Genomic DNA, 288,358 nt, shown 5'->3' on the forward strand with positions numbered 1-288,358 from the left:
AAGACCTGAAGAGCTGAGGAGAAGTGCTGCCTGCCTGTGACTGTGCTTTGTGGAGCTATCCTGCAGTTGCTGCTTCTGCCAGAGTAAGAGGGCAAAGACTGGACTTTGTGTGCCTTCCATCTTCTGAAGAAATCTCCAAGGGCTTGATTTAGAGCTTGCCTCCTGTTGTTTGAAGTCTCAGGGACAGCAAATACTTCTCTCTGCCAGCACCTGGAGTCTCTGGTGAGACTCCTGCTCTGACAAGTGGTGCCTTATCCAGTCCCTGGGCCCTTGAAAGGAAAGCTGGTGGAAATCCAAGGAAATCGACTTCGGACGACTTCGGACCGCCGCCGCTGCTGAATCCGGTGACGTTGCCTGCACCCAACTCGGTGATCTTCGCTGGAACGCGACGACCTTCACAGGCCCGACACCACTGCAGCCCCGCTGAAGTCTGCGACTCCATGGAAGTCGCTGCACCACGTCGTGACTGACACCACTCGAAGTGCGTGGATTCAGCGTTTCACACAGACACTGCGATCCCCGACTTTGCGCCTCGACTTGTTTTCACTCTTCACCAAAGGTACTGTACTTGGGGGTCTACGCGACTCCGTGTCCGGTGCCACTGGTATCGGCTTGTTGGGAACGACTCCGTCACGACGGCGTGTTAACACCTCATCGAACCATTTTGTGTTTCTAAGTGCTATTTTTGAGTTTAGTCTTAAAAAATTCATAACTTGACTTGTGTATGTCGGATTTTTGTTGTTTTGGTCTTGTTTTGTTTAGATAAATATTTCCTATTGTTCCAAACTGGTGTTGTGTCATTTTGTAGTGTTTTCAGTAAGTTACTGTGCGTGTTGGTACAAATACTTTACACCTAGCACTCTGAAGTTAAGCCTACTGCTCTGCCAAGCTACCAAGGGGGTAAGCAGGGGTTTGCTGAGGGTGATTCTCTTTTACCCTGACTAGAGTGAGGGTCCTTGCTTGAACAGGGGGGTAACCTGACTGTCAACCAAGGACCCCCATTTCTAACATTGGTGATCAGAGGTTGGGATTTTGACTTGTATTTGTACTTGACATACAGTGATTAAGTGTACACTACTGTTTTGATCTCAGCCCACTATGTGACCACATACTACTGGTTTGGTGATATTTCATTTTTCTCTTTGGGACTCCTTTTTGTTCTACTTCCATGATTTTGCTGATCCCTTGACTGATTGTTTTTACTTCATTGGGAACTTGTTTTCTGCCGTTGGAACTTTGCACTTGTTGCCATCATGTCTCAATCTGGAGATGCAACAGCTGGAGCTGTGTTTGAATTAGGAAAACTGAAGAGGTACTCAGTTGCTCAATTGAAACAGTTCTGTAAAGAACTTGCCTGTCCCGTTAAGAGTTCCAAGGACCCCATTTCTAACACTCTCCAATTGGTCACTGCTGTCCACCTTTCAGTGCTCATCAGGACCCATCAGGTGACATGGTGAAGTGATGTAAAAACCCCTAAATTGATACATAAATTTGATTCTGTCATCAGGCACTAAAAGTAATGTTTCCTCCCTTGAAATACCACAACTGTTACAAAGGAAGTTGTTTCCTTTAGGTGTATTACTCTGTTTGATTATTTTAACCCTTTTGATGCCTCATTATGAGGTCTATGGCAATTCATTGGGGCTGACAATAAGGGTTACAAGTACTGTTGAAATTACATGTTCCACTTTAACTCTGTGACCTATCGTTTTTAATCACAAACGCTGCTTTCTGTTGAAATTCCAAGGGAAAAAAGAGCAACTACCAGCAGAATCAACATGGAATTACTAATTCCCCACTAACTGCTTATTTCCAAAAAGACTTCTAGGGTCCACATTATAATGCTGATGTTTCGGTTTCGGTTTGACACATGCTTTATTCGATCAGTCAATCATCAAAGCGAAAATACAATAACAATAAATAAGGATAAAACCAGTAATAATAAAATGTTATAAAAATATGAATAGAAATTGTGGAACATGGGTTACTAACATACTATGATTAGAAGGATTCTCAGTACACATAGTACACATAATACAATTTCGGCCCCTTTCCTATAGTCCTTATAAGGTAGGAGAGTGAAGAATAAAAGTAAGGCTCTAATTTAAGACACAGACTTTACAATGGAATTTCGTATTCGCCATGCTACTAATAAATATTTACTGACAGCAAGTATTAAAACCGTGGAATGGTGGCTTTTTAAAATCCTCAAAGCTGAGGCACAATCTCTTATCCCCATATCGCAGCAGATATGACAGATCCACTTAGACCTGGGAAGAAAGTAAGCAGGGCAGAAAAACATAAAGTGCTCAACCGTTTCTGATTTTGCGTCACAGGCTGGGCATGTACTTGTATCTGTTTTTGTGCCCCATCTGCACATCAATGCCTTCAGTGGCAGTGACCCAAAACGGAATCTGGCATATAAGCTTTTGCCAAGGATGTCAGGAATATTGTCTAGGTAGGGTTCAAATTGTGGATACCATTTAAAATCTGTGAAGTGGTTTGTTAAAGTGCCATGAGTTCCATGAGTAATATGGTCATTGTATACATAGGACCAATATATGCGTTTTAGCGCAATAAAATGAGCCTTTTCTAATTTGTGGGGTTCCTCCCAAAAGTGGCTGAGGCCGAGTTTGTTAAACCAACTGGATACATGTTTAACCCAGGGAATAGAAGTTGAATTGGGGCACATTAGCAGGTCGTGGAGTGAGGTCTTGTAAACGTCTAGTTCGGGTTTAGTCCATAGTCGACTCGTATCCAATATAATAATGGTCTTAAGATGATTAGATCGGCTATGCGTCTCAGGCCTAAGTCTAAGAACAGAGGTGACAGTGGAGTACTAGAAGGACAAGCACACAGAGACCTCGCAAAATTATTCTCACTAATAGTGAGCCTGTTACAATCAGAAAAACCCCAGACCTCTGCTCCATATGCAGCAGCGCCCTGTGCTCTAGCGATATAGATCTTTATTGCCGGGGAGACAGTTTTTGCTGTCGTGCCCCTGTAAAAGCGCAGGATTGAAGCCGCGCCATGCTGCAAATGACCCACACTTTTATTGATCTGTTCTCCCCAATTTAAATTATCAGCAATCCTTACACCCAGGTAATCAATAGAGGATACTTTATCCAGGAGGTTCCCTTCTAAAAGGATAGTGCATTTCTTCCGCACTCCTGAGCGGAACGCCATTAGCTTAGTCTTTTTATGGTTTAGCTCTAGGCCGTAGTCGCAACAGAAGGTGTTAAATCTATTGATAAGAGTTTGGAGGCCCACGGGAGATTTAGACATAAGAAGAGAGTCATCGGCAAAGAGAAGGATTGAAATTTTTTGAGCGCATAGGGTGGGGGCATCATTCTGGCACGTCATTAAAAACTGTACAACCTCGTTAATAAAAATAGAAAATAAAAATGGTGCCAATACGCAACCCTGGCGAACACCTCTATTTATGGGGATTTTGTCTGTTAATTCGCCTAGGTTCCCCCATCTCACGTGCGCGTATGTATCCTCGTGCAACCGCTTTAAAAGTTGTATTAGATTGACTGGAGTCCATATTTTTTGTAACACTTCCCACAACTTTTCCCTCGGGACCAGGTCAAATGCTGATCTCAAGTCGACAAAGGCAATGTATAGTGGTTGTTTGGCAAGGGCTGTGTACTTCCAGTACAGAATGGCCAGTCTAAAAACCTGGTCCACTGTACTGGTCTTTGGACGAAATCCAGCTTGAAGAGGGGAAAGAATATTCTGGTCTTTGGCCCAATTGGTTAGTCTACCTAGGAGTTGTTTGGCAAATATTTTTTGGATGTTGTCAATTAAACTGATTGGTCTGTAATTTGTAGGAAGGTTTGCGTCACCCTTTTTATGGATTTTGACTTGTATTTGTACTTGACATACAGTGATTAAGTGTACACTACTGTTTTGATCTCAGCCCACTATGTGACCACATACTACTGGTTTGGTGATATTTCATTTTTCTCTTTGGGACTCCTTTTTGTTCTACTTCCATGATTTTGCTGATCCCTTGACTGATTGTTTTTACTTCATTGGGAACTTGTTTTCTGCCGTTGGAACTTTGCACTTGTTGCCATCATGTCTCAATCTGGAGATGCAACAGCTGGAGCTGTGTTTGAATTAGGAAAACTGAAGAGGTACTCAGTTGCTCAATTGAAACAGTTCTGTAAAGAACTTGCCTGTCCCGTTAAGAGTTCCAAGGACACCATTTCTAACACTCTCCAATTGGTCACTGCTGTCCACCTTTCAGTGCTCATCAGGACCCATCAGGTGACATGGTGAAGTGATGTAAAACCCCCTAAATTGATACATAAATTTGATTCTGTCATCAGGCACTAAAAGTAATGTTTCCTCCCTTGAAATACCACAACTGTTACAAAGGAAGTTTTTTCCTTTAGGTGTATTACTCTGTTTGATTATTTTAACCCTTTTGATGCCTCATTATGAGGTCTATGGCAATTCATTGGGGCTGACAATAAGGGTTACAAGTACTGTTGAAATTACATGTTCCACTTTAACTCTGTGACCTATCGTTTTTAATCCACCACACAGTTACCAGTATCCCTAGTATCAATAACCCTGGGTGGCCAGAGTTACCAGGCCCTACAAGGAATACCTCCTTATGAGGCACAATTTTTGTTTAAGGAACAAAGGGCTACATGTTTCATGCCAATTGCAATTAGGAATCGCAATTTCGAATGTATTAAACTCTTTTTAGTTTTACTTGCAAGTTGCAGTGGGTCACATATAGACATACTTCATGAATATTAATGAGGTAGGTCTCTCTTTTTGTGGCCCATTGGGAATCACAAAAACCACAGGGATGGTGGTCTGCTGGGGTCAGCAGACCACCAGGCCTAAGATTGTTTTTAAATAAAGCACTATTTTTTATGCAGCCTGTTTTTCTTAAAGAAAGAAAGAAAAAAAAATAAGGGGCTCTCCTTAAAGGAAAACAGGTTGAATATAAAAAGAAAAACAATAGGTACTTATTTACAAGCCCTTTGTGCCCCGGTGTGTCAATTTTTCCCATAGAAAAAGTGACACAACGGTGGTGCAAGGGGCTTGTAAATAGGTATATAAGGGCAAAATTTAAGAGAAGTGGAGCTGTACCCAATGTAGTGCCACTTTTCTTGCGCCTCCCTGCTTCCTCCTAACGCCAGCATGTGTGCCCCGTATTTACGAAATGGCACCCCATGGCGGTAGTTAGAACAATTGCGTCAACATTTTTGATGCTATTGTGGCACTTTGCTACACTAGTATCAAAAATGTGTGCGTCATTTTAATGCCTGCTCTGAGAAGGTGTTAAAAATGACAGAAAAAATGGTGCAATGAAATCTTTTAAATTTCACTGCACCATTTTTGCAGAGCTCCTAACAGTGGAACGCCCCCCTAGCATACATTATTCCTGGCACTGGCATAATGCGGCGCAAGGAGTTACAAAGTGGAGCAATGCATGCATGGCGTGGGGAAAAGGTCACCTTAGCACCACCTCAGCGTCAACAAAATGATGCTAATGCACTGCTAAAGTGGCTCAAGGGGCTCTTAAATCTGCCCCTAAATGTTTCAGTTTCATTTTTAAAGAGTAGGCAGTGATCCCTGGGAACTTGCTCTTAAAGAATATTTTCCCAACCACTCTCAAAAGCGAAGGAGTTCCATGGCGACCCCTTCCCATTTGTGAATGAGCTAACTGCGAATGTTATGCAACCAGCTTTCTTTCACAAAACATACCTACATACCTTTCAGATTCGTTATTCGGAAGGGACGCCCTCAACATGCTCCTTCCTAATATTGAATCACAAAGCCCAAACTGCTATTCGGTAACAAGTTACCCAGTCGCAGTTTGGGCTTTGTAAACCCCAAAAAGCATTTTTTCAGTCTCAAATGGGCGATTCTGAGAATCCGGCTGCGCTTTGTACATGTGGCCCAAATATATTTATTTTTCCTTAGCACAATTAAATCCTTTGTTAATTAAAGAAATACAAATGCAATCAGGAAACCACACCCAAATAAACCACCATGTTAGCCACTGTATGTTCATTTCAAATTCCCTGATGTGAAGACGGGAGAGTCAGCCTCTATTTCCTAGGAGCACAGCAAGGTTACATTCCTAACAGCTTGTCATGCTCCTTACAAATATTAAGCGCTAATTGGACGAAAAATCATATTGAGTGTCGCTCTAGGCACTTTTCTCAAATGAGTGCAATTTTCTGATGGTAGAGAAAGTAGCCACACTGTTTTTCATTCTGTGTCCCAGACCCCGTGTCTGATGGGCCAGCACAATTTCACCTCCAGTGGGCTTGAATTACTTTCCAGGCTAAGAAGCACAGATAAAAGGGGACCGGATTTGGGAGCTGGTCTTGGTCTGCAGACAGAAACAATTTCCTGACTGCTGCTAGGAGAGGTTCGTCTGGGATTTCAGTACTCCTTACTTCTCTCCTATTTCCTTCAGATTTCATGACTCGGGCCACCCCCCAAAAAGGTAACAATTACAATTTTTGTTCGTGGTTAACCATTTTTTGAATGATTGTGATATGAGGAAAACGGTTTGAAGAAAAACTGTAACGGTATTATACAACCCACTTTTGTTTCGACATTTAATTTAGTCAAACCATGCAATTTCGAGACAGGTTTTACCTATTTCATTTTTTATGGTACATGTGGGGGCAGAAAGGATACTACAACATAACCCGTTGAAAGATATTTGGAGAATGTCTAATTAACACATCATATTTCGAGGACACTCTGCTTGTAGAAGATGCCTACTTTTCATTTCTTCAAGCATGAATATGTAGGAAGTTGAGGTGTTTTTACACCTACGGAAATTACAGTGGCCTCCATAGTGAGGTGTATGTTTTCAATCTCACAGAAACTGTGTCACTTTTAATACGGGGAGCGAATCTGTAGTCGGTAGAGGTTCTTTATTTATGATGCAAACTAAATAAAATAATTTAGACGATCAAAGCAAAATACGTTTATATGTTTTAAAGAAATATATGTGCTCTTAAAACATTTTTTCACTGAATGGCAGGAACGAATGACAGTTTGAAAGAATCACGAAAAGTACTAGCGATATTTTCCATCCTCAAGCTGTTGAGGTGGTATTTACATACTCTTTGGCCCCTACTGATTTGTGCGCAAAATTATCAACAGTTACTTTCTGATTTCGCGGTAGGTTGGAAAAACTGAGTAACACACACCCTAAAGTCATCACCTTTGGAGTTTTCAGCTTTTTACACGACGAGATTACCACAAGACTTTTGCATGTAATGTGACGAGACATGATGTTTACCTTGTTGTGATCCAGTTTCAACCCTTGACTTGTGCGGTTAAACTGCTTCACATATAGCTGTTATATGGTTAAACTTAAACTGCGTGAAAAGGAATATATGTGGAGGAATCTGGTAATCACTGCGACACGGTGGTGCAGAGTTCTAAATGAGGACCTAAGAATATCAATTGGCATTTGTACCTTAATCCAATCTTAATAAAAAGGGAGGGCTGATTTATCCATCCCCGAACTCTTTAAAACTACAATAACGTCATAGTTATTCCACCATACGACTGTCAAAGCACTGCAACAGGAAAAGAACTGGCAGAGGGTGAGCTGAAGGGTTCTGCGTGTTAAGCCACTACTAGGAGGCACTCTACCCAACACATTCCACCACTTTGCTGAATGCTCGTCTGTTAGACTTCTGAGATGCAGTAACCAACGACAGCAGTCTTGCCTCGGCGCTCTTTGAGGTGAAAGATAGAGGTCTGACTCTCCCACCCTTAAATCAGTTTAGACTGTCTGTCTGAGCCTTGAGAATTAGATTTTGCTGAAAAGGCTGTTCAGTTCATTTGGTATTTGTGCCTTCTAGCGAGTGCCTCCACTCTTGTTTCTTAAGTGCTTAATTTGTGCTGATGGTTAAAGGGGGTAATCACTGGCTCTCATGTTTTGGGACTGGGGAGGGGAGACTCCTCCGCAATGGTGAAGGAGCATTGCTCCCCTAGTTAAGCCAGGAGCTGAAAGTTAAAACAATATTTCTTTATCGTTTTATCCTGCAGCTGTTGGCTCAGCATGTAAAGAGAGGGGTGGACTGGGCCACGTGAGGTGGAAGGGGGGAGGAGAAGAGGGTGAACCTACTTGTGCATGCCGGGCTGTGTTGAACGGCTGGGCTTGAGAAACTGCACAGATCTCAAGGTTGTGTCTGAGCAGCAGTCCAAGCCGCTCAGACCAATCCTAACGCTGCTTTCATGCTAGGTTTAGCATTAAAGCAGTGCCAGGATTGCTGGGGAGCCTGTGCTAGTGTCTCAGTGAATGTTGGGACACCAGAAGAGGACTGAGGCGGCAGGTAGCGGCAGCAGTGATGACAGGAGGAAATACCTTTTTTTAATTCATTTTCATTCCCTCCCCTCGGCCTGCTCTTCCCCTTGACATTTGTGGCGGCCACCGCTGGGACTGGTCCTTATTTCTTATCATCAGATTATGACCAAGAGCAAGAGAGAGGAAGACAGAAAGAAGGAGGAAGAGAAAAATAGACAAACAGAAATAAAATGTAGGAATGAAAAATAACCTAAAAGAGTGAGGTGGACATACTAGAAATGTGGGATGGTAGAAGAAACAGCTATTAGATGGAATCAAGACAAAGCAGCCTTGCTATTCGGCAACTGTAGCATTCAGCTGCTCTGGCATTGGGCTCCTAAGAAAATCTTTCGACCCCTGCACTTATTTATTTGCAACCTAAGCACAAGGAAAATCAGTATCTCTGATCTCAGGATTAGCTCATCTCTGTAATTCCTCCCAATGTCATGTTAACAATCCCTCCTCTGCTCATACAGCTTCTATAGTTTAATTCATCAACAGAGCCTGGAATTTTACTGAGGAATCGAAATGCTTTCATCTCAGAGTCAGTCCCCTTGGTATCAGGATGATCCCTCTCTTATGGGTCCCTAACTGAAAATATTGAATGTATCATAACACATCCAATACATTAGGGAAGAGAGGATGCGGTGTAATGGCCTGAGCTGCCGACATTAAAACTAGGGGAACGAGGCTTGAGTCTCAAGGTATTGACTCAAAATCCTGTGATTCTGTGCACATCACTTTATCTTCTGTGCCCACAATTCAGGCCTTGAGACCCTCATGGGTGATTTACACATTTTACAAATCCTGGATGTATTTATTTTATTCTTATAGTTTTGTAATGTTTTGCACTTTTAAAGGCTCTTGTGCCTAAAATAAATTCTTCTGATGATGATGTATTTATTAACAGTTAATAAACAGTTCATGATCCCAGTATTGTGGAACCCCTCCCCACCTCCATTTCTAGCAGTGCAGTTATGCCCTTCAGATTAATAAAACATATTTTCTGAGAACTATACCTTACCCAGGTCTCCTCATTAAGTTTCTAAGTTTCCCCCTAGGTGTCCGTCATTAAGGGTTTCTCCTAAACACTGCTAACCTGAAAGGAAGTAAAACATCACATGGCAGCTCTCTGTGTTTTATGCTGGTATTGTTAATACTCAAAACCACCTTAGCTACTTTTCAGGTATTCTCTGGGTAGGAATGTGTCATCCCCCACCTCCCAGTACACCTACTTTAGAATCCAGCTTTTCACTCAAACACATCTCTTTGTCTAGGGCACAAAAAAAAGTATGGTTTTCTTGACCAATAAACAAAGTTAGTAATCTACAGTCACTAGGTTGGAATATTCAACTATATATTTCTGTAGTTGATTGATTAATTCATATATTTTGGTGGGTCAAATCGATCCTGGAAGGTTTCCTGGCACTAAAACAGCTTAATACAAATGCAAGAGATTTGGATTTGTTGTGGCATTTACAGAAATGCAATATTCCTATAGCCTTTTTAAACAACAGGTGACATCATATGGGGAAGCAAACTTCTGAAGGCACTCATACTCACTATTCGTACTTGAACTGTCATTTAAAAATGATTTTCAAGTTTATGAGCAAAAGTATGCTACATAGGTGTATCAAATACAGCTACACCTAGAATCCACAAAGAACATTGTATATGTATCACACAATCTTCATGCTAGACTACTACAAAGTTTCACAGGACAAAAATACAGAGCCAGGAGAACAATACGAAACGACAGCAACCAGCCAACGCGTATTTCAGGGTCGAAGGTCGCTATTGCAAGGCAGATTAAACGAGATGAAAATTAGTAAGGAAAAATATATATTCAATGTAATCATGATACTATATACCACGAGTAAATGAGAGCACAGAAAAACAGGGTTCAGTATCTAAAGGTTATGCTCAGAACGTCAACTATATGTAGGATAGGTAAAAGCGAGGCAGTAACCAAATATGACATGTAGAACTTTTAAAAAGACAATAAAACATGACAGGGTTCCGGATTAGCATCTACACCAGGTCAACAGTTTCCAGTTAGTAAGACTGAAGAACAAGAAAACGTATCATAACTATGAAAGTTGAAAATCATCTAAACAAATTACATTTCAAGTGCAAATTATTTTACCATGTACAGGTGCTTCCAAATCGTTTTATGGTTGTTTCTAAATATAACAGGGAGGGTATCTGGTGTTAAAATGAAACCATTCAAATGCTGGTCACTGAGCCCCTCATTACCCTAAACTGCTGATTTGATCTGAGCACGAGATAGAGTGGAAGAGAGAATCATACCGCCCTCTGAACCATAGGGTTAGTCATTAGTGCACATTTACTGGACCTACATCTAGTCTCCTAAACCCACTAGCACCTGGATAAGCAGGATCTATTACTTTCTTATTCACTCATAACAAAGACATAAAAGGTGAGTCCCCATGTCTTAGCTACTTGTTTCATACAGACACATATGTGTAACATGGTGGTTGTCCCACTGCCTTCCTGTTTCTCCTCTCAGTATTTGGCTATAACCCCACAGTGGCTTCTGTGACAGGGGGGCCTGCCAATCATGCGGGTTCAGTTTTATTGACCCTTTTTGAAAACACAGTCATCAAATCAAACCGAGTTCATACATAAAACACTAAGACACAGATTTAGGAGGGCCTAGCGCCTCCTTGCGCCATATTAGTATACTTTTTATGACGCTAATGTGGCCCAATGTGGTCAAAATCGCCATACCAGATTTACAAAGTGGCGCAATGCATGCATTGCACCACTTTGTAACCCCTTGTGTCACAATATGCCTGGGCCAGGCATAATATATGCAAGTGGGTCGTTTCCCCATTAGTGAGACTGCAAAAATGGCGCAGTGGCATCTAAGAAATTACACTATGTCATTTTTAGCAGCTATTATTAATGCCTGCACAGAGCAGGCGTTAACAGGGGTCTCAACATTGTTTTCAATGGGACCCTATGTACTCTTCAGGATTAGCAACAAAATTGTGGCACTAATCCTGCACAGTACATCAATAGCATCAAAAATTGTAACTCTATTTCTCCTACCCTACCCCATCGTGGGCTGTATATTAAATAAGGCTCAAGCATGGTGGAGGTAGGAGGAGCAAGAGGCCACAAGAAAAGTTGCGCTACATGTAATGTAGCGCCACATTTCTTAAATCTAGCCCTAAATGCTCAGAAGATAAGTCAATTAGGATACTCTGTACAGTACCAATTTAGATTTCATCCTTAAAAGCCGAACACTGACCATCTGCAAATCAAGACACAGTGATATAGAATTATAATGACAAAATAATTACTGTCATCATGCAAGTGGAAGACTTATTTACCTTGATCATCAAGTTTCTAAATAAGATTAACCACGAAATACTATATCCACACAATTGTAGAATATTTATGCTCATAGAGGGCATGACGCCTAACTCTGGTTTCATTCTGGTTAAAGATTAGCTTAAGCCAATGTTTCCTTATTTTTAAATCACGACGATAAGACACTAGCAACTGGATCTCATCTTCACATCTAATCTGGGTACAATTATAATAAAAAATGCCATGGGTCCAATAGCTTTTAAAATCTAACAACAGCAAAATACGTAATTACAACTTGAAATAAAGTGATATAAGATGGGGAGTTGACCTCAGTAACACTATGGTTACGGCCTAACAATAGTTCCAGGCCAACACTAATTTTACACTGAAGGTAATAAGGTCCCAGAGACATTGACAACAAAGTACTACATGTTTCCTTAGCCTGTCACTTCTGTTACAATATAGAAATCTGTTTCAGAGAGGATTTTACAATGTTTTCTAATTTAAACCATAAGTGAGTCCTGGCAAACCTGACCAGGTCATTTCCTTACTGGGTGAAGAAATCTGGAACTCTATATTGGCACACGAGATCTCTGAGCCCATCTTAAAATCTTAGCTGCCTAGTTAGACCTTAAATGTAATCAGAAAAGAACTGGTTACAAGGCACCCATAGCAAAGACACAAATGAACCCAAATTACATCCTTTGAGCAAACAGTGTATAAGACTGAACATTACAAATATATCTAAGAAAATTATACTGCAACTATTTCAGCGATGTCAGAGCATTTGAATGTATGGACCCCTAAATTCTGCACAGTAAAAGGCACTCCTCCCTATCTTCATTTGGCATGCCAATATTAGGCCTGATACCAATAAAGCCCCTAATTTGAACTAATAATGTGACCTATTCTTGAGGAGATAAAGAAAAATCAAATATGTAATCTCTACTTGAGTGACCAATCTCCCTTACATTAGAACCTAATTCCACTATAATGACTAACTTGGTAGCTTCTGAACATATCCCCCTCTTGATGTCACAGTTGTTCCTGCAGGGAGAACTTTGCAGTTTTTATTATTTAATTTATCATTTTAATTTTATAATTTAATATTTGCCATATTGCACTGACCTACTGAAAGACTTACCCAGTTCCTAGCACTTACAATCTGAACATGAGTTATGTGTGTTTATATGTGTAGCCTGTGTGATACATGCATGTTGTATATGAGTAGGCCAGAATAGTTGTGGCTAGTTGGGTCCCTTTTGAATACCCCTGATATGCCTTTAAACAAGATGAAGAAGAGGGTTTGTTTCCAGACAGAGGAAATGTAGTGCTTACATTCCTAAAGCTGGAGGGAGGAGACCTAGACACTGAAGTGAGAGGAGTTGAGACAAGGATTCTTTAGCTATCCAGTTATGCCCTTTGCTTATCATGGAGATGCTGATTTGCCTTCTTGAACACTGCTATTTGATGGATAGTAAGGCTGAGTAGTAAGAACTCAATTCCCTTGTACAGTGTGAGAAAACAGGTAGGAGAGACCTGGCTTTCTGCCTTTTCCAGACTACTCCTTCAGTTGTACTGATTGCAATGAGGTGCAGAAACGTCAAACCTCTTTGTGATTCTGTTACGGATATTTCACTTCTGAGACTCCCTTGCTGTGAGAAGTATTTATTTACAAAAAAGCATTTGGGTCTGAAGAACATCATGGAAAGGGCACTTGAGTGGAGAACCATCCTAAATTAACTCTACAGTTTCAGACAGGTTAAACATCAAGTGACTGCCAGTTGTCAATAAGAATGGGACCTCACTAGCTCCAGTTCCAAGCCCTCAAAGGCAAAAAAATCAAGTGTTGTGCAGAGGTTTCTAAGGACTGCTGTGCAACAAGGCTTCTGTCTGCCTGATGGCCAGTGTCCCAGAGGTGAGAAGACATCATCTGAGGTCTTGCTCTCATGTTGGAGGAGGTTTATACCTGCCTGCCTGCTCACAGAGGGAAGGAGCCCAGTAACCAAGCACAAGGAGTCCTGACTTTTGGACAACGTGCATCACTGAATGTGCTCTGTATGCCTCAGGAGGGAGATGTGAAGAACTGTTGGCTCAGCTGGAGTGTTCAGGCATGTCAGGGGAGCTGGGAAGCTGAAGCATGGCTCAGATGAATAATTCCACCAGCGTGTGGTAAGAGTCTTGTTGAGACTGTAAGCATTCCATATTTTTGGTCCTTCATGATATTACTGGTAAAAGGGTACAATCAAGAACTGGGGGAGAGAGAGTTCCTGGAAAAAGGGGAACAGATAGGAAATTGGAGAGGTATAGCACTCAACCTGGTAGCACATAAGTAGTGTGTTATTTTGTGTGATATTGGGTAATAATGTATTTTCTTTATTGAAAATATAAACACTTGGCTGTACATTCACTTATTGTGATGGTGGTTAATGGTTGAATTCTAGAGCACCACACATATTACCTCCCTGAGAAACCTGTGACCACCTGCCATCGCTATAACTGGGGGACAAGCATGGAAGGGGTTGTATTTGGCGCAGTTTGCCGAGCCATATTTGGAAACACCCTGGAGCATTAGATGTAAAATACCTGAACCCCCAGCACTGAGGCCAAGTGACCCTCCCACCAACTTCCAAATAAATGCTGACAAAAATGTTATGTTGGATACTGGTCTGCTCTGTGGGAACATTAAAACTTTAGAAAGGGTGATGCATTAGGAGATACATCTAACAACTGATTCAAAATACCACATGTCATTGAAAGATAGGAATAAATATGTTGCAAGTATATATAAGTATACAAATATTCAATATATTACCTATAGGTGCATTGTTTAGATGCCTATCTTTCATTCAACAATCAATTAGGATTTGTAGAGCCTGCTAATTATGTGTGAGGGTATCTAGGCACTATGTCCGGGCAGCTCAGGGGCTTCAGTTGAAGAGCCATGTCTTCAGTCCCTTTTGTTTTCCTGGAGGAAGGGAGAGGTCCTAAGGTGGATGGGGAGGCTGTTTGAGGATTTTGTGGTGAGATAGAAGATGGAGCAACCTCCACTGTTGCTGCAGTCGATGCAGGGTGTGAGCGAGGCAGAAGGAGGTGGAGCACAGGAGTTTTGAGGGTCTGTGGAAGCTCGGACAGTGGTTGGGGTATGCTGGACCTTGGTTGTGAAGGGCTTTGTAGGTGTGCATCAGAATCGTGAATTGGTGTATCTTGTGTACAGGGAGCCAGTGGAATTTCATCAAGTGGGGAGTGATGGGGGTCTATCTGGGGAGGTCAAGAATGAAGCTGACTGCTGAGTTCTAGATGATTTGAAGTCTCCTCAGGAAGTGTGATGGGATTCAAGCGTAAATATCATTGCCATGGTTTATGGTATTTTACAACACTGACAACTAAATATTGCAGTCTTCCTCCAGTATGACTTTTATTGCTGTCTGCCATCTACTTGTACTCTTCTCTTCACAATTTGAGGCCTCCCTCACTGACTGGAGTTCAAATTACCCTTTGACTACATACCTCACTGGTTAAATTCATGTCTAGCTACAGGACTGTGTGTTGTATCTGTCCTGGGTTAAGGTTTGGGCTTTGTATGCTTAGACAAATGCATCATCTCTTGTCTTTTTTCCTACCTGGGAGGCATTTTCATCTTATTTGAGATGTAAGTGCATGAGATCAGCACCAGATGTGAGGCCAGGGGGCTCACTCGCTGCTCCTGCATATCCCAGCTCAGTATCGGGCTCAGTGCTCATATGGTACTTATAGCACAAGCACAGTCTTGAGGTCTGTAAGTTATGTCTGAGCCTTGCCTGAGAAATGTGTGACATTCCAATCAATGTGCCCATTGTGATGTGGAGGTGTCTTTAGTGGTAGCAGCATTGTTGAATCTAGTTTGCTAAAGGCTGTACGTGGCATGTTCAGTCTGGTCTTTTTTTAATGTGTGGCATCTAGAATTGAGTGGCACATTACAAGTAAAAACAAAAGACTTCTATATGTCCTATCTGTGCAGAAATTCTTTAAGGCAGTTGGTGGTTCGAAATGATGCAAATGCTATGGATGTCAACAATATTGTAACTCATTACTCTGTTGGGTCTGTAATAGCATGCTATTTATATATTGATTACATGTTTCTGTCCAGTGTTTCTCATGGCATTAGCTGTTGGGAGCACTGTGATAGTCATCTACACCTTTAATAAAAACGATCTCAGTATTGCTGACTGTGCATGGCATACTATATCACTGAACAATGCCTGGGAATGTGGGGGGAAAAAGCAGAGATTGGTGCAGAATCACCAATTTCAGTGGTAATTCCCCATTCCTCAGAGTATAACTTTAAATGTTGCTTTAATACAGCAGCACCAGGATTACTGTGCACTGCAAAATCAGTAACACTTTTTGGTAAAGGTGTATACAGAATAACTGAGCTATTTTGGATGTATGTGAGGGACTCTGTCTAAAGTTCTGTTTGATCATTGTGTGTGGCATTCCAGTTGGTAACTGCTTTTGAGAGACCTTCAAGTGGTTAAGTGTATGGCATAGGTCAGCTGTGTTGAATATAAGTCCAACACCGCACATGTCAACCACTCCTTAGAAAATAATGGAGAAAGACTTAAAACAGAAGCCCATTATCCCTTAAGAAGTAATGTTAAGTTGAATTAACTTATTTTAGCTTCTTAAAAATATTAAAAAAATGAAATTTACTGTTTAAAAATGGATATAAATAAAAGCTAAATATCAGTTGTACATGAATGTAACTTTATTTTTTGAAAAAAACAATACTAATGTGTTTTAACTTAATTCTGTACATAATTGTAAATAATCCTTACTGCATAATATATGAATATAAATGTTACACTTTAGGTCAGATTTTTTTCAAATTTAATTCTTAAGAAATATAGTTTTACTTTAATTTAAAAGTGAAAATAATTGCAGTTTTTTTATTTTGTTATATATGTAACATATTTGTTAAAATAATTTACATTAAAATGTAGCATTGAAATACATTTACTGATGTCTTTTAAATTCAATACACTTTTCAACTTTTGCCTAGGCTTAACCTCATGGAAATCTGTACACGAGTGGTGGTGATCTCTGCCTATGTGTGAAAAATTGAAATTAGTAACTTTACACTCATGAATTTGTCTTCTGCATTTGAAATCATGGAAAGGGGACATGTAAGTCTACACTTTTGAGTAACTTTACATTCGTAAATGGTGAATAACTAGAAGTGATTAAGTTACTCAAAAGTATAAGAGTAAACTTACACATGTAGATTTACTTACATCAAAGTTTCTCTTTGTAAATAGCCCCTTAATGGGCTCCTTAAACCCCTCCCACTTCATTGAAATGTGCTCCGTTTTCCAAACACACCCCCTTCCTGCCCTCATTTACTACTAAGACACCTACATATGCAGAGATTTCTGCCCATACAAGATAGGAGAGGCAGAGTCATTGACCTCTGCCTATAGGTTTATGAATAGCATTTTCCAGTATGTTAGTAGTATTATGGTACTTCTAAACACACTACAAAATGCAGTTTGTGAATAGGTGTCTTATGTTTCCAAAGCATTCTGGGCCGTATTTATACTCCGTTTGCGCCGAATTTGCGTCGTTTTTTTCGACGCAAATTCGACGCTAAACTAACGCCAACTAACGCCATATTTATACTATGGCGTTAGAGGCGTATAGCGCCAAAGTTCCCGGAATGTGCGTCATTTTTTAGCGTGAACCCCTTCCTTGCGTTAATGATATGCAAGGGAGGCGTTCCCGTCTAAAAAATGACTCCCAGGCCTTTACGTGGTATTTATACTCCCGGGCAAAAGAGACGCCCGGGAGTGGGCGTGGCTAAAAACGGCGCATTTGCGCCGCTTTTTAACGCCTGGGTCAGGCATGGCGTTAAGGGACAAGTGGGCTCAAAATGAGCCCAGAGTGCCCTCCCCTGCCCCCAGGGACCCCCCCTGCCACCCTTGCCCACCCCAGGAGGACACCCAAGGCTGGAGGGACCCACCCCAGGGACATTCAGGTAAGTTCAGGTAAGTATTTTTTTTTTTTTTTTAATAATTTTTTTTGGCATAGGGGGGCCTGATTTGTGCCCCCCTACATGCCACTATGCCCAATGACCATGCCCAGGGGACAGAAGTCCCCTGGGCATGGCCATTGGGCAAGGGGGCATGACTCCTATCTTTACAATGATAGGAGTCATGTTGATGGGGGATGGGCGTCGTAAAAAAATGGCGCAAGTCGGGTTAAGACGATTTTTTTGCCTCAACCTGACTTGCCCCATTTTAAGACGCCCTAACGTCATTTTTGCCCAACGCCGGCGCTGCCTGGTCTACGTGGTTTTTTTCCACGCACACCAGGCAGCGCCGGTCTGCTTGCGCCGGCTAACGCCATTCCATAAATACGGCGCCCGCATGGCGCTTCAGAATGGCGTTAGACGGCGCCAAATTTTTTGACGCTAAACTGCGTTAGCGCAGTTTAGCGTCAAAAAGTATAAATATGGGCCTCTGTCCCTTAATTCCCAGTCCTGCAAGGTTATATGAATACCTCTCAAGGCAATTCTAAAACATGCTCTGGAGGCATGATCTCCAGACTCCACCAGCTAAGGTCAGCTGATCCCATTCTTAGAACCCAAAACCATGGATCTCCCTCAGGGGTTTGTTTCCAACTGGTGTACTGCAAATAAATTGATCATCCCAGAACTACTCTGGCAAGAGTATGAAATGCTGAGAAGAGGCTGAGGGGTCTTTGTCATAGATATAATGTTCAATATCTGGAGAAAATTATCATTAATATGAAAGGTAATTGTTGGAAATGGCCCTTCTGCAGAGTTATCGCCAGACTTTTTGCCTTCCTCCTTCTCTTTTTCTGACCTCATTTGTGCTGGTTTTTAGACTCTGTGCACTTTACCACTACTAACCAGTGCTAAAGTGCATATGCTCTCTCCCTTTAAACATGGTAACATTGGATCATACCCAATTGGACTATTTAATTTACCTATAAGTCCCTAGTAAGGTGCACTGTATGTACCCGGGGCCTGTAGATTAAATGCTACTAGTGGGCCTGCAGCACTGGTTGTGCCACCCACTTTAGTAGCTCCTTTACCTTGTCTCAGGCCTGCCATTGCAAGGCCTGTGTGTGCAGTTTCACTGTCACTTCGACTTGGGATTTAAAAGTACTTGCCAAGCCTAAAACTCCACTTTTTCTACATATAAGTCACCCCTAATGTGTGCCCTAGGTAACCCCTAGAGCAGGGTGCTGTGAAGGGAAAAGGCAAGGCATGTACCTGTGTAGTTTACTTGTCCTGGTAGTGTACAACTCCTAAATTCATGTTTACACTACTGTGAGGCCTGCTCCCTTCATAGGCTAGCATTGGGGCTGCCCTCAGACATTGTTGAAGTGGTACCTGCTGATCTGAAAGGAGAAGGGAGGTCATATTTAGTATGGCCAGAATGGTAATATAAAATTCTGCTGACTGGTGAAGTTGGATTTAGTATTACTATTTTAGAACTGCCACTTTTAGAAAGTGATCATTTCTCTGCACTTAAATCTCTTTGTGCCTTACAGTCCACGTCTGGCTGGGTTTAGTTGACAGCTTCTTGTGCTTTCACTCAGACACACCCCAAACACAGGGTACTCAGCCTCACTTGCATACATCTGCATTTTGAATGGGTCTTCCTGGGCTGGGAGGGTGGAGGGCCTGCTCTCACACAAAGGACTGCCACACACCCTACTGGGACCTTGGCAGACAGTATTGAACTGAAATGGGACCTGGTGCACTTCTAAGCCACTCTTTGAAGTCTCCCCCACTTCAAAGGCACATTTGGGTATAAAATAGGGCCTCTGCCCTACCACCTCAGACACTTCCTGGAGAAGAAACCTGAACCAGAACCTGCACCTTGACAAGAAGAACTGCCTGGCTGCCTAAGGTACTCACCTGACTGCTTTCTACAGAGGACTGCTGCCTTGCTGTTGCCCTGCTGTCTTGCTGCTCCCTTGCTTTGCTGCAGAAGTGCTCTCCAAGGGCTTGGATAGAGCTTGTCTCCTGTTCCCTGAAGTCTCAGGACCAAAAAGACTTCTCTCTTGCAACTGGACTCCTTGTGCGGCGAAAAAATTCGGCGCACAGCTTGTTCTGCTGTGAAAAATTCACCGCTCACCAAACCAGAACGACGCCGCTTGACTTCGTGAGGAAAAGATCGACGCAGCGCCTGCGGTGCGACCGGAACTTCGATGCACGGCCCGCCTGGACAACGCTGCCCAACTTCCAGAGGGGAAATCGACGCAGCGCCTTCCGTGAGGGAGAAAATTCCATGCATCGCCCACCGGAACAACGCAGAGCTGGTCAACAAGCCCAGGATTCCACGCACAGACCCCAGGGCGTCTGAAAACCCCGTGACCCGAAGAGGAGACCCGTCCGCATGCTGGAAATCAACGCAATGTCTTCCCCGCTTGGAAAATAACGTCGTAAGTCCGTATGTGAAGGGGCGAAACCGACGCACACACCATTTTCCACGCATCTCCTCCTCTGCGGCCCTTTGCGGAGATTTTTTACTCCAACCATGTACTTTGTGCTTGAAAGAGACTTTGTTTGCTTTTAAAAGACTTAAGACACTTTGGGCCTCATTATGACCCTGGCGGTACAGAACCGCCAGGGTCAACGGGGGCGGGAGCCCCGCCGACAGGCCGGCGGTGCTCCCTTGGGCATTCCGACCGCGGCGGTAACGCCGCGGTCGGACCGGGACAACTGGCGGTCTCCCGCCAGTTTCCCGCTGCCCAAATGAATCCTCCAAGGCGGCGCAGCATGCTGCGCCGCCTTGGGGATTCTGACACCCCCTACCGCCATCCTGTTCCTGGCGGTTCGCCCGCCAGGAACAGGATGGCGGTAGGGGGTGTCGCGGGGCCCCTGGGGGCCCCTGCAGTGCCCATGCCAATGGCATGGGCACTGCAGGGGCCCCCGTAAGAGGGCCCCGCTAGTATTTCACTGTCTGCATAGCAGACAGTGAAATACGCGACGGGTGCAGTAGCACCCGTCGCACCTTCCCACTCCGCCGGCTCGATTACGAGCCGGCTTCATCGTGGGAAGGTTGTTTTCCCCTGGGCTGGCGGGAGGCCTTTTGGCGGCCGCCCGCCAGCCCAGGGGAAAACTTGGAATACCCTCTGCGGTCTCTGGACCGCGGAGCGGTATTTTGGAGGGGGGAAGTCTGGCGGGCGGCCTCCGCCGCCCGCCAGACTTAGAATGAGGGCCTTTATATCAATTTTCAGTGATGTCTTTACATTTTCTTATTGGATCTTTGATTGTTTTGACCTGCAAATATCCAGATAAATATTATATATTTTTTCTAAACACTGTGTGGTGTATTTTTGTGGTGTTATATTGTGTTATTGTATGATTTATTGCACAAATACTTTACACACTGCCTTCTAAGTTAAGCCTGACTGCTCAGTGCCAAGCTGCCAGAGGGTGGGCACAGGATAATATGGATTGTATGTGACTTACCCTGACTAGAGTGAGGGTCCTTGCTTGGACAGGAGGTAACCTGCCAACCAAAGACCCCATTTCTAACAGTAATCTAAGACCTTGAGCAACATCTGACTTAATAGTGGTTTTAGTGAAGAAGAATGACAGTGGCAGAGGCTTATATCATCCTTCAGGGAAACAATATCTATTTCAAAAGGAATCATTCCCCTGATCACTTGTGCAGAGCTAAACCTCTACTCACTGATAGCACTTCCCATTCCGGAGAGAAGGTATCTTCAGGTGAACACCCTGAGCAAGAGCTTCCTCTTATCTCTGGACTTCTAAGATAGGCATATTCAAACTGACAGCCAAAATGTTGCCAAGGTCAAGAATAGGTATTTTCACTTCCCAAGTGAACAATCTGTTGCTAATATTCTGTTCCTTGGGGAGAGGCGCCTTGCTTTGAGGGTAGATCCCCCGTTCTATCCATTGGCAGGAGGTTTATTTTTGCTTTTCCCCTGACTGTCAGGATTTTTCATAAATTCAGGAGTTAAAAAGAGGCAGACCCATTCTGGGTTCCCTTGTGGATTTGATGTTTTTGTGTCTTGTGTCTCTCCTTGAAACAATATTATTGGAATTGGAGTAAACCCTCCCTTTATCCCCCCCCCCTTATCGAATGGCCAGAGCTTCCACCCCTAAAGTTGGGTTTATGTGCAATATGTATGGGTTCCAATTATGATTTATTTAGCTCTTCTATAGCCTGGAATCTTGCTTCACTTAATATGTGACCTTGCCAATGGGGATCGTTCTTTTCCAGTAGTTTAAAGGTGCTCTTACTCCTTTTTTTCTGTAACTCCTTAATTGAAAGCATAGACCTCTCTGAACTGATAGAGGATGTCCCCTTAAGCTATTGTTCAGCTCACATTTCTGTCTACTATGCAGAGAAACTGATTCTCTGATCCTCCATCTCTGTCCCTCTGAAGGTCTGTCAGATTGCCTTCTCAACCAGAATATTGTGCTTCCCTCATTGTTGCCCAACCTCAACACCTGGAATACTGCACATTGACTTCCTAAATAAAAACAGAAAATAGTACCACACCCAAATTGCCTAGTTTAGGGTAACATAAGATGTATTTGTGAGACTTGAAAAGTTACACTCAGTTTGTAGTCCATCTAAACCCACACCTAGAAAGTCAGTTTTTCCTACCATTTCTGTTGCAATGCAGATTTATTTTGCTTTTAGTTGGACTGGGACCCTAACTCAGCTAATTGGCACTTCTTTTTGAGTGGATTGTTCTGTTCTTGGGGTTGAAATATGCCCTTAGTCCTGTACCAGCCTTGATTATTGTTCAAAGAAGACTTCTTGTTACATTAATGTTTAACTTCAGGAGTCACCTTAAAGTGACATGCGCCTTTAGGAAACCATAGCCTATGACTGCGGTGAGAAAACGTCAGGATTCCCATTTAGTGAAAAAATTCAATTTACCCTCTATTTGGGCCCTGGTTTTGATCTTTCCTCCATTTCTATGTTAAAAGATTTTCTAATTAAGCTATGTTCAGCCACAGTAGTGAAGCTCCACCCTTCCATCTACTTCCTGAAGAAGGTCTGTTATTTCAGGCATGTTATTCTGCATCCCTTATTGTACCCCAGTTCCTGAACACCTGGAGTGCTGATGGCCCATTGTCATTTGGTGTAAAGGGTAGAAAATAGCAACTTCACACTAAAATTTATGTTTTCTTCAAGATGACATACAGGTTGGGTTATAAATAGAGGGTGACTTTTTGGGCAAAACGGAAGGAAAGACACCAGTGATTTTCAAAGCATTGCTGAATGGGTTTTACCTGACACTTACAATCCCACTAGAAGCTTCTTGAACTGCATCTGGACTGGAATTCTGGCTTCTGCCCTGTCGAATGGGTTCTACAGGTAATATCTGATGAGAGGGTTTCAGACAGCTTGGCATCTCATGTGGAAAGGATCATGATTAGGAAAAGGGGTGAAGTGGTAATGCTGAATGCCATAAAGATATGGTAATGTTGAATGCTATAAAGGTAATCTTCATAACACTGAGTTTTTCGCATTTGGGTAGTTGAAGCAGATCATGCGTATACTGGTGCTAATCACAATGGTGCTATTTCATTTACACTCCTCCAAAAGAAAGCAGAAGAATTAATAAAAGGACAGATGTTAAAGTGAAATGGTGTTGAAATTGTGGCCAACGTTATCGCCATTTTTAAAATATCAAAGGCAAAGTGATTATCTCCAGGGGTGGGTCGCATGATAAGGAGGCTTAAAAAGAAGAGCAAAAATCAGCGTGATGACCTTCTCTTTGGGGTGCACCTTAAGGAAGCAGTGAAAAGTCAATACCAATAATGCACTTAAATAAGGATTTTGCAGTCACTAATTCTGTGATTTGCAAAATGGCTATTAATGTAGAAAACCTATTTTTGAGTCAAAATGTTTTCCGATTTGTAAAATAGGTTATGCGACCCATTCCGAATCACAATTTCAAACGAATGTAAAAAGGGCATTCGTTCCAAACTGTGATTTGTTTTGAACGTTTAATTAGTTTGCAAAGTTACCCACTTCTGAAATAAGTTGGTAATTCATTCACAGAGACATAAGGGTCCGTCCCTTTGTGAATTGGGGTGACAGTCTCCTGAGGAGTAAGCCATGTTCCAGGGTACCATTGCTTGCTCCCCCTGAAGTTTTCCCAAACCGTTTTTTATGGAGCAGCAATTAAAATAAAATAAAAAAAGCAATGATGGGGGAAGTGCCCTGTTGTCCCTTGAAGGCCAGCATTCCTGTGATTGCAGATAATACCCGAGGGGTTTGCAATTGCGACCTCCCTAATGAATATTAATCGTTGTTTTGCAGAACAACGTAGTAGTACACAGGCCGATTTGCAAAATCCAATTCTATTAGCATAAAGGCAGTGCTCAATTTGCGACCATTTTTTGGAACTGCAGTGTTTGTACATCTGGCTCCTTGAGACCTAACGTCTACATGTTGAATAGTATTTGGCAACACTGCCTGAATTCTACCACAATGCTTAATTTATGCTAGTGGTTGCAGGTGGTGAGTGCTAGCACAGTTTTTGGAAATGGAGCTTATTTCTTTCTCATCCTCAGACATTTACCCAGAGCCACAGAGAGAAAAGTAGAAAATGAGTAATGTAGGAGATTGGAAAATGGTGCTAAAGGGGAAATCAGGAACGAAAAAGAACTTGCAAGAATAAGGTAAAGCGCCTGGAAGTGTAGATTGGGAAAAAAGATGCATGAGGTGGGATCCAAAATAGGCAGTTTTGGTATTCTGTAACCCTGGCATTCACCAGCACCTGCGGTGTACTTCTAATAAAAACCCTATGCACTTTTTTTTAAACAAATCAAGCACTGCGCCAAAAAGCTTGTAACCAACCGCAGTGACCCCTCTGGAGGTGATGTTGAGTGACTTTAACGTATTTCAGAAGGTTCTCACAAAAAGACCAAATTCAATACAATCTCTTGTTGAATCGGTATGTAGGACCTCTGCCAAACTACGCCATTGGCCCTTGTTCTAGCCCTTGGCTGCTTCTAAGTCCAAGAGGCCGAGGACACCTGCTGCTGTGAATAACTTCGTTGTTTGACACACAAGGTATTGGAAACTCTACGCCTCAGTTAAGATTCCTGAGCACACTGACACACACTGTACAACAACATTTAGTGTTTTATTCTGTTCATTATAAGCTGGACAAAGAACACTGCGTGGTAAATAGAGCAGAAAAACAGACCACGGAAGTTTCTTGAATTGCTCACATCTCTTTCCAAATTCTGCTTTGTGAAACTCATTTATACAGGAGGGACATTGTTAACTGTCATCCATTTTATGTTTCCTTTCTCCTGAAGTTCCTTTTTTGCCCACCGATGCACTAAAGACGATTGGAAAAAAATGGGGTGATATCCAAAAAGAAAGAAATGTCCCGAATGTGCTTACACAGGTTCAGATTTTTTTTTTTTTTTTAACCTAAGGCACTCAAAGCACAAAAGGTCATATAAGTGCAAATCAGAGGCCCAGTCACTACACATGTCCCACCCGGAGGAGCGACCCCCATGAGAGATTAGTGCTTTCTGAGCACAGCACTTTAAGATCCTGCTTCTGAGACTATGGGGCAATTTAAGAGCCCTGTGCGCCACCTTAACATCCTTTTTCTGTCGCTAAGGCTGTTCTAAGGTGGCCTCTTCCCAGCGCCATATTTACAAAGTGGCGCAATGCATGCATTGCACCACTTTGTAACCCCTTGTGCCACATTATGCTGTGCCAGGCATAATGTATGCAAGGGGGCATTCCAGCACTAGGTGGGCAGCAAAAATGGTGTAGTGAAATTTAACAGATTTCACTGCACCATTTGTGACGTCATTTTTAACGCCTACTCAGAGCAGCCATTAAACCCTAGAAACCTATGGGCCGCCTTGCACTTTGCTGCACTATCGTCAACATTTTAGATACTAGTGTAGCAAAGCACCACAATAGTGTCAAAAATGTTGGCGTTACTGTACTAACGAGTGCCATGGTGCGCAGTTTTACAAATATGCTGCCACCGTGGTGTCATTAGTTGGCAATAGGAGTGGCGCAGAAAAAGTGGAGCATCAGCTCTGATGTGCCACTTTCTCATGAATATGGACCTAAGAATCTATGGAATTTTATGTGCCCAGACCTCAAAAACAACTCTTGTATTTGCACAAGGCGTTCGGACATTTCTCAATCATAAAGATGTCATGACACTAACTGGGTGTTCCCAGCAGTTTGGTGCATACACTGGTATCTTTTTCAATATTCACTAGGGATGTGTGAAATTGATTACACAGTGGATTCATACCCTTCCAAAAGTGTTCTAGGCACTTTCCTAGCTTAGTGAAATGCAAAGTTTAAAAAGGGGCTATAAAAGTGGAACCCTACAGCAAGAAATGCTTTCTCTGTTCCCAAAGGCTGTTAGCTGCTCTTCTGTTACTAGACAGCACTCCCTCCCGCTCACGTCAGTCCTTACCCATTGGACATCCTGATCTACAATGTGGGACTTTCGCCAGACAGCGAATAAATGGTGCATGGCTGCATATCTATAGGAAGTCCAACTCTAAATAACTAGACTTCTGGTGGGAGGGCAGTGAACACCATATTAGTACATTCTGTTATTTCCTGCTGCCACTCAATGATAAGGGCAACCCTTAGTGGTAGCAGGAATAGCTACTGACTTTTCTGGGCGTGCTTTTCACAACAACTTGATATCCCTAACTTCTTGGGCAGGACAGCAAGCTCCAAGTAATCACTGCCAAACTAGTTAAACCTGTCTTTGCAAATTGTGAAATTTCACAACTTTGCTTGACTCCATGTTTTAACACTTCTAGTATTCACATACATCTTCTATTCTTTTCAAAGATTGCTCAGCACTTCTGAATCCCAGACACATGTAGTGAATTGGGTTTGAGAAAGTGTAGGGGAGGAAATATTTCTGTGGCCTATATTTTCCAGGAAAAGGAAAAGGGAGACAAAATAGATACATTGAATATGTATCAAAATTATTAACCTCATGCATCAGGTCTGGAAATTGGAATTTCTTATTTTTAGCACAAACCTAATCTTATCTTTAGGAATAAACCTCAAACCATATATTAAAGTGTATGCAAGTTTTTCCTATACTTTACCATATGGAGGTCGCCATGCAGGTAGCAGTGGTTGGCCATGTGTGGTGCCAGGCTTACTTCAACACTGAGCTGGATTACTTTACTACAGTTTTGGTTCCTTTTTTGGCTGTAGCATATTTAAAAGTGAGGTTTGTGATAAGGATTGTATTTTTTTGTGAATGGGTAAACATCCATACCTAAACCCCTCCCTGACCATCCTTTTAACACTCACTGACCCTCATTTAATTCCTCATTACTCATACCTATTCCTCTCTACTTTGGTAGTAAGCATTCTCCATTTTCCAGCCACTCCCCTCCGCCCCTCCCACATTTACTACTAAAACATATACCTACATGTGCAGATACGCCACACTCTGGGCAGTGATCTCCGCACAGAAAAGAATAGGAGAGGTAGAGTCATAAATTCTACACATAGCTTTGTGAGTAGCATTTTGCAGTACCTTTTGTAGTGCTATAAAACATACTGCAAAGTGCAAATTATGAATAGTCCCAAATGATTATATATTGCATTATTAAATAAACAATTGTGATCGTTACGTTTTTTCTGTAGAAAGGATTATAACATTTTACAGTTGTGCTTCTTCACAAAAAGGCGTTTCACACAAAATAATACATGGTTAAAAACGTCTACATATATTTTTTAGTAGTTAACATGTTAAGAATATTTGGCTAATACTTGTGTACAAGCACTCAGAAGCAACTTATGTTTACATACTTTTAATTTGCTTTCTGTAGTCGAATTTCTTTTTTTTGTTGTTAGCGGTGACAGTTTGTCGTTCAGTTAACTCAATGAAAGATGCAATAATTATTTAAGAAAGAGTAGAAAGAAAAGTAAATACATTGCTGCACTTATATTTAACTATAGTTGTATCCATCGTGTACTTCACTGTGTTTTATTATGCTGACAGTGAAGAATGTACTTTTCTATTTTAAAAAAAGTGAAATTATCTTCTCTGCTGGAATTGCTTCCAAAGTTTCAAAACTGTTTCTTGTTAAAGTTACTTGCATCTATTTTCAAACCTTTAAAATTCATCATGTACCGTTTAAAATACACTCACTCAGACGTTTAGAAAATGCCACAGTTTTTGCACTTTTAAAAAGTTACAATGGTTATTTGTATTTACTGTATAACGGGTTTAGGATCCTCGTGGTGTTGGTACTTCATAAAATAAGAAAAATACTGCCTTTCACCTTCAAATAAACACATAGTTGAAACAAATACTTCAAAAAGAGCTTTAGTGGAATGTGTATGTTTTATCGAAGGTCTTCTCGACGACCTGCATAATGTTCATTTGCAATTAAGAGGAATTTACCAACTCCTTCTGATAGTACTGTATATGTGCAATGTTTACCTATTATTTCATTTACATTCTATGCTCGTTTTCAATATCTTCACAGATTTAAAGGCATGAAGACCCTGGTCGCTTTAGTTTGTCTCTTGGGAACATCCTTAGCTGTACCCGTGAGTTTTAGATTTCATTCTATTAGTTTAACAAACATGCCCTCAATTAATTATATGCCGTTTTCCTGTTTGTATTGAGTGCTGCCAGTTTGTGGTGATGCTAACATATGTGTATTGCATTGGAGCAAATACTTGTTGGAAGGAATTGCAAAGACTGGATGCTGCCTTGAGTTGCTCCAAATGTATCAAACACTCAGGGCTGTGCAAGGTTGCCTTGCATGGCTTCATAATAAATATGCTCCTGAATGTTTAAAATGTTTGATCTTCAAATACTTCAGAAGGCAGACATGGTTGCAGTTAGTGGAGACATGGTTGCCTATGAACTGGGCTTTGATGCATAATCACATAATTCGCACTTTGAGGTACGAAATTGCAACAGTGTCTAAACACTGTTTCTAAACCAGGGACATGATTCTCAGCTGAAGTGATTGTAGCAAACTCCAAGAGTTGCCAAAGGTCTATACAATTTAAAGTTTAGTAAAACTTGAGGATATCAAGCAGAAGTTCATGAGAATTTTAAAAGCCATTGCTGCAGGGACTTCCCAGGAGTCTGATACATCTATGTCCTGAAGTTCTTAGCAATAGTGAATGAGCCATTCAAGGGAAAAGCTTCCTATAGATGAGCAGAACATCTACTTCAATTAATCAAAAGAGTTAGATAATCCAGCTACAGCAATAGATATGTTTTCTTCACAGTAGATTCTTTCAGTATTAGATGCTGAGAAGATGTTTGAACTCAGGTGAGATTGCCTTTTTCAATTACAGGACAGGATGTGTTTTCCATCCCACTTCATGAGCTTAACAATGGCATTATATGATAGATTATCTGCCTCTGTCTTAATGAACTCTGAAGTGGTTGGTTCCATATATTTCTCTATTGGTACACCTCAGGGTTCCCCTAATAACTCTTCTTTTGAATTTTTCTTTGTAACTTTTAGTTACAGCAATCTTTACTGCTTCAGCTACGTTTTCTACAAACAACGGGGCGGATAAACTCAATTATATGCAGATACCGTGATGTAGTTTGAGACAATATCAACCGGGCAACATAGTTAAATGTTACTTTTGCTAAGTGTGGGTATTATGGAATAAATGCAAGCAAAACTAAGGCAGTACTGTTTAACACTTCAACCAATATTTAACCAGTGGTTTTACAAGTACGTTACTCATGTTCCTGCAAACAATATGTGGGTGACAGAAATGGCAGTGAACTATATGATCACACTTTTTTCCTACTGTCCAGGAAAGCCAAAACCTCAATGGAAAGAAAAATATTCCTGTTTGCATTAGGAACAGAATAACCTACTTAAATTGTCGATTCTTTCCTTTTGTAGACCTAAGCAACATACCTGTGTATACTTACAGAGCGCTTTTGTTAGCCGCTTTCTATTAATTAGATGTCTTTGTTGTCTATAACACAAGCCTGCTCTTGATGTGATAAATTTCCTTATCATTCCTGTGGTTGTCCTACCAAGGAACATTTCAGATTCACAATATTTTGACTGGCGGAGGTGTAGCCTTCCTCTGCTGGCCACAGTGTATTTTTTTCTGTTTTTATATTCAGCACTCCATAGGAGTGCCCATGATAACATGTTTACTTGTTATCTCTCTGATAATTTTTTCCTCTTTGTTCCTCTGTTCTAATTTTACTTCGTGTATGATGCGTCCCATCCTACTCCATATGTAAAATCTTTTACAATTGTATTTATTTAAAACAGCATGCCAGCTGCAAGGCATCCCTAGGCCACTTGCTTCCATCTCTCCTGATGCTCATCATGCCACTCCCCATGCCAAATATTTTTATTATTTGTAGACCTGCCAGTCTTAGGGTGGAATTCCCACAAACCTTTTGCGTCTCTTGCCTTATTTTTGCAGATCTCGTTTTTGCTGGCCTTAGGAGTCTGGCCACTTTACTATTGCTAACCAGTGGTAAAGTGCATGGTCTCACTCCTTAACACACAGCTCATTGACTTATCCCGAGTTGGCATATTTAATTTACTTTTAAGTCCCTACCAAAGTGGCACTACCTGTGCCCAGGGTCTGTAAAATAAATGCTGATAGTGGGCCTGCAGCATGTAGTGTGCCCCCATTTAGGTAGCACTTTCAACATGCCACAGGCCTGCCATTGAAGCATGTGCATGCAGTTGCAAACTACCATTTCGACCTGGCAAAATAAACCTGAGTCACCCCTAGGATAGCCCCGGACAGAGCAGGGTACAGGGTGCAGTGTGTTTAAAAAGTTGGACATGTACTTTTAAGGTTTACATGTCCTGGTAGTAAAAAAAAACGTAAATTTGTTTTTCTCTACTGCAAGGCATACCTATCAGATAGGATAATATTGGAGTTACAATATTACATTTACTAAGTTGTAATTTCCAAATGGGAGCAGGTAATAACCAGTTCATGTTTGGTGTCTTTGGAATTGTAATGAAAAATCCTAACTTATGGTGAAGCCAGATCTTAAATTACAGTTTTGAAAATGACACTTTTAGAAGGTTGGTTTTACAACAATGGGGGCAGCCCTGCTAACTCAGAACCTTGGGCAATTAAATCTTATAACCACAACAATGGTTTCAGGAGAAAACAGCCAATCATAAATTAACAAAATCTAAGCATACAAAAGAAAAAAGAGAAGAAAAGAGAAGAAATGTGGAGAAATTGTGCCAATTCACAGAATGAATCAAAAAATGAAAATTGTTATGCAATAATAACATACAAACACATAACAATGGCTTCCCATTTTACGCGTAACAAACATATAAAAACAATATAGAGTGTAAAACAGTAAACAAAGGCAGATGATACCTTGCCTTTTCATACCAAATATTTAGTCAAAATAGAGAGTTCAATCACTAGTTTCCTGTTATGTAACAGGAAATCAGCCTTTATCATTTATATGCGAGTATATATGAGGACAGTCTAGCACTATTGACTATACATACGTACATATGCACATACATAATTATAAATACTTACATACTCAATTGCTATAAAACCACATCTTTGCAAATTATATTGAGCTTCTCTTCCAGAACACTATCTTCAAACTTTTATCTGAAAGATAATCTGAGAATATAAGAATGCCATATTCTTCCATATTATCAAGTTGTTTGCTTCCCCAGGACCCTTTCTCTTAAGGAATGTGTCAAATTTAGCTGCCTTAACCAAGGCATTATTTCAAATAAGATAATCTTTTCAGGTTTCAGGATATCGAAGTCCAATGTCAGAATTACTTTATTATGTATGTATCAACCATCCGCGCACAATAAAACAGATAAAAACAAATTAATCAGGAGTCAGACAGGGCATGTATACATCTGAAAACCAGTAAATTGAATCAAGATATAATAAAACAACAAAGAATATTCAGTGCATTCCTTAAATTAATGCACACTATAAAAAATCTCACCACAGCCCAAATATGTACTTTGATTGTAAGGATTGTATATAAAGGATAGTTTCCTTACCTTGCCTGAGGTTAACGTCTTTCAGGATAGGCAGCAGGAAACTATGGGGGTCATTCTGACCCCGGCGGGCGGCGGGAGCCGCCCGCCTGGAGGGAACCGCCAGAAGACCGTACCGCGGTCAAAAGACCGCAGCGGTCATTCTGGGTTTCCCACCGGGCTGGCGGGCGACCGCCAAAAGGCCGCCCGCCAGCCCAGTGGGAAACAGCCCTCCATGAGGATGCCGGCTCCGAATGGAGCCGGCGGAGTGGAGGATGTGCGACGGGTGCAGTGGCACCCGTCGTGTATTTAAGTGTCTGCAATGCAGACACTGAAATACAAAGTGGGGCCCTCTTACGGGGGCCCCTGCAGTGCCCATGCCATTGGCATGGGCACTGCAGGGGCCCCCAGGGGCCCCATGACACCCCTCACCGCCATCCTGTTCCTGGCGGGTGGAACCGCCAGGAACAGGATGGCGATGAGGGGGTCGGAATCCCCCATGGCGGCGCAGCAAGCTGCGCCGCCATGGGGGATTCCCAGGGCAGCGGAAAACCGGCGGGAGACCGCCGGTTTTCCTGTTCTGACCGCGGCCGAACCGCCGCGGTCAGAATGCCCAAGGGAGCACCGCCAGCCTGTTGCCGGTGCTCCCGCGGTCCCCGGCCCTGGCGGTATTTACCGCCAGGGTCGGAATGACCCCCTATGTCTAAAAATACATAAAATTTTCAAAAATAAGGAAGTGTAATGTCGACTGAGTAGATTGATGGTCACGAGGACACAGTGTTAAATCTAGGGCATGTTAACAAACATTTGTAAATTCCATCAAATTAAACCGAGAAATGTTATTTTTTATATATTCTAATTAAACATATGCTTTATGGTTTGCCAAGTACCATAGTTCCTTTATGTGTACAGTTTTCCGAGCTTACAAATGTATTTGATGCTGGCATGATTGCACAAATTAATACACTATTTTTTGGCAAATCTTCTTGATGTGGAAATGATAGCAGGAAAAGGTAGTTTCATTGGTAAGGACTTGTCTGCACATATCAACCTACTTGGAGTCTATTTAAATATTCATGTCAGTAGATGTCTCCATCCCCATAGAACCAAATCCTTGAAGAAGTAATACTTTTCACATAAGTAGGCTAGCCAAGATCGATCAAAGTAAAATTTCTTTACTCTTTTTGAGGCTTGCTTATTATTCACTCAGAGATGGAAGGAAACATACCTGCAAGAATTTCAATATTGACTAGAGCACTAGGGGCAGGGGCGGTGGGTTGGGGGTGGATTAAGAAATTGGGGTGGGTGGGGAGCTGATGGTGGGCTATTTTTTTAAGGGGCAGGGGTGAGGGTTTAGGTATTTTTTTAAGGAATTAGGGTGGGGGTTGGGCTAGGGGCGGGAGTGACGCGGTGAGGCGAGTGGGGCTGGGTCAGGTGTGGGGCTGTATTAAGGGATTGGGTTGGTGGGGCTCGGGCAGGCTATTTGTTTTTATGGGAAGCGGTGGGGGTTTGGGTATCTTTTTAAGGAATTAGGGTGGGGGTTGGGCTAGGGAGTGATGCAGTGAGGTAAGTGTGGCTGGGGCATGGGAGGGCAGTGGATTAAGAGACTGGGGTGGGTGGAGGCCTCGGAGGCGGGCTTTTTTTTAATGGGGCGCGGGTTGGGGTTTGGGTATTTTTTTATTTAGGGTGGGGTAGTTTATTTTTAAAGGGGTGAGGAAAGGTTTAAGGAAGGGAGGGACGAGGGAGGAGAAAAGAAGAGGAAGGATTGGGAGAGGACACGGTGAGGTAAGTGGGGTTGGGGCAGGGTTGGTGGGTAGTTTTTAGCAAAGGGGTGGATTTAGGGCTTAGGGTAGGTAGGGGTGTCAGGGTACATTAGCTTCAGTTTTTAGGGGTGGAGGTTGTTTTTTTTAACAGCTCAGGGTGGGTGGAGGGTTCGGAGAAATGTAATTCTTAGGGGCTGGGGTGGGGGTTGGTATAGTTTTTTGTAAAAATTTTTTAGGGCTTAGTGTGGGTGGGGGCTCGGGGTAGTTTACTTATTATGAGGTAAGGTTTTAGGGCTCAGGGCAAGTGGGGGTTGTTGTGGTAGTTTATTTTTTAGGGGTAGGGGTCAGAGTTATTTTTTTTTTAGGGCTCAGCACAGGTGAGGGGGTCTTGGTAGTTTATTTTTAGGGGTAGGGGAGTTGGGATAGTTTTTGTTTTTTTTAGAGCTCATGGCAGGTGGGTGGTTGGGATAGTTTATTTTTACGGGTGGGGGAGTCGGGATAGTATTTTTGTAGGGCTTAGGGCGGGTGGGGGGTGTTGGGATTGTTTTATTTTAGGTTTAGGGTTTGTGGGGGTACCTTATTTTTATAGGGGTGATGGTGGAGGTGTTGGGATATTTTTTTTAGGGCAGGTGGGGTTGGTTGGGGTAATTTAGGTATTAGGGGTGGGGGTAGTTTTGGGCCCCAGTGCAGGTGGGGGTGTGGTATGATAGAACCACGCATGCCGTTTTGCGTGCCGTTTCCACACATGACTTTACTAGGCATGCTTTTACAATGAAAATTCATTGTAAAGGCATGCATGGTAAAGGCTTGCATGGAAACAACGCGGTTGTTAATTCAACCTCATTGTTAAGACATGCGTAGTTCCAGCATGTGTGGTTCCATCATACAATAGCTTCTTTTATGTCACAAATTTTAGAGGTTCCACATCAAATGGATGATCTGTCTTTCGCTTTTTTTTGGCAGAGAACCAAATCACCATTGAACACAATCTCTTAATTTTGACAATGTCGATCAGCTTATGTCTTCATCTAATGCTTCTGAGCAGCGTCAGTAGAATGAACTAGATCATCTTGTACGGTTTGCTCAGGGGTCCACTCTGATAGTTTGGTTCTCATGGCTCTCCCGAACATCAGAGTAGCAGGACTCATCCATATAGTTGAATGAAGGGTTGACCAATAAGCATGGAGGGCTTGGCATAAACCCTGACTCAGATACAGACTCTCAATCAATGCACATTGAACCACCCATTTCAGGGTCTCCATAAATCGTTCTAGGACACAGTCGGCTTGAGGCCACAAAGGTTTGCTTTTCTGATGTTTTATAATAAGACCAGCTAGAAACTCCTCAAACTCCTTGCTATTGAATGGTGGACCATTGTCAGACTTGAGAATGTCTGGTATGCCCTGCACTGCAAAGATGTTATCTAGCCACTCAATCACTTTGTTTTGGGTTGTGGATGACATGTCTTCTATCTGAGGAAGCTTGAAATGCTTGTCAGTGATCACCATAAGGTGATGTCCAGTGGCCAGATGCCCAAAGAAATCAACAGCTATTCTTTCCCACACATGCACAGGGAGATCAGACATAGTCAGGAGATGCTGGGTCATCTTGGGAAACAAGCAGTTGCATAAATGGCACTCCTTTAGTTCCCACTCCACTTTCTCATCCAAGCAAGGGAACCACATTCAATCCCTCAATGCCATCTTAGTGACCACAGTGCCACAATGGCCTCCATGATGAGTTCAATAACCTGATGTTTCAAACTTGCAGGTCTGACAATCTGGGATCTTCTTAGCACAATCCCTTCTTTGGTCACAAACTCTTTATATTGGACATTGCAATATTTCTGAAATTCAACATCATCACTTAAAGATCAAACACTCTGGCCCTCATTACGGGATTGACGGTTTTGGAGCTGGACTGCCGTGCAAAAATCCACTACCAGACTGCAGGTGGTGGCGGTACACTGGCCGCCGCATTACGAGCCATAAAGCGAAAAAACGCTGTAATACAGACCTCAATTCGACACTGCCAGGCCAAACGAGGGTGTGAGAAAGGCAGTCCGACAACCAGCAACACCACAACATCACAACTCTGCCCGCCATATTACCATGCACATTTGTGCATGGCGGTCCTTGGACGGCGGTGAACCCTTGGCGGTTTGCCCTGCTGTGCACTGGCAGGCCTGGCAGTGGTGTGGCTGCAAGCCATCGGCCACACCGCCATGCTCCTAATACGGTGGTCTGCACCGCTGGGATCGCGGCATTGAGACCGCCACCTCCACTTCGGCGGATCTCGGACTGACATGGTCAGAATAAGGACCTCTGTCTCTAGGACTGGGCTGCAATAATGTCTTTAAGGGCACATGTCCTTATCAGCATTGGTAGCGGCAATGAGCTGCTCAGTGGACAAAGCTGTAGGCATGCTCGACTTCACAATGAAGTTGATGTACTCCTCAGCAGTTTTCAACCTTGATCTATGCTCTGTAGAGTTACTTGTGAGAAATAGACAGGGTTTTAATTCTTGCTTGTCTTTTGCACAATTACATAGTTGTATTATTGTAGACACAACCCACACCTCTTGATGCAAGGGGGCATCTTGACTTTCGGATTGTCAAAAATGATGAGTAACGTCTGAAGGTCAGTGAGGATTGTGAAGTGCTTTCCATACAGAAACTCGTGAAACTTTTCACGAGCCCATACCACCGTCAGACTCTCCTTTTCTGGCTGAGAATAGGCGTGTTATGTTTCAGTCAAACTTTGACTGGCGTATGCACAATGTGTCTCCGAGCAATTGGATGTCCACTATGCTGAGCAAGGATTGCTTCCGACCCCTCAGGGCTCAGACCAACAGTGAGCTCAGTGTGGAATTTGGGATCAAAGTAAGCCATCTCAGTCACGTTTTCAATTGCATGTTTTATGTTTTTAAAACTGCAATCACATTCAGTGGACCATCAAAACTAGACATTTTGTGTCGTAAGGTCTCGCAAAGGGGCACTCACCGTGGCAAAGTCACAAAAGTCACAAATGTTCTTAGAACAATAGCTGGCCACGCCTGAGAAGGACCCTACCTTGGTGACATCTTGTGAAGGACTGGTGCTTGACAGTGCTCATATTTTGTCAGGATCAGTTGTCATACCTTCATCAGAAAATACATGTCCAAAGTACTTAAGCTTTGTTTTGTGAAATTCACACTTTTCGGCATTTAGGGTGAGGCCCACATCTGTAAGTAGTTGACACACTTGTTTGTGGGCTATATCATGCTCCTTTCATGTTGCATCAAATAACAGTATATCATCACTGTAACTAAAGGTGTGTATCACCGGCTGAATAATCCTATGTATAACTTCTAGGAATATTTCTGCAACAGAGGACACTTCACAGCTTAATCTTTTGCATCTAAATAAACGAACAGTGGTAATGTACCTGCAGTTCTCTTCTAGTTTAAGCTGATGGTAGCCCTTGTTCAGGTCAAGATAGGAGAAAACGTTGACTCCATTTAACTGCATGATCATGGCTGCAATGTGCATACCAGGATGTCTCTGTTTCTTGATAGCTTTGTTGGCTTGGCACATATCTACGCAGATGTGCAATACACCTTCACAGTCCTTTTTTGGCACCACTACAATGGACAACACTCATGGTGTGGGAACAGTAGAGCGCTCAATAATGTCATGTTTTAGCAAAGCTTCTTGCTCCTTATTGACCGCTTCTTGTAGATAAATGCTATCCTGTGATGTTGCTGTGTAATAGGTCTGATGTCTTTACTAATGTGAAATTGCACTTTCATCGTTTTGAGTCTTCTTAGACAAGAAACAGTGATGGGAACTGATCTCACAATTTCAAGTTGTGTATTTTAGTTGAATTTGATGAATATCAGCCCCATGTCAACAGCAGTTATAAACCTAAGTAGGCATGCACTACATGGAGTACCTTGAGTTGAAGAACTTGAATTGTGGCCTGGACACACGTCTTCTTGTGCTGCAGGGTCACTACGAATAATCTGTGACTCTGCAATGGTTTGGAAGCAGTCCCTGTGTACACTTTCATACTTGTCACTTTGAGTCATGTTACAGGCGATAACTGTGAAATTGTTCAACTGGCATGATGTTGATAGATGCATCACTATTGATTACAAAAGCTACTGGGCAACAGTTCATATTTATTTTGTGGCAATTTACATATGATTTCTTTTGCTTTCTCAGTCCACTTGTTTCTGCCCCTGTTTCATATTCTCTGCAAGCAGCAAGGCCCTCTTGTGCATGTTGTTCTCTTTTATATGTGATCAACGCACATTCACCTTCTTTACTGTTGTTTCGTGGTGATGCCAAGGAAATCTTGCAGGATGAATTAGATGGTAATTGGCTTTATTTAGTTTCGACCTGTCGTAGTCCAGTACTTTTTTTGTCTTTGTGGGTGTGACGAGACTGCTTCTGGGTCCTTCTGGCATCCACCTTGCTGCCCTGCAATGCATCACTTGGAAAGGGCAGGAATGCACCATATTTAAGAAATACAGCACATTCCTGTCTCCTCCTCCTGCGCTGGTGCACAGTGGGTTGCCTAGAGCCAATGCAGGCACCTTTTCACCATGGTGCAATGGTGTCTGCATTGCATGCAGGGTTGTTTTTGTGCAGAAAAGGCCACCTTTCTGCACAAAAGCAATCCTGGGATGGGTTTTCCCATAGAAAGATGGAAAACGAGGAGAAATGACTCTATTGTTTCTTTTTTGTGCCTCACCTGTGGAGGCGTAAGGTTTTGGCACATCCTCAGGTTAACCAGGGATGGTAAATCTGATGTTGTATTAAAATCTATGGGTGTTGCATGTGAACACCCACTGTGATGCCCATGGAACACCTCCCTTGCGTAGAGTAAGGCATCGCAATGATTTGCACTGCCTTGCCTTACTCCATATCTACGAGGACATTCAAATCCAAGCAAAGTGGCTTTACGTGACCTCATAAGTTGCAAGGAATGTGCTGCTGTTGCATCACAAAAAGTGATGCAACAGCAGTGCAAGGTGGTCACAAATATGCCTGAAAATGTCTTGACAAGACATATTTTGCTCAAGTCTGTCTCCCAGGGGCTAAACTTATGCAAACTCACATGTGAATTTAAATTTCCAAGCCTAAATGAACACACCTCAAAGTTTGTCAAAAGATTACGTTTTACTTTAGTTTGGGAGCATCCGTAAACATACTTAAATGATATACTTTGTCAAATTGCTGGATCAGATTTAATTGATAACAGCTCTGGTTTGGAGGAATTAATCAGTATCTGGGCTGTGCACGGCCACATTGGCGTGCTGGATTACACATTACTTGCATGGCAGAAACCTGTACTGGCCTGTATTTCGGGGTTTCTGTATGAATCCTAGGTAGGATGAAAATATTTGAAGAACCAAAAAGTCCACCGAGAGAGCACCGCCTGGAGCACGCCATCCTGAATGAGGTAAGCGCCTGGTTCTGCACAAGTGACAATCACGCTCAGCAGCATAACCTCCACTTACACAGATCGCATTTGCATGTTCACATCAGTTGCACACATAGAGAAATTGGTACTAAAACAAATTAGTTTTAATCCATGCAACCAAATTTTCTCTGTGCAGGTACAACCAAACCTCTTTCCAATATGATAGTACATTTTTAAATGTAAGCAAAAGTTTGGGATTTTAAAAAGTGCTTAACCAGAAAAGTGACGTAAATCAATTAACATTCATTTGACGAGAGACCTGTAATTAATAGTTTTCTGAGGGGTCAAAAGACAAGTACCAATTGATGACGTGATTAGATTTGGTATAAGGAGAAGTTTATATTTTGTACGGGTCATTTTGAGTATCTAGCATTTACAGAAAGCACTGACATTTTTCTATGGTATATTGTGTTGTTTCATTCATATGGAAAAATAATGAAAAAAGAAGCAATCCCTGCACAACTTCCATATTGATCAAGGCGCGAACTGCATCTAGCCGCACGTTGAATGACTTTCCATGCCTCTCTGATGAACATGATGTGTGCTAGGTATAACGTGAAATGAAGTTAGATATTAGGCCCATATTTATACTTCTTTAGCGCCGAGTTTGCGTCATTTGCTGATGCAAAAGCGGCGCAAACTTACAAAATACAGTTGTATTTTGTAAGTTTGCACCGGTTTTGCGTCAAAAAGTGGCGCAAATGCGGCGCTAAAAAAGTATAAATACGGGCCCAAGTGCTATACAATCAAAGTACATATCAGCCACTTACGTGAGTGTTAGTCTATTTCAGCGATGAAAATTCTCGAAATTCCGCAGAGCCTTGTCTGCCCTAATGTATAGTTAGACTGAGACCCTGATTACAAAGGGGATGGCAGGGGAAGGTTGAGGCATGTACTGCACTATGTAATTACAGATTCTGAAGATGGGATATTTACTGGGTCTGATACGTACCCCCATGTGCCGAATTTTCCAAAGGAATGAGCAGTTAAATGCAGAATTGGTGGTTTCTGCATTGAATTTGTATGTATAACTATCAGCAGGATTGAGTGCTGGGGGAACTGACAGGGGTGCATTATTTAATGAACATCTTGGAATTCCAGGGCCACTGTGAACACCAGAAACCAGGCCTTGAATGGTACTCAGAAAACAATTGCGATCTCACATTGCAGACTGTGGGAGGATGTGTGTAATATGTGAAACAAAGAGATGGAATCATTTAGGCTTTCGTCATCTATTGGTGTAGGAGCAATTGATAGGCAATGTATCGTTTCAATATACTTTGACTAATGTGCCTTAATGACTTCACTTTCCATTTGTAGACAAATTCCCTAAGACACCAATTCAAACAAACAAGAAAGTATTTTCCAGGAAAGGTAATGCACGCTCAATTTATTTTTTTATCGTTTATTTATGTTTAAACATAAGAGAAGGTGCTATGGCTGATTGGTGCTGCTACATCACATTACAATGGGGTAAACCGCCTGACAAGCCTCTGTATCTGTAGTCCGATTTTCACAATTTCATTGCCTCTCAACTATGGAATACTTCCATTAGTCCTGTCTCTAAAGTTATACACTTAACACATTAAGGGGCAGATTTTAGAGCCCCTAGCATCTCCTTGTGCCACAATAAAACATTATTTTTTTTACGATAATGTGACCCAACGAGGCTAAAATCAACATGGCAAATTTACACAGTGGCGCATTGTATGCAAAGGGACCTTCCTCCATTAGGGGGGGCGAAAACACGGCACAAAGAAATATAAGAGATTTGTTTGCATCATTGTTTTCAGCACTTTTAACGCCTGATCAGAGCAGGGTTAAAAGGCAGCACACCATTGTTTAGAATAGGCCTCAATGGGCTTTGCAGGATTAGTGTCAACATTTTTTACGCTAATTCTGGAGAACTCCGAACTAGCATTAAAAAGTTTGACGCTAGTTCTCTAACTACAACCATGGTGTGCCGTATCATAGATACAGTGCACACATAATAGCATTAGAGGGGCGCTGAGGGGTGCAAGAAAATTGGCTTTGCACTGGGTGCAGCACCATTTTGCTCGAATCTGGCCATAACTCTGTCAATAGGTTAGCGCTTTCATAAAGGCTATGAAATTTATTGATGAGTGGGGTCCTAGTCTTGCATTAGGTGATGTAGTGAGTCTAACATTCCTATAATGGCAACGGAACCAACATGGATTATATGTAGATAACCTTTATTTCATATGCCTCAACAGTTGAAAAACAATACGGCATACCTTGACCATCATTGACCCATATTACATTTCCAATTAACTGCTCTTCATTGTTGTTTTACGCTTTTTTGACCGCAACAATTATATATTATTTTGTCTTGTTTTTATTTTCAGATTACCATAGTATCAACAAAGTTTTTTTTTTTTTTTTTTTAAATGTAACATTTTTATTTATCTTCGTAAAGTTCTGTAAATGAAATAAATAAAATATGTATACAGTTAAGTAATTCTTCTATGTTTTAATGTGATTCCTACTGGTGTTTGTGAGTGTGCCTGTCTGTATGTTGAATGAAAAAGTATGATATTTTACTGGATTTTGGGCTTTCTAACACTAGCTCATGTCTCATTCCAACACTTAAATATATTAAATGTTTAACCATTTTTTTTCCAAAAGATAGATGGATAAATAGCTAGATATGACCTAGTTCCGGTCACCACTGGGTAGTTACAGTTAGGTCAGCTTTTCATAGGAAATGTTCTTTTTGTTTTGCTAATAACTTTGGCGGCATTTAGCGAATCTTCAAAAAAAAATCAAAAAGTGCTCTTTTATGTCTAGTTTCTACATGGAAAGTTTCAGTGTGGCTTGTCAAGCAGGGTTGAGAAAAAGGAGGTTCCCAAAACACAAAGGACTTTATTACGACCTTGGCAGAGGGGTTTCCTCCATCATAAATGTGACAAATATCCTGTCCACCGCATTATGATCCCCTTATATTCTATGGAGATCGTAATAAGGTGGACGGGATATCCATCACAATTGTGATGGAGGAAACCCCTCCGTCTAGGTCGTAATAAGGCCCAAAATACCTCTGTATTTTCCATAGACTTATTTTAGAAGCTCTACCACAAAAACTCCTGAACAGAATTACACCAAACTTGGGAAGAAGTAAGATCTTGGTCCAGAAAGCATCCTTTTTTGTGATTTGGTGCAAAGCTGTTCAGCAGTATCTAAATTATTAAGCTATTAATACTAAGCTAGAAATATTTTATATCTGGACGATTCAGTTCGAGGGAGTCCCTCGAGAGTCCCTCAAATCCAATATATAAAAAACATGGAGCCTTCTGATTCCTTTAAAGGAACACCCCATTGTTCCCTGCAAGGACTTTATTTTGTATTTATTTATTTAGTTTGCTAGGTGGTTCCCCTACAAAGAAATTCATGTTGTTGGGGGCTGCAGGATGTACAGCAGCCCACCAGCAACATAAAGGAAAAAAAGGTAAGCTCTTTGCTCTTCAGCTGCAGTGCAAGGGCCTCTTGTGTTTGTTTTTACAATTGATTTTTCTAGGTCGAAACATGTTAATAAGAAAGACTCATAGGCATGTTTGTTTTATTCTTTTTGAATCAATATGTCTCTGACTATTTTTCTTTACTTTCACACACAAAATGTAGTAATAAAACTGTGTAAAATGGAAGAGTTACATACATTTTTAAATTAACATTTTAATAAACATTTTCATACTAGTCAATATTAATAAACATTTCAATGAGTTGTGTATATATAGTTATTTGTTCTAGAACCTTTTCAGCTGGATAGTGTAGGAAAGTGAGGAAATATGCAGTGAAACTGGTTAGGCTTCACTATGTAGCACCTTCATATTACCCTAAACTGGGCCCTTTGGATTCACACTAATAAATCCCTAGCTCAGTCCTCCTACTGTGCCACAGAGCAGTCAGGCTTTACTAGAGGAACATGTCTTAAGCATTTCAGAGTACCAACATGGATAATAAGTAATTGACATGACTTAAAAGAAATCCAGCACCAATTTATAAAAATAGAGCAGATTAATATATAATTTTAGACATCAAAACAAAGACAATTGGATAAGTATAACTGGAGTTATGGATTTCAAAAGGAAAATTAAATGAGTGAATTTAACACCTGCAAAACAATTAAATTGATAAACACACTAGTGAAATTTGGACACTTGCAGGTCAAGTCCAGTGGAAACCACTGGGCAGTAAGTTGGTGCAAGTCCCACGTACAGGCTTCAAAAGTCAATTCAGTTTTACCTGGCTCATAGAGCCCATGTGCAGACTTGTCCTGGCTGTCCCTTTTGTTGAACTGTGGAGCCATGGGTGTTGGTTTTGCTGCTTTGGCAGTGCTGTTGAGGAATAGGATGCAAAAACTTGGCAATGGGCCACTGAGATGGCTGGTTGAAGATGCTGCAGAGTTCCCTCAAGGCACAGTGTTGAACAAAGTTAGTGGTAGCTTGGCTGGCCACCAACAAGCCTTGGTAGCAGCAAACACAGCCTTAGGTTACTTTGTTGTCCTGGATTCCGGGGGGAAACAGTAGCTGCCTGAAATATGCTGAACATCAGGACTACATTTCCCACAAAGCACTAGACCATTTACCTTTGGGTAATCTCTCAGTGGGTCTGATGGGCAGTGATTCTTTGGTTCCAGGAGTGTGATATGCCTACAGGCTGCAGCGAACGAGTACCTCTAGTCCAAAGAAGTTCTAGAGCTGTCTTTGGCTTACAGAGTGGTTCCTCTTTCCTTTGCAGCTGGTCTCTTGTCTGGGACGAGTCATGGTCATGCAGTTACAGGATGGTTGCCACACGTGCATGTTTTCACACCTTTGCTTTGTATAGACCCTGAAGTCACAGGCCTCCTCTTTGTCCTTTTGTGGCAAGTACATCAGATCTGAGGGTCTGGTGCCAGGGGTGCCCTCAAATCATTGATTTAGGGTTGTGAGGGGTGTGGGTGTAAGTAGCCAATGGGCTACTAGCCCCAGCCACATTCACCCCTGAGTTGACCCCCTCCGGGAAAGGTGTGCCACCTTTTCTACCAACAGCCCTCTATTCTGCCATTTAAAAAAATGGTAGACCCATCCTGCTGTACAGATCTGGTAGGCCACCCTAGGGGTGTGACTAGCCTTCAGGAAGTGTACTCTGCCTGACTACCTAATTTTCCCACCTACCTGGGTGCAAATGTGCCTTGGGGTAGGGGGTTGACTTTGTCCTCCTCTGCATGACAGCCTAATTGCATATCAGAGGTGGTGTGGGCTTTGAATCTCACTGCCTTGATGTGCCACGTCACTAGCTATCCTGCCAGAGACGAAGATGACACCTCCCACCCAAGTAGGCCTTCGTTTCTGACTCCTGGGAGTGTTCGCACCTCATGACAGAGGGTCAGATTCCTGTCTCAGTGGCAGCAGCTACAGCTGTAGGCTGCCAGCATGGGCAGAGGTAAAACTGGGGTAACAAGGTGGACAACCATAAGGTACTACCTGGGTGAATGCCAGTTTAAATTGGATTTTGGGAAAAAGTCAGATTATATGAGGCACGATGTTTGATACCAAACATGACTCTTTTCAGTGGACCATAATGGAGTTGACAATCTCAGGTTGCCCAGGCCTATGGCCCCCTGACCACTTATAGTAGCCCTTAATAAAAGAGGCTACTATAGAAACATATAAGCTTGCACTTATATGTTTACACCTGTACACTTTCCTACATGACCTCCCCAACTACCCTCCGAACGAAAGGTAATGAGCAACTAACCTACGCCCTGGTAGCTCTCAGCTTCGGAGAAGAAGAACCGGGAATGGCCATCTGCATTGCCATGACCAGTCCCAGGTCTAAAATCAACTTTCAAAACCTTTCTCTTCTCATCGGCATCACCCACCTGAGAGGACTGTCAGTTTGACCCTTGATGTGAGTCTCAAACAAGTGGGATCTCAGCTACTTCAGGAGCAAACCACATCAAAGGCTTCCCTCTCAGTGACACTCTCACACTGCTCTCTAGAGAGGAGTCTGTTGCTGATATAGGCAACTTGTTGATCCGAGTCCTCGTCATGTTTTAGTGACAACAGTGCCCCAATCCTATGTTCAGAAGCGCCTGTGTGAACAATGAACTCTTTCCCATAGTCTGGTGCTTTCAGAACAGCCTCTTTCAGGATGTCAAAGGCCTTCTTAAGCTGTTTTTTGGAGTTGAGCTCAGTGAGAGTGGGCACAATGGTACCATACCCCTTCACAAACGTCTTGTACCCAATCAAGCCAAGGAAAGCCCTGACTTGGGTCTGGGTCTTGGGAGCCTCCCAATCCAGGATGGTCCGAATTTTAGGCTGGAAAGGTTGCACTTGGCCTTCACATAAAAAGTGGCCAAAGTAGACAACTGAACTCTGCACTGTCTGGCACTTACGGGCCCTGATAGTTAGGCTTGAGCTAGCTGCTGCTTAGCATGTAGTACTTCTCACAGGTAGACCAGGTGATCCTCCCAGGTTGAAGTAAACATATTGATATCATCCAGACATGCTGCACTAAAGCTGTCCAGACCTGAAATAACTCAATTCTCTAAACTTTAAAAAGTGACAGGAACATTTTTATTCCAAAAGGCATCACTTTAAATAGAAAGTGACCTTCAGGAGTAGAAACAGCCGATCTCTCCATTGCTCCCTGGGTGATTCCAATTTGCCAATACCCTGGTGGTACTCAAGAATTTGGCTGCACCCAACTTTTCAATGAGCTTATCTGCCCTTGGAATGGGGTGTACATTAGTTTTAGTGACCGTATTTAAATATCTGTAATTCATACAAAACCTAATCTCTGGTTTGTCACCGTGTAAGTAAGGTTTGGGGACCAGTACCACTAGGCAAGCCCCTCAGGGACTTTCAGAGGGTTCACTCACTCTTAGCTCTATCATCTTGCTTACTTCAGCTTAGATGCAGACTTTGACTTGATCAGACAATCTATAGATCTTGTTTTTGTCCACATCATGAACACAACAGTTAGTCTGACCAAGGGTCAAAGAAAAGAGCTCAGTAAATGGGTTTAGGGCTTGCCTGCAATTGTTCTGTTGTTGTGAAGTGAGAGAGTCTGATAAGACAACCGCCTCTACTGTACCATATTTTGGGTTATTTGATAGCAGGTCAGGGAAGGGTTCACTTTCTTTCTCCTAGCCTCCATAACTGACCATGTCAGACCTGTCTTGGTGTGGTTTTCAGGTGATTTACATGGGAACTCTCTGAGGACTCCTAGGGGTGACGAGGTCCAGCAGGTAGGTGACTTCCGCATTCTTTTCCAAAATGGGATAGGGCCAGTCCACTTGCCCTGGAAGGCCGTGGGAGCCGCAAGCTCCAGCACCCATTCCAACTGACCTGGTTTTTACTCAACCAGTGCTGACTACTTTCATACCGGAGTTTGACAAGCTTCTCAATGACCTCTGGATTCTTGCTTGCCATTTTCATGTACTTAGCCATGTGTGAACGCAGGCCAAGTACATAGTTCACTATGACAAGTTTGGGCTCTCTGAAAGGCTTCTCCTAGACTTTCCACGCCAAACTTATGGGACCCTTTGCAGTGTGGCCAAATAGAAGCTCAAAGGGGCTAAAGCCAACCTTCTCCTCATCAGGCCTGTCTGTATGCAAATGTGAGGCTAAGTAAAATGACATCCCATCTCTTTCTGAGTTTTTCAGGGAGGCCCATTATCATGCATTTCACAATTTTGTTGAATCTCTCAACTAAAGAATTTGTCTTGGGGTGATAGGAGGTAGTGAACTTGTAGGTCACACCACATTCATCCCACACAGTTTTTAGGCATGCCAACATGATATTGGCCCCTCCATCAGATACCACTTTCTAAGAGAACCCCACTGTTGTGAAAATGCCAAGATGGGCCTTTGCTACTGCAGGAGCAGTGACAGTACTAAGGGGGAATGCCTCTGCATACCTTGTGGAATGGTCCACGACCAATAGAATGAATCTGTTCCCAGATGCAGTTTGAGGATCAAAGGGAGCAACAATGTCAATTCCTACTCTCTTAAAGGTAGTCCCAACCATTGGGGGTGAAATTGAGGGTGCCTTTGGTTTTCCACCTGTCTTGCCACTGATCTGACAGGTGACACAGGAGCCTCAAAACTTCTTCAGTTTTTCAGACATCTAGGGCCAATAAAAAAGGATAATCAACCTGTCCCAGGTTTTGGTTGGTCCCAGATGTCCAGCAATGGGGATGTTGTGGGCTAAGGTTAGAATACATTCTCTGTACACTTCAGGGACCCCCATTTTTCTGGTTGCCCCAAGTTGAGGTCCCTGGCCTCAGTGTACAGGAACCCATCTTTGCCATAGACCCTGTGTTTACCACTGACATCTCCCTATTTTTGCCTTGTAGCCTACTGCCTAAGGCCCTCATGAGTAGGGCATGACTTTTGCCCTTGGCATAGGTCTTCTCTGGAGGATCCTCCTGCATTTAGGAATTCTGCTAGGTAAGGCCAGTCTCCTTCACTTCCCACCTAGGACACCAGGACCTCTCCCTAAGGAGAACTGTCCTCCTGGCCCTGTGACCTCTTTGTAGCGGACTTGTCAGACCTCTTGCCCTTTCTCATGCTTTGGGAGGTTTGGGCCATTATTCCAGACTCCAGACTCCCATGACTTCCCTGTTGTGCTGTTTGTGCTCATGTTGCCACACACACCCCTTTGGGGGGACCAAACATTTCTGCATGAGTCTTCCCATTCACTCCTGCCCAAGCAGACATTTCCAGATCATTCCCAACTGATACTCCACTAGGATGGCAGGGGACACAACCAGCTTCTTTGGACCAGTAACCCCTCCCCACGCTATGCTTATCAAGGCCATTGGATGGAACTCAGTCTTATTGCCAGAACAGGTTACCTGGTGACTACCACCAGGTTGGATTTGGTCTGTCGAGTCAGTCTAGCTACCACCATGGTGACCCTGACTGTATGTATCCCTCAGAGCCTCCACTTCAGTCCCATATATCTTTGACCTTTGTTTATACTTCTTCACACTTGAAGGTAAGACTGCCAGGGCTTCAACATCCACCCCACCCACAAACACTAAAGTAGCCTCTGTGTAAACTTTGGCCTCTTACCTCCATCCCCACTCCTATTCTAGCCAATACCTTGAACTGTTCACCACTGGGGTACATTTTGGGGCATGCTTAATCCCCTTTCTTGTGCCCAGACTATGGACAGTCATAGAACAACCCAGATGCCTTTGTAGTATCCAAGGGTTTAAACTATTGACCTCTACACTTTGGCTGGTTAGAGCCAAGGGGCCCACCTTGACCTTTAGAGAACTTTCTTTTTATCATTTTTGTTGCTCACATCTTTCAGCTACTGTAAATTCCGAGCACTCTGCTTGTGGTCACTTCTACTTTGGGCTTTCTTGGACACCCCGGTTCTGACCCACTTGACAGCTATGTTCCCCAGCTCTTTCAGAGAAGACAACTTTGAATCAACCAGATGCTAATGCAATTTCTCTGTGGTACAAAGAGTCAAAATGTGTTCTTTTATAACTAACTTATATAGCCCATCATAAGTATCCACCTCATTGCTTTTGACCCAGCCTTCTAGTGCCTTGACTGAGCAGTTTACAAAGCCCAACTATGTCTGGTTTGACCTTAATGGGTGTCCCTAAATTTCACTCTGAGCTCTTCTGTGGCAAGTCCAAACCCTTCTATTGAAGTTTTCTTCCTATGCTGGTAGGACTGACGCAGCCACATCCTCATTAAGAGTCAGAAGTCTATCTCTGCCGTTGACTGAGAACTCCAACAATAGAGTGTCCCAGTGCTGTTGACCTATTCTCCTCATTTTGCAAGCCCTCCAAAAGGCTGCAAACCACTTATCAGTGTCATCGCCATCAACAATCTTTGGGACAATTCCTTTGGGGATCTTAGGGTCAAAGATTTCCTATTTTTCAATATTTACATTGCTGCAACCTTTATCCTTAGGCTTTAAGCCCAAGTATGACCCATCTTTATTCTAGGGATAGTCTTGTTTCCTCGAGTTCAATTTTTTTTCTCCTCTAGTGAGAGGAGGTCAAGCTCTTCCTCACGGCTTTCTACTGCCTTCCAGTAGGGGGGTTGGTGGGGTGACTTCTGTCACTCCCTGCTGGCGAAGGGGGTCTGCAGAAGGGTATAGAGTCGTGGTCTTCACCTTCTTCTTCATTTTCTTTTTGGGCTAAGGCCCCAACCTCTTCAGAATCTTCTTCTTCTGAATGTTCCTCTGTCTCTTGTTACTTTTTCTCATAGGAGCTGAAGGTCATCTCAAAGTCCTCCCTTTTGACTGTTGCTCCAAAGTCAATGCCTTTAACGTTGCACAAAGCTCTGAGGTGACTCATCTTCAGTTTAAGTATAATTCTGGTCTTGAACCGGATATAATGTAGTACTTTCAGTGGTAGTGTTATTCAATTAAGTGTTCTGGTACCTGAAACCAATGTAGCACTCAATAAAGGCTAGCAGTAGCAAAAGAGAATGTAGATTTGGGGATTCCCAAGCAGGGACCCATTTAAAAAATCAGTGCACAGTATTGCTAGAACTTGCAAAACCAGGAAAAAACTGTTGGTGGCAGGAAGAGTTTTCATTAGTTTATTGGAGCAATATAGTTCTGTCTGACTTTATATCCTGATGTATGGCGACTTTGATATGGAGCCATTGATCCTAGAGTCACAGGACTTTACTTCACTTAATAGAAGAGGTTGAAGCTGTCATTTTTAGGGTCAAGTGAAGTTGTAATCTTGACGACTTTGAAGAATAATACATTCATTTTTTCTGGGGTTGAATCTGAGATACATTGCCTTCACCTTTCTTGAATTTTTCACCTTGCCTCTTCAAGTAGATTTTCGGATGAATGTCCAATAAACCTGGAGATACTGCAGGGTAAGCAATACCAGTCAAAACCTCTCTCGAAGTCTGCGGCCCAACACAGCAGGGCTTATAGGTCCATTCAGCAGCATTCTCTGATCAATTACCGAGACTTTACAGGTTGCAACAGAAAGTAGGTTGCACCAAGCATACAGACTTCACGCAGCAGTACTGGCAATGTCCTTTACAGCTTAATTCATTTAGATGAGGAATTCAACACTTTTCCCAAATAAGAGGTTATAATTTTCACGAAAAACATTATTTTTCCCGAAATATCTACTTTTCATTTTTATCAAGTACATGGTAAGTTTTGAAAAAACTTGTCATTTATGTCATACGCACGATGACCGCGCAAAGACAGATTGTGACTCCCATATATTACATGCTGTTTCAGGGACTGAAATGTCATATTGTATGACCTCCACCATTGTACTAATATTAGCCACAATTATTTCAAGATGGGCCGCAAAACAAAATGACAGTGGGTGGCATAATTTTGCCATGGCCATCACTGTGACGAGAGAGACACCAGCATGCCACGGATGTTCACAATATGCCGAGAACTTCGTCTCTATGCAAGATCCAGCAATCATCCGGGGATGCATCTCTTCATCTTTTAGATGCCCACAAAATGGCCGTTATAGCCAGGTAATGACAGGGTCCACATTATAGTATGACAATCATGCCAGACATGACCACAATATGCTATGGCATGAATAGCTATCATTATGTGAGAACCAGCATTATTCCAGAAGTTGCAGTACAGTAAGGAGGCCAACAATAAGCCGTAAGTGGTGTCCAGACCCGGAGCTGCAAGGGTTCAGGTAGCTTCTTGGGAGAAATGCTTCCAGGTTGAGGGGGGTCGCCACTGGCATGAATCACTCTTGTTCCCCCTTCTAGCTCTGTCTGTTTCTTTCTCTCCCCATACACAAACACACACACACACATACACACAATATGATGAACAACATAGAGTATGTGATATAGGCTGTCACTAAGAGTTAGTAGTCAGAATGAGCATGGACTCTGACATTGGCTGGCTAGCCTTTGGGGCCTGCACATACAGGAACTCTGGTTTAGAGCTGATTCCCACTTTCACTTTAGCACCAACTATCTAACAGAGTCAAGTGTACCTGCTATCAAAAACAGAAAATGCATATACGTAATGGGAAACGTAGCCCATCAGATAAGCACCGTTTACATCCAGTGTCGTTTCACACAAAAGCCAACAATGCATAGGAATAATTTCCAGGAGGAAAGCTTTTCGCAATAGTGAAAAGTGCAAGGAAAGAATTCTAAATATTATTTGCAGAACAATAAATGAATAGGAAGAAGATGAGCAATGAGAGATGCAATATAAAGGCAACCCATGCCACAGTACACTGTACCATTATTAACTCATGTTGCCTGTGCCTCAACAGACTGTTTCCACTCACCTCTCCTAACAGTGGTGTGCACGTTATGTGGAGCAGCCTTGTCTCCACCATTAAAATCCTGTTTTAAGACATCCTTACCTTCCTGCTCTAAATCGCCCAATAACAAATGCAAGGAATATATTATGCCCTTGTCTGCAACAGATTAAAGAGACGTCGCACTACGATGGCATACCATCCACCAAATACACTGCTACTTTACCTACAGTGAATGTCAGCAACAGCTAATGGGGAAATCTAGATCCCAGCAGGCTAACAATTTTAAGAGGCAGATCAGTTATGGGGGAGAAAAGGCAAGAAACCTGCGAGACAAGCCTCTCATAACTATGCTGTTATCTCACCTCAACATGCACATTTTCTATGTACTTGCCACATATTATTTTGATTTGTTGTGTGGTTAATCGGATATTGAACTAATCCAATATGTTTTTTGGACAAAGTTTGTTAAAGACGTGTTATTTTGTATTGATTCAAAAAAGTCAATACACACCTTCATTTTGAATTTTCGTAAAAAAACGTGTTTCTTCTCTTTTGAAGGATGGCAGCATTTTCTCAGGAACCTTCATGAAGACAGATTATGATCATCACAAGACAAACAGCACTGAAAGCCATGAAGTAGAAATTACAAGTAGTGAGAGCAAACAAGACTACAGTGAAAGCCAGAGCGAGAAAATTACCAATCACAATGGTCCAGAGTCTGATGCACAAAGACAAAATCAGAACAATAGCGAAAATCGAATAGGGAATCAGGACAACTTTAGTTTCCTTTCTGCTGGGCTCCTGGCAGCATTGGACGCCTTAGAAAGGCCGACTATGAGACATAATGAATCACATCCGAACAGTGGCAGCAACGAAAGTCTAGGTATGGACAAAAATAGTCTCAGCAAGGAAAAACATGGTAAAGACCAGACTGCAGTCCAGCAGGAAGAAAGAAGGGGGTCTCAAGAGGAGAATATCAGTGACAGTGTGGAGAATGCTACACAGGAGTATCATAACAGAGCCCATATATCTGAAAACGATGATGGTGAATTGAGTGAAGATTATAAAAGCGATGAGGAACATCAAGGCCAACCCATAATAACCCCGGACTACCCTAAAATAAACAATCAGGTGGAGGACAGCATCTCATCTGAGATTGTCTCGGAGGAGTCCAGCCAAAACCCTCAATATGCACAGTCTGAGGACAATGTACAAGAGAGGTTTAGGGACATCCAGGGAACAGCTTTCGAGGAAGAAAGGGTTAATGCGTCATCAACTGAAAATAAATTGGGAGAGAATACTGAGCTGCGGAGTCAGGAGGACCATGATAGTGACCAAATCAATAGCCAATTGGAAGAGCAAGCAAACATCCAGAGTCTTTATGAAGCACAATTTCTTGATGCCACTGAGATTGACAATGAAGACAAGCAGTATGATGTAAGCTATAGTAATAAGACTAAACTATCCTCTGATGTCAATGATGAAGAAACAAGAAGTGAAGAAAAAGTATTTTTTGAGGCCAGCAAAACGTTTGCCACTGAAGGCAGTGAGATTGTCAACGTGGAGGATCATTCACAAGAAAAGGGAGAAGGGGACGGTGGTGTCGACACAAATGAGACTGGAGAGGACACGAGTGTAAATATGAATTTACAGATGAATGTGAGCAGTGACTTTCTGGTGCCAGTCACTGGTACCAGCCTGGGGCACTCAAATGACAGTTTGTCTGAATCTGCAGAACAGGTACGTCACATAAGCAATGCTAACTGCACCCGTTAGAGTTCTTGACAATTTTCATTTAAATATTTGAGCACAATTTGCAAAAGGCAATTTATTAAGATGTACAGAGAAGGATGCTTGATTTCATCATGCAGCTGTGTATTTATTTCGGCCCCTATGTGTATGTTTTTTCGCTAGATATATGACCACAAGCAAGGTAGAAATCAATCACAGGTTTATTGCAAGTTTATAAAGCAAGCATTGTGCTACTTTGTAAATCTGGCGCGAGGATTTTGGCCTCATTGGGCCACATTAGCGTAAAAAAATAAAAATAAAATGATGCTAATATGGCACAAGGAGGCGCTAGGGGCTCTTAAATATGCCTCACAGGCCCATATTTATGAAAAATGGCAAGCAACTGCCGTAATGCAGTTGTGTGTAATTTCTTTGAATCTTTTATAAAATGACGCACGATGGCGCTAAGAAATAGCTAGTGACTCAAATAAAGACGCTACCCGGTGAGGGATGGCATTGGGGGAAATGGCGCTAGTGGGTCAGAAATGACGTTAGGCTGGTTAGCGGAAACATTTCTGCCACTAGTCAGATTGGCATCATTTTTTGTCGTACAAGCAGCCAAAAAATTGCTTCTGTCTAAGTTTAGACAGGAGTCATTACCCCTACCCCAATGCCCACCACAGGGGACAGGTATCCCCTGGGTGAGCCCTACATACCCAGTGCCAGGCAGGGGGCCCCATATAAGGGGCCACCAGTGTCACACCACACACATAGACAAACATTTACCTGCAACTTAATTGGGATGGATGGGCTCCCTCCTCCTGTAGTGTTCCTGTTGTTTGAGTGGTGGTGTTGCTGGGGTTGGGGTGGGCATCTATGTGCCCATTCCATTGTGTTTACCCATGGATGTGGGCCTACCTGCACTTTAACGCCTAGTGTGACCAAACATTACATAATGTTGCTAAACGGCTTAGCACCATTATTTAGGCCCACCTCCCAGTTGTGCGTTGTTTCTCTGTGAGAGTTAAATATGACACTGGGGGACTAGTGTCGTTTTTAGGGAGAGATCGCCTACCTTGCATCCCATTGACGCAAGGTGGGTTGGCGCATCCTGAAAATGGTGCTAACTCCAATATTTTGACGCTAGATGGGTCTAGCAGCAAAATATAAATATGGAGTTAAGTTAGAACCTCTTTAGTGCCAAAATAAATGGTGCTAAGGTGACGCCAATTCTTCCATAAATATGGGCCATAGTGTTTTATTCAGAGACTGCTCCAGTGGAAATATTACAAAGAAAGAGTTTTAACTGAGGGAATCAGGGACCAAATTAAACATTCTCCTGGTAATTCCTCCATTACCAGGACTGCTCCAAGAATCTCATAATGATGTAGCTATATCCAAAAATGGCTGCAACATCCCTATTCAAACATTAGTCAGTTAGCATTTCTCATTGAATTATATTTTGCAGAACATGGTTCCATCAGTGTCCAGGTCGTGCACTTTTAGATGGTAGTTTAGTAACAACAGTTGTCCCTTGGACTCCACATAAATAATCTACTTTTTGTAGCAATTTCCACCATATAAATGATATACCGATAAATATAATTGAATGCTTATATTGCCTTTTAATTGCAACATTATACCCTTGTCAAACTGGCAACAATAAGCCAATAAACATGTTTGCATTCACTTCAATGCTATTTAATGCTATGTATTGATTGGTATTTCTGAAGGTAGTGTCGATTGCCAGCTTGAATGAAGACCACGAAATTTCAAGACACGAAGAAAAGAAGAATATCATTCTTGGTAGGTATTTGTTTAAAAGTTTGTTAACATGAAGTAATGTAATCTAATTAAACATTATCGAGTGGCTATGTGTGACAGGTGAACAGATATTTAAATTTAAATATTCTTTGGAATCTTGAAATGTATAGCAGTTAAATCCTTAAACTGTGAGAACCTTCCACTCTGTAGCTAAGCGGGAATGCACTTTTTAATCTTGCATGTTCAAGCAACCTGGCAACTTCTACAAGCGGTGTTGTACCCTGTGCCCCACTCCTAGACCATAGATCTAAATACTGTGAAACTGCCTATTTACCACGTCGTAGCTCAATTTAGATTCAATTTTGTTTTGTAAAATGCCACTGGAAATTTAGGGCCACATGTAACAAAAAATGCATTTGTGATTCAGAAATTGCGATTTTTAAGAAATCGCTATTTCTGATTCGCAAAATGCAATGTATCATATTTGCGATTCGGTAATAGCGATTTCTTAAAAATCGCAAATGCTATTACCGAATCGCAAATTGCGATACAGACCCCATTCGCACCTATGGGCCTGTAGACCCATATTTGCTAATTTTGTGCATTTCCCAAATTGTGAATTCCTAACTGGAATTTGCAATTTAGGAAATGCAGAACCCCAGGTTGCTGGGGGCCTAAGGCCCCGTCTTCTGCACCCCAAAAAAATATTTCAGGACATGTAAGGCACACACATGCCAAAGGTGCATGTGTGCGTTACATGTCAATTTTAAAAATACATTTTTAATGCATTTTTAAAATTTGCACATGGTTACCACCAGGTTCAACTTGGTGGTAATAGCGATTCCTTAATGCCCAATTCGCAATAAGGAATTGCTTGTTACATGTGGTTTAGAAATCGCAAATAAGGATTCCTTATTTGCGATTTCTTATTTAGAGAATCGGAATTTGCGATTCTCTAAACATCCTCGCAATTTTAAAGCATCGCTATTTTAGCGATTCTTTAAATTTGCGTTGTGAATGCCTTTCATAAATACTGAAAGGCATTTTTACATTCGCAACCGGGCATTTGCACCGTTTGCGAATGCAAAAAGGCTTGATACATTTGGCCCTTAGTTCCCAAAATATTCGCATAGCAAAAATATAACTTACAACCCAGTTATGAGTTTAACACTGCCTGAAAGAGTGCACCTATAACTATCAATACCATGCGGTAAGACCCAATGAGTACTATGCAATTATGAGTTAAACCCCTCAGAATGGGAAATAGCTCTGCAGATTGAAATTAGCAGACGGAGTTTTGCATGTTATTCTCTATTCCCAGGAATTTATCTCCCAAACATTTATCTCCCACTTTCAGAAAGTGCTAAAAATACGTGAGGAGGGGCTGATATGATACAGGAGGGATGGTGGATGGTCAGGAGCGAGTAGGATAGAAGGCGAGTAACATTCATGGCAGGAGAACTTGCTGCATGAGGAGGTTGTGGTGTGCGATGATGCCTCAGTACTGTTGCAGCCCAAGCCTAAAGCGAATTTATCAACTGCTTTTCCAGACAGTGAAAGTGGGTCTGGTGTTCCCTCATCAGACAAAAACAGGTATGGTACACTGTCCAGTCATGATAGAGTGGAGTGATATTGCACCAGGGGATACTACGCCACCTGATTCGTAAGTGAGCACATTATGTGACTGTGCCCCCATTTATAATCATCAAGGTAACAAGGAAAGTCTTTTCACAATTTGCATTGGTGACGTCTGCCAACATCAGTCACAAAATGATCACACACAAATGAGAACAAACATGGACAAAGCCAAATGTGTTTGTATGTGGATCATGGCTGTTTATTGAGAGTTTACGAGGGGTACAGAAAGTCAGATTTGCAGTATCATTAACGAAAACCAAACAACTCCCTTTCAACTTAATTTTATGGAGACACACCTTATGAATATTCACTGCAGAAATCCAACATTCCTGTCTAGATCTGTTTCTCGAGGACCATTAGTGAGTACACCTGAGCTGAGCTATGATGCAAACCCTTGGTGAGATTTCCAGTTAACTTGAGGAAATGATTCCTTTAGGCTACTCGTACAATAGTTACCTTAGTTACCCCAAAATAACTTGTGATCCGTAAATTTGACGTTGTCAAATTTCTTATATATTGCAACGACTAACTCACAGTGTGACGGACACTGCAGAACTATGACTGATCATAACTTAGGCCTTTTCCAAGTCAAGTCAGACTTCCTACTCACTTTTAGACCTTCAAAACTCATAACATGTTAAGTGACTCTTCGGCTCTGATTGTTCTCGACATTGTAAGCAGGCATTTTAAGTTGACCCTAGATGTACCCTCTGGGATATTTAAAATAAAATATGTGTCCATTTGGCAAACGTAATACATCATTAACAACATCTCGGGAAATTTCCATGAGATTAAACATTAATGCCCGCTGTGAAAGGAGATAAGGTTTCATCTCCCAATAATATATATTTATTTTATTTATTTATTTTTTTCAGACATTTTATTGTTTTCATAAAACAAAAAATGACAAAGAATCCATATTACACTTCTGTTGTGATACAGAGAATAGAGGGAATGCTTATAGAGACCACAATTATATATAGCATTGGACGATCATACACTCAGATCACGGCTAAACCGGATGTAACTGATTAGCTTAAGTACGTATTGTGGTAAAGAGTCAGAGTACCTACCTAAAAGGCGGACGAGATGTAGATCTCTGTGGCACCAGGGTGCTCCGTATTGTATAATAGAAGCATACATGGTACCTAGAAATTGTATCATGGAGAAAAAAAATGAAATAGAAGAAAAGCCACAGAAAGAATTGGAGAAGAGGATAGGGAAAGAGAAAGAGAGAAAAGAATAGGCTTCACTATAGCTATCTGACAGGACCACCAGCAACCATATTCAATGACCTTGGTAGGAGCAGTAGAATACAACATGCAACAATCTCCTCCTATGTTGAGGAACCTGCAGTTCAAAAGACCCCCTTTGGTAGTTTGCATTTCTGTAGATGTTTATTGAAGGAGTCCCAAAGACATCTGGAACCAGAAACACTGTGTAGTTTAGCATAAAAGATGTTATCCACACCTCTAACGGAGCACAGTAAATTCTATCATTTGTTAAAGGAGCTCACTGAGGTTAGTTTCCAATTTGAAAGAATTGTCTAAGTGCCCAAGGACAGAAGCAGGTCAATTAGCATCAAGTCTGTTCAGTAATATACACTGCCTAAAGATTTCCATGCAAGCCCGAACCAACAAAAGAAATTGATCTCCAGTGCTTCTCCTGTTATGGCTTGAATCACAGACTGTATCTTAGTCAAGAGTGGACAGGCCATCATACATGTGAAAAACTTATGCTTTAAGTCCCCCATCTCCTCTCCAAATCTCCAGCAAGTATCTGATGTAAATTTAAGCCAATCTTATGAAGCCTCAATGGAATCCAGTATGTTTTATGAATGGACCAGAATCTTGACTGCACCAGGGCCGGTGTGATTTTTGCAGAAAAGAGGGATAGCCAGATTTTCTCCAATGCGGTGCCTGGGATGTTTGCGTTTTGTAAGGAGTGTATGTAGGTTTCCCATTTCTGGGTAAGTGACCTCAGCAATTAGCTCTTGGGAGATTCTAGATGTTTACATATCTGTGATGCGGAGTGGCCTCTCTCTTGAAATTACCTAGCAATACAGGTAGATCAGGTGGGTACAGAGATTTCAATTTACTAACTCTGCATTGCAATCTCAGGAGTTTACAAAAGTCGATGCCTGCTAACTTAAATGTCCACTGTAGGGTCAAAAACAGAATAGAGTGTGAATGAGTCCCTACATCCCCATAGAGTTTATACCCTTCCTCTCCCATGAATCTCAAAATACAGTTTTCTCATCCAAATTAAGCCTATGATTGTACAATAGGGAGGAAATAATTCAGCCAGATATTTGATGGTATAGCCATTTACCAAGCTGTAGAAGGACTGAGATTGCAACCATTAATATAGGTCTAGAATGTTCCAAAGGGAGTCTGGCTAAGTTGTGTATAGAGAGGGTGGGGCGGAGAGGTAAGAAGCATGTTAACTGCATCTCTATAGTAAGCCAGGGAGGGGAACAGTTCTTGTGCACCTGAAACCACCAGGATCTCTAAGAGATGAGGAATGCTAGTTGATATTATGGGTAGTCAGGGAGGTTTATACCTCCAGGGGATTGACTCATCTTCAACGTGATCATGGATATTCTTGCTTTCTTGCCCTTCCAAAAAATTCAGATAACTATCCACTGATTTGAAAAAGGAGAGGGAGAGGCATAACAAAAGCATACTGGAAAGAAAGTTGACCAGAGGTGCCACCATCACTTTAATGCTATCCACTCGACCACATCGGATGATATTGTTGGGGGACCATGTGTTGAGTAGGGCTTTTATTTTGATAAGGGTTTTGTGTTCATTAATGGAGATGGAGTGAAGATCTTTACTAAACCAGACACCTAGGTATTTGATAGCATCTGGTTGTCACTTTAGGACTAAGGTTACAAATTAGTGCCTACATTCAGGGGACATTTAAAGGGAAGACCTCAGTTTTGTCCTTGTTTGAGGAGTAACCCACTACCAATGAGTACCTCACAATATGATTGAATATGTCTCCAACAATCATTAGCTGGTGCATGTGACATGCAATCATGAATCAATGCTTTTTCTGGACATTTCTCAAATTATCAGGAATTAATATATTATAACAGAATTGGCTGCCTTCTATCATATTACTGGCCCAAGTAATTATATTGTATTTACTAGTTGAGTTCCTTATTGGTGCCAATATCCGAAGAATGGCAACTTTAGAAGGACTTCAACTTCCTGAGGCAAATTAATAATAAAACATGTATGTAAAATCACACAGCACATAATTAAGTAAAAGTCTTGTTTTTTCAGGGTATGTAATTGATTGTTTTTTGGTGGATAATTTTATTTGCTCCTCGTTTGTCCTGAAAGTCTAAGAGACCTAGAACAGTTTCTTACAGTAAATGTTATTACCGCCTCCCCCTTCCTCCTTTTCCTTGTTCTTATCTTTGAGGGAGGACCTGCCCCCAGACAGCTACTTCTAAACCACAAGCACATAAGTAAGCTTTTTCTATACTCAGTCAATCTAAGGGCTCTCTTCCTACAATTCCACCTGCTTTTTGTTGCGGCTTTGCCTGTGCAGACTTCAAATCACGAAGTAATTGGAATATCTTACCTTCGCTCTGTGACTCTGATGGTGGGTTGGGTGGGATTTAGAGGCATGGGACCTTTTGCTAAAGTCCTCTTGCAGGTCCTGGTCCAGGTATTAGGGATGCATTTCAATTTATTTCCTGGGGATTGTGTCTGTTATGGAAGTTTTGAGAAGATATGAGTGGTCCCCACATTGCTGCTGAGTCTAGTTCCTGCAGCAGCCGTCTTGGATTCAGGGAGATTGATTTCTCCCTATACATTTCATGACAATCTGTGACTTTCACACAATTTGAGTGAGAGGTAATTGAAGTTATGGATTATGGAAGGTTAGTGAATGACTTATAATCAAACTGGTATGCTGGTCAACAAAGATGGTCTATCCTTTCTTTTCATTCTGTGTAAAATCTAATGAAGGAGACTTTCAAGAACCCAGTATCAGCTCAACTCTACTCTCAGTTTCAGAAAAAAGCCAGGAAGATGTTTCTAGTTATCCGTATCATCAAAGGCATTATTTTCTTTGAGAAGTAGAAAACTGTATGTACTATAAACTATACAACATTTCCACTGTCTGTAACAGTAGATCCTTTTTTTTCCAGCCTTACTGTTTGGTGTGACACCTTTTCTCAAGATATGACTTTACCCCTACTTGCCAGATTTATAGCTTTGTAATCCTTAGTGCATCTCTAATCTTCACTATCTTATCTTATTAGAAGCCTTAATTGACTGTAGCCCATGTGGCATTTTTTGCATTTTTATTGCCTTGGTCACTGATTTATTCCTTTATATTATGCTCATGTATCATCTTTTCCTACAGATTTCCACTCCTTTTCAGACTATAATTATTCCTAGTGACTCCCTTTATTATGCCCTTCTTTCCGATCACCTGCCGTGGGTTTTGCCAACTCGTTATCTCTTGTAGGTAGTTTTATCCAGCCTTCACCACCAACTTCTAAGAGTCGTTGCCCTTGTATTTCTTTTTTCTTGTCCTTGATTTATACCACCAATCACAATTTTCATTTCTCATTATCCTATCATCTATTTATTTTTAGATGCATTGCTTGACTGACTCCTCTTGTGCTGACAATGACTTTTTAGCAACTCTTTAAGATTGAAATGCCTTTGACAACAGACAATATATGGACTCTATTGACTCTGAACTGTAAAATAATCCCTGGAGTTAAGGGCCATGTGTCTTTTTATGTATATGCACATGTTACGTGTTGTTCTGCATCATTTGATCACTGTTTAAGAACTTCATAATTTTAATGGTTGGTTCTTCAAAATGTCCTTTGGTCTCAACTGCTTGTGTGATTATGCTCCATTTTGGATGGAAGTGTGAAATTCTACTCTTAATAATAAGTCTACAGTGAACCATTGTTTCCTTGATATTAACATTGTCCCAGGTTCCTGATAAGCACATTGGGCGCTCTCTTGTTTCCACTCATGATTATTAACTCCTTGGCCCTCAGGTAAAATCAAGCAAGCTGCTATCATGGAAAAGATACATGTTCAATTGGACAAAGGCCAATTTCAGCAGTACCTCCAAAGGACTTGTGTTTCTGGGTCTATTCCATGTCTTTCTGGAGCAAAAGTCTCAGGAGGCTTTGGGTTGGTAGTCAGTTTGAAAGGAATAAAAACAGTAGTTTCCAGACTATGCAGTTCAGGATGGATAGTTTGCAGAAATGTTTCTCATGACACTTCTGGAAACATTCCTGGCATCTCTGACTGAGTAATATAATATTTCCATAACCCAAAGAAGATGGATTATCAGAAGTTCATTTGGATTCCCATGTCTTTCAGACCATTATCAAAGTCGTGACTTTCTTAATCAAATCTGCCCTCAGAGTTTTCTCCAAAGTCCTTGCTTCTGTAGAAACATTTTTTTTATGATCAGGAAGTCATTCTTCACCCATACCTGGATGACTGGATCATTCATTCAAAGACAAACTTAAGAGACCTTTCAGCATCTCAAGTCAGAATGCCAGACGCTGAACTCCCTAGGGTTATATGAAAATTCTTGGGTGGCTCCTGTTGATAATATTCAGTTTGTTGAAGCAATAAGTCAGAAAGACATAGGCATATTGTTATTATCAGCAGACCATGACTGTCCATGCAATTAGTTTCAGCAATGAGGTTGCTTCAAATGTAGGAAGCCATGACATCAACAGTGTTTGTCATTCTCTGGGTTCCCTTACATTTCAGTCCAATATTGAGATGAATTCTCTAGCAGTGGAACCCATTGTCTCATCAGTAAATGTATGCCATTCTTCATGCTCCACCGTCCATAGAGAAATGTATCCAGAAGAAGGTAATTATTTTGAGGACAAACAACTCCATAGCCAGGGCTTATTTGAATTGCCAAGATTGAACCAAATGAAGAGTTCTGACATTCTTGGCTTTTTGGATAGGAACGTGGGAAGAGAAGACATTGCTATTCCTGAAAGTGGTGAACATAAGGGGGGATAGACACAGCTAAAGTCAATCCCATGAGTCATTTCATTCCCTTGTCCCAAAGCCTTTGTCCGTCCAGTATCATTTTTCACCAAATGTGTGTCATGTTTAGCACTCCTTCAATAGATCTTTTTTTGTGATTGCTCGCAATAATTGCTCTCAAAGTTTTGTCTAACTTCTATCTTCCCAGGACATGGAAAATAGACATGATGATATGTCATTGGTTGGAGGGTCTTGTCTTTGCCTTCCCCATACTGAATTGTCACAGCTGTATGAGTGTGATGGGTAGTAGTTGGGTTCGTACTGTCACTGGTAGCCTAGATTGGCATTGGCTGGTGCAAGGTGCAGTGGACTCCAAACAAAGGTTGTGGCACCTGTTTGTTTTATAAATGCATTTCTGACTATGACTCGAAGACTGTTGGCTGATATGCTGAGTCAATAGGAGCTTTATGGTTCTGGAGTCCCTCAGTGGCCTAGGAGGAATTGGTTTATAGATGTATCTGACCAGCAGCTGACTCTGCCACTTTCCCCACCACCTCTTCATAACCTCCCTTCAGTTTGATATGTCTACAGAGAAAGTACTTCATGGTTTGGAAATTGAGAGAAGGTGATTAAAAATTCTGTGTCTCTCAGAGGGAGTGGTTTGTGCTACAACAGCATCAAAGAGGTTGTCTTCAAGGAAAGTGGATGACCATATTCATACATGGTGGAAGGTTAATAGGACTCCCCCCGGTGTGAGTAACCTAACCACACAACAGGACCTTCACCTTGATCCACGCACTGCACCCCCCAAGCGCCCACGCTTCACAGAAAGGGAGCTAAGGACCGTGGTGGATGAGATACTGAAGGTCGAGCCACAATTATTTTGGGCACAGGTCCAGCACACACCCATCGCCAGGAAGATGGAGTTATGGCAGACCATTGTCAACAAGGTCAATGCAGTGGGACACCATCCACGCACGAGGGACGACATCTGCAAGAGATGGAACAACCTGCGTGGGTAGGTGAGGTACATGGCATCCCGGCACAACATTGCAGTCCAGAAGACTGGGGGAGGACCGCCACCAACACCACCCAACTACACTGACTGTGAGGAAAAGGTACTGGCCATCCTGCACCCTGAGGGCCTCACTGGACTCACTGGAGGAATGGACTAAGGTAAGTCATCTACAATTACCCCATATCCATCACTCCTGTAATGCATGCACCACCCCTCCCCTCCAACATCCACTAGGACCACTACTCCACCCAGGCCACAATCACAACATCCAGTCACCCTGCATGCCCACAATTCCACCACCAAGCCCACAAACCTCCCCCTGTGCACAGCCACCTACCCACTGCAAGTAATCACAAAGGCACCACACCACCCACAATGCACCTCCACATCCTAAGCAAAATGCAATGCCAATCTCACAAAGGCACCCTGCATGGCCCAAAAGTGGAAAACCTGCACAACACAGCCCAGCCCTGTGCACCCCATCCGATTATGCAATTATAACGGACATGTCCCTTCCCCCCAACAGGCGCCACCACCCATGCCACCCTGACAGACAGGACAAGGAGTGACAGTGCCCCACATGGAGACAGAGGCACCACCCAGGACACTGGAGAGGGAACCCTGGACAGTGAGGAATACCCTGGTCCCTCCACAGTCCTGGACTGTCAGCATCCCACAGTCCTACCCAGGACACCACTGACACCCCTACCACACATCCACCAACATCAGGCCAGGGCAACCAGACCTACACGTCTGTATCCAGGCCAAATACTGGTGGAACACAAGGACAAAGGCCACAGTCACCACCTACCAACAGGCAGGAAGACGATGGCCCCAGTACAAGTGGTACCACCAGACCTATGCAGGGGACGTAGGCAAAGGGGGCTTGAAGATCCAGAACCTTTTGGGCCTGGCGGCGCAGGGTACGCCTAAAATCTCCTTGGATTCACCTGCCTCAACTAACAGAGACACGGGACACTCTGTCAGGCGTAAAAGATCAGATTTTATTAGCTGCAGCTAGTACAGTTGTCCAAGAAGTACACAAGGTATGTTCTCAGGAGACTGCCACTTTACTTTGTGGCGCACAATCTTATATACCGTATAAAAACCATTTATTAACTACATACATTCCCAGAACACATAGAAAGGAGCCAGTAAGAATAACGTAAAGATAGAACAGAGCCAATAGAAATGTCGGAAAACAAGACAGCACAAAGTATCAAGTGACTTAAGGTTGCCTCCCCTCCAGCTGTGTTTGTCACCCCTCCCTTGAACTTATTCATTAACCGATCCACAACGAAGTTGCATGTGGTGTGATAAGTTTGTGTGCGTTTGGAAGACAGTTGTGAAATGAGAGAATACTAGCAAAGGACAGCGAAGGCCAGACGATAAGATAAGATCGGCGGAGAATAGTGTGAGCCTACAGATAGTTGAAACAAGGATTAGAAAACCAGACAGGAATTAGTGTACTCGGTCAGACCTTAATACCAGCCTTGTAAAGATAGAGGCAGAAGGCTGTTTTGAACACCATGTTGCAGAATAAGCAGAAAAGGCAGAATGGACTTCGTTCGCTGTGCTGCCTGAGTGAAGGCAACATAAAATGGCGGCGGGCCACAAAATGGCGGGTCGATACGATCGTATTAAAAATCGAATTTCCTCAGACCCTCCTTTTGCCAGAACTCAGGCAAGATACACAAACTCATGTTAATCTGAGTCGATGTCTATGGCCATGAGGTCATCAAGCTGTTGCTGTACCATCATTTTGATATTCTCTGCTCTTTGTGACTTAGGTTTGGGAATACATGCAGTAGCACATAGGTTGCAGATGGCAGGACCGCAGTGCATACAAAGACAACAAGAGAATATAAAAGCTAAAATTACTCCAAAGAATGTCAATACCTTCCAACCCCATTTGGACAGTAATCCCCAAAACCACTCTGAAAAGGACCAATCTCCTTCGTCCTGATGAATCGACTCGGAGATTATGTGTAACTTAGAGATAGCTTGGTATACTGTCGGAGCGTCATTAGGTATGAAAATACAGCAACTTGATCCGATCAATTTGCATACTCCACCACGGTCCGCAAGAACAAAGTCTAAGGCAACACGGTTCTGCAAGGTCATAAGACGATCAGCCTGTAGTTCAGCTGTAATGTTACTTAAAGCTCCTACAGTGATGTCTATGGTGGTTTCTACGACACGAACCAATTGCCTTATATTTCTGCTGTTGGCCATTGGACCCCAGAAGGGAAGAAATCCTTTGAGGAAATCTCCTCCCTCTTGTCCTGCTGTGTCTTTCGAATCCACAATCCCTCTGCCATATCTATTTTTATGATGGTTCGCAGGAGCGGTGTATGTAGGGGGAAGAAGAAAGGCTATATAACAAGTACCAGAGAAATCAGCTGGCAACCATGTATAAGCCCTATCGTGGCAAACGAAGTATGTACCTTGAGATGGTACTAACGGCAGTGAATTCAGGGCTGAATAAACATATGTATGGGAACATAAACTTTCTCTTTGTCCGGTGTTTGGAGTTCTACCATTTATTTGCAGACAGAAATTTCCTTGTTGGGGTATGACCCGTATCGGAGGAGATTTTCCTTGCTCAATCTTATCATTGAGGCTAGAAATGTAATTAGTTATGTTCCAATTGGTATATGCTTTTCTTTCATCTATGGAAGCTTCACTTTTTTCCATGATTTTAGCCATAGCTACCATTCCCTTTATCAATAAACTATGACTGAAATCTGAACCAACACTATGTGAACTGACAGGTTGTTTAATTTTACTTTGATATGCATTATTGAAAATGACAAAATAAGCCCAAGCGGAACCTTCATAGGAGAATGGAAGAACTAAATATGGCATTCCTTTTTCTACCGTATGTGGTATGAGTCCACACACCCAACAGTCAGTTGTATTGATCACTAACTGATGTTGATGTAACAACTGGACGAAGGAATTGTTAAAGTATTCAGTTCTTCTGATGAGTTCATGCTGGGGAAGAGTGTGAAATAGGTGCGGAGAGATAGTAGAAGAAGATGTAGAGGTAGGAGAAGAGACAACTTTTTGCTGCAGAGTAATAATGATCCAGTTTACAGATGCCAGAAGAATACACGACAATATAATGACGCATAGAGCAATACTACAACGACTATATATTTCTTTACAATTATTCTTTACATTTTTACTTTCTCTTTTATCTAATGTAGCCTCCATCTTTCTAAGTGGATGCTCACGGCAATCTTCCTCAATCACTGTAGTCACGATTATCTACCGTCCTATGACACTGTGAGGTCCTGCAGGCCTATTGCCACTTACTCAGGTCGTAACTAAGACTCCTACCGTGACCCTGCAACCGGGATAGAGTACTACATAGGAGAGAAAGTTACAAGTTCTTTGGTCTTGGTCTCAAATTATAGCGTTCCTGTCCAGAGGCAGTCTGGTTTTGAAACAATGTTCCTGGATTTGTCGTGTTCAAGCGACGATGCAATGGTATTGCTTCTTGAAGGATGTCGTCGTCCTCTTTCTCAGAAAGTGTTCCAATTAGACGCGCATCACTGAATGGTACAAATTGCGGAACTTTCTCACTTTCAGAGTCACTGATGCCTCTACGGACCCACTGATCGAAAGGCAAGGGCAAAGGCACTTTCTTGCAGTGCACGGCATGCACCCAGTTTTTCTTTCCTTCGACTTTAACTGCTGTTCTTGTGGTCAAAAGAACCAGGCGTGGCTCTCTCCATCTGGGTTCCAAATTTCTCTGTCGTTGGAAATTTTTCGTGCAGACCCAGTCACCTGGTCGGATGGAATGACCTGGGTCTGTGGAAGCCTCTGGTAGAGCACTCTGAACCTGTTGATGAAGAACACGCAATTTAGTTGTAAGGTCATGCAAGTAGTCAATCAACATCGGGTATGGCAAGTCTGAGTATTTCTTAGGGCGAGGAACTCCCCATACATTAGCTGGGCGACCAAATATCACTTCGTAAGGGCTAAGCCCCAAACGAGAGTGTACTGCTGTTCTGATGGACAGAAGAGCCAATGGTAAAGCATCAGGCCAATTAAGTCCTGTGCTAGCTTGCACCTTAGCAATTTTAAGCTTCAAGGTTCCATTGTAGCATTCTACTAAACCAGCCGACTGTGGGTGATTCGCCGCGTGGAACTTCTGTTTTATGCCAAGACCTGCACAAACTTTTTGCATGACTTGACCCACAAATTCGCTCCCATTGTCACTCCAGACAATGCGCGGCAAACCAAACCTAGGGAAGAATTCTTTCAAAAGTATTTTGGCAGTTGATAAAGCAGTATTGTCCTTCAGAGGGTAGGCTTCTACCCATCTAGAAAAAGCACATACTACCACCAGAACATATTTGAGGTTGTTGCATCGTTCCATGTGAATATAATCGATCTGCAACACCTCAAATGGATATGTTGGAGGAGCAAAATGACCTGCTGGAGTTGGGGTTCCCTTTCCCGGATTGTACATCAAGCAAACAATACAATGTTTTACTACATTATTTGCACACTTTGGGATCCCTTCATTTTGCCACACTGGAGCCAGAAGTTTACATATTCCTTTTGCACTTAGGTGAGCTGGACCATGTGCCATAGTAACTACAGGTAGTACATAAGCATCTGGTAACAGCCAACGTTGATGTTCTGATAATTCAACCCAACATCCCATCTCATCTAACATTCCTGTACTTTCCTTCCACTTTCTCAACTCATTCTCCGTAGCCTCTCCTTGAATTGATTTCACACTCTCTACTGTATCTTCACACATTCCCTTTTCTCTTACGCAGTTTGCGGGACCTGCAACATACATTCGACTTGTGTTGTCTCTGGCTGTCTTTTTCGCTACCTCATCTGCAAATGCATTTCCTCGACCAACATCGTCCACAATCTTTTTGTGTGCACTACACTTCACGATCGCTATCTGAGTAGGCATTGTAAGTGACTCAAGAAGTTCAGTCTCTAATTGACCATGTTGTATCTTAGTACCATGGGAAGTAAAGAATCCTCTTTCCTTCCATAAGCGCCCAAAGTTAAACGCTACACCAAAAGCGTATTGGCTATCAGTGTACACGTTTACTCTTTTTCCTTCGGATAACACACACGCTCTATTTAAGGCTATCAATTCAGCTGCCTGAGCTGAATTATGTCTAATGCGTGCTGTCTCCACAATCGTATGCAAAGTAGTAATAGCGTAGGCTGAAACTGTATCTCCATTCGGGAGCTTGAAACAAGAACCATCTACCCATAGTGTTCCATCTGGATTCACTAATGGCGTGTCTTTTAGGTCAATTCTACCCTTAGTCTCTTCTTCAGTACGGAGAAAACAATCATGCTGTTCAGAGACATCTCTCTCTTCTGGAAGAGGCAACAAAGTAGCTGGATTCAGGGTATTACATCGTTTGATGTGTATGTGACTAGCCAAAAGCGTCAGCTCATATCCGGACAACCGAGCACTCGTAAGATGCTGCGTTTTTGTCCTATTTAGTAAAATATCCACTGCATGTGGCACCATAACAATGAGAGTATTATCTAGCACTACTCCAGCAGACTGTCGAATAGAAATTGCTGCTGCCGCTGTCGCCTTAAGACAACTAGGCAATGCTTTAGCTACTGGATCTAACGTAGCTGAGAAATATGCGCATGGTCGCTGTTGATCTCCAAAACGCTGCGTTAAGACTGACAATGCACAACCCTCTCTTTCGTGGACATAGAGCGTAAAGGGCTTACTGTAATCAGGAGTACCCAATACAGGAGCAGAACACAAAGCAATACGCAAATCAGTAAAACTCTTCTGACACTCGTCAGTCCACGGAAGAGGCTGAGGCGTATCTTTTAAAGTTAGCGCCAACAGCGGTTTAGCCAATAAAGAGAAACTCGGAATCCACTGTCTACAATAAGAAGTAATGCCCAAAAAGGCACGTACCTCTCTTTGTGTGGATGGCACTGACATTTGTGCAATTGCCTGAATTCGTTCGGGGGTCAATCGTCGTCCCTCCTTTGACAAGAGATGACCCAAATAAGTCACGTCGCGACAGACATATTGTAATTTAGAAGGAGAAACCTTGTGATTCAGATCAAACAAATGACGCAACAGTGCAACGGTCACGTTTTTGCAAATCTCCTCTGAATCAGCGGCAACTAATAAGTCATCCATGTACTGAATGAGAGCGGCACCGGACGGTAAGGAAAAGGCATCAAGATGACATTTTAGAGCTTGACTGTAAACAGAGGGACTTTCACAATAACCTTGAGGTGCGCGTTTAAACCGGAAGCTTCGGCATCCGAGGGAAAAAACCAAAAATATCTCTACTCTCTTCGGCGATGGGAATACTAAAGAAAGCATTCTTTAAATCGATAACTGAAAACCAAGTCGCTGTAGAAGGTATCATCGTCAACAGAGCAGTGATATCTGGGACTACAGGAAACTGCGGTACGACAATCTTGTTTACCTCCCGAAGATCAATTACAAAACGATAAACAGGAGGCTGAGAAGGATCAGTGCGTTTAAGAACCGGAAGAACAGGACTGTTACATGTATTTCCTCTCGTTTCCTCAACCACACCCTTCTGAATCAAATCATGGACAATTTCCAGAAGTGCTTTCTCACCTTCAGTAGAGATTCTGTATTGCGGAATACGTGGCATTTCAGCATTGGGCTTAAGAGTAACAACATAAGGTGGGATCTCAAGACAACCAACGTCATTCGGACCCGTAGCCCAAAGCGTTTCGGGAAGAGAAAGCAATTCAGGTGGGAATTGATCTTTTGATAAGTACATTGGACTAGTCATTTTCTGTCCTAGAGTGAGGTATACACCAGAAGGTGAACAATATATCGTAGCATGCATTCTTTTTAATAGATCTAAACCCAACAGATTTTCACCACAACCATTCGTCAGAAGAAGCGGAGCTTCTAAATCATAAGGGCCTATTGAAACAGGCAAAGGGCAAGAAACTGGATTGCGAACAGGGGCGCCAGAAAATCCTACAGATACATTCGTTAAGCCAGACAAAGGTGCGCCAGGGAGTTTAGAATGAATGATAGAGCTTCTCATGGCACCAGTATCTAAAAGAAATGGCTCTGAAACACCCATTGTAGTGACATTAACATAAGGTCCATTCTGATCCACTGGAATTGACGTAACCCCCTTACTTTGTCCATGGCTGTCCTATTCAAAATGAAGACTTTCATTCCCTCCTTCAATATACTGATCCTCACTGTAATACTGTGTAGACCTAACATTTTGCTGGTCAAAGTAATTTCCGGAATTTGGAGGAACAAAAGAACGCTGCCCTTGGGTTAACACACCTCGACCTCTACCTCTATTTGCTGATTGAGAACCACCACGACCTCGTGAAGCAGATGTTGTTCCATTACGCTGCAACAATGCCGGACAACTGTTCTTAAAATGACCTTCCTCCCTACAATAAGCACATTGATTGGGACCTAGCAAAGGTCTTGGAATGAATGGTTCAGGCTTTTGATACAACCTCTGAAACTGCGGAGGCTGTTGAAACTGAGGCTGAACATAACGAGGAGGATAAGCCTGTTGCAAGAGAACTTTAGTTTTTAATTCTTTCGTCTTTTTCTCTTGTTTTTCCCTTTCTTCTTTGTCTCTATTTTCATAATATTGTGCAGTAGCCAATATCTGGGCGGAAGAAGAAACTGCCCATGAACTCTCGGAGTCTTTTAGCTTGTGTGATAGTTCAGGAAGCAAGTTATATACGAACTTATCCACAAATAATCGCTGTCCCCCTTCTGTAGCCATATCTTGACCACTGTGATCAATGAATGTCTCCTCGAATCGGGTAAAGAAATCGGAAACACTTTCATCTTTCTTTTGTTTACATGCTGCTAGCTTATCCCAATTAACTCTCAAAGCAGGCATCATTGTTTTCATTAATGTAATAATCCTACTAGGGAGTTCTGAGATCAAAGCATCGGGCTTTGCACCACCTACTTGACCTCTATCTGCGGCAATAATAGCGTTCCAATCGCCGCCTAATTCTTGAGCGTGATCCTCTCTACGAATTTTAGCCCATATTGTCTGTGGAACTACATTTCCCATCAACATGTCAATATCTGCTAGATTCATAGTACATGCATCAACTGTTTGCGACAACTCTTTATAGTAACCAGCAGGATTTTTGCGTGGATCTGGTAGTGACTGTTTAAGTGCTAAAACTTCAGACCTTTTCCAGGGGACATGTATCCATATGCGCTGAAAATGCGCAGGAATAGCTGGATTAGCACCTGCTGCTGCAACTTCTTCCTTCCATATTGGAGAAACCTCTCTCATGGGATAGTTTTTCAGTGCTGTCCTAACTGAAGGATCAGAATCAGGAAAAGTCTGTGAGAACAATAGGGATCTGAAAGAAATAAGTGTTCTGACAGCGTTTTCAACCTTAGGACCCACAATAAGTCCTTTGTCAAAGTCATCCTGAACATCTAACAGATCCTGTGGGACCGAACCCAAATTCATATCCTCCCATTCTTTAGCGAGAGTATCGCACATAACTTTAAAAACATATCTCTGCGTAGGTGCATTCCATTGCAGAAAGGTGGACATAATATCAGACGTACTATATTGGGGACCCTTCTTGATCCATCTACAAGCAAGTGAGTCCAATTTTTCTCGCTCTTCGGAGTCTGGGAATTGACTACGAGACTGTCTTCGAGAAAAAGCTGGAGACACATTTAAAGCTTCAAAGAAAGGTGATAAGAGACCAGAGACAGTATCTGCAAATCGCTTACGCATAGATGGAGAATTTGACATAAGGATAGGGGACAAGGTATTAGGTGAATTAACTAAAGGAGCATTAGGAATTGCCAAAGGAGCAGAAGGCAAAGGAGTTAAAGGCAAAGCTGGCATAGGCAATACTTGAGGAGGCAAATGTGGAAAAGCTGGAGCAGGCGGAAGCACAACTGGCGGCTGAACAGGCTGTAACATCGGGGGTGCATTAGCACCTTGTACATAGGGCGGAGGCAATTTCAATAAGTGGGACATTAAGGAATCTTCCTCAAAATCTTTTCTCTTATCAAGGGAAGAGATAGGCAAAGTCGGATAGCATTTATCTATTGCCATTCGATGCTGTCTGTCTGAAATTTCCATTGCATTATCTATTTCATCATCTTTGAATTGCTGAGCAGCCTGTATAATCGTCATTCCCTGTGTTTTCCTATCTCGTTTCGCTTGTTTAATTTCTCTCTGTTTGGCTTCCTTACGCCAAAGGCGAAAAGAGTCAAACATTGCCGGCCGGGCTTTTCTTTTAAATAACGTTGCTTCTAAATTATCTAGCACATCAGTTTCGAAACTACCATTTTCTGGCCATTTTAAAACACCATCTTTCTTTGTATATCGGGTCCATGTCTTATTAAAGGCAATAGGACCAACACCATGTTTAGAATAGAGCTCATATGTGGGAGTTCCAACCGAAGGAATCGGACAGGAGTCCTCAAGCTGGGAGTCCCTATTACAACCAAAGCAACAAAGTTTTCCAAACTTAGTCAGACCAGACATCTCACGATTTTTACTGGCCGTTCACAAACATCAAGGGGGTAAAACTTTCAGTTTACACAGCACAAATGCACTTACCCCTCGGCTTTGGCCACTGCAATGGCCAAATCTAAGGACCTAAGGACAAAACAAAGACCAAAATTTGTGGGCGCGACCCACCAAATACTTAACTAAGGATGTCTTCTTACACCAACAGAGGCCCGTCTATCGTCTCGCTTTACCATACATCATCAAAGAAAGGGCCAAGGCAGGGCGGCAGTCAGGGCAGCAGTCGTCAGTAGCCGTCAGGAAGGAGTAACCACGCTGAAAAAGACCTTCGGACCACTTCGACATACAGGGGTCGCTTGACGTGGCTCGCGATTCCTCCAGAATTTTCCTGCGGGGTTCCTCACGACCTTCAGGCAGAACCGGTACCGCTGAAGCCGCCCCACGTTGGGCGCCAGTTGAAGAACCAGAACCTTTTGGGCCTGGCGGCGCAGGGTACGCCTAAAATCTCCTTGGATTCACCTGCCTCAACTAACAGAGACACGGGACACTCTGTCAGGCGTAAAAGATCAGATTTTATTAGCTGCAGCTAGTACAGTTGTCCAAGAAGTACACAAGGTATGTTCTCAGGAGACTGCCACTTTACTTTGTGGCGCACAATCTTATATACCGTATAAAAACCATTTATTAACTACATACACTCCCAGAACACATAGAAAGGAGCCAGTAAGAATAACGTAAAGATAGAACAGAGCCAATAGAAATGTCGGAAAACAAGACAGCACAAAGTATCAAGTGACTTAAGGTTGCCTCCCCTCCAGCTGTGTTTGTCACCCCTCCCTTGAACTTATTCATTAACCGATCCACAACGAAGTTGCATGTGGTGTGATAAGTTTGTGTGCGTTTGGAAGACAGTTGTGAAATGAGAGAATACTAGCAAAGGACAGCGAAGGCCAGACGATAAGATAAGATCGGCGGAGAATAGTGTGAGCCTACAGATAGTTGAAACAAGGATTAGAAAACCAGACAGGGATTAGTGTACTCGGTCAGACCTTAATACCAGCCTTGTAAAGATAGAGGCAGAAGGCTGTTTTGAACACCATGTTGCAGAATAAGCAGAAAAGGCAGAATGGACTTCGTTCGCTGTGCTGCCTGAGTGAAGGCAACATAAAATGGCGGCGGGCCACAAAATGGCGGGTCGATACGATCGTATTAAAAATCGAATTTCCTCAGGCTAGGCCCAGTGGGAGGGCATCAGTGGCCCGGGGGGAGGCCACAGAATGGATGCTGCAGCCCAGAACGTGATCTTGGAGGTCCTGGGAGCATACCACCATACCCAGGACAGATTGGCCCAGGTTGTGGCCACCCGGGAGCAGAGTCATAGGCTGTAGAAGGCCCAATGCCAAGAGACCATGGAACAGTGGAAACTGCACAATAACACCATGGCCACCATAGCAGGTGCACTGCTGCACCTTGTCTCAACCCAGCCTGAGACCCCCACAGACCAGGAAGCCCCTACTAAAGGGCAAGATACAGACCAGCCAACAACAGCAGCAGCAGCAACTGGACTTGTGCCACCATCTGAGGACACACAGGAGACCTGCACCTCAACCCGTACAGGCCAACACCAGGCACCCAAACAGTCCCTCAGGCCCAGATATGGCACTGGAACGCCCAAGGCCCCCTCTAAAAATTGACTCTGACAAGAACTGTCCTCCAAGTGTGCCACTGAACCATGTCCACACCGTGCAATAACAACCCCAAAAACTGGAAATAACAGATGACATATCACCACTCCCAACAATCAGTGAGACCATGTAGCCAATATGGACATCCACCAGTAGCCCACTCCCATCACTGTAAAGAGCACAAGGGCCTCCCTGACACCAAATAAAACACCTGTTCACCACTGTAACTGCCCCCTGTCATTATGTTGAATCAAATGGAAGTGTGCATGCAATTGTCATTGAAATCATGTATTCATATATTAATTGCAGGAATGGCACCCCACAAATGTCTATAAACCCAACACCCCCATAGAGGATAAGGCATACCGACAGTATGCTGCACAGACAGCAACAGCATCAAATAGTAACACTTAGTTACAGGTAGTACAGTTTGATCTGTTGGTTCCTGGTGTATACATCTTCCCCCTCCTCCTCATTACCATCACTCTCATCCCCTCTCTGAGGGAGCTGGTCTGGATATACAACCCCCTCCACCTCCAAGAGGGGAATAGATTTCCTCACAGCCACGTTGTGCATCATGCAGCAGGCCACCACTATTCTGCACACCTTTTCAAGCTCATAGGCCAGGGATCCCCCAGATATGGAAGCAACAGAATCTAACCTTCAGGAGACCTATTGTGCACTCTATCACCCTCCTAGTATGTCCATGGACCTTATTGTGATTCCTTTCTGCATCTGTCCTAGGATTCCTCACTGGTGTCAGGAACCAACGTATGTTGGGGTAGCCAGAATCACCTGCAAAAGGGGGCAAAACAGGACTGTCACTGACAACCGAGCTATGTGGGTTCCATCGATGGCACCTATCACATGGGGAATGTTGGCAAAGGCATAGAAGTCTGACTTGATGGCAGGGAGGTCAGCACTTTGGGGAAACCCCACATAGGACTGCAGGTGTCGTACAAATGCATTCAGGAATCTTGACAGTATAATGTTTAACATTGGCTGTGAAAAACCTGCACCCGTGCCCACTGTCACTTGAAATGAGCCCGTGGCCAGGAAATGGAGTGCAGAGAGCACTTGCACTTCAGTAGGGATGGCATGCTAATTCCGATTAGCGGGTCTCAGTGCTGGATCCAGTAATGCACAAAGGTCCATGAATGGTATCACGGTTGAGTCTGTAATTAATAATGATGTGATGCTCCACCATGGTCTCCAAATCGACAAGTGGTCTGTACACCGATGGGGCCCTCCCTCGCCACATGGGTCTGTACCTAGGAGGAGTTGAGAACACATGTGAGGAGCACACATACATCTGCCCAACATGTTAAATATTCAGCACTGCTGGCAAACAAGTCGATGACACATATGCATAGTAGGATGTTAAACTGGAGTGACATGTCCTCAACGATACATCAGGACTGTTGTGGTGAGTAAATGTATATTTGTTCATGCCTATGGGGGTTGGGGACAATAGGGCCTGCACGGGGCAAATGAGAAATTAATAGCTGCGTAGTAATGGGCAAAATGTCTGCCCCCTGTAATCCAGAAATGTTGTAGTGGAAATGACCTCATACCACTAGCAGTTGTCGTAATAGCGTAAGGCGGTGTTCACCACCATGCCGCCATTCATTGGTTAACATGGTTTTCAATGGGGAAGATTAGCGTATCATGATGCCGTCAGCGGTGACGGTACACACTGCCATGGAGCGTACGCCATCTCGTCACCCCAACTTCACTTGACTCCCGGATTACATGCATGCAGGTACTCCACTGAGTGTGCTGCTGTGTCCTGACTCTGGTCCTGGAAATGGCACGAGTGGCAGGGGAAAGGCCCCCAGCCTTCACCACTGAGGAACTGGGCAAGCTCATGTACAGGGTCCTACCCCTGTATGTCAAGCTCTATCGTTGATCAGAGGTACAGGTGAGTAGGTGTATTAGGGGGCATGGATGTGTTTAATGGTGGTAGATGGCTGAAAACATATGTACACATTTTACACTGTACAGTCGTCGGATTCATGACATGCTGTGGGTGTGAGGTCCTGTTATGCTGTTGTGAGTGTCCGTCCCATAGAGGACGTATAGCCAGCTATCTAATGGACATTTTCTGACCTCTGTGTTACTTTTTCTCTGTGTCCCATATAGGTCAGCGCCCATCAGAAGAGGGGACTCTGGCATGCCATCGCCAGGGAGGTGCGCATCCTGGGGGTCCACAACCGGCGGAGCACCCACTGCAGGAAGCGGTGAGAGGACCTGCAGCGCTGGGTGAGGAAGACCTGCGAAACCCAGCTGGGGAAGTCCTCCCAACAAGGAAGGAGTGCCAGTCGGGCCCTAACCCCCCCTAATGTGCCACATTTGAATGCTGCACAGCAGACACAAGAGGGGGATACAGAAACCATTGTATGCCTCCTTGAAAGATGTGTGAGTGTGCTGTAGTATGTATGCTGTCTATTGGCAGGGACTCTGACTGATGTCATTTTACATACTGGCCCCCAGTAAGGTTGCAAGGGACAGGTCTGCAGTACTTCAGGTCCTTCTGTGATGTAGGAAATGGATGTAGAGCAGGTTTGTGGCCACTAGCCAGGGGCATAGCCATTTGTATAGCGGTAGGTGCTGTATGGTGGAATTTTTGCAGGGTGGGTGTATGTGTGAACCAGTTATGTACCTCCATTCAGCTATTCACAAGTGTCTCTCCTGTTTTGTCTCCCCATCCCTGTTCTCTTGTGTTGTCTGTGTATATCAGCATCATCTGGTGAGGGAGCTGTGGCATCGGTGACTGGGGATGCAGCGGCCCACGGTTCCATGGAGGCAGAGTCGAGCAACGCCAAGGGGACCAGTGGGTTGGAGGGCGAGGGGAGTACCATGGGGGAGGCAACTACCACTGGAGGTAGTGACTCTGATACCTCCTCTGATATGAGCTCGCTGGTGGTGGCGGACCCTAGCAGACCAACCAATTCTGTGTCATCTTCCGCCACACCCCATACCATCACCACCCTCCCACTAGCTCCCCACTGAGTTGCCCGTGCCTGCTCACCCAGAAGGTTGGGCATCTCCTTCGCCCCAGGCACCTCATCCCCTGTTCTGTCATCCGTACTGCCCTCACGGAGGAGGCTTTTGACCTCCTGAGGACCATCTCTGTAGGGCAGACAACCATCGTCAATGCCATCCAGGGGCTAGCATCACAGGTGCAGCAGACCAATGCCTACCTGGATGGCATTCACGGTGCTGTGTCTGGCCTACAGAGATCTTTTCAGGCTTTGTCCTCCTCTTTGATGGCAGCCAGTGTCCCTGCAACCATCTCTACCCCTTCCAGCACCCCACTCCCTTCACCCGTCTCAAGCACACATTCTGACACCCATGCACACACCTCAACACACAAGAAGCACACTTCAAAACACAAATATCATACCTCCCACCACAGGCATACGCACAGCCAACATACAAAGGCACACTCACCAACATCCACTTCCCCCAGTGTGTCCACCTCTTCCGCCTCCCTATCTGTCACCTCTACATGCACACTCACTGGAACTGCACCCCCATTCACTGTTGCTGACCCCATTCTGACAGTCACCACAAAATCAGACACCCATTCATGCACCCCACCACCACACCTGCACTCACCACAACAACTTTGGTTGACACATGACACACTCACCAAACTTGCAGACACACAGACAACATACATTTACACTAGCAGCCTGTCTTGTCCTACTGTGTCCACCCCCCTCCTCCCAAGACACTCAAAAGTTCCAACCCACCCATCCAACACATATTCACCACACCACAGCATACTGTACAGTCACCTGCACCGACGTCATGCACACCTACACCTGTCACAACCACTCCCTCTACCTCCACTCCCACACCTTCCTCCAGGTCCACCCCAATTGCCCCTAAAAAGCTTTTCCTATCCTGTGTTGACCTATTCAAACCCACTGGCCCACCCCATCTCATCCCTAAATGTGTCCACCTCCTTGCCCTGTACACTCCTCCCACATCACAGCCCTCCCCTGTCCGCCCTTCCTATTTCCGTGCTACCTCCCCTGTGAGCAAGAGACCCCGTGCTGGCCAAGGTACATCTGCCGCACCCCAGTCCAAGGCCGCTCTACCAGCTTCAAAGACCAGACCCAAGCCACCTCCACCTCCCAAACGCAAAGCCAAGCCCCCCTCTCCCAGTCGTAAGTCAAAACCCCAACCACCCTCTGCCCCTTTTCCCTGAGGTGCCTGGATGCTCCATTGTTGCCCATTTACGGTGGTGTACCATTTGCTCTTGTGGGAGTCAAGTTGGGGCCATTTGGGCCAGTCGGACTTTGGACTATGGACTGGCCATTGGCCTTCTGTTGGACTTCTGTTGCTCCTGGAGCTTAATAAAAAATTTGTGTGTCCAGTGTTGGTTTTGGCACACTCTGGATCCATGGTTCATCGTTTCTTTATGGGGGTGTTGTGCACATGTGTGTACTTTGGGCAGGTTGTCTTGGCCTTGTGTCGGGTAATTACCTCTTGCTCTCGGGTGTATGGCTTGTGCTGTTGTGAGGGGCTGTGGGTGCGTTGCGGGGTGGGTGGAGTGGGTGGGTATGTTACTGTACCCTTTCATCCCTTGTTTAGTAGGTTGCAGTACTTACCGTCATCACCTTCGTTGGCGGTCTCGATCTTGGAGGTATAGGGCAAGGACAGGACCGGCATGATTTGCAACTCTTTCTCCATGTCTGCTTCGGTGTGTTATGTGTTTCCTTATATTTGGTTTGTTTCTGCCTGACTTTGCGTGGTGGTTGTTCCCGCCCCGGAACTGACGGCAGTCTAGTGCTTCATTATTTGATGGGCGGGTAGGGCCTTTCCGTCAGCCTGTGGGTGGCCTCTGCTGTCGTTGTCGCACTTCTCTGCTGGCGGTGAGTGGTTTTCAGGCTGCCTGTTTTTCAGGCGGTTCATAATTTGGGGCCCCAGACCGCCTGACTGTTGGCAGTAGTTTCCGCCATCGCCGGCAGAGGGTTGTTTACCGCTATTCTCATATTGAGGCCTAAATGTCTAAGGCAAGAGGAGGCCAATTTTCTTAAAGTGGCATTTTCTAAGTTGTAGTTTCAAATCTGACTTCACCATTAAAGAGGAGTTTTCATTACAATTCCAAATACACCACACATGAACTGGTCACCTGCTCCCATTTGGAAATTATTATGCATTGAATGTAATAAGGTCTCTCCAATGTTATCCTAGGGAAAGGCAAGCCTTGCAGCAGCGAAGAAGGAATTTAAGGGTTTTTCACTGTCAGGACATGCAAAACTTAAAAGTAGTAGTCCTACTTTTTGAATAAACCACACCCTGTAATCTGGGCTGTCAGTCTCCTGCACTAGAGGTTATGTATCAGTATTAAAAAGGAAGTTTGTGGCCAGTAAAATTTTTTATTTTGACAGGATGACATGACAGTTTAAAAACTGCCAACACAGAGGCTGCAATGATGGACCTGGGACTTGTTTCAAGTGCTACTTAAGTGGTTGACACAATCAGTGCTGCATTTAGTCTAAAGGCCCTGGGTACAGGTCGCACCACTTTAATGGGAATCTACAAGTTAATTAAGTATGCCAATTTGGTATAAGCCAATTTTGCCATGTTTTAATGTGAGAGCACAAGGATGTTAGCACTGCTTAGCAGTGGTGATGTGCACATTCCTAAAGGCTGTAAAAACCAGGTTAGCAAACAGGAGGGTAGAAGGCAAAAATGTTAGGGGCATACCACACCAAAAAAGACAGGCCCAACAGTTTTCAGTACATTTCACACATTTGGAGGTGGTTCCTCCAGTTTTTCACACAAATCCTGTTTCTTCTAAAGAGGAAGCCTTGCATTCATCGGATGTTTGTTGCCTTTCTATCTTTTTAGAACACACAGCTTCTGTGCATTATTATAGCAACTTGTTTGTGACTTTCGGTCCCGTTCATCTGTTGACAGAACCTGCTTCATGATCTATTAGTAGGTGGATCAAACCTACAATTTCTCCAGCTTATGATCTAGCCATCAAGAATTACAAGGAGACATTCAAGTATGTTTCACCACAGGCATTGCTGGTTCTTGGACAGAGATGCAAAGTGTCTCAGTTAATGCCATTTATGTTGCAGTCACTTAGGCTGCTTCTTTTATTTTTGTGATCCTTTACCATTTGAACTTAGGTTCACAATAACAAGTGTAGCTTAGTGTGAGTATATTGTCTTTGGTATTAAAAGGTGGGTAAATTAAGACTGTTTATGTAGGCACATTGCATGTTACATGTTTAGTGTTCTTTTAGTTTTATTCCTGATGTTGCATTTTGCCTAGATAACACTCAAAACAAGTGCGGAGACATGGAGGAAGGATGAAGACTAACGATTAGATTACATTGGGTAATCCCATTAAGCTGATTTCGTGCTCTTCTTCCTTGGCCTTTTCTACCCTACCTCCTCTGGTCATACACTGGACTCCTGGAGGCATATTTATGAGCCCTCTTGTGTCACTCTTGTAATAGGGAATATGGTGCGAGTATGGCACAAGCCCAAAATAAGATTTGTGAATCCACGGAAGGCCTTCCTGCGTGTCACTGAGTGGATTCTTAAATCTCGAGTAAAGCAAAGAAGTGCAAATCATTTTGTTGCCTTACTCTGCCCCAGGGATGCATTCCATGGGTGTTGCATGGGTGTTAACATGCAATATACATGGATGTTTACGCATTACCAGATTTAACAGAAGTGGTAGACCTGGGAATGAGCCGAAAACCTTTGTCTCCCCAGGTGAGGCGTGACTAGGAGAAATATCTTAATTTCTCCTCATTACTTATGCATTAGGAGATTGTTTTTCTGCAGAAAGATGCCCCTTCCTGCGCAAAAACAATCCTCCTTACAAGCGTGACACCCTTGCACCATGATGCAAGGGTGCCTGCATTGGCACTAGGGTGCCAGTATGAAACCAGTGCAAGGAAAAGGTAAATACACTGCATTCCTGCACTTTCTCTGTGATGCAGCACAGCGCAGCAAGGTGCCAGGCCCTTGGTATTTTATCAGAGATATTGTGGGAAGGGCTTCATTATTTGAGTAAAAAAGCTTGATTGTGCTTTGGAAGTAGCTGCTTCAGCGACAGGGCCTCTCTCAAAAATAAGGTCTTGGGCAAGGAGCAATAATTCAGAGTAATGGAATTACCCAATGTAATCTAAACATTCAAATGTGCCTAAAATGAAAAGTTTCGGAAATCGTGTTCACATGGAGTGGTTGCCTTTCTCGGTTCTGAGCTGTGTTTTCTGCAGCTCAGGCACTAACCTCGAGGATTTATGAGTCAAGTGTTAGGGCTTCATATGGTGGAGTGTCTTACAACAAGCACATAGCTATCTGTGCATCAATGCACATGCTCATGATTTTGCAGCAGGGATTTTATGTGAATCACCACAACGTTTAATCAAATATGTAAACAGACCTTCACCAGGAGAGTTTTCGCTTCCTATAACCTTACTATGTTATTCAGTTCCACTGACTCCAATACCACTGAGAAATTGAATGCACAGACTCACCTATATAGGGTTTTTGTTGCAATTCCACGTTCTAAATTATGTGCCATTATGACGTAGAAGAACATATATTAAAGTTTGTATGTTCCGACTATATTTTCCCAACGAAACTCCTGTTTGGCAGCATTTACAGTTATGATGCAGAATGTTGAAGATCTCATGGTGCCACACTATTGTTTGAAACGTTCACTGTACCTAATCTTAATTTTACTTCTGCAACAGATCCTTGTCAGAACTTCCGTTGCAAACGAGGAAAGATATGTGAGAAAGATGAAAAAGGAACACCAACATGTGCCTGTCAGGATATCATTTCCTGCCCTCAGACCATCAAATTTGATCAAGTAAGTGTGCTGCTGTACAGCCTATAACATGAATTGGAGTACCCCTCGCATTTCAGGAATTGATCTAATTTTAGGTGGTGGAATGGCTGAAAGTATGTTTTTTCTTCTGGAACTAGGAAGTCAGCAATTTAGAAGATGCATGCACATTTTACCATGATATGTTATCACTGTCATTTTCTCGTAGCTATTTGTTATAAACTGACAATAATTCACCAACAAGTTATGAATGAGCTTGCTTACCAAAAAAAAAAAAATCTGTGGCTTCAACACTGTTCACATTATCTGCTAGTCAGATCTTTCAGGTACAGGATCAAGCTGTGTTAAATATTGATTTGAAATGCATCCTTTTATAAACTAGATGACTACATTGTTTCCAAAGTGATCTGTAGCAGTCTCTTCCCCTGTAAGAAGTAGTTAATGTAATTGTAAATATCATGTAGAAATCGTCTTAACCATTACTGTAGCACTTTTGTTCTAGGTAAGTCACCAAGGATTTTTTAAACTGTTGAAGTAGTTTATATCTTAGTATTTTCTCTTTCTGGCAAATTCATGATCTTTTGATGCTTTAATGTGCAACTTTGTTAAAAAGAGAAAATGGTTTCATAACAGTATGAAAACAGAAAGCAAGTACACACAGCAATTGATGGACCAAGACTTGTCTGAAAACAACTAGGACACCAGAGTACTCACTTGGGACCTAATACACAATGGTAACGTAGTTTTGAGTAAGTTTACACTTTTGAGTAAGTTTCTTACCTTTGGGTATTTACAAACTTTACTTTAGTATTACCTTACGCTTTCATACTAAGTACAGCACTACACATGGCTAACCACTGGTACTGCAACACACTCCGATAGAAATAATGGATGTAGGGACTTATTTGAAAGGCATAAGCTGCTACAAGAGTGCAGTTTCTCAATACTTAAAAGAAGTAAACATGCCCAAAAGTGTAAGTTATTTCAATAGTGAAAATTGTGAATAACACTTTGTACTATATGTTTTGCAGTGCGATAAAACATACTACAAAATCCAGTTTGTGACTCAGGGCCACCGTCTCCCCTGGCACTAGATTTCCCTGGTTGCCCACCACTTGAGAAGATACCTGGCATCAGAATCTCTGACAGTGATTTCCATACTTGTGTTACACTTGATTTTATTGGCAGCATTACCTAGACCATCACTCTCCCATATACTCTTGTTCTCTCTCTCTCTTTCTTTCTCTTGGAAATTCCCTTTTACTGGGAAACTAGAACTGTAAAACATTAAAAAGTATGAATAGAACTTCAGTTTTGTTTTTCAAAATCAGTACTATCAAAAAGGTTAAAATAAAACCAACATTCACCAAGTCTCAGTCAATCACGCACTTTTCTTTGGAGTGGAAGGTTGTGTAGTTATGTCATGCAATTTATAATTTGTAATGAATTCACACATGGACATTGTGGTGATAATGAGACTAACAAACCAGCACAACACAACATAAAACTACAAATTACAAATGAGGAAATAAGCACGTTTTTATTGAGTTCCAGAACTTATGTCAGAAAATCGATAGCAAAAATATTGTCTTATTTAAATATCATGACAAATATTTTTTACAAAAATATTGTGCCATTGGATATAGATTTTCTAAATTAATTCCAATGGAGCAATTTTTTTGTGAAAGGTATTTAAGACACAATACTCTTGTCACGCCATGATATTCTGGTACCACACAAGAGTACCGAACTACTGAAGTCTTATTAAGACATGGAAGGGAGAATGAGTTCCAGAACATCCCAGCAGCCTCTGAAAAGAATCTAGCTCCTGTTCTAACAAGGTCATTTTTCGGGACACTCAGGGCCTAATTTACAAAAAGTTATGTCGCCTTTGTGTCATTTATTGAAGCAAAAGAGGCGTAAACTTACAAAATCTTATTATATTTTGTAAGTTTACTCCATGCCGCTTTTGAGTCACAAAATGATGCAAAGGCGGTGCTAACTTTTTATATTCAGGCCCTCAGTCTTGTTACATTTGCAGACCTTTAGGTGCTAACAGTATATTGGTGCACTAAATTCTGGCATTTGTAGGCATTAACTTTGTGAAAAATTGTAGGAGCCTTAAACTCAGCTCTATAGCAAACAGGGCACCAGTGGATCACTATTAAAGTGCTGGAGCTATGGTCCTATGTATTACACCAGATGTAGTTGATTTAGAACAATTTCTGGGGCAGCCCAGTAAAAACTCTTTCTAAGTCTAGCCCAGATGGAATATGCTGAATGAGTAAGCAAAAATCTTTCTAGGTTGCTTGTGTTCTCATTCAATGGGTCTTGGCTGGCAGTTTGGGAGGCACTGTTCCTTCTAGAACAGGATGAAGCCTGATTTGTATATGTCTAGTTTCTGTCTAAGGTGGCATGATGGACTGGATTATAGCCCAGAAAAATGACCAGTAGCTGAAATTAATTAATTTAATTCGTTGCCACTTTTTTCATGTTTCTCATTAATTAATAAAGGCATTGATTAGAGACACATGGAGTTGAGAGTTGATAAATAGGAGAATTCTGCTGATGTACCTCAGGTGGTAGAAGCATACTCTTGACACAGGGGAGACTGTAGCATCCATAGTCAACATGGAGTTCAGGATAAACCCTGTGTTTTGCACTACTGTTGCTGAACTGAGCTTAAAGCCAATGATTTCCAGCTAGACTAATGCAAAAGATGGAGGAATCTCTGGGGATGTTAGTGAGACCTCTGTCTTAGTGAGTTTCAACTTTCATTTTTTTTCTCGACATCCAACTATTTACAATTTATGAATAGAATGAGAAACAACAGATTGGATTTAGGAGCTACTAATCCCAATCGCCCTGAAGACACTAAATATAAATTGAGTATCATCAGCATACAGATAGGAATATTGCCTTATGTACAGGAGTGTTGCCAGCCACTGAAAATCGAAGTGAAACAGCAGAGGTTCCAAAAAAGAGCCAGGATGTACACAATAATGGAGTGGGCATCCTGAGACATTACATGCTTAAGGGGAAATATCTAAAATCCTCAAAAACAAGCCCCTGACAGCCAATGTTATAGAGTCTCCCAAATAGTAGATAGTTGTCAGTAGTTTTGACATCTGCCAACTGATAGAGTAAAATATGCTGTTCCTCATCTTTTTCATCCACCTCATGATGCATCCCCTGATTCAAGTAGGTCTTCTCTCCACACAGACTGAAAGGCTAACCTACTGCTGGGGCTGGTCCTTAAATCCACAGGAAAGAGCCCTAAGTTTTCCACAAAGCTATAATTTTGGCCCATCACATCATGTACAACATGGATAAAGGTGCATGGCAGCAGTGAAATTATTTGGAAACTTCTTCGGATCTAGTGATGGCTTTCTTAAGAGAGGATGACCACTGCATTTTTCCATTCAGCAGTTCCGATTTAATCTTGTGGGAAGAGTCTTGAATATCTGAAAATGAATCTGTCTATACAGAGACTACCTGTTTGAGAATACAGGTTTGTCAGGGGTTTTGTGATGAACCGAAGGTCTTCCTTTCAACGTTAATCTTGCCATCACTGGTTTGAGAAAGATTGTGGTGTGACATCTGAAAACATAACTTTAATATTCTGCCTTGGAGGGAAGCCAGGGAACATTATTATGCATTTGAATGTTTTCGTTTTCAATGAGATCACAAATATTGGTTATCTTTCCCTAAATGAATGATGGCAAATTGTCACACAAACTTTGGGAGAAAGCTTATCATCTACCTTAAAACGTTTCATCATACACTTAGGGGCAAGAAATGGGCTCATGAATGTAAACTAGCTTGGCCTCTTACACATGATTATCCCTCCATCTCAGTTCAATTACACAAAGTTCCCAGTTTAGTGAAAGAAATTCACTGCTGTACTATTTGTTTCTATGATGTCAATAATTGAGCTTTTGTCATACTTATAATTTTACCATCTAATGACGAGAAGATTGCTTAGTTACCAGTGTGTAGTTATCAATTATGTAATTTCACAAGTCACGAATTATGTATTATATGAAGTCATAAACACTTCACGGGAGAGTCAAACTATAGATAGTTCAGTAAACTATAACTGGTGAAGTTCAGTGCATTTGTTGTTGTTTAACTATTAGTTGTTATATTTTTTCAACACCTAACTATAACATTGCTGTTGGACTTGGCCCTCTCTTAATGGTCCCCCCAAACTTTATGCCTCCATTCTTCATGTTTTCAAATTTTATTTTGGTTGGCAATAGGACTTTATGCGCTCTACCACTGCTTACTAATGCTAAAATGCATGTGCTTGCTCATTTAAACATGGTAAAAGTGGCTTAAACCCAATTTGCATATTTAATAATGTGCATATAAGTCCCTAGTAAAGTGTTACTACGCATACCCAGACCTGTAAATTAAATAGTATTAGTGGGACCGTATCAATTATAAGCCCACCCTGTTAAGCAACCTTTTGCCAGGCCTAAGCCTTCTTTTTTAATAAATAGAAATAACTCCTACAGTATGCCCAAAACAGCCTATGGGGCAAATGCATGACCTGTGTTTTAAGCTTTTCATGCTCTGGTATTGAAAACCTCCCAAATTAGTTTTTCACTTCTGTGATAAAATTGGGTTTCCTTATTACATTCAAAAAGTGCTAACTTGATTGGGATGGCATCATGTTTTACCTCAAAAGAATTGTAATTTGAAATCCTCATTAATGGATTGTCAGATTTTCTGAAAATGCCACTTTTAGAAAGTTAGCATCTTTGTCCTAGCCATTTTGTTCCTGTAGTCTGTGTCCTAGGTCAAAGGATTGAGAATCATTGGCAGCTGAACCTTTGTGTATTCCTCCCAGACAAAGGGGACTAGATGTTGGCTGGATAGGCCATCCTTCCAGGATGGATGGGTTGGAGCTTTTCCTGACCCACTTACATTTCAAAGGGATACCTCCAGCAAACTCACAAAGGAATCTGACACCAGCCTTTTGTTACCCTAGAACATATGAAGCCTGGGCAGGGGAAGAAATTAAGGCCCATATTTATACTTTTTTTGCACCACATTTGAGTCATTTTTTCAAGCAAAAGTGGCGCAAACATACAAAATATAATTGTATTTTGTAAATTTTGCGCCACTTTTGTGTCAAAAAGTGACGCAAATGCAGCACAAAAAAAGTATAAATATGGGCCTAAATTTCTAGCCCCAGATGTGTAAGTAGTTCAAAGGTCTACCCTACTCCAAAGGCCGGCACCAGGTGTAAATATTGGACCCTTAAAGCATTTCTGCAGTACACTCCCCGATTTGCGGAGAACCCATGGAAGGATTGTCTTGTTCATCAGCAGAATGCCCTGCTGCTTGAGGCCTGCTTTGTACCTCGGATAACTGCCCTGCTGCTACCAGAGGACTGCCTTGCTGCTTGATCCCATGACTACAATACCAGAGTGACTCCAAGGGATAGTTGACTGGCGTACTTTGTGAGCTACAGTGACATAACAAGCGCTAAAGTCCTTGAAGCCTGTACTTTGCCTCTGCCTGGAGTGAGGGCTTACCCCCCCCAAGTGGTGCTCAACCAGTCCTGGACTGTTATAAGTGGTGCTAAAGGTGCTCCTCCAGCCAAAACCAGAAATTGTCACTAAAAAGTGGCCCGAGAACTGAAAGAAGACCAATATCTACTTATTTGTCGTTCAGCCAAAAAGTGCATCACCGGTCATCCCAAGTTCACAGCAGCTCCCTTCACATTCTTTTTTGCAGCAGCGAATCCTGTTAAGCGGGACCTCTCAGAAGAGCCGGCCTTGTGGAGCCTTCGTCTGCTACAGCTTGCAGCTTCATCAAAAAAGTGGCTAAATGTAGAAATCTTCACTGCGGCTTTTTCCAGTGGTTCCCCAACAACGACTCCTTTTCAGACACTGTCAGCAGCTTGTCACGCTGAACTTTACCTTCTCTGGAACTTTCCATAAAATTTCTTTTAAGTCTGAAGGTAAGCCGAGACCAGGCCAAATCCATCTTGTGTATCAGAACCATTGCGTCGCAGTCAGCCAACTTTGGACTTTGCCCCATTCTCGTGCAACTAGACTCCCTGGGTTGTGCTGAGTTAACAGCTTTAACAATTAATAACTCTGTTTCTACTGATGAGATTTAATTTCTTTTGGTATTAGATTATTTAATAAAATGTTCTCTATTTTTCTTAATTGATGTGGGATTTTTCTTGTGTTGTGTTTTCGCTTTAATATTATTTGTGTGCGACATAAATACTAAGAAAGGAGCTTCTGAGTTAAGCCTGACTGCTTTTGAGCCATGCTACCAGAAGGTTAAGCACAGGTTAATTTAGTAACTTTGTGGTTCACCCTGACTGGGATTGTGGTTGTTGCTTGAGAAGACCCTCTCAACCCATAACCAAGAAACTTACAATCACTTTAACCTTTTTTGATGAATTTATGAAGTGTTTTTACATGTAAGCTAAGGTCGTATTACCTTACCTAACTATAATGCCACTTTAACCTTTTTTTAATGAATTTCGGAGGTTTTTAACATAAATTATGATCTTATTACCATACCTAACTATAACGTCACTTTAACCTTTGTTTGTTTTTAATGCATTTCAGGGATTTTTTTTATCTTGTTCAGCCAATTATCCCACTGACCACAGCTTTTGGCCATGTGCAACAGGGGTTGGAAAAAGAGTTGGGCCCCTGGCTAGGGCATATGCCCAACCCCACCACAGGTGGCCAACCCCCACTGTGCACAGCCTTTAGCTTCAGCCGAATGCAATAGGAGGGTGGTTTTTGGGCCTGGCATTCAGCCTAGCTCTGCATCCAACTCACTTGGGGCAGTCTCCAGACAGTCCCTGTGGCCAACTTCACTTTTGGTGGCCCACCTCCAACCTCCAGAAGAATAACAATACTGGAGCTCACACAGAGATATGACATTAAATGCATGAGTTAATTCAATTTGGACAGAGAGGCATTTGGTGGATGGATCTAAAAGACCTCGGAAAGAGGTATGGCTGGCACTATGACAGAGATCTGAAAAATATGATAGATCATCGTGACATATCTCATCTATCAATATGCTTAAAAGGTGTCATATGTTTATTGATATAGTTCCCTACCTTTGTGCTTCACTTCATTTCCATGCAATATGTTTTAGTCCTCAAGGACTAATATGAATAAATGGGCATGGTAAATCAGCAACTATTTTCTTGTCAAGAAGTCAGCATCAAAGGCTGATGTGATATTACGTCTGCCATCAGGGACACGTTTTATAGCCAAGTGGGTATTAAAAATTATTACACTTAGCCATTCTTTTGAATACATATAGCAGAATGGCTATGACCTGATGCAACGATTTGGTATGGAGATAGGGTCAACCCATTTTTTTCTCTCTTGAATTATTTGGTGAGGATCTCATAGCAAGTTATTTCACCTGTTGACTTGAGTTTCTCAGGGACATCATCTCCAGTAACTGACAGCATCCAGGAACGGATGGACACAGTGGGATGTAAAACAGACAGAGGAGAGAAGATACTCCTCACACAGCGTAGCTTAGGGCATGAAGGGATTCTCTCTAAGGCTGCTTTGCTTTAAAACTCTTCTGTTTGCCAGGGGAATACTACCAGGTAGCATGCTGTCTAAAGCCTCTGTTTCAGTGCTAGGACCTATACCAGTGATACATTACATCTTTTGTTAAGGATTTTCAGCAACTCATCTTGAACAATGAAGAGGAGAAAGTTGCACTGAGCTCATTGCCTCTAGCTGCAGGGTACGCTTTGGTAGTATATTGAACATTTTGGCCCATGGAGTGGTGTGTGTGTGCAACAGAAACATTATCAGGCTCTCATTCAATGAAAAATCACCTTAATGAACAACCCTTTGGTGGCACTAGGCACTTAAGGCATTGAAAACGATTTTCTTTTTTTAGTCAAAAAAAGGATGCCATTGTTTTCTGGTTCTTCCATCAAGGATGCGAACTCCCCTTCCTATTGGCAGGGCTGGTCGAGCGACTCTCACAGCAGTTTTAAGGAACAGTCTTGCAGGAACCAACGCCTAACTCCTCCTCTGAAAACTCCACAGCATTCTAGAATACACGTCTGTGGTCAGCCTGTCGGTGGCTGGTCTTATTCAAGTATTCATACATGTGCAGTAGAACTTTGTGGCAGATGGCTTGTGACTAAGGCGACCCATCAGCAATAAAGTTAGAAAACTTCAAGGATTCTACCAGATTCCAGCAATGTGGTGATGGCATAGTCATCAGATGACCTCCGTATTGCAATGTTACAAACCCATTTCCAGAGCTGTTGGAAAACATGTCCATCTTCCCAGTGCCTATCAGAAAATGTATCATGGGGACCACACACACGTTTTTCTTGTGGACGAGTTTCTGGATAACAAAAACATAAAAACTATGAACCTGTATCCAGAGATGATGAATAGGATATAATGGTGGATTTATTCTTGTGTGCACCAACTGTGTTTCAACTCATTATGCAAGGCCTCAAGGGGGGTTCATTTCTTGGCATAAGCTTTGTCTTTGGAATCCCTCTGGGATTCTTCCCAATGTCCCAATCCCTATGTCAGCCTTGATGTCCAGTCTTCTCTAGTGGACACTTTGTGAAGATTTGCCCAGGCTTATTGTGCTGTCCAAGCTGGAGCTAGTCATTCTCACCATGCATGCTTCAAATCTATGGTGTTTCATCTCAATTCAGGTATGTTTGTTGGGGATTTCTGTTTGTCATAAACTCTTATAGCAAATGTGTGTAATTACATGATGTGGTCTAATAGTGTCATTTCGCAAATCTTGCGTAACATGTGTAATGTGAAAGTATGCCATTTTCATTTTGCCCAGGCCTGTCTTTCTTCTTCCACTGGCTCCTCAGCATTAAATACAAGGGTAGTGAGGTACCAAGGGTGGATTAAAGTGACAATGCTGTGATATCTTTGGGAGATTATTGGTTAATTAATTTCCCTTCTGCTGACCCTTGAGTTTTGGTGAATCATAGTCCATGAGTGCACTGCCGAAAGAAAGAATATGTGTTTTTGTCACTGTCTTACATCTGCTGCAAAACTACAATAATTCAGAAATCCTAACATCACATCCCAATGTTCTTTAGTATTTAGACTTGTTCTTTGGGCTTAAATATATTTAGATGTGAATGTTAAAGGCATTTTAAACCCATGCTTCATAGTGATTCCTGTCATGGGATATGATGCAACTCAGACAGAAAGTGTAGACATCAACAATATGGAGTAAATGACATAGGGCCTGCTTACGAGTTAAGTCATTATTTATCGGGATAAATAACGCCTCAATTCGTATCAGGGGTGATAAATGACACCTGCTATGAGTTTCTGGGGAATAACATGCGGAATTGGGTGTTTAAAGCACCAAAATCTGCATGATACTGTAATTACTGCATGTTTTCCCCAGTTAAATTTCAGCAGGTTTAGCCTGCCAAAATGTTCCTATTGTTGGGTTATAACCAAACTCACAATTCCTCCCCATGCATTCACAGGAGGCATTTAACGATCTACTCATAATTAGACTCATAGGTCCTCATTACAACCCTGGTGGTCGGTTTTAAAGTGGCGGTAATATCGGCAACAGGCCGCCGGTAAACAAAATAGGATTTGGACCCTGGCGGTTACTGCCATCCAACACCGCCACTTTAACAAACCGACTGCCAGGGTGTCACATTCCCACCCTCGGGATTACGACCCGGCCTACTGCCATGGTTTTCATGCCAAACTTACTGCCACGAAAACCATGGCGGTAGGGACTATTAGTGCCAGGGAATCACTTCACTGGCACTGATAGGGGTCTCCCTAACCCCCCATCCCACAGCAGCGTCCACCAGCAAAACACTGCCATGCCGTATCATTGCTCATGATACGGTCGGCGGTGTTTTGCTGGTGCAGCGGTGCTGCTGTCAGCAGCGCCGCCTTACTGCCACAGCTGCCATGACCGTCGGCCGTGTTCCGCCAGATTTCTGGCAGAATACGGTTGGCGGTCATAATACGCGTTGCCCGCTGGTAGCCCCGGCGGCGGTATGTTGGCGGCCGTCGCTGTGGCGGTAGGCAGTCAATACCGCCAATGTTTTAATGAGGGCCATAGTCTCCTACTTCGGTCGCATCTCAACATAACTACTGTTTTCATCCTCTTGGCGTTTATTCTGATCAACAGTGCATTTTCAGTTCTCACAAACCTCTGTACATTAAGGAGTAGCAAAGGATGGGCCTAACCCATGGGCCTTGTTATGTCGTCCCTCGATTTGGTTCCCTTCAATCTTTTAAGGGTATTAGTAACTCCGGGATTTGGGGCAACAGGAGTTAATAGCCCCATCAGAATTACCACACTGTTTTTTTAATGCAGACTATGTGTAGTTTATTATGTTCCATGTGAGTGAATATAAATGCCCCCTCTACCTACAAGATTTCTTTCTTCTTTTCCAAGTTATTGTCATCACTCATTTTCAGGGCAAGCACACAAGTTCCCTTTCAACCTGTTGTAATCTATTCTGAGGGCTTTAACCATGCCCACCTCACATCCATCACTTTCATTCATTCCTAGGCTTGCCTTTTAACAATATCTTGATGTCATTGGTAAATGCTTTACATTTGTCCTACCTTGAGGCTGGTTTGTTACCGCCTTCAAGACTGCCCCTTATTACATGGATAATTGCATGATTGGCAATATACTTCGGCGTGGCAAACTACTTTTTCCGTTTATCTCTCCCCTTTGTGTGCCATGGCAGCCATGGCGCTCACTGCGTAAACTCAATCAGCGGTATTGGAGCGCTTGTCACATTATTTTGTTTTGTTTCTCCCCTTCGTGCTCCATGACAGCCATGGTGCTCACAGCGCGAACAGCGTGAACTCCATCAGCGGTATTGGAGCACTTGTCACATTGTTTACTTTTGACTCTTCTCTTTGCACTCCATTGCTTTAAAAAAACAATTATAATTTGTAAATGTGTTATGTTACAAACAGAGAAATCCTCAAAGTGGCTCTCACGACACAGCGGGAGACCTAATACTACAATGTTCTCTGCACTCGGGAAACTAGTCCCATAATGCTATGCAGGGCACTACTTTTACAAAACATTTTAGCCCATAACTCAGCCTGTGGTGGTCCAAGGACAATAGGACCACGTTCAGCACATTCACAACAATGTGCTCTTTCTGTCTACACCATCTCTGGGTCCTCATATTAGGTTAGTGGGGACCCCAAAATAATAACCCCTTCTACCATTCAGTGTCGTTTTAAGCACTCTCATGGCTGGAACCTTTGTTTACAGCTGGGAATAACTTGTGTTTTAAGGGTCTTGTTGGTAATATCTTGCAGTAGGTCGCTAGCCCTGAAAATGTTAAATGTATTATCCCCTCTAGGGGCTAAATGAATGGTTACATTGCATTATTTTCTGTCGTTTTCTTTTCATGTGGCTATGCCCCCCATTTCTAACTATGTGGCTACATGCCCATGTTTCTTACAAATGTAACTTTTATTGTGGTGTCCTTTAGGGGCTTTTCTGAGTATTACAGTTAACATACTATAATTTTTGCAGCACAAAAACTCGCCTCATAATGCTTAAAATTATTTTTTCTCTCCCTTTCACACATGGCGGCCATGGCGCTTTGAAGTTTTATACAGCATGAACTCGATTGACGGTGTTGGAGCGCTTTGCAGCATGTGTTTATATCTTTCACTCTGTGTTTTCGAGCTGTTGGCAGTCATGTATTATCAAGCACACTGCCCCGCACACCCGTATTACCACATGCCCCCTGGCTCTCTTAGCCACCAGGGAAACACAGTCAGGCTGCCTTGCATGCCACATAACTCTCTGATACATCACAGTGTAGCAGATTGTATATTCAAGGCTTGTGTGATACCAATGCTATGCGCAAAAGAATCTTTACTGCACTCATTCTGTGCACTCTCAGCGATGCTTACCTATTCTATGTGTGAGAAAACAGTGCACTGCTGGTGCTTAAGTAAGTGTATGAAAAAAACGGACAGCATATGGATAATAAGCAGCGGATTCACCAGTATTCCAATACGGTATGACAATGTTCCAGGTTCTCAACTGAATACCGACGTAAAGCTCTTCTACGCTTTATCAGGAGTAGTAAGCACCTTATAAATGCAATTACAAAAGAGTTACTTAAGTTTATCGTGTTTCTGTTACACCTCGTCCATATGCACTCCTCCATTACCAATCTGTGGTAAGGCTTTCCACGTACTGGCCGGAACAGACCCTGCTTCTAAGGAATGCCTGCCACAATACACACTACTTTAGTTCTTACATGTGTGAATATGTAGAAAATGTCCATTATTAGAAAGAAAGAAAAAAAAAAACAGAAGTTTTTTTTTTTGGACCAACGGCTGAGGGGCTGGCCAAGTTTTAAAAAGGGAGAATCTACGGCAATGGAGTAGGGGAATCACACTAAAAGAAGGCATCATCCTAGGTTTACGGTCCAATCTCCTATTCTTACCCTGAGTTGGATATTTTAGGGAACAGACAGGGCACAACCGTAGCATGGGGTAATTTAGGTCTATGCAAATAGGTTCCATACAACCTCTGGCTAAACTGTTTTGGTGGAAAGCCTCAATACTTAACACGCATACAGTTTCTGCCTACAATGTTCCCCATATGTAGTTGTGGTAACTTTAGTACATGCACGGAGAATGCTCCATAAACTGCCTTCTCTCTCCTGGAGCTGCGCGGAAAGCAGATCCACTCCCTGTATCGCACATGTGCCAGCAGTGGGAACTGCAGCATGTAATCCATCTAGAAACACAGCCATAGACGCAAGTCAGCTGACACAGGGAGAGTTTTCACTGCTTCTCCACTCTGCTCTTTATAACTCAAATTGCCTTTTGTGTTTTTTAGTACACCAAGGACCGTACTTAAACTTTTTTAGTGCCGCCTTTGCGTCATTTTTTTACACAAGAACGGCGCAAAACTACAAAATACAATTGTATTTTGTAGTTTTTCGTCAAAAAATGACCCAAATGCAGTGCTAAAAAAGTATAGATACGGGCCCAAAAACCTCCCCTCAGCCTTTGGGAGGGGGGGCATGAGCTTCTGGAAGAAGCAGTAGGAGAACCTGGTGGTGCAGTCATTGCCTCTGAAGGAAGCTACCCAAACTGTCCCATCTGAGGTCCGGCAGAGGTTTAGCAGCCCCAGGGAACCCTGTGAGAACAACCACCCTCCCTCAGCAGACTTCACTCCGAGACCCACTGTCAGCCCTGCAGCCAGAGCCCACCTCTCTCTCTAATTCTCTCTCTACCTCTCCCTCTCTCCCTTTAACTCTAGCTCTTTCTCTACCTCTAACACTCCCTCTCTCCCTCTCCATGTCCCTCTGCCTCTCCCTCTCTGCACCTTCACCTCTCTACACCTTTAACCCTCCCTCTCTCTCTACGCCTCCCTCTCTTTACCCCTTCCTCCCTCTCTCGCTGCCCCCTTTTGTTTCCCCCCTTGCTCTACCCCTCCCTCTCTCTACATCTACCCCTCTATCTCTACCTCTACACCTCTCCCTCTATCTCTACCCCTCTCTACACCTCTGCACCTCTCTACTTCTCTACACCGCTACACCTTAGTTGTGTATTGGCCTACTTTACTGCTTTAGTTATAACCAGGGCCAATGAAATTATGTGGCAGAGAGGATCAAATTATGCCACAGGGTTGACCAAGTTATGTGTCAAGAAAAGTGTAGTTATGCATTTACAAAGCCAATAGCTTTAACTCAAGCAAATGCGAGACCTATTGCGTTGCAAATGCTTGTTTAAAATGGTAGCATTAATAGAGTTGTTTGCAAGGTCATGGTCTTTGGAGAAACTGAGAATTGGAGAAAATGATATCCTCAAAATCAAACTTCATGATACAACAAGACTCTTGAGTATTTTTAAGAAAGGTTTAATACTGCAGTTTATCCACAGAAATTGAGAATGGACATTTGAGACAATTGTATTATTACTATATTATACAGATGTTGGAATAAACTTTCTTAATTCTCTCAGAACAGTTCATATGTGATACGTGTGAAAAACAATAAAGTTGAACTTAGAAAAAAACAATTCTCAAATTCTTGCAGGTTTGTGGAACTGATAACAAGACCTACGATAGTGAATGCCATCTGTTCGGTACCAAATGTCAAATGGAAGGATCAAAAAATGGAAGTCACTTACATTTGGATTACAGAGGGTCCTGCAAACGTGAGATCATGCTTTCAGTCTTAGCTCGTCCTTGTTATTGTTTTCCACTCTTCATATTTTTCATCATTTAATTGTTTAAATGCTTTTGGGCCTCGATTACAGATTTGCTGCTAATTCCATTTCAGGTGCATTTACACATAAGGTCTCAGCAGGTAAAACCTTGATAAAAGTCATGTTGGCATATAACGCAAAATTCAATTTTATGCACCGTGGAACAGGCACAGTTTCTGTGATAAGCTCGCCTTGGAATATCCAGTGTTTCATTGCGTGCAAATCAGAATTTTATGCTATTTAAGATCAATATTTTATTGTGTGTAGCATTACCATGGAGAAGATCGTTTGTACAAGGGAAAATACCACGTAATTTGGAGGTTTGAACCACAAATCAGGACCTCTGTGGCCTTACATCATAATAGTATACAGCTAAGGGTCCAGGAAAATATCGCATGCACTCTGCAACATCTACATGTGTAACGGGACTTGTGCAGAGAAAAATATTGACTAACCCACTAATTTCGAATTGCCCATCTGATTCGCTTAACCAAATAATTGCATCTGAGGTGTTTTAAAAGTTTACAAACGGTAGTTGTTTCCATATCCATAGAACAACGAATTATTTTGCTTTTTGATAGTAATATTATGGTTGTGCTCGTTTACTTTGTTCTATGAACTAGTACCAATAGCAGAGATAATCTAGCCCAGCTCGAGACACAGAGGGCCTCACTTACAAAGCGGCCCATCACAGTGGAACTGTTAACGCGTCCGTCTATGTCAATTTATACACATCAGGACTCGTTTTAGGCCAATTAATCTTTGGGCCCAGTGGTGAGACACCGTAGGACGAGATAACTAATCAAAATATCAATCAATAGGTCAATAACATTGTCAATGTTTAACATCAAAATATCTCTCACTTTAGACATTAACGAAAATTTGGCGCAACCATGACCTTTCAGTCATGAATAACCAGACCTTAATGGAGTTAATAAGTTTTATTCCCTATTGATTAAAAACTAGTAGCAAAGGCATTAATCTCAAAGTCAATAAACATGTAAGCACGATTATAAGATGGCAACCGCAATAAGCTTTCGATAATGCAAAGATTAGTAACATGAATAATCAGATAGATATGAGCGGATTTTAACACATCGAACTTTCTAAGATACTAGTTCAGCATAGCACCACGTCAGTCACGTCAGTTTGTCAGTCAGAGTGAATACCTCGTCTAACCTCTAATTAGCATTAGCATGTTGGGCGTCATGCAAAACAATTTTGAACACCAATTTGGAAAACATCTAACTAAGGTCTCTATCAAAACATACAGCAGTTGGTACCTAGAAAGAAAGGCAAATGAATTCTCATTAGCAATTTATATAATTACCCTCCTCTGATTAAGTCAGCATTCAGGATCAGTCTTCGTCTTCAGGACATCAGTCAGATCGCCGTCAGTCTATCTAAGTTAGAGGCAAGAGACACTCTCCTCAAGGAGAAAAGTGTAAGGGGCAGTAATATGGGCAAAGATGGTTTGTCTAAGTCTCAAATCACAGAATAGTGTGACAGAGTTTCGGGATGTAATCAATATCATTCCCTACCTAATGCACCGTTATTTCCTGTGTCATGGGTTTTTATCCCTTTCTAGTAATTCATTCCCCCAAAATTCTATTGGTTAGTCAATACACCCCATCATTGTTAACCTATCAAATTATACATTAAGTAATGCATTTGTCATCTCTCGATAATATATCGTCTTCTGATTGGTCTTCATAATCAGTCTTCCGTAGGTGGCATATCCGGGGTTACTTCATCAGCTTGGCACACGTCTCAGGTTAAAAGTTCTCGTTCCCTCGTCTCATTGTCCTTGGAAGTATCTACAAATGTTTCGAAGCACAATCATTTTATACTAAAAGATGCTAGCATGCGGATGGGAAAAAGTCCCGATGTTTCGAACTAATACAGAGAGAACAATAGCTGGGTCATGGTCGTTTGCAAGTTCTGCACACTGAAGAGACAGGAAAAATACGCTTTAATATGAGAGCTACACAGCTTCTGCTTGGCTCATGCTAACTTAAGACATACGAGTTTAATGAATGCAGTTTTATACGTTTTAATGTGCTCAGTTAGGCAAACTATAAACGATTATTCCTTACAGTTGACATTAGTTTATAGATGTGAACGATTCTCCATTTTTATGAATACGCTTTTAATGAATGTTTTATTAATACAGCATTGTTAGACATAAGCATTCACGTCTATAATATGTAATATCAAAATACGCTCTCTCAGTCCCTCCTCTGATGACGCTCGTCATCACAAATCTTCCATGTTTTAACTTTTTGTCTTACGCATAATGTGCATTTCAACATCTTTTCCTTTATGTGAGTTTTCCCATATTTCATTAAACATTTTCTCTCTTTCACTTTCTTCATTTCTTTTGGTTCTGTTAGCCAAATTTCTTTTCACCTTTTCATTAATTTTGCATATTCCCCAAAATCCCAATAAACAAATCAGAACAATTAATAATCCCATCATGATTTTTGCAAGTACCCCATTCCAAATGTTGGTAAACCAGCTTCCCACTCGAGCAATTCCCTTTCCAAATTTCTCCCAAACACCAAGTTCTTTTAGATCCTTCAAATCTGCACTATCTCTAGTCAGGTTAGTAAGCATGCTTCTAATTTTCTTACTATTATCAGGTATATACGAGCAACAATGTCGCTCATTAAGCATTTTGCACACACCTCCACTCTTTGCTAAAAGAATGTCTAAAGCAAGCAGGTTTTGAAGAGTCATAGCTCTTTCTGCAGCAAGTTCTGTATCCATCAGGAGTATAGCTCCTGTGAAATTTGTCAGCATGTTATCCACAATAGTAGACAACTTTTGAATCTTCATAGAATTTAAGACAACCCCTATTGAAGGGATTATAGCTCCAAATATATCACCAATGACAGCCGCCACTGATTCTCGTTTTTGTCTGGTATGTTGTAATTCAGACGTTTTAGGTAGTTGTTTTAAGTCATCAATCTGGTAAATCTTTGGGAATATTATTCCCAAATAACATGTCCCATACCATCCCTTAGGGAGACGGTAATACACATTTAACCCACAGATGTAATAGATTCCAGGAATCGCTGGGTCTTGTCCATTTAACATAAAGGTCCATTTGCTCTGAAACAAAAACACATGCCTACATTCACTCGTTCCTACAAACAAATTATCTTGATCAGATTTTGGTCTATATATACAGAGTCTACCTACGTGTAATGCATCTATAGCTAACTTGCCTTGGGTTTTAATTTCAGTATAAGCATAATCATTTGCATAAGTGCGTTTTTCTAAACCTTTTTCTAATCTTTCTTTTAATGCTTTGCGTCTATCATCTGTGTGATCTAAAAAGCTTTTCTCTACAGGAGACAGTAAGCATGTTAAGTTATTGTCTCAGGTTTTGAAGTTGCATTAGTAGTTTCACTCTCTCTCCATGGCATTCCTACAATCACTCCCACAATCATTATTGCACATACAGCACCTATCATAACTTCCCTTGTTACTATAAGCCATGTTTGTATCGAATCAAACAGTAGATCAACAATCAACACTGAGTAGCAAACTCTTTCTGCGTAATTTACAACGTCTTCACTCAATCCATGACCCTTTTCGTCAATTCAGGTTAGCAGCTTGTCGTAATCAGGTTTCTATAAGTCAAATCCAGGTTTAATGTCACTTTCCGGTAATTTTTTTTCCCTTCTCTAAGATTCTTATTTTTTATTAGCTTTCACAATTTTCAATGTCTTTCTTTTCAATTTTCTTGTCGTATTTTCTTCAGGTACCGTAGTACTGGCCTGGTACTTCTCGATCAAAACAGAACGCTAAGAATTCTTGTTGCCATTCAGCGGTTGTAGCGTATGCCCATTCAGGACCGGTATATCTTCTGTTTGCTATTCTTTTTCTTTTTATTCTTCGTTCACCTTGCTGTTCTCCTTCACTCAGATCGTCTGCTCGTGAGGTATCGCTTTCCTCTATTATTGTTTCATTTGCTATTTCTCTTATTCTAAAGTGTGAATTTTCTGGCCAATTGTCACCTCTGATCGTCTTACTTCGGCGTTTTCCTTCAGTACCTTGGACAGCACCCTCCTCTGGTAATATGGTGTTTTCTCCTGATAGGCTTGGAACTCGTTCGGCAGATCTTGATTCGTTCTGATTTAAATTTGACACTTCTTCGTTTCTCTCTCCTTGTTCGATACTGTATTCAGTTTCTGAATTGTATTCGTCTGCTTCTGGGAGAACCTCTCCTTGACTTTGTTCTCCTGCTGCCTCCACTGAGATTGGCACTTCGTCACCTCTCTCGAACTCACTGATAGTTTGAGGGACACGGCTGTTCTCAGCGGGCTCTCCTGTAGTCTCAGATCCTTCTTGACTGATCTCTGATTCTGAGACTTCTCCTCTTGAGGTTTCTGCACCGGAATTTTCAAGTTCCTCTTCAACAGGACACGCTACCCTTTTTGTATGACTGGCATGTATCCAGTTGGGAACCCCGGCACACTTCACAGCAGTAGTGGTCGTCAATATCACTTGATATGGCCCTTTCCAACGCGGCTCAAGACACGATTTTCTTACGTGCTTCTTGACAACCACCCAATCTCCAGCTTGCAGAGAGTGTCCTGGTTCGCCGATTGGTGGTAACGTGTTAGCTTCCACCTGGTGAGAGAAAGAGCGAATCACGTCAGCCAAACTTTTGCAGTAATCCAACACCATATCATCTGTAATATTCACTAGTGCATTTGCAGGTACCGCCGGTAACCTCATTGCTCTGCCCATGAGGATTTCATGTGGGGACAATCCTGTTTTCTTATCTGGTGTGTTTCTCATTGACATCAGCACTAGAGGTAATGCATCTGGCCACTTCATGTTTGTTGCTGCACACATTTTTGCTATTCTTGATTTCAAAGTACCATTCATCTGTTCGACTAGTCCTTAAGCTTCAGGGCGATAGCTACAATGCAGCTTTTGTTCAATGTCGAGTGCGGCACACAGGAGTTTAATCACCTCATTGTCGAAGTGTCTTCCCCTATCTGATTCTATAGAAACCGGAAACCCGAACCTGGGTATTAATTCTCTGAGTAGTAGTTTTGCAACTGTAAGACTGTCATTCCTACGTGTGGGATATGCCTCAATCCAATGGCTAAAAACACACACAATCACCAGCACGTATCTCAGACCTCCACAAACAGGCATTTCAATGAAATCCATTTGTATCTTATTAAATGGACCACCAGCTCTCCCAATGTGGCTCAAAGTTACCACAGTTCCTTTTCCAGCATTCATTTGTTGACAAATGACGCATCTGTGACAAGTAATTTCTGCGGCATGTCTTAATTTTGGATTGAACCAATCAATTTTAAATGATCTGATCATGGCATCTCTTCCCAAGTGAGCCTGCCCATGATACAATCGGGCAAATTGTGACAGAAGACTGTTTGGCAACACTAGTTTTCCCTCTCTTGATACCCAAATATCGTCTTCTCTCTGTATACACTGCATTTTCTGCCAAGAACGTTTTTCTTCCTTACCAACGTGGCTTTGTAGTGTCTTTAATTCGTCTAAGGTATCGACCACTCGTAATGCTAGACTTAAGGTTGTGTCATTCTCAGGTTGTGGTAACAGTTCCCATTGTTCCTTAAAAGATATACAGTTTAATGCACAAAATTGGGCAACCTGGTCTGCATAACCATTCCCCATTGACACAAAATCTTGTGATCTGGTGTGAGCACTGCATTTCACCACAGCAATTTCAAGAGGCAACTGAATCGCATGTAACAAATCTCTTATCTGTTCTCCATTTTTCACTGGTGAACCAGAGGATGTCATAAACCCTCTTTGTGACCAGAGTTGGCCAAAATCATCCACAATTCCAAATCCGTATCTGCTGTCTGTATAGATTGTGACCTTTAAATTTACAGCAGCATGGCAGGCTTTTGTGAGAGCTATCAATTCTGCCACTTGTGCAGAAAACACTTTCTCGAGCCAGGAGGCTTCGACTATACCGGATATGGTACATACTGCATAACCAGCTCTCAAGGTTCCTGATGAATCTCTTAGACAGGACCCATCAACGAACATAATGTAATCGTTTTCCTTTAACTGGGTATCTTTTATATCTGAGCGAGGTTTGGTACTGAGCTCAGTTACCTCCAGACAATCATGCTCAAATTCTTCCCCATCTTTTATTTCTGTATTCTCAATGGGAAGTAGAGTTGCCGGGTTCAGTACAGTACACCTTTTCAATGTGACATTTGGTGACCCCAGAATAATTGTCTCATATTTGGTAAGTCGGGCATTTGTCATGTGTTGTGTCTTGGTTCGTGTCAGCAGAATTTCAACAGAATGTGGAACCAATACTGTCAGGGGATATCCCATAACTATGCCCTCGCATTGTGAAAGGCTTTGACCAACTGCTGCGACTGCTCGCAAACAACCCAGTAAGGCTGCTGCGACAGGGTCCAAAGTAGCCGAAAAATATGCTACAGGGCGATTTGCATCTCCATGGACCTGTGTTAAAACAGACAAAGAACAAGCATCACGTTCATGACAGAACAACAAAAATGGCTTCTCATAATCAGGCATTCCTAATGCTGGAGCTCTGCACATGCATGCTTTCAGCTCTAGAAATGACTCAAGCTCTTCTTTTGTCAATGTGATTGTGTATGGTTCATCCTTAACTTCCTTTCCTGTCAGTTTTGTTAATGGTTTTGAAATGATCGAGAAGTTGGGTATCCACTGGCGACAGTAGCCCACCATTCCCAAGAACATTCTGACATCTCTCTTTGTTGTTGGGGGATTCATTTGTAAAACAACTGTGATTCTCTCTTTGGATATTCTTCGGGACCCTTTCTCAATCAGATGCCCCAAATATTTTACTTCTTTTTGGCAGTACTGCAGCTTTTTAGGTGACACCTTATGTCCGTTTTTCCCTAAATGATTCAATAAGGCAATGGTATCATATTTGCAGCTGTCTTTGGTTTTAGATGCAATCAACAAATCATCAATGTACTGCACAAGAGTCGAATTGTAAGGTAGCACAAGAGGTTCCAAATCCTTCTTCAATATCTGATTGAAGATGGATGGTGACTCAGAAAACCCCTGAGGAATTCTGCACCAACTGTATACCTTATCCAGGAATTTGAAACTGAAGAAAAACTGGCTGTCCTCGTGAAGTGGAATCGAGAAAAACGCTTGTGATAGGTCTACTACGGTAAACCACTCAGCATCACAAGGAACCTGGTACATTATTACTGCTGGGTTGGGAACCAGAAGGGCAGCATTTTACCACAATTTCGTTTATTTTTCTCAAGTCCTGCACAATTCGAACTTTCCCACAGGGTTTTCTCAAACCCATAATTGGAGAGTTACACGGACTACTCAGGACTTCTTTCAAAACTCCCTGTCTGAGAAAATCTGCAATTATCTGTGTCGATTCAATAAGGACATCCTGAGTCATGTGATATTGTGACATTTGTGGGAACACTGCATTCGGCTTTATCTGTACCTTGATTGGTTTTACTCCCTTTATTAATCCAACCTCCTTTCCAGTCAAATCCCATACTTTCTCTATCACCGATCCTTGCAGATCAGTAGGTAGATCGATCAAGGTGAACACTGGGAAAAGGGTAATTAGAGGGTAATCTTCATTCATCTCTCCTCCTTCTTCCATAAGCTGACCCTCATCTGCCTCGTCATCACTGTTTGTCTGAACCTCTATTCCACCATCGGAACAGGTAATTGAACATTTGGTTTTGCACAATAAGTCTCTTCCTTACAAGGATACTGGACTTGAATCGCACACAACAAATCTATGCAGGCCCTGGAAATTTCCAATTTCAACCTGCACTGGGTCAGTGATTGGATTAGTCAGGTACTGATTAGCCACACCGACCACTCGTATGGTGCGCCCTGAGAGAGGTAATCTTGGTACCTCTGCACTGCGAACAGTAGAGCGTGTAGCTCCTGTATCAACTAAAAATGAGACTTTGTAGCCCATTACTTTTCCCTCCACATATGGGCCTCTCTGGTCTACCTCTAAGGATGCGGCGAGTGTGCACTCTTCACTGTCTGAGCTATCATCGGACCAGTCCCCATTCATCTCATTTTCACCTCTTAGTGGGAATTGTTGTACAGTGTTGTTTTGATTTGTTACTTGACCTGTGACCTGTTGAGGAAGCATCACCTGTTGCTGTCCCATCGGAGCTAGGGGTAACTGCATTTGCTGTCTAGGCACCATAGGGATCTGCTGTTGCATCGGTTGTACTGACACTGTTTGGAAACGCGGCATTTGCATTTGCTGCATAGGTTGCACCCCTGTCATTTGTACCAAATTATTTTGATAGTTCTGATTCGGGTGTCTCATTCTTGAACCTCGTGAATTTTTAAATGTACCGGCATTGTTACTCTGCTGAACTGTACCATTCTGCATTATATTTGGACAATCCCGTTTCCAATGTCCCACGCCCCCGCACGCATGGCATGGTGACATCTTTTTCACTCCTTGACCATCACCTTGAACAACAACATTATTCATATCCGCACCACGGTTCACAAACCCTCGACCTCTACCTCTCGGCTGTGCCTGAAACACACCATTCAATTGCAGTTGTTGCTGTATCATTTGCTGAACACCATTTCCCTGTATTCCGGCCTGTGCAGCTCTTATCTGCATCACCATCACCTTCTCCTTCAACTTTTTCTGTTTTAACTCAATTTCGTCACTACAGTATTTCGCGTACTGTAATACTTCATCAATCGGTTTAGCTTGCCAACAAATCAAATGATTTTTAATCATTTGGCTGACCTCCGGTCTCAGCCCTTCGACACATCTGAACACAAGATGATTCATGTCCTTCGGCTCAATTGTTTCAGTACCACTGTAATGTTTGAATGCCTTTAACAATCTTTCATAATATGCATGTATTGACTCTTTAACCTCTTGAGAGGTCCGGTCAATTTTCTGCCAATCAGTCACCTTCGGCGACACCTTTTGTTTAAAAAACTCAATCACTTTATGATAATATGTCATCACCTCTTCAGAAGGTGCTCCAGTCACTTTATCCCTTGCCGGTTCCTTTGTGGGCCAATCTACCCCTCTCTTGCATTCAAGCCATAAGTCTGGCGGAACAATAATCTCAAACAAGGTATTCAAATCTTCCCAGAGACACTTCGCAAGCTTCACGAATCTATCTGTCTGTTGATACCACTCGATAGTTTTTTCTCTTAACCTGGGATAATCATTTGTAAAGGACAAAATGTCTCCCCTGGACCAAGGAACATGCACCAAAACACCACCAGCTGTCTCTCTCATAGGTAGGATTTTCACTGTCTCTAAGTTTGGCGTGACTGTTGTTTCATTAGACACTGGACTATCTCTTTTTCCCTTATCTTTTTTCTTCATCCATCTGCCTTCCCATTTCTCTAGTGCTCCCCAAATTTGTGCGCTTTGCAGCAGCTCTTTCAAATGTGTCTTCATGCCTGCAGATCTCATGTGCTCAAAATCTTTTGAGTCAAAATCTAATCTGTAACTCCTTTTCAAATGTTTTGTGTTTCCAATGTCGATATTGTATTTGTCTGCCAAATTCGTTAATTTCTGGTGTACTTTGCCTACCTCTTTGGTGATTTTAGGACATAGGTACCTTAATTTTGTCTCAGTGTAAGACTCCAATCTATTTACTCCCATTGTTCCATCCACCAATTCAGCAGCTTCTGCTCCTAGTCGTACTAGATTTAGGTATTCATCGTGTTTTTCTTTCTCATGTTCGATTGCAGTTGCTGTAGCCCTTTGTGATGTGCAGGTTTTCTCTAACCACTCATTTAGCTGTTGTACTGTAAAACCCTGCAGTGAAATGTTCCCTGCATGTATCATTGGAGTGTATGAGGTATTTGTACTCATGGTTTGGGGAGTCAATACTCCCAATCCTGCTTGTCGCATTGCCTCAAGAGGTGCTCCTATTGGACTAAGGTCCATTAAGGGTCTTGATTGTTCACAAGCCTGTCCTCCCTGTGTCATTATTTGCGGAGTTATAAGAGGCCCTCCTCTTATAGTTTCATGAGTTAGGACTCCCTGTTCACACATCCTTGTTTTCTCCTGTGCGTATAACGGCACCGGGGGACCAACTGTAATGGGTAGTGATATAGCAGCAGGTGTCTGGCCTGCTCCCAAGCTTCTTGGAGCTTCAACACCATAGGTCTGATTTAATAATCCTGGTGCAGGTTCTTTTAAAGGACCCGCTACTGGGTTATACCCAGGTATCAGTTTCGGCGGTTGTGACACTAACTGCGGAGTTGATTCAATCTGCATTAACCTTGGCTTTGTATATATCGGGTCTGGCTGCACCACCAAGTTCGTAGTAGTCTCGAGCACTGGAACATTAGGATAAATTCTTTTTATCTGTGGTGGAGGCTGTAACTGTATCGGCGGGTCTGGAGTAGTGGGTACACTGACACCATTCTGTATCAAAGCTGTATCGCTATTCTGCACTGTATCAGTAACACCCTTCTCTTTCGTCTGGTTCCCAACATCCAAGCTAGTACTTGGAGCATTATCGTTCACCGCGTAAGGTGGCGGACGATCATGTAACAGTCTATCCATAAACGCCTCATCATCTGAATCGTCCTCCTCTTCCCAAGATCTTTTATTCTCTTTGTGTTTGACTGGCTCTTTGTCAGTTTTGCAAGAAGCTTTCTTTCCCTGTGTTTCCTCTCCCTGGGTTATTGCCGGAAACAGCTTCAACCCATCCACTATTCCTCGTCTCCACATTTTATTCTCATTATCCCACCTAGCCTCTGCAGAGGATTTTTCAGCTCTTGTCAGTCTCCTGTGAAATCTTTCTTGTCTATGTTTAAGAGACATCAGGTCCCAAATTGCCAAAGCCTCATACTGTGCTGTTCGAGGAGGTGGTTGCTGCGTACTTAACATCCACCTCAGATTTTCTAACACCTTTTGATTAAACGTTCCATGTTCGGGAAACGCTAGACACCCTTCTTTCTCTGTCAGTTTACGCCATTGTTTTATCCATAAACACGGTACAACACCCTTTTCTTCCATAACCGTGTAAGCTGGCGTACCCTCAGGTGGTGTAGGTTCCCCATCAGTCGCAACAATATACACATCTCCTTTCAATGCGCTTTTAAATGCTTTAACAAAATTCATTTTTATCGTATTTTTTACTCAGAAACGGCTTTGTTCCCAGGACACTCTTCACCTACCCTTTGCTCAACCTATTGCCTCTCACGGACGGCAGCCAATCCGTGCGCGACCCCTCTCGACATCTGACCTATCCCAGCGCGGCACCACTGACGTCACACTCACACACACTGCAGCTGACAAAGTCTTGCGGCTTGTCCACACCTCACTAACTCCTTACAACTCATACAAACTAATGCAAATTATTGCTAGCACTTGAATGACAACACAAATCTGCCGGTTTACTACAGGAAGGGTAACACATTTGCTTCAGAACTTTACAGAGATTTCAATTGAAGCCTCGGCCGCTACTCTCTCCTTCTCAGTTCCCTCATACGCAAGCAGAATTCGTCCTGCAAATCCTACTCTCGACTTGTCAATGACTCCTTCTAGTGCACTTTAGAACTTGTCAAATCTCCATCGAAGGTTACACACATGCATCATAACTCGAAACTCGATCTGTCAACCACGCCCGATTGACCTATTAAACCGCACAAATTACAACATAAACCATTTTAACATCATACTCCGGAGTCTTAGACCTCAATAGGCCCGTATACAACAACCAACCACGTGGATAATTTTGAGCAAGAAGCGCTGCATTCATATGAAGTACGCCGACTTCCCTACTTTCATGCTGTGGAGTACGCCCACTCCTTCTAAATAACACTTATTTTGGCCTAATCACACTCAAGTATTCACAATCACCTGTAAAGTGCATAAGATTTAATAAGCGCAAAAACCCTAACCACACATACTATGGCGCCGAGAACATTCCCAACTCATTTAGGCAGGCTCCGAGATCCCGGGAAAGCCCATGGCAGATCTAGCAACTCATCATCTTTCCAAATTGCATTATCGCAAGAAAACAATTGAACAGTGAAAACTCCGTCCTAGGGCCCCCAAGGGCCTAACCATACTCTGCTACCAGAACTGTTAACGCGTCCGTCTATGTCAATTTATACACATCAGGACTCGTTTTAGGCCAATGAATCTTTGGGCCCAGTGGTGAGACACCGTAGGACGAGATAACTAATCAAAATATCAATCAATAGGTCAATAACATTGTCAATGTTTAACATCAAAATATCTCTCACTTTAGACATTAACGAACATTCGGCGCAACTATGACCTTTCAGTCATGAATAACCACACCTTAATGGAGTTAATAAGTTTTATTCCCTATTGATTACAATCTAGTAGCAAAGGCATTAATCTCAAAGTCAATAAACATGTAAGCACGATTATAAGATGGCAACCGCAATAAGCTTTCGATAATGCAAAGATTAGTAACATGAATAATCAGATAGATATGAGCGGATTTTAACACATCGAACTTTCTAAGATACTAGTTCAGCATAGCACCACGTCAGTCACGTCAGTTTGTCAGTCAGAGTGAATACCTCGTCTAACCTCTAATTAGCATTAGCATGTTGGGCGTCATGCAAAACAATTTTGAACACCAATTTGGAAAACATCTAACTAAGGTCTCTATCAAAACATACAGCAGTTGGTACCTAGAAAGAAAGGCAAATGAATTCTCATTAGCAATTTATATAATTACCCTCCTCTGATTAAGTCAGCATTCAGGATCAGTCTTCGTCTTCAGGACATCAGTCAGATCGCCGTCAGTCTATCTAAGTTAGAGGCAAGAGACACTCTCCTCAAGGAGAAAAGTGTAAGGGGCAGTAATATGGGCAAAGATGGTTTGTCTAAGTCTCAAATCACAGAATAGTGTGACAGAGTTTCGGGATGTAATCAATATCATTCCCTACCTAATGCACCGTTATTTCCTGTGTCATGGGTTTTTATCCATTTCTAGTAATTCATTCCCCCAAAATTCTATTGGTTAGTCAATACACCCCATCATTGTTAACCTATCAAATTATACATTAAGTAATGCATTTGTCATCTCTCGATAATATATCGTCTTCTGATTGGTCTTCATAATCAGTCTTCCGTAGGTGGCATATCCGGGGTTACTTCATCAGCTTGGCACACGTCTCAGGTTAAAAGTTCTCGTTCCCTCGTCTCATTGTCCTTGGAAGTATCTACAAATGTTTCGAAGCACAATCATTTTATACTAAAAGATGCTAGCATGCGGATGGGAAAAAGTCCCGATGTTTCGAACTAATACAGAGAGAACAATAGCTGGGTCATGGTCGTTTGCAAGTTCTGCACACTGAAGAGACAGGAAAAATACGCTTTAATATGAGAGCTACACAGCTTCTGCTTGGCTCATGCTAACTTAAGACATACAAGTTTAATGAATGCAGTTTTATACGTTTTAATGTGCTCAGTTAGGCAAACTATAAACGATTATTCCTTACAGTTGACATTAGTTTATACATGTGAACGATTCTCCATTTTTATGAATACGCTTTTAATGAATGTTTTATTAATACAGCATTGTTAGACATAAGCATTCACGTCTATAATATGTAATATCAAAATACGCTCTCTCACTACCACAAATTGTGCAGTGTTGCGTCATTCCAGAAACACAGGGATGCGCCGTATGTAATAGAATACGGCCCACCCCTGCGTTTTAGTGCGCTAAAATTAGCTGCCTAGTGCCAACGAAGGCACCCTTGACCATAGTGCTTCGCAGAAAATAATTGTTTATTTGAAGGAAGGTGTCCCTTCAATACAAGTGATTTGTCACTTCTATGTGTGTTGCAGAATGCAGCACAGATAGAAGTAGCAAATCGTCATTATTTAATGATTGTTTATGTGCAAGAACAGACACCTTCCTGCACATAAACAATAATTCATGGCATTTTGCTATTTCTATGTGTGCTGCAGAATGCAGCACCCATCAGAAAAAGCAAAAATTAGGAGAAATACAGTACAAGTATTTCTCCAGGTTGCACCACTCTAATGCCACCTCTGGGGTGGTGTTAGTTTTTGGCCGTGCCTCAGATTTATGACTTCTTGTAAATCTGGGGCAGTGTCAAAATGCAGTGGTGGTGCGGTGGAATGCCTACAGCAATACCCATTGCACGCCCCTCTGCTGCAGAAAACTGCGTTGGGGGTCATAAATACAAGGCACCACCTTGTAAATATGGAAAAGGGCACAGCGCCACCGTTTAGTTTTTTATTGCGTTATTTATTTACTTATTTAATTATTAATGTATTCATATGTATTTGGACACTAGAAACAACAAGAGTAAAAATACACTGCTGCCTTCCTTTATGAGGGGGCAGGGGAGTGACCATCAGCACGAGGAATCCAAGGAGTGCTAAGAGAACAGGAAGGGCTTCAACATACTCTGGAACTTAGCATGGTCTTCTTTGAGACCTATACCAAGGGTTCGTGCATTCTCTAGACTGAGAGTAAGCACTCAAAGCCTCTACCCCCAGCATGTGCCCAGGTAAAATAGAGCACTTTGAAACTTTACAACTCATCTCAGAAGCCTGTCAAAGGCGGACGAGGTCAATAGCTCACTCAAGAGTATCTGGCTAGTTTTAAAAGGAATGGTGCATGATACATAGCATTTTAAAGTACATATGTTGCTTCACTGGAAAGCAATGTACAGATTATGTGGCTCCATGAAGTAGTCAAAGTTCGCACAACCCACCAGCTAGTCATAATCCTTTTTTGCTTAAGCCTGGTTCCCAGAGCCTTCCCTCAGGTTCTGTGAAATGCACTCATATTTATAAGTATAAAGTATCTCATACAGAGGAACATCCACCCACTAAAGGGTTGACATATTCCTGATCTCAGTGAGTTTTAGGGCTCCATGTATGACCTTTTGTTTTGCGACTCCCAATTTGCGATCCGTTTGGGGAAAGGACCTACCTCATCAATGTTCGTGAGGTAGGTGTCAATTTGCTACCTAATTGGAAATGGCCACACTCACAGGGATGGTGGCCTGTTGGGGATGGCAGACCACCATGTCTGTGACTGCTTTTGAAATAAAGCAGTTTATTTTAAAATGCAGCCTGTTTCCCTTAAAGGAAAATAGGATGCATTTCAAACAAAACTCTGAAAAGTTTTCTTTTAATTTTTTCTGAAAAAATATTTTCGCTTCCATTCACCAAGGGGAAGGTGTATCTTGGGTGGTCTCTTCTCGTTAGCGAATTTGAAATTGGTGTCAACTGTCATTAATTTGTGACTGTATTCACGGTCACAAAACAATCATACATACCACTGCAACTTCCATTTAGGAAGGGACGCCTTTGGAACTCCCCTCCCTAATTGCGACTCGCCAACCCTTTTTGCGATTCGGTAAATTGATTATTGAATCACAAAATTGGGTTTGTACATTGGAAAATGCTTTTTTCGTGTTGCAAACAGGCCAATTCTGTGAATCAGGCTATTTGCAGCAAGAAAAAAGCTTTGTACATCTGGCCCTAGTTGGTATTCAACTATTATGGGGCTCCAGAAAGCACTGCTTGCCAAATGGTCGCACATCTTTGAGGCTGCTGGAGGAAAGAATCTGTCAACATCCTCATCATCACGCTGTCTGAGAGGCTCTGGAGCAAATGCAGATGGTGCATAAATTATTTTAAAGCGTGGCTGGCCAATGAGATTCTACATACTAATCATCTGGTCACATTTATATCCTTGTTCTGTAAGAAACTGTCAACCTCACTGCCGTGCAACCGGGCTGTCCCACCCCAATAGACAAGAGCAAGCTGCAGGTGTTAGTGCCCAAGAGAGCCACACAAGAACCATCCTAGTGAAGGGTGAGCTCTGGGGTGTAGCCTCAGGGGGAGGATAGGGGTGTTACACCCCTCTAATAAATGTATTTTCTGGCAAATAGTTGGGTAATGATGCTTTCTGTCAGGTATGGCTAGGTCTCTGTCAGATTTCAGAAGAAATTGTTTACAAATGAGAGATAAAAACAGACAGACAGGTAGACACACATACAGTTTAGAAAGTCTTCAAAAATTAAGTTAATTTGCAGAATATGGTGTTTTCCCTCATTTAGTACCTCTACCAATCTGCATTTCTCTCCCTTTCCTCTGCCCCTTAAGCCCCTCTCATGTGCCCTACTAGTCATATAATATAATTTTAACATGATATGCCAGCGTGACTGATGAAAAATCTGAAACTCACACACCCCAATCCTACTGACCAAGCTACGCCCCTGGGTAAGCTGTAGCAGACAAAAGTCACCTGCTTCCCTGCCGCAGAGCTCTGCAGGTCGGAGAATCATGAGCAAAGCTGCCTAGGAGTGGCTTGCTGCAGCAGCAACATACTGGTAGGGAGGCAGCCGTGTAGTCTCAGCCATTTAGTGATTCTGCCGAAAGGGCGACAGGGACATAGGCTTCAAAAAGGTCACCTCTCCTCCCAGAACGCTCAGTGGCTGGGAAAATCATGCAGGCCCCCTCAGCAGAGAGACTGTAGCAGACCCTGAGTGCTGGACTAAGAATGAATGAGTAGCAGTAGAAGTTAGTTGAACAGGCAGGAACAATGTTGCAAGTAGCAACATTAGGCCAAAGGTTGCAGAGCATGCAAATTCCAAGGCCCTACACCCCTAGTAAACTGACTACCATGTACACCCCAAGGGTCAGGAGGTCTGCTCGTGCCTCCCCACAAAGGTAACCAAAGATTAGGGAACAAGCTGGACCAAATTGTAACTAGAAGCCTTAACTGATGGGGCTAATACCCAATTACGACATCCCATCAAAGTCACCATTACTGTGTTGCCCTCTTAGGCCCATGATTGGTGCCATAAATAGAAACAACCTCATTGCCTATTAGTGGCTCAAATACCATCCACAGAAGATGACGTCAGATGGTGAGCAGAGCAAAGTACAATTTCAACTCAGAGGGGCTCATGTTCGACATCTGCAGAATCTGCTGCAACCTTGGCACAAGGGAGCCCCACAGAGGGAACAGAAACCAATAATGACATGAAAATGCAACAACTTGCCATGCAGAGCAGCCTGGTCTCTATTGAATCTAAAATGGACTCCCTGGAAGCCAGAATAGATTTGATGTCTCGCAAACTGGAGAAACATGATAGCAGGTGGTAAGAAACAGAGCAGAGAATCTCCAGTGCTGAAGATAATCTAACAGCAAATACAGAATTACTCATCAATATGGAGAAAGTGCTTATACGAATTGCTTCTAAAAATGAAGATCTTCTGGTGCAATAATATCTGCATCCTAGAAATTCCAGAATCCACGAATAGTGACAGATTGGAGGAATACGCGGAAAGGAGGCTGATGACTCTTTCAGTGCAGATTCCTTCTTCCAAATGTTAGTAGTGAAAAGAATGCACAGATATCTTGCAAGTGGGCCTCCATCGGAAACACATGCTAGGCCCATATTGCTCACCTTCTAAATTTCTGGGATCGAGACACAGCCCCATGGATGGCTCATCAGAAATGCAACCAACAATCTGAAGGTAACAACCTGTCACTATTTCTTCAGTTCACCTTTGCAGTGCACGAGGCATGCGTAAATTTCACCAGAGCATGCTTGCCTTCCAAGCACATATCAGAGCGAGCTGCGCATTGTCCTTCCATCTCAGCAGAAATCTGACTTCTTGAGGAAACTATAGTACAGCTTCCCCAGGACCCGGAGATCAAGAGCCTACTCTGGAAACTCGTCCCTGCTGGGTGACCCAGATTGACTTTACTACAGTAAGATCACCAACTATGTAGAATCAGAGCACCTAGTAGAGAAATACTGTATTATCAGACAGTTTTATCACACACTTTCAAGTTATCTATAATCTGTGTTGCTAAAATGTATGACATGTTTCTCCAATTCACATTATGCTACAGTATTAAGCTTAAGCTACAAAGCTATGCTACTTTATGGTTATTCAGTCCCCCAACTACACACGTCAGTTTGAGCCTCAGGGAGAGGTGAGAAGTTACACCCTCCATTTGTTTTTGAGGGAAGTATCTCCTGCTTGATGGTCCACCCAGTGAGATACTTCCTTTATAACATTTACCTCTGTAAGCATTAGGAGGACATCTTGTTGGCTTCTTATTCCTGTTGCAGGGTTAATAATGAGAGGGCTACTTGTCCTGGTGTGATTGGACCACCATAGTGGGAGGGATAGAGGGCATTGGCATGGAGAAATTGTTTTAATATCTATGCAACGATTGGCTGAGTAGTGCACACTTTTTCAGGACGCCGAAAGTCACAACACACACTAGAAAACCGGGTCGGCCCCAATACACATTATCCCCTCTTGGAAACACAGCAACAGCTAATATGGTATAAACCATGCATCCCTAGTCTGTATGACATATAAGGTGTGGTGTCTCAACAATCCTCGCAAGTTGAGACAAGTCCTCTCATACTTAGACCACCATCATGTTAACATACCTCTATTGCAGGAAACACATGTTACACCATGTGCATCACATTCCTTTGCTACAAAGAGGGCAGCCTACTGTCTGCTTTCATTATACTTCTCTTACACACTGGGAGTTCATCATCATCATCATTTGCTTTATTTCGGTAAGAGAAACATACCATAAAAGTGCAATACATATAAAAGAGAATATAAAAAAGCGCAATAAAATATGTGGTAAATTTTTTTAGAGAAGAAGTTAAAACCATAGCAGTATAAATATAAGATGTTTCTTACTCCAATAATATAAAAGACAACACCTCTAAACCCATAAAATGTCAGCTAATATCATACACCAGGGTACAATAAATATACTTGAGGAGGTCTGAATCTAAAAGACAGCCCTCCAATCTTATTCTTTGAATCACTGATCTAAAGTGCCAAAATTGAACCCAAAGAAATTTCCCACAGGATGGACTATATAAACAGGTGAATCAAGTATGGAGAGGTTCTCTCGGCAGATAAACAGTTCCCAAAGACCAATTGTAAATGATAATATAAGAACAGCACCTCTAGTACCACAGAATGTCAACTAATATCATACACCAGAGTACAATAAATACACATAAAAGAATCTAGGTCTAAAAGGTCGCTTCCCAGGCTTATTCTTTAAGGTCGCTAGTCTAATATGCCAAGTTGATTCAAGGAATTTTGCCACTGGATAGGCTATGTGTACAGATGGATCAGATTTAAAAATTCTCTTGGCATGTAAACAACTCCCATTTGTTTACATAGGGGATTGATCTGGGAGTTACAATTCTGGCAAAAAATGCGTTTCTCTTCCCCCAGCCACGGGATCCACAGCGGATGATAAGGACCACTATGCCATAGCCTGGGGGAAGATGGGCACATCAAAATCATCATCAATTGGAGTGGGCCCAATGTAGACTATCCAGTATGTTGTGATCGCTGCAGAAAGGTAATACCCACAGACCCACAACTGCTGAGCTGGGGAGGGGATTTTAACTGAACATTACATGGAAACATTAACAGATCCTGCATTCCTATTAGTTACAGAGAGCTCGGCACAACTTATGTACAATGATACCAAACCATGTTTTGATAGATATCTGGAGAGGTTGTCACATCCACATCATAGAGGGCACCTACTAATCTGGGGTGCATGGCTGCTGATCGAGGCAGAACTATTTGTTATTATCTCGAGCTGTGAGTACATGAGTGCAGAGGGTCAAGCATCTAGTCTGGACCCACTCTGACCACTCCCCCATACTGTTGTGGCTTGAGCTCTCTGACACCCCTGCAAGGGGATCAAATTATCATCTGCCCCTGGTGCCTTACTATATAAGATGCTCGCTGGGGAATTCCAGCTCAAAATAAAAGAGCTCTTTTAACAATCAGTTGACTTTGGTGGGTACACTATGGGAAGCTTTAAAAGGCACAATCAGAGGGAATTGCATCGCAAAACATAGGGGTGTATAACCCAAACTTTGAGATTCAAAGCCACCATGTGCACCTGGAGATAGAGATGAAATTACTAATTACTGGAACTACAGGAGGCACGGGGGAACAATGAAACCATCCCCAAACAGATCATGAAACACCTCACTGAATGCAACAGGAGACTGATAGAAAATGCTTCTATAGAGGAAAATACCCCAAAGCCAGGGCACTAGGGCATATGGAGAAGGAGAATGCCCCAGGAAAACATTGGCATCTATGATTAAATATCGCTGGGCATCTAACAAAGTCTTTAAAATAGAGTCTGCACTGGAAGAGAAATGGCAGGGCAACATGATGATTATGTCAGTTTTCACAACCTTCTTTAAATCTCCGTATGCTTCCAAATGCAGCATTCATACTGACAATGCAGCTTATCTAGATGATGAGGCACTAGGATGGCTGAGCAGCGAACATAGAACCAACCATTTTCCCTGAAAGAAAGATTGTAAGTTTTTGGCAAGCTCCCTTCTAGCACAAGTGCCAGCTGACCTTGACAGGAGAAATGCCATGCTGCTACGTCCATGATCACTGGAAGTATTTGAAGAGACTCAACAGACTAGAATACTACCAACATTCTTGTGCAAAGCAACACTAATAGCATTGCAGAAACCCAGTAAGACCCTTTAGAATGTGACCCCTATAGACTGCTATCTTTAATAAACTGTGAACTAAAAACCCTGATTAAATTTGTGGCAAACTGACTCATGCTCCTATTACCCAACCTGGAGGGACCAGACCAATTAAGCTTTAGCCTAGGCAGTTCAACTGCCCATAACCTACAAACCCTGTTTGCTATTATACAAAATATTAATCCTGAACTAAGGGCCACATGTATGTACCTTTTTGTTGGTCTCAAACGGGCCGAATCTGAAAATCGGCCCATTTGCGACCAAAAAAAAGCATTTCCCTATTTTGTGAGTCGCTATGCAGTTACCAACTCACAAAACAAGGTTTGCGATTTACAGTGGGGAAAGGGCGTCCCAGGGGAGTCCCTTCCTAATTGCGACTCGCAGTGGGTGTATGATTGTTTTGTGACCGTGAATGAAGTCGCAAAACAATCACAGTTAACACCAATTTCAAATTGGTGCTAAACCAATCAGCAAACAGGAAGAGGTCCCCCAGGGACCCCTTCCTCTTTGTGAATGGGTGCGTAAACATTTTTACAAAGCAGGCTGTGGTCCCACGAACCACTGCCTACTCTGAAAAGTGAAACTGAAACATTTCATTTTCAGTTGTGAAATGCATCCCATTTTCCTTTCAGAAAAACAGGCTGCATTTAAAAAAAAATTATATGGTGGTCTGCCAACCCCAGCAGGCCTCCATCCCTGTGAGTGCAGCCATTCCCAAATGGGTCGCAAGTTGTAACCTTCTCATGAATATAATTGAGGCAGGTCCCTTGCGACCAGTCTGGGAATCGCTAACAGTGTCTCAGATATTGTTGTACATATTGTTTTGCGACACGCAATTTTTGATTTGCAAAGAAATCACAAATTGAAAATCTCAAAACAGATGGTCGTACATCTTGCCTTTAATATCATAGCTGTTTTTTTCAGATGCTACCAAAGCATTTGATTTCCGATAGTGAGATTACCACTTCACAATATTAAACGGGACAGGCATCCTCAATCATTCCTCTCTTGGATAAGCCTTTTGTTTATACACTGCCCTTGGCCAGATCGTGCATTAACGGGCCATTGTCAGAACCTGTTGAAATATCAAGAGACATAAGGCAGTGCTGCCAACTATTACCAATGTTTTTTGCTTTGGCAATAGAACCGCTGCCAGTAAAGCTCAGGTAGCATTAGAGGGGCTGTGTTATTTACTACAAGACTCGCCATATTTTTGTGTCTCTGTATGCAGCAACATAACTCTATATATCTGTTACCCCACATTAGTTTGAATGCAATTGTAGGAAATAAGGCTACTGATTGAGGTTGATGAACCCAAACTTAAGCAGCAATCCTAATTCTTGTCAGGGTGAATCACAAGCAAATCCCAAATTAACCTGTACTTAACTCTCTGGTAGCTTGGTACAGAGCAGTCAAGCTTACCTTAGAGGCAATGCGGAGAGTATCTGTGCAGCACTTGAAACAGTAATAAAGTGATAACAGAACACCAGAAAAATCTGACACCAATTTAGAAAAATGGAGTACATTTTATTAAATTAACACCAAAATAACAAAAATCTAATCACTATAACCAGAAATATATAATTTTAAAGATTTTGGTTAAAAACACTGCTTAAGAGAACAAAGTGCCAACTGTGGGTATCTGGTTCTGCTGGACCGGGAAAAAGGCTTCGTAGGCTGACCAGGAATGTGGGTGGTCTGGATGAAGGGATTCAGGCCTGCTGAAAAAAGCACCTTAAATCAGGGTTGTGGAGCACTTTGAGATCACACATTTGAGAGGAGTCACGCAACAGGTGTGATGTGAGATCCTGCATAGAGGATGACGTGCGCTGAGGTGATTCGAGGTGCTATGGGGCTGCGATTCTAGGTCCCTTGTCGAGATGTATTTGTCAGCCACCGTTCTGATGAACTGGAGAGCCACATGTTGTGCTGGGACAGTTCTGCCAGACTACATCTGGGCTGGCAGAGCACCTTCAGGCCACTTCCAAGGGTCCAGGATAGGGTGTCACCACTTGGGGGGCAAGTGTTACTGAAGGCAGTCTCCAGGCGCTGAGTTCAAGGTGTTTGGAGATTATTCTCTCCCTGAGGCTCTGATCAGGAGGCCAGTCAATTAACCCTTGGAGTAACGCTGGTGATCCTTGGTTCAAGGTGATTGTCCTGTCCTTCTCATTTGGGCAGCAAGGCAGTGGTGCAGAAGGGCAGCAGGGCTGAAGAGCAGCAGAGTATCAGAGCAGCAGAGTATCAGAGCAGCAGAGTAGCAGTCCTTCTTCTTAGTCTTTCACAGGTCCCGATGTGTAGGAAAGAGTTTAGACTAAGGGACAATATATATACTTGATACCAGCTTCGAAGTAGGAGGCGTTTCTAGAGGTTTCCACCCACAGATGTGGTTGGAGTTTTCTGCCTCCCTGCCCTGGCCCAAGCTTGCCTGGGAGCACAATAAACTGGAAAGAAACCCTTTGTGAGGGTGCTGAAGCAAAGCCTTTATGATGTGCTAGTGTCGAAGGTGACAGCTCCTCCCCATATCAGATCCGAGATGGCCCATCCTGCCAACATCTATTCCCCATTTGTTTCACTGTCTGTGAGCACTATACAAAGGCCAACTGCCAGCTATTTATGTGACCCAGGTTACATGCTGCAGGCACCAAATGATTATAATAAGAAAAAACGTACTAAAAGTGGAATTTTCAGACTGTGCCTTAAAATCCAACTTTACCATTAAAGATGGCTTTGAATTACAATTTGTTAGACACCAAACTCAACATCCCTATCTGATCCTAATTGAAAGTTATCACATACTAAATGTAATAAGGTAACTCAGACTTATCCTATGAGAGATTTAGGTCCCACCAGAGTAAAAACAATCTTAGGAGTTTTTCACTACCAGAATGTGTAAAACTTAAAAATACATGTCCAACTTTTTAAATACACTACACCCTGTCCTATGGACTGTGTAGGGCATACCCTAGGGGTGACGTATATGTAGAAAAAGGAAGGTTTATGACTAGCAAAAGGTTGATCTTACCAGGTCGAAATGGCAGTTTAAAACCGCACACACAAGCTGCAATGGCAGGCCTGAGACATGCTTAAAGGGTTGCTCAATAAGTGCTGCAGGACCACTAGTAGCGTATAACTTACAGGCCCTGGGTACATGTAGTATCATTTTACTAGGGCCTTACAAGTAAATTAAATGCTCCAACTAGGCATTAACCAATTTCACAATTTTTAAAGGAGAGAACACAAGCAGGTTAGCACTGGTTAACAGTCCTAAGGCCAACATAAACCAATCCAGCAAAAGCAGGAGGATTAAAGAAAAAGATTTGGTGAAAGACCACCCTAAGGCTGACAGGTCTAACAGAAATCATGAGGGAATTAACAAAGTTTGGTACAATCTGCAGTGTGAATGTTAATAGGGGAAAATTGCACAATTTCCCCTCAGTCCAAACATTCTTCACCTTATTCCGGAGTTCCCTGTATGCAGGTGTCCAGACACAAATAAGTATCTGGGTACTTGGGCACACTGTGACGGGGAGGAAATGTTGCAAGCAAATTGTGGTTCAACTCTTACCAGCTTAGGGATCAGGTTACTTTGAGGATTTCACACCCGCTATCCATGTCAGGAAGCATAGGACTACGTAAGATGGTCATACTTCCTGAGCTATTACACTTATTCTTGAACATTCTCATTCCACTTAAGACACATTCCTCCCTATACTCAAAACCAAAATTATTTGCTTAGGCTGGGAAATAGCCCTAGCATTAAATGGGAGACCCTTACTTTACTTTTTCACCATGGAGGGTTCAAGACACCAGACCTAGAACTGTATTACTTGTGCCCCCAGGCTCACTTTGCCTTATAGTTGCAATGCCCAATACCCTTGCTCCCTTACCTGGCTATAGGAGAAATCTATATGGCCCCGTGCCCCTGCCTCCTCCTTCACAGGAATCTCCTCATCTACACTAGCAGAAACCCATCTACTGTGCATTGCATAAACAGAGCTTAGGATAAGCTACACACTAAGGTAGGGAAGGCACTAATTTACTCCCACCTCAGACTACCATTGAGTCATCATCCACTGACACCTGACACCCATGGTCAACTTGTCAGGTCATATCTACATGTGCGGGACCTGACCCAGTGGGGTGATCTCTCTATATTGGGCACATTTATCACATTAATTGTTTACCAGGGTGACACATCAGGATTCCTTCTGGATGCCTTCACATACTATAGGTTGAGAGGCAGGTGCAGGCAAACCATACTGGGATTCCCCTCAGAACCACTGATGTTCAACACTTTACACAGATTATTAGAGACCTCATGCACCAAGCACCTAATAATATTACTATACCAAACGGCACAGTAGGATACATTGACAACCCCAGTGAGAGCAAGACAGGGGTGGGAAGATGATCTGGGGCAAGTAATCCTAGATGAGAAGTGTAAATTCTGCTGCACCAAAACAGGCATGGGTTCCCCTACCAGTCACCTTAGAATTATACACTATAATTTCCTATAGAGGGCCTATCATACACTAGTAATTCCTCACAGGTTTGGATTGAGGGAGGATGAGTTTTGTGACAGATGCAGACAACCTGGGGAAGGGTTCCTTTATTTGTCGTGGTCCTCTGAAGCTGTACAGACATATTGGTAGGAAGTTCTAGCTGCTCTCTCTGATACGGCAGAGCAGGTGGTTCAGGAGACACAGTAGTTGCCCTGTTGGGATACATTAAAGTAATAGATGCCCCACAGAGAAAATGTGTAGATCTAGCCCCACTACTGGTCAAATGGCATGTGGCTTGTAGATGGGACAGAGAACGAGCTCCTAAGTTCAAATATTGGCTCAAATACTTAATATAGTGCAATGAACAAATAGAACTTTACACTGAATTATTGCCTCCTACTGCCAGACCCTGGGCATTTGGCAACCTCTGCAGTCATACCTTCTGAGCAACCCAACGGACATGGTTGCAGATGAACAGGACTAACTCAAGTCAAGTCATTGCACGTTGCAATACCTGTATTCCATATGACTAATCCCCTCATAACACTTGGTATTGCCACAAGATTCTCGTAGCTAGATAGCACTACCTATGACGGCTATTAGACCAAGACCTCGACACCAATAGGACTCTCCTACTCTCAGTTAAAATTGCAGATAAAGCACATCAGTGACCATTACTAGAGCTAGTGTTGTGTATGATCTTCAGTGTAGGCAAGGGAATGTATTGTCATGAAATGTACTTGAATCCATTCTGTCTGTTACCATGTTACACTGAATATGAACTAAATAACCCAACTAAAAAAACAACTATTTGACAAGGAAATAAATATGAAATGTACAGTGATACACTGTGTAGTAAGAGTGAGCATGAATTTTAAATAGGTAACTCATGTTCATACTAGGTGGCAGACATTAATTTAGGAACACATTTGAATGTTACTTTAAAAATTCTTCCTAAAAGCAGTCAGATTCTACATCTCCAGTAAAGAACATATATTGCCAATTAATATTTGCAAAATGATCTTGGAATTGTGATACATTCATTCCAGAAATTAGTCTTATTAGGGCATATGGTCAAGCCTGTGGGTTGATACATTACCTTTCAAATCACTTGAACAAATCATCCTAAACAGCGTTTTAAATGGGTCAGAACTACTGTTTTTGTTGCAAAATGATGCTAAATACATTTTGTCAATTACACATTTGACAAAACTGCAATCTTTGACATAAATCATCTCAAATTAATCAAGATATTTTTCAAGAAAGTGAAGGAGTGTCTAAATGCCTTTAACAGCACAGTTATGACTCATTTGGACCCGTCATGTCAATCAGCTGTAGAGGAAAAAGTCAGTAACTAATGAAGTAGCCATATATTTGGCAAAAAAAGGCTAAATGATTTGCACAAGGTTTTGATGACTGCCCCAAAAGGCCTGCCTTTTAGATTAAATTATTCAGTCTATGTACTCATTAGCTCTAAATTGAGCTTCTTATGCTCCTACCAGCATGATTTTTTCTGCTGGCATTCTTAGCTCTCTCTGTATACTTATCTAATAGTTGGCATCTCAAAAGGCTCCATAGGGGTCCTCTCCTCTTCTACTATCACTCTACACCCCATTTCTTGGTTAGTGTTTAGATCAGCTTTTCCTCTACGTGGATGATACTAAATTCATCCTTGTAAGTGCAGGCTGCTATTGCAGGACATTTTCTCACTCATATTTCTAACATACAAATACAAATCATTTACTACTGTGCATCCAGTCCCTTCTACACTGTCTGATAGAAAGAAATCATTGAAACCACCTTAATCAATATGAACTACTGGTGAATACACATAGCACATTCCATTTCTTTTCTTGTTCGGTAGTCAAGCTGTATCTGCTAGGCCATATCTAATCAACAGGAACACAAGCAACCACAGACGTGTAACCTCAGACATATTTCAGTCTTCTTGCACTTCATCATTAAAGTGCAGATTGAGCTTTGTGGCAAAGCCAGCTGGACTTGTTCCTGAGAATTGCCGTAACACTTTTGATGACTCACATAGATACCATAACATGGGAAACAGAAATGCCTAAACCAGCATGAACTACTGGTAAATACTCTGGCCTCTTTTAGTTTAATGGATTTAGGTTCTCTGTTGTGACCATCACACACCAACCAAATGCAAAACAGTCCTGTCCCACCCCAAAGAGGATAATCAAGCCCAATCTGGTAGACCACATCTTCTCTGAATGGGAACACAAGCAATCCCAGCTATGTGTCTGTCTTGTTGCAACTCATTAGTGAAGTGCCACTTCAGCATCAATGGAATAGCAGGCTTAATGTCCAAGGCTGAAATTTGCATTCATTTGTCACGGAAGGCCAATAATTTTCCATAATATTTTCTTTTTCAACACAAGCATCATCCAGTCACATTCAACTGTGCCATTTGTGTTTTTTAGCAGCTGTAATTTGAACAATTGTGATGCTGCAATTCAACTGTGACAGTTGTTGGGTCAGTCTGGAAAATGAGGGATGACTGGGTGTAGTACCTGCATACTGTGGTCTAAATATTGTCTGACAAAAAGATTTTGTACTATATGTTCTATCCAGGTGGCTGGTTCACCTGTTCGGTATAAGTCAATAAGGACGCTCAATGAAGGACCACACGCAAATTATGAATAAATTTGGCTTTACTATAATTTCGGCTAAATGCAGGCATTTAGCACATTAACAATAGTGAAATAAGAATGGCAATGAAAAGCACCTATTCATATATATGTACACTACAGATAGTATCTATGTATACGAATGAGCAAAGAGTTAATTGACAGAGCAAGATTAGTACATTAAAAAAAAATCTATATAAATGTTTATATATAAGTACACTACAAAGAGCATCTATGCATACGTTTGAGTAAAGAGTTCATTGACAGATATAAACTTGGAATAACTGTATACCAACATGTGATACACTACGATGTTCAGGGAGCAGAATATTAAAGAGTTGAACACTTCAGATAAGCTTTGATTTACTGCACACTAAAATGCACATTTCAATTACTGTGGCAGATTTACACTACGATGTTCAATAAAGCAGGAAATATAATAATCAATCATAATAATAGAGCAGAGAAACGAAAAGCCTTTCATCCCTGGGTGGAACTTAACTTAGTCACTTAGTCCATGAGTGCTGGGAAGCCCTCTACCGCCCGCTTGGACCTCTCTCCCCCTTGAGCGTCACGGTCTTGGAACAGCAAAACAGGGAGGCAGCGCTGGGTCCGAAGATGGCAGATTCATAACTCCATCTGCGAGCTTCAATTCCCTCACCCACCTTTCAGTGTTTAAATAACCTGAAGCTTGGATTCTACCCCCTTCCAGTATTTTCTAGCTATGTATGTTATCAGTACATGTCTCTTGGCTGCCTTGCCATTCCCTGGCCATTGTTTTCATTCCATCTTTTACTGTGGTCTCGTTCTCAAGGCTGAGACTGACTCTCCTTTACAGCCTGTTTCTCACACATGCAGCTGCGAATAAGTTTATCTACGGAATGTCAAAAGAAAACAAGCTTGAATGCGAACATCGTGAATTTCTTTCACGTTGTGCTGGCTTCGGCAGGTATCACGCTCATCAACACTGTTCAAGCTAACTAACCTTTCGCGTTACAATGTCTTCCGCATCTTTCTCTACTGCTACACTGATCACTCCACCCCTTAGATGAGCGCGATGCTTGCGAGGCCAGAAGTATTTATTGTAACACTTCGCTAGCTAGATTGCTCCGAATACTTGTTAGCATTATTCTGAGCGCCTGCATTTTAGTATAAAGCTGGTTTGTGCGCACATATAGTCTACATAGTATAATCATTAGCGTGACACAGACAATCAGTAGCCAGATTAGTGGATGTAACACTATATTTAGCGTTTTCGTAGCTCCTGGTGCCCAACCTAAGAAGATGTCATACCAATGGTGCTCAGTTTCTTGCTGGATACGTGTAGCAGTGTGCATAAGCTGTTTGGCGTCTATGGTCATCTGTATGGCTGCATCCTTGGTATATTTAGCTGCCATGTCGAATTTAGCAAATGTGACTTGTGCGTAGTGCCTCTAATCTAGGTAGCTTCACAACAAGCGGAATGTTCCATTCTAACTGTGCTTGCATTTGTGTCTGTAATGTGGTTGTGGTGAACTTAGTCGGTTCGTATTGGATGTGAGTACTTATGTCAATAATGCTGGTAATATTGCACATACACATTACCTGCTCTCCGGTGGTTTGTACAAATCAGTTAATAAGTAAGGGGTGATTAGTTACGTAACATATACTCTCTGTTCCTATCTGATATAAGTCTGTGCCATTGATAGGATAAAGTAACCATTCACATTCTCCTGGTATTGGGTGAAGGCATGGGTCTAGCGCCCGTCCAGTGTCGGTACATACCCACCCCTTAGACAAATCTGCACATCTAGTGGGATCTACGGTGTGATTTGTTTGATCAATCCATTTTTTGTCAGTGTGAGGTATCCACCATTCTTCAACTATTACTACTCCATCCTTTTAGAGTCTGATGTGCTGATAAGTTTTTTAGCTGTTCTTTCAACAATCCGTTATATCTCTCAATCATGCCTGCAGCTTGTGGATAATAACTAAGGTGTAAAATCCACCGAATTCCCTGTTCCTGCGCCCAATCCTGCACTGTTTTCCCTGAAAAGTGTGTGCCCCTATCTGTTTGGATTTCATTAGGTACCCCATAATGTTTTATCAGGTAGTTTAGCCCTCGCAAAGTGGACTTTTGATCTGCAGACTTACAGGGCATACCCAGCATAAGGCCAGAGTAGGTGTCCACCATGGTCAATACGTAGCTTTTTCCTCCTTCCTTTGGTAGCGGCCCAATATAGTCCAATTGCCACACTGTAGCGGCTGCGGTTTCTTTTCTGATGTGGCCACTAGGCTTCTTTTGCAGGGGCATTTGTTTTATCTGGTTGCATGTGGGGCACTCTTTTACTGTTTGTTGGACCTGTTCTTTAGTGACTGGAATCTGTCGTTGCTGTGCCCATGCATAAGTGCCATTCTCTCCTAGATGTCTCAATGTTGCATGAGCCCAGTTTGCTAGAGCAGCTTCAGCCTCCTCATTGATGATTACTGTTCGTGTTTTGGCCATCTGATCTGCGGTGTTGTTGAATAGAGATGCAAGAGAGGTGTGTGAAGGGCAATGGGCGTCCACATGTCCCACATAGATTTGACATTTGTGCCCTTTCTCCCACATCTCTTCCCATAGCTGCTCACCTCCCCAAATGGGGGTGTCTTTGATTTTCCATCCGTCCTTGCGCCAAGTCGGGGCCCAGCTTACTAGTCCTTGATAGGTGGTTCAGCTGTCAGTGTACACAAACGTTTTCTCTCCGATGGGGGCCTGCTCGATTACTGCTGTTACCCCCTGCAGTTCCGCAAGCTGACTTGATCCATTATTTCCTCCTCGCAGCAACAGCGTTTCTGTAGCAGGCTGGAATGCGACTGTTTGCCATTGTCTCTTTCCTTGATGGTACTGGGCGGTACCATCTGTAAACCATGCATTTTGCTGTTCTTCTTCTGTGAGCTGTTCAAAAGGTGGGGCTGTTTTAAATGGTGAGGACTCCATCTCAGATGGCTCTGGTGAGGGGACCATTGCCTGCAAGTCCACTGCCCCCAGCATATCTTCTTGTAACTTTGACACTCCTGCTGGCCCCGGCTTTGCCCTCTGCTGCAGATACCATTTCCACTTTACGATGGTAGACTCCTGCGCCCTGCCTACTTTAGTACCAACCCCTCCTTCTCTTATCCAGCCTAGTAAGGGGACCCGTGTTCTTAGGGTAACCGGCCGGTCACCAGTTATACGCTCTGTTTCTACTAACGCCCAATATGCTCCTGCTAGTTCTTTTTCTAACGGGGTGTAATTGCTCATGGAGGGAGTTAGTCTCTTCGACCAAAATCCCTGTGGTACTCTCTTCTTTCCTTGCCTCTGCCATAAACTCCACATCACTACATCATCCTGTACTATCATTTCCAGCTCAAATGGGTCTCCTTCTGTGATGGGACCTAACGCAAAATAGTTCTGTAATGCATCTTTTGCTCCCTCAAAGGCCTCTTGCTGTTCAGGTCCCCATTGGAAAGGGTGCTTTTTTCGTGTAACTTGATATAGTGGTCTCAATATTAATCCTAAGTGAGGGATATGTTGTCTACAGAATCCCATCAGCCCAATAAATCGTTGTGCTTCTGCCTTAGTTGAAGGAGTCTTTAGCTGCTGTACCGTATCAATCACCTTCTGTGGTATTCTTTTTACTGGTCCTGACCAAATAGCGCCCAGGAATTTCACCTCTTGTGCCGGGCCTTGGACCTTTTTTGGGTTAATGGCCCATCCCCTTTGCTGTAAGTATTCAATTAATCTTTCCAGCATGTCTGTGACTTGCTCTTTAGTGTCCCCAGTGATCATGATGTCATCAATGTAATGTGCAAGTCGGGTGTCTCCAGCTGAGAAATTGGCTAAATCTCTGGCTATCAGCCCATGACACAATGTGGGACTAAGCACGTACCCCTGGGGCAACTTTCTGAATGTGAATTGTCTGTCCTGCCAGCTTATTGCAAATTGGTCTTGACTGGCCTCATCGATATCAATTGAAAAGAAGGCGTTTGATAGATCAATCACGGCATGCCATTCCCCCACATCTTTACTCAATTGTTCCACCAGTGTGATGATATCTGGGACGGTGGCTGCCAAAGGTGGAGCCACTTTATTCAGTTGTCGATAGTCGACAGTCATTCGATATGTATCATCTGGTTTCTTCACGGGCCATATAGGAGAGTTAAATGGCCTTACAGCCGGCCTTAACACACCTGCATCTAGCAACCCCTGTATGGTTTCTGAAATCTCTTTATGACCTCCTGGTATGCGGTACTGTTTAATGCACACCGGCTCCTTTGGAGGGGGTACATGTAATGGACTCCACTTTGCATGTCCAACCAGGACTGTCCTAGATTTCTTTATGTGTACGCTCCTAACACCAAAAGTAAATGTTCCCCATTGCGTATCAATAGTTTTGCCTAGTAACAGATCCATGCCAATAATGTATTCTGGTACTTCAGCTATTAAAACTTCTGCCGTGAACGGGGGTCCTTTACCGATTGACAATTTAAGCTTAACAGGTTTGGCCTCTGTCTCTGCACCCCCATAACCATTAATGATCACACCCTTCCCTGGCAGCCTCTTAGGGTTTCCATTTATCAAAGTTACTTCCGCACCTGTGTCGAGCAGTGCCGTGACATGTTGTGTCCCTTTGTGCCAATAAATGATGAGAGGTACATATGGCCGCCTGTCCCCGGGGCTTACCTCTTGCACTGCTCTGACCCCCGGGGTTTGGCCTGACCTTCATAATAAGGGGTCTGGGACTTCCCAGCCATCGCTGGACAAGTCAGGATATAGAGTTGAGACAGGCACCTTCCTATTTTTCCCTGATTCTGTTTTTTCCTTTTCAGACTCTTCCATGGGTGGTGCTGAGGGCTGTTTCTCATCAACTGCCTCTTTCTCTTTCTGTCTACGCTGCAATGCTTTCCATTTATTAAGCAGATAGGGGGTAGGCTTTCCATCTATCTCCTCTTTCTTCACCCCAGCATTCAACAAATCTATCCACATTTGTCGTCTGGTCACTTTTATTGTAGATTCTCTTCCCTTATACTTATTGTCCTGTCCCACTGCTCTTGCTGATTTTTGTCTATCAAGCCCTTCTAATTGTGCCATTAATAATACCACATCCCCCACTGGTCTTCCCTGAGCGGGTCCTAGAAGGGCTAACAAGGCACCTTTCATATGCAGAGGGGCATTTCTGATTAACCGTGCCCGGATCCCTGCTGTTACGGGTTCGACATCAGGTCCTAAAAATTGCTGGGAGTATACTGCGTTCTGCATCCCCATTTCTCGTAGTTGTTCATTTGCCTCTGAAATCGTATGCCAAGGTCCCCAACTCTCCTCCACATCTATAGCAGTTGGGTACAATTGCTTCACTCCTTCCATCAACAAACCCATTAGAGAGAAAGCTTGTTGCCCCTGTGCACCGCGTAACCATTGCCCTAACATAGCGTGTGTAGTTACTGATCCCATTTTCAAAAGTTCAGTTGGTGATAAATATGTACCGTCTGCTCCAGTGTCCCACAATCTCACCAACCATTTAAACAAGGGCTCTGTAGGCATTTGTCTAACATACGAGTCATTTCTAACAATTCACTCTGTCTATAATCTCTTACCAAACGTGAATTCTGTATTTGCCCACCATTCACCCCCTTTAATTTATTTTGCACGAGTGGGCGAACCTCCATTACACTTCCCCTTTTACCTTCAATTTCACCTTCACATCCTTCTCCACTTTCAACTCCACCTAGTTCTGATACACGTACTTCCACCTCATCCTCCCAATTCCAGTCATCATCATTATCTGAAACTGTTCCATCCCAAGTACAAGGATCCCAGTTTTCTTTGCGTACCAATGCCCTCACTTGCACAGCTGAGGGTACTTTAGGCTTCTGCCTACTCTTCTGTTTTGCTACTCGAACTGCTAATGCGGTGCACCTTGCCTCCATTTGATCACCCCTATTCACTGCACTTTCGATAGTTTCTTTCATAAGTAACTGCCTTTCCTGCAAGGCTGCAACCTCATCCCGCAGTTTTCTTATTTCTGCATCTTGTGTTAATGTTTTCCTGTATACCGTACGGAGCGCAGACAGGAAAAGCCATCCCACTTGCCCTGCTGCTTTCAGCTCCAGTTTGCCCCTTTTAGCTTCACACTCTCAACCACATCTTCCACTAAAAGGGGAGTCACTTTCTCATCTAATGTCTCCCATAACACCGGCGCTGCCCACAGGTTCAGGAGCCCTGCCACACCAGAGAAAGGGTCAGTTGCTAACCACCCGGGAATGGATCTGGCTTCTGCCCCATGCTGCCTTCCGCTCTCTGCCTCACTTTTCTTATGTCCCCAAAGAGGCATTATTGACTTATACCCCACTTCTGGTACCAAATGTTCTATCCAGGTGGCTGGTTCACCTGTTCGGTATAAGTCAATAAGGACGCTCAATGAAGGACCACACGCAAATTATGAATACATTTGGCTTTACTATAATTTCAGATAAATGCGGGCATTTAGCACATTAACAATAGTGAAATAAGCATGGCAATGAAAAGCACCTATTCATATATATTTACACTACAGATAGTATCTATGTATACGAATGAGCAAAGAGTTCATTGACAGAGCAAGATTAGTACATTAAAAAAAAAAAATTCTATAAAAATGTTTATATATAAGTACACTACAAAGAGCATCTATGCATACGTTTGAGTAAAGAGTTCATTGACAGATCTAAACTTGGAATAACTGTATATCAACATGTGATACACTACGATGTTCAGGGAGCAGAATATCAACGAGTTGAACACTTCAGATAAGCTTTGATTTACTGCACACTAAAATGCACATTTCAATTACTGTGGCAGATTTACACTACGATGTTCAGTAAAGCAGGAAAAAAACTATAAATGAGCTGAATTTCTCAGATTATAAACACAGTGCAAATATAATAATCAATCATAATAATAGAACAGAGAAACGAAAAGCCTTTCATCCCTGGGTGGAACTTAACTTAGTCACTTAGTCCACGAGTGCTGGGAAGCCCTCTACCGCCCGCTTGGACCTCTCTCCCCCTCGAGCGTCACAGTCTTGGAACAGCAAAACAGGGAGGCAGCGCTGGGTCCGAAGATGACAGATTCATAACTCCATCTGCGAGCTTCAATTCCCTCACCCACCTTTCAGTGTTTAAATGACCTGAAGCTTGGATACTACCCCCTTCCAGTATTTTCTAGCTATGTATGTTATCAGTACATGTCTCTTGGCTGCCTTGCCATTCCCTGGCCATTGTTTTCATTCCATCTTTTACTGTGGTCTCGTTCTCAAGGCTGAGACTGACTCTCCTTTACAGCCTGTTTCTCACACATGCAGCTGCGAATAAGTTTATCTACGGAATGTCAAAAGAAAACAAGCTTGAAAGCGAACATCGTGAATTTCTTTCACGTTGTGCTGGCTTCGGCAGGCATCACGCTCATCTACACTGTTCAAGCTAACTAACCCTTCGCGTTACAATGTCTTCCGCATCTTTCCCTACTGCTACACTGATCAGTCCACCCCTTAGATGAGCGCGATGCTTGCGAGGCCAGAAGTATTTATTGTAACACTTCGCTAGCTAGATTGCTCCGAATACTTGTTAGCATTATTCTGAGCGCCTGCATTTTAGTATAAAGCTGGTTTGTGCGCACATATAGTCTACATAGTATAATCATTAGCGTGACACAGACAATCAGTAGCCAGATTAGCGGATGTAACACTATATTTAGCGTTTTCGTAGCTCCTGGTGCCCAACCTAAGAAGATGTCATACCAATGGTGCTCAGTTTCTTGCTGGATACGTGTAGCAGTGTGCATAAGCTGTTTGGCGTCTATGGTCATCTGTATGGCTGCATCCTTGGTATATTTAGCTGCCATGTCGAATTTAGCAAATGTGACTTGTGCGTAGTGCCGGATTGCCTCTAATCTAGGTAGCTTCACAAAAAGCGGAATGTTCCATTGTAATTGTGCTTGCATTTGTGTCTGTAATGTGCTTGTGGTGAACTTAGTCGGTTGGTATTGGATGTGAGTACTTATGTCAATAATGCTGGTAATATTGCACATACACATTACCTGCTCTCCGGTGGTTTGTACAAATCCGTTAATAAGTAAGGGGTGATTAGTAACGTAACATATACTCTCTGCTCCTATCTGATATAAGTCTGTGCCATTGATAGGATAAGGTAACCATTCACATTCTCCTGGTATTGGGTGAAGGCATGGGTCTAGCGCCCGTCCAGTGTGGGTACATACCCACCCCTTAGACCAATCTGCACATCTAGTGGGATCTACGGTGTGATTTGTTTGATCAATCCATTTTTTGTCAGTGTGAGGTATCCACCATTCTTCAACTATTTCTACTCCATCCTTTTAGAGTCTGATGTGCTGATAAGTTTTTAGCTGTTCTTTCAACAATCCGTTATATCTCTCAATCATGCCTGCAGCTTGTGGATAATAACTAAGGTGTAAAATCCACCGATTTCCCTGTTCCTGCGCCCAATCCTGCACTGTTTTCCCTGAAAAGTGTGTGCCCCTATCTGTTTGGATTTCATTAGGTACCCCATAATCATGTAGTTTAGCCCTCACAAAGTGGACTTTTGATCTGCAGACTTACAGAGCATACCCAGCATAAGGCCAGAGTAGGTGTTCACCATGGTCAATACGTAGCTTTTTCCTCCTTCCTTTGGTAGCGGCCCAATATAGTCCAATTGCCACACTGTAGCGGCTGCGGTTTCTCTTCTGATGTGGCCACTAGGCTTCTTTTGCAGGGGCATTTGTTTTATCTGGTTGCATGTGGGGCACTCTTTTACTGCTTGTTGGACCTGTTCTTTAGTGACTGGAAACTGTCGTTGCTGTGCCCATGCATAAGTGCCATTCTCTCCTAGATGTCCCAATGTTGCATGAGCCCAGTTTGCTAGAGCAGCTTCAGCCTCCTCATTGATGATTACTGTTCGTGTTTTGGCCATCTGGTCTGCGGTGTTGTTGAATAGAGATGCAAGAGAGGTGTCTGAAGGGCAATGGGCGTCCACATGTCCCACATAGATTTGACATTTGTGCCCTTTCTCCCACATCTCTTCCCATAGCTGCTCACCTCCCCAAATGGGGGTGTCTTTGATTTTCCATCCGTCCTTGCGCCAAGTCGGGGCCCAGCTTACTAGTCCTTGATAGGTGGCCCAGCTGTCAGTGTACACAAACGTTTTCTCTCCGATGGGGGCCTGCTCGATTACTGCTGTTACCCCCTGCAGTTCCGCAAGCTGACTTGATCCATTATTTCCTCCTCGCAGCAACAGCGTTTCTGTAGCAGGCTGGAATGCGACTGTTTGCCATTGTCTCTTTCCTTGATGGTACCGGGCGGTACCATCTGTAAACCATGCATTTTGCTGTTCTTCTTCTGTGAGCTGTTCAAAAGGTGGGGCTGTTTTAAATGGTGAGGACTCCATCTCAGATGGCCCTGGTGAGGGGACCATTGCCTACAAGTCCACTGCCCCCAGCATATCTTCTTGTAACTTTGACACTCCTGCTGGTCCCGGTTTTGCCCTCTGCTGCAGATACCATTTCCACTTTACGATGGTAGACTCCTGCGCCCTGCCTACTTTAGTACCAACCCCTCCTTCTCTTATCCAGCCTAATAAGGGGACCTGTGTTCTTAGGGTAACCGACTGGTCACCAGTTATACGCTCTGTTTCTACTAACACCCAATATGCTCCTGCTAGTTCTTTTTCTAACGGGGTGTAATTGCTCATGGAGGGAGTTAGTCTCTTCGACCAAAATCCCTGTGGTACTCTCTTCTTTCCTTGCCTCTGCCATAAACTCCACATCACTACATCATCCTGTACTATCATTTCCAGCTCAAATGGGTCTCCTTCTGTGATGGGACCTAACGCAAAATAGTTCTGTAATACATCTTTTGCTCCCTCAAAGGCCTCTTGCTGTTCAGGTCCCCATTGGAAAGGGTGCTTTTTTCGTGTAACTTGATATAGTGGTCTCAATATTAATCCTAAGTGAGGGATATGTTGTCTACAGAATCCCATCAGCCCAATAAATCGTTGTGCTTCTGCCTTAGTTGAAGGAGTCTTTAGCTGCTGTACCGTATCAATCACCTTCTGTGGTATTCTTTTTACTGGTCCTGACCAAATAGCGCCCAGGAATTTCACCTCTTGTGCCGGTCCTTCTACCTTTTTTGGGTTAATGGCCCATCCCCTTTGCTGTAAGTATTCAATTAATCTTTCCAGCATGTCTGTGACTTGCTCTTTAGTGTCCCCAGTGATCATGATGTCATCAATGTAATGTGCAAGTCGGGTGTCTCCAGCTGAGAAATTGGCTAAATCTCTGGCTATCAGCCCATGACACAATGTGGGACTATGCATGTACCCCTGGGGCAACTTTCTGAATGTGAATTGTCTGTCCTGACAGTTTATTGCAAATTGGTCTTGACTGGCCTCATCGATATCAATTGAAAAGAAGGCGTTTGCTAGATCAATCACGGCATGCCATTCCCCCACATCTTTACTCAACTGTTCCACCAGTGTGATGATATCTGGGACGGTGGCTGCCAAAGGTGGAGCCACTTTATTCAGTTGTCGATAGTCGACAGTCATTCGATATGTATCATCTGGTTTCTTCACAGGCCATATAGGAGAGTTAAATGGGCTTACAGCCGGCCTTAACACACCTGCATCTAGCAACCCCTGTATGGTTTCTGAAATCTCTTTATGACCTCCTGGTATGCGGTACTGTTTAATGCACACCGGCTCCTTTGGAGGGGGTACATGTAATGGACTACACTTTGCATGCCCAACCAGGACTGTCCTAGATTTCTTTATGTGTACGCTCCTCACACCAAAAGTAAATGTTCCCCATTGCGTATCAATAGTTTTGCCTAGTAACAGATCCATGCCAATAATGTATTCTGGTACTTCAGCTATTAAAACTTCTGCTGTGAACGGGGGTCCTTTACCGATTGACAATTTAAGCTTAACAGGTTTGGCCTCTGTCTCTGCACCCCCGTAACCATTAATGATCACACCCTTCCCTGGCAGCCTCTTAGGGTTTCCATTTATCAAAGTTACTTCCGCACCTGTGTCGAGCAGTGCGGTGACATGTTGTGTCCCTTTGTGCCAATAAATGATGAGAGGTACATATGGCCGCCTGTCCCCGGGGCTTACCTCTTGCACTGCTCTGACCCCCAGGGTTTGGCCTGACCTTCATAATAAGGGGTCTGGGACTTCCCAGCCATCGCTGGACAAGTCAGGATATAGAGTTGAGACAGGCACCTTCCTATTTTTCCCTGATTCTGTTTTTTCCTTTTCAGACTCTTCCATGGGTGGTGCTGAGGGCTGTTTCTCATCAACTGCCTCTTTCTCTTTCTGTCTACGCTGCAATGCTTTCCATTTATTAAGCAGATAGGGGGTAGGCTTTCCATCTATCTCCTCTTTCTTCACCCCAGCATTCAACAAATCTATCCACATTTGTCGTCTGGTCACTTTTATTGTAGATTCTCTTCCCTTATACTTATTGTCCTGTCCCACTGCTCTTGCTGATTTTTGTCTATCAAGCCCTTCTAATTGTGCCATTAATAATACCACATCCCCCACTGGTCTTCCCTGAGCGGGTCCTAGAAGGGCTAACAGGGCACCTTTCATATGCGGAGGGGCATTTCTGATTAACCATGCCCAGATCCCTGCTGTTACGGGTTCGACATCAGGTCCTAAAAATAGCTGGGAGTAAACTGCGTTCTGCATCCCCATTTCTCGTAGTTGTTCATTTGCCTCTGAAATCGTATGCCAAGGTCCCCAACTCTCCTCCACATCTATAGCAGTTGGGTACAATTGCTTCACTCCTTCCATCAACAAACCCATTAGAGAGAAAGCTTGTTGCCCCTGTGCACCGCGTAACCATTGCCCTAACATAGCGTGTGTAGTTACTGATCCCATTTTCAAAACTTCAGTTGGTGATAAATATGTACCATCTGCTCCAGTGTCCCACAATCTCACCAACCATTTAAACAAGGGCTCTGTAGGCATTTGTCTAAACATACGAGTTATTTCTAACAATTCACTCTCTGTATAATCTCTTGCCAAACGTGAATTCTGTATTTGCCCACCATTCACCACCTTTGATTTATTTTGCACGAGTGGGCGAACCTCCATTACACTTCCCCTTTCACCTTCAATTTCACCTGCACATCCTTCTCCACTTTCAACTCCACCTAGTTCTGATACACGTACTTCCACCTCATCCTCCCAATTCCAGTCATCATCATTATCTGAAACTGTTCCATCCCAAGTACAAGGATCCCAGTTTTCTTTGCGTACCAATGCCCTCACTTGCACAGCTGAGGGTACTTTAGGCTTCTGCCTACTCTTCTGTTTTGCTACTCGAACTGCTAATGCGGTGCACCTTGCCTCCATTTGATCACCCCTATTCACTGCATTTTCGATAGTTTCTTTCATAAGTAACTGCCTTTCCTGCAAGGCTGCAACCTCATCCCGCAGTTTTCTTATTTCTGCATCTTGTGTTAATGTTTTCCTGTATACCGTACGGAGCGCAGACAGGAAAAGCCATCCCACTTGCCCTGCTGCTTTCAACTCCAGCTTTGCCCCATTTAGCTTCACACTCTCAACCACATCTTCCACTAAAAGGGGAGTCACTTTCTCATCTAATGTCTCCCATAACACCGGCGCTGCCCACCGGTTCAGGAGCCCTGCCACACCAGAGAACAGGTCAGTTGCTAACCACCCGGGAATGGATCTGGCTTCTGCCCCATGCTGCCTTCCGCTCTCTGCCTCACTTTTCTTATGTCCCCAAAGAGGCATTATTGACTTATACCCCACTTCTGGTACCAAATGTTCTATCCAGGTGGCTGGTTCACCTGTTCGGTATAAGTCAATAAGGACGCTCAATGAAGGACCACACGCAAATTATGAATAAATTTGGCTTTACTATAATTTCAGATAAATGCGGGCATTTAGCACATTAACAATAGTGAAATAAGCATGGCAATGAAAAGCACCTATTCATATATATTTACACTACAGATAGTATCTATGTATACGGATGAGCAAAGAGTTCATTGACAGAGCAAGATTAGTACATAAAAAAAAAAATCTATATAAATGTTTATATATAAGTACACTACAAAGAGCATCTATGCATACGTCTGAGTAAAGAGTTCATTGACAGATATAAACTTGGAATAACTGTATACCAACATGTGATACACTACGATGTTCAGGGAGCAGAATATCAACGAGTTGAACACTTCAGATAAGCTTTGATTTACTGCACACTAAAATGCACATTTCAATTACTGTGGCAGATTTACACTACGATGTTCAGTAAAGCAGGAAAAAAACTATAAATGAGCTGAATTTCTCAGATTATAAACACAGTGCAAATATAATAATCAATCATAATAATAGAACAGAGAAACGAAAAGCCTTTAATCCCTGGGTGGAACTTAATTTAGTCACTTAGTCCACGAGTGCTGGGAAGCCCTCTACCGCCCGCTTGGACCTCTCTCCCCCTCGAGCGTCACGGTCTTGGAACAGCAAAACAGGGAGGCAGCGCTGGGTCTGAAGATGACAGTTTCATAACTCCAGCTGCGAGCTTCAATTCCCTCACCCACCTTTCAGTGTTTAAATAACCTGAAGCTTGGATTCTACCCCCTTCCAGTATTTTCTAGCTATGTATGTTATCAGTACATGTCTCTTGGCTGCCTTGCCATTCCCTGGCCATTGTTTTCATTCCATCTTTTACTGTGGTCCCGTTCTCAAGGCTAAGACTGACTCTCCTTTACAGCCTGTTTCTCACACATGCAGCTGCGAATAAGTTTATCTACAGAATGTCAAAAGAAAACAAGCTTGAAAGCGAACATTGTGAATTTCTTTCACGTTGTGCTGGCTTCGGCAGGCATCACGCTCATCTACACTGTTCAAGCTAATTAACCCTTTGCGTTACAATGTCTTCCGCATCTTTCCCTACTGCTACACTGATCACTATATATTGTTTCTGAAAGAAAATCCGTACTCAATGGAAGAACATTTTATGAAGAAATATTTAGACCAAATTGTTTATGTCATATGACATGCTTGTCATTGAGATTCTGGCATACAACCAGTGAAGGAAGGTTTCAGATATAGTCGTAGCCCTTCTCACTTCAACTTTGTAGATAGTTTTAACAAGTCCAAAATATTGACACAAAAAAAAAATCCCTCACATTCAATAGGTCTGAGCAATTTTCTTTACACAAAAAATCACCAAAAATGTACTAATCTTGACTAACACATATTTTGCAAGATTTTGAGTACTGATAATTGGCATGTGTTTTGCACATTTATGAGTGGTTTTAGCAGAGAAGGTATCTTTGGAGTGATTTTTCTTTGAACCAGTCTCCTGCCAGAATCTGCCATGAGTTTTGAACAAAATGTATGACCTCCCAGTAAGCTGGCTCTTTTCAAAGTTGATTCTTATATGTCTCTCAGTAACTGTATGTTAAGTACTCTCATCAGGATTCAAGAGGGGTTCAGCTTGTGTGTACAAGTACTTGCTTTGGGTTTTCTTGTAAATTATTCATGTTGAAGGAGGGATATCAGTCAGGGTACTGAAATATGGATTTTTTGAGTGATATGTTGTGACAGACCTTAAGTTCATGGATTAGTTGTAGAACATGTTGTGTGATCTTCATGTCGTTTTTTTTCCGAAAAAGTGTAGCCCATATCTTGCCTGAAGGCTTTTAAAGAGCTATGTTGAATCTCTATCAAAAAGTTGGAGTCACAAAATTTGCGATTGGGAAGTTCAGATGTCTTTACTGAACTATAAGGAGCTGTTTGGACATTTGTTTTTTATTTGTACCTATCTGCTTTTGGTGGCTATTGATGGTTTTGTAGGTGATGAGAGGGATAGCAGCTAAGGAGGTGGCTCTTCTATAGATAGTTCAGTGAAATAACAAAAGTCAATAATGAGTTTCCAAGTTTTACACAGGGTGAAGTTAGCTAATCAGCGCAGAAGGTGCGTTGGTGGTAAATTAGCCCTGGGCTTGCGCTAGTCTAAGAACAATATAGTAGCTTTTAAATTACGGAATTAGAGGGCTCCCAAGTGCTTTGGCAACTGTAGTTTGGCATGTGATATGTGTAGTGTCATATGAGTTAGAAATGACAGGGCCCCTCGGCTCCTGAAGAACTCCGTAGAATTTTGACGTGTTAGAACGTGGTGAAGTGAATGCGGGTTTAGAATGTTGAGTTTGTGGTTACATACAGATGAATAAAGGTGTGTCACACCCATCTGCATGTGTAACATAGTTATTGGCGGGTAGCCTACACATCAGTGGTCAAGAAACAATGCTGTAAAGAGAGGTACCTTGCTACTGCACACATAAAGTGATCTGTTGTACAAAGCAATAATGGTAAAGGCAGATACCACCAGGTTTTGAAAGCAAATTGCAAGATAACCCTGCTATCAGAACTGCTGCGAGGCAGAGATTAACAAGGTGTCAAAAAGCACAAAAGGATGCCTGAAAGCACACCAATTCAGATACAAGAAAGGTAATCTGCCCACCAGAACCAATTAAAGAGTCATCATACCATAGCACTGGGGAAGCGGCCCAAGAAGAAGTGCCATCTATACCTCAAGTGGTGGTCGGAACAGTGAGAGGCTGTTCTTCCAATAGAAACCAAAAAAGAGGCCACGTTTCCCACATTTATGAAAAATGACCCAGAGGCCAGTATGTCAAAAGGTCTCAGAGATGGTGTGCATGAACAGGTCACCAAGACCGCAGAGCGGAGTCAGAGAGAATTCCATCCTCATGTCAGCTAATCCTGTGAACAGTTATTATGCACCACTTTCCTGAAACCACCATTCGATACTGACAAAAACCAAAATATTGGTGGTAGATGGATAGCTTTAATAGAGACATTTGATGATTTAATTGATGTACTAGAAGAAATAGATAACAAGAATATTATCAAATACCCATAGAATCTTGCTGGAAAATGTGTAAAAGAAGTCATGAAGAAAATGTGAGATCATCAAGTTATGTACTGTCAATTTAAAGATGCCTTGAATCTCAAGTTCAATCCAATACCGAATGTAGATCAAGAAAGGTAAATTTTCAGTCAATAATGATAGAGAGTTGGTGAAACCATAGCCAAATTTGTTGAGAGACCAGAAACGCTAATCAAACACTGTAGCTTTAATGAATTTACTGATGAGGAAGCAATATGTTAATTCAGACGACAAATGCTGAGAGAAACTCTTAGTCGGGTTTGAGTTCTCATGGCTGCCAAAGCTGATGAGCGTGCTGATCGACAAGCTGCTGACAGAGAGCCCGGAGGTGCCCAAAGTGTGGCAGTCATGAACATGGAAAGCAAGCAGAAGCACAAAGCTGAAGGACACAAGGTGATGTCTTCACAGAAAAAGATGTGTTTCAGATGTGGATTGTTATTTCCACACTAAAGTATGTCCCACCATCTGACGGAAATGCAAAGGCTTTGGGAAGTAGAACCATTTTGTAACAGTTTGTAAGGTGAAGGAAAAAGTAAGTGAGTCATGGTGAGAAGACAAAAACAGCTGCCCAAATGTTCTAGAAGCTATGTTAAACTCACGTCCACAAGGCCAAGGGACAACACCAGTTGAGATCAACACCAAATGAAGTTGACCGTCATCTAAATCATTGTCAAATAAATCCAGGCTTTGTAAATTGCAACAAATCACCCGAGAAGGTAGTATGACCCGATGACAGTGCTTAATTTGTAAATAAAAATGTGCAGGTGCCCAAAGCCCTCCTCTTCAACAAGCAGCTACTGAATTTAAATGTGCCAGCACAGAATACTGAGGCAGTGTAATTCTGAAGCCATCTCGGGTCTTTTCAATCTATTTACAGCCACTCCCTGCCCCTTCAGCTCACTCTGGCAGCTTTCTGCTTTCTACCTTTGTGGCGCTTTTTTGTTTTTCTCTTCCTCCGTCTTTCCCATATGTGTCTTTCGCACGCAGCAAATGTTTGAGGCAGAAGAATAAGCGCCGGCCCTCAAAAATAAGTGCTGGTGCTCAACACCAAAAACAATAAGCACAAATTAAGCACTGCCCGATGATGAGATCTGAACCTGGTCCCCACAGCTCCAAAGTCAGCAGCTCAGGTCGTTACACAAAATCCTCCCCCATTCACAGAAAATTCTTTAGTATCAATATAAAGTGAAATGACAAAGATGATTGATCAATGTCGATGTTTACCTTAGAAAAATGTGACCATGTGGGGCTGAACACATGTGAAGAGCAATACCAGAAAAGTTAACATGAAAAAGCACCAAAGTCATTCAAACATTGTTTAAAAATTACACTGAAAGTAAACAGTTGTTCAATACCTTTCATTATCGACACCGATGGGTCAATAGACATAAGTCTGAAGAGAAATATAATGAACTATCACCATAACCGCAAATGATGCCACCGAAAATTAAAGTATTCACATAGTTTGCATTGATGCCATTGAAAAGTCAAGGTTCATTGTAACTACAATGAAACACAAGAAAACAAAAGTTAAAGCACGAGCACTCACATCTTTCAAGGTTCGGCTCAATTGCCTGTTTACTCAGCTGCTGATATGGGACTGATCTCAGTGAACTACAACATGAATGCTCATCCCAAAAAAATAAGTCAGTTCACTTCTTTGTTTCATGGGTTAGGAAAATTTAAGACTATGATAGTACAATAGCATATTAATGGGGATGTTCATCATGTTGCACCAAGAACCTGAAAAATTGCATTTCATTTACAAAAAGCTGTTGAAAAGAAATTTGAATCATTATTTAAACATCATATATTTGAGTGTTCTACTGAGCCAATGCCATTGGTTTCTCCCACAGTGGAAGTACACAAAAAAAGAACAGGGAAGGAGCTGTATGCATCTATCTGGTTATGAGCCCAGTGAACAAGGCAATTGAAATAGAATGACATCCAGGTGTGTGCATTGCTGACACAGTAACACAATCGCATATTGCAAACGTCTTATCTCACCTTTATTTAAATAAAGAATCATCAGTTGGAACTTGAGGGTGTAGGAAAGATGTCCTTTTTGCCCTGGTCACCCGCAAAGGTTTAAGACAGGTACTGGTGGTTACTGACTCTTGGCTGTGCCCTGTGTACTGCTTTATCAGGCCCAGGGCCAGTGCTCTGTATAAAGTGGATATGCAAATTATGCAAATTATAATTGGCAGTATCAACCTATCTATAAGTCCCTAGTATATGGTAGGACATGTAGGTTTAAGGACCCCAGCATAGGCGAGGCACCCATAGGTGCAGTGCTGAGGTGCCCGGTGTCATTTTAAACGCAGGCCTGCCTTTCTGGCTGCTTTTAAACAAAAGTTATATGCAAATTTGACTTTGGAATTAAAAGTACTTTCAAATTCTCAAACAACCTTATTTCCACATGTAAGTCACCCCTAAGGTGTGCCCTAAGTGCCCCTAGTGTTGGGTACCATGTAACTATTAGCAGGAACATTATAGAATTGCTTTATAAGCCCTGGTGAGGTAAAATAGCCAAGTTATTTTTCCCTTACTGTATTGAATGGGATCCATAGGCTAAAATGGGGAGACTTTATTTTAATTAATACATTCTCCATAGGAGCCAGATATTTTGAGTTTGGTATCAAATGAATTTAATATACCTAGTTCAGGTAAAGCGTTGCCAACTTCAGCTATGTAGTGCCTTTGTCTGAACGGCTAGCCTATGGTAGCCTTACCAGGCTGCTTTGATAAGGTGTGAAGTGGCCTGGGCTGAACACAAAGGATGTGCCTGGGGAAGGAGATCTGCCTCAGCAGATGGCGAAACAGGATGGGGGAGAGCAGCCAATCTAGTCTTCAAAGGATGGAAGGTAATTTGGAGCAGCTCAAGACCTCCCCCATTTCCTGCAACCCCAGACAATTAGGTGCCCTCTTGATTAGATCAGGAGAGGGCAGGAGAGGGATTCGTTAAGGATTTTTAGCCATACCTGTGGTGGGCTCAGCCAGACCTAACCTCCAAAAATCAGTTTCAGACATTTTGGATTTTTGAAGAATGTTGCTCCCTGTGATTAATTTTTACCACACTTCCCAGGAAGTGGTCATCCAAGCGGGTAGCGGCCTGCCTGTGATTGGACATTCCCCCCTGCTTTTCAGTCCAAGAGCAAGGAAGGGACTCCCTGCTTGTTAGAGGCTAAAAATAGCTAACCAGAGTCCCCTGCATCAGTTACTGAAGAAACTGACCAGCTGACCACTGTCCAGTGGTCATTTTAGAGTTTCAGCCAGGTGAATTCTGGGAGTTGGAGTTCTAGCCCACAAGATGTAACTCAGAGCTTCTGGAACCATGGGGTGAGATGTGGACTCCTAAAGGACCTTCAAAGGCCTTCTGGAAGAAGGTGAAGAAGTTTGGAGAAGATTGGAGAACTTTTGGTAAAATGCTCCATAAAGGGACTGACCCTCCATCGAGATTGAAGCCGCCTTACGTCAACTTGCAGGTTCAACCCGCTGAAAATCTCCGGAGCACCAGACTTACAGGATTTCACCAGGCGTTCTTGGAAAAGCAATTGCCTAGCTGCGGAGGTTCGTCCGATGTCGGAAGGAGAAAGCTAAAAAAAAGTAACAAAGTTCAAAGGTAAAAAGTTGACCAGGTGTTTCTGCGCAGCATATCTGAGGAGGGCTCCAGGGATCAAAATTCAGCTTTGGCCCGGATGAAGATTTTCGCCCCCAAAAATCGTCTAAGTCAGAAAGTAGAAATTTTAACTGAGGTCTCCTAGGAGGTGTATTCGAACAGGGATCCAGGATGGTCGTATCAGATTGGTGACTTCGTCCCCCTGAAGAAAATCTTCAAGAAAAAGACTAAGTCCGAAGGTAAACATTTTACCCTGGCCTCCCACTTGCAGTAGCCTTAAACTTTGACTTTGCCCCGATCGAAGTGCAGCCAGATACCCTGAGTGGCGCTTTTAGTTTCTCAGTGCTAAAAAACATTAATTCTTTAAAAATTCATATCTCTGGTTCACCTTATCTGAATTTCATTTGCTCTGGTGTCACAATAAAGATAAAAATGTTTCTTATTTTTATAAATTGGTTTTGGATTTTTAAACTGTTTCCTGTGTTTTATTTTATTACTGTTTTGTGATACTTGAATACTTTATACACTTTGGCCCTCATTACGAGTCTGGTGGTCTCAAGACAGCCAGACACGTGGTGGCAGTCGGACTGCCGCAGTCGTACCGGTCTGACCACCACATTACAACCGTGGTGGAGCCACCATAGTCTCATCACTGACACCGCTAGTCGACAGCCTGGCGGTCTCGCTGGTTATAATCCACCAGGGTGGCTCTGCATGCAGCGCCGGCCCGGGGATTACGACTCCCCATTCCACCAGCCTTTTCATGGTGGTTGGACTGCCATGGAAAGGCTGGTGGAATGAGGGTGTTGGGGGCCACGTGGGGGGCGCTGCACTGCCCATGCGCTTGGAATATCAGTGTTATCCTCAAGTTCATATTCTGAGATGGATGAGTATTATTTGATCTCATCCAAAAGACTGGAGATGGAAAGTTCTGAGTTGTTTAAGAATAGGAGAATATCATTTGAGTATGCTGATAGTTTGTTTTTCATCCAATTAGATATTTTCTTGTCAGTGGATAATACTGGGGTCGTACAAAATGGTTGAAGAGGAATCATTATTTTTGCTAGGAAATGATTTACGTCTACTGTGCTAGGGTTGTTTTTGCATTTATACAGATCATCATTAAATTCCATACTGTTTCTGCAATTTCTTTGTCTTTACTTTTTAGTTGACAATCTCTGTTTTAAATAATATTATGTTGGTTTGGCAAGGCTTGGCCCTCTTTATTGCCACTAATGTGTTATTCTGTTGTTCAACTCAGAAGAATGCGTTTGATTGGAAAGCCACACTACTTGGTAAATTTATTTTTCAACTTTAGAAGTTCTGTGTAGGTGGTGTTTAAATTACTCAGGATGCATTGATTTTTTAGGGCTTTGATCCTCCTAAGTAGATATTCTGATTCTTGGGAGAATCTTTTTTCTTGTTAGCAGTCAGGGCAATAATTTTGCTATGTAATGTTGCTTTGTATGTGTCCCAGATGATGTCTGTGGAAATTGTCTCTGAAATGTTGTTGGTAAAGAACTCTTCATAGAAGGCTTAGATATATTTTATGGCATTCCGGTTGTTCAGAAGTCTTATACTGAGTCACCATCTGGGCAAACATTCTTGATTGACCCTATTCTCCAGAGTTATTGACATGGAGACTTAGGCAGAATATCTTATGAACATTTATGAATATTTTATTCAATGCCATCATTTATTCAATATTTTCAAAAACAAGACTTGAAATATTTCCAGTTTTAGAACTATTTGTTCAAAGCCATTGAAATAAAACCACTTCTTGGTTACTCACAATGTCTCTCAGACGTTTCCAATGTTACAATAATTGAAATGCTCTGTTTTGTAGTTGAAATACACCAACCACTTATTTCTCTCTGCTACAACAGATATTCCTTCCTGTTCGGAGTATGAACTCACTCAGTTCCCTCTAAGAATGAGAGACTGGTTGAAGAATGTCTTGATGCAGCTGTATGAAAGTGACCTGGATGTTTCAGGATTTCTGACTGAAAAACAGAGGAGCAAGGTGAGAATGATAACAGCATTTTGATGTCACAACATCTGATTCACAAACATTCCCACAAAAAGGTGGGACTATGGTCTCTTGGGCATACACCAACATTTGAAGCACATTTGTGACTATTTTCTACTTCATAGATTAGTAAAGAAAATCAGTTAATGTTTACACTGCTGCAGACACAATAGACAACATTGCTTATTGCTTGACTACCATAATTCCAAATGGAGTTGGTAATTCTGTGGCAGTCTCATAATGTAGTGTGTGGGGTGATTTAGGACCTTTCCCTTTTTTCCCCCAAACATTTTAGCTGCAGAAAGCAGCCAAAGTCCCCAGGGAAATGTTGGGGAAGAAAGAGAGGTTATTTTGGGTATTCGGCCCAGAATTACAGATTCTCCAGAAAGTCCTTATTCCTGAGGGGATTTGTGTGGTTCAACCTGGAATCCATGCTAATTCTGCACCTGCAGAGTTAATAACATCTACATCACTGCTAATTCTTGGGGTGCAGAATTAACACTATTACCTCTGTGGGCCCATAATGTGCCAGTACTGCTGCCTTGATTAGGAAAGGATGTATGGGTTGGTGCTGTGTCAGTTGCATCCCAACATAAAACACGAAACCACATGCGTGCGAGAGTCTACTCTTGTGAGAATGGCAGCTATCCTTGGAATGCTGCAGACAGAGTAAAAACTGTGTCTGTACTCAGCTAAATGTCTGTTATTGTTTTGGTGTACTCACTGCTTGGATCGAGGGGAGTTTTTTTCCACCTTCCCCCATATTGAGGAGTCTTTTCCACCACTGATAATCTGCCACTGCTCCCGTTTCTGGTGAGTCTTCTTACCAATGCCCAAGGCCTACAGCAACACATTTCTGACTCCCAGAGGAAAAAAGACAATTCAACAACAGACGCCTACTTGGATAATATTGTGATATGAATTTGGGCTGCTCAAGTGGATTATTACTTACTGTCCTAAAACCTTGGTGTCCATTATATTTGGATACTGATTTACCTAAACAGACAGAGATAAGGTAATTAAGGGGAAAAAATGTTGTTTGTATGAATTCAAAGACTATTGATGTTCTACTAGTAAAACCTAAAAACAAAGATTTGTTTTCACAATGCTTGGCCACCAGATTTCTTTTTTTGCCACTCATACCTTTTGAACTATTTTTATCAAAGAATTAGATTGTTGGAGTTTCAATGAGTTAGAATAGAGTATAAAACTCACACAGTGATTTTGTTTTGTCACACTGAAAGGGGTCGCTTAAGTAAATCTTTAGAAAGAGTAGAAAAGTCAAGTGACCTTCTTTCTTTTGTTTTCAAACATTGTATTGGAAAAATACTCAATAGTAAGAAAGAGGGAATACATGGTAAGACTTTGGATGAGAGAAGAGTCTCCTCAGTGAAGTAAAGAGTGATCAAACAGTTGTATCCCAAGAAATTCTAATATATCATTTTTGCCTTTTCCTTTGGTAACACACACCTTAGCTCAACACCCTTGCTATTGATGTTTGGTCTTAGAGTGCAGAACTGTGTTCAGATTGGCACGGTCTTTGGGAGATACTGGGGATTATCTTCTTTAGTTCCACTTCGCTCATACAGGATTGCACAACTGATAAGATAGTTCTGAGTTGTAACAGCGAAACAGGCCCACAGGCATTATCCTGTCCGAACAAGATGGAGTCTCAGAATCTGTCTTTGTCAGACGTAGTTTATCTATTAGTAGCTTTGCAAAAGGACACTAGAGATTTGTGTTAAACCCTCCAACAATTACTGAAAGAGATGCAACAATTGTCACACAGATTGGATGATTTACAGAACTAACCTAGTGCTAGTGGAAGGCAATCTGCTGTTGGTGGTGCAACACCTAAGATTTTTTAAAGCCACCACTTTTCTTTATACAGATTCAAATACCAAAACTGAAGAAAGTGAGGACACTAGAGGAGTCATAGAGTCAAGATGGGTAGTTCATGTAATCACTTCACATGCAGTCCTGTTAGCATCTGATGAGTGTTTTGTAGAGGAGTGATCTATGTTTGCTACTTTCCTACTCTCTTTTAATGTTCTGGCCTGCTTCTTTCCCTGGAGATCAATCCCAGATTGCCTTCATAGTATTCAGGAGGAACAGCTGCTTCATAGTTTGTTTCACCTGTCAGAAGGGATGCCCCCTTTTGGATATTTATATGACTATGAGGGCAGAAATGAACAAACTCGTTGGCAACCATATGTATGTGCAATGCAATCTGTGAATACAGCACTGTTGAATGTAAAACAAGGTAGTAGGGACCTTATAAGCTACTTAACTATTTTTAATGTATTGATTGCCAAATCTGGATGGTCCAAAGAAAATAGAGCTTCACTCTATTATGGATTATGTGATGACCCAAAAGATTTATTAGCAAAAGTTGTCCATCTTCCTGGAGACTGTGAGGAGTTATTAGATTATCTAGTCAAATTGGATCATCATTTGTCTGAACGCAGTCAGATCATGTCAGTAGTGACTAAGGTAATGCTAATCAGGGAAAAGAAACCTGAGCCCAAGGTAGTGGATTAAAGTGAGCATGTGAAGATGTGGGTGTTTGTTTGCCACTCACACAAAAGGAGGGATATTGACAGCGGGATAAAAAAAACTTTGTCTTTACTGCTGCAAGACCTGCCACTTCCTAAAGGACTGCACACTTAAGTGTAAGAGGAAACCTAAGACAATCTCTGCCACAACTGAGGAACAAAGAAATGCCGGGGTCCAGTGCTCAAGTAGGCCCGACTTAAGGAGCTACAAAGAAGTTGCTAAAGCCATTCTCAAGAATTCAACTAATTCCCACATACCTGAACTACAATGACGTCCTCGTAAAAAAAGTTTCGCAGACCTGTTAATAGTGCAAATTCTATGGTTTCTGCTCTGGTAAAAAAAATAGAAACCACTATAATCAAAAGGGCCAAGGTAGAAACAATCTGCATTATTGATGACAGAGAAATGTTGTCAGGTCCTGTAGTCACACAGACTATTTTTCTGACCATTACAATGTTCAGAGATAATAAAAAAGTGGTCCAAATTGATTTGATTACTGTCTAACAGTATTTAGCTACACTTGAAATCCTTGTTTATATCAACATAATCCTAGTATAGATTGGATTTATAGAAGTCTAACTTTTCAATCTCCTTATTTGCAAAAGCACTGTTTACTAGAAGTCAGTGGTCACCAGGAATTTAGTCAGTGCGTTTTAGCAGCAGGAAATTCTGTTTTACCAGGCTGCTGAATTTGCAATGCAATTTTATTTGCATACAAGAAAATAGCCTAACACTTCTCCACACTAGACAGAAACAACAAAAGACTTCTGGATTAACGTTAGACTGATGTTTTAAATCTGATAACTTGCTGTACTCTTCAACGCACACTTAGCTGTCCTTTTCCCTACTCACTGCTCAAGCAAAGGTAGCCAAATCCCCTGCTCATTGTTATTTTTTCAAGCATTTTTTTTTCTATGCAACTGACATTTTCTCAAAAGGCACATACATATTGAGAGCAAGAAAATAAAAAAAATGAATTGAAAACAGATGGATGTTTATTTTAGTAAATACTGTTTTGTGAATAAGTAAGGATCAGTTTAAGGAAACAGACATAAAGGGGAAGTAAAAGGTTCTAGTTAATAAACAAATGTTTGACTAATATGTGCATTTATGTTCAATGGTCTTCATTCGAGATGGTATTAAAGGATAATGGAAAAATCAAAGGAGTGGTACTACTGCGTAAGAACTGGAAAGAAGCATGTACTAAGACACTGGGAGATCTAACGCATGATGAGCAACTAAGGCATTAGCGCTTTTTTTTTACGCAAAAACGGCGCAAATTTACAAAATACAATTGTATTTTGTAAGTTTGCGCCGTTTTAGCGTCAAAAAGCGGCGCAAATGCGGCGCTAAAAAAGTATAAATATGGGCCTAAATTCTTTTAGGGTGCTGAATCTGAACTGAGGGACATATGTACTACTATTTCACCAAACTTGCTGTGCTGCATTGCTGAAAAAAGAGAGAGCAGAAATGCTCAATATTTACAAATATATGGAGCATTGCTGCTCTTTCCTTGTTTGGGTGCACTGTGTGCTGCCTAGGGCCAATGCACAAACTCTTATACTGTAGTCAGGGCCAATGGAATTATGCGATTGTGTGTCTGTGGCATTTTTCTCATAATTGCAGATTTGCTACATTTGCTGTGTAATTATTCATCTGCTGCATAATCTGCAGATTTTAACAAAATAATATTTCAGGCGCAAATAGTTCAAAAGTTACTAAAAACACAGCAGCACACTTTGCAGAACAGTGGAATGCCCTTTGCAGAATTTGACTGGTCACCTTTATTTTGCCTATTGCTATATTTGGGTGTTAAACTAGTATTAATGTGGTGCAACCAAGGCCCAGGCAGTGTTATGTAGTGTAAAACTGACAACATAATATAGTAATATCATCACAAAGTGTGCGACATTACGCCACATAATTTGCCTTTTGTTGCCAAATAATTAGTCAACCCTACCACCTGATTTGGCCCTTCCCTGCCTCATAATCCAAGTGCCCTGACCATAGTGAAAAGTGTCTGTGTTATGGACAGGATTGTTTTTGTGCAGGAAAAACACCTTCTTCCATATAAACAATCAGAAGAGGCATTTTGTTCTTTCTATGTGTTTTGCAGAAGGCATCACGCACAGAAAGAAGAAATAACGAGGAGAAAAAAATATTTTTTTCCTTTTGTACCTATTTGACGCAAGCCCATGTTTGCAAAACCTTGGAAATCTGGAATTGCGTCACATCCATATGTGAAGGCACAGGAACGCCGATGCTCCACCGATGGAATGCATCCCAGCATAAAATGTATTGGAATGAGGCATAAGCAGATGCATTGCCTTCTGTTTCTTAACAAAGTCATGCAAGACAATTGTGTTGCAGGCTGACAACACAAAGGTTTAGTAAATCCGGGCATTAATCTGCAATATTGACAGGCACAGAAATATAACCAGTTGCATCACAGTATTAGGGTAAAATTGGTGAGCCCCTCATACAAATTCTCAGTCTTCCCAATTCCAAAAAATTTCTAGATGTGCGATCAATACAGTCAGGATGCTTTCAGGAGGTTGTGGTACCTTGACAGATTTGGCTTTTCAGAACAGGGGCAATAGCTCTCGGAAATAAATAGTAAGAGAAACGAATTCTCTAGTTCAAAGGACACCTTTAGTCTTACATTTTGGCAACAAAGGCAAGCTACTAAGAAAGGTGAGACTCAAGTTTAGCTATTTTAAAATGCTACATAAATAGCACCGGTCCACGCTTCAGCCCTCTTAGCCCTGTTAACTAATATGGCTGAAATACAGGGGACAATGAGACACATGATTCACTGGTTGGCAATGACTGTCTCCAAAATATTGATTTTTTTTACCGTTGACACCCCTTCTGTTCCTAAGTCGACTGGTTTATAATCATGATTACGACAGCCGAGCATGGAAGTGCTATTTATGCACTAAAGAACACTGGGGGTTATTCCAACTTTGGAGGAAGTGGTAATCCGTCCCAAAAGTGACGGTAAAGTGACGGATATACCACCAGCCGTGTTACGAGTCCATTATATCCTATGGAACTCGTAATATGGCTGGTGGTAAATCCGTCACATTTGGGACGGATTTCCACCTCCTCCAAAGTTGGAATAACCCCCACTGTCTTTCAGATGGTTGGGGACACTTTACAAAACCCAGAGAGACGGGTAACCAAATGTAAATAAGGGTGCGTACTGCTCAAGCAGGAATTCTCCTCTACACTAAGCTGTCAAAACTCTTCAAGGGAGCAGAAGACTAGAGTGAGCTACGGCATCCTCTCCATATATGAACTACTCCTTCGCCCCCATATAATGATCGCGATAAGGTCAGGAGACAAAAACACAGCATAACCTCCCAAATAATAGACTCTCCCAGCCTTTATCACACGGTGAGACTCCGGACACAAGCAAACAGCAGACAGATTTGGCTAGGTAACCTACCAATTCATATTCTAATACCTATCAGTTGTAGTATGCGATGGTACATTTAAGATTTTTTTCATTCTATAAACAAAGACATTACAAGACTCTCCTGATAATGGATGCAGGGAACAATGTGTTGTACGATGCTGCATTATGTTGAAACGTGTTAATAAGAAATTGAAATACAAAGTATCAATTTCATTTAGGTCAAGAAAATATATCAACATGAAAAGCGACTTAAGAATGGCAACCACACACTTGACCTACTGTTAAGAGACTTTCAGAAGAATTACCGCATGTACGTGTACCCTGTTCACTGGCAATTTAGTCAGCTTGACCATCACCCAGTAGATCGGTGAGTAGCATTCTCGTTGTCTTAATAATGTTGATACAGAATTAATAAAAAAAATCTTGTCTTGATATTAAAGTAAAAGCTGAGGAATTCCGCACAGGAAGTCAAATCACAAGCCATTATTCTGTGAGATTTGTTACAACAGTTTTGAAAAGTACAACCCAACTAGATTTTTTCTACTTTCTTGTGGGTGTAAACCCACCTTTTTCTGAATGCTATGTAATGTTCTAGTTACCATTTATTGATCAATTACAAAATGCCTTTTGAACTGCTCTCTGCTCTTTAATTTGCTGTCTTAATTCACTTCAAATCAAATGAAATTAAATGAAATCGAATTACTGTAATTTATTACCCTTGAAGGACTGGTGTCCAGCTCTCGACTTTGCTATTTTTTTGGTCCTCTGTTACTCTGTTGTTCAATGCAAACGATCTGTGAAAGTCTTAGATTCTTCGCTGCTCACTTCTTGTGGTCGATTGTACTTGAAGATATAAAATCTACAACTTTTGAAATCTATTCCACTTCTGACTTTTCAGTTGAAAAACCTCTCAAAACACTTATTGGAATTCCAGTGCTCCTGTCTTGACTGATATTCTTCTGCCCCTCTTGATGTCCCAACTCGTACTCATCCTGTCCCTCCTATCCATTTGCTTATATTTCCACTGTAGATCACAGTTTGGCTTTATGCCTACTATCGTCTTACCCATGTGTAGAGTACCACCCAGTCTCTACCATACAATGTTGCAGCTGTTCATTCCAAGGGATACGTGTGACCCGGGGGTTTAAGTAATGGAAGAAACAGCCTGTCGTGGCCACTCTAAAAACCAAGGCAGTACATGTGTGTGTCTCACATTATTCTGGCAAGGCACCTACAGCCTACAAGTGTGTCTGTGGTAGCGTGGTCTCCACTCTGGTGATAAGGACAGTAGCAATCCCCATAGCTACTGGCTGAAGTGGCCCCACCTGCAACACGCCCTTTGCTGCCCACATCACCTGGGGTGGGATGCGCTGTGAGTGTCCTCCGGTGGCAAGCGGGCCTCCACCCTGGCGGTACATGGCAATCCTCCTTGGTCCATGGACGCTTCACTGCTGAAGAGCCCGTGGCAGCTGGGTGTGGGTTACCTCACGGGGAGGCAGCTGAACTGTAAGGTGCAGAAGAAGTGCCACCTGCCGGTGGGTGCAGGAAACCAAACTGTGCCTGCAGCAGGCCCCATGAGGAGAGTCGGAAGAACAGCGCTACCTGCTGAAAACCCAAGTACACTGCCTGATGTATCTGTCGCCTCTTGGAGCCCAGTGATCTAAAACACAATGCTGTTCCACCTGCACCTTTTGGACTGTCAGTGATCGAGCTCTCCCTAGGTCAAGACACTTTGGCAGTAAATGAGTGAACTGTTGAGTGCCTGGCGAGGGAGACATGCAAGCGGCCTCTATGTGGTTTATCAAAAAAACAAAAAAACTAGAATAAAAGAATGTGATAACTGCAGGAAGGAAGCTTGGGGGAAACAAATGACAGGAGAATGGGATGTTTTAGCTTTGGTCGCTTCATAGACATTTAAGTCTGCACCACACTAGCCTGTACCCCAATCCTGATCCATGACGCTGCAGGGCTTTCCAGATCCATGAAGATTAGCTTTCACAATGACTGAGTAGCAGCAGTGCCATGCTCAACCTCTGCTTGCTTCCCATACACACTCATCAGTCACATCAGTGCCACCATTCAGTGAATTGGTGGACCCAAAGTCAGCCATGCTATGATGGAGCTCCTGGGTTGGATGTTTACAGCACTACATCTGTGCCACCCAAGAAACAGATGATGTGGTCAAGAAATTGCTGATCCTTCATTTCAGAGGAGCCAGTGTTTTAAATGTGAATATAGAAGTGCAGATACTCACTATCTAGAGTACCTATTTGCTCCCGAGAAGTGCCAGTACTCTCCCATTTAAAGTATTGAACAAGTGCTGAGAAGTTCAGGTACTCTCCCTTTCAAACAAAAGAAGTGTAGGTACTCTGTACCGGACAGTGCCTTTACATTTAAAGCACTGAGATGAGCAGAACTGAATGACCTGTTTGAGAACCTGCCCAACATGGGGGATCACACTGATTTCAACGCCAGCAGTTTGACCTTCAGCTCAACCCAGACTGTGAGCGATTTAAGCTGTGGCAGAGGGAAGATGAGACAGTGGATGTCAGAAAGCTGGCGAGCACGTACGTTGACATCAGCCAACCTAACGAGATCAGGACCCAGCTGAGACAGGGCTTCAGGTCAGCTCTCCTATGATGGCTCTTACTCTGCCAGCCGGCAATCTATTTGGATGCCATTTTGGTTTTGGCACAATCGCATTAACTGGTTCACAGCCAGGTTAATGGTATGGAAGTGGCTCTGGTGAGAGGAGCAGCCCAAGCTGAGGCAGCCTGTGCTATTAAGGAGAAGGAGCAGCAAGTGGATCTCATTCAGAGACAGCCCGCTTGCCCCCACACCTTTCCAATGCACCAAAGCTGCCAGAAGAGTGCTGCAGCAACTGCGACCTAGAACACTGAAAATCAAACATCTGCCCTGCTTGGGGCGGTCAAGCTTTTGATGTGGGTCAATGAACCACTTCACCAAAGTGTGCCAGAATGAAGGGCAAGGACCAAGATAGGTGTACAAAGGCAAATTGAAGGCTGCTCTGTGACAGTGGTTGATCGAGGGAGACAAGACTGAAGGCCCAAAGGCAGAAGACAGCCAGAGAGTCTACCCTGACAACTATGACGACAACAAGTTGTTCACTATGTACTTTGCAGGAAAAGAATCCTGTCAGAAGTGACCACAGCTGATGTGCACTGTGGAGAATAGGGGCACATTTGTGAAAGCACTGATCAGCAAGGTAGCCTCTGTCAACGATATGGACTCACCTCTGCTTGACAGAATAAGGTCACATCCCAAGATACCTCGACTAGGGCAAAAATATAAATTTATGATTGCACAAAATCGTTGCCTTTGATGGAGGTCATGGAGGTGAGTGAAGGAAGGTCAACGCAAGCCTGATTCCAAATCAGAAAAGGGGACTTGGGCACCATTCTAGGTTGCCACACAGCAAAATACATGGGGCTCATCTTCTTTGCTAGCAGATCTACGAATTCCATGCTGCCGCCATCATGCAGGAGTTTCCCCAGTTGCTCGATGGGCTTGAGCAACTGAAAAGCACCAAGGTGAGGCTACACATTGATGATATTTGGAGGCCCATGGCACTTCATCACTGAAGGGTTCCTTTAACTTGCAGCCGGTGGTGGAGAAGGAGCTGTGGAACCTGGAACAACAAGGAGTAATAGAAAAAGTTACTGGCCCTACCCCATGGGTCTCACCTATTGTGATTGTGCCTAAGCTCAAACAACCAGGGCCTGTTGGGTGTATCAAAGGTGACATTTTGATCTTCTTCAACACCCTTAAGGAGCACCACATGTGACTCCTGAAGCAGCTGGAAGACTGTGGGTTGATGTTATATGAACAAAAGTGTTTGTTGTATGAGAATTTGATTGAGTTTGCCAGATATGCATTCTCTAGAGAAGGAATGCATGTAGACCCAGAGAAAGTGTGAAAGCGAAAAGGAAAGCATTGATTCTCAAAAATGCAAGAGGTAAATATTTTCCTTCGGATGGCAAAATACTGCTGATGGTTCATCCTGAACCTGGCCATGCTGTCTGGGCCACTGAGAGCCCTACAGAGAACTAAGGTCACATGGGAATGGGACCCATGCACTAACCTGGAATTCCAGCAAGTGAGAGAGGTGCTGCTGGCAGACACCGTCATGGCCTATTTCAGCAATAGGTGACAGACATAACTAGTGGTTGATGCAAGTCCTGTAGGGCGAGAAGCTATCCTTCTGCAAGACATGAGTGAAGGGCCCTCGTTTCACATTGCTTATTCCAGCAGAGCATTGTCAGACACAGAAACCAGGAACACTCAAATTGAGTGTGAGGTTTTGACAATCAGATGGGCCTGACACCACTTTCATCTTTGCATATGTGCGCAGGAGTTCTGAGTCATCCCGAGTCACAAGCCTCTGGTCTCAGTGTTTGCGGGGACATATCAACAAAATCCTTGCCGCATCAAACAGTGGGCAGTGAAGCTGCAGTCATACTTGTTTGATGTAGTGTACTGCCTGGGAGTTAATAACCCAGCTGACTATTTGTTGCAACATGTCGCAACATCCACAAATATAGCCCGGCCATTGTGCGGCAGAGGAAGGCAAAGGGGCTGGGGAGTTTGTGAGAATGCTGGTGCTTGACATATGTCCCAGGGTACTGTCAATCAAAAAGGTCAAGGAAGTGACCATGTCCAAAGTGAGCCTGCCAAAGGTCATGGAAGCACTTCATAGGAAGAAGAGGCACAATTTTGTGAATGGAACCAAGTCATTGGTGGCCACCAAACAAACGACGATGGGCCAACTCTAGAGGGTCCGAGACTAGCTGAGCACCAGCAGTGAAGACCTGCTGCCTAGGGGCAGGCTGACTGTAGCACCTCAGAGTCTCTGGGCCAAGGTCGTCAACCTAGCTCATCAAGGCCACTAGGGTGTGGTAAAGATCAAAGCAAGACTGAGAGACAAGATGTGGTTCCCTGTAATGGACACCTTAATGGATGAAAAGGTGAGGGTCTGCCACTCATGCACGATCACCAGCAGAAAACCACCTACAGCACATGTGATCACACAGGGTCACTGTTTATGACCATGGGGGTTTCTCAGATGGCTTGCTTATGGCAGTGATTGTAGGACAGCCACAGCAAGTACCCAGTAGTTGAACTATTGCAGTCTACCACCTTCTCGAAGGTGAAGCTGACCCTAGAGAAGGTGGTCACCCTGTTCGGGCTTCCAGAGGAACTGAAGATGGATAATGGGCCCCCTTTCCAGGGGCAGAAGTTCAATGAATACCTGCAGTTACTTAACATAAAACACTGAAAGATAACCCCACAGTGTCCTCAGGCCAACGGAGAGTTGGATGGCTTCATGCGCAAGCTGAACAGAGTGCTCCGCATAGAGGTCGACCAGGGTTAAGATGCTGAATGTTGCTCCACAGATGCCTGTGGGTGTACAAGCACACCCTGCATAGCACCACGAACTGTGCGCCAATGGACTTGCTGAAGCAAAGGTCCACCAGAGATAGCTTTCTAGTGGGACCCCAATGGCAACCAGCAATGATGGACATATAGGCTGCTCAAGTGAAAAGAAGAAACACAAACAACAAAACCAGCCAGGACCGACGAGCAATATCCCCTGCTCTGTCAGTGGGTGACCAGGTTGTAATGCAGGATTACCGCCCTAGGTGGAAGTTCCAAACATCCTTTGAGAAGGAGATTTGGAAATTCGTGGACATTCAAGGAACTATGGTATCTGTCCAGCAGGGCCACAAGACTGCCGCTATTAATTTGTCCTGGTTCAAACATGTAAAGATCCCAGCTGGGGAACAAGGTGAGGACCAAGAAGGACTACATAGGATACCGTCATACACGACTGTGATGCCCAGCCCTCATGCTGAGGAGGCCTGTGATGGCCCTACTGACCTGGAGCCACCCCAGGGATATTAGATCTGCAAATGCAGGGTTGCCACATCCGTTGGGTATTTGTGAAAGGCCAGCCAATACAACGATCATACCTGCCGGTAGATGAAAGAAGAAAGTTAAAGCCAGAGGTATGGTGTTCAACCCAATCTGGGGGCCAAACAGATGCTTCAAGATTATGTATGTACTGAATAGTTGATGTTTTGTTTTAAACTAATAAAAGTTGGGAGGGATGTAGAGTACCATGCGGAGTCTACAGTATAATGTTGCAGTTTTTCAACCCAAGGGCCGGGTGTGGGCCGAGGGTTTAAATAAAGGAGGAAGCAGTCACTTGTGGCCACTCTGACAACCAAGGCAGTACGTGTGTGTGTGTCACTTTATTCAAGCAAAACACCTGCGGCCTGCCAGCGTGTCTGCAGTAGCATTGACTCCACACAATTGATGAATCCTCATTAAAGGCCTTATTACGAGTCCTATTTTAATTTCTATGGTACCAGTAACATCAGCTACTGGCCCATGAGAATTATGAGATTGATGGATTTATCGCATATCTGAAGTTTCACATCAAAGGATTTCACCTGCTCCAACAGAAAATAAGGATTCACTTGGGTATCAAGTGGATTTAACAATTTCCCAAGTAATTCTACTTTATGAGGGGACACACAGAGCCCCATTAATAATCCCATAAACTCGTTCGCAGCCCTATGAGTTACCTGTGTCCTTAGTATAGTATTTCCTTGGGGAGAAAATATGGAAAGAGTACAATGGGGGATCGTAACCAGGCCCTAAATGGGCTTTTCCCCACTGCCATAGGAATGCCTGTGGTGGCAGTGGTGCAGTTTCAGTTTGTTTCTTTGCCTCACTCGTTTAGATTGAGAACTCCTGACCATTAAGTGGTTCCATCGAAGGTTGCACCCACCCAAGCATAAGACTACAGATCCTCATAGATCTCTGAGAAAGCGCTCCCGACCTGGGCTCACATTGTCTAGAGAAGTGCGCTCTGTCGATCCCAGAGTAGAGTTTAGCTGGATGCATTATATTCGTTTGAACTCCTCACAGTCATGTGCGAACATTATGTTTATCAGCCTCGTTCATTAGCTGACATCATTGTTTGATACAAAGAAAGTAAAGATGCTGTATACAGTTCCACTAGTAAAGTGAGGTGGCTAGAAACGTCCTCACGTCTCTATTTCTGGCAAAACTCAGATTCAAAGAACAGCTACCTAATTAATATAATTTCACTGAAGGTTAATTTGGTGAATGGCCAAGGTAATGAGTATTCAAATTAAAGTTAAACAAAAGTAGTTCCAACCAAAGGTTTTTTCGTAATTTTAAGGATACACAATAACAAAGGCTGCTTTTAATCAATATGGTATTTTATTTTTTCAATTGTAACTTATGGTATATTTCTTCAACTTTATCAGCTGAAATTAAACGCTTACCAGCCACCAACGTCTTTCCTTCTTGGTATTCTTTGGCAGATTCTAAGACCCAAAGTCCTGGGAGGTGGTCTCACACCTTCTGTGCCTCTGTTGTTGCTTCTTTATTTTTTGTGTAGCTTTCATGCAGGAACATCAAAATGAACACACATGCACACACACCCGGCCAAGCACATAGATAATCGAAGGCCACATGTGTGCCACCTGGTCTTTCCTTGATGACACTGTGTTCTAGGAACGTCTGAAGACACTTTATATCACCAAACAACCAATGGATTAAAAAAAGTGTGTATGCTTTATTCTGTATGCTGTGAAAAGCAACATGAACAGACATGATAGGACAGGAGGGATGTATCAGAGGCACTTGCATGTCAAGCTAATAAGGCAAGTCTGAGACCAAGCCAGTTGCATTGTAGTTCAGTATGGCTGGAGAAGAATCAGTCGTATGCCAAGTTGGCAGTGCTAGGACAGAGCCATATCATAAAACAGATCAGTGGAAATGAGGAAGTCCGCGAGGTACATGTCATGCCACCCTAATAATTTAGGGTTCACCCCCAGAAGATTGTGTATGCCCCGAAAAGAAACGGACTGCAAGAAGAACACTGCTAGGCAGCTCTCATCAGTCTCTTGGAATTATGATCTTGTAGAGTTTCGAGATTAGAAGTCAGACAATCCTGCTGGAGAATTTCTAACATTACTGGTGATATGGAGGAGCCCTGTCCTGAACCCCGAAACTCCATACATCAGTGTCAGTGTTTTACAATAATGTAGAATGTATTATTTACCAATCATTTACCTATTGTCTGAGTAAATATTATCGAAATAATAAGCGTCTTTGCAATTAGAAATAATATTTTGGTGAAAGTCAGGTACACACCATACAGGGCTCGTCACACATCTGGAACCTATAAGCCTAAAATTACTAACAATACTGTATTACCTCTCATGTATTAGCTCATATTAAGTTCTAATATATATAGAGAGCCAGGTAGAGCCCTCTGCGTGCCTGTAAACCAATATGCCTCATACCAGTTTCTTGGTTCTCAACATTTTTACGCAGCAACTAGTCAATCTGCTTGTCCCACACAATTGCTTGTAGAGTTTAGAGAGAAGTTGGTGGCTCATTTCACTCACCTCTCAATTTATTTTTTACATAGGACAGAAAAACAATGCTCTTATTGGCTTATTAGGAAGCACACATAAGCTAAGGAGCAGATTTATGAAAAATGGTGCTGCACCTAGTTCAGTGCCACTTTTCTTGTCCCCCTCAGTGCCCCCTTAACACCACCGTGAGTGTGCTGTATTTAATATACGGCACACCTTGGCAGTAGTTAGGGAACTAGCCTTTTTGGAGCTAATTTGGCACTTTGCAGGATTATCTTAAAAAATTAGGATGCTAATCCCGGAAAGCACCCAGAGGCCCATGGATACCAATGAGAGCCTCCTTTTAATGCCTGCTCTGAGCAGGCGTTACAAGTGCTGAAAAAAATGACGCAAAAAAATCTCTTAGATTTTTTTGTGCCATTTTTTTAACCCCTCTAATGGGGAAACGGCCCCTTTGCATACATTATGCCTGGCACAGGCATAATGTAGCACAAAGGGTGGCAAAGTGGTGCAAAGCATGCATTGCGCCACTTTGTATTGTTGCACAGCGCTTTTGGCCTCGGTGGGCCACATTAGCGTGAAAAAATGATGCTAATGTGGTGAAAGGAGGCACTAGAGGCTCTTAAATCTTCCCCTAAGTCGTTTACGTCTCTTCAGCTCTGCCAGCACAGAAGGTGCACACGATCAACTTGCAAGCAGGTTTCAACCACCATGCAGACGAGACCTGCATTTAGGCCTATCACATTTATGTGTATTAAATCAAACATTCAAATAGCTTCAGGCAACAAACAACTAGTTTGCTATGTGTGTAGGCCTGTAACAATTAACTTTATGGAACATATAGAAAAAGTGTTCTCACACAGACTCTGGAGAATAGTCAGTAATTTGCATGGTGAGTGGCTCCGTGGCAGCGCACTCACATTAAAGTCTTCTAGGGTTAGGATTATGTGAGTGACATTCAGGGTTGGCGGCAATGTGGTTGAGGTGGTCAGATACTACATCAGTTGATTTGGCATAATTTTGTTCACATATCAGGCTCACAGGGCTGGAAAAGAAAGAATCACATGGCTTCTAGTGGGAGAGGGGAGGATCTTTGTAGGGCTGACTAAAAGTCAATCACATGCTATGCTAGCAGGTATGAAGAGGAGCCATTTGCATGCCAAGTCTATCTGGCTAGGGCAGAGCCAGTAGGGCTGTTGAGCAAAACAAGTCAATAAGGCTAAGAAAGCAACATTTGCAAAGTAAGAAACTAAGGGCCAAAATTGTGATAAGGTCACACAGCCCTGCAAATCACCTTGCTGTGCTGCGTGACAGGGAAAGGGCAGAAATGCACTTTATTTAAAATAATACAGTGCATTCCCATCTTTGTACCTGCTATGGCGCTGTTCTGGCTGCCGTTTGACTACCATGGTGCAAGGGTGCCTGCATTGTAAGGGGCAGCTTTCTGCACAAAAACAGTCCCCTGAAGCATTTTCCTCTTTGTGTGCTGCAGAATTCAGAACACAAACAAAGAGGAAGTAACAGGGAGAAAAATATATATTTCTCCTTGTTATGCCTCACCTGGGAAGGCATAGCATTTTGGTGCATTCTCAGGTCTACCCCTTTTGGCAAATCTGGGAATGCATCAAAAGCCATGGACGTTGCGCTGAACATCCACGCAACACTCATGGAACACCTCCCTAGTGAAGAGTAATGCACGCAGCAGTTTGCACTTCATTGCGTTACTCTGGATTTATCAATCGACTTAGGGCTGTGCATGGTGGCCTTGCGTGGCTTGATAAATGGCAGTTCGAGCTTGCTTTTTATATACAACATGTTGCGTGGTGCAAGAGCGACGCATGCCACACTTATAAATATGCCCCTAAGTCTGAGGCACCTCTATTGCGTGACAATACAGTTGGGCTAAATCAGTGAAATTTTCTTGTCAGGACCTTGACTCTGCACTTAGTTGTATGAAAGGTCCTTGGGATAAGGGCAGGCTCAGTTGCATGTCAGGTGAAGTCGTCCCTATCATGGAGCAGGGAAAGTCTCAATTTGCAATAGCTTTCTCTTGAAAATTCTTGAGAGGAAACTTATTTAATGGTTACAAAATATTACAAGAATTAAAAGCAAATAAAAATATATTTAGTTTTGTCATGTCACATACTATTTGTAATTTTTGAAGTAATTATTTTTTGTCTATGCTTTTAATGATTCATATAGTTTGGGTGGACTTGCTGGATTTTGTCTCTGGCATAGATGAAGTACAGCAGTCCCAGGTTGAAACCCCTGTCTTAAAGCTTTAAGCGCAGATGTTGTATGTATTCAATTGATTAAGTGCAACACAAACAGTCTGATTTCAAGTGGGCCATTTATTTCCAACCCCTTTTTCTGCAGGGTTTTGGAATTACACGTTTGAAGGTATTTAACACATCCGACCCACGAAATTTAACAGGGGAAATATGTATATTAGTTACTTTCTCATGTGGATTTTAGTGCATTTAATACCAAAACCTGCATGCTTTTCCCCACAAACTCATAATATGTGCTATTTATCGCTCCTGATAAATAACGTACACAGTGGTATCAATATTTATCAGGTGTGCTAAGATAGCACCTATATTTGTAATCAGGACTCTACATCTTTTGGAGGTTATGGGACTCGTTTAGAGTGAAGTGGTCCAGCAAAAATACTGATTGCCCAATTCCTAGTTTTCCCGCCTCCTTTAGTGGTTCTGCTACCAGAAACATCTTCCTGGCGTGCCATCTGCCAGATATCACACATTGCCAGTGCTTTGGAAGCTTCACAGTACTCTAAACAGAGGGAATGTGTTAGCGTTAGACCTTAATAAATAAACTTACAAGGGGATGTGAATAGGTCGATGAACCTTTTGACTCACATTTAAGATGTTCCCACCATAGATTCAGTATATGCAGATCAATAATCTGTAACCAATCAGTAACATTAATAATCAATGAAAATCAATAGCATTAGTAATCAAAGCAGTGAAAGAAACACAATCTAATCAAAGCTTGAACAATAACACATACTAAGGTTACAGTGCAAATTAATAACAAGAAAAAATTGAGCAAACAATATTACATACATTTATATTCAGCAAAGGAAAGACATTGACTGTTACTCCCTATAGCAGACTTTCATTAGTGAGGATCCTTATCTGACATCAGATTGGCATTAGCATGTTGACTCATGCAAAACATTTTAGTCAACACAAATTTAGAAAACATCTAACTATGGCTCTATCAAAATAATGCGGTTGGTACCTAGAACGAAAAATCAAATAGGCATAACAAAACACATGCATCAGTATACCTCTCCTCAAATGGATTGGCAAGCTAAGATAGTCTTCGTCATCAGGACATCAGTTTGGTCAGCAAGGCATCAGGATTCAGCATCAAAGTTCAGAAAATGCAAAGTCTTTAAGCATTAAAGTAAAGCATGTCTCTAGATGCTCAGTACTGTAATGACCTTTCGGCAAGAAGAAAATGGGCAAATGCACTGTCTTCCATCAGTGCAATGCGGCTAAGTTAGATTTCCTAAAATTACTTTTCACGTCCCTATTGGTCAAGGGATCGCATGTTCACATTTCATCCAATAAAACTAAAATATCAAATCTATAATTTCTGCTAGTACACAGTTGACATGATGATTATTGGCTTCTCTTGTAATGTCCTCATCGTCTGGCTCGCCAGGTAACAATATTGTTTCAGCTTAGACTCCAGTCAGTGTCTTCATTGTTCTCCTCCTCAGAAAGTCAGTCTTACACACATTACACTCATACTGTTACATTTAGCAAGAACAGCGTCTTCTAGCATGCAGTTCTCATGAGAAAGACTTTTAGCTACGGGCGCATTTAGTCAGCACAGAGGAAAATTACAATTTAAATTCTCTGAGCGGACATTGTATTAATCGGTTTAGAAATGCAGATCGACATGAGGCTGTGCTGCTAGGCCAAGACCTCCACTAAGTTAAGGCCTACAATTAATAAAGCTAAGACATAATGCATAACGCTTAACATGATGTACTACTACATTTAGTAAAACATAAGCTAAATATTTCATATTAATAATCCATTAATAAGAATACTTTGTGAACATTGACGGCCACTCACATGGACACATTTTCAAATGTGTGCAATATTTTTCTCTATATTAATCATTTTTTTAAGCAAATCCATTACTCAGAATACATGAATATTCATTCATATTTTTATTAAAACACCTGCTCTAACAAATGCCATTCCCACTCACTGACTCGAGTCAGCCACCACCCAGTTACCAGTAGCCTTAAAAGCAACTGCAAAACGCGCAAAACTTTCCTCACTTGTCAATTATTTTTTTTGCTTGACTTCTACATGTCTATTCATGCACAACATATATTTGCATTTCTAATTGCTAAATAAAGTGCTTTGGTGAACACGAGACACCCTCAGTGACTCAATGGGGCGTGCAGTGAAGAAGACTGAGATTAGGAAAACAAAGATGACTGAAAAGAACCCAATATCCTCTGCTCTCAGTTGACTTATAAAGGTTTGACAGATAGGACCTTTTAAACTTCGAAACCTTCCAGGGTATCAGTTCTTTGTTTGTTGTAAGTTAATGAATGGGAAGGAAAAGTGAACAGATAGGACGTTATTAACGATTGATTTGTATACCTGCCAATTACCTTTGTGTGATAATTACCACTGCGGCCATAGCTATACTGGAAAATATATAGGGCCTGTTTTAAGAAAAGCGGCCCTGCACCCAGTGCAGCGCTGCTTTTCTTGTGTTCCCCTAGCACCACCATGTGTGCGCCATATCTATGATACAGCACACCATGGCGGTAGTTAGGGAATTTGTGATGCTAGTTTGGCGCTTTGCGGGATTATCTCTAAAAATTCTGATGCTAATACCGCAAAGCACCCAGAGGCCCATTTGAAACCAATGGGACCCTCCTTTTCACGACTGCTCTAGGCAGGCATTAAGAGTGCCGGAAAAAATTACGCAAAGAAATCTCATAGATTTCTTTGCGGTATTTTTCAGCCCCCCTAACGGGGGAAAGTCCGCTTTGCATACAATATGCCTGGCGCAGGCATAAAGTTGCGTAAAGGGTTACAAAGTGGCTCAATGAATGCTTTGCACCACTTTGTAATTTTGGCCTTGTTGGGCAACCTTAGCATAAAAAGTGATGCTAATGTGGTGCAAGGAGGTGCTAGGGGCTTGAAAATCTGCCCCATAATATTAAAAATGCTCAGCCAGACTGCAGAGATTTCTCCACCAAAGTGGCTGCCTTACGTATGAGAATAGCCCTTCTAGGGGAGGGAGGTGGAAATCTTTGTTGGAAATTCGCCAATGCATATCAGTGCTGGGTGAATGTTCTCCATCAAATGTGAATGGTAGAAATTAATTTCTGTACTGTGGGTACATTGTTGCTCCCACATATTTTGCCTCATTATTGGCTATTTAGAGACACCATATTTATATTTCTGTGAAAGGCTTCAAACATTTCCCTCTCTGTCTTTCACAGAGTTAACACATGTGGTGTGAATTAGCTCTCATGATTGGGTGACTGCTCTGCCAATATAGTTTGTTCTGTCTATATATGCCAGGAACATGTCCACCTCTTAATGTACACTATGATACCATGGATTTTGAGATGGGATTCGTACTGTTTGAGTTGATCGAGTTTACAGCTTTTTTGAAGATTATTTTCTTGTGTTTTTGTCCTTCTCGGGGTCCATGTTTGATTGGGATTGCAGTAGATGTACAATTCACTGCGAGACAGTGGAATATACAAAATCCAGTAGATGCAATTAGGTATAGCATTTTATTTTTGAATTTCATTGTCATAAAGGTTTGAAATATTTTGACATCTTTATTTCAAATATACAGTATTCAAAATGTACTTCACATAGGATGAGTTGTATGATGGAACAACACTTGCCGGCCAGGCATGCCTTAACAACATGGTTGGAACAACAAAAACGTTGTTTCCATGCATGCCTTTACCACGCATGCCTTTACAATGATTTTTCATGGCATGTGTGGGAACAGCATGCGTGGTTCTATCATGCCGCCCCCCCCCCCCCACCCTAAGGCCCAAACGTACCCCACCACTAATACTTAAACTACCAACACCCCCACCCTGCCCCTAAAAACAAAACTACCCCGAGCCCCCCACCCACCCTAAAAACAAAACTAGCTCAACACCCCACCCACCCTGAAAACAAAACTACCCTCACCCTGCACCCCTGACACTTAAAATCAAAACTAGCTCGACCCCCCACACCGCCCCCAAAAACTGAACTACACCGACACCCCCACCCACCCTGAGCCCTAAAACCTTCCCCAACCCCACACCCGATGAACAACCAGCCCTGAAAACAAAACTACCACGACACCCCGACCCCCGCCCTCAAAAACAAAACTACCCTGGCCCTCCACCCCCAAAAACAAAACTACCCTCACCCACCCCTAAAAACAAAACTACCTGACCCCCAACCCCTGCCCCTAAAAACTGAACTATCCTGACATCCCCACCTGCCGTGAGCCCTAAAACCTTCCCCAACTCCCACCCACTAAAAACAACAACCCTCCCAAAAAACAAAACTACCTTAACCTGCCCAAAAACTAAATTACCTCGGCCCCCCACCCCTGCCCCTAAAAAAAAATAGCCCAACCCCCCCACCCCAAGCCCTTAAACCACCCGCACCCCTAAAAACTACCCCTAACCCTGCCCCTGCACCACTTACCTGACCATGCACTCTACCAAACCACTCTAAAAAAAAAAAAAAACACCCTCACCCCTAAAAAACAAATAGCCCAAGCCCCACTCCCACCCCAAACCCTTTATCCACCCACCCCTAAAATCTACCCCCAACCCTGTGCAACCCCCCACCCTAAGTCCTACCCTTAAATACATTCCCAAACACCCCCACCTCAGGCCCTTTATCCCCCACACCTAAAAACTACCCCTCAACCCTACCCCAACCCTCACTTACCTGACCGCGTCCTCTCCCGATCCACTCTGCCTTTTTCTCTGCCTCAACTATGCATAGTTCAGCACATGTGTGGTTAAGGCAGGGAAAAAGGCAGTCATTGTTACGGCAAGCGTGGTTACTCTTGCGCGGGAAACGTCCGAGTTGTTCCCAACGCATTGTTCAGGACGTTTCCCCATAGATTGATGACAAAACTTTCCCATGAAGGCACCCCACGCAATAGTTATCCAGTTTAAGAAGACACCATAAAGAGGTGACGCAGCATTAACACACAGATGTACCTGCCAGAATATTTATCAGGAGTTGGTCACTAGTGACGTCAGTGCATTCTGATAGTAGCAGTTGACAATTTATTTTCTCACAAATATGCTCTTGTTTTCCATTCAGGCCTATTGTCATAGCATATCCTCTGAAATCACTTTGGACCAGTGTTCAGCAGCCTCTTCTGCTAATCAGAAGGGCTTATCTCCTCACCATTGTCAGAGAAGTATTGGGTTATTTTAAATAAGCTACTAAGATAAGTTAATGAAATACGATCCATGATGCATGTATTCAAGGTCATGAAATCAAGTACTGTACATAGCGGTTGTTCCTTCTTTTTGATTTTGGAGCTGTCTGATGTAAGGATGACCGTATCTTGTAGTTACAATGCTACCTACATAGTGCAAGCAACGCAAGGTCAGCTGCTGTGTAACCAAGAAAGGTTGCATGAAGAAGAGACTCCCAATGGGCAGCACATTTCCAGAGGCAAAGAGCAGATGGGCTGTAGGTGGAGAGATACAGATTAGAAGATTGGAGAGAAGAACCCAGTGAACGATCCAGAAGTCTTGCAGCAGATTCTTGACACCCAGGAAAAAGCTAGGAGAAAAGAGAAAAACAATGGGAAAATCATCTAGAGTAAGGGGGAAAGAACCTGATAAAAATACTATCTGCTGCCTTGGGAAGCACTTCTCTCAGGACTCAGCAGGAAATTACATCCAAGGAAGTATGAAGGCATCGGAATTCATAGGAATCTGAGGCACTGACCATTTAGCATTGGGACTATTGATATATGCTTGGTTCTCATCTTCCTGAGCTTCTCTTGAGACAGAGAAGGCAACATGGAGGATTCTAAATGTACGTGAACGGCTTTCTCCTATTAATGGTTGTCCCCAACTACCTCCTCTTCTTAGAGAGTTCCGTGGAAAAGCTCAATGGTGTGGGACAAAAGAAGCACACATCTGCCGTCCCGGTGGATAGTTTTGCAGACATGATACACTTTTATGCTTTCTTTTAGAGTCTGCAGCACTGAATAAGACTTGTCTGTGCAAGGTTTCCTTTTCATGAATGATGTAAAAAGAATGTTATCATTTACAATAAAACAGAAACGAGGAGGATGTCAGTGGCTGAAGCCCACAAGGTAGTGGTTAGTTTACGTGGCAACCAGTGGCATCTTCCTCTGTTAAACAGTTACATGACCAATGTGTATTACATTGTTGTAGTGGAGTTAAGATCATTTGTAACGGGATTCTTTCTACAACAACACAGAAAAACTCAGTTTTTAACTGTTCTTACTGATCTTGCAGTACCAAATACATTTAGATTAGATCAAGTGCCGTGAACAAAATAGAGTGTCCTTAGAAAATTGCTTAAACCTAATCAATCAGTCAATCAATCAATCAATCAATCAGACATGATTTGTAAAGTGTGGCTAATCACCTGTAAGGGTCTCCAGGCACTCTGCCTGAAAATAGGTCCCTTCCCTTTATAGGTTGCAGTTGACTTTCAGCCTTTAACACCCCAGGTTGGTGAAGGCTCAGATTTCCACCCCCTGGCAGATTGCTTCCTGATGGAGATATCTGTAATGAAAGTGTATATCTCCCTTTTTATCACTGGTGAATACCAAACAGTAACCAAGTATATTAAGCCTGCTTGGCAGTCTACTTTTCAGCAACAAACCCTGATAGTTGGTGTTTGTTACTGAAAAGCAAAATTAAAATGGCACTTGCTTGCAGGGAGTTTTCTCCCTGTGAGTCAGGGACATTTTCCCATTTTCCACCCTGGGTATATGTCGCAATTCACACAACAGACAATCGGGTATAGTATAAACCTTGACAAAGGTATTCCTTGCCCCTGTGCTTTCTCGCCTGGAACTTCCAGTGAGAGGAGATGAAAACAAAGCTGACCACATATATGACACTGAAGGGAAATTCTAGTAGCTTCTCTCCCCAGTCACTGCTGTGAAAAATCCTTTATTTCCAATAAAAACAAAGAACAAAAGGATGAAGTATAAATGCAAAGAATTTAATTCCCTTCTCTGATGTACCTCAGGTAACTACCACCACCAAAACAGTAGTCAGCTAGTAGCTGAACACCATACTTGACAGCATTTGCCACACATGAAGAAAATTCCATGCACTTCAGTTTTGCCCACTCGATGTTCCACTTGGAGCGTTGAATTCCGGCAAAAGTCTGCCAACCTCCACGTGGTGGAATTATTTCTCACACACGGCTTGCCAACATTAAGTTTGAGAGTCGGAGTGAGAATTTGCATTCCCTAGCACAATGTTCAGGTGCTAGAACACCTCCCAGTGAGATTTCTCCAAGTGGCTGCTTGCAGCTGGTCGTATTTGTTCATGGGGAGAAAGCTGCTGCTCAAGTAGAAAATCTACCCGAGCTGGAGAAAGAAGTAGTGCCCTCTGACTTTACAGCACAGAACATGTCCCGACACTAAACATCAGTGAGAGCAGCCCAACATACCCAAACTCCACACGCTTGTAGAACTCTGCAGTTTTTATGTAACTCTGCAGAATTCCCCAGAGCGAAAGTCGGTGAGTTCCACCCAGGCTTAGTTATAACAGTCTGCCATGCTTCACATGACAGTCTAGGAAAGGAAAATTCAGTGGTTGTAGCCCTGTTCTAAATAGGGCCAAATTCCGAAGAAGCCGAGCCCCTCATTAAAAATGTTGCTACCATTTTGTATCTTATACATTATAATTTCCTTTCACCGAGAGAATAATCAAACGTAAACAGGTTTGTGAATCTGTATAGCTGTCATATCTTGTCAACACCTTCTTTCTCCTTTGCATTTTTGCAAACCTGAAGTTCTTTAGTGCGTTATTGTTTCACATACTATTATAGATCAAGTAGCTATTAAAAAAATAATTTTGGTCACACTCAAGTGCCATCATGCATATCTTCCTAGAGCACCATATTCTCCACTTTCTTTCGCCTACAATGTATAAGGTATGTCTCTGGAAAGATTTTCAGAGGTACCTAATTCCACTCATTCCCTAACATTCATAGATTTTATGAAATATTACAAGGATGAATATATTTCTAAAGAAATACGGCCCAGGAAATCTAGTTTGTACTGTCCTTTGAAAAGAAGGAATTCTCAAATGTATACAAAGAAGGCACACACAATGCCCACCTTGTTAATCTAGAGCAGATTTAATCTTTGCATCAGGAAACACCTTGTGAGTCAGTGTTGATTTTGCAAGATATTCTTCCATATTGTGTTTGATCAGTTCAATTGTACATCAAATCTATATCTACAAGCACTATAAGGTGTGATACTGGATATAATCTTAGTTATGGGCTTGTGCACAGTGTAATGGTAATTTTGTGTTAACATAAGCAAATGACATTCTAACCGTGCCCTAAAGGAATTAAATAGACAACAGACCCTTGCTTTAGTAGTGGGGAAAATGCCTAAGGCTGTCTTAGATTTCTGCACAAGCTACTGGTCTATGGAACACAATCCTTTGGAACATCTTTCCTTCATACATGGCCTTTTTGAAAGTTTTGAAAGCCTTGATCTTCTGTAAAAACTGATGTACTACTGGCAAGCTACAACTTGCCCCCATTATCACAACTATCCACAAGCAGCCAAGAAATATAGGGAGCTTGGCATCTGTAGGAACAATTATAGATAGAACCAATCACTGCACCAACAGCTTAGCACCACAAACCATTTGTTGTAAACCTTCTCACCCTTACCTTTTTGAGACAATGAAGCAAACAGTTCAAATAAAAAATGTTACACTTGTAGCCCTAAAATGGTTAAACTCACCACTGCAATCTGAAATCTTCAAAAATGATATCCTTCCTTGAGCAACAAAATCTAATGGAAGCTTATTAAAGCAGGCTTCTTCCATCGTCACAGCATGGAATCTGCTCTAAATGTGGGACTCATGACATTGTAGTGAATTTTGATGAATGGTGGCCCTCATCCTTTTGCACCTCTCCATCAACGTTGACACCCTCTCACCCCATACTACTTTGTGGTCTTTTTGAGACTGGGGTGAGAGTCGGGGCCTTTACTTGGCTAGCCCAATTTTTATTTAACTGGTCCTAAACTGGTGAGTCCCTCCAGCAGCATTCTGTGTCCATGTCAGTTGCTCCAGAGTGTCTCTAGACATGGGGGAACCCCCCGCGTTTATACTCAGTATTGCACAACACTTTCGAAGAGGGGGAGAAGAGGTTCCAATCAGTTACAACTGGTTCTAGGAGTGTCCCCTTTCTCCCCCAGCATTGGCTCCACACAACAGTTGAGGGGAAACAAACCCTTTGTGTCAGGCCAGGGCACAGCCAATACAAATGCAGGTGTGTCCCGCCTGCCCTCCTCTAAGCCCAGGAAGACCATTCAATATGCAGATGCACCTATGTGACACCTACACCCTCCCTGTGTACAGGCTGTCTGTAATGTATGAACAAAGCCCAGCTGTCACTCTGCCCCATCGTGGATTGGAGTCACGCTGCAAAACATCAGTCATGAGCACAAAGAAATGTTCTCTTTCAAGAAGTGGTATTTCTACAACAATAATAAAAAATGCACCTATACCAGTAAGCAGCATTTCGCACTACCATTACAGCCATACCAAACATGCCTACGCTATCCCTAATAAATCAGACAATACCCCCTAAACATAAGGCAGGGCATTTCCAATGCAATACTATGAGTATGGCAGCACTTACAGCAGTGAGAAACCAAATAGGCTGTTTGTCACTACCAGTACAGGCCACACAACCAGGCAAATGTCCTGCCTTCTACATACATAGCACCCTGCCCATAGGGCTAGCTAGGGCTTACCTTAGGGGTGACCTACATGTAGTCAAAGGTGAGTTCTAGGCCTAGCAAGTAAATTTAGATGTCAGGTCCCTGTGGCAGTAAACTGTGCATGGGGGCCCTGCGCTAGCAGGCCCGAGACAGGTTTTAAAGGCTACTTCTCTGGGTGGCGCAAGCAGCATTGCAGGCCCACTAGCAGCATTTAATTTACAGGCCCTGGGTATAGGGTTACCACTGTACAAGGGACAAACAGGTAAATGACATGTGCCAATTAGGTGTAAGCTAATCATACCAACTTTTAGAAGGGAGAGCACCTGTACTTTAGCACTGATCAGCATTGATAAAGTGCTCAGAATCCTAGAGCCAACAAGAGGTCAGAAAAAATAGGATTCAAAAAGTTTGGGGGTGACCCTGCAAAAAAGGCCAAGTCCAACAGTGATGGGATGAGGATCAGTTACCTAAAGCTAAATTGCCATTGTAGGAGACAAAGACTCACCTTAGTCAGGAGCACGATCAGTTGATTATGTGAGTGAATCCTCACCACTGCCACCACTTGGGATTCTACAGATTCAGTTTCTACTCTGAAGCCTGAAATCATCAGCAAGCATCATTCTACCTGTTTTTACGCAATGAAAACTCTTAAAACGTCCCCCCTTCATCCTATGGACAGCCATGAAAATGTTGTTGAGGCAGTCCTAACTTCCAAAGACTGAACTGCAAACTGGGGGAGAGAAGAGGCAGGACGGGGGGCTCATCCTCCTCAAACTCAAGCTATACACACATTCAAGAGCCCTACTCTATCATGTAGACTGTCCAGGCTTCACCCCTGCCTGCATCTGGACAGTATTGTAGGTCATTGGGCCAGCCAGAGACCTTGAAGACAGTGTGACTCCAGGCTCGCCTCGCATCTGTGGGCCTATGGAGCACTATTACGTGTTACTACACATAAGGTCGATTAGACACAGTAGCTGAAAAAAACCTTTGCCATGCATGGTGTGTGACTGGAATGGACCTGGCAAAGCCTGTGTAAGTGTGTGAGGAGTAGTCTTGGGGAGTGAAAATCACAATTCTGATTCAAGTCACAGGGGAGAGTGGAAGAAACATGTTGAGCAGATCACAGGAGAAAGTTAGGGCTGCTGTACTCCTCTCAACTTCCCATTTATTTTTTCCTGGTTTTTGTACATACGTACTGGGGCATTTATTAAAATAACAGTTGCTACCAGCCAGGTATTTTTATCAGAAACCCCACAACTATTATTCTCTCATACATAGTTTGATATTAATCAGTGGTCCCATGTAGCTCACTGGTTGCAGCACGCCCCAATCTGCAGTGGAACGGGAAGTAACCCAGTAATGAAGCAAGCCACCAAGGGGAAACCCTTGTGAGTGAGAGTGTTTTTATAAGAGAGAAGCCTGGGCAGTCCATGATAGACCATGATAAACATCACCATGGGAATTTGACTTGTCATGGTCTTTCTACCGCTCCCCTCCTCCAGCAGATCATCTTAGATGCAGACTATGGACAATTGCTGCAGAGCAGCCCAGGTCATTGATCCATCCCTCCAAGGAATAAGGGTGCACTGGGAGACCCCAGGGGGTATCAATTGAAGAGCGTGTACTAGTGGGGAGGACTAAGGGGGGAGTAGGGCCTAAGCTGGGAGCTCCTCCTTGTATTGATGCATGTCTTCCAGAAACATCTCACATCCAGCTGCAATGGCGATTCTGTGCAGCCCGAGCCTCCTCTTGCTTAAGTACCACAGTTTTAGCCTTTTCCAATTTTAATAGTGCACACCAGTAGTGTAATCCAGGGAGGGAATGGGCTTTCCAATGCACAGCAATGTTTTTGGGGCCTGTCAGCAGGTCACCTTTTCCCATTTTGGGTGGTTAAAGAGACCGAGCAAGGCACCCTCAATGGTGCAGTTGTTAATCTGATTTGTTAGTTCTGTAATGGCTCAAGCCATGTAATGCCAGAAACGCTCTCCTGCCAGACAGGACCCAAACATGTGGGCCAGATTGGCAGCGGGCCCTGGCATCTGGGACATTTCAGAGAGGATCCAAACATTTTGTGTAGGGATGCTAGCTTAAGATAGGCCCTGTGCAGTATGTTTTACTTTATGTATTGACATTTTGCAACACTTTCCTGCGATAGATGGCACTCTTTTAATTCCTTATTTGTGAATTCCCTGGCAGTGTCATGAGCCCAGCTCCTGCAAGTTGATAGCAAGTGATCACTGGTAGTGTGTGGCAATGCTCGGGTGAACCAGGTAATCAAGTGACAATCATTGCCTATAATGTAAAGAGTATGAATCAAAGAATCATGTTCAGGTTCTGTGTCTGTGATGTGCAATAGATCAGCTAGGGCTGCTAGTAGCCTGCCATGTGATAGGAGTTGCACGGCTGGTATGCCCCAGTATGTTTGCAGTTGATCGAAGGGTAGGAGTGCTCCGTTGTGGAATAAGGCTCACAGAGTACTTATCCCAGCTGCTTCCCAGTGTTGGAGGCCCATCTGTCCTAGCATATTGCAAAGCAGGCTGATGGTGTTCAGTCTAATTTCAGGAGAATACTGTGAGGTGGAGGACATTAGTCTGAGTGTGCGTTTATAACTATTGTGTGCAACCTTTGATAGCTCGCTGGAGTGATGGGGTGGTACAGCTTGGGGGAGGAATGTTTCTCGGACTACTAGTTGCACAAGGTTAAGTGGGGTTTGTCCCACTTCGGTGGCAAATAGTAGTGTTCGAAATTTGGTGTCCCTAGGCCCCCCTTTTCAATTGGCAGCTGCAAACTTACGTAGTGCTGCCTGGCATCTGCCCTAATTCCAAATAAAGCTTCCCAGTGCAGCATGGAGCTTATGGAAAATATTTCTAGGGATGTGTACAGGAAGATTATGCACATAGTATAATAAGAGAGGGAGCATAACCATTTTAGACAAGGATATCTTACCATCTACTGGGAGTGGGAGTGTGCCCCAAAAGGCCATCTGTGAGTGGAGGGAAGTAATGACTGTAGTAATATTACCATCTATATGGTCCTGGATGTCATGGTAGATATGTATTCGTAAATATCTAAAGGTACGATGTTCTCAGCACAGCATGTGAGTGTCTATTGAGAAGTGCTGTGGTGGACAGTCAGGCTGTAGGGTTGAACAGGCATGATTTAGTCCAATTTACTCCCAGCCTGAAGCAGCTCGGAATTCTGAGAGGATAGCTGTTACATCATCGATATCCTGCCTAATGTCTCGTACATGATTAGAACATTGTGGGCATACAAAGAGGCTGAGTGTATTATTCCATCTAATGTTATACCCCACTCCTTAGCTTGTTGGCAATGTCTGTGCACTAGGGGCTCCATAGCGAGGGCAAGGGGAAGAGAGGACAGGGGACAACCCTGGCGTGTCCCCCTCCTCACTGGCAATGGGGGAGAAATGCATTGCCAAATGCTCACCCTGGCTGTGGGGTCTACATTTAAGAGGCATATACGGCTTTGCAGACAACCTGTGATTCCCAGTGGAGTGAGGGCGGAAAATATGCATTCCCAATCCATAGTGTTGAATGCTTTTTTCTAAATCCAACACCATGCATGCGGAGTATGGCTGCTGTGCAGGGGAGCTTTCCATGATCTTGTGTGGATAAATTGCCGGATGTTGATTGTGGTGGGCGTGTCTGGAATAAAGCTGTTCTGATCTGAGTGGACCAGGATGAGCATGTGGTCTAGGAGGCAAGAGGCTATAATTTTGCTCAGTATTTTGAAATCTGACCCAAGCATAGAAAGAGGACAATTTGAGGTTAATTCCAGCAGGTCTTTTCCAGGTTTAGGGAGTGAGAGCAGCAGAGAATCCCGAAGTGAGAGAGGGCGCCACCCTTCCTCCAGGGCAAATTCGAACAGTTAAAGAAGATCAGGGGCCAGAGAGTGCACATAGACCTTAAAAAAATCTGTGGGGAACCTGTCAAGCCCTGGAGTTTTAAGAGTGGCTGCATCTTTGATTGTGCCACGTATTTCTTGTATTGTGAATGCATATTGAGTTCCTCCTTGAACAGGGGCCCCAGAACAGGCAACAATCATCCACAACTCCCAACTAAAGGTGATCCTGAAGCTCAAAAAAAGTGTAGGGTATTCACTCTGCAGTACAAGCTGTGGCTGCACAGGAGTAGGGCAGGGGGGCATTGGCTAGCATCGTAGGGTCAAAGTAATGCAGTTTGTTGTTATTTAGATGGCTTGTTCAGTGTATGCTACTAAATCTGTGGTGTCATCATCACTAGTGAGTTAAAGTTGATCCAGACACTTGCACAGTGATAGGCAGCGGGCTATTAGGGCAAGAATATGTATGAGGGAAAAAAAAGAATAACATTCACTGGCCAGACAGACTGTTATGTCAGTGAGTCAGCAGTTTGTGGGATTATGTCTGTTCAGATCTCCAATAGGACTGAGTTAGCAGACGTGTCTGATTCGGGGTCTCAGGGCTGATCGGCCGTTTTCAGGGTAGGCATAGAGCATCCATCTATCCATTTTGTGGATGCAGCTGATAGCGCATGCATCTACTCCTTTCTTGCTAGTGCATGAGTGGGAGCTCCTAGTAGCATTGCAGTTTTTGCACCCCAATGATTGCTTCTCCCTTGGGGTTTCTTGTCTGAGCAGGGGTGAGGGACAGCGATGGTGGGATTGAGGCTTCATACCTGCGCTGCTCCACCCAGTCCCGGGCATCTGCAGGCTCGGTGAAGAAATAGCTAGTTTTGTTGACATTGACCTTAAGTTTAGCTGGGAACAGCAGCGAGTATTTCAAACCTGCCTGGTCGGCATTTCTAAACTCCCAAAAAGGATGCTCTGTGGCACTGTACTGCAAGGGAATAGTCTGGAAATAGAAAAATGCAAGCATTTTCTTTCATGAATGGCTTTGCCGTGCATGTCTCCCGCAGTATGGCCTCATTGTCCCGTTAGAAAAGGAGCCGGACAACTGCTGGTCTTGGGGTGCTCTGCAGGGGTTTTCTTTGGTGACACTCGTTGTGCTGTTCCACTAGATAATGGGGCCATAGGTTATCTGAGCCTGCCACCTGTGCCAGGCATGTTTCGAAAAAGCGAACTGTATCTGTTCCTTGTGCCCCTTCTGCAAATACTACGATACAGAGTTTATTCCATCTGGAGCGACCTTCTGAATCCTCTACTCTATTCTCCAGCTCCCTAACCTTTACAGTGAGGGACCTGACCTGCCCCTCTAGATCAGATAGCGCCAGGCTGATGTCATTGAGTTCGCCATCTGTTTGCATATCCCAAGCAGACAGTCTCTTTTGATCATTCTGCAGGAGCCCATCCTCGATAGCAACAGCATCTACTCGGCTGCGTAAGTCCTGCCTGGTCTCGTCAATGGCATTGAGGATCTTCTCCAGCTTTGCACTAGGGAGGGTGGACATTAGGGCCTCTACAAGCATTCCTGTCACCATTAAGTTTGTGTTTTCAGTAATAGGTCACACTGGTGGTGGTGGGCCTGCGCCCCCCTTCCTACTCATGCTGGAGTTTCTGTGGGAACAGGCTGTTAGGTAGTATCTGGATGACCTATGCCCGGTGTTGCACAGTACTTTGGTGCACTCTACCAACCAGCCAATCTTCTTTGTCACCTTTGGGAGGAGGGTCACAGGGTGGCACAAGCAGTCACTTATGGAGTAGAGCAGAAGTAATGCTGTTAGTGGGCAGGGTGAGACGACTGATTAACATTTTGTGTAGGCCCTATGAGAGTGGCTAGTAGCCTGAGTGGCATACCAATCACCTGTTAAGGTCTGGCCAGGTCCCACAGTAATAGCATGCATGGGGTTGAGCTGAGGCTGATGTGGGAAGGGAGCCAGTAACAGATTTGCTCTCTGGTGGGCAGGCTCCTGGGTGAGGTAAACTCCCTCTGCGGCTGTCTGCCCACGATGATGGTAATTATCGGAAGACTAAAGGAGGAGCCTGCAGTCTCCATCTACACCATGTGTTTTCCTATGCGCCAGAAGACCGGCAGGAATAATGGTATAGGAAGCAGTCTGAGTCACTACAGAGCAGCAAGAGAATGCACTATTAACAGTAGGCCAGGTGCTACTCACTGTAATCTGCTATTGTGTGTTGAATGGTCAGATCGGTTCTTCCTGGCCCATGCAGAGCAGCGCGTCCATGCACAGTCCAGCGAGTGGAGCAGCTCTCACGCTGCTGGGTTCAGGGCAGGGGGCTTCCACGTGTAGCTCCCAATGGCTGGCCTCCAGCGTTGGCCAAGCACAAGCAGGCACACAATGTCGCCGGCCACACGATCCAGCCACAGCCCAAAAGTGGGTCACACAAGTTCCCACTGGTTACCCAGCAGAAGTTGGGCACAATGCAGTCTGCGAGACCAGTGGACGGTTCCTCAGGCCCACTGAGCCTGGATGGTGACGATAGTCTTCGGCTCTTGCATCTTGCAGGAGCCATCAGCATCTTGTGGCTCCAGGACACCCCTTGCTCCACAATTTATTTTCTCTTAATTATAAAAGCACACCTTAACATTATATTAACAATGGGTTGAAAACTAAATGCAGAAAACTGACTGAGTACTATAAAGTGTTTTACATGAATTCTAAGTTTTAAATGTTATTCATAAAAACTCTGTAGCCTGAATATCAATAACCATATTATTGCAAAGGTAGGTTACTTTAAATTTCTATTCCTAACTCTGTGTACATGTACCTTAACAATATATTGTCATAGCATATAAAGACTGATCTAAGAATAATAAATCTAAACGTATCTCTTTATATTTAGCGTTATTGTAATAGAGGATATTCTGGGTACGAAATATTTGTAGGATGACATTGTTGCATTCAGTATTCTGACACAGAACCCATTGCAAATTTTAAATACAATGTGGCCTGCAATTGTCTGAAATTAGTTTCTTATTAATATCCTTCTTTCATAAAGGCTAATTAATCTTCTCAGTGTAGATACACAATGTAACACACAGATAGATCCTGGACTTGAATAATTTGGCTAGTAGTGGCAATGAAAAATGACATTTGGATTTTATATCACTAGTCTCTCAGAAGTCCCTAAAGGTGTATAGATCTGAATTCTCCTCCTCGTTTTCTGACACTGTTTCTGTTGGCTTTAGGACTCTGGGCACTTTACCACTGCTATCCAGTGCTAAAGTGCATATGCCCAGTGACTAAAATATGGTAACATTGGAGCCTTCGTGATTGGCATAATTGATTTACTGGTAAGTACCTAGTGAAGTGCGCTATCTGTGTCCAGGGCATCTAATTCAAATGCTACTAGTGGGCCTGCAGCACTAATTATGCCACCCTCTATCATAGCCTTTCAAACTGGCCTGTCTGTGCAGTTCAAACCTCCATTTCAACCTGGTAAGTGTACCCACTTGCCAGGTCGAATCTTTCCTTTTTCTTAAATGTAAGACACACCTAAGGTAGGCCCCGGTTAGCCCCAAGGGGGAGGGGGTGCAGTGCATTTAAAAGTTGGACATGCACTTTTAAGTTTAACATGTCCAGGTACTGAAAAACACTTACATTCATTTTTCACTATTACAAGAACGAGCTCTCCCCGATGCTAGTATGGGGATTACCTAAAACATCTTTTAAGTGTAATTTCCAATGTGGAAAATATAGAAAATGGAGTTTGGAGATTTCTAGACTCACAATTTAAAAACACATCTTTTGATAAAGATGGTTTTTAAATTTCAAGTCTGAAAATGCCACTTTTAGAAATTAAGAAGAACAGATGATAGACAGAATGCTGAACAATGCAATCAGCCCCAGCCACAAAGATCTGATTTGAATTCATTGTTTTTTTGCTCACCACACGACCCCAGTTTGGCCCCAGCTGTATGCAAACCAGACTTGAACTTGTTCCTCATGGGAACAGTCCAGCCTTAACTGCCAAAGCAGGTCCTCGCTGGACCGGAAACAAGCATCCTGGGACCAGTTTCTGGGTATCACCCTTCATCAGCTAGGCTAGCTTGAGTCCCGTGGTGCAGTGAGCACAGGACCAATGTCTGGGCATACCCTTCCCGCTTGGGGCGACAAATGCAAAAAAAAACAGATGATGGACGGAATGCTGAACAATGCAAACATTCACCCTCAGTCACAAAGAACTGGTTTTAATCCATCTTTTTTTGCTCACTACGCCACCCCAATTTAGACCCAGACAGTTATGCCCAGATGCTGGTCCTGTGCTCATTGTGTCCCTCGATTCAAGCTAGCCTGGCTGATGAAGGGTGATACCCTGAAACCGGTCCCAGGATGCTTGTTTCCAGGTCCAGGGAGGACCTAGCTTGGTAGTTCGGGCTGGACTGTTCCCATGAGGAAAAGGGTCAACACAGATTTGCACTTGGTTGGGTCCAAACTGGGGTGGCATGTTGAGCAAAAGAACGATGGATTAAACCCAGATCTGTGACTGGGGGTGAGTGTTTGTATTGTTCAGCACTTCGTCTATCATCCTTTTTGTTGCTAAAGTTTCCCTCTGCGGGTAGGGTATGCCCAGACGTGAGTCCCATGCTCAGGGTGCCACTGGATTCAAGTAAGCCTGGTTGATGAAGGGTGATACCCTGCAACTGGTCTTGGGATGTTTTTTTCAAGGTCCACTGGCTTGACTGCTTGGGCTGGACTGTTCCCATGATGAACAGTGTCAAGATTGATTTGCATATGGTTGGGTCCAAACTGCGGTGGGATGGTGAGCAAAAGAATGATGGATTAAACCCAGATCTGTGAGTGGGGGTGAGTGATTGCATTGTTCAGCACTCCGTCCCTCATCCTTTTGTGTTGCTAAAATTGCCCTAAGTGGGAAGAGTATGCCCAGACGTGGGTCCCATGCTCACTGTGTCACTGGATTCAAGCTAGCCTGACTGATGAAGGGTAATATCCTGAAACTTGTTCCAGGATGCTTGTTTCCAGGATCAGAAAAAACCTGGCCTTGTAGCTCGGGCTGGACTGTTCCCATGAGGAACAGGATCGAGACTGATTTGCATATGGCTGGGTCCAAACTGGGGTGGCATGGTGAGTAAAAGAACGATGGATTAAACCTATATCTGTGACTGGGGGTGAGTGTTTGCATTGTTCAGCACTCCATCCATCATCCTTTTGTGTTGCTAAAGTTACACTAAGTGGGAAAGGTATGCCCAGACGTGGGTCCTGTGCTCACTGTACCACTTGATTCAAGCTAGTTTGGCTAATGAAGGGTGATACCCAGAAACTGATGGCAGGATGCTTGTTTCCAGGTCCATGGAAGACCTGGCCTGGCAGTTTGGGCTGGACTGTTCCCATGAGGAACATGGTCAAGACTGACTTGCATATGGCTGGGTCCAAACTCGGGTGGCGTGGTGAGTAAAAGAATGATGGATTAAACACAGATCTGTGAGTGGGGGTGAATGTTTGCATTGTTCAGCACTCCATCCATCATTCTTTTGTGTTGCTAAATGTTAAGAAAGTAGGCATTTTCTTACTTTAACCATCCTGTGCCTTAGCCTGCCTCCATCCCACATCTGATCTGTGTAAGGTTAGGTACGAGCTACCTTTGTGCATTCCATCCAGACAGCCATAAATACAGAACACTCAACTGCACCTGCATTCCATCTGCATACTGATGGGTCTTCCTGGATAGGAAGGGTGGCAGGGCTTTCACCTACACTTCAAAGGGTAGTGGTCTGACCCCACACAAGGGACTGATAATCCCCCACAGACCTCTTGGCAGACAGGTCGGGGCTGAACAGGAACTGGGGCACTTCAAACCCACTCTTTGAAGTCTCCACCACTTCAAAGCACATTTGGGTATAAGACCTGATCCTCTCACACCATATACTCAGAACACTTCTGAACTGAGGGCTTTCTACCAGGAAGAAGGACCACAGGGTGTCAGGAAGGGCTGCCACTTTGCTGTTTGCTCTGCTGTGTTGGCCTCCTGCCTGCTACTTCTTGCTTGAGAGTGAGAGGACTGGATGTAACTATCTACATCCAGCAATCTAAAGTTTTTCCAAGGACCTGATTGATCTTGCCTCCTCTCTTTGAGGTCTCAATAATAACAAAGACTTCACCTACATCTTGCTACTAGTACCTGTGCCCCTCTTCTGCGAGCCCTTCTCTGCCAAGTGATGCCAAATCCAGTCCTGGGAACTTGAAGGCGAGTGTGGTGCTGCAACACAGGAACTATCACAACGACACAGGGCCGTCACTTGGAACCAACTCATCCAGCTGTAGAAATGCCACTTTTGCTGCTGCATACAATAAAGCCACATACACTGCTTGATGACTGTGCAACGCAATGACCCCCACTTACAAGGTAGCCCCAGCTTGGCTGAAGCAGCACTAATTCATTGGAACCAGTACTCATCGCTTCTGGACCTCACTACATCACTGATGTTGCCCGATGAGGAAATGATAGATCGCCTGCAAGCTCAACGCATCCCCTCCTTAGAACGATGCATCATCACCAAGCCTCGACACAACCAGGGTGCTGTCAGTGGGTCTGTGTGACTCCTGTACCTGGCCCATGCTCCACTGTGGTCAGACTGAACTTTTGGATTTGTCCCAGCCCAATGTGACCTAAAAGTGCCCAATAGGAGCTACTGTTTTCTGAGCACTGTATTTTGATTTAATCTTTCTAAGTTCATAACTTGGCTTGTGTGCATTGGATTTTTGTTATTTTGGTCGTTTAAATCAGATAAATATTGACTGTTTTTCTAAACTTGTGTGGAGTCCTTTTGTGGTGTTTTCATAATGTTACTTTGAGTGTTCCTAAATACTTTACACACTGCCTCTTTTGTTTAGCCTGACTGTTCTGTTCCAAGATACCAAAGGGAGAGCACAGGTACACTTTTAGTGTGTATCTTACTTGCCCTGACTAGGATTGTGGTCCCTACTTGGAAAGAGTGTCAAACTCTGCCAACTAGAGACCCAATTTCCAACAGCCTGCTTTCAGTTGTTCTCTTTCTTTTTCTCTCACATTTTTGCCTCTCTTTTTTCCCACACTAGCTGTGATTTTCTCTTTGTTGTTTTGATATTTTTCTCTCCTTTTACCCCTCTCATCTCGCTCTGTCTGACCTTGCACTCTCTGGATCTCAGTCCTTTTGCCTCTCATTTTGCCATTTTTTCTTTCTTATCCTTTTTGACGCATAGCACTTTTTCACTTCCTTTTGCTCCCTTATTCTCACCCTGTCTGGAATTAAACTCTCTCTCTCTATTTCTCTCACATTCATGCTTCTGGCTTTTCTTTTTCCTCTCTTTTTACCACATTTTCTGCTTTCCTTTACTCCCTTTACCACACTTTTGCAATTTTTTCTTTGCATTACTTTGCCACTTTTCTGTCTCTGACCTTCTTTTTCTGGTTTTCCTCCTGATGCCACTGCACCGTGAGCCACCTTTCGCCTTTCTGCCACTGTCTTCCCTTTCGATCCCACCACTCACCCTGGCAACACCAGGCCCTGCCTAATGGCAATCACACTGTGGAAGCACAGTGGGCACTCAAAAGGCTGTGCCACCGGCATGCCAAAGGCAAGCCCATCTGTGCCCATCAATGCCTAGGACTCATGTTCCAATACCATCCCAGTAAAGCCCAAGATGCTAACTTGCCTCATCCCTCCACTTCATGAACTTGAGATGCATCCAACCAAAGCACTCAGCAAAAGAAACATGCACCACACCCACCCTTTTCTAAACCCCCACCTGCTCTTTCATCAAACATTCTATCAAATTCTGAGACCTTGTGTTGTGACGGGGCCACTCACCTGAAAAGCAGTATGTCTGCAGGGGTGATGGTATGCCCCCGAACTCCTGCAACACCTCTCAGCACTTCCTGGTGGACACAGAAACCTCTGGCAGGTGTCCTAAAAGGAAAGGGGGAGTGGAAGAGAAAGAGACAAAACACTGCCACGTCTTACCGGTCCAGCCAGGCACCCTGCATCTTCGGGAGCACAGGTCGTTGTTGACAGAATGATTGTAGAGTTAGTGCACTCAACTTCCTTGAAACTGAATCTCTCTTTCTGATATGGGCACGGGAGTGGTAGAAGAACATCGATATGCTCCAGCACTTTTCTTGGATAATAATAACTGTTGGCACAATTACTAACACTGCATTACCAAAATCCCAAACTGAGTACCATAACAATAAGTACTGTGACACTAGGGCTGGCTTCACAGAGATTCACTGTTGCACACTACAATTAGAACTGTGGACTTGCATAATCATGCATAAGAAAGACAAACAAGGGCATTAATTATATCACGTATAATTTTCCTGCATGCATAGGGTTAAACTAAAAGGAACAAAAACAATCCAAGAAATACAAATGTCCACTCTGGGTTTAAACAGTTAGGGTGGCACAGTTTGGTTTGATTACACTGTATGTGTGAAAAACCCCTCAAAAGCAAATTCCTGAAACCTGAAACACAGACATGAATGACACAATTTAAATCCAACAGTTATGCTATTTGAGAAAAAAAGTCATGTAAATGCTCTTTTAAAATTGCACTGTCACTTTTTGTAGTTCTTGAGCTCAAGCAGATCTCCTGAAGCACATTTAGGTAAGTAACTACACTAATAATGTAGAATGTTCAGAAATTTGTCTCTTCAAGATAAGCACTCTGCCAAAATACAAGGTCTGAAATACACCAGCTGTTCTAGGAAAGCGCAGCGCTCAAAGAACAAACTCCCTGGAGAATACTAATCACTTAGCTGCAGTCTTTTCCGGAGTGCTGGAGGAATGCCTGGTGTCAGCTGGTACAGGAACGAAGAAAAGAATTGCCTCAAAAGTCCTGAATACGAGGATGACAGCAGGGGCTGGACTGCCAAATCAGATGCTGAGATCAGGAAGCAAAACAAAGCCAAGCAGGGAGGCATGCTTCACTCTGCTATCTATAGCCAATCAGGAAAGCAGTTGAGTTTCCACATGTGGATGAGTCACCACATCAAATTAGAAGCACATGTCTACACCTGCTCACATTAGCAAACAAGCATTGGTAAAACAAGCATTGATAAAACCAATTGTGTAACACAGCACATTATGTTTACTTAGAAACATGAAGGTTTAACCAAGAACAGAGATATGATTTAACCTTAATCCCTGGAGATGCTGACAGATAACACAGGAGGCCCCTTGGGGATTCCTGACTCCTCAGTCATGACCTCTCCCTGTATCTACCCTTACTCAAGAAACCTGATTCAAACTTAAATCAGACCGCACCATCAAGACTGCCATCCCCATGGGATACAAGATCACTAGGCATGAGCAAACTCCAACAACAACACACTGGGAGGTGCCCTGGTGTACTGATCATCAAGGCCTAGTGCTGAAGTCAAAAAACTCCATAGCAAAGACATCATCACCTCACTCGTACTTAACTCCAGGTCCTTCACCCTGCTCGCAGACTTAAATTTCCACCTAGAGTACTTCACCCTCCCAAAAACCACCAACCTCCTGGACAAACTGAACTATGTCAGACTCACACAATGGTCGAAAGACCCCACCCAAATCCCCAGCCATCTACTGGACCAAATCTTTACCAACTTTTATGAAATCTCAGCAGATAAATTCACTCCATTTACTTGGGCCAACCATTCTTCCATCTGCTTCGACCTTTACTCCAACCACCATTGAAAAAAACAGATATTACAAGACCTCTCCCCCACCACTGAAACACTATCTCTGAAGAAAACTGGTCCAAATAACTGCAAAACCACCACCTGCAGTCTGCTATATTGCCAACTTCAGTCTCCAGATTACAGATGGTGCAAATACCCTAGCACTCTTTAAAATCCAGACCACCGCAAAGGTTAGACCACAAGGTAGCTGGGACAATGATGACCTTCAATGTGCTAAGCACCACTTCTAGCACATCAAGTGCTGATGGAGACTCACCCACAACAAAAGAGACCAAAAAAGCCTACAAATCAGCCCTCCAACGATACTACCAAATATTGAAAGCCACCAAGGATTCAGCCCTAAAAGAACAGATAGATGAAAGCACCAACAATGCAAATGAACTCTTCTCCATTGTCAAGGAATTCACCACCCCCACTGATAACTCTAACACTATCGCCCACTCTCAGGAATTGTGTTCCCAGCTTGCGCTTTTCTTCCAATATAAGATAAGCTCTATTTATGACCACTTTGTACCTCAACTTAACCCTTTCACCCAGGCAGACCACTTAAGACACAAAAACAACTTAGTAAAAATTACCCTGACCTCTTGGCTCACCATTACCCACATTGAAACTGCCACTGTCATGCAATCTATCCACTCTCGAGCCCCATCAGCCTCTAGTCCGCACTTCTGCCCTGCAAGAGGACTTGAGCCCGTCTGTGCCACTCTCACCATAAACCTTAATGACTCCCTTACAACAGCAAGCTTCACGGATCCTGTAAAAACACCACCATTTTGACACAGCTGAAAAAAACAATGGCAGATCTTGTCAACAAGAGGCTAGCAAACCACCTGGACCTATCCCAATCAGGCCTCGATCCAAATCACAGCACAGGAACTGCCCTCATCACAGCAATTCACAACAGCCATCATGAACCAAAACAACACTGTGGCCCTCATCTTCTTTGGCCTCTCCATCACTTCCAATAGCATCTCCCACCTGATCCTTATCCAATGCAATATTTCCAGCAGTCAGGAATTTAGGGAAGAACCCTTCAAAGGATCATCTCCTCCTCACAGGAGGCACGCAAAATGTCAGCCTACCTAAGTGTACTTGCAAAACCACCAAGCTGATTTGCAGAGTCCCCTAGAACCATCAGTTAGCCCCACGTTTTTCAAAATCTACATGGTCCCACTCACCAAAATTGTGCAAAACTTTGGAATGGGGATCATCTCATACCCTGACAACACACGACTCATCCTCTCCCTTTCCAAGAACATCAACACCCAAGCACAGATCAAGTGCATGCCAGAAGTTGGGTGAACTTCAACTGCATCAAACTCAACTTATACAAGGTGGTAGTAGTGCTCTTCAGGAAAGACCAGTCTATATGGCCATTAGCCTTCTTGCTATCAGACCTTGGCCCTACTCTAACACCTTCTTGCCAAGCCAGAAACATGGGAATTGTCTTCAACAACAACTATCAATGGCGATCCAATTCAACTTGGTCACCTTTTCCTGCTACAACACCCTCAAGATCATCAGGAAAATATTTAGGTGACTTCCTTTTGATACCTGCCGAACAGTCATCAAATCACTTATCACCAGCAAGCTAGACTATGGAAATGCACTTTATGTTAGAATCTCCACGCAACTTACCAAGCAGCTCCAGAACCTTCAGAATACAGCATCTAGGCTCACACTCATCCTCCCACCATGCAACCACATCTCACCCTTACCTCAGAGACCTCCAATGGCTCCCCATCCACAAATGTCCACAGTTCAAAGTACTCACACATGCATACAAAGTGATAAGCAACTAAGACCTCACCTACCTGAACAGCTACATCAGCTTACACATCCACACCACACACCTATGCTCAGCAAACCACCTGCTCTCCACTGTCCCCCACTTCCAGAGCCAGTGGCTGCACGTGTTCATACTTGGATCCTAAAGTCTGGAACACACTCCCATTTCACAATAGGGCCACCAGCTCAGTCTTAGGCCCATATTTATTCTTTTTTAGCGCCGCATTTGCGTCATTTTTTTACGCAAAAGTGGTGCAACCTTACAAAATATAATTGTATTATGTAAGTTAGTGCCGCTTTAGCGTAAACAAATTACGCAAATGCGGTGCTAAAAAAGTATAAATATGGGCCTTAGTATTTAGGAAGAAACTGAAAACTTGTCTATTCTTATTCTGACTCGGACAAGGCAGCAAGCAATCCCCTTCTAATTAGTGGCAGTTACCATCCAGGGTGAGCTGAGCATCTCACAATGCACAGAACTTAACACAGCTTTTTTAAAACATTTCTGGATTTATCAAATCATCTTCTTCTACCAGCCTCATCATACTTGATGTCCTTTGATATACACAAAATATCACCCTATTATCCTTGGTGTGGTTTCCCCCTAACCTTTTGCATTTATCTGTCCTGTTTTGCTGACTGTGCACCTTTTACCAGTGCTAATCCATGCTAAAGTGCATTTGCACTCTCTTTTAAAATCAATATATTGACATAGAACTATTTGGCCTATATAATTTACTTGCAAGTCCCTACTAAAGTGGCACTACATGAGCCCAGGCCCTTTAAATTAAATGCTACTCTTGGGCCTGCAGCACTAATTGTGCCACCCACTCGGATTTCTCTATAAATTGTTTTAGGACTGCCTTTGCAGCCTGTTTGTGCAGTTTAAAAATTGCAATTTTGAACTGGGAAAATAAACCTTTTTCCAGGCCAAACCCCAACTTTAATACATATGTTACCCTTGGGTTAGGCCCTGAATAGCTCAGAGGGCAGGGGGCAGTGTATTTAAATAAGTAGGATGTGTACTTTAAGTTTTTACATATCCTGGTAGTGAAAACTCCTAAATTAGTTGTTTTACTACAACCAGGCCTACTTCTCCCATAGGATAACACTGGAGTTACCTTATTACATTTAATGAGCTGTAACTTCCAGTTGGCAGGAGGTAGACGGGTCGAATTTGGTGCTTAAAGAATTAAAATTAAAATCCCTTTTTAATTAGAAAGTCAGATTTCTAATGACAATTCTGAAAATGCCACCTTTCAAAAGTTGGCATTTTCTTGTATTAACCATTTAGTGCCTGCAGGTTGATCCTAGGTCACATGACTAGGTGCAGCTGGCAGTTCATCTTTGTGTATTGCTCCCAGACAGTGAGACAAAGGGAAGATAGGTGTTGGCACGATGGGTCACTCTAAATTAACAAGGGGAGGTGCTGTTACTTACTATACTTGTACATCACAACGTCTCTGTCTGATCACTCTCACAAAAGGTTTGTCATTAGTCTTTTGCGACACCAAACAAGCTGTGGTCAGGACAAGGAGAAAGGGGGTGTCTGACACCCCATAGGGGTGGAAACCTCCGGAAGATTTTTCCACTTCAAAGTGGGCACAAGGTCTAAATATTCAACCTTAGACCCAAATCTTCAGTACACTTCTGAACCTGTGGACTCTGCCAGGCAGAAGAACTGCTGTACATTAGTACATAAGTATGATTATGTAAAAACAAAATATTTACGTCAAAATCTCAGCTCTCATACCTCTCTGTCTCCCGTGTGGGTTAAATATTTATTATCATCATCTTATGTGATGTGTCGATTCCCATTCACACTCCCTGTTCATGAGCTAGATGATCTCTTTTCTGTGACTGAAGGTTATTAGGTCAAGGCTTTTTACAAATGTGAACCCAGTGATTAAACAAGTCCCTTGTTCATTGCAATTAAGTTTTTAGTCATTATTCAACATACATTCAAACTAAAGGCACCCTAATTTTGTGCTATGTTTTTTTCTCTTTGCAGCCGATTGTCGCATTCAGAGCTGGCTCCCCTGCGTGCTCCTTTGGTTCCTATGGAGCACTGTATAACTGAGTTCTTCAAGGAATGCAATACTGACAACGACAAATTTGTTTCTTTGAAGGAATGGTGCCATTGCTTTGGAATTAAAGATGGTAATATACAAACATGCAGACTTACTTAGAATTGATTATTGTGGAATATCCTTTAGGTGTGGCTTCACTGTAGGTAAATAACTAGAATTAGCATAAATATTTCCCAGAAACTTTTATTTTACCATCACTCATACGTATACCATAAAGAAATGTATCTAAAACCCAGGGGGTATTGTGAAAAATATATTTTTCCTTTTATTGTGAGACTTAAATTCATTTTAATATAGCTACGTTTTTAAAATATCTGTCTTATTTTACAAATGTATATGTCATTGTCCATATCATGGCCAATGGTACTTTAACCTGGGATTTCTACCACAGTATCAGCAGTCTACATCCTCACCATTCCTCATTCATACCTAACTTTACATACATCTACTCAAAAATGTAAAACAATAATTTATATTATCTGTAGTCAAGCTGGTACAGATACTAAAAACGAAAGAGGGTTTTAGGTTAATTCCCCAATGGCTTAGACTTCTTCAATTGTGATTCTTCAGCAGTTTCCTGACAATGGAGGAAAAAAGAGTTAAACATGAAACTTGGGGGACAGTAATTCCGATAACTCTGGAGAGCAGCGCTGAAGGTATATGAAACTTCAGAAATCCCTGTAATGTTGTCACTGGTATGACATAACAATGAGAGGCTTGTTGCCGAGAAAGTGAGAAAGAGAGCAGAAGAGAGAAATAGGGAAAAGGAGAATGTAATAAATTCAAGTTTCAATATCGTGATGAGAACTTGTTATTCTGGAACTTGTTTAAATTGCCTCAAAGTACCTGAGATAGTGCAATCCACATGAAAATGGAAGAAACTTCTCACTCGGTAGAAAATGAGTCCAGCTCTGCTGGCAGGGAACAACAGTGCTGTGGTTTAAAACCACAGCTTCATCTTTCTTTGTTGTGCTCTCTCAAGCACAGACATAAAGGCCCTGATTACAACCTTGGCGGTAAATCCCGCTAACCGCTGTGCAGAAGACTGCCAACATATCCCTGCGGCCGCGGAATTCCGCTACAGGTATTACAACCCACAGCTCGGAATCTGCCACAATACAGACACCCACACAAGTCTGCCACACCAAAGGTCAGTGATAAACTGACGATAACAAAACCGCCACGGCAACAAGAATACGCCCACACTATTACGACCCACGAATCAACGCAGCAGACTTTCAACCGCGATAAACCATTGGTGGTACACACCGCCGCCCTCAAAATACACACACATTTACAAAACACCACCACATTGGACAATTTGAAATACACACATCTGGTACACATACACACACCACACCCACACACTCACAACACTATAAAACACACACCCACATCACCCACAAACCATTACTACCAGATATTTGATAGCAGGCCAGAGAGAGACACTACCTTAAACAACACCAGCATCCACAGACACACAACACCATCACTTACACAACATCGACGCACCTCAAACAACACACACCAACACATCCCCTCACACATCACAACTCACACCATCTCACACATCACCCAAACCAAATCATGGCACCTCAACGACACCCCAGGTTCTCTGAGGAGGAGCTCAGGGTCATGGTGGAGGAAATTGTCTGGGTAGAGCCACAGCTATTCGGATCACAGGTGCAGCACTCCTCCATTGCAAGGAAGATGGAGCTATGGCAGAGAATTTTCGACAGGGTCAACGCAGTGGGACAGCATCCAAGAACACGGGATGACATCAGGAAGAGGTGGAACGACCTACGGGGGAAGGTGCGTTCCGTGGTCTCCAGGCACCAGATTGCAGTACAGAGGACTGGCAGTGGACCCCCACCTCCTCCCCCACAACTAACAACATGGGAGGAGCAAGTCTTGGCAATACTGCATCCTGAGGGCCTCGCAGGAGTAGCAGGAGGACTGGACTCTGGTGAGGCAAATCTTTACTACTTTATCCCCCACCCTGCTTGCATGCCATCACATACCCCACCCTTACCCTCACATCCATCACCCCAACAACCCACAGATACCCCACCAACACAACCCACATATCCCAAAAACAATCCCTGCATGTAACACCAATGCATGGACACCCATCACCAAAGCATGTCCAGTACAGATACCCACATCGACCCCAAACCAACTATCACACAAGGACCAAGCCAAGAATGCAAGTACTGGAGTAGAGGGTCAACACCCATTGCACACGATGGCACACACAGATGGAATATTCATGCTTTTACACCCCTACATGACCCCTACCCAACGTCACCGGACAGGAGGTGCCAGACATATCCAGTCCCCCCACAGAAGAGACCCACAGTGATGATAGCAGCTCTGCACAACTGGATCAAGATGACCAGCCCGGCCCATCAGGGACCTTGGGACAGTCGGTTCCCCTGACACAGTTTCAAGCCACCACAGACCCTCCTCCCTCAGGAAACACCAGCACAGCACCCACCCAGCGGGCCCATCCCTCTGTCCCCAGGACATGTCAATCAGCAGTGTGTCCACCACTACAGGGAACCCAGGCAACCCCACTAACACAGGACGATCAGGGACCTGGGGGCAGTGGCAGTGGGCACACGGTTCAGGGGACAGAGGCAGAGGACAACAGGGAAGGTGGGAGGACTGCTGTGCGACAGGGGGAGGACAGGCCCAGGGAACCCATTCTCCACAAGGCACTCTCCAACATCATGGGAGCTTACCATCCTTCCCAGGAGACGATGGCAACAGTACTGGCCAAGTTTCAGGAGACTCAGCGGCTGCAGGAGGAACACTACCTTGGGATCAGGAAGGACTTGAAGTCCATTAAAAACACCCTGGTCACCATTGCAGGGGTGCTGGCAGACCTTGTCAACACCAGGAGGGACACAGTGGCACAACAAGGGGCCCCTGACACTAGCCTGGACGATGAACAGCCCTCCACCTCCGCCGGCGCTAGTGGACAGGAGGCACCGCCACAGGAACACGACACCAGCACCCCACCCCCTGCAGGTGGAGAACCACCCCGCAAACGGACCCTGAGATCCAGGAACAAGACAGAGAACATTGCCAAGACCCCCGCCAGGAAATGAGACCCCCTGAATGTCACCCTTCTGTCCCACTTTGTCACCCTGTCCATCCTTAAACTGCCATTGCTCCACTTCCTATGCCCTTTTGGACAACACACCTGTGAAACAAATAGACTGGACTCTGCCATGGACATTCCTCCACCATCCCCTCAGCCCATTCTACAACCCCCTCCACTTATTAGCACAGAAATAAACACACTTCAATCACAAAACAATCTGGAGTCAGTCTGTGCTTTCACAAATGTGTAATTGTAATAACCATGGAATAGAGAAATGTCAATTTACTTGTGCACATACCGATATAGCAAAGGGCACAGAGTGGGACCCACATCTGTGAAATGGAAAGGCAAAGTGACAAGCCAGGGTCCATACACTGAGTGAAATTGACAGGCTTATGCTAGCTCCAACAATAGTATGAGATATGGGAGGCAGTGACATCTTCTTACCTGTGTCTCACTGGAAGTATTGCATGATTATGTTGTTTCGGTTGTCAATATCCTCTTCTTCTGCCTCCTCTTCTTCACTGTCCGCAGGCTCCACAGCTGCCACAAGACCACCAGCTGGCCCATCCTCCTGCAGAAAAGGCACCTGCAGTCGCAAAACCAGGTTGTGCAGCATACAGCAGGCCACGATGATCTGGCACACCTTCTTTGGTGAGTAGTATAGGGAACCACCTGTCATATGGAAGCACCGGAATCTGGCCTTCAGGAGGCCGAAGGTGCGTTTGATCACCCTCCTAGTTCCCCCATGTGCCTCATTGTAGCGTTCCTCTGCCATTGTCCTGGGATTCCTCACTGGGGTCAGTAGCCATGACAGGTTGGGGTAACCAGAGTCACCTGCAAATATCGAGGGACAACTGTTAGACACACACTAACCCTTATGGACAACCCCATACCCAGACACCTATTCACACTGTATTGGGTCCTTGGCCTCACCTATTAGCCACACACGGTGCCTCCGGAGTTTCCGCATCACATAAGGGATGCTGCTATTCCTCAAAATGTAAGCGTCATGCACTGAGCCAGGAAACTTGGCATTCACATGGGAGATGTACTGGTCTGCCAAACACACCATCTTCACATTCATCGAATGGTAGCTCTTCCGGTTTCTGTACACCTGTTCACTCCTGCGTGGGGGTACTAATGCCACGTGTCCCATCAATGGCACCAATGATGTTGGGGATATGTCCCAGGGCATAGAAGTCACCTTTCACTGTGGGCAAATCCTCCACCTGATGGAACACGATGTAGCTGCGCATGTGTTTCAGCAGGGCAGACAACACTCTGGACAACACGCTAGAGAACATTGGCTGGTACATCCCTGATGCAATGGCCACTGTTGTCTGAAAGGAACAACTTGCCAGGAAATGGAGTACTGACAGGACCTGCACTAGAGGGGGTATCCCTGTGGGATGGCGGATAGCTGACATCAGGTCTGGCTCCAACCTGGCACACAGTTCCTGGATTGTTTCACGATCAAGTCTGTATGTGACTATGATGTGCCCTATGGAGAAGAACAGCGAGCAGAAAGTCAGCCAACACTGAGGTATCACAAAATGTAATTTGCAGAAATGTATTAATCCGCAATGTGCTTGTAACTGTGTGTATTCCAGGCCTAGATAGGTGTGACGCAATTAATATTAATGATATGTGGCCCCCTGAAATGGCGGCTGGCTGACCTGTAAGGTGGGTCAAGGGGATATGAGGTAACTGTGCTGGCATTGTACACTGTTGCGATAGGCGGTCGAAGACCGTGGCGCAATTCAACTTTGTTTAACATTGGGCCCTATGGGTCCGAGGAGCCAATGGCGATGTATGCCGGCGGTGACGGTATGCACTGCCGCAGACATGACCGACATTTCCTGTCTGTTCACCCACTTGATACCTGACCTTCAACAGAAGAGGACATACACTTCATGTGCTGCAGTGACCTGTGTGGAAGCGACGATGGCTCATGTGTCTGGGAAAAGGGCCCCTGCCTTCACTTCGGAGGAGTTGGAGAAACTAGTGGATGGGGTCCTCCCCCAGTACACGCAACTGTACGGTCCTCCAGACAAACAGGTGAGTACACTGTGAGCATGCTGAATGGGCAATGCCTGCTTTGAGTGGTGTGGCTGGAAGTTCCTTGGGGGGCTGAGGCCTACATGTGCGGATGGTGAGTTTATGTGGGTCAGGGCATGGGTGGGAACTGGTGGGCAATGAGTATGACGGTCCGGCCAGGTGAGTAATGTCCTTTCACCCTGTACCATTCCTCTAGGTCAGTGCCCACCAGAAGAAGGCTATTTGGCGTGCCATCGCCAAGGACGTCCAGACCCTGGGGGTCTACCACAGACAGAGCATCCACTGCCGTAAATAATGGGAGGACCTGTGCCACTGGAGCAAGAAGATGGCAGAGACCCAGCTGGGGATGGCCTCCCAACGTGGGAGGGGTGCCCGTTGCACCATGACCCCCCTGATGTTCCGGATCCTGGCGGTGGCCTATAAGGAGTTGGATGGGCACTTGAGGGCATCACAGCAGCCGCAAGGGAGTGAGTACACTGTCATTCAGCTGACTCTGCGTGCATTACAAGTTGTCTGGGCGGGGGAGGTGGGCAGTGGGTACCCTAGGCAAGGGCGATCATGGTAGGCAAGGTCCCTCGTGAGGCAGGCTATGTGGCACCCAAACCCCACTAGTGGTAAGAGCCATCTACACCTAGTCAGGATCCTGTGACTTCTAGGTGTGCAGCAATTGGGCGTAGGCCTCGTACCCCATGGGCATGTGAAAAATCTAGGAACTATAAGTGCATGGTGTAGTGCAGAGGGCTGCTTGCTGTCTGTTGTGTCCGCCAACGGTAGTGGTGTTGCATGCACTGAACATGTCTTTCTTCTGTCTCCCCCCCCTTTTTGTTTTGTCTCCTTGTTATTGTGTGCAATAGCATCATCCGGAGCAGGAGGGAGCTGCATCCCACTTGGCCCTAGAGGGTGAAGCTACGGAGTCTGAAGCCACCAGTGGGACGGAGGGCGAGGGGAGCTCCATGGCAGGGACAGGAGCAGAGACCAGCGACAGCGACTCCTCCTCTGATGGGAACTCCCTTGTGGTGGCGGGCCCCTCTGTGCCCACCACATCAACAGGTACAGCCGCCACCCCCTCTACCAGCACCGCCCTCCCAGCAGCCCCTCAGCATCTGTCCTGTGCCCGCTCACCCAGGAGGGTGGGCATATCCTTCGCCCCAGGCACCTCAGGCCCTGACCCATTCAGCCCTGCTGCCCTTAGTGAGGAGGCTATTTACCTCCTGAAATCCCTCACTGTTGGGCAGTCTACCATTCTGAATGCCATCCAGGGTGTTGAGAGGCATTTGCAACAAACAAATGCATACCTGGAGGGCATTCATTCTGGCCAGGCAGCCCAACAGAGAGCATTTCAGGCTCCGGCCTCAGCACTGATGGCAGCCATTGTCCCTATGTCCAGCCTCCCCCCCTCCAACCTGCTCCACCCAGACACAGTCCCCTGTGCCTCTGCCTATCCCATGCACACCATCAGGCCAGCATGCACACACATCAACACACAAGAGTGGCACAGGCAAACATAAGCACCACACATCCCACAGGCACTCACACAAGCAACATACCCATGCACATATACCAACATCCACTTCCCCCACTGTGTCCCCCTTCTCCACGTCTCCCTCCTACCTCCCTGTCTCACCCCATTCACACCTGCATGCACTACATCCTCAGCCACTACCTCCATCACCAGCACGCCCATCACCACACACCCCTCACGTGCAATCACCACCCTCACTACCATTCACACATCCCCAGTGACCTCTACCAGTGTGTCTGTGAGCCCTCCTCCCAAAATACACAAACGCAGGCACACACCCACCCAACAGCCATCCACCTCACAAGAGTCTCCAGCCCATGCACCCTCACCCAAATTCAGCAGACATACACCTCCTACAACCACTACCTCTTCCTCCACGCCCAAACCCCCTCCATCTTCCCGTCCCAGTGTGTCTATAAAACTCTTCCTGGCTAACATTGACCTCTTCCCCACACCTTCCCCCCATCTTTCCCATAGGGGCAGGCTTACCTGGTCCCAGCCCAGCACCTCAGCCACCACATCCCCAGGCACAGTGGTTCCAGCAACTGTGGGGTCATGGAGTGTGCCAACCATCAGGGCTGCCTTTGTGCCACGTAGCGAGGCCAAGGACATTCTGCCACCTGCCAAGGTGAAAAAGGTGCCCACATCCCAGAGGGAGAAGCCGAAACCACCAGCCACCAAGGGGTCAGCGAAAACGAAAGGGGATAGTGGCAAGACAACTGCGGCACCATCAAAGGTGGGGAAGGGCCAAAAACAGAAGGGCAGGTCAGAAGAGGGCATGGTGGCACAGACTGTGGGACCAGTGTCACACCTTCTGTCCACGTCCATGCCAACCTGTATGGCGGCGAACACCACCACCTGCACCGCCACCAGCACCACCTCTGGCACGTCTACAGCCACTGCAACAGTCCCCAGTCTCTTCCCCCGGTGGGCAGCTGTCTGAGGCTGCAGGAGACATCCTGCTTTCTCCCTCAGCAGGTGCTGACACGTGCCCTGCCGCCAGCCCCGCCGCCACAGACCCCGCCGCCAGCACCGCCACCACAGACACAGCCGCAAGCACCGCCAGCGGCCCTGTGACGTCCTCGGACAGTGGCACCACCGCTGACATGCCTACCATCCCCAGTGGTCAGTCGTCCGAGGCTGGTGGTGAGTTCCAGGACCGTGTCAGCTTCCATGAAGCATTACTGTCATCACTGTTGGCACCTGCAGGTGGAATTCAAAGCCGCAGCAGTGTGGGGTATGTTGCTGCTGCCATGGCATATCATGCTACCTGAACCTCGCATATCTCGTGGCACGCACACCCAGGTGAGGGAATTGTACCGGTCACACTGCACGTGGAGCACTCTGGGCACCATGCCCCCTCCAGAACCAGTGGAGAATGACATCCACTACCTCAGTCCTTGGCAGGATGAAGCACTCTGGGCACCAGACCCCCTCCAGAACCAGTGGAGAATGACATCCACTACCTCAGTCCTTGGCAGGATGAAGCACTCTGGGCACCAGGCACCCTCCAGAACCAGTGGAGACTGTTATCCACTTGAGAGTCTGTGGCTTTGCACTCCCCAGGATAAAGCAGTGGGCAAAGCACCCACTGGAGAGATTTGAGATACTGTGGCTTTGCACTCCCCAGGATAAAGTAGTGGGCAAACCACCCACTGGAGAGACTTGAGAGACTGTGGCTTTGCACTCCCCAGGATAAAGCAGTGGGCAAACCACCCACTGGAAAGACTTGATAGACTGTGGCTTTGCACTCCCCAGGATACAGCAAAGGGCATGGAGCCCTCTCGTGCAGCAGTGGCCTTGTGCGTTCATCTGGCTGAGGTGCCCCTCCTCCCCCTGAGGTGCCTGTTTCATTTTGATCTGATGCCCCTTCAGTGTTCTCTCCATTTCCAGTCAGGTATCTAGTGTGGGCTTTGCCCATGCATTTTGGGCCCAGTGGTCCACGGACAATGATTGGTGCACTATCCGGACTTGTGTAGTTGGTGTACATAATTGTATTTACTGGATTTTGAACTTTGATAATGAGATTTCATATGATTACATTCGTTCAAATCATTTCCTTTTGTCCTTGCATTCTTCCAGGGGGTGGTGGGTTGTATGTGTAATGTTGCTGCCTGTATTTGTTTGTATGGTGTTGTGGGTGAGGGTGGGGGTGTTGCGTGTGTGTGTCACTCTCTTTTCCCTCCCCATTCCCCTGTGTTGTAGGTACAGTACTCACTGTGGTCATCGCCGCCGTCTTTGGTGCTCCTGATAGAAGAGAAGGAAGACCAGCATTGGCAGTATCTGCAATTCGGGCTCCATGGCGTCCTGGTTCCTCGTGGGGTGTGGAGAGATTAGTGTTTTCCCTTCTGTGTACTGTTTATGCCGTGTTTTTGTTTGCGTTGTTTTCGCCCCGGAAAAGGTGGATGATAGGCCTCTTGTGATACCGTGGGCGGTACATTGTCTTCCGCCTGTCTGTTGGCGGTTACCACTGCGGTGTTTGTTTCTTCCACCGTGGCGCTCGGAGTGTTAAAGTGGCTGTCTATGTTGGTGGTTTTCGCCATGGTCATAATTCCATTTTTTTTTCCGCCGGACTGTTTGCTGTATTACCGCCGCTTTAACACCGACCGCCAGGGTTGTAATGAGGGCCAAAATGTCAGAGGGCACCTCATCAGCTAGGATCATACATTCTCCTTTGTGATTAAGGACACAATCTGGGGCTACTCTTGGCATACCCACCTACTCCTGTGCCCTGCACAGACCGGTACTTCAATTCCCAATGCCTAAAGTTCCTCTGTGCCTGATGATTAGGTTCTCTTTGTTCTTCCTTGTTTAACTTCTGACTTCCCAAGAGCTTGTCAGTGTCAGTGTGTCTCCAGGTGTAGCATTTTACACTCAGCTCATTAGGGCAAAGACTCTGCTATCTCACCTAGATCAATACCTCCTCCTCTTATTAATTTGCGGGGTTCTACTTCAGAGTATATCTCATTTGTTCTTAGACCCCAAGTCAAGTAAGTCTCTTAGCGTTTTTACCATGTTGCCAAAAGAGAGATCTCTCTACACGGACAAATAAAAAACAGCTGAACCATTAACACAGGCAGAGATGCCAGATCTTTCTCCATTTGCTTTCTAAAAGTGTAGTAACACTAGTCTTGGAATGAGTTTGTATATGATTACTACTGAAGGGGTTCAATTTATCAGACTGATATCAGGTGAATGCATTCATTTCATAGGCTGAGTGGTGGAAAGGTCACAGTCTTAGTGAGATATGGGACTAAGCTATGACTTTTCAGTGTCTATGTTTGTTTTTCACCATAACAGAGTTTCCTCCATGTTGAGTTTAACATTTCCATTCTAATAGGGCTCTGTGTCCCTTTGTGCCCAGGCACTTTACTTTCAGCTCACAGAAAGAGCAGGCTCGGAAAGAAAACTTCAATAGCAGGTTATAAGCACTACTTTTAAATAGAGCCTCTTTTGAACCTGTGAGTCAGTCAAGAGGCAGAACAAGTCTTGGCAAAATATCCTCGGTCAAATAGGGACTTAGCAATGCCAGGGCAGCTCTTCTATTTCCTGTTCACTCAGGAAAAAAAGTGTATCCATCCTCTCTCTGTCAAGTTGTAATGATTGAGGTGTTGATCAAGCATGAAGTTGTAACAGACTAGGCTAGGCTTTCTTTTTTGTCTTTTTTTTAATTAACATTATGCATTTAATAATCAAGAATGTTCCATACATTTAAAATCATTCCAGAATACACCTTAATGAATCTTCTCTCCAATATCTTCCACGCTCCATCTTACTGCCGTGGGATGTTGCCCAAAGTCTTGAAAATTTTGTTCAGCGATAATATATGTCATATACTGCCCCATAAAAGATGGCAATGACCTTTCTTAGAGAGCAAGAGCTCTCTCCGGACCAGTATCTCCAGCGGCAACTACCTCAGAGACATGCCACCACTCTAAGAAGAACAACAGGTGGAGTCCCACCTTGCGGAAGAAAAGAAAGGGTGTTATGGATGTGGGCCCTGCAGGGGAAACTCTAAGGGGGACACTTACATGGGAGGATTCTGAGACAGAAATTGTATGTGCCACTTCTGAACTGAAGGAACTGTCTGTTATCACTCTTAGGTAATCAATAGAAGGTCCCCAAAGAAAGACTTCTATGGTGTGCCAAAAGAGGGTCTGTGCTATGATTAAAGCAGTCCTAGTAGTCATGTGTGAAGATAATTGGCTGCATTACTCCTTGAAAACATCCAGCAGCATTCACCTTTACTTACCTGTAGTTACCTGGGATGGGGTCCCCCATCTTCCGCTGTCCCTTTGGTGTGGGTGTCCCTGTGGAGGGCACCTGCGGGCTTATTCCATGGTGTTCCACCATGGAAATGGGCCCATAGGTCCCCTAACGCCTGCCCTGACCCAGGCATTAAATATTGGTGCTAAACAACCTTAGCGCCATTATTTAGGCCCTTGTGCCATTTTTGCATGGGAGGATAAATAAGGCGCTAGGGCCTTTGAGTCACTTTTTGCTCGGGAACGCCTACTTCGCATCTCATTGACGCAAGGTAGTTTTCCGCAGGCAAAAAATGACTTTAAATGCAATATTTTGGCCAAAATATAAATATGGAGTTAAGTTTGCGCCGAATTTACGTAAAAAAAAATAAAAAAAAGACTCAAATCCGGTGCAAACAGCCACCTAGTAAAACCGTATGTGTTTTCGAGCACATTTTTCTTTTGCTGAAAACATAAAACACGAACTTAGAATCGGGGAACACCGTAAGATTCGGGCGGCAATTCTGGCTACCTCCTGTTTTTCCCAGATTTCAGGGACAAAACTTTGTGGGGCCCAGTGACTGAGAGAGCTTACAGCCTGCAATCAGTAGTTCCCCTTCTACATACAGACATCTCATAATGAGCCCCTGAGCAGTCTGTTCTTCTGATAGCTTGAGCGAGGTCTCACGGGACCAACAAATAGAGGGGTACCCATATTTCCAGTCACTAGAGTTTTAGCTGTCGCTCTTATTAATGTTGGCGTTTTCGCGTCAGCCTTTCTGGCGTCTGTTTATGGTACTAAGATGAAAAAAAGGACTAAAACAACTACCAGACAAAAGAAAAACTTGATCAAAGGAATGATCAAACTACCCGTCAAAGGTCGCTTTGAAAAGACAAATTCCCAAAATAGTCGGGTTTCTGAATCGTCTGGTTTACGGAATTTCACATTAATGAGCTACACAGCGTGAATGCATTGTGCGTTCCTGTCTGCCTCGCTGCAAAGCTGAGATGTGGCGGTAAGAACTGCCATATCAACAAGAACGCCATTAAATATGCACCAATAGAGAAATAATGTCGATGTGCAAAAATTGAGAACATAACGCATATCTGTGAAAGCACACAAATTTAGAAGATTCAGGTTTTTACAGGTTTTGGGGTGCATAAGAAAAGTAATGACTTTGTAGACGTTAACGCAGTCAACAACGTATTCATAGTGTGTTTCGACATTTTTTACAATGTTAGATGCACCTGTTAAAACATCATCAGACATAGAATTTAAGTCAATGGCTTCACTTCATTGCATTATTCATTGACAATGCATGTACAACCAGGTCCTATTCACAACTTTTTGTAGTTTGTAAAAATACCTTAGACATTTTCCTAAAATGAGCATAATGGCTTAAATGATTATAAATATACTGAGAATCATACTGTGACTTGAGCCATTTGTAAGTCACCCATCCATTGTGCATTCTCAAACAAAGTACAATGAACTTCTAGAAATAAATATCTGCATTGTAAAAATGACCGGTCCATATAGTACATGTTGCTAGCAGTTCATGAAACATTTTAATGGCAACATGCACACAAGAATCCGCAGGATAATAATTTAAGGATAAGCTTTAGTTTTTCTTACATATTTTGGCAACAGGAGTTTGATTTATGCCACAAACAATATGAAACATATGTCTGCAACTCACACTAGTGGCAGTCAGTCTCTACCGTGCTTAAATGAATCACTGTTCTTAAAACTTTGCTGGCAGTTAAACTGTGCACCATATAACGTTTACCATACTGAATAAGACTTGTCTCCAGTACTACACTATTTATTAGTCGTACAGTAACACATGTATACACAGTCAGTCTCTGCTTTATATGTTTGTGGCCAAACCTTATATTCTAAAATGATCGAGAGGTTTATAGAGTAATGTGAGGAGCAGTAGCTTGAGTGATGTCATCAATAATGTCATTTAATAGGTATGTGTGAGGTAATGTGTGAGGTCATTAGCAGTGCACAGCAGGACAAAAGGTAAAGTTAGTTTAGTGAACTATAACTGGCAAATTTTGGAGATTTTCCTATTTTTTAAACATTAGTTTTTAACTCATTTCAACACCAAGTATGATGTTATTTAAACTGTTGGTTTATTTTTCAATTAATTTTTATTACGTTTTATTACCATATCTAATTATAACGTCTCTTTAACCTTTGATTTTTCATTGAATTTATTGTCTTTTTTTAATGTAAGGGAAAATCATATTACCACGCCCAACTATAACCCCTCTTTAACTTTTGTTTTTTTCAGCAAATTTCTAGGTTATTTTGATCATATTTAGCCAGCAACCCCATTGTGCACAGCCTTCAACCATGTGTATTGTGGTAGCCACCTGGGTGCCCACCCACCCCAGCCTGACCTCTGTATTGAGTTTGCTGCCTTTGCTCCCATCCTACCTCTCATCTGTTCTCTATCTGCATGCCACTGCCCCCTCCTTCCTGTCCTCCTGCTTGTCCTCTGTGGTCATCATGCTGCTTCTGCCCACGCAAGTCTGTCACTGCCCCCTCTCGGCTCCCCTGTGCTCTCCATCTGTATTCTCCAGCCAATCCCACTTGCCCTCAATTGTGCTGCTACTGACCTTTGAGCCTGCCCTTTATCGTCATACTTCTGCCACTTTCCCACTGATTTGTGTTCTCCATGTACATGCTTATGCCTCTTCCCTGGTCCATTGTGCTGCCCTTGCCCCTCCCACTTGCCCTCCAAAGCTTGCTCTGCCCCATCTCCCTGCCCCGGTTCTCGTGTGTTTGCCCCTGACTATCCCTCCTTTGTGCATTGTTCTCCCACCGCCCTGTATTGACTCTGCCTCTACCCTTCCACCCTACTCCCTGCACCCCTTTTCTGTGTGTGTGTGCTCCTGCCCCATCCCTCCCTGATCTGTTGTCCTGTCATGTACCTCTAGTGCTGCACCTTATTCATGTGCATGCTGTCTCCCTCCCTGGTCGTTTGTGCCGCAACTGCCCCTTTCCATCACTGACTTCCACTGCTGCCTCTGTCCCACTCGCACCAACCCCCAAATTCTCCATGGCCCTGTCCCGTCCCTTTCTGGTCCATTGTACTGCAACTGCCCTTGTACTGCCACTGCTTTCTGTTGCTACCTATGCCCTCCTGACCATCTTGTTCTCTGTGTACGTGCCCCTGCCCCCTCACTACATGGACTGTTGTGTTGCCATTGCTCATGTGCTGACACAACCCTCTGAAGCTGCACCATCCCCCTCCTCATTCCTCTCCTATTCTGTGTGTGTGCCCCTCACCACTCCCTCCATTGCGCCTTATACTACATCTGTCCTATGATGCTGCCCCCTGTGTCTCTCTACCATGATTCTTTGTGTGAATGATTCAACCCCATACCTCGCTAGTCTCGTGTGCTGCTACTGTACTTCTGCTGCCACTGCCATCCAATGCTGCCCCTCTCTCGCTACCCACTCGTTATTCATGTCCATTTTACAGCTACTGCTTCTGTGCTGCTTATTCCCCTTTGTTGTCACCTCAGCTCCAGCCACACGCCCCCATTCTCTTTTTAAGCCCCCCCCGTCTCCATGGTTCATTGTGCTACTATTGCCCCTGTGCTACCACTGCCCTCTGTTGCTGCCTCTTCCCCCTCATTCTCCAAGTGCAAGGTACAGCCCCTTCTCCCTGGTTTGCTGTACAGCTACCGTCTCTCCATAGCTGCCCCTTCCTTTTAATCAATGCCATCAGTATCCATGTTCCATGTGTCTGCTTTAAGAAAACAAAGGGCGTGATTTAGATCTCGGTGGACGGAACACTCCATCACAAATGTTAATCCCCATATGATGGACGGGATATCTGTCACTTTTGTGATGGAGTATTCCCCTCTGACAAGATATAAATCAGTCCCTAAGATCAAAGTGCCGTTAGTCTAAGGAATTGTAATTATATCTTACTTTACTTCAAAAAAACGTAAAAATTTACTAAAAAACAAAGGTTATATAAAGCATGGGCATCATTTCACCAAAATGCTAGGGGTAGCAGACATGACATTACATGCCATTTAATCTTTTCTTTCACACACACACATACATGCTTACACATACACACCTTCACACACTCTGACATTCACACGCTCTCACCCACAAGCACACATACAACATACATTTAAAAGCATTTTTACATACCCTAGCTGCCAGATAGTGTAATAATCCAGCTAACTGTACTCCATTTTATGTTACACTAATAGAGAATATTATTCACTATTTGTGTGATAAAAACATTTACAGAAAACCAGGAAAGTAGAGCCTTATCCAAAGTCAATAAGGATGAACTGCCCCTGTTTTCCAGGCACTGAATTTTGCCACCTCTGAGGCCACAGGTTTTAAAGGCAGTGCCAGGGATCGCAAGGGGCAAGCCAGGAGTCTCAAGAGCATAACCTGATGGCCCCTAAGTGACATCCATTAATGTAAGCTATTTAGGTAAAAATGTCAGTGACAAAATAATGTTTTAAACTAAAAAAAGACATTGAAATTCACTAGCTATAGTTATCTCAATTAATTATACCTCGCACCATTGCCAGGCACAGTCTTTTAATCAATTATATAATTTCAAATGTTGCAGGGATTTTATCAGTGATGTCATAGATCATATCATGAGTGATGTGGTGTGTGGTAATTAACAGTGCATGGCAAGAGTTTGAGTTATAGTTTCTTCAGGGTGTAATTTAAAGTTGCATGTGATAAATTGAACTAAAATTATCAAGGCTTTTCACATAAAGTAATAACTTACTGCCATATGTAAGGCTGGGACATGCATCCAACCCCTCTCAGGCAGCCAACCACATGCCACGCACTGCCAAAGGCCATGCAGTGCATGGGATTGCACACATGGCTTGACCTGGTCCCAGGTCCTGTCTCCAATCTCTCACAGGCAAGCAACACCTTTTAGTTGTGCACAGCCTTCTGGCATGTGTAGTGTATGGTAGGTCTTGAAGGTCGTTGCCACACTCAGGCAGTCTTACTGAGTTTGTCAAAGAGTCACAACATCAAAAAATAAAAAGTAGGCCTATTGACTTCATTAGTGAGTGAGCATAAAGATATAGGTAAAGCAGGTCTATCACCGCTTTCCAAAAATCAGCAATATTCAGTAGTTCACACAATGCAATATTTAATTGTAGTGATCATTATAAACTGTTCAAAAAGCTTTAATAAAAAATAAAATCAACATGTCTGTGAGCCTTTCTTTTAACGTAGTTTTTATGCTTGCATTTGAACTGAAGAATATTAAAAGAAAGAGTCAGAGAAATGTTTTTTTTTGTTTTTAATTTTAAAACCACAATGTCTTTGAGTCTTTTTTGTAACTTTTTTTAGCTCATGAAAAGCAATCGTAAAAATAACCACAAAAGGGCCTTGGATTCCAGCTGCAAAACATAGAGGTCCAGTTAGGAGTTTAAAAAAAAATGTTAAGTTCTCCTGGGGTCATTAATTCAATGACAAAGGAGACTTAGGGCCATATTTATACTTTTTGACGCAAAACTGCGCTAACGCAGTTTTGCGTAAAAAAAATTAGCCCCGGCTAACGCCATTCTGAAGCGCCATGCGGGCGGCGTATTTAATCAATGACGTTAGCCGGCGTTAGCCGCCGGCGCTGCCTGGTGTGCGTGTAAAAAAACGACGTACACCAGGCAGCGCCGGCGTAGGGGGATATGGGGCTTGGGCGTCAAGAAATGGGGCAAGTCAGGTTGAGGCAATTTTTTCACCTCAACCCGATTTGCGCCATTTTTTTCGACTCCCAACCCCCATAGAAATGACTCCTGTCTTAACAAAGACAGGAGTCATGCCCCCTTGCCCAATGGCCATGCCCAGGGGACTTCTGTCCCCTGGGCATGGTCATTGGGCATAGTGGTATGTAGGGGGGCACAAATCAGGCCCCCCTATGCCACAAAATAAAATGAAAAAAAAGACTTAACTGAACTTACCTTAATGTCCCTGGGATGGGTCCCTCCAGCCTTGGGTGTCCTCCTGGGGTGGGCAAGGGTGACAGGGGCTGTCCCTGGGGGCATGGGAGGGCACCTCTGGGCTCCTTCAGAGCCCACAGGTCCCTTAACGCCTGCCTTTTGCAGCGCTAAAAAACGGCGCAAAAGCGGCCGTACGTCATTTTTTTTTTGACCCGCCCACTCCCGTGCGTGAATTTTGCCCGGGAGTATAAATCCGACGCACATGCCTCGGAGTCGATTTTTTAGACGTGAACGCCTACCTTGCATCTCATTAACGCAAAGTAGGTGTCCACGCTAAAAAATGACGCCAACTCCATGGACTTTGGCGCTAGACGCGTCTAACGCCAAAGTATAAATATGGAGTTAGTTTTGCGGCGAAATTGCGTAAAAAAACGACCCAAATTCCGGCGCAAATGGAGTATAAATATGCCCCTTACTTTTTTTTTTTTTATGTAACTTCAGAGCTGCTCTGCTCTCTGCAGCCCCCTGGCAACTTAGAAACATGTTTGATGGTGTTCTTACCCTAGGGACATCACCAAGCAATAAATAGTGTTTAAAGATCCTATGCAAGACACTATGGGATGATCCTTCATGTTGCAAAGAATATTAAATAAGACACTCATGCCATTTTAAACATTTTTTAAATGTTTATTTTGAGTGTCCCAGTGCCCACCCAGGACACTCATTTATATTATTGGGTAGAATGCATGAAGCCCCCTCCCCAAGACTTTACAGGCTTTGAGGACCCATTTCCCTTGGCATTTTCTGTTTTTTTAGGGGAAGGGAACGCGTGGCCTCCTCCTGAGCCTTAATGTCCCTAAGAATCCCATCCTCCATACCATAATGTGGGTGCCCTAGTGCCCACCTGTGGCACTCACAACAAACAAAGTTGTGGGCTGCAGGGGGAATCCTAGGGCCCTACATGACCCTGGAGGCTCCCGACATGCACCCATTCATAGTCCAATGGGAGCTGGCTTTGTTTCCGTCCAGCAGGAGCAAGCATTTTTCACTGCTCTCGCCGGGTGGGAGCAATCTTAGTTTACCTGCCTGCCAGAGTGAGGACACAGAAACAAATGTTTTCTCCCACCAGGCGGGAGCATTTTTTCAGCTCCTTCTGGTTGGGAGCAGATACATCTTCCCTCACTGCTTCTGCAGTCAGGGAAACAGTGTACAGAGGGTGGGCTTCCCAGGACACTGTGAGTGAGGGGGCCCCAGGGAATAGGGTCCTTGGGCATTTGTTGGCCACACCACCCTCCCCCTTTGAAAATACCGACCTGGAAGTTGGGGACCCTGGGATCTTAAGAGGCTCTTGGCGGAAAGATGCATGTCTTCCTTCCCTTTTTTAAAGCAAATATTGTATCCAGGTAATGGGGGTCCGGTTCAGGGAGGGAGGCTGTGTACCCCCTTTGGAAAAGGGCATTTGAGAAATGGGGTCCCCCGCACTGAAATTGGCTCATGAAGGAAGGCCCATAAATGCCTACTCTCCAAATATTAGTATATATTGACCCCCAGACCTTGGCCCACCTCAGGGTTCATATTGATTTAAACTAAAAAAGGTTGCTGCTATTTTGTTGATTTTGTTTATTTTTATCTGCAAACCTGCGGTAGTACTGCAGGATCAAAGCAAAAACAAATATCAATAATTTTGGCACGGGGGAGTCATTCTGAGACAAGGTCGAGAGGAGCAGGGTGTCCCTACCTTGACCCCTTATATATTTTTTGTAACTGTAACAAAGCCCCCACAATCCTGTAATGGCTGCTGCAACATTTTTTTGTTCATGCTGCGGCCAGCAAATCATAGTGCTCACTCCCACAGGAGCTAGGTGGACCAATCAGAAAACTCTATTTTTTGAACTGGTGCTTGCAGGACTTTCGCAAGAGTTCTTTGAACCCAAACGTAAAGATATACAATTATTTTTTAACCTTAAGTTCTCAGAAACTTCTAAACGCATTTACACCAAATAAAAAAAAAACGCTTTCTTGACGAAGATCAAGCTTTTTGCCAAATTAAGTGTAATTCCTTTTAGTCGTTTTTGTGACATCACACTCCAAAAAAATTCACGGAACATGCATAGGGATATTTGGTTTTGGGACGCACATTGTTCTCAGCTCCCACTTGAAATTTCTCCCTGAAACTTTCCAAGAAAAATATCATATGGAGTATCTTTTGTTTTTGGAGATTTTCATTAAGATTCATCAAGTGGCACCGATGTTATTAGCAAACCCAAAAATACTCGGTTAGAGGGACGTTATAGTTAGGTCCTGAACCTAACACGCTCAAAACCATAGAAATTCAGCTGTTATATTTAGAGTTATTTCAAGTAATTATAACTTGCATCCTCAGCTAACTATAACTCATGCCCTTAGAGTTATTTCAAGTAATTATAACTCGCACCCTCAGCTAACTATAACTCATGCCCCGCCCATATGGGTGCCCTCATAAGCATGTAAAATCTAGAAAAGTGGTGGTGGATAGTTATAGTTAGGATCGAGTTATCATAGGAAATGCCTTTTTTTGTTGTTTGACCAATCCCCACAAAACTTTGCAAATAAAATGCTACTTACCTTTTGACTAGTTTGCACATGGAAATTTTCAGGGAAACACAGGTCCAAAAAAACTATGTATATATGGGGAGTCGCAGATATTCCTGCCGATATCTGATTAGCTGCCACCACCTCCTGGTTGAAGAGTCCCAAGTCCTGAAAAAAAAATCTCAAGTAAAAGACATATGGCTACCCTGACCTCCAGGGGAACCCCTCTTGGGGACAAAAACTTTTTATGATTCATTTTACAGCAGAATCACAGATGATCAGTGATCCTGGCAATTTGTTTTTTAAAAACAAGTGTTTAATTAAATCCCCAGGCTTGGCGGGGGTGACAAATGAGGTGTTGTTGTGGATGAGGGCATGTGGCCCGTTCTCTGAGCCTCATAAGGCCCGTACATCCCATCACCACTAATGAAATGCCTAAAATAAGGGGGAGGACTGCACAGCCCTCTTCCCCCTGAGCCTAGAAGGTCCGGAGGACCCCATTCCCCAGGGCTGAGTATTTACATGTGGGGATAGGGCAGGCGGACTCCCTCCCAAAGCCTACTTAGGCTCTAGGGACCTTATCTCCTTGGGCCAATATATATTAAAAAAGCCTTTAGAGGCATTCAACCCCTTCCGCAAGACTTAAAAGGCCCTGAGGATCCTGTGCCCCAGGGTCATAAGCTATATTAAAAGGGAGGGGGCCACATGGTTCCCCCTTGTGCCATTAATGGACCGGGGGACCCCATTCCCTGCGGCTGGCTCAATTATTGTGTCCTGGGAACCCACCCCTGGGGACAAAGTAGTTTTGAGCAGGGAAACATGTTTGTTCCTACCTGGAAGAAGCATTTTTTTATCTCCCGCCAAACAGGAGCAAACAGTAAGGGCCTCATTACAACATTGGCGGGCGGCGGTAACCGCCGTGCGGCCGCCAATGCGGCCGCACTCCCGTGGTGCCCATTTGGACATCCCCGCTGGGGCGGCGGGCGGAAACCAAGTTTCCGCCCGCCGGCTCAGCAGGGATATTGGCTGCAACATGGGAGCTGGCTCCAAATGGAGCCGGCGGTGTTGTGGCCGTGCGACGGGTTCAGTTACACCCGTCGTGCTTTTCACTGTCTGCACAGCAGACAGTGAAAAGCCGCATGGGGCCATGTCAGGGGGCCCCTGCACTGCCCATGTGCCAGTGGCATGGGCAGTGCAGGGGCCCCCAGGGGCCCCATGACTCCCCGTACCGCCAGCCTATTCCTGGCGTTCAGACCGCCAGAAAAAGGCTGGCGGTCGGGGACTTGTAATCACCTGGGCAGCGCTGCAAGCAGCGCTGCCCTGGCAGGTTACAACCGCCGGGGCCATTGTGGCAGTCAAAATACACCGGGAGGCACCGCCAGCCTGTTGGCGGTGCTCCCGTCGTTTTGGCCCTGGCGTTGTAATACCGCCAGAGTCATAATGACCACCTAAGGCTTTTCCGAGCTGGCAGGAGCTTTAGAAGTGCTCCTGCCAGCTGGGAACATATTTGTGTTCTATTTTGTTTCCGCACTGATGAAGGCAGAGAAAAAGAAGCCATATTGCATCAATGAAGCAGCTCTCTTCTGGTGGGAGCAATGCGCGCGGTGGCCCACAGTACTGTCTTTGGTGGGTGCACTGGATTGGCACCCACCTATTAAAAAGACAGCTCCATTGGATAGGGTCCCTGGGGCCAAATAGACTTGGGGAGAGGGACACCCTCTCTGTTTAAAAAAGGTACGGCTCTGCGGGATGGGGTCCCTGAGGCCTGATAAGACTCAGGGAGAGGGACGGCATACTCCCCCTCCCCTTACAATCTACCCCTGGGAGATGGGGTCTCCATGGCCTATTAAGTCTTGATTAAGGGGGCCACATGGACACTCCCTGTTTTTTGTTGAAGTTAGCTCTGGGTGATTGGGACCCAAGGCCCGTTAAGGCTTGGGGAGAGGGGCTGCAGGTCCCACCCCTTGAGATGTATATTTTGGCCCTGGGGGATGGAGTTGTGGGGTCCAAAGGTGAACCCTATGCAGCATGGGTGTCCATGGTGTATGTGTGGCTGTCTGCAGGAGGTTTTCTGCAGGGCCTGGCCTCAGGCCAGGCCTTGAGGCCAATCCCCACCATGCGTGGCTGAAGGCCCTGCGCAGCATTGGTTGCCTTTGGGTGGGTTGGCCTCTGGGGGTTGGCCACAGGGTCTATCTGCAGGACAGGCCCTGTGGTGAACACCCTGCCACACACAGCCAAAGGCCCAGAACAGCACGGGGTTCACTACCTCTGGGGTGGGTTGACCAGTGGACCCATGTCCTGCGGTGAACCCCTCACCATGCACAGCTGAAGGCTGTGCGCAGTGTGGGGTTCGCTGCATGTGGAGGGTTGGCAATGCGTGTGGGTTTTAAATTTATGTCTGGTAATAAAACCTCAGATATTTACAAGGTATAGTTATGTCAAGTAACTATAACATATGTCCGAAGGTAACTATAACCAGCCCCCTCACCATGTATTGCTAATTAACCCACATATTACATCACTCATGACATAGGGGGTCATTCTGACCTCGGCGGTAAAAGGCGCTTACCGCCGGTCAGAAGACCGCCATAACACCGCCACGGCCGCGGGAAACCGCCACAGTCATTCTGACCCGCAACAGGCAAACCGCCAAAAAAGTGGACAGGAGGCCCGACACAAGAACAACAGGCCACCAGAACCCCACCCCCTGCAGAAGGAGAACCACCCCGCAAGCGGTGCCTGAGATCTAGGAAGAAGACAGAGTAGGATGCCAAGACCCCCGCCAGGAAAGGATACCCCCTGATTGTCATTCCTGTCCCACATTGTCACCCTGTCCAACCTTAAACTGCCCCTGCTCCACCTTCCACAGGCATATGGACAATGCACCTGTGAGACTCAAAATCTGGACTCTGCCATGAACATTCCTCCACCATCACCCATCAGCGAATTGCAACCATTACCCAAATTTGAGCACTTTAATAAACACACTTATTGCACAAAAATAATCTGGAGTCTGCCTGTATTTTTGAACAAATGTATTACACAGAACCGTGCCAAAATGTCCAGTTACATTGTGATGACAACATACCACTGTCACACAGCTGTAGTCCATGGGGAAACAAAGCAGAGGTCACGGAGTGGGGACCACATCTCTGAAATTGGAAGGGAAAGACACAACTCAGTGAATATACACTGGGTGGAAACTCAGACAGTAGAGAGGCAGGAGACTTTAAGTAAATGTAAATTCCGGTGTTGATTCTTACCTGTATGTTATTGAAAATACTGCTGTATTACTCATCCTCTTCGTCTTCCTCCTCTTCACTCTCCGCAGGCTCCACAGCTGCCACAACACCACCATCTGGACCATCCTCCTGCAGGAAAGGCACCTGGCGGCGCAAAGCCAGGTTGTGAAGCATACAGCAGGCCACGATGATATGGCACACCTTCTTTGGTGAGTACATTAGGGATCCACCTGTCATATGGAGGCACCTAAACCTGGCCTTCAGGAGGCCGAAGTTCCGCTCGATCACCCTCCTAGTACGCCCATGGGCCTCATTGTACCGTTCCTCTGCCCTTGTCCTGGGATTCCTCACTGGGGTCAGTAGCCATGACAGGTTAGGGTAACCAGAGTCACCAATTAGCCACACACGGTGTCTCTGAAGTAGTTCCATCAGGTAAGGGATGCTGCTATTTCGCATGATGTACACGTCATGCACTGACCCAGGGAACTTGGCATTTACATGGGAGATGTACTGGTCAGCCAAACAGACCACCTGGACATTCATGGAATGATAACTTTTTCTGTTCCTGTACACCTGTTCACTCGTGCTGGGGGGGACCAAAGCAACATGTGTCCCATCAATTGCACCAATGATGTTGGGAATATGTCCAAGCGCATAGAAATCACCCTTCACCGTAGCCAAATCACCCACCTCAGGGAAAACAATGTAGCTCTGCATGTATTTCAACAGGGCAGACAACACTCTGGACAACACCTTGGAAAACATAGGCTGTGACATCCCTGATGAAATGGCCACTGTAGTTTGGAATGACCCACTTGCCAAAAAATGGAGTACTGACAGAACCTGCACTAGAGGGGGAATCCCTGTGGGTTGGCGGATGGGTGACATCAGGTCTGGCTCCAGTTGGGCACACAGTTCCTGTATAGTGGCTCTGTCAAGCCTGTATGTCAGTATGACATGTCTTTCTTCCATTGTCGACAGGTCCACCAGCGTTCTGTACACGGGAAGATTCCTCCATCTCCTCGCAAGTCCCAGTGGACGGTGCCTACGAAGGACAACATGGAGCACAGAGTCAATCAACCCACAGGTACGTTCCCACAGCTTGCACAGTACACGATTCTCAATGCATTGAATGGCTTGTATGAGTGTTGATGCAAAGCCTAGGTATGTGTCACGCAGTAGATTTTAAGCCATGTGGGCCCTTGAAATGGCGGCTGCCTGACCTGTGAAGTGCGACAGTGGGATGTGAGGTCAATGCTCTGGCGTGGCACACCGTGGCGGGAGGCGGTCGAAGACCGCGGCGCAAAGCTGCATTGGTTAATATTGAACCCTATGGGTCTCAGGAGCCAATGACGATGTGCGCCGGCGGTCGCGGAACGCACCGCCGCGGTACGCACCGCCGCGGGCGTGACCGCCATTTTCTATCTGCTTAATCACTCGATACCTGATCATCCACAGGAGAGGACCTATACTGCAAGTGCTGCTGTGACCTCGGTCTGGAAGAGACAATGGCTGCTGCGACTGGGGAAAGGGCCCCTGCCTTCACTTCTGAAGAATTGGAGAAACTCGTGGATGGGGTCCTCCCTCAGTATGCGCTACTCTACGGTCCTCCAGACCAACAGGTAAGTACACTGGGACCATGCTTTGTGGCCAATGCCTGGGTTGAGTGGGGTGAATGAACGATGGTGGGGAGGGGAGCGAATGAGGCATGCATCAAACGACAGATGAGAGCATGTGCCACATGGCAAGGGTGGGGATGGGGGGCCACTCCCATCGAGCATGCAGAAAATGATTGTTTATTTTTCTCCCCCTGTACATGTCACATAGGTCAGCGCCCATCAGAAAATCGACATTTGGCGTGCCATCGCCAAGGACGTCCGGACCCTGGGGGTCCACAACAGAAGGGGCACCCACTGCCGCAAGAGGTGGGAGGACGTCCGCTGCGGGAGCAGGAAGACCGCGGAGGCTCTGCTGGGGATGGCCTCCCAACGTAGGAGGGGTGGCACTCGTCAATTGACCCCCCTGATGTCCCGGATCCTGGCGGTGGCCTACCCCGATTTGGATGGGCGCGTGAGGACATCACAGCAGACACAAGGGGGTGAGTACAAATTTATTCTGCTGACTTTGCGCGCAGTGGAGGTGTCTGGGTGGGGGAGGAGGGCTGTGGCTAACCCTAGGCCAGGGCGATTTCCGTAGGCTAGGCCCCTCCATTAGGCATGGCCCTGTGCCCCCGCCCCCCACCTATGTAGGTTGCCTAGTACAGCTAATCATGGCCCTGTGTCACCTATGTGTGGATTTGTCGTCCATAGGCTTGTAGGCCATGTCCCACGGATTGAGTAGTGTACCCCAAGTGCGCGGCGTAGTGCAGGGGGCTTCTGTGTCTGTCCTCTCCGCCAACTGTGTCGCCAATGCATGCACTCAACATGTCTTTATTTCCCCCCCCCTTTTTTTGGTGGTCTTCCTGTTCATGTGTGCATTAGCATCATCAGGCTGAGGAGAAGTGGCATCGGAGCACGAGGGAGCTGCATCTCACATGGCCATGGAGGGCCATGCAACCGACTCGGAGTTCACCAGTGAGACGGAGGGCGAGGGGAGCTCCACAGTGGGGACATGTGGTGACACCAGCGACACAGACACGTCCTCGGAAGGGAGCTCCCTTGTGGTGGCGGCAACATCCCTGCCCACCGCAACAACAGGTACAGGCGCCACCCAGCGCACCAGCTCCGCCCTCCCAGCAGCCCCTCAGCCTTCGCCCCGTGCCCGCTCACCCAGGAAGGTGGGCATCTCCTTCGCCCCAGGCACCTCAGGCCCTGCCCCAGTTACCCCTGCTGCCCTCAGTGAGGAGGTCATTGACCTCCTGAGGACGCTCATTGTTGGGCAGTCTACCCTTTTGAATGCCATCCAGGGTGTAGAAAGGGAGGTGCACCGGAGTAATGCATACCTGGAGGGCATTCATTCGGGTCAGGCTGCCCATTAGCGATCGTTCAACGCTCTGGCCTCAGCACTGACGGTAGCCATTGTCCCTGTCTCCTGCCTCCCTCCTCCTCAACCCAGTCCCACTCCCCTGTACCTCTGCCTATCCCAGACACACCTACAGACCAGCCTGCACACACCTCAACACCCAAGGGAAGCTCATCCAGACATAAGCACCACACATCACACAAGCATTCACCCAAGCAACAGCCACATGCAGACATGCCAACAGCCACTGCCTCCTCTGTGTCCCCCTCCTCCTCGTCTCCCTCCTCCCTCCTTGTGACGTCTCCACCCACACTTGCATGCACAACATCATCAGCCACTATGTCCATCACCAGCACACCCACCAGAACACTCCGCACACGTGCAGTCACCACCCCCACTACCATTTACACGTCCCCTGTGTCCTCTCCCAGTGTGTCTGTCACCCCCTCTTCCAAACCACACAAACGCAGGCAGCCACCCACCCACCCAACAGCCATCCACCTCACGACAGCCTCCAGCACAAGCACCTGCACCCAAAGACACCAAACTTGACTCACCTACAACCACATCCTCTTCCTCCACTCCCATACCCACTACACCTACCCTTCCCACTGCTCCAAAAAAGTTTTTCCTGTCCAAAATTAACCTCTTTCCCTCACCTGACCCACCCCCTCCATCTCATAAGACTCCAACCAGCACCTCAGCCACCACAAAACCTGGACCTACAAGGACAATAGTCCAAGGATTTTGGAGTCCAACACCTTCAAGGCCAGCTACTTCGGCTAGCAGTAAAGATACAGCCAGCCCACCCCCAGGAAAGAAAGCCAAAAAAGCCAGTGCCCGGCGCGAGAGGCCAGAGACAGCAGGCTCCAAGGGCACTACCCTGGCACCGTCAGGAAGTGGGGTGCCACCTGGCACACCGACAAAGGGAGGAAAGGGCCACAGAGGAGCAGGGAAGGGTGGCAAGGGCAGCACGCCCGACAAGTCCGGCAGCAGGTGAGCTGCCCAGGAGGGCCCCACCAGCCCCATTCCAGGGGTGAAGGAGGACACCCACGGGCCCGGGACGGCAGCACAGGAGGGCCCCGCAAGCGAGAAGACAGATGTGCACGAAGGGCACGGCAGCCACATGTCGGGTGGCGAGTGAGATCCATGTCATGGCCGGATCTGGTGCCCTGGAGACACATGTCAAGCACCGCTGAACAGGGCCCTTCAAGTCAAGCACCGCTGAACAGGGCACCGCCGTCTCAAGAACCGCTGAACAGGGCCCTTCAAGACAAGCACCGCTGAACAGGGCACCGCCATCTGAAGAACCGCTGAACAGGGCCCTTCAAGACAAGCACCGCTGAACAGGGCACCGCCGTCTCAAGAACCGCTGAACAGGGCCCTTCAAGACAAGCACCGCTGAACAGGGCCCTTCAAGTCAAGCACCGCTCCGCTGGGCCCTTCAAGTCAAGCACCGCTCCGCTGGGCCCTTCAAGTCAAGCACCGCTCCGCTGGGCACCGCTGTCTCTGCACCGCTCCGCTGGGCCCTTCAAGTCAAGCACCGCTCCGCTGGGCCCCGCAGTCTTTGCACCGCTCCGCTGGGCCCTTCAAGTCAAGCACCGCTCCGCTGGGCCCTTCAAGTTAAGCACCGCTCCGCTGGGCACCGCCGTCTCTGCACCGCTCCGCTGGGCCCTTCAAGTCAAGCACCGCTCCGCTGGGCCCTTCAAGTCAAGCATCGCTCCGCTGGGCCCTTCAAGTCAAGCACTGCTCCACTGGGCCCTTCAAGTCAAGCACCGCTCTGCTGGGCCCTTCCAGTCAAGCACCGCTCCGCTGGGCACCGCCGTCTCTGCACAACTCCGCTGGGCCCTTCAAGTCAAGCACCGCTCCGCTGGGCCTGCCGTCTCTGCACCGCTCCGCTGGGCCCTTCAAGTCAAGCACCGCTCTGCTGGGCCCTTCAAGTCAAGCACCGCTCCGCTGGGCCCCGCCGTCTCTGCACCGCTCCGCTGGGCCCTTCAAGTCAAGCACCACTGGACAGGGCACCGCAGTCTCATGCACCGCTGGCCCATTGGCAGAAGGGGCAGGGCCGGATCTGTGTCGGGCAGGGCTGCACGAAGCACTCTGGGCACCATGCCTCCTCCAGAACCAGTGGAGTCTGTAATCCACTTGATTGACTGTGGCTTTGCACTCCCCAGGATGGCACAGTGGGCAATCCACCCACTGTAGAGACTTGTGAGACTGTGGCTTTGCGCTCCCCAGGATGGCACAGTGGGCAATCCACCCACTGTAGAGACTTGTGAGACTGTGGCTTTGCACTCCCCAGGATTGAACAGTGGGCATGGAGGCCCCTCATGGATCTGGCGTCATGGACTCATCTGGCTGAGGTGCCCCCCTTCCCTTCCCCCTGAGGTGCCTGTAGTTTTGCTATCTGATGCCGCTGCAGTGTTCTCTCCAATGGATTTGGGTATCGTGTGTGGGCTTTGCCCATGTGTTTAGGCCCATTAGCCCACGAACAATGGCTGATACCCAATTTGCACAGGACAATTTACATTTGTATATATACTGTAGTTATAGATGTTGGATATATTTTTTTACTTAGCCGTTCAATATACTTCAAAATTCATGAACATTTTATTTTGTCTTTGCATTCTTCCAGGGGGCTTGGGGGGTGTCACTCTGAGTTGTTGCTCTGCATTGATGTGTATGTAGTTGTGGGTGAGGGTGAGGGTGGGTGTGTCGCGTATGTTTGTGCCCGTAATTTTTTGCCTCCCCTGTGTCGTAGGTGCAGTACTCATAGGTGTCTTCTGCGCCGGCGTTCGTGCTCCTGGCAGAGGAGCAGGAAGACAATAGCTGGTAGGATGTGTAGTTCGGGTTCCATGCTGTCCAGATTCCTCGTGGAGTGTGTAGAGATGAGCGTTTTCCATTCGTAATGTCTGTTTCCGCCGTGTTTTTATCGGCGGGGCTACCGCCCCGGAAAAGGTGGCGGATTGGTGGGTTGTGATAGGGTGGGCGGTACATTGGCTCCCGCCTGTCTGTTGGCGGTGACCGACGCGCTGTTTGTTTGTCCCGCCATGGCGGTCGGAGTGTTAAAGTGGCGGTCTCTGTTGGCGGTTCCCGCCAGGGTCAGAATTCCATTTTTTTTACCGCCTGCCTGTTGGCGGGTTGGCCGCCGCTTTAACACTGACCGCCAGGGTTGGAATGACCCCCATAATCTGTTTCATCATTTATGATATGACTACAATATCTGAAATTAAATTCTTGATGCAAAAACTGTGCAGTGTGGGCAAAAGTTGATATTTACAGAAGTTATAGTTACTAGAGATAACTGGTGAATTTTTGGGGACTTTAGAGTGTAAACGTTTATGTTGTTACTGAACATTTCACCTAACAATAATGTTACTTTAGCCTTTAATTTATTTTAGTGAACCGGCACTGGGTAGTTTTGCCGTGATCCACTAACTGGGGACTGGGAGAAAGGGGCCCCCTAAAGCATGTTTTCCAAAGTGTAGGGATATTTTTACTTCTAGTCTGGGGCACAATATTTGTTTAAAAAAAAAAAAATGGGATCACACACTTTCAAACCCCCTCGGCGTGGGCCATAGCCCAGGGTAGGTGCTTTTAAATATTTAGTGTAGGGGGTGCATGCCCTTCCACTTGAGCCTCTAGGATACCTTGGAAGCCCCATTTCCTGGGGCTAATATTTTAAGTAGAAGGGGTGCAAAATATCCCTCTCCAGCCTCATTGAGGCCAAAAAGACCCTCTAACCCATTTATGACTGAACCTTAAATGGGATTTGCACACAGAGTCCCCCTCCCCAAGCCTCCAAAGGTCCCAGGTACTCCATCTCCCAGGGCCAGAATTATTTACAAAGGTAGGGGGCACATGGACTCCCTTTTTGAGCCTCACATACTCCTGAGAAGGGCTGCTGTTTTAAAAAAGGTAGGTGGGCATGAAGCCCCTCTCACTTCCAGAGCCTTAAAAGGCCCTGGGGACACCATCCCTCCCGGGGTCAACTCCTTTGTTGTGTGCTGAGAAGCCCATCCCTGTGACACAGTTTCCCTGCCCACAAGAGTGTAGGTAGGACAGCTTACCATATTCTTTCAAAACATTGCTATCTGGAGTCCTATGCTCTTCAGCTGGAGTTCAGAGCTGCATAAGACTGGTTCTGTTACTGCACTCTGTAGCTTGAAAAATGTTTAAACAATAGACAGGACAATGTGTTGAATTTTTTTTTTTAGTAAAGCTTTATTACATTTTTTAATGACAAATACCTTTATTAAACATTGAACTATGTGAATTATTGAACTATGCATTTCATTATAACAATTGAATGTTTCTTGATAAAGAAAGTGTGTGTGCTTTATATATGTTAATATACTTATCCCTTCATAAAGCCGAGAGTTACAAATTGTTTTTTGATATAATGACCCTTCCACAAAATCATTAGCTCTGCTTCACCTAAAATCCCACCCATTATATTTAGCCATTCGAATTTACAGGGTTTTGAGCACCAGCGGAGTTACGCACATTATCCATGGACTTTTTTGGAACACACTTTTGCAAAACTGGCTGGACGGAATTACACCAAATTTGGCAGGAAGCAAAATCTTGATCCATTGAGCGTGCTTTTTGTGAATTGGATTTAAGGGGCTCTTACGAGAGAGTCTTGCAAGCCTAACTTAAAAAAATAGAGTGGTTTGATTGGCCAAGGGAGCTTTTTTCCCCTTGGGACAACTTAAAATTGGTTGGCTGCAACATGAAAGAAAATGTGGCAACACCCGTTACAGGATACTGGGGACCTGAAAATACTGAGAGTATTCCCACGGGATCGCAAAATGGTAGCCACCATAATGTTTGCTTTTAAATGATCCCCTGGGTAGGCTAGGTCCCGAGGGCCAGTTTAAAACATTGTTTCGGGAGGAGGGGGTACATGGGTCTTTCCTCCCTGACCCCATCCCCCAGGGCCACCCTGTAAAAGAAAGGTGAGGAGGCATGCAGTCGCCCTTCTTGAACCTCTTCAAGGCCCTGGAGCTGAAATATATTAATTGAGTTGGTGCTGGAAAGTAAATCCAACAAGAAACATTGTGCACTGGTTTGTGTGACTTTTATGAGGTAAAACCGGTGCAAATATTTTAATGATCTGGGTCTAAGGAACATACAAGCAAAATGTAGGTAATAAATAATTGAGCACACCTATAACACATATAACCAGTGGTGACAGAGGTATTTTGAATCCCCTATTCTATAGAATAAAGGGAAGAGGGAGGAGACGGAAGAGTGCAACCTCCTCATTAGATGTCTCTGTTCTAATTGAAACTCCTAGATGTGTTATCCATGAGCTGAGGTTGTATGTTGTGCTTTGTCACTAGGAAGCCGTGATTAACAACAATTGTAAAATCTGTCTACTTCGTCTACTTCATATCTTAATGATAAAATATTCTAGTAAGTAAGCAAGAGTTCCTGGAGACTGAAATGTCTAAGCATCTGAATCATTAACAAAAGTAAAAAAAAAAAAATCAAGTTGAGGATAAAAAAAATAGTATATACAAGTCTACTATAATGTTTCACTTTCAAAATGAAACAATCAGGGTGGGACTGGCATATAGGGCAATTCGGAAGTGCACAAAAGGCTGGTCTGACAGGTCGGTGTGTAGACCATTTTTTTAGCTGTTTGTGAGGCTGTTGATGGTCAGCTTGGTCGGTGTTTACTGCTGACATCTGTGATATTACCACAAAAATTGGGGCAGATTTATGAAAAGTGGCACTGCACATAGTGCAGCTCCACTTTTCTTGCGCCCCCTAGCACCCCCTTAGCGCTGCCATGTGTGCGCCATATTTAAAGTACAGTGTACCATGGCTGTAGTCAGAGGTACTAGCATCCTAACTTTTGACAGTAGTCCGGGGCTTTACAGGATTAGCGTAAAAGATTTTTATACTAATCCTGCAAAGCAGCCAGATGCCCGTTGAAAACAATGAGAGCTTCCCTTTAATGTTTGCTCTGAGCAGGCTTTAAAAATTCTGATAACAATGATGGAAAGGATTCTCTTAGATTTCTTTCCATTATTTTTTGGCCCCCCTAGTGCCGGAATGCCCCCTGCATACATTAGGCCTGGCGCAGGCATAATGTGGAGCACGGGGTTATAAAGTGGCGCAATGCAGGCTTTGCCCCACTTTGCAATAATGGTTTGGCATATTTGGCCTTGCAACACCACATTAGCATAAAGAAATGCACTAGGCCCTCTGAAATCTGTCCCATTGCCTGCAGCAAGCACAAATGCTTGCAGTCTCTCATAGCTTGCAAAACACCAATGCATCTTTTCCTTACAAATTAAAACTGCCCCAATATGCATATGTAGTCCACTTAACTAGCTATCTGAGTCACTATTGGAGGCCATGCTTAGGGGCATATTTATACTTTGTTTGCACTGAATTAGCATCATTTTTTTACTCTAATTCTGTGCAAAACTAACTCCATATAACCTGTCTAACGCCAAATTTATGGAGTTAAAGTCATTTTTGGAAGTGGAAACCTACCTTGCCTTAATGAGATGCAAGTTAGGCATTCCTGTGCCAAAAATGACTCTATGGCCTTACCGCCATATATATGCTTCTGTACAAAAATGGTGCACGGAAAGGAGGAGATGTCAGAAAATGGTGCAAAGCTTGCTTTGCCCCATTTTTTAACACCTGGGTCAATGCAGATGTTAGGGGGCCTGTGGGCCTATTTCCATGGTGGGACCCCATTGAATAAGCCCACAGGTGGCCTCCCACACCAGAGAGACCGCAGAGGATGGGGGACCCCATCCCAGGTAAGTACAGGTAAGTATTGCATTTTATTTTTTAAAGTGCCATAGGGTGCAGTGGCCATGCCCAGGGGACCCTGGTCCCCTGTGCTGGCCATTGGGGTGGTGGACATGACTCCTGTCTTTTCTAAGACAGGAGTCTCGTGGTATGGATCGTTTCACGTCAGAAAATGACTCTAGGCAGGTTAGAGTCATTTTCTTTAACCTGCCTAACTTCATTTTTTGGTGCACAACCCCCTTCTTCCATATCACCAGCCCTACCTGACTAATGTCATTTTTTTTTACGCTAGTCCACACTTTGCCCCGGCTTGCACCATTCCATAAATATGGTGCCTGGCTGTTGCACAGAAATGGTGCAAGCTGGTGCTAAACTTTTTGGTGCAAAACTGCGTTAGTGCAGTTTTGCACCAGCAAGTATAAATCAGGGCCTTAATTTGGTGCCCAGGCCTATTTGCTGCCCCAGTCAGACCTCTGGTACAAGGTGGGCTATAGAGCTACCATATACTATCACATTTATAGATATGCAGGTTGTGCTGGAGCCTCTTGGTTGCATGACATGCTAGGGAAGCATTTGAAATCCCAGCAATAGAACTGGAGGTTGCATTCCTAGGGTGCGAGAGAAGACAACTTGGATGATATTACTTTTTTTTTATTTCTTGCTGTCCCTCTTATTTCCATTCCCCCAAATGGGATGTTCCCGAGATTCATTGGCTGCTGGAGGGAATTATATTGTTCACAAGATTAACCTGCAAATATATTGGTAATTGTATATTTTTTCTTATGATTTGAAGAGGGGGTTATAGCTTCATAATATTGATATGGAAACTACTAGAGGTCTACATGTGTAACCAATGTTTTTGCCTGTATATACAACCAAAAAAGATGCAAAAGGAAATAGAATTGTAACAAATCCACATACACAATTAAATGATGAGGGTGGAAAGGAGTCAAGACTCCTAGAAGGCGATGCTTCCAGTTACCCATGATGCCTCTCTCCTCCCTCAACAATGGTGAACACATATTCCTCTCTGTTGATTTATATGCATGCTTTATGACATGTGGGTCTTTCAAGTGTAAAAATGATAAGAAAAGGTATTTAACAAAATCCATAGTACAAGGTGTTGGATCAACAGAGCAAGAACAAATCTCAGCAAATAAGCCATGTGGCTATAGGGTATTTTTATTTTCCTTTGGAAACTATTATAAAATTAAATATGTTAGGCAATAAGGTGTGATTTATCATTTTAATTATACTGTTTGATGATAAAAACATGGAGTTTGAACTTTGCACTGTAGTAATACATATCTGAATGTATGTTTATTAATGAACTATCTCAAAATTAAGATTTAATTAACTACAATTATTTTCAACACAGAGCATAAAATGTTGGATATAAAACTGCTTCACAAGTCGAATTATGATAGACACAACGCCTTCCCACTGTTTCAAACTTGTGTGATCTGCATTTCATTCATTAAATTCAGAGTTATATGTATATACTTGTTAGTGTGTCAAACCTTATTAAGTAAACTTACAAGGGAGACGCGGATAGGCCAATGGACCTTTTGAATCGCTTTGAATTTTTCCCATCATATAACCCGTACCAATACAGATCAAGAACATCATCAATCAATAACGTCCATAATCATTAGGAGTCAGTGATTTACACTCACCAGGACCTCTCGGCAATGAATAACCATACCTTTATGTAAAAGTTAGAATGTTTATTTCCCTAAATTAACAATGCTGATGTCATGTAACTTAGTCTCAAAATCAACTGATAAACATACAGAATCAATACTGGCTGTCCAAAGCAGCGAAAGAATAGCAATCTAATAAAAGCTTGAGCTACTACATATTCCAAAGTTATAGTGCAAATTAACAGAATGCAATGTCCAATGCCATGTTAAAGCCAATAGGCAGCTAAACTGAATACAAAATGTAATGTGCTACTGATGAACATTGAACAACTAATATGCGCAGTGGTGAAACACAAAGTCAGTGGTCAAACATCTAACTATGGCTCTATCAAAATAGCAGTTGGTACCTAGAAACAAAAGCAAATTGACATAACAATCAGTAAATGTCATTATCTATCTGTCCTCAATATAGTTCAGCAAGCTGTGACAGTCTTCGTTGACAGGACATGAGTTTGGTCAGCCATACATCAAGATTCAGCATCAAAGTTCAGAAAAAGCATAATCTCTCTAAGCAGTAAAGTTAAGCATGTCTCTTCTTTGGACAGTCTAGAAAATAATGTCAGGTTCTCCTCTCTGTGCAGTCTGGCTAAGTTAGATTTCCTAAAACTACTTCCCACATCCTAATTGGTCAGGTGATCACATGTTCACACTTAGTCCAATGAAGCAAAACCCTCCAATTTATAATTTTACTAATATATGGTTCACATGTCGATGATTGGTTCCTCTTCTCCCCCTCTTGTCATTCGGCTCGTCAGGTATCAATATTGTTGCAGCTTATACTCTAATCAGTGCATCCATTGTCTTCTCATGGAAAGGTCGTTCTTACACATATTACATTAAACATTGTTTCACTAGCAAGTACATCATCTTCTAGCAAGCAGTTTCTGTTTTGCTTTCATTTATGTTATGACTGAGCTGACAAAACTTCTCTGGAATGCACTTCTTAGTTTAAAGAAGGCATTTATTATTACTTCACCACGAGGTTTCTGAGAGACGAGATAAGTAGGTTGGAAGCACACGTTTAAAAGTAGTCACAGCAATGAAAAGGAAAATATATCAAAGTACTTCTCAATTGCAATGTACACAGCAGACACATGTGATTATATTATAGCATAACTTCAAAGCAAAGAATAAAAGTAAATAATCTTCACCGCAGGGCCTATCACTGCTCGTCATCTTTCTCATGCCTGCAAGTTGATGACTCCTGTTCAACTGCGAGAAAGAGATTTTCCACCCAAACGGCAGGTCAGGCAGCTGACGTCCGCTCCTGACTGAAGTCTCGGAAAATTCCCCTCGCTGCTGCCCAGGGACACCTCTTATAATGAAAAAGCCTGCTAACAGGCCCTTTCCTCTAATAGTCAAAACATGCAGAGTTGGGAAGAAAACAAGCCATTGGAGATTGGCCAGATCTCCTAAACCTCGCTCCTTCCCAAGGTAGAGTAGAGAGGAAAACACAAAATATACGCTCTCTTATCACGCTTGGGTTCGGTGTGACAACAATACGAAAAACACAGCTTGGTCTACCATGTGGAAAAACACAGCTCATCTGCAATGTCTGAACTGCAATATCGAACTCCACGATAAAGCCAATAGGCAGCTAAACTGAATCCAGAATGTAATGTCTAATGCCACGTTAAAGCCAATAAGCAGCTAACCTAAATACAAAATGTAATGTCTAATGCCATGTTAAAGCCAATAGGCAGCTAAACTGGATACAGAATGCAATGTCCAATGGCATGTTAAAGCCAATAGGCAGCTAAACTGAATACAAAATGTAATGTGCTACTGATGAACATTGAACAACTAATATGCGCAGTGGTGAAACACAAAGTCAGTGGTCAAACACAATTAATGGCATAACAGTTTCTCATGAGAAAGAACTTCAGCATAGTCAGTACAGTGAAAAATCACAATTTAACTCTCTAAGCAACCATTATCTTAAACGCCCAAGAAATGCAGCTTGACATGAGGCTGGGCAACTAGGCCAAGAACTTGCTAAGTTAAGGCCTAAAATTGATAAAACTAATACATAATGCATAGCCCTTAATATGACATATTACTACATTAATCGGACCTAAGGTCAACATTTCATATTAATAAGTACACTTTGTGAACATTGGCAGCCACTCTGATAGTCGCACCTTCAAATGTATGCATTATTAGGTAGTACATTTTCTACGCAAACCCAACACTCAAAACACATGAATATTAATTATTAAAATCACTGTTAACAATCTGCGTTAACATACTTTAGACATCTCAAACTTGAACTCACATTGGCAATGCTAAAAGGGCTGTCTATGGCTGTGACCCTTTTGGGTTTGGCAAATTTCGTTTTCTGTCATGGGTTTTGCAAAACTTCATTGTTGAAGCTACAGGCCCTCATCAATCTAAAAACAACCACTGGCAAAATGTATTTTTGTCTCAAAAAGCACACATTATCATGGTAGGCCCTGGCACTGAAGGGAACTGCCTGGATAGTGGATGTGCTCCTTGAGTGAAGTTACCCAGTGACTGAAGTAAGGTGACCCCTTACCCCAAACTTGATGCTGTAAGTAGGCAGAGACAAAATGTGAATGACAGAACAGAAAGCAGCAGACCAATTAATGAAGAGAACTAGCTGAAAGTCCACTTAAGAGTGTATATTTTAGATATAAGTTTAGTGAAAAGCTTTTGGCTAAGACCAAAACTTAAAAGAACAAGTGCTTGGCTCTGCGCTGAGCCAGCGCATCTGTTCATGATAGGTACCTGACCGTTAACAATAAAATGCATATTGGAAACACAGACATACAATCGGCTAAGATGCTAACAAAGTGCTTTTTTTTGCTTGTTTTGCAGAGGACGTCCGCGAAAGTCTACTCTTCTGAAGAAAAGACATTGAAGGTTGATTGTGTTTATATTAAAGGTCTGATACCTTTACAATTTCTCTTGAGTCTGAGGCTCACATTTCAGTTTTGGCAATCATACTTTAAAGGTCGGGTGATGATGGTCATGCAGGTTTTCCAATGCACACAAGTGAGAATAGAATGGACAACACTGGACGAGTCTTCGGACACATAAATAGCAGTAGAAGTCATAACCCAGTTTGATCAATTGGCCTCTATTATTGTTTGTGCTCTAAACATGTCTCTTCATTTTTTTAAATTTGCTGTGACTGCCAAATGTATCGAATTTGTTTTTTATTGTGCACGCCATTTACTTTTATAGTATATGCTGTACGTTTTTGATTTTTTTGTTCAGTATGTCAATAGTGTTTAGAATGTTATATGTACAACATATGATAAGGTTATCGATTTTTCTCTACTGTAACACTCCTTATTGCATTTCACATTTTATTAAAGGACGTACAAAAAAGGAAAACAATCTGAGTAGTTATTTTTGCCCCACACACGTACGCAATTATTTGATTTCTTAAGTCCTACAACCCAAGACCTCTGAAAATGCGTAATTTATTAGCCATGACGGAATGAAGAGGTGCAAACCCATGAACTAAGTAGACATTTTGCAATGGGATAATGCGACTATTTCTTAGTAAAAAAAATGCCCTGCGTTGTTTGTCAGGCGTTTAAGAGCATTTTCTAGTTATGTAGTCAATCAGGCAGTGAAGCCCTGACCTCAACATGCATATGTTTGGGTTCTCTTCATTAGCACTTTAACACTTTTCATTTTAATTCTGTTTGCAGTTGGAAGATACAGATGGGTATTATGGGAGGCGAACTAAGTGCAGGTTTAGCTCTTATTGCTTTGTTTCTGAATGCTGGGAGCACGTATTTTTTCATGATTATTTGTATGTAGTGCCCTTTTTTAAGAACCAGTGCTTTTCATTAGTGCACCAACTGCATTGATATCTTTGTGTATCCTTGAGAGGAGGAAGACAAATGTGAATTTATTTAGGCCCTCATTATGACATTGGCGGTAAGTGACGCTTACCACCATGCTGACTGCCGCCAACATACCGCAACCGCGGTGTTATACTGCTACCCATATTATGACACACACATAGCAATCCGTCACTATACAGCCACACACACAAGTCCACCAGCCCAAAGGTCAGTGATAAACGGGCGGTACCAAAACCCACACGTTACGCCAATAGAACTACACCCACAATATTATGACCAACGAATCACCAGGGCGGACATTCAACCGCGGTACACCATTGGCGGTACATACCGCTGTGCTCAAAATACACACACACATACAAAACAACAGCACATTGGACAATTCAAACTACACACACCAGACACACATACACACACCACACCCACACACCCACACCACTATAATACACACACCCACATTACCCACATCCCTTTACAACTAAAACAAATTGCCACTCGAGAGAGATACAGCAAGAGCATCCACAGAACCAGAGCCACAGCACACCATCACCCATACACCATCCGCGCACCTCACAGCACAAACCCCAACACATCACCCCACACACCCTCACACACACCACTCACACAACAACCATGGCACCACAAAGACACCCCAAGTTTTCAGAGGAGGAGCTGAGGGTCATGGTGGAGGAAATCATTCAGGTAGAGCCACAGCTATTTCGGAACACAGGTGCAGCAGACATCCATCGCTAGGAAGATGGAGCTATGGCGGAGAATTGTAGACAGCGCCAACGCCGTGGGACAGCACCCATGAACAAGGGATGACATCAGGAATAGGTGGAACGACCTACGGGGGAAGGTGCGTTCCATAGAAGAAAGACACCAGATAGCAGTACTGAGGACTGTCGGTGGATCCCCACCTCCTCCCCCACAACTAACAACATGGGAGGATCAAGTCTTGGCAATACTGCATCCTGAGGGCCTCGCAGGAGTAGCAAGAGGACTGGACTCTGGTAAGTCAAATCTCAATTACTATCCACCCCCTATCTGCATGCCATCACATACCCCCACCCCTACCCTCACCCCATCATCCCACCACCTCACATACACCCCACCATCACAACCCACCCACCCCAGTACCCAGCACTGCATGCACCACCAATGCATGGACACCACTTACAGCCCTGCATGGACACCCATCACCACAGCATGCACACTAGAGAGAATCACCTAGCCCACAAAATAACTACTCACACAAGGCAAAGCTGACAGGGCACTCACAACCATAGAGGCCAACACACCCATGCACAAGATGTCTCACACAGAAACAATAACACTGCATTTACATCCCCACAGGTACTCCCCACAACGTCACTGGACAGGAGGTGCCAGCAACATCCAGTCCCCCCAGAAGAGGCCCACAGTGATGACAGCAGCTCTGCTCGCCTGGATCAGGATGACCAACCTGGCCCATCTGGGACCTCCAGACACTTGGTTACCAGCGCACAGTCCCATACCACCACAGAGCCTCCCCCTCAGGAAACACCACCACATCACCCACCCAGCGGGTGCATACCTCTGTTCCCAGGACACATCAATCAGCAGTGTGCCCACCACTACAGGGACCCCAGGACTCCCCACAAACACAGGACGATCAGGGACCTGAGGTCAGTTGCAGTGGGCACACGGTTCAGGGGACAGAGGCACAGGACAACAGGGAAGCTGGGAGGACTGCTGTGCGACAGGGGGAGGACAGGCCTAGGGAACCGACTCTCCACGAGGCACTCACCAACATCCTGGGATACATACCACCATTCCCAGGAGACAATGGGCCAGATACTGGCCAAGTTTCAGGAGACCCAGCGGCTGCAGGAGGGACAATACCTGGGGTTCAGGGGGGACCTGAGGAACATCCACACCACCCTGTTCACCATTGCAGGGGTGTTGACAGACATGGCCAACACCATGAGGGAGGCAGTGGCACACAAACGGGCCCCTGACACTAGCCAAACCGATGAACAGCCCTCCACCTCTGCTGACGCCAGTGGACAGGAGGCCTTGCCACAGGAAGGACAGGCCACTAGTACCCCCCACCCCCACAGAAGGAGAACCACCCAGCAAACGGTCCCTGCGATCCAGGCAGAAGCCAGAGAACATTGACAAGACCCCCGCCAGGAAATAAGACTCTCCTGATTGTCACCCTTGTGTCTCACTCTGTCACCCTATCCACCCCGAACTGCCATTGCTCCACTTCCTATGCCCCCTTGGACAATGCACCTGTAATACAAATAGACTGGACTCTATCCTGGACAGTTCTCCACCATCAACCCAAAGGGTGCCAAAGGGACCAGTAAGTGGCCATAGCAATATGAAAAACAGCCTGCCATGTACAATGTCCAGCACAAAACTGTCAATGGAAGGTGAAGTTAGAGTGTCCTACCTGTGTGTCACTGGAAGTACTGTTGAATGCTTGCTGTTCTGTTGTCCTACTCCTCATCCTCTGTCTCATCTTCGTCACTGTCCACAGGGTCCACCGCTGCTACACACCCATCTCCAGCCACATCCTCCTGCAGAAAAGGCACCTGGCGACGTAAGGCAAGGTTTTGCATTATGCAACATGCCACGATGATCTGGCAGACCTTCTTGGGTGAGTAGCACAGGGAACCACCTGTTAGATGGAGACACCGAAACCTGCCTTCAGGATGCCAAAGATTCGCTCTGTAATTCCTCTGCCCTTGTCCTGGGATTCCTCACTGGGATCAGTAGCCATGAGAGGATAGGGTAACAAGAGTCACCTGCAAATACCAAGGGATACCTGTTAGCCAGACACTAACCCTTAGGGCCAAACCCATACCCATACACCAACATATACTGGGTGGGGACCATGGGCTCACCTATTAGCCACACCCTGTGCCTCTGGAGTTGAGCCATCACATATAGGATGCGGCTATTCCTCAGGATAAAGGCATAATGCACAGACCAAGGATACTTTGCATTCACATGGGAGATGTACTGGTCCACCAGGCACACTATCTGTAAATTCATAGAGTGAAAGCTGTTTCGATTTCTGAACACCTGTTCATTTCTCCGGGGGACAAAGACAATATGTGTACCATCTATTGCCCCAATAATGTTGGGGATATGTCCCATTGCATTGAAGTCAGCTTTCACAGTGTCCAAATCCTCCTCCTGGGGGAAAACAATGTAGCTTTGCATGTATTTCATCAGGGCAGACAACACTCTGGTCAGCACTATTGAGAACATTCCCTGAGACATTCCTGCTGCCAAGCCCACTGTCACTTGGAAGGAGCCAGTTGCCAAGAAATGGAGTGCAGATAGGACTTGCACAAGAGGGGGGGTCCCAGTGGGGTGACAGATAGCAGAGATCAGGTCTGGCTCCAATTGGGCACACAGCTCTTTGATTGTGGCCCTGTCTAGTCTGTAGGTGAGGATAATGTGCCTGTCCTCCATTGTTACCAAGTCCACCAGGGGCCTGTGCACGGGGGATGTCTCCATCTCCTATTCATCCTCAGTGGTTGTAATCTAGGGGGCAAAAATGTACAGAGCATTGCATGTTGTGACTGAAACAGTATGTTGATGTATAGGCCCAAGTGGTGCCAATCTGTGCTGTGACGCAGAATGTTGCCATGGCCTGCCCCCACCGAAATGGCGGACGCCTGTCCTGGGTGGAGGGACAGGTGGAAATGAGGTAATGCCGCTGACATTGTTCGCCATTGCGGGATGCAGTCGAGTACCACCGTGTAACTCCTCATTCGTTAACATTGGGCCCTATGGGTTATAGTAGCCAATGATGATGTACGCCGGTGGTGACGGTACGCACAGCCACAGAAGTGACCGCGATTTTCTATCTGTTCACTCACTTGCTACCTGACCTTCAACAGGAGAAGACCTCCACTGCAAGTGCTGATGTGACCTGTGTCTGGAACATACCATGGCTCGTGTCACTTGGGAAAGGGCCCCTGCCTTCACCGCTGCGGAGTTGGAGAGACTGGTGGATGGGGTCCTACTCCAGTTCCGAATGCTGTATGGACTTCCAGACCAACAGTTGAGTACACTGTGAGCACGACGCATGGGGCATGAATGCATGGAATGCTGTATGTGAGGGCCTTGTGTAAGGGGGTGATTGAGGGGTGCTGGGCTGCGTCCTGCATGTATGGTGGGCAATGTATGTTCGTAAGGTGATGGGAGGGACATGGTGGGCCATTAGTATAACAGGCCGGACGGTTTGACTGATACCCTTTTGCTATGTGTATTTCCTCTGCAGATCAGCACCCATCAGAAAAGGGGTATATGGCATGCCATCTCCAAGGATGTGCGGACCCTGGGGGTCTACGGGAGGCGGAGCACCCACTGTTGCAAATGATGGGAGGACCTGAGACACTGGGCAAGGAAGACGGCAGAGGCCCAGCTGGGGATGGCCTCCCAACGATGAAGGGGTGCCCGTCGAACCCTGACCACCCGGATGTTCTGCACACTGTCAGTGACCTATCCGGAGCTGGATGGGTGCTTGAGGGCATCACAGCTGCCACAAGGGGGTGAGTACAGTTCCCAATATACTACTTGAGCGTGGTGGGGTGGTCTCTGGGTGGGGGCTGTGCGCGTGTTGGTGCCCCAAGACCAGGACGGACATTGCAGGATAGGTTCTATGATGGGCAGGGGCTGATGAACTCCACCTCCAACCAAGCTAGTGGGCATCCACTACTGGGCAGGGCTCTGTGGGTCTCAGGTGTGCTGCAACTGGCGTTAGGTATTATTGTCCATGGCATGGTGACTAGCATTGTGACTGGTAGTGCATTGCCTAGTGCGTAAGGTGTAGGGTTGTTCCCTGTGTGTTGTGTACGCCAACGGTGGCATTGTTGCTGCCATTGACCAAGTGTATCCTCTGTCTCTTCCCCCCCTTTTGTTTTGTCATCCTGTCCTCATGTGCATTAGCATCATTTGGCGGAGGAGCAGAGGAACCGGTGACAGAGGGAGCTGCATCCCACATGGCCCAGGAGGCTGAATCCACCAATGGTGAGGGAACCAGTGGGACGGAGGGTGAGGGGAGCACCATGGCGGAGACAGGAGGGGCCAGTTCTGACAGTGATATTTCCTCCGATGGAAGCTCCCTGCTGGTGGCGGGCACCTCTGGGGCCAAACCAACTACAGGTACAGCCACCACCCCCAGTACCAGCACCGCCCTCCCAGCAGCCCCTCAGCGAGTTTCCCATGCCCGCTCACCCAGGAGGGTGGGCATCTCCGTCGTCTTAGGCACCTCAGGCCCTGCACTAGTTAGCTCTGCTGCCCATCTCTGTTGGGCAGTCAACCATGGTAAATGCCATCCAAGGCCTGGCAGGGCATTTGCAAAATACAAATGCATTCCTGGAGGGCATTCACTCTGGCATGGCAGCCCAACAGAGATCATTCCAGGCTCTGGCCTCCTCCCTGATGGCAGCCATGGTTCCTGTCGCTAGCCTCCCCCTCCAACTTCCTCTACCCAATCCCATTCCCCGAAACCCAACCTATCCAAAGCACACGTTCAGTCCAGCATGCACCCAAGACAACACACAGGAGTGGCTCAGGCAAACACAAGCATCACACATCATCCCACAGGCACTCACACAAACACCATCCAGTTGCTGACGTAACAACATCTACTGTCTCCACTGTGTCTCCCTCCACCTCGTCGTCCACCTCCCTCCCAGTAGCATCTCCACTCAGACGTGCATGCACTACATCCACACCCACTGCCTCCATCACCATCACGCCTATCACTACACGCCCCTCACTGGCAGTCACCACCCCCACATCCATGCACACGTCCCCTGTGTCCTCTCCAACTGTGTCTGTGCCCTCTCCTCCCAAAGTACACAAATGCAAGCACTCAGACACCCAACAGCCATCTACCTCACAACAGCATCCAGCCCATGCACCTGCACCCAAACACAGCAGACAGGCACCTCCTATAACCACTCCCTCTTCCTCCACTCCCAAACCTTCACCCTCTTCCCATCCAAGTGTCCTCTCCGCCATTGACCTCTTCCCTACTCCTACCCCCGTCCTTCACGTAGGGCCTGGGTGGGCAGAACCCAGACTAGCAACTCAGCCACCCAGTCCACAGCCACTGTAGTTTTGGCAGCTACTGCAGTTGTGAGAGGCTCCAAGGAAACACCCATCAGCACTGGCAGTGTGCCTGCACCAGCTGCCAAGGGGAAGGGCAAGGATGTACCACCAGCTGCCAAGGGCAAGGAGGCAGCACCAGCTTACAAGGGGAAGGGCAAGGAGGCACCACCACCTTACAAGGGGAAGGGCAAGGAGGCACGACCAGCTTACAAGGGAAGGGCAAGGTGGCACCACCAGCTTACAAGGGGTAGGGCAAGGAGGCATCACCAGATGGCAAGGGGAAGGGCAAGTAGGCACCACCAGACGGCAATGGCAAGGACCAGGAGGCTCCACCAGATGGCAGGGGAAAGGGCAAAGGGCCTGTCCCTGCAGGCAGGAGGGGCAGGAGGCCTGGTGCTGTGACTGTATTTGAGCCCCCAACACCAAACAAGCCGTCCAAGGCTGCAGGGGAAGGGCTGGAGCCTCCCCCACCACTGCCAGCACCGCCACCAGCACCCCTGCCAGCAGCAACAGCCCCAGTGGGCAGTCCACTGAGGCTGCAGGGGATGAGCTGGAGCCTCCCCCCACCACTGCCAGCACCGCCACCAGCACGGCCATCAGCACCGCAACCTGCACCGCAACCTGCACTGCCACCAGCACCGGCACCAGTGCCACTGCCAGCAGCCCCAGTGGGCTGGAGCCTTCCCCCACCACTGCCAGCACTGCCACCAGCACCGGCACTGTCACCACTGAGCAGCCGTCGCCGCCGGCGGGCAGTGTGTAGTCCTGCCTCCATGGAGTGTAGTGCATCCTGCCCACTGCAAATGGTGTGGGTCTGACAACCAGGTGAGTGACTGTGACCTTGCACTTCCCAAGATCTGCATCACAGGGCACAAAGCCCCCTCCAGAACCAGTGGAAGAAGGCATCCCTTCACCCCCTCCTTGCAAGGATGAAGCACACTGGGCACAAAGCCCCCTCCAGAACCAGTGGAAGAAGGCATCCACTAGAGAGACTGTGGCTTTGCAATCCCCAGGGGCATCCACTAGAGAGACTGTGGCTTTGCAATCCCCAGGACCAAGCAGTGGGCAGACCACCCACTTGAGACACTGTGGCTTTGCACTCCCCAGGACCAAGCAGTGGGCAGACCTCCCACTAGAGAGACTGTGGCTTTGCACTCCCCAGGACCAAGCAGTGGGCAGACCTCCCACTAGAGAGACTGTGGCTTTGCACTCTCCAGGACAATGCACAGGGCATGTTGCCCATTCCAGGACAAGTGCTGTTGTACCATCATCCGGCTGAAGTGCCCTCCAATTCCCCGTCCCTCTGAGATGCCTGTGTATTTTCGACCTGATGCCCCAGGAGTGTTCTCTCTGTGTTGTTGCAGGAGTAAGGTGGGGCCTTGGCCTATGTGATATGGCCCTGTGGCCTACGGACATTATGGACTGGGCAGTGTCCCTCCATTTGTATATATGTAAATATTGTTTTGAATTTTGAGGACGTATTTCTAGAATTTTATCTTATTACTCTCACTTCCATCACTTCCTTTTGTCCTTGCATTATTCCTGTGGGGTACGAGGTAGATGTGTAATGTTGTTTCATCTGTTTATGTGTATGCTGTTGGGGTGAGGGTGTTGTGTGTGTGTGTCACTCTCTTTTTCCACCCCCTCCCCTGTGTGCTAGGCGGCAGTACTTACTGTGGTCGTCGTCGCCGGCATTGGTATTCCTGGTGTACCTGCAGTTTGGGCTCCATGGCAGCGTGGTTCTTCCCTGAGTCTCCAGAGGTGAGTCCTTTGACTTCTGAGTTCTGTTTCCACTGTTCTTTTGTTGTCATTGGTACCGCCCCAGAAAAGGTGGTGGATATGCCTATTATAATACTGTGAGCGGTACATTGTCTTCCGCTGGGCTGTTGGCGGTTACCGCCACAGTGCTTGTTGCTACCGCCATGGCAGTCGGTGTGTTAAAGTGGCTGTCTGTGTTGGCGGTTTCCGCCGTGGTCATAATCCAATTTGTTTTACCGCCGGCTTGTTGGCGGTATTACTACCCCTTTATCACTGAGCACCAGGGTTGTAATGAGGGCCATTAGTATTTTACTATTTCTAGATATATTTTCATCAATGACAACAAGGGTAATATTGTAAATCTGCAAGGATTTGCAAAGTGACCCTGCATGAGTTTTGCACAGGTGATTACATTATATTAATGCAAACTCAGGGCCTCATTATGACTTTGGCTGTCCCACCACAGGACCGCCAAAGCCGCAGGAAGAATGCTACTGTCATGTTGGTGGTGTCCCCCCCGAAATCGTATTACAATGTTTCCGCCGGGCTGACCAGCGGCAACATTGTACTTTGGCATTCCCGCCAGGCTGATGGGTAGGAACAGTGCTACGGTAGTGGTCTCGGCTTCCTTACCGTAGCACCCTCAGACTGTGCACTGTCTGCAAAGCAGACAGTGTGCAGTCTGACGGTGCTGGGCAAGAGGCCCCTGCACTGCCCTTGCCATTGGCATGGGCAGTGCAGGCACACCCTTGTAGTCCCCGTCACTGGCTTACTGCCAGCCTTTCCATGGTGGGGTTTGCCATGGAAAGGCTGGCGGCAAGTGGGGTTGTGATCAGCACGGTGGTGCTGAGATCAGTGCCGCTGTGGTTGACCACAACCGCAATCTCTGTCAGCCTATTGGGAACCATGTTCCTGCCAATGACGGAGGTCCCCTGGTGGTCTGACTACCAGGGTCATAATGTAGCGGTCAGACCACCTAGAGTGCTGGGGTCTGACTCTCCTCAGCCTGAAACACAGGTTATGGTGCATACCTCTTGATTAGCATTTTTGATGAGATGGGAAAGGCAGACCTAGGACCTATCTTGCTTTCAGTAGCCCAGCAAGCAATATACCACATCTATTGAAGAGTGTGCAGAAGAGTGAACATTGATCCCACAACACTCTAGTGAGGTACATTTCACACAGGTGAGTACAAAACCTAAAGTATCTTAGTCCATTTCTTAAGTAGCCTCGAACAAGCTCAAGATTTACGTGCAGAGATTGGCTGGGTAGTAGAAATATTCAAGAATACAAAAGCAACACAATCAAACAAAAAGTACCTAAGGACTGAGTAAAGTTCATAAAAAGGAAACATGCATTACTTAACTACCAAAAACAATGTAAAATTGGCAAATTGAAAATAGAGAAAACAGTTTCAGTTTTTTAATGACTTAGGGCCTGATTTAGATCTTGATGGTGTTACTGCCAAGCCGCGTAGGTGGCAGACCCCAAAATACTGTGAAGTCCACAGTGTTCTGCCTGCTGTATTTAGATGTATTGCAGCTGAGCCAAAATCCCCATGACATAGAGTGCTCCATCATGCAAGCTGCATCCCACAGCCGCCATGGCGGACTCCAATGCTGATGAGTAGCCCTCTGTTGCCAATGTGACAGTGGGATCCCACAGAACCTATTTTGATCACACAGTCATGCTGTCGGTGTATCAGTGGCAGGGTCATGACAGCGGGAGTCGGTTGCGGGACCCGTTCAGTATAGTACTATGGTTTGGCTTTTCGTTGGCCACTAGTAGCCCATACCTGTTGTATATTGGATAATTGTGAACACCTGCAAAACACACTTTAAAATGCACTCCATTTCAGACCATGATCCTTTGCCATCACACTACAGAAGACCATTCAGCCATCAGAATTTTCGACAAAGGAGACAAGTTAATTTCTGTGTACCTCGCCCTGTGATTTTTGCTAATTTCTCTTTCTTTCATTAGCCTTAAATTTTTGGGCACTATAATTTTTTTTAAATATTCACAATGGCAGGTATGGGAAATCCCTGTTTCACAAAGCGAGAGTTGTCTGTCATAGTGAATGAAATATTTGAAGTAGAATCACAATTGTTTGGAGCACAGGTACAAAATACAACCATATCTCAGAAAAGGCAAATGTGGTCCAGAATAGAAGACAGAGTACATGCTGCAGTAATCAACCTGCACACAGAGGAGGATATTAGGAAGATGTGGATTGACTTTTTGGGGGAGGGTGCATTCCCTGGCCTTTAAGCATCATCTGGAGGCCCAGAAGTGGTGGTTCTCCTAGCCTGTGGTGGTTGTTCTCCCAGTCCCCCATTACAACTCTTTCCCTGGGAAGAAAAGGATCCTATATCCTGAAGGATTGACTGGAACTCCTGTTGGAGTGGATTCAGGTAAGTGGCACTTAGCAATCTCTCAGCAATCTCAAACGGAGTCCTGCATTTAAGTTAGATGTATAGAATGGTTCAACATGCTTATCAAGACAGATATATCTAAACTTGCCTCCACAAAATATCTTGTTTCATATCAATTACTAGCATCATGGTTGTATCTCTCTTTTTAACAAAGTGCAATCTGTTTTGTCAGATTGTGTGTTGTTCCCCATAGGTCATCCCTTGCATTTGCTTAGTCCCTTGATTTCAATCAATGTATGATGTTCTCCCAAATCAGGTACAAACCTCCATCCATTTGCACATGAAGGTATAGTTCTTGTAAGTGGTATTTTCACCTATTCACACAATATTCATATGTGTGTACATGTTGTAAATGTGTCTTCCTCTCTACTATAATTATTTAAATAGATATGTGTAACTAACTTTTTAAACAAGTATTATCTATGGTGTCAACGGATGACTACAGCTACAATGATGCCATTTTTGTATCCGCAAAACTATAGTGCAATGTGTTGTACCTTTCTTTGCTTCTATTACGTGCACACATTTAAAAAACCTGTGCATTTGACAGCCACCATGTCATGATAGGGATAAAAATGTTAGTTGTGTATCTCAAGCTTGTTGACACCTAGCTACTTTGAAGAAATGCAAATGCTCACATAATCCATAGTCTGTTGAATCCAAGATTTTCTACAATGTGATATGGCATGTTGATAAGAAGTTGTGGCCACACACAATTTACTTTGCATTGGCCATATGATGACCAATGACACTTTTATTGTTAAGGTTAACCACAGTTTGTTTAATATTTTATAGCCTGCTATGCCTTGGAATGGTCCTGTACTCTAATGCACTGTATGTGTGCTACATGTAATGTACAATTCAGAAATAGCATTTTGCATTTCAGTACATCTCCACAACTTCATCACTGGAGTTGGCATCTGTGTAAATCAGCCTGAATGTGTAAAACAATCATACAAAGGCCTAATCATTCTATCCATTTGATTTTACTTTTTTAGGTTGCCTCATTTTTAGCTAAAGACACATATGAGGTGAAAACCAGATTTTAATTTCATATTGCCTGCTTTCTTCTCAAGTCCAACCCCCCGGGCCAGTGTACCACTGTCTGCCACTCAAGACACCTCTGCTCCATACCAAGATCAAGTATTCAGTCAAGACTCCATTTCTTCAAATTTGGATGATCGGGAGCAGCCTGGTCCATCTGGTCTGACTGACCAGACAGCTCCAGTGAGTCACACTCAGACCACACCTACACCTTCCACCCCAGCTGCAACAGCATCTCAGCATCAGGATATCTCCACTTCCTGTGTACTGAGGAACGACACATCGATCTTGTGCCCCCCAGTCCTGGCTGCCGTTGAGACAACACCAATACCTCCTCCAGTTGCCACAGGACCCAGTGGGATGGGGCACACTGCCTCAGGGGCACATGGTAGTGGTGTTAGGGGTTGTTGGGGGGACTCTGGGGACCAGCAAAAAGAGGGCAGTGGCATCTTTGTCAGCCAGACCACCATAGACTGAGTCTTGGGACCAGTACAACAATCCCAAAACATAATGGGGGTGATTCCGACCCCGGCGGTCAGGGGTCGGTGGGAGCACCGCCAACAGGTTGGCGGTGCTCCACAGGGTATTCTGACCGTGGCGGTTCAGCCGCGGCCAGAAAGGGAAAACCGGCGGTCTCCCGCCGGTTTTCCGCTGCCCTGTAGAATCCTCCATGGCGGCGCAGCTTGCTGTGCCGCCATGGGGATTCTGACCCCCATACCGCCATCCTGTTCCTGGCGGCTTCGGCCGCCAGGAACGGGATGGCGGTATGGGGTGTCGTAGGGCCCCTGGGGGCCCCTGCAGTGCCCATGCCAATGGCATGGGCACTGCAGGGGCCCCCGTAAGAGGGCCCCACCCTGAATTTCAGTGTCTGCTTAGCAGACACTGAAATTTGCGACGGGTGCTACTGCACCCGTTGCACATCCTCCACTCCGCCGGCTCCATTCGGAGCCGGCATCCTCATGGAGGGGTGTTTCCCACTGGGCTGGCGGGCGGCCTGTTGGCGGTCACCCGCCAGCCCAGTGGGAAACCCAGAATACCCGCGGCGGTCTTTTGACCGCGCAGCAGTATTCTGGCGGTCCCCTCCAGGCGGGCAGCTCCCGCCGCCCGCCGGGGTCAGAATGACCCCCCATGTGTAAATTGAATGATTTAGCTGGGGACAGAATGTTGTTTGCTAATATTGGAAATATCTGTGAATGGAAATGTAAAGTCACCTGAAAGGATAAGCTGTAATATCTGTCCCTGTAATTCCAGTTTCATCAGACAAACTGCAGACCCCTTACTACCAGTGGCCAGTAGACAGTGTACCAGCAGTATGAGTGACAGCATACAGCCAATGTCAAAATGATAGTGATGTTAAGTGGAAGAAGATGATTTAAAGTTATCAAGTTGTCTGATGTTGTCCTGTCTAGTGAAATTTCAGCCCATATTGTGGAAAAGGGTGCGGTTTAAACATGTCATGGTGCCACAGAAGATGAAAGTTATTTCCTGTGCTGCAAGTTTAAAGGTAACAGGCTCTCAATCATGCATACAAGTATGCCTCATTCCTAAACACACTTGTTCATACATCCCCCAAATCCCTACTGTCGCTGACACATAGCTGCCTTTCCATACTGGCCTTAGTCACTGTATGCGATGCAAACAATGGGTTCTGACTCTTGGGACTTTAGGCATAACGCCAATGTAGCTGTGCATGTTGTTATGTGCACGGGTTGTACAGGTAGTTTAACCTTTAGTAGCTCACAATGATTCTGAATAATCAGGAGTGGATTTCACAACAGGGAATGTTTTATAGCCCTGGTCTAGATGATGTTTTCCAACTGAAGTGGTAAAATGGGGATTTAGAATGTGTTGAAGGTGCTCAGACACCACACCCACCAGAACACCAACACCCATACACACCACCAGCATGGCCCCAGACACCACAACACACACCATGTCCACAACAGATACATACACATACACACACACAAATACTGAACAAAAAACACCCACACTCACCCACCCAACAGGCACCCAGTAGGAAACACAAAGCAAACATATAGCACATACACCAGACCCTCATCAACCCACGCCTTCAACAGACACAGCCACTCCCTCTAGTTCTCAACCCAAACTCCATCCCAGTCAACCTTCTATTTTCCCAAGGAGGAGATAATGCTTACCCTGTCCCTGATCCCTTCCTCATCCCTGACAACCCCACCCAAATGTCTTCATCCCCCTTCCACACCCACTCCTCCCCACCCATTCCAAATCCGACCCAACCCAACCCTTCCAAACCCCAAACTACCACTCCCAAACCCCAAGCCATCCCTCCAAAACCCAAGGACCCCCCCCAACAGTATCATCATTGAGATGCCTGTTCTTTGCCCCATAGATGCCCCTTCCAGAGGAGGTTTATTCTGGCAGTGAATTTAGGAGGCAAGTGATAGGCCTGAAAGCCCTTGTAGCCCACATGGGCTAACGTCTTGTGTGTTTCTTATGTTGGATGTTTCAGAATTATCATTGAAAAACTTATCTAATCCATATATAAAGAGCTTTATTTTCAGAATACCTTTGTCCTGCCATTATTTTTTAGTTGTTACTAATCGTTTGCTGATGATGTTATTTCTGCTAATGTGTGAGCCTGCACTTACTCATTTGTGACACTGACAAACACAGGTTGTATGTTTTAGTTGTTTTTTTAAATACATACATTAGTGTTGTAGATTAGTGATGGACATATTCATTTTGGGGCAAGCATTCATCATGTTGCTGGACACTAACACCAAACTTAAATGTGTTTCTGACATTGTGACCGGAGAATGCACGCAGGTTCATTTTGTAATACAAGGTCAATATTATGCACATATGCATTGCACAAGGGACCTGACATTTTGGGGTTAAATGTCATCTACTGTTTGTCAAAAATTGCAGACACCAAGGGGACATGTGATCCTCACGCATCTCTAACGTGTTTGCAGTTTAGATGGAAGATTGGTCGTACATTCTGTGTACACCCCTTGAAACATTTTGTATTACAATTGCTACAGTATTTGCTGAGTAGTTCTTATTGGGGATCCTATTTATATATTAGATATGTTAATTAGGGAACATTCTTGCACACACCTATTAGAACACATTTTTATTTGGGATTGCTGTGACTTATGATATAGGTGTCAATTGCCACAAATGCAGATTTTTGCCAGATTGATGGGAACTACTGAGATCTCAAGGTGTGTTTTTAAACATTTCTCTAAATACCACACTAAGGACATACGCATTCCGTGTCATTGTACTGTTGTTTGAAAACACTTGTTAAACAAGCTCAAGACCAGTGCTACAGTAGAGTGACAATTTTGAGGACCACAGTTAAAACAGCTACTAACCTTCTGTTCTGGCGATAATGGGGTTGGTTTTCATCTTGGTCCAGTAGCAGCAGCAAAGGTAGTATTGGTGCGATTGGATTCATGGTGGTGTCAAGAAACGGGAAAAATGAAAAAAAAATATTTTTCATATTTATATCCCTCATAATCCGCCAACTCACGCGTGGAGGTTTTGCTGCCAAAGTCGCATCAACGATCAACGGGAATGCACATCATGATTGACTACGGGGGAAGAGGGGCTGGAGACCCGCCATCAACTGCTTTTGCCTATGGTGCCATTGATGCTGGTGGTGATTCTTGGTGGTGGCAGCAGACTGTCGGCGGTCTTTTGCCTATGGGCCAGCTAACTTCTACATAAGGAGGCCGGGCCATCATGGTGGTGGGTTGGTTTTCAGACAGAAAAGCGATGGTGAGACCATTACCACCAAAATGTAAATCAGGCCCTTAGTGCCTTAACAGATATTTTTATTCAGACTAGGGTGAAAATAAGTCCAACTTGTAAATGTCTATAGGCAGATAGGACATATATGTTTGTCTTGATAAAGATCAAACTTCACCAGCAGTGAGTGTCTCCACACCTCGTGTGATGAGGCCTTTGTGAGATCAGATATGCTGATCGAGTTGCAAAGGTGGTGTCAGAGAGGGGATGGGTGCCTGAATAGTCATGCCAAATAGCAAATGGTCTCCACTTCTCAGAAGTGTATGGCTCTGCACAGGAGAGTGGTATACTCTTGCATCCTTCAGATATAAGGGCAACACAAATAAGACTCAACAATGGCAGTTGGGATCAAGTGATCAGCTCTGGCAGGCACAGTGATGCTGTCAGGCTGGCTGTCATGGCTCAGTGCCAAGGAACCTTAGGGATGTGATGGGGAGTCAGAAAACAGACTGACAGAGGCAGTCCAGATTCTTGCTGATCTGTGGTTGCTGTACTGCGGTGTGATCAACAATAAAGAAGATCACTCCACTCCACAGACCTAATGCACTAAATGAGATGGATGGATGTTTTGCCTGCAGCACTCAATGGCTCAGGGTAATGCCAAGAGGGGAAAGAAGTCTTGACCAGGTCTGCTGTCACAATTTTATTTGCCATGGAGAGAGGGGCTTCACTCTCTGACCTTCTGAATTTTTGAGCAGTCAGTACACTTCCCATATCTAGCAGTACCACACAAGTTGAGGATCCTCAATCAACATAATTAACACCTGGTCTTTGGACTCTATCATGAAATTAGGCAGTGTCTTCACATGCTGTGAACACTCCTTCCTCTTTTCTTTTGTATTTCTGCTTCTGAAAGTCTTTCTTTCCTCCCTAGAGTGTGTTGCCTGCAAGTACAAAGAAAGTCAAGTTATGTTGGCTGTGGTCCCATTCTAATTTAATGCAAGGGTGCCTTTAAAGTAAGACAAAAGGTGAAACCTGTGTAAACCAAAAGGCTAACTTATATTCAGAGACAGTGGCAATTGGCTACAAGCAAACTGACCACTGAGCTCTAACACTGTCTCAAAATATTTGGAAGAAATCACTCAACCAAAAGAACTTTTTCTTGCTGGTTATGTAGAGTTCCATGGCAAACAGGTACCAAATGTGCACTGTCGTTCTGATTTTCATGGAGATAACAGGAATCCCTTCATGTTCTCTTGATTTTGTAATTTTTCACTGGACAATCAAAGGCCTTTGCTAGGTTCTTGTTTAACCAGCAGATAAGGCTTCAGAATGCCAAGATAAGGAGGCAGCATGTCTCTTTTGCATAGGCTTGTGCCATCGAACGTTTGCTAGTCTTTCATCCACATGTTGCAGATCTGAGTCCCCCAAATGACTTGCTAGAACTGGCTTCTTCTGTGGAAGCCAAACATAAAGAAACCAATGCATATACTTGGCCTTAATTTGAACCGGATTGTTCCATACCCACCACACGTCCTAGCTATCTGGGTAAAGATCTGTTTTTCTAGATGTATGGGCACTTACAATGCTGTCATCAACATGCACATAAATATTATGAAATCTCAATATCCAGACTGATGATAGGGCAGATGTACACTTCCACAATGTGAATGCCGATCTGTCAGCATCTAATCTTAGATGCCTCTTCATCGTTCCATCTCATGTTAGACCCCATATTCTAGAACTAGTCTTTGGCAACCTGGCATTCCTTGACAGCTTGAGTGTCAATTTACACAGAACAATACAAGATCTCCTTTGATGTTCTAGCTGAGAATCACCCTTTCCTGCAGAAAGGGCACCCTGTAAGCTGAAGAGGAAATTTGACTCAGACAGAGCTTCGGCAGAGCTGATGCATGCTTAGTTTTTTGGCGCGAGAATAGTGCTATGTGTTTGTACAATTGGAAGCTTTTTATTCTCAATTAAATGGGGTCGTTGGCCATGCTTCCTTAGTCCAATTGTCCAACCTCCTACTCATTCAGAAATTAGCCGTCAGGGTTTTTGCACAGAGCTCACTGCAGAACGCCTTGAATGAATGAACAAAATGTTTTATAAAGTGCGCAGTTCCCATAGGTGCTTTGACGCAGTGAACAGTAAAAGAGATAGACTGCAATTAACTGTAATAAGTCAGAGGCGTGTTGTCAACACATGTGGGAACTTAAGGTTTGAAAACACCCGATTGTAAGTGATTGATGGAAAAGAGTTGGTCTGTTTTGGAGTTTTAGATGCAGAGGCAGACTATTTCACAGTTTTACAGTGGAGATTAAACTTCTTCCCCTCCCAGGTTGCTTAATTGAGTTTGAGTTGAGTTGAGTTTTTTGAGGTACCACAAAATTATATGTGAAGTTGGAGCAAAGTGTTCTTGTTGGAACATACCACAGGAAGTCATGCTTTAGGTATTTTGGGCCACAATCATGAAGGGCATTATGAGTAATACATAGGGCCTTGAAAACAATCTGCTTCTTCGATTGTAATCAATGGAGTTTAGGCAGTGCATGCAAAATTGACTGAAACTTCTGAATCCCTAAGAGAAGGCAGCATTCTGAAGCATTTGAAGTTTATTCGACAGTCTCTGTTGAATATAAAATAGACAGCAGTGCAGTAATCAATTTGTGATAAGACTAAGGCTACTATAACTGTTTTCTAGAGGTAAAGTGAAATACAAGGAAAGACTTTCTTATGTATTATCAGGGTATGAAAACAAGATGAAGGTACGTGATTGATTTGGTCTTAGAAAGTCAACTTATCATCTAAAATTACTCCGAGATTCTTGACCTTTTTGGAGGGAGATGGAACAGTTCTGGCTGGGGACCAAAAGGATATCCTTACCAAACAACAAAACCTCAATTTCATGCAAATTAAGTTTGAGGCAGTTCTTTCTCATTCATCTTCCAACTTGCAATCGCAAAACCTACCAGCAACCTCAGAGTAATCACTTGTAATAGAAACCACAATCTGGGTGTGGTCTGCATATGATACCAAGGAAAACACAAAGGAGCAAATCAATCTGGCTGAAGGTGTTACATAAACATAGAAGGAGTATTGCTTAATGATGAGCCCTGAGGAACTCCACAAGGAAGTTAAGTAGATTTAGAACTACAGGCCCAGATTTACAAGCGGCCTGCACCGCTGATGCGTCACTTTTTTTGACGATTGGTGGTGCAGGCTGCTGACCCATACCTACAAGGGCATGCAAAGCCACTTTACATGGCATTGCAGATATGGAGTAAGGCAGCGCAGTGCAAGTCACTGTGTTGCCTTAATTTGCATCGGGGGGCATTTCCATTGGTGTTGCTTGGGTGTTCCAATGCAACACCCGTAGACATTGACACATTCCAAGATTTACAAGGTTTCCTAAATCTGGGAATGTGTAAAAACCCTACGCCGCTCTAGGGTAGCATAGAAGTAACACAATGGGGGGAATATCTTTATTTCTACCAGTTATGTACTCTTTCTATGCTTTTTCCTCCATTACTATTGACTTTCTTGACCTCTGTCATAATCAGTCATTTTTGGTGAACATTTATGATTTTTTAAAGGCTCAGATTCCAGTGAGGCTGTATGTAAAACTTTACAGGTAAAGGGAGCTAAATTAATTAAATGTTCTTCCAGAAATGACCTAGCCCACGTCTTCATCTGCTATCTCCATTCTTAAATCTGTGCAACTTGATAATCACTGTCTGGAATCCATTTTTAAAGTGGTGGGTCCTGTGGTCACTTATGCTATCTATATCATTAACCAACTTTGTGCTCAGAGTCCAGGCAGGTTCCTGGTGCCTGTAAATCAGGAATGAACCAGGCTCTACCTGGCTGATGAGCCCTAACTAGGTGCTGCATTAGTCCTAGGTTCCTTGTGTTAAGCTTTAGGGAGGACCTGGCCCAGCAATTATGCTGGACTGCTCCTATTGGACCAGGAGCAAGACTGATATGCACATGGTTGGGTCTGAACCGAGGTTGCAAGGTGTGCAAAATAATGACGGACTGGGGTGCGGCACAAGTAATTATCAGTGGCTCAGATTAATTCTGGTATTCCATCCATCTCTTTTTATATACTTTAGTGTAAATAAGGGCTGATCACACCTTTGCTGAAGAGAGCTGACATTGATCCACTGACAGTGAAGAACGTTGGACTGATTCCTCTTCTCCCCACGATTTCTAAGAATATCGGGAAGGACATTGCTGCACCACTTTTTAGGGTTCTAAGCTGCAGGATAGTTCACAGGCAGGCTTTCACCACAGCACAGTGCAGAACCACCATCATTGGTCATCCTGGATGAGCTGCCTTTCACAATCACAACAAATGGCTTATGCCAATATCCATGGCAAACTCTCACCTAGGGTTGTCACCTTTCTCTCATAAACATATCAGCCATTATTAACTGTTTTAAGATTTCTGTCTTTGTTTTCTTTAATTATTAATCAGGGGTAATTAAGGTGGCTCATGAACACATTTTAATGTGGTTTGTTCCTATATTTAACATTTACATTATTGAGTGATAAGGGGGAAAATATCGACTTTAAGTGATTTTTGTAATTTTTTCTAGCAGGACATAAAGATACCCATCATGCTGGTAAACTAATATCCAGGTGGCAACCCCACTTTCACCTCTTCTCAACCCCACTCTGCAAAGCACTGAAACGCTCTTAAACTGAGCACTTACAATGGCTATAAAATACACCGCTGTGATAGAGCACATCAAGCAGTGTGAAAGGCTAGAGGAGGTCTAATTTGTGTGAAAAATGTATTGAGTGCAATGATGCAACAAAAGGAGCTAAAATGTGTTTGTCTACCCTCTGATGTATGGCACTTCACAGAGCTGTTAGTGCTGTCAGTTAGCACATGGTAAGACTTCTTGGCTAGGCCTGGGTGAAAGTTAAATTACAGCAGCATAATTTCCGGATTTTTATGTTACGTAACTACACTCCTTTTGAATAAATATTTACGGCAAACATGGCATTCACAATAAAAAAAATGTATACCCGAAGTGTTTTAGATATATATATATATATATATATAGATACATATATATATCAATATCTATCTATGTATATTACCTAGTGGCGCTCGCCACTAGGTAGTTATAACTATGACCTAGTTTCCATAGATAGAGCATTTTTTGTATTGCCTATAACTTTGGCGCTGCTTGACGAATCTTTACCAAATTTTCAAAACTTGCTGTGCTAAGTTCATCTTCTGTCTTGAAAGTTTTGGGGTGACCTGTCAAGAGGGGGCCACAAGAAAGGGGGGTCCTAAAACATGTTTTCCCCATTCATTTTTCTATAGGACCTTTGGACACCCCTGCAGCCCGAATCACTGAATGAATTACACCAAATTTGGCACAAAGCTAGATTTTGTTCTGCACATCATACTTTTTGGTGTAAATCCGTTCAGTAAATTCAGAGTAATTAAGGCTGAAAAATATGGATATATAGGGACGCAGATCCTCTGCAGATCCAGTCCCACGGAAGAGGGTCCGGATACACGAATTACAGGGGAAAAGCACGCCCTAATTGGCTGGCCGCAATCTGACAGAAAAGTTGTGGCTGCCATTTTCTTTTGTCGCATCAGCTCAGGCGGTGGGAAACTAGCAGTGAAAAAGTATGTTAGGAGTCATGGTAAAGGTATCCTGACCCCAAAGGACACATCGAGTGGTCCCTAACGGACCCCTCATAGGCAAAAAACTGTTTTTTATTTTTTTTGCCTCAACCCCGGCTTCGCGGATCCACATGTGATCCGTGGATCCGTGATTCCACAAGTGGATCTGCAAATCCAGATTTATTTTTTTTTTAAAACCACCAACTACATCCAAGCTCATGCTGCACACGGCCGAAAGCGGTGCACAGCTTAGGTTTGGGAGCATGCAGGAGGGTTGGTTGCCGGGCCTCGCAATACGCCAGACCCTGTGGCCAGCCCCACAGTGCATGGACCTCGGCCGTGCACTGTGTGAGGTTGGGTGTTTATAGTGGTTGACTGAAGGCTGTGCGCAGTGGTGGTTGGATTAATGTATAGTAATAAAAATTACTTTACATTAAAAAAAACTGTAGAAATTCCTCGGAAAAAAAAAAGGTTTTTACAGGAACCTTATAGTTAGGAAATAGAATCAAAGAAACCATAGGCCCTCGCCATGCACTCCTAATTATCCTATAAATGACAGCACTGATGACATCTTCCATAACATACATGATTATGTCACTGTAACATCTACATCAAAATTATTGATCCCATAACTGTGAATGACAGGGGCGCAAGTTATAGTTACCTTAGGGCACGAGTTATAGTTACTTGAAATAACTCTAACTATAACAGGTGAATTTCTATGGTTTTGTATATTTAAATATTAAGCCTAACTATAACGTCCCTGTAAGGTTTGTTTTTTTAAGTGAATATATATATATATATATATAATTGTAAAATTGCTTGCTGGCAGTTGCCAATAGTTAGTTATAGTTAAGACCATGTTTCCATAGAAGAAGGGTTTTTGGACTTGCCTATGCTTGCCTATAACTTTGGCACTGTTTGGTAAATCTCCACAAAAATTTCCATGAAAAGTATGCCAGTGATTCTTGTTGCGCATGGAAAGTTTCGCCCCCACCAAGTGGGGGCTGAGAAAAAGAAGGGAGGACAAAAATCATGTGTTTCCCATGTTAATTCCTATAGGAGTTTTGAACATGACTATAGCCCGAACTGCTGGATGGAATTATACCAAATTTGGCAGAAAGGTAGCTTTCGGTATACAGATTACGCTTTTGGATATTTGGGGTAAATACATTAAGGAAATTAAAGGAAAATCTAAATTTGTATATCTCTGGCCGCAAATAAATTGCAAATATTCTGGAATATTTGCAAATGGATGCGCAAATAGAATCACTGTAATTGGCTGGTGACAACCAGACAAGAGTATTTTGGCTGCTATTTTATGTGATGGGAGAGGGTCCCCAGGGATGAAATTAGAAATTATAATTTGTATGAGGGGTCAGGGTGGAGGTACCCTGACCCCAGGAGTGTGATCTAGGGGTGTTTGAGGTTCAAACTATAGGTTTAAAATGTTTTTTCTTCACAATGCCCGATATTAGCGAAAATTCACGAATATTCACAGACATCCTCGAATGTCCTCGAATATCCCCAAATATTCAGGATATTCGAGGATATTTTAAAATATTTGTAAATATGCAAACAAAACATTCACAGACTCATTCATTCACTCATACATGTACTCAGTGACTCATGTGCCCACTCACATACACACTCAGAAACTCATGCGCCCATTCACAGATCCACTGACAGAGATTGGCCGTGTGGCCAACCCCTACTGTGCATGGCCAAAGGTCATGCGTGGCATGGGCTTGGGTGTTTGTAAGGGCTTTGCTGCAGGGCCTGGTCGCAGGCGAAGCCCTGTGACCAACACCCGCCACTGACGGCCAAAGGCCAAACACAATGGTTTTTGGATTAACATATAGTAATTAAAATTACTTTACTTTAAAAAAACATAGAAATTCAGTGAGAAAACCAAAGGTTACAGGGACGTTATGGTTCTGGATTTACTCATACAAAACCAGAGAAATTCAGCAGGTATAGTTAAAGTTATTTCAAGTAACTATAACTCAGGCCCTAAGGTAACTATAACTCGTGCCTTAACCATGCACAGCTAATTACGCCACTTATTATATAATTGATGACATCTTCTTTGGCATCTTTGATATTATCATTGCAACATATGCAATAAAATTAGTGATAAGAAAACTGTGCATGGCGAGGGTGCGAGTTATAGTTACTTGAAATAACTATAACTATAACTGCTGAATTTCTCTGGTTTTGTAAGAGTAAATTCAGAACCTCAATATCCAACGTCCCTGTAACCTTTGATTTTTCAGTGAATATATCTATCTATCTATCTATCTATCTATCTATCTATCTATCTATCTACCTATCTATATATATATATATATATTTATATGTTACCTACTGGCGGTCACCAGTAGGTAGTTATAGTTGGGACCATGTTTCTATAGAAGAAGGATTTTTTGACTTGCCTATGCTTGCCTATGTCTTTTGCGCCGTTTGCCAAATCTTCACAAATATTTTTTTTGAAAGTGTTCCCAAGAATCTTGTTGTACATGGGAAGTTTTGGGGTGATCTATCAAGTGGAAGTGGAGAAAGGTGGGGTGTCAAAAAAGTGTGTTTCCCATTATAGTTCCTTTAGGGATTTTGAACATGACTGCAGCCCAAATGACTGGATGAAATTACATCAAATATGGCAGAAGGGTAGCTTTTGGTCCAGAAAGAAGCCTTTTTGTTGTTTGATGTAACTCTGTTCAGTAGTTTTTGAGATCTTAAAAGAAAAATGAATATACATGGCTAGAGGCGGAGGATTCGCAAATGATTCTCAAATACTCCTGATCTCATGGTGAGATTGAATTGGATGCTACCACTTTGAACTAGGAAGTGTTGGCAGTCATCTTGGGACTCAGCTTCAACTAAGTCCCAGAAATGAATGTAAAAAAAAAAAAAAAAGACAAGTGGTCATGGTAGGTACACCCTGACCCCTTAGCGCTGGTGTTAAGGTCTCTAAAGGGGCCCCACCAGACACAAAATATTTTTTTTATGAATGTATGCCAGAAATCAGCGACAATGTCACAAATGCATTTTTTTTTTAAATTAAGCGCGGTCTCCCATGCTTGTTTTAATAAAGCCCCCGGGTGGGCCCGGTCCCAGGCGTATATAAAACATAAAGAAGGGTGACAAATAAGGCCCCCCTCCTGGGTTTATTTATGCCCCACCTCACCCGGGCCTTAAATTCAATAGTGTGTGGGAGACCATGTGGCCCTCCCATGCCTCGGGGACCACCACCTCCCTAGGGCAAAATATGTTAATTAAAGTGGGGGAGTGTGGACCCCCGTGTGACCCAGGGACCACCACCTCCCCAGGGCTGCTTTGATTATATGTGGGGGGCCACGTGCTCCCCCCCCCACAACCCCGGGGACCGCCAACTCCCCAGGGCTGAAAGCAAAATGATGAAGGGAGTACGTTGCATATCTGCTAAATTTCTCTGTTTTTGTGTGAGTAAATTCAGAACTTCCCTGTAACCTTTGCTTTTTTAAGTGAATCCATATGTGTATATATATATATATATATATATATACACACACACACACACACAAACAAATTCCAGTTATCCAAGTCCACAATAAGCCCAACACTTTCCTAAATTTTGACATGCCTCTAAGGGCACGCATATGGGCTCTTCCTGCTTTGTGCACCAGTCTATTCCAGATTGCCATTCTGCCCAGGGATGGAGGGGATGTTGAGTTCCAGTGCCTAGCAATGTTTCTCCTTATAATCACAGTACCAGTCTCCAACAGGATGTGATCACCTCGTGGACCCTCTAGTTTGTCAAGGATTCCAATGAGAGCTAGAAGCAGTGAAGGGTCTGGTGGGCTAAAAAGGACTCTTAGTGAGGTGGTTCAAATCCTTTGCCAGTATGTTGATATATTCAGGCACATCCATACCATGTGGAAGAAATCCCCACCAACCTCCAGACAACAGAATTATTTAGGCTGAGGTGGAAGCATTTAGGTTAAATAAGGTGCAAATCACTGAAATAGTGAGGGTATGTGAGTTGATTGCACGGATCCCTTCAGTCATTGTTGCCTAATGGGCTGAGTCACCATTCCCACAGTGTTCGTAGACTCAACATGAAATCAGGAGAATTAATAACCAAGGATTTTTAAATCTGGGATAAGCCCCCCTTCCTCCAAAGAGCCCATATTCAATCTTGCCTCATGTGGGCTATATTCTGGAATCTCAGAAAGTGACTCATGGCAGCGTGAGAAGGCATAACACACTTGTAGGTATCAATAGAGCTGGGAATTATGTAAGTAAAAATCTACCCTGAGCTTCTTGGATAATTTAACATGTGCCCCTTCACATACGTCTCCCACCTTCGATATTCTAATCAGGTTCCAACTACAAAAATTCTCCAATCCCGCTATTGTATAGCCATTTTAGTTATAGCACCATGAACATTAGTTTAGCATACTAGGCCTGCTGCTGTGCACTTTAACCTAGATATATTTTATTCAGCTTCATTTTATTATACTTACAATAGCCACTTTTAAGGTCGTGTTTTATTTCTCTCTATCTAGCTGTTTTTGCCTAGGCCAGCACTACGTTCTCAAACAAGAGATTCTTGCTCACTCTGTGCTTCGTTCAAGGCTGTAGTAAGATAGGCTGCCGGTGAACGTGGTAAAAGTTTTGTATCTGGTATTCATATGTTAGACCTGACAGCCTTAGGGTGGTCACCCCTAACTTTTTGCCTGCCTCCCTACACTTTTTAGACACTGTGGGGGTCATTCTGACCTCGGCGGTAAAAGGCGCTTACCGCCGGTCAGAAGACCGCCATAACACCGCCGCAGCCGCGGTAAACCGCCACGGTCATTCTGACCCGCAACTGGCAAACCGCCAAAAACCCGACATCCACAAAAGTCCGCCACACCAAAGGTCAGTGAAAAAATGGCGATGACCAAACCTCCACCGTCACGCCAACAGAAATACGCCCATACCATTCCGACCCACAAATCCACGCGGCGCTCTTTCAAACGCGGTATTCCATTGGCGGTACACATCGCCGCGGTCAAAATACACACACACATAGAAAACTCAGCCACATTGGTCAGTTTGAAATACACACATCTGATACACATACTAACACCACTCCCGCACACCCAACACAATATAAAACACACACCCACATCACCCACAAGCCCCTACGACCCGAAATTATTAACCACACCACCCCATGGCACCCCAAAGACACCCCAGGTTCAGTGACGCCGAACTCAGGGTCATGGTGGAGGAAATAGTCTGTGTAGAGCCCCAGCTCTTCAGGGCACAGGTGCAGCACACCACAATTGCCAGGAAGATGGAGCTATGGCAAAGGATAGTGGACAGGGTTAACGCGGATTTGACAGCATCCACGCAATCAGGAGGACATCAGAAAGAGATGAAACGACCTACGGGGGAAGGTGCGTTCCATGGTATCAAGGCACAACATTGCGGTGCAGAAGACTGGCGGCGGACCCCCACCTACTCCCCCCGAATTTACCGCATGGGAGGAGGAAGTCTTGCACATCCTGCATCCTGAGGGCCTCGCAGGAGTAGGCGGAGGAATGGACTCTGGTAAGTCAAATCTTCACTACTGCTTCCCGCCCCCACCCCACCTGCATGCCAAATCATACCCCCACCCTCACCCCCACCGCCATCACACCAACACCTAGCAAAAGGCTCACCATCACAACCCACCCATCCCAACACCAAGCCCTGCATGCGACCACAAAGCATGGACACCCATCACCAAAGCATGCCCACTGCACACACACATCACCCCCACAAGCCACTGTCACAAAAGCCCCCACAAGGAAATGCCTGCACTTGGGTACACGGACACCCACCCATCACACGAAATGCCACACACAGAAGCAATAACCATACCTTTATACCCCTGCAGGTCACGAACGCCACCACACCGCCACGGAGGGTCCAGAGATGTCCATCCCACCCCCAGAAGAGGCCCCCAGCGATGACAGCAGCTCTGTCTCTCTGGAGCCAGATGACCAGCCCGGCCCATCGGAGACCTTTGGACAGTCGGTTCCCCACAGACAGCCACAGGCTACACCAGACCCAACCTCCTCTGGGAACACCAGCACAGCTCCCACCCAGCGGGCCCATGCCTCTGTCTCCAGGACACGTAAATCAGCGGTGTGTCCACCACTACAGGGCACCCAGGTTGACCCACCACCCCAACAACAACAGGAACCTGGGGGCAGTGGTAGTGGGCACACCGTCCAGGGGACAGGGGCCCAGGAACACAGGGGAACTGGGAGGGCTGCTATGCAACAGAGGGGGGACAGGCCCGGGGGACCGACTCTCCAAGAGGCCCTCTCCTCCATCATGGGAGCATACCACCGCTCCCAGGAGACGATGGTGACAGTACTGGCCCGGTTCCAGGAGATCCAGGAACTGCAGGAGGAACGGTACATGGGGTTCAGGGAGGAACTGAGGAACATCGGTTCCGCAATGGGGACCATCGTCGTGGCCCTTACCCAGATCGTCACCACATTGCGGGACCAGGTGGCACCCCAAAGGGCCCCTGTCACTAGCCCAGGCCAGGAACAGCCTACCACCTCCGCCGGCACTAGTGGACAGGAGGCCCCCACACAACGACAGGCCACCAGAACCCCACCTCCTGCAGAAGAAGAACCACCCCGCAAGCGGAACCTGAGATCTCACAAGAAGACAGAGTAGGATTGCAAGACCCCCGCCAGCCTAAGATACCCCCTGATGTCATCCCACTGTCCCACATTGTCACCCTGTCCAACCTTGAACTGCCCCTGCTCCATCCTTCCCCAGGCATATGGACAATGCATTTGTGCGACTGAGAACTGGACTCTGCCATGGACATTACTCCACCCCCACCCATCACCGTTTTCCAATCATGTACCTATATGTAGCACTTAAAATAAATCACTTATTGCACTTAAAATAACAGGAGTCTGCTTGTATTCTTAACAAATGTATTACACATAACGGTGCAATAATGTCCAGTTACTTTGTGATGACAACATACCAATTTCAATAAGCTTTAGTCCATGGGCAAACAAAGCTGAAGTCAGGCAGTGGGTCATACAGCTCTGAAAAGGGAAGGGAAAGTCACAAATCAGTTAACAGGAACTGGGGGGAAACACAGACAGTGGAGACGCATGAGGCCTTAAGTAAATGTAAAATGGCGTGGCTGATTCTTACCTGTGTGCTACTGAAAATATTGTTGTATGACTGTATCCCTGTTGTCCGTGTCGTCCCCGTCGTCTTCCTCCTCTTCACTCTCCACAGGCTCCACAGCTGCTACAACACCACCATCTGGACCATCCTCCTGCAGAAATGGCACCTGGCGTCGCAAAGCAAGATTGTGAAGCATACAGCAGGCCAAGATGATCTGGCACACCTTCTTTGGTGAGTACATTAGGGATCCCCCTGTCATATGCAGGCACCTAAACCTGGCCTTCAGGACCCCGAAGGTCCTTTCTATGATCCTCCTAGTTCGCCCATGGGCCTCATTGTACCGTTCCTCTGCCCTGGTCCGGGGATTCCTCACTGGGGTCAGTAGCCACGACAGGTTGGGGTAACCAGAGTCACCAATTAGCCACACACGGTGTCTCTGTAGCTGTTCCATCACATAAGGGATGCTGTTATTTAGCATGACATACGCGTCATGCACTGACCCAGGGAACTTGGCATTTACATGGGAGATGTACTGGTCAGCCAAACAGACCACCTGGACATTCAACGAATGATAACTTTTTCTGTTTCTGTACACCTGCTCACTTTCTTTGGGGGGAACCAAAGCCACATGGGTCCCATCAATGGCACCAATAATGTTGGGGATATGTCCAAGGGCATAGAAATCACCCTTCACTGTAGCCAATTCGCCCACCTCAGGGAAAATAATGTAGCTCCGCATGTATTTCATCAGGGCAGACAACACTCTGGACAAAACCTTAGAAAACATAGGCTGAGACATCCCAGATGATATGGCCACTGTTGTCTGAAAAGACCCACTTGCCAAAAAATGGAGTACTGACAGAACCTGCACCAGAGGGGGAATCCCTGTGGGTTGGCGGATGGGGGACAGCAGGTCTGGCTCCAGCTGGGCACATAGTTCATGTATAGTTGCTCTGTCAAGCCTGTATGTAAGTATGATATGTCGTTCTTCCATTGTCGACAGGTCGACCAGCGGTCGGTACACGGGAGGATTCATCCTTCTCTTCGCAAGTCCCAGCGGACGGTGCCTAGGAAGGACAACATGGAGCACAGAGTCAAGCAACCCACAGGTTCGTTCACACAGCTTGCACAGTACACGAATCGCTATGCATTGAAAGGCTTGTATGAGTGGCAATGCAAGGCATAGGCCTGTGTGACGCAGTAGAAATCATGCCATGTGGGCCCTTGAAATGGCGGCTGCCTGACCTGTGAAGTGTGACAGTGGGATGTGAGGTCACTGCGCTGGCGTGGCACACCGTGGCGGTAGGCGGTCGAAAACCACGGCGCAAAGCAGCATTGGTTAACATTGAACCCTATGGGTCTCAGGAGCCAATGACGATGTGCGCCGCGGTACGCACCGCCGCGGGCGTGACCGCCATTTTCTATCTGATTAATCACTCGAGACCTGATCATCCACAGGAGAGGACCTATACTGCAAGTGCTGCTGTGACCTCGGTCTGGGAGATACAATGGCTGCTGCGACTGGGGAAAGGGCCCCTGCCTTCACTTCCGAAGAATTGGAGAGACTTGCTGATGGGGTCCTCCCCCAGTATGCGCTACTCTACGGTCCTCCAGACCAACAGGTTAGTACACAGGGTGCACGTTGAACGGGCTATGCCTGTGTTGAGTGGGGTGTATGTAAGATGGTGGGGAGGGGAGCGAATGAGGAGTGCAACGCACGAAAGATGAGAGCATGTGCCACATGGCAAGGTTGGGGAGGGGGGGGCCACTCACATTGACCAGGCAGAAAACTGATGCGATTTCCTTTACCACCCTGTACATGTCACATAGGTCAGCGCCCATCAGAAGATCGACATTTGGCGTGCCATCGCCAAGGACGTCCGGGCCCTGGGGGTCCACAACAGACGGGGCACCCACTGCCGAAAGAGGTGGGAGGACATCCGCCGCGGGACCAGAAAGACCGCTGAGTCTCCCCTGGGGATGGCCTCCCAACGTAGGAGGGGTGCCAGCCACCAATTGACCCCCCTGATGTCCCGGATCCTGGCGGTGGCCTACCCCGATTTGGATGGGCGCTTGAGGACATCACAGCAGACACAAGGGGGTGAGTATCAGCACATTCTGCTATCTTTGCGCGCAGTGAAGGTGTCTGGGTGTGGCTATCTCCAGGCCAGGGCGCATTCTGTAGGCTAGGCCCCTCCGTTAGACACGGCCCTGTGCCCCCGCCCCCCACCTCTGTAGGGTGCCAAGTAAAGCTATCCATGGTCCGGCCTCACCCATGTGTGCATTTGTCGTCCATAGACCTGTAGGCCTAGTCACAATAACTGAGTAGTGTACCCCGATTGCGCGGCCTAGTTCAGGGGGCTTCTGTGTCTGTCCTCTCCGACAACGGTGTTGCCAATGCATGCACTCAACCTGTCTTCATTTCTCCCCCCCCCCATTTTCTATGTCTTCCTATTCATGTGTGCATTAGCATCATCAGGCGGGGGAGAAGTGGCATCGGCGCACGAGGGAGATGCATCTCACATGGCCCCGGAGGCCCATACAACAGACTCCAAGTACACCAGTGAGACGGAGGGCGAGTGGAGCTCCACAACGGGGACCCGTGGAGACGTCAGCGACACCGACACGTCCTCGGAAGGGAGCTCCCTAGCGGTGGCGGCAACATCCGTGCCCACCACCACAACAGGTACAGCCGCCACCCAGCGCACCAGCCCTGCCCTCCCAGCAGCCCCTCAGCCTTCGCTCCGTGCCCGCTCGCCCAGGAAGGCGGGCATCTCCTTTGCCCCAGGCACCTCAGGCCCTGCCCCAGTTACCCCTGGTGCCCTCAGTGAGGAGGTCATTGACCTCCTCAGGACACTCATTGTTGGGCAGTCTACCCTTTTGAATGCCATCCAGGGTGTAGAAAGGGAGGTGCATCGGAGCAATGCATACCTGGAGGGCATTCATTCGGGTCAGGCTGCCCATCAGCGATCGTTCAACGCTCTGGCCTCTGCACTGACGGCAGCCATTGTCCCTGTCTCCAGCCTCCCTCTTCTGACTCCCTCCACCCAGTCCCAGTCTCCTGTTCCTCTGCCTATCCCATCCACACCATCAGACCAGCCTGCACACACCTCTACACCCAAGGGCAGCTCATCCAGACATAAGCACCACAGATCCCACAAGCATTCACCCAAGCAACATCCAGATGCAGACATGCCAACAGTCACTACCACCTCTGTGTCCCCCACCTCCTCATCTCCCTCCTCCCTCCCTGTGACGTCTCCACTCACACCTGCATGCACACCACCATCAGCCAGTACTTCCATCACCAGCACACCCTCCATTACAGTCCGCACACGTGCAGTCACCACCCCCACTGCCATTTACACGTCCCCTGTGTCCTCTCCCAGTGTGTCTGTCACCCCCTCTTCCAAAGCACACAAACGCAGGCAGCCACCCACCCAACAGCCATCCACCTCACGACAGCCTCCGTCACAAGCACCTGCACCCAAAGACAGCACACTTGACTCTCCTACAACCACATCCTCTTCCTCCACTCCCATACCCACTACACCTACCCGTCCCTGTCCTTCCCAAGTCGATTTCCTTTCCAACCTTGAGCTCGTTCCAATCACTGACCCACCCCCTCCATCTGGTAAGAGTAAAAAAAGCACCTCAGCCACCACCAGCCCTGCATCTACTTTGACCATAGTGCAGGGCTATTGGAGTCCACCAGCTCCTAGGGCAGGAACATCGGCCAGCAGCAAGGGGACAGCCAGCCTACCCCCTGGGAAGAGGACAAAAAAAATAAGGCCCGGCGAGACAAGACTGAGACGGCAGCCACCAAGGACAGAAGCCTTGCCCCGTCACCTGCCACATCATCCAAGCGAGGCAAGGGCCACAGAGCTTCAGCGAAGGAGGGCAAGGGCAGCAGGGCGGAGAAGTCAGGCAGCAGGCGAGCTGCCCAGGAGGGCCCCACCAGCCCCATTCCGGTTGAGACGGACGACACCCACGGGCCCAGGACTCCATCACAGGAGGGCCCCACGACCGCAAGGTCGGATGCCGACTGAGCGGGAAGTCTTGCCCAGGTCTGGATCCCTATACACAAAGGACAAGCACCGCTGAACAGGGCCCAGCCGGGAGGAGCACCGCTGAACAGGGCCCCGCCGGGAGGAGCACCGCTGAACAGGGGCCCGCCGGGAGGAGCACCGCTGAACAGGGGCCCGCAGGGAGGAGCATCGCTGAACAGGGCCCCGCCGGGACAAGAACCGCTGAACAGGGGCCCGCCGGGACAAGAACCGCTGAACAGGGGCCCGCCGGGACAAGAACTGCTGAACAGGGGCCCGCTGGGACAAGAACCGCTGAACAGGGGCCCGCCGGGACAAGAACCGCTGAACAGGGGCCCGCCGGGAAAAGAACCGCTGAACAGGGGCCCTTCATCTCAAGCACCGCTCCGCTGGGCCCTTCCTGTCAAGCACCGCTACGCTGGGCCCCGCCGTCTCTGCACCGCTCCGCTGGGCCCCGCCGTCTCAAGCACCGCTCCGCTGGGCCCTTCCTGTCAAGCACCGCTCTGCTGGGCCCCGCCGTCTCAAGCACCGCTCCGCTGGGCCCCGCCGTCTCAAGCACCGCTCCGCTGGGCCCTTCCTGTCAAGCACCGCTCAGCTGGGCCCCGCCGTCTCAAGCACCGCTCAGCTGGGCCCCGCCGTCTCTGCACCGCTCCGCTGGGCCCTTCCTGTCAAGCACCTCTCCACTGGGCCCTTCATCTCAAGCACCGCTCCGCTGGGGCCTTCATCTCAAGCACCGCTCCGCTGGGCCCTTCATCTCAAGCACCGCTCCGCTGGGCCCTTCCTGTCAAGCACCGCTCCGCTGGGGCCTTCATCTCAAGCACCGCTCCGCTGGGCCCTTCATCTCAAGCACCGCTCCGCTGGGCCCTTCCTGTCAAGCACCGCTCCGCTGGGCCCTTCATCTCAAGCACCGCTCCGCTGGGGCCCGCCGTCTCTGCACCGCTCCGCTGGGCCCTTCCTGTCAAGCACCGCTCCGCTGGGCCCTTCATCTCAAGCCCCGCTCCGCTGGGGCCTTCATCTCAAGCACCGCTCCGCTGGGCCCTTCATCTCAAGCACCGCTCCGCTGGGCCCTTCATCTCAAGCACCGCTCCACTGGGGCCTTCATCTCAAGCACCGCTCCGCTGGGCCCTTCATCTCAAGCACCGCTGGGCCCTTCCTGTCAAGCACCGCTCCGCTGGGCCCCGCCGTCTCTGCACCGCTCCGCTGGGCCCTTCCTGTCAAGCACCGCTCCGCTGGGCCCTTCATCTCAAGCCCCGCTCCGCTGGGGCCTTCATCTCAAGCACCGCTCCGCTGGGGCCTTCATCTCAAGCACCGCTGGCCCATTGACAGTGCCGGTTCTGTGTCGAGCAGGGCTTCACGAAGCACTCTGGGCACCATGCCTCCTCCATTAACAGTGGAGTCGGTAATCCATCTGATGGACTGTGGCTTTGCACTGCCCAGGATGGGACAGTGGGCAACCCACCCACTGTAGAGACTTGTGAGACTGTGGCTTTGCACTCCCCAGGATGGGACAGTGGGCATGGAGGCCCCTCGTGGATCTGGCGTCGTGGACTCATGTGGCTGAGGTGCCCCCCCTTCCCTTCCCCCTGAGGTGCCTGTAGTTTTATCATCTGATGCCCCAGCAGTGTTCTCTCCAATGGTATCTGGTCTCCTGTGTGGGCTTTGCCCATGTGTTTGTGCACATTGGCCCACGGACTATGGAACTTTGAGGGAATGTGCAGGACTTATTGCCTATGTATATATTGTTGACTATGTTCATTCCTTATTTTTGTATCTTTTATATAGCATATTTCCCATACCTTTAATGGAGCTATTTATACATATATTTTATAGATCATTTTAATTGTGTTTTTGCATTATTCCGGTGGGTTTGGGGGGTGTCACTCTGACTTGTTGCTCGGCATTGGGGTGTAGGTATTTGTGGTGGGGGGGTGGGTGTATGGCGCATGTGTGTGCCTGTAAGCTTTCCTCCTCCCCCCTCCCCTGTGTCGTAGGTGCAGTATTCACCGTTGTCGTCTGCACCGGCGTTCGTACTCCTGGTAGATGAGCAGGTAGACAATAGCTGGTAGGATGTTTAATTCGGGTTCCATGCTGTCCTCCTTCCTCGTGGAGTGTGTATAGGTGAGCGTTTTCCCGTTTGTCGTCTGTTTCCGCCGTGTTTTTATCGGCGGGGCTCCCGCCCCGGAAAAGGTGGCGGATTGGTGAGTTGTGATAGGGTGGGCGGTACATTGTCTGCCGCCTGCCTGTTGGCGGTGACCGCCGCGCTGTTTGTCTGTCCCGCCGTGGCGGTCGGAGTGTTAAAGTAGCGGGCTGTGTTGGCGGTTCCCGCCAGGGTCAGAATTCCTTATTTTGGACCGCCTGCCTGTTGGCGGGTTGGCCGCCGCTTTATCACCGCCCACCAGGGTCAGAATGACCCCCTGTGTTTGCTGGTTTTATGACTCTGCACACTTTAAAACTGCTAACCAGTGCTAAAGTGCAAATGTTCTTTCCCTTTAAACATGGTAACATTGGATCATACCCAATTGGACTATTTAATTTACCTTTAAGTCCCTAGTAGAGTGCACTATATGTGCCCAGGCCCTGTAGATGAAATGCTACTAGTGGGCCTGCAGCACTGATTGTGCCACCCACTGAAGTAGCCCCTTAACCTTGCCTCAGGCCTGCCATTGCAAGGCCTGTGTGTGCAGTTTCACTGCCAATTCGACTTGGCATTTTAAAGTACTTGCCAAGCCTAAAACTCCCTTTTCCTACATATAAGACACCTCTAAGGTATGCCCTAGGTAACCCATAGGGCAGGGTGCTGTGTAGGCAAAAGGCAGGACATATACCTGTGTAATTTACATGTCCTGGTAGTGTAAAACTCCTAAATTCGTTTTTACACTACAGTAAGGCCTGCTCCCTTCATAGGCTAACATTAGGGCTGCCCTCATAAGTTGTTTGAGTGGTAGCTGCTGATCTGAAAGGAGTAAGAAGGTCATATTTAGTATGGCCAGAATGGTGATTGGTGAAGTTGGACTTATTATTACTATTTTAGAAATGGCACTTTTAGAAAGTGCACGTTTCTCTGCACTTAAATCTGTCTGTGCCTTACAATCCACGTCTGGCTGGGTTTAGTTGACACCTCCTTGTGCATTCACTCAGACAAACCCCAAACACAGGATACTCAGCCTCACTTGCATACATCTGCATTTTGAATGGGTCTTCTTGGGCTGGGAGGGTGGAGGGCCTGCCCTCACACAAAGGACTGTCACACCCCCTACTGGGACCCTGGCAGACAGGATTGAACTGAAAGGGGACCTGGTGCACTTCTAAGCCACTCTTTGAAGTCTCCCCCACTTCAAAGGCACATTGGGTTATATAAACAGGGCCTCTGCCCCAACCAACTCGGACACTTCCTGGAGAAGAAACCTGTAACCAGAACCTGCATCCCACCAAGAAGAACTGCCTGGCTGCCCAAAGGACTCACCTGACTGCTTTCTGTGAAGGACTGCTGCCTTGCTGTTGCCCTGCTGCCTTGCTGCTCTCTGGCTGAGATGAAGTGCTGTCCAAGGGCTTGGATAGAGCTTGCCTCCTGTTCCCTGAAGTATCAGGACCAAAAAGACTTCATGTCTTCAAGAAGGACTCCTTGTGCGGCAAAATTTGATGTACAGCCTGTCAGAAATGATGCAGAGCCTGCACTGTGGTGAAAACTTCACCACACGTCGAACCGGAACAACACAGCCCGACTTCGCCATGAGAAGATCGACGCAACGCAAGTGTAGCGACCCGAAATTCGACACATGGCACACTGGATCAACGCACATCCAACCCGGAATGATGTAGCTTGACTTCCAGAGAGGAATCGACGCAGCGTCTGCCGTGCAGGAGAAACTTTGACGCAACTCCCACCGGATCGTCACAGCATCTGTGACTTCGTTCTGCCAGTGCAGGAAATCCATGCACCGTCCCCGTGGAGTCTGAAAACCCAGCAACCTGAAGAGGATCCATGACCGAGCAACAGAAATCGACGCACAGCCGTCCCTGCATGAAAACTAAACAATGCATTGCCGTGTGCAGCCCGAGAAATCGACGCACACCCCTTTGTTTCCACGATTCTCCTCCTCTGCGTAGTTTTCCCACGTGAACCAGGTACTTTGTGCTTGAAAGAGACTTTGTTTGCTTTTAAGAAACTTAAGACACATTATATCACTTTTAAGTCATATCTCAACATTTACTTATTGCATCTTTTACCGTTTTGACCTGCATTCATCCAGATAAATATTATATATTTTTCTAAACACTGTGCGGTGTATTTTTGTGGTGCTATATTGTGTTATTGTATGATTTATTGCGCAAATACTTTACGCATTGCCTTCTAAGCTAAGCCTGACTGCTCAGTGCCAAGCTACCAGAGGGTGGCACAGGATAATTTGGATTGTGTGTGACTTACCCTGACTAGAGTGAGGGTCCTTGCTTGGACAGGGGGTAACCTGACTGTCATCCAAAGACCCCATTTCTAACAATAGAAAACACACATCCTTACGTAGGGACATTTTCTCCGAACATCAGTGTTTTATTATAAAAACACTTCCCTGTCCCTTACACCTTAGAGGGAGATTCCAGCCAGAGTACCACAACTGAATGCTGATTGCTGAATGCTTCGCTGCAGCTGCTTATGCAGACTTCAGGCCTTTGCTCAGGTATGGTAGATGATGTATTCCCAGGGGAACCTGAAGGGCAGACTTAGAGATAAGCATGCTGTGCTCTATTATAGCCTAGGTAGGAGTCAGCCTATTGACTCTAGTGACAATATGGTAGCGTTATTCCTATGCTTTACTCTCCTTGTCACAATTTTAATCTTGTGATGCTGTATCATCCTAGTTATTGCAGCCCATGCTTTGCTACCTAAGATGCAGTCGCTTCATTAAAATGTTATTGAAACATATACTGCCTCTGTTTGTCATTGTGTATGTGAGACTAATGTCACTGAGAGAAACGGATGAGACCTGAGTGACCACAGTTTCCCTGAGAAATCAATTATGTCATGCGCTCGGGTGACCAATCATCCCTGCCCTAGGGTAGAGATGAGGCACTGCTTGTTAGCCGGAGCTAAATCTGGATGCGGACGACAGGTGTCACCTGTAGTGGGTAAGACTCAGTCTCCCGAGCCACAGGCGATTCTTCTGCTCAAAATCCAGTAGTCTCATTAGAATAATGAGAGCCTACGTGACAACGCCATATGAGTCAACAGTGGACCCTCCAGAGGGGAGTCTCGAGAGGCACCCTGCAGTCCCAGACAGTCCCTTGCACCTCCACACCTGCAGTGCCAACCTAGTAAAGTCTTGATGGGTGTGACGTACAGAATATTCAAGATGTGATCCTGGCCAACAAGCGCTATCTCCCCTTTAAATGTAGGATCCTCCAGCCCACATGGTCACCAGTCATTGAGAACTGGAGTTTACACTGCCCAATAATAGAGACCTAAGTCTGTCATGGCTAGCCCGCCATCAAAGGTAGACAGCACACCTTTATAAAAGGCTATTCTGAGGAGGTCTATGCGACTATAGGAAACAAGTAGTTTAGTTAACAGGGCCCTAAACCAGCCCTGTGGAATAAGAACTGGAAAGCTTTTAAGCACATACAGCATGCATGGGAGTACATCAGTTTGTATAGGGCAATTCTCAGCCGTAGTTTAGACAATCTGTCTAGGGGACTCCGGGTTCTGCTCAATAGTGGTCATAGGTTAAATGTCAGACCTGGTTGTAGGGCAATATATACCCAGATACAGAAAACTGAGGTGACATACCAGCTGAAATGGCTGCCAATTATTATCTCTGTCACCTCTCGAGAGCATAAGAAGAGATTTTGCCTAATTGACCAGGAGGCCAGTCATTTCTTTGAAGGCTTCAAGTATGTGGATGAAACCCTGCCGAAACCCTGTGATTGAGCGGTGGGTGAGAGGGGCTGAGAGGGGTGGGAGGGCGAGCCAGGAACAAGAGAATATTATACGTATAGAGAGATGTTCTGTCCTTCATCACGAGAGCCAGTCAGAACTTAAAACCTGGGTCCACATTGCACCAATACCATCACCAAGGCAGAGCTAACAGAATCCCATTAACAATTTACAGTGAACACATAGGAACAAAGAATGTGAATAGCTTTTTAGGTCGACCTTTGACCTGTTGTAAGTATTGTGGGCTTTTAGCCACATCCACCGCACACCTATCACTTTCACTCGTTCTTGGGCTTGCCTTTCAAAAACCCTTTGTTATCATTGGTAAATACTTTATGTTTGTCCTGCCTTGGGCCGGTTTTGTTACTGCCTTACAGACTGCCCTGGTTACATGAATAATAGGGTGATTAACTGGTAGCAAACTTCTTTTTCCTTTTGTATTTCTCCTTCATGCTCATGCTCATGGCGGCCGTGGTGCTTCGAATCAGCTCGCTTATGTCAACTGATGTTTTACTTTTCTTTTTCAGTTTACCTGGCAAGAAAGTCCAGTTAGGAATTTAAAATGCCAATACCTCTAACACGAGCAAACACGAGACCCATTAGATTGCAAATGCTTGTTTTGTACTATTTGTTAGCACGAAAATGAGTACCCGCCCTCATGTCAAAAATTGCCTTTTGATGTATAACGTTGTTTTGTGTCTTTTATGGTCTACATTTGTGAGATTGTAAAAAGATTATTGATGATGATGATGATGACCTGAGGACACATTTTGCACTAGGAGATAGTAGGAAATGAAAGATTAGTACTGTGCATAGTTTTCAGGGGGCGGCTCCTCCGCTAAGGCAGAGGAGGGTTGCCCCACTGGATTCACCAAAAAGGAAAAAACAAAATGATAATAACGTACACTACGTTAGTATAATTTTATTTTATTTTCCTAGTACAGCCAGGTAGAGCACAGCCAGGTAGCGAACATGCCCAGGCTCGCATTTCCAGTCTGAGTGGCGAAGCGAAACGCTCAGATCAATCACGACAGTGCTTTCAGCAGCGTCATGATTTGCTGGGAGCCTGTGCAGCTGGGAAGAGGAGGAGTATGGAGAGAAGACGAACACTTCTCCCCTCAAAGGTAAGTGTTTTTTGTATTAAAAATGCAGCGTAACTTTTCCTGCGCCCCTTAGTGGCCCCCTAACGCCAACATCTATGCACCGTGTTTAACCATGGTGGTAGTTAGGGAACTGGAGTCAACACTTTTAAAGGTAGTTTAGCACTTTGCAGGATTAGAGTAAAAAATGTTGACGCTAATCCTGCAAAGCACCTAGAGGCTTATTGAAAACAATGGGATCCCCATTTTAATGCCTGCTCTGTTCAGGCATTAAAACTGCCACAAAAAAGGCATAAAGAAATCTTTTAGGTTTCTTTGTGCCATTTTTTCGGCCCCCTAACAGGAGTACGCCACCCTCACATACCTCATGCCTGGCGCAGGCATAATGTGGTTTATGCATACACTGCATCGCTTTGTAAATATGGCACATGGAAAAAGCCACTTTAGCACCGCCTCAGTGTCAAAACAATGACGCTATGGCATCGCTAATGTGGTGCTAGGGGCTCTTAAATATGTCCTAAAAGGTAGCATAAAGTGCAACCTGATTGAGAGTTAAAGAGTATTTGAGAGTCTAAGGGGCATATGTATACTTGTTTTGTGCCAAATTTGCGTAATTTTTTTTTCTTGCACATTTGGTGTAAAACTAACTCCATATTTCTACTTTGGCGCTAGACACGTCTAGCACCAACGTTATGGAGTTAAAGTCATTTTTTGGATGTGGAAACGGACCTTGCGTCAATGTGATGCAAAGTAGGCGTTCCCGTGCACAAAATGACTCTATGGCCTTAGCGCCATATTTATCCCAGTGCTAAAATCACGCAGGGGGAGGAGGAGGGGTCAAATAATGGTGACCATTATTTAACGCCTGGGTCAGGTCAGGCGTTAGGGGACCTGGGGGCCTAATTCCATGGTGGAGCACCATGGAATAAGCCCACAGATGCCCTCCCCATGCCCCAGGGACACCCCCACCCACACCAAAGGGACAGCGGGGGATGGGGGATCCCATCCCAGTTAAGTATAGGTAAGCACAGGTAAGTATTATTTTTTAAAGTGCCATTAGGGGCCCTCAAATGGGCCCCTCTACAAGGCACTGGGTGCAATGGCCATGCCCAGGGGACTCTGGTCCCCTGTGGTGGCCATTGGGCTGGTGGGCATGACTCTTGTCTTTTCTAAGTCAGGAGTCATGTGATATGGATAATTTTGCATTCGAAAATAACGCTAGGCTGGTTAGAGTCATTTTTTTTTAACTCTCACCTGCCTTATGTCATTTTTTGCTGCAAAAACCCATTCTCCCATACAGCCAGCCCCACCCAGCTAATGTAATTTTTTTACGCTAGCCTACCCTTTGCGCCGGCTTGCACCATTTCATAAATATGGTGCCCGGCTGGTGCTCAAGAATGGTGCAAGCTGGGCGCAAAACTTTTTGATGCAAAAGTGCGTTAGTGCAGTTTTGCACCAAAACGTATAAATATCCCCATAAATATCCAAAAGACTATATGGCAGATTTAAGAAATGTGGCGTTGCACCTAGTGCAGAGCCACTTTCCTTGCGCCCCTTAGTGCCCCACTACCACCACCATTTGTGTGCCGTGTTTTAATTACTGTGCACCATAGCCCAGGGTAGGGAAGAATAGCGTCAGAATTTCTGACGCTACTGATGTACTGTTCAGGGTTATCATCAAAATGTTGGCACTAACCCTGAACAGTACACACGGTTCCATTGAAAACAATGACATGCCCCTCTGAGCAACCGTTAAAAATGCCAAATAAAGTGACACAAGGAAATCTCTTAGATTTCTTTGCACCATTTTTTTATCCCTCCTAATGGAGCAACGCTCCCTTGCACACATTATGCCTTGCGCAGGCATAAAGTGGAGCAAGGGGTTACAAAGTGGCACAATGCATGCATTGATCCACTTTGTAAATCTGGTGCTGCGATTTTGGCCTTGTTCGGCCACATTAGCATATAGCAAATGATGCTAAAGTGGTGCAAGGAGGTGTTAGGGGTTTTACAAGAAACTGGCGCATCAGAATTGATGCCACAGTTTTCTTGTGGCAGCCTTGGAGCCCCTAACAACGCAATGGTAGTGCTGTATTTATGATACAGGGCTACATTGCACATATTTCCACAGATGTGTCAGAAATTCTGATGCATCTGAGGCACTAAACTGTGCCAGAGCTGAGTGTGTAGTGAAATAGAGGTTTCCAGGACTGCATGGAATACAGGTAAGAGTGCAAAAAAGTAAACTGTTGAAATCAAAATGCACACCGTGATAAGCTCAGAAAGTGATGTTCATGGCCTTTGCTTTACATTGTTTGAGAGCTGAAAGACAAACATATTGCCCGTTGTAGACCAAGACAAAAAAACGAAATCTTTCTCCCATTGTTAATTAACACTAGCATTCTTTACCAGGGCCAGCATTAGCATTGGTTGTTCACAGTGCAACAGTCTTTCTTGGCACCCCAACCTCCATGACTTCCTTTTCCACAGATTCCCTCACTTCCAGCCTCCAAAGGAGTCCCTTATCTCCCCATAGCCTCTCTAACACACTCACATTTGGTGACTCATTTACAAGTATTTTGCGCTGCCTCAGTGTCTTTTTTTTAAAGTTAAGGTGGTGCAAAACAGTCCCCCACCCAACATGATATTTACAAACTGGCGCAATGTCACCATTGGGCCAGTTTGTAAAGCTGTGTGCCAGTTATAATGTATGCAAGGTAGGCGTTCTCCTGTTAAAAGTCTGGTAGAATTGGCGTAGTGAAATCTAGAAGATTTCACTGCGACATGCTGCACCAGCATAGCATAGTTCATTTAATGCTTGCTCAGGATAGGCATTAAAGGTGATATTGTGCTGTTCTCTATGGGGCTCCTTAATTTTGCTAGACTAGATTCAAAATTTTGACATTAGTCCAGCAATGTTAAAGTTGAGCGCCAAAAAATCATCAGAATTTCTGACACTGTTGTGGACACTTTGCACCATGGAGCACTGTATTGTAAATACAGCACTCCCATGGTCTTTTTAGGAGGGCACAGTGCGGTGCAAGGAAACTGGACCATCGATTAAGATGCACCAGTGTCTTGTAAATTAGCCTCTTACTTTCCTTCATGGTGCTACGCATCCCAGTGTAGGGTGCTAGACTGTTTCTAACACACAAGCTGGTCCCACAGAAACAATGAATCATACAAGTGGTAAATCAGTGTTTAATAAATGTTACATAAGGCAAGTAGGGTCACATGGTGTAGGAGTCACACATCATCCATACTTGTAGGTGTTGTATGTTAGGATTTCTTGTTCTTGAGATATGAAAACTTAAGATTTAAAATGTAACACAGTGGTTAGGTTTGTCTATACTAATAAAAATGTATTACTAACGAAAGGAACCCTTTTAAAGCAGTCTTAGAAAAATAAGAGTGACTAAAATAAGGTTCACACTCATGTCTTGCAGTTTGCATGCAGCTTCTCATTGTGCTATATTATGATAGTAACTTAAGAACTGCAAGTGTCAAAAGGATCTCTAAAAGGATCTCCTTGACAAAAGGAGTAATCCACTGATCCATCACCATATAATTCAAATCTGTGATCTTCATGTTACACATTATACTTTGCAGCAAGCACATTATCCCTCCGTGCTACTTTATGGTCAGTTAAAACTCTGACTAGTCAAAACGTAGATCTCTCTCCACGAAGCACATTAAACATCAGTGTTACCTTGATATTATTATTTCCTAAAAATGACTGGGCATACAAAAAGTCAGACAAAATCTCTAAGGTCTCTTCTTGTCTCTCCTGTCACACCTGATCAGTGGTCCAAACAAAGGGAATTCCTATAGTCCAAGTCGGAAGACATGAAAGTATTAATTTTGTTTGGCATCATCTGTAAGAAGAGGAGGCACGTTCCTTGCTAGGGTAGGGCCTAAGAGGATGACTATTGCAAGCTTACCCAGTGGGAGCATAAGAGAGAGACTAAGGACCATATTTACAGAGTCCTAGAACCACCTTGTTCCACTTTAGTGTATTTTTTATGCTAATGTGGCTCAATGAGGCTAAAATCGCCACGCCAAAGACAGGAGTCATGCCCCCTTGCCCAATGGTCATGCCCAGGGGACTTATGTCCCCTGGGCATGGTCATTGGGCATAGTGGCATGTAGGGGGGCCCAAATCAGGCCCCCCTATGCCACAAAAAAAATCGGAAAAAAATACTTACCCGGACTTACCTTTACTTCCCTGTGATGGGTCCCTCCATCCTTGGGTGTCCTTCTGGGGTGGGCAAGGGTGGCAGGGGGTGTCCCTGGGGGCAGGGGAGGGCACCTCCGGGCTCCTTCCGAGCCCACAGGTCCCTTAACGCCTGCCCTGACCCAGGCGTTAAAAAACGGCGCACATCAGGCTGTGCGCCGTTTTTTAAGGCCCACCCCCTCCTGTGCGTCAAAATGACGCCAGAGTATAAATAAGGGGCACAGGCCTTAAAGTCTTTTTTTGGAAGGGAACGCCTACCTTGCATATAATTAACGCAAGGCTGGTTCCCCCTTCCAAAAAATGACGCACATGGTGGAATTTTGACGCCCGCGGGGTCGGACGTCAAAGTATAAATATGGGGCAGGGTTTGCGCCGAATGTGCGTCAAAAATGTTGACGCACATTCGGCGCAAACAGAGTATAAATATGCCCCTTAGTGTTGCCAGTGAGGCTGAATAAAAGATGCCTTAAAGATGATTGCCCTGGAATATCAAAAGTAAAAGAATTTAAGAGGAGTATAGAATAGATCCACCTCAATGCTAAATTAGGCATAAGGGCCCAGAAGTACTATTTTTTTATGCAACATGCACTAGGCACATTTGCTGTGCTGCTTTGGGAAATAGAGAAAACACACTGCAGTGCCACACCTACAAAGATTAGTCTATAGCTGGTGACATCCCCTAGTGCATTAGCCAACTGCTGGCACATCACACAGTCCTGGTGAGAAGTGAGTGTGTTCTTTCTGACATTAGATTGGTACTATAGGCATATCCTTCCTGCACAAGTTTCTCTGTGGAGACAAACTTAAAAGGGTCTCATGCATTGGGTGTGTGCTGGGCACTGAAGCACACATGCAATGTGTCATTGTTTTGATATATGAAAATATTTCCCCTTGTTACACCTTCTTCTAGTGGGCATTAGTTTCTGATGGCAAACCCGGTCCGGCTGTTTTCTTTAGGGTCAACACGTATAGGGGATTGCATTGATCCGCCTCAGTACGGCTCCCTTGATCGAAATTGATTCAAAGAGGTTTTTGCACTGTGAAAAGTTCACTTTTACGTTGAAAAATGTGTGAATAGTATGCGCTGTTTTGGCTCAACCAGGAGGAATGTGTCCACACAAAATGACCCAGAATTCAGGAATAACATTCCGAAATCAATGTTACGGTTATTTAAATTTTCTTAGAGGATTACTCGTAGTCCCGATGTCATTTCACAGTCCGATTTACACTGCAACTTTTTATGCAGTTACAGTGATGACGGGTGTCGAGAGAGTGACATTGGTCGTTGGATGCTCCAAGAGTACAGAAGTGGCCAAGTGACAGATTCAAGGTTGGGTAGGTGTCTGACAATCACTGGGCACTCAGAGTGTATAGCAGCAGGTGGGTAGCAGCATCAGGGTGGAGACAGGCCTGACATTGCTCGTCCTGTGCTCTGAGACCACAGGAGCAGCCTTGTGACAGAATTAAGTGATGTGTGGTAAAGATGAGCAGACAGTGAAGCATGGGGGTAAGCATCTACAGAGAACAGGAGGGCAGGAGACTTTACAAAAAAAACCAATAAAATAAGAATTAGCACTAATGTTTGTGGGGATTACTTTTGAGTAGTTCACATCTGCAAAATGCCATTAGCTACTAGCAACGCTAATGGACAACCGCCTAAATTCGTTGTCTAAAGCCACCTAGCACCCAGTGGCAATGGCTGAAAGGGGCTGTACAAAACCCTCTTTCTGTATGCCTGTGTATTGGTATATTTGTGGTGTGTGGTGGTTACTGAGGGGTGGCGCGTGATGAAATAAGGTTTTACCAGACTCATAAAGCTGTCTGTAGGCGAGACCTAAAACATTGTAGGCCAGCCTAAGTGTCAGCTGATGTGGTGTGGTGTTTTAGATCTTGTGTTAGCCTGGCTGGAGCCGACGGGGGAGCCAATGAGAGACTCTTGTCTTGCAGCTTATGGCTGCTCACCTCTCAGAAGCACAGATGTCTCAGCCTCGCTTTTCTAGCACTTTCCTCTGGTGCTGGAACTGCTGCACACTGTACCTAGTTTTTCTGAGGTTGACATGTAAGTGGGTGGGACAAGTTAAGGAAGCCACCTGCTTCTCGTCATCAACTTAAATTAAATCATCCTGACCATCAACCCTTTGCCTAGGCTCTAAATAATATGTAATAAACGCATCTTGCAGAGATCACAGCAGCAGAAGCACTTTGAGCTTTTCTTAAGAATATACGGTTATCTACTTGTGCTCTGTTTCCCCCACATTTTGTTGCTGTGCTAATTAATAACGATTAAAGCATGCTCTTAAATCGTTCCTAGTGACCCAGTCTCCTGGGGGCCTTTTAATGCCTCAAGCCAAAAGATCAAGGGGCATATTTATACTCTGTTTGCACCGAATTAGTGGCATTTTTTTTAACTCTAATTCGGTGCAAAACTAACTCCATATTTATACTTTGGTGCTAGACCCCTCTAGCGCCAAATTTATGGAGTTAAAGTCATTTTTTGAAAGTGGAGACCTACCTTGCCTTAATGAGACGCAAGGTAGGCATTCCCGTGCAAAAAATGACTCTATGGTTTTAACGCCATATTTAGGGGCATATTTATACTCTGCGGCATATTTAAACTCTGTTTGCACCGAATTAGCGTCATTTCTTTTACTCTAATTCGGTGCAAATCTAACTCCAAATTTAGAACTGTCTAGCACAAAGGCCCTGATTTATACTTTTTTTGCACTGCATTAACGTCATTTTTTGACGCAAAAGTGGTGCAAGCTTACAAAATATTGCCCCTTATTTATACTTTTTGCTGCAAAACTGCACTAACTCAGTTTTGCACCAAAAAGTTTAGCACCGGCTTGAACCATTTCTGTGCACCAGCCGGGCACCATATTTATGGAATGGTGCAAGCCGGTGCAAAGGGTAGGCTAGAGTAAAAAAAATGACTTTAGTCGGGTGGGGCTGGCAGTATAGAAGAAGAGGGTTTAGCACATAAAAATGACTTTAGGCAGGTTAGAGTAAAAAAAAAGACTCTAACCAGATTAGCGTCATTTTATGGTGCTAAACCTACCATGCCACATGACTCCTGCCTTAGAAAAGGCAGAAGTCATGCCCACCACGCCAATGGCCAGCACAGAGGACAGGGGTCCCCTGGGCATGCACATTGCACCCTGTGCCATGTATGGGGGCCCATTTCAAGGCCCCCTATGTTACTTTAAAAAAAAAAAAAAAAAATGCAATCTTACCTGTACTTACCTGGGATGGGGTCCCCCATCCTCCGCAGTCCCTCTGGTGTGGGTGGGGGTGCCCCTGGGGCCTGGGGAGGGCACCTGTGGGCTTATTCCATAGTGTTCCACCAATGAAATAGTCCCACAGGTCCCCTAACGCCTGCCCTGACCCAGGCTTTGAAAAATGGGGCACAGCAAACTTTGCCCCATTTTTTGACCCCTCCTCCCTCCCTTGCACCATTTTTGCATGGGAGTATAAATATGGCGTTAAGGCCATAGAGTCATTTTTTGCACGGGAACGCCTACCTTGCATCTCATTAAGGCAAGGTAGGTTTCCACTTCCAAAAAATGACTTTAACTCCATAAATTTGGCACTAGACGGGTCTAGCACCAAAGTATAAATATGGAATTAGTTTTGCACTGAATTAGAGTAAAAAAAAAATGACGCTAATTCAGTGCAAACAGAGTATAAATATGCCCCTTAGCATCAAAAAATCATGCTAATCTGGTCAGAATCATTTATTTTGACTCAAACCTGCCTAATGTCATTTTATTTTAAGCTAGCCTACCCTTTGCACCGGCTTGCACCATTCCATAAATATGGTGCCCAGCTGGTGCTAAAAAATGGTGCAAGCCGGTGCAAAACTTTTTGGGGCAAAACTGCGTTAATGCAGTTTTGCACCAAAAAGTATAAATAAGGCCCCAAATACATTGCCCTGACACCCTGAGGCTGTCTCGCGTCTAATTCTGCACCTTGTTTTAGGTTTTTGATACAGGGACCCAAAAACCAAGGAATGCTAGATGCAGGCTATCAACCATGGAGAATTCGAGCAACAGTTTGAAGCATAATAATGACTTTGATGCATTTTATTTTTGACACTGAAACTAAACGGAGCAGTAAGGACTGTAAAAAGGTGCAGTGTAGTAAAATGTATAAAAGAATCTACCTCTTAACGAGCTGCTTGGGATGCCCCTCCTCGCAACTGCAAATTTTGCGGTGTTTCCAGATATGAAATTCTGCACCCCCACATGTTTGCACCCATAAAAACAGTGGCTGGGAAAGAAACATGGGCTGCAGGCATGGGCTAGGCGTAGCCCTGCCTGCCCCCTACAGCAATATGAAGGAAGCAGACAATGCTTCTCCCAGGAAGCCCACAGCTGATTCGCTCCCAAGACACTTTTCTTAACCGCTGCCCACACCACCAGACCTTCACAGCCCCCACACAAATAATTACCACCTGCTCGTAGCAGGTAGTAGATATGTGCATTTAACTGCACTGGCAATTCCAGATCCTAAAGGAAGGTCATTCCCCAATCAGGGAAGTTTCTGATCTAGCTGTAGTGGAGAGAAAGTTTACATTTTAGTCCACATCAACTCACAGGCTGAGAGAGGAGGAGTACAGGCTAGAACTTTTAATTTCATCCCTGCCATCTTACCTCAGAGTTTATGTCAAATTTGTAATGAGGGCCTGACTCTGCATCTAGTGCATAGAAACAGAAAAGTGAATGCAGATGCAGACCAATCAGCAGTTTTACAGTGAAAGGCAGGCTTTCAAATAAAAATTAGATAGCATGTATTACCACCATGTTGGAAAGTGACTTATTGGTAAGGGCAGGTAGCTACCTACACATAGCAACAGGCACAATCCCCCTCCAGGTCCAGTTCAGATCTCAATAAATTAATCCTTGCTCAACCCTAGGTAGCTTGGCCCATGAGCTGTTAGGCTTAATTTAGGAAGCAGGTGTATAAAGCATTTAATATAAAAAAAAACTTTAAACAAGTGAAACACAACACACAATAAAAATTCAACACCAATTTATAAAAATAGGAGATATTTTTATCTTTAAAGTGATATCAAAATGACAAATATCCAATGTAAGGAAGCGGAAATATGAATTTTTAAAGATTAAGGGGCATATTTATACTCTGTTTGCGCCAAATTTGCGACTAAATTTTGGACGCAAATTCACCACAAAACTAACACCATATTTATACTTTGACGCCCAACCCCTCGAACATCAAAATTCAGCAGTGTGCATCATTTTCTGGATGTGTGAAACCGCCTTGAGTTAATGACATGCAAGGTAGGCTTTCCCATCCAAAAAATGACTTTAAGGCATGTGCGCCTTATTTATACTCCCACGTCATTTTGATGCACAGGGGGGCCTGCCTTAAAAAATGGCGCACAGCCTGATTTGTGCCATTTTTTAACACCTGGATGAGGGCAGGAGTTAAGGGACCTGTGGGCTCATTTCCATAGTTTCTGACCATGGAAGGAGTCCACAGGTGCCCATCCCTGCCCCCAGGGAGTTCCCCTGCCACCCTTGCCCACCGCTGGAGGACACCCATGGATGGGGACCCATCCCAGGTAAGTACAGGTAAGTTGAGGTAAGTATTTTTTTTTAAGTGGCATATGGGGCCTAACGTGGGCCCCCCTACATGCCACTGTGCCCAATGGCCAGGCCCAGGGGACAGGAGTACCCTGGGCCTGGCCATTGGGCAGGGGGACATGACTCCTGTCTTTCATAAGACAGGAGTCATTTCAATGGGGGTTGTGCATCACAAAATTGTGCAAGTCCGGTTAGAGCCATGATTTTTTACTCTAACCTGACTTGCACCATTTTTTGACGCACAGCCCCCATTCTTCCCTACGCCTGTGCTGCCTGATTAGAGTCTTTTTTTTTAACTCTAACCAGCCCGCAGCGCCGGCTAATGTCAATCCATAAATAAGGCACCCGTCTGGTGCGTTGGAATGGCGTTAGCCGGCTGTACATTTTTTGACGCAAACCAGCACTGGTTTGCGTCAAAAAATATAAATATGGGCCTAAATGTAAAAAATGCTTTCGAGTGACTAAAAACCCAATGCACCAACCGGGGATGTGTGGTTGCAGTTGACCGGGGCAAAGTCGAAAGTTGAGGCCAACCGTGATCGAGCCCTGCTCGGGCACACTGAGAGGGAAGCCTCAGTTAAAGTTTGATCTTCACACATAGAACTTTTTCTGGAGCTTTTTCTCTTATCATCGGGCGAGGCTCCTCTTCAGGCCGTCTTGCAATGTGATTTTGTTGGCTTTGCTCAATATGAGGTCCCAGTGAACTCCTGGAAGTCTCTTTGATGTAGAAAAGCTCTGGAGCTTCAGCGGGATGAGCCTGAAATTCAGGCAGAGTCACTGTTCAACATCACTGGCTTCATACTCTTCAATGGGCCAGTCACTTTATAGACAGGGAGTCCACTCCTGGAGTTGCAGAAGCAAGGGAGAGTCCTTTTCTTGGTGAAGCCCAAAGTGTGCAGCTGGTGCAGTCCTTGAACGTGCAGTCCTTCGGGTGCAGACCAAGGGTTCAGCAGGACAGTCCTTCTTCTTCAGCATCTTCTTTCAGCAAAGATCTGAATTGCTTGGCAGCTCTGCCATATTTATCTGTGATCCTGTGTAGGCAAGCAGGGGAGCACCCCTACCAATGGGATGCAGGGTGCTGCGAAGTGTGGGAAAAATCAATCCCAGAAAGCAACATTCTTTAAAAATCCAAGATCTCTCCTTGAAGGTTACACCTGGTGGAGCCCACCCAATGGTGTGGCTATGTTTCCCTAAAACACCCATTCCAGACCCTCTTATAATCTAATTACTAGGGCACCCATCTTGCTGTGGGAACAGGAAATGGGGGATGCCTAGTTTATGTCCCAGGGGATTCTCCCTCATTTGAAAACTAGTTTGGCCACTCTCACCCATCCTGCTCTGCCATCTCCAGCAGTTCTCCTCCCACCAGATGCTTCCTTTTTTCAGCCCAGGCCACTTCACATCTCATTAAGGCTGCCTGGCTCAACTGGCCAACCAGGAAAGGGCACTGCATGGCTGATTTGAGTAACTTTCAGAAAGAGGTCTAAAACTCTTTCTCTATAATAGTTATAATAAATCCAACCTTGACAAGTTGTTGGATTGGACCAACTAATGTACTAAAGTGGGAAAAAATAATTTTTGGCTGTTTTTCCCTCACCAAGGTTTATAAAACATCTCTTAGAAAGACACTGCATCTAACCATTGGGACACCTAGGGCACAACCTAGGGGTGATCTGTATGAAAAAAGAAGGCAGTTTTCGACTTTAGAAGTACTTTTAATTCCAAAGTCGAATTTGGGGTTAACCTTAATTTAACAGTAGCCTGGAGGTAGGCCTGATTTTAAAATAACACTAGAGACCAAAGCAATACACCCAGGAGTGCCCAAACTACACTGGGGTCACTAAACCTACATGCCTTACCATATACTAGGGACGTACAGGTATGCTGTCAGAGCCCATTATAATTATGCCTAATTTGCATATACCATTTTGAATAGAGCCCTGGCCCGGGGACTGGTTAGCAGAGCCCAGGGCACAACCAGAGTCACAAAACACCAGTATCAGTTAAAAATAGGGCAAAAAGTGAGACAGCTTTTGCAATCAGCCCAGGTTTCTCACACACCACTGTGCTGCCTATAAGCTCTCAATTATACAGCTTTTACTAGAATTCATTTTAATGGCACTTGTTTTATAAACCTCAGAAGAATGAATGATTGAGGTGTTTCTTATGGAAACTGAACTCATGAGCCTGTGGTCAGATTCCATGATTTCTTCTTTCTTGAGCTACCCTGAGCTACCCTTTTAAAGAAGATGCTGGACAGTGGTTGTACATGGGAATGACTCAAATTTAAACTATGAGGGGACACTGGCAATGGGGATGGCATTCATGAAGAAGATTCCCGAGTCATTAGGGCTCACTGAAATGAGTATGGGCTGGACATAGCCCTCACTGACTGATCTGTTGTGGGAACTATAAGGCATATTTTCAGGCGGATTATGCCACTGGTGCATCACTTTTTTTGACGCACCTGCAGCGTAGGCTGGGGGCCCATAGCTACAAGGCCATGCAAAGCTACTTTACATGGCATTGTACATATGCAGTAAGGCAATGGAGGGCAGTCGCTGCATTGCCTTACTCTGCATCGAACAGGTGTTCTATGGCATTTCGGTGGGTGTTCCAACTCAACACCCATGGATTTTTGATGCAGTCCCAGATTTACACGTTTTTTTTCAACCTGGGAAGATGTTGAAAGCCTATGTCTCCCCAGAGGAGGGGTTAGGCAGGAGAACTAACTTTATTTCTCCTAGTTTTTTTCCTCTGTGTATGTGTGCTGCACTATGCAGCACACCTAGCAGTAAAACACCTTCATTGATTGTTTTTGTGCAGGAAGGTGTTCCTTCCTGCACAAAAACAATCATTCCTACAATGCAAGGGTGCCTGCATTAGCGCATGACCTCCAATTGTGTGCCAGAGCAGTAGAAAAGGACAGGAATACACTTTTTCTCATAGTTATGGCACATTCATGTCCTTTCCTTTTAGACTCAGAGCAGCGCAGAAAAAAGGCTTGTGGCTGCCATGCGCCAAGATATCATAAATGAGGCCCTATGACTACAGCACATGGTATCAGTGCAAGACATATAAGGACAGCATAGAGTGATGTTTGGCAGGCGCAGAAGAGATGAACTGTGGCAGGGGAACCAAAAGCAGCCTTGGCAACAAAGCTCAAACCAGGTTTGCTCCCTTCATCTCCATGCACACTATCTTTCCAGTCATCCTCTTTCCTTCTCTCTTCTCTATCTTCTTCCTCTTTGAACACTTTCTCTCTACCTTCTCTCTCCCACCATGTTTTCTCTCTCTCTTGAAGCTTCTCCCAACCTTGTGCAATAAACCTTGAGAAGCTGGGAAAAGTGACTTAAACACCAGGCTTGAAGATGGCCTCCATGGGCTGTCGCTCACCGGGGAAATGCCTGGTGGAATAAAGGCCTGTACAGTTCTAGAATGTAAAAAAAAAGCTGTTACAAAATATTAACATGCATTTTGTGATTGATAAAAATCAGAAGGAAATGTTAGTGTTTCAGACCTTAAAAAGTAAACTTACAAGGAAATGCGAATAGGGCAATGGACCTTTTGACTGCCCCTCGAGTTTTTCCCACCATGTAACCCTGTACTAATACAAATCAATAGCGATAACAATCAATGACATCAATAATCAATAGGGGTTAGTAATTTCCACAAAGCATGACCTTGCAGCCATGAATAACCATACCTTTATGTAAAAGTTAGAATGCTTAATTTCCTATATTAACAATGCTAATGGCACGTAACGTAATCTCAAAATCAAATGATAAACATACAGAAACAACACTGGCTGACCAAAGCGGTGAAAGAATCGCAATCTAATCAAAGCTTGAGCCACTATTCATTCTAAGGTTACAGTACAAATTAATAACAAGAATAACTGTGCAAACGAAATATCATACATTTGGATCTCAGCAAAGAACAGACATAAACTGATATTTACACGTAGCGAACATCATCAGTGAGAACCCTAACTAACATCAGATTAGAATAGCATGTTTGGACTTCATGCAAAACAAGTTAGTCAACACACATTTGGAAAACATCTAGCTATGGCTCCATCAAAATTAGTGGTTGGTACCGAGAAACAAAAGCAAATAGACAAAACAATCAGTAACATAGTCTTTATTCCTGTCCTCAATATGGTTCAGCAAGCTCTGACAGTCGTCATCAATAGGAAATCAGTTTGGTCAGCAAGGCATCAGGTTCAGCATCAAAGTTCAGAAAAAGTAAAGTCTCTTTAAGCAATAAAGATATGCACACCTCTTCTCAGGAAAAATTGGACAAAGATGGTGGTCTCCTCTCAGTGCAGTCCAGCTAAGATAGATTTCCTAAAACTACTTCCCATGTCCCTATTGGTTAAAGAGTCGCATGTTCCTAAACTCCAATGAAAATAATATCCTAAATCTACACCTTTACAAGCATATGGTTCACATGTTGATGATTGGCTCCTTTTCTCCTGTTGCCAACACTTGGCTTATCAGGTATCAATGTTGTGGCAGCTTATATTCCAGTCAGTGCATCCATTGTCTTCTCCTGGGAAGGTCAGTCTTAAACACATTACATTATACAAAGTATCCTAGCTAGCTTTATAAGTCATTTAAGATATGCAGCTTGACATGAGGCCATGCAACTAGGCCAAAACCTCACTAAGTTAAGGGCTACGATTAATAAAACTAATACATAACCCTAAATATGATATCTTACCACATTAATCAAACATAAGCTCATCGTTTTATATTAATAAGCTATTAATAAGTACTTTGACGGCCACTCAGGTAGTCACACCTTCAAATGCGTGCTTTATTTTTCTCTACGTTAATTCATTTTCTATGCAAATTCATCCCTCAAAATACATGAATATTGTTAGAAATGGGGTTTTTGGTTGGCAGATAGGTTGCCCTCTGTCCAAGCAAGAACCCTCACTCTAGTCAGGGTAAGTCACACACAATCCAAAATCAGCCTGTGCTCACCCTCCGGTAGCTTGGCACGAGCAGTCAGGCTTAACTTAGAAGGCAATGTGTAAAGCATTTGTGCAATAAATCATACAACACCATAGTATAACACCACAAAAATACACCACACAGTGTTTAGAAAAATATAGAATATTTATCTGGATAATTGTAGGTCAAAACGATCAAAGTTGCAATACGAATTTGTAAAGATATCACTGAAAAGTGATATTAAGAGTCTTTAAGTCTTTAAAAAGCAATAAAGTGTCTTTCAAGCACAGAGTACCTGGTTTCTGGTGGGAAATCTCCTCAGAGGGCCACAGGAGAAGCGATGCGTGGAAAAAGGGGTGTGTGCGTCGTTTTCCGCTCAGCACACACAGACTTGCGTCGTTCTTTTCCACGCGGGGAAGTCGGGCGTCGTTTTCCGGCGCGCAGACAGTCTCTTTTTGTGGATCGCGAGGATTACCAGATGTCCCGGGTCTGTGCGTGGATTCTCCTGCTTATTTTTCGGCTGCGCGTCGTTCTGCGGGGCTGCGCGTCGAAGTTTCGATCTCACGGTAGGCGTCGCGTCGATTTCCCCTTGGAAGTCGGGCGGCGTTGTCCTTGCGAGGCCGTGCGTCGAAATTTTGGTCTCACGGCAGGCGTCGCGTCGATTTCTCCTTGGAAGTCGGGCGGCGTTGTCCTTGCGAGGCCGTGCGTCAAAGTTTCGCACTCACGGTAGGCGTCGCGTCGATTTCTCCTTGGAAGTCGGGCGGCTTTGTCCTTGCGAGGTTGTGCGTCGAAGTCTCGATCGTCCCGAGGGCGTCGCATTGATCAGCGTCGGTGTGCGGCGTTTTTCTCGCCGCGAAACAAGCTGTGCGTCGAAATTTTCGGCGCACGGAGCGTCCACGTGAAAGGAAGAAGTCTTTTTGGTCCTGAGACTTCAAGGAACAGGAGGCAAGCTCTATCCAAGCCCTTGGAGAGCACTTTCACAGCCAGACAAGAGTTCAGCAAGGCAGCAGGGCAACAGCAAGACAGCAGTCCTTTGGAGAAAGCAGACAGGTGAGTCCTTTGAGCAGCCAGGCAGTTCTTCTTGGCAGGATGTAGTTTCTGGTTCAGGTTTCTTCTCCAGCAAGTGTCTGATGAGGTAGGGCAGAGGCCCTGTTTTATACTAAGTTGTGCCTTTGAAGTGGGGGTGATTTCAAAGAGTCTCTAAGAAATGCACCAAGTTCCCTTTCAGCTCAATCCTGTCTGCCAGAGTCCCAGTAGGGGGTGTGGCAGTCCTTTGTGTGAGGGCAGGCCCTCCACCCTCCCAGCCCAGGAAGACCCATTCAAAATGCAGATGTATGCAAGTGAGGCTGAGTACCCTGTGTTTGGGGTGTGTCTGAGTGAATGCACAAGGAGCTGTCAACTAAACCTAGCCAGACGTGGATTGAAGGGCACAACAAGTTTTTAGTGCAAAGAAATGCTCACTTTCTAAAAGTGGCATTTCTAGAATAGTAATATTAAATCCGACTTCACCAGTCAGCAGGACTTTATATTACCATTCTGGCCATACTAAATATGACCTTCCTGCTCCTTTCAGATCAGCAGCTGCCACTTCAACAGTGTATGAGGGCAGCCCCAATGTTAGCCTATGAAGGGAGCAGGCCTCACAGTAGTGTAAAAACGAATTTAGGAGTTTTACACTACCAGGACATATAACTACACAGGTACATGTCCTGCCTTTTACCTACACAGCACCCTGCTCTAGGGGTTACCTAGGGCACACATTAGGGATGACTTATATGTAGAAAAAGGGGAGTTCTAGGCTTGGCAAGTACTTTTAAATGCCAAGTCGAAGTGGCAGTGAAACTGCACACACAGGCCTTGCAATGGCAGGCCTGAGACAAGGTTAAGGGGCTACTGAGGTGGGTGGCACAACCAGTGCTGTAGGCCCACTAGTAGCATTTAATCTACATGCCCTAGGCACATGTAGTGCACTCTACTAGGGACTTACAGGTAAATTAAATAGTCAATCATGGATAAACCAATCAATAGTACAATTTACACAGAGAGCATATGCACTTTAGCACTGGTTAGCAGTGGTAAAGTGCTCAGAGGTCAAAAGCCAACAACAACAGGTCAGAAAAAAATAGGAGGAAGGAGGCAAAAAGTTTGGGGATGTCCCTGTCAAAAAGCCAGGTCCAACATGACCCCCCACCAGCCTAAAGCCAGGGGAGAACAATCACTAGCCTGATGTACTTCCCTGTTTGAGGCGACAGAACAAGGACCCAGGCCCACAACAGCAGGGGCATGCTCCAGTTCTTCGCCTTCCTGACTCCAATTGGATCCCTCTGTCCATACTCTCAGGGCCCACTAAGCCCATCCATGGGGAACCTTTCTCCTTTCCTGCGGATCCCATCTGTGCAGCACCTAACCTTACATTGCTCACAGATGTATCCCAGGAGCAGGATAGTACCACCAGGACCAACACAGTGGTGTTGCCCATTCTATCCCCGGGGTGGGACACTTGTCCCCTCCCCAGGGATAACTCTGTCCACCCGGACAGCAAGCCACAGTGATTACTGACAGCTGCCAGGGATGAGAGCCAGGCCCCAGGCCTCTCAAAGCTCTCCAACCACTGTGGCTGTGGAGAGTGGGGGGCGGTAGCCCCAGGTGCTGGGCACCCTTTAACCACTCTCCCTTCCACCAGGTCAGGGATGACAGCCTGAACCTGGTCCTCCCCTCTGGGGCTTTGTACCCTCCCTCCTGGAGCGGTACCCCCAGAGTCCAACATGGCCAGGGGGCTTACAGAAGTCGCCCTGTACCATTCCTCCACCAGTGCAGGGCTGTTAACCTGCCACTGGCCCTCCAACCTGGGGTCTGTACCTTCAGGTTGGACTAGGGCCCGGGGTGAGGCTTCCCTCCCCCTGCCCTCCCTTCTGGGGTCCAGCACCCTCCAACTAGGAGTGGCCTCCTCAGAAGACAACATGGTAGGGGCACTGTTATCAGTAGCCCCTCCCTCCAGGTCCGGGGGGACACCCTGAACCTGGTCTTCCAGCCCAGGGTCTGTACCCTCAGACTGGATCACCGCCTGGCAAACCAGGACTTCCTGGGAGGCACACCTACCCCCCACCAGGTCAGAGTTTAACCTCTGCACCTGCCCATTCAACTCAGAGTCGCCACCCTGAAGTTGAACAATTGCCTGGCACGCCAGGACTTCCTGGAGGGCACACTGACCCTCCACCAGGTCAGAGTTTAACCTCTGCACCTGACCATTCAACTCAGAGTCACCACCCTGAAGTTGAACAATTGCCTGGCACACCAGGACTTCCTGGAGGGCACACTGACCCTCCACCAGGTCAGAGTTTAACCTCTGCACCTGACCATTCAACTCAGAGTCACCACCCTGAAGTTGAACAATTGCCTGGCGCACCAGGACTTTCTGGGAGGCACACCTACCTCCCACCAGGTCAGAGTTTAACCTCTGAGCCTGGTTCCCCAACCCAGGGTCACCACCCTGAGGTTGGGCAATTGCCTGGCACGCCAGGATTTTCTGGGGGGCACACCTACCCCCCACCAGGTCAGAGTTTAACCTCTGAACCTGGTCATCCAACCCAGAGTCAACACCCTGAGGTTGGACAATTGCCTGGCACAGCAGGGCTTCTTGGGAGGCACACCTACCTCCCACCAGGTCAGAGTTTAACCTCTGAACCTGGGTATCCAACCCAGAGTCAGCACTCTGAGGTTGAACAATTGCCTGGCACGCCAGGCCTTTCTGGAGGGCACACTGACCCTCCACCAGGTCAGAGTTTAACCTCTGAACTGGGCCATTCAACTCAGAGTTACCACCCTGAAGTAGAACAATCGCCTGGCACGCCAGGACTTCCTGGAGGGCACACTGACCCTCCACCAGGTCAGAGTTTAACCTCTGAACCTGGTTCTCCAACCTAGGGTCACCATCCTGAGGTTGGACAACTGCCTGGTACACCAGGGCTTTCTGGGGGGCACACCTACCCCCCACCAGGTCAGAGGTTAACCTCTGAACCTGGATATCCAACCCAGAGTCACCACCCTGAGGTTGAACCATTGCCTGGCAGGCCAGGACTTTCAGGGAGGCACACCTACCTCCCACCAGGTCAGAGTTTAACCTCTGAGCCTTGTTCTCCAACCCAGGGTCACCACCCTGAGGTTGAACCATTGCCTGGTATACCAGGACTTTCTGGGGGGCACACCTACCCCCCACCAGGTCAGAGTTTGACCTCTGAACCGGGTTAGCCAACCCAGAGTCACCACCCTGAGGTTGGGCAATTGCCTGGCACCCCAGGACTTTCTGGGAGGCACACCTACCTCCCACCAGGTCAGAGTTTAACCTCTGAACCTGGCCATCCAACCCAGAGTCGACACCCTGAGGTTGGACAACTGCCTGGCACGCCAGGACTTTCTGGGGGGCACACCTACCCCCCACCAGGTCAGAGTTTGACCTCTTCACCTGGTAAGCCAACCCAGAGTCACCACCCTGAGGTTGAGCCATTGCCTGGCATTCCAGGACTTTCTGGGGGGCACATCTACCCCCCACCAGGTCAAAGTTTAACCTCTGAACCCGGTTATCCAACCCAGAGTCACCACCCTGAGGTTGAATCTTTGCCTGGCATGCCAGGACTTCCTGGGGGGCACTCTCACCCCCCACAAGGGACACGCCGTCCCCAAGGGCCACACAAGAGTCTGGTTGGCGCAGGTCTCCCGACCTCTGCCCATCCGGCAGAGTCTGGGTTTCCCCCAAACCAGAAACGGTCTCACCTGGGTCATTCCTGGGGGGCTCTGCTCTCAGAGCTGACCCCTGACTTTCAAGATCCTCCACTGGGGTCTGCCACCCCCTCTCAACCCTATGTCTGGACTTCTGCACCCCCTCACTAGGAGTGGTACTACCAGACACCAGAACTGTTGGGATGCTGTCTACAGTCATCCCCCCAAGTTCTTCTGACACTGCGGGGCTTCCTTCAAAAGGTGGCCCTACGGTACAGGTTAGGCTCTGAGACCTACCTGGGACACTACAATCCTCTCCCACCTCACTTGGTCGGGAACCACCTAGACCACTCCCTTCAGGAGCACCCCCAAATGCCTCTTCAGACTCTCTGGTACTCACCCAAAAGTCTGCCTCCACTGTAAGTTCCCTGGGGTCAGAGAACTCACACTCCACCTGGTGTTGGCGTAGCTCTGGAAAATAAGGACCAGACATATGCTCTCCAGCAATTACATCACTCTGCCCTTCACATGTATTAACCACAGTACCCTTCACCCAACCACCTAGTAACTCAGCCTTGGAAAAGCACTCTACATCACCCTCTTGAGACTGGTGAGACAGTTTCTGTCTGTCCCTGACACTCAACCCAAACTCTTCTGGGATGTCTCTACACTCTATATCCAGGACGTCCACCAGGGGGGAACCCTTTTCTCTGTCACTCTCTGCTAGAGTCAGTAAAGTGTCCTTCCCCCCAGTAGGAATATGACTCCCTGTGCCAGTTCCCCAATCCTTCTCAGGGACCCTGTGCATAACGGGAACTACCTCATACCCTTGAACTGCCTGGGGTGTGTCAACTCCCTTCTTCAAGTTGGGCACCACATCTCTGGGCTTGTGCCCTTCTTCAGCAGTACTAGATGCAAGATTTTTGCTGCCACCATCTGAACTGGACTCAGCCCTTCCGGCCTCCAGTTTCAGCTCTTTACAGCTCAGCTCTTGAGCTGCAATCTTTTCTTCTTCCAGGGCTAAAAGTCTTTTTGCCTCAACCTCTGCAAGATACTCCTCTAATTGTTGCTCCTGTCGCCTTTGACTTCGGAGCCATTCATCTATTTCTGGGTCACTGTCCAACTCTGAGTAGCCTTCCTCCTCATCTGAGTAGTCTTCCTCCTCATCTGAGGGGTACTTAGTCATTTGGTTTCTTGCTGCCTCTCTCTCTGCCCATCTTTCCTCCCCCCAGACTATGTAGTGATGGAGCATCTCCGCTTTAGTAGATCTCCTTGCTACAGGAAGGCCCCATTGTCTGCAAAGCTTCCTTAGGTCAGCCTTAGTGAGGTGGTCAGTACGAACAAAGAATGAGTAGGTAAGCAATCCCATTTTGATAAGATCTTATCAGCAAAAACCAAAATCCAAAGTCCAAAATATCAATAGTATATCCCGGAGGACATCAGAGAACCAAGAGCCAAAAAAAAAGATGAAAAATCAAGTTGACCTTCCACTGTGGGTAGGTAGTGAAATACTTAGCTACTGTATGTCACTGCACAAACACAAGTCCTATCCTCACCGCTGATCACCAATGTTAGAAATGGGGTTTTTGGTTGGCAGATAGGTTGCCCTCTGTCCAAGCAAGAACCCTCACTCTAGTCAGGGTAAGTCACACACAATCCAAAATCAGCCTGTGCTCACCCTCCGGTAGCTTGGCACGAGCAGTCAGGCTTAACTTAGAAGGCAATGTGTAAAGCATTTGTGCAATAAATCATACAACACCATAGTATAACACCACAAAAATACACCACACAGTGTTTAGAAAAATATAGAATATTTATCTGGATAATTGTAGGTCAAAACGATCAAAGTTGCAATACGAATTTGTAA

At 44.6% G+C, this 288,358-nt stretch overlaps 1 protein-coding gene across 2 annotated transcripts; it reads left to right on the forward strand.

The window, feature by feature from the left end:
- The first annotated feature begins 6,047 nt into the window (after positions 1-6,047).
- Positions 6,048-227,487, forward strand: LOC138290887 (SPARC-like protein 1). 2 transcript variants are annotated; one of them, XM_069230278.1, is made up of 11 exons: positions 6,048-6,484; positions 28,215-28,278; positions 40,273-40,326; positions 51,776-52,957; positions 54,682-54,754; positions 82,312-82,430; positions 96,490-96,610; positions 145,909-146,045; positions 152,247-152,395; positions 189,895-190,043; positions 226,963-227,487. In XM_069230278.1, exons 2-11 carry the CDS (start codon positions 28,225-28,227, stop codon positions 226,989-226,991), a joined length of 2,067 nt encoding a protein of 688 aa, XP_069086379.1. In that variant the 5' UTR covers positions 6,048-6,484; positions 28,215-28,224; the 3' UTR covers positions 226,992-227,487. The 2 variants fall into 2 exon arrangements, with proteins under 2 accessions (XP_069086379.1, XP_069086380.1); XM_069230279.1 differs by lacking the exon at positions 40,273-40,326 and having other exon boundaries at positions 6,317-6,484.
- Positions 227,488-288,358: the final 60,871 nt, after the last annotated feature.

The sequence above is a fragment of the Pleurodeles waltl genome, chromosome 1_1 (assembly GCF_031143425.1).
Source record: "Pleurodeles waltl isolate 20211129_DDA chromosome 1_1, aPleWal1.hap1.20221129, whole genome shotgun sequence".
Lineage (NCBI taxonomy): Eukaryota > Metazoa > Chordata > Amphibia > Caudata > Salamandridae > Pleurodeles > Pleurodeles waltl.

Coding starts and splice junctions, on each gene's coding strand:
- LOC138290887 (XM_069230278.1), top strand. CDS start 28,225: ATGAAGACCCTGGTCGCTTTAGTTTGTCTCTTGGGAACATCCTTAGCT. Junction 54,755..82,311: donor AAAGAAGAATATCATTCTTG/GTAGGTATTTGT, acceptor CTTCTGCAACAG/ATCCTTGTCAGAACTTCCGT. Junction 152,396..189,894: donor GACCATCACCCAGTAGATCG/GTGAGTAGCATT, acceptor TTCTCTTTGCAG/CCGATTGTCGCATTCAGAGC.